The 279,166-nt window shown below is 47.6% G+C and overlaps 9 protein-coding genes and 2 long non-coding RNA genes across 27 annotated transcripts; 4 read left to right on the plus strand and 7 right to left on the minus strand.

The window, feature by feature from the left end:
- Positions 1–200: 200 nt before the first annotated feature.
- Positions 201–37,220, minus strand: LOC131585710 (myosin heavy chain, skeletal muscle, adult). Of its 3 annotated transcripts, none has more exons than XM_058852100.1 (38): positions 36,978–37,215; positions 16,578–16,721; positions 16,330–16,486; positions 14,656–14,683; positions 14,443–14,557; positions 14,257–14,349; positions 14,067–14,130; positions 13,872–13,970; positions 13,662–13,765; positions 13,425–13,563; positions 12,666–12,784; positions 12,418–12,567; positions 11,680–11,850; positions 10,602–10,911; positions 10,358–10,434; positions 9,387–9,474; positions 9,175–9,292; positions 8,741–8,864; positions 7,980–8,116; positions 7,622–7,877; positions 6,384–6,626; positions 6,105–6,281; positions 5,874–6,019; positions 5,695–5,785; positions 5,217–5,606; positions 4,938–5,064; positions 4,642–4,760; positions 3,987–4,183; positions 3,443–3,626; positions 3,191–3,356; positions 2,893–3,017; positions 2,453–2,761; positions 2,156–2,359; positions 1,766–1,891; positions 1,501–1,671; positions 1,266–1,370; positions 1,028–1,123; positions 201–488 (listed from the first exon to the last, which is right to left on the minus strand). In XM_058852100.1, the coding sequence occupies exons 1-38, from the start codon at positions 37,182–37,184 to the stop codon at positions 333–335; spliced, it is 5,832 nt and encodes a 1,943-aa protein (XP_058708083.1). In that variant the 5' UTR covers positions 37,185–37,215; the 3' UTR covers positions 201–332. The 3 variants fall into 3 exon arrangements, with proteins under 3 accessions (XP_058708083.1, XP_058708082.1, XP_058708084.1); XM_058852099.1 differs by lacking the exon at positions 36,978–37,215 and adding an exon at positions 16,809–17,060; XM_058852101.1 differs by lacking the exons at positions 201–488; positions 1,028–1,123; positions 1,266–1,370; ... (32 more) ...; positions 16,330–16,486; positions 16,578–16,721 and adding exons at positions 21,661–21,951; positions 22,491–22,586; positions 22,729–22,833; ... (32 more) ...; positions 36,498–36,654; positions 36,746–36,889 and having other exon boundaries at positions 36,978–37,220.
- A 5,520-nt stretch (positions 37,221–42,740) lies between these two features.
- Positions 42,741–50,978, plus strand: LOC131585727 (uncharacterized). The gene is made up of 4 exons (XR_009279027.1): positions 42,741–42,859; positions 43,659–43,857; positions 44,576–44,686; positions 50,820–50,978. It is a non-coding gene; the product is annotated as an uncharacterized LOC131585727 (long non-coding RNA).
- LOC131585722 (myosin heavy chain, skeletal muscle, adult-like) lies at positions 49,818–65,131 on the minus strand. The gene is made up of 38 exons (XM_058852123.1): positions 64,910–65,131; positions 64,678–64,821; positions 64,430–64,586; positions 63,078–63,105; positions 62,865–62,979; positions 62,679–62,771; positions 62,517–62,580; positions 62,335–62,433; positions 62,125–62,228; positions 61,912–62,050; positions 61,105–61,223; positions 60,858–61,007; positions 60,195–60,365; positions 59,184–59,493; positions 58,983–59,053; positions 58,240–58,327; positions 58,029–58,146; positions 57,762–57,885; positions 57,545–57,681; positions 57,188–57,443; positions 56,472–56,714; positions 56,189–56,365; positions 55,958–56,103; positions 55,779–55,869; positions 55,301–55,690; positions 55,008–55,134; positions 54,699–54,817; positions 53,947–54,143; positions 53,465–53,648; positions 53,209–53,374; positions 52,911–53,035; positions 52,416–52,724; positions 52,109–52,312; positions 51,723–51,848; positions 51,458–51,628; positions 51,223–51,327; positions 50,985–51,080; positions 49,818–50,118 (listed from the first exon to the last, which is right to left on the minus strand). Exons 1-38 carry the CDS (start codon positions 65,114–65,116, stop codon positions 49,966–49,968), a joined length of 5,823 nt encoding a protein of 1,940 aa, XP_058708106.1. The 5' UTR covers positions 65,117–65,131; the 3' UTR covers positions 49,818–49,965.
- Positions 65,132–65,245: 114 nt separating this feature from the next.
- LOC131585726 (uncharacterized) lies at positions 65,246–103,126 on the plus strand. 8 transcript variants are annotated; one of them, XR_009279022.1, is made up of 8 exons: positions 65,246–71,896; positions 72,427–72,709; positions 74,947–75,057; positions 84,617–84,796; positions 90,920–91,018; positions 91,975–92,045; positions 96,176–97,172; positions 102,623–103,126. It is a non-coding gene; the product is annotated as an uncharacterized LOC131585726 (long non-coding RNA). The 8 variants fall into 8 exon arrangements; XR_009279018.1 differs by having other exon boundaries at positions 96,176–103,126; XR_009279023.1 differs by having other exon boundaries at positions 90,953–91,018; positions 96,176–103,126.
- Positions 76,205–91,127, minus strand: LOC131585718 (myosin heavy chain, skeletal muscle, adult-like). The gene is made up of 38 exons (XM_058852119.1): positions 90,906–91,127; positions 90,674–90,817; positions 90,426–90,582; positions 89,843–89,870; positions 89,630–89,744; positions 89,457–89,549; positions 89,264–89,327; positions 89,069–89,167; positions 88,865–88,968; positions 88,644–88,782; positions 87,566–87,684; positions 87,325–87,474; positions 86,666–86,836; positions 85,763–86,072; positions 85,575–85,654; positions 84,810–84,897; positions 84,594–84,711; positions 84,211–84,334; positions 83,624–83,760; positions 83,278–83,533; positions 82,505–82,747; positions 82,231–82,407; positions 82,000–82,145; positions 81,821–81,911; positions 81,343–81,732; positions 80,982–81,108; positions 80,769–80,887; positions 80,310–80,506; positions 79,612–79,795; positions 79,360–79,525; positions 79,062–79,186; positions 78,567–78,875; positions 78,260–78,463; positions 77,866–77,991; positions 77,601–77,771; positions 77,409–77,513; positions 77,171–77,266; positions 76,205–76,505 (listed from the first exon to the last, which is right to left on the minus strand). The coding sequence occupies exons 1-38, from the start codon at positions 91,110–91,112 to the stop codon at positions 76,353–76,355; spliced, it is 5,832 nt and encodes a 1,943-aa protein (XP_058708102.1). The 5' UTR covers positions 91,113–91,127; the 3' UTR covers positions 76,205–76,352.
- Positions 103,127–105,599: 2,473 nt separating the features above from the next.
- On the minus strand, positions 105,600–125,773 carry LOC131585724 (myosin-1B-like). The gene is made up of 36 exons (XM_058852125.1): positions 125,570–125,773; positions 124,259–124,402; positions 124,023–124,179; positions 123,139–123,166; positions 122,949–123,057; positions 122,346–122,438; positions 121,970–122,033; positions 121,790–121,888; positions 120,679–120,782; positions 120,460–120,598; positions 119,794–119,912; positions 119,491–119,640; positions 118,878–119,048; positions 117,980–118,307; positions 117,764–117,825; positions 117,450–117,537; positions 117,223–117,340; positions 115,771–115,894; positions 115,543–115,679; positions 115,211–115,466; positions 114,788–115,030; positions 114,262–114,438; positions 113,069–113,458; positions 112,841–112,967; positions 111,806–111,924; positions 111,114–111,310; positions 110,755–110,938; positions 109,969–110,134; positions 109,252–109,376; positions 108,746–109,054; positions 108,457–108,660; positions 108,201–108,326; positions 106,497–106,667; positions 106,300–106,404; positions 106,131–106,226; positions 105,600–106,010 (listed from the first exon to the last, which is right to left on the minus strand). The coding sequence occupies exons 1-36, from the start codon at positions 125,771–125,773 to the stop codon at positions 105,615–105,617; spliced, it is 5,829 nt and encodes a 1,942-aa protein (XP_058708108.1). The 3' UTR covers positions 105,600–105,614.
- A 6,587-nt stretch (positions 125,774–132,360) lies between these two features.
- On the minus strand, positions 132,361–136,790 carry LOC131585715 (protein SCO1 homolog, mitochondrial). Its single transcript, XM_058852114.1, has 6 exons — positions 136,614–136,790; positions 136,444–136,534; positions 135,518–135,715; positions 134,561–134,653; positions 134,332–134,447; positions 132,361–133,329 (listed from the first exon to the last, which is right to left on the minus strand). The coding sequence occupies exons 1-6, from the start codon at positions 136,788–136,790 to the stop codon at positions 133,201–133,203; spliced, it is 804 nt and encodes a 267-aa protein (XP_058708097.1). The 3' UTR covers positions 132,361–133,200.
- A 45-nt stretch (positions 136,791–136,835) lies between these two features.
- Positions 136,836–138,972, plus strand: ADPRM (ADP-ribose/CDP-alcohol diphosphatase, manganese dependent). Its single transcript, XM_058852115.1, has 3 exons — positions 136,836–137,388; positions 137,879–137,995; positions 138,324–138,972. The coding sequence occupies exons 1-3, from the start codon at positions 136,836–136,838 to the stop codon at positions 138,608–138,610; spliced, it is 957 nt and encodes a 318-aa protein (XP_058708098.1). The 3' UTR covers positions 138,611–138,972.
- A 474-nt stretch (positions 138,973–139,446) lies between these two features.
- Positions 139,447–144,648, minus strand: TMEM220 (transmembrane protein 220). 2 transcript variants are annotated; one of them, XM_058852116.1, is made up of 6 exons: positions 144,550–144,646; positions 144,416–144,445; positions 143,327–143,387; positions 142,126–142,249; positions 141,243–141,302; positions 139,447–140,177 (listed from the first exon to the last, which is right to left on the minus strand). In XM_058852116.1, the coding sequence occupies exons 1-6, from the start codon at positions 144,619–144,621 to the stop codon at positions 140,045–140,047; spliced, it is 480 nt and encodes a 159-aa protein (XP_058708099.1). In that variant the 5' UTR covers positions 144,622–144,646; the 3' UTR covers positions 139,447–140,044. The 2 variants fall into 2 exon arrangements, with proteins under 2 accessions (XP_058708099.1, XP_058708100.1); XM_058852117.1 differs by lacking the exon at positions 144,416–144,445 and having other exon boundaries at positions 144,550–144,648.
- Positions 144,649–150,392: 5,744 nt separating this feature from the next.
- Positions 150,393–216,609, plus strand: MAP2K4 (mitogen-activated protein kinase kinase 4). Of its 2 annotated transcripts, XM_058852112.1 has the most exons (12): positions 150,393–150,609; positions 176,149–176,251; positions 186,811–186,906; positions 192,426–192,600; positions 201,876–201,995; positions 207,759–207,878; positions 208,624–208,675; positions 209,082–209,209; positions 213,208–213,285; positions 214,192–214,340; positions 214,841–214,886; positions 215,660–216,609. In XM_058852112.1, the coding sequence occupies exons 1-12, from the start codon at positions 150,525–150,527 to the stop codon at positions 215,771–215,773; spliced, it is 1,266 nt and encodes a 421-aa protein (XP_058708095.1). In that variant the 5' UTR covers positions 150,393–150,524; the 3' UTR covers positions 215,774–216,609. The 2 variants fall into 2 exon arrangements, with proteins under 2 accessions (XP_058708095.1, XP_058708096.1); XM_058852113.1 differs by lacking the exon at positions 186,811–186,906 and having other exon boundaries at positions 150,395–150,609.
- Positions 216,610–224,512: 7,903 nt separating this feature from the next.
- Positions 224,513–258,787, minus strand: MYOCD (myocardin). Of its 6 annotated transcripts, none has more exons than XM_058852106.1 (13): positions 258,405–258,474; positions 249,644–249,709; positions 248,752–248,876; positions 246,058–246,113; positions 241,854–241,929; positions 239,499–239,660; positions 235,078–235,253; positions 232,774–232,899; positions 232,013–232,266; positions 231,520–231,673; positions 229,470–230,411; positions 226,034–226,091; positions 224,513–225,492 (listed from the first exon to the last, which is right to left on the minus strand). In XM_058852106.1, the coding sequence occupies exons 3-13, from the start codon at positions 248,780–248,782 to the stop codon at positions 224,939–224,941; spliced, it is 2,589 nt and encodes an 862-aa protein (XP_058708089.1). In that variant the 5' UTR covers positions 248,783–248,876; positions 249,644–249,709; positions 258,405–258,474; the 3' UTR covers positions 224,513–224,938. The 6 variants fall into 6 exon arrangements, with proteins under 6 accessions (XP_058708089.1, XP_058708088.1, XP_058708086.1 ...); XM_058852105.1 differs by lacking the exon at positions 258,405–258,474 and adding an exon at positions 257,747–257,815; XM_058852103.1 differs by lacking the exon at positions 248,752–248,876 and having other exon boundaries at positions 226,034–226,088; positions 258,405–258,787.
- Between the last annotated feature and the right edge of the window lie 20,379 nt (positions 258,788–279,166).

Consider the following 279,166-nt stretch of genomic DNA (forward strand, 5'->3'; position numbering starts at 1 on the left):
TTATTTATGTGAGTAAGAAATTTCTTTGATCATTGGTAAAATACGATAGAAGGGATAATCATTTGGAAATTAGAAGATAAAAAGCTGTACCGCCACAAAGCTACACAAAGATTTTATACAGCAAAACTATGCCCAAAGACTAATGGTGATACAGACCTCATCCATAAGAAAACAAAAACAAATGAAAACTACTGCTCATGTTGTCAATGCAAATGAATCTACACTTTATTCCCTATGTCTTGAGATAGCTGAAAAGATCAAATCTGGAAGACAGTGACAGAGGGTTCACATTTTGTGCAGCCCTCAGGTCACTTTGCTGCCTTGTGACATCCTCACTCTTCCTCTTCTATCTTCTTGCCATGCATGTCCCGGCTCTTCACTCGGAGCTTGTTGACCTGTGACTCTGCAATGTCAGCCCGCTCCTCGGCTTCCTCCAGCTCGTGCTGGATCTTGCGGAACTTGGAGAGGTTCACATTGGACAGCTCCTCCTGTGTGGGGAAAGGGAGTCAGGGGTCAGGAGCACAGGACAAGGGTTTCACTCCTGCTGCAAGTCAGCCTTATGGGGCTGCAACTCTCCATCCCCCTCCCACCAGTGCTCACACATCAGCCTCACACAGAGCTCCTCATCCTCCCCTTTTCAGGATCCTACTGGGACAAACTTCACCAGGACTGTGTCACACGTGAGGAGCAATTTCACCCCTCTGATTTATCATTCCTGGAGTTACCCTCCAACTTCTTCCTGCCCAATTGTCAGTGTGACTTAGTGGCCTGGGAAGACCCTGAAGCCTTCTGCTGCTGATTATTAGCAGAGATTCAGGAACTTGTCAGTCAGTGGGTGTGGCCCCTGGGTTTGTTTATTCCGGCCTCCTGTGTGAAACAGGCTGCACCACTTCCCTTAATGAACATTCCTAAGACAGCTGAGACTTAGGAGTTTACTTCATAGCCCTCTCCTGGTATTCACCTTCATTCAATGTGTGTTCTGCCCCAATGGAATGTGGCCTTTGCCCATCCTCCAAGCAATACTTACAGCCTCCTCAGCTTGTCTCTTGTAGGATTTCACTTTCATTTGCAGCTTGTCCACCAGATCCTGCAGCCTCAGGACATTCTTCCTGTCTTCCTCAGACTAGAGTGTTTGGCAAACAGGAAAGAGAGTCAATTCTTGATTCTGCATCACGTGAGGTTAACAATTCCCCTTGGGGATGGTGTGTGTAAAACGTGCCTTGCTGTGAGAAAACCGTGTGAGAGCAGGAGCCCTCCTGCCTTACCTGGTAGGTCAGTTCCTTCACCCTCCGCTCGTACTTGCGCACGCCCTTCACGGCTTCAGCGCTGCGCTTCTGCTCAGCATCAACCTCCCCTTCCAGCTCCCGCACCTGCAAGGACAAACCCATCCCTGCAGCTTCCCTGCCAATGTCTCTGCAAGGACAAACCCATCCCTGCAGCTTCCCTGCCAATGTCTCTGCAAGGACACGCTCACTCAGGCACAACCCCAGCCCTACACACCCTGGCCTCCAGCTTCTGAAGTTGTTTCTTCCCTCCCTTCAGTGCCAGCTGCTCGGCCTCTTCCAGACGGTGCTGCAGGTCCTTCACTGTCTGGTCCAGGTTCTTCTTCATCCTCTCCAGGTGGGCACTGGTGTCCTGCTCCTTCTTCAGCTCTTCTGCCATCATGGCCGCCTGATCAGAGCAAAGGGTCAAAGCCATTTAAGGACTGGAGATATTTTGGGGAGACTACATTCACCATCAGCAATGCCAGGAGTGCCCAACTCACATCTGTGATGGCCTTCTTGGCCTTCTCCTCAGCATTGCGGGCTTCCTGGATGGTATCCTCCATTTCACTCTGGATCTGGGAAATGTCTGTTTCCAGCTTCTTCTTGGTGTTGATCAGGCTGGTGTTCTGTGCAACAGGAAAGACAGGATTCCTACTGTCAGGCCAATTGCCTCCACATCAAGGCCCGAAAATGCAGGTAGAGTTTAGGAAAGTCTTTAGTGCCAGAGATTTCTGTAGCACCAGAGCAGTAAACCAGATCTTGAGGGCTGGCTGGAGGGGACATATTGCAGCACACTTCTTCAAATGTTTATCCAGGAATCACTTACGAGATGAATAATAATTTAATTCTTTATAATTTGTGAATGGGAATAATTTCCAGCAGAGCCTGACCTGGGTGTGGAGGAGCTGGGCACGTTCGGTGGCATCCAGAAGCTCCTGCTCAGCCAGCTTCCTCGAGCGCTCCGTCTGCTCCAGGGCTGCCCGGAGCTCCTCAACTTCAGCCTGCAGCAGGTTTGCTCTGCGCTCCACCATGGCCACCTGCTCCTTCAGGTCATCCTGTGTCCTGAGAGCATCATCCAGGTGCAGCTGAGTGTCCTGAAAGAGAGACCACAGAAATTACCAGGCATCAGTTCTGTGGCAAAAATGTCAGAGAACTAATTTCTCTTTCTGTAGCTTTCCTGAACAAACCTTCAGCACTGCCTGAGTGTTTCTCAGGTTCTTCTGTGCCTCTGCAGCCTGGCGGTTTGCATGGCTCAGCTGGATCTCCATTTCATTCAGGTCTCCCTCCATCTTCTTCTTCAGCCTCAGGGCTTCATTCCTGCTCCTGATCTCAGCATCCAGAGTGCTCTGCATGGAGTCCACAATTCTGAGGTGGTTCCTCTTCAGCTGGTCAATCTCCTCATCTTTCTCTGCTATCTTCCTGTCAATCTCAGACTTCACTTGGTTGAGCTCAAGCTGCAGGCGCAGGATCTTCCCCTCCTCATGTTCCAGGGAGGCCTGCACAATTCAGCATGAAGAGTGTCTTACATCCTAAGTAATCTTTTTTACACTTCAACGTGAAAGGTAGGATTGCTTCCCTACTGTCTCTCCAAACAACTACACCCATAATTGATTAGCCTTGTATGTACCTCAGCTTCCTCCAGGGAGGCTTGCAGTTCAGATTTCTCCTGCTCAATCTGCTTCTTCACTTTCTCCAGCTCATGAATTGCCTTCCCTCCCTCCGCAATCTGCTCCGTGAGGTCGGAAATCTCCTCTGTGGGAACAAAGATCAATGGCATGGTCAGGCACAGAGCAGAATGGGAAGGATCCTGTCCCACCAAGGTGACAGGCACCTCTGCAGATCTGCAGGCACAGACCCATGAACAATGGTGGTCATGGCTGATGGTGAGAAAGGCCAGTGAGGGGAGCAGAGGGCCAGGGACTTACGCTGCAAGTTCTTGTTCTCCCGCTTCATTGTTTCCAGGTGGTCCAAGGACTCCTCATAGGCATTCTTCATCTTGAACAGCTCCGTGCTCAGAGAGCGCGACTCCTTCTGCGAGGCCTCCAGCTCAGCCTGCGTTTCCTCATACTTCTGCTTCCATTCTGCCAGGATCTGAAGAGAAACGGGGTGTGAGTCGGGCTGTGGCCATCACAGGGGCATGCTGTGGCCAGGAGTGCTGGTGCTGGAGGCCAAAAGACCTTGTCAAAGTTCTTCTGCTTCTTATCCAGAGCAGCACAGGCAGCATTGGATCTCTCCACATCAATCATCAGGTCCTCCACTTCATTCTGCAGCCTCTGCTTTGTCTTTTCCAGGGAGGCACATTTGGCATTGACAGCCTCAACATGTTCCTCTGCATCCTGCAGACGCTGGGCCAGCTTCTTCCTGGGAGGAGAGAAGCACAGTGCCACGTTAGAGCTTGGTAAGGAGTCAGTTCTACAACCTCATATGAGGGCAGTTTGTCACATTGAGGATTTTGAGCCAAGCACTTTTCACAGATACAAAAGGATCTATCCTTTGCTGTGTCCAGTCACGTGTGGAGGATTACGCCTGTCTTAGCAGTTCTAAAGCCTCTTTTCTCTTTCAATCTACACTTTTTTCTTTCTCTCTCTGTCCCTGTTTTTAACAAAGACAATATATTGTTGCTTCGTCTCACTCTTGTCTGAACCCACTCTCAGAGACTCCAATTTCCCTTGACCAGTTTCCATCTTCTCCCATCATTTGCCATCCTGCTTCCCCACGTACTTGGCCTCCTCGAGCTCCTCCGTGCGCTGAATGGCGTCTGTCTCGTATTTGGTTCTCCACTGAGCCACCTCGCTGTTGGCCTTGGACATGGCTCTCTGCAGCTCCCCCTTGGCCTCCTGCTCCTCCTCATATTGTTCCCGGAGCAAGTCACAGTCGTGGCGAGCGGACTGCAGGGCGTGGGCCAGGGCATTCTTGGCCTGTGGGGACATTGGTTTTGGTAACCTGAATACTTATCTTGAAATGCCTCTTGACTGTGAACTTGACAGTTAAAATGGAATGAAACTCTAATTGGGCAAATGCAGAGCTTGGAGCTGAGGAGACCCTCATGGACACATTCTGGAGCATCACGAGGCATTAGTGACAGCTCCTCTGGGGACCGTAATCTGCTGTTTGTGTCAATGTGTGGCTGAATGGTGTCTTAGAGAGGGTTATCAGAATCTCCTGGAAGAATCTCATGTGGATGACTTCTCCCAGCACATTAAGCATCCTGCTTCCTTTCTCTCTAGTTGAAGAGTGGGGGATTGTGCATTAGAGCTGTTCCTTCCAGCCCTGCATGTGTTTGGGGATAGAACTCTGAAGTATTCAAATGTCTGACAGGATTTTCGAGATACTTTTGGGGGTGATAGAAGCTATGGACATTAGGGTACTTCCAGACCTTGATTTCTTCCTCTAGATGTCTCTTGAGTTCCTCAATCTGTTGGGTAAATCCTTGCTTGCCCCTAGACAGCTGAGAAATCAGAGCATCTTTCTCTTCCACCTGGCGGGAATATTCACCTGGCAAGGGAAAGGGAAGAAAGGATGCACTCTGTTCCTCTTGTGACACCTTCTGCCGGTAAAGCCACATAACCAGGAATGGCCTGGAGAGCTTATACCAGCTGCCACCTTGCACCCTCTTTCTTACTCAGGGCATGCAGGTCCTGACATTGAACTTTGGGGATGAGGATGTCTCACCTGACTCTGTCTGCAGACGAGCTCTTTGAGTATTGAGGTCGTTGATCATGCGCTGATTCTGCTCATCTTTTGTTTTAAGCTCACTCAGCTGATCTTCCAGTGTGCGGCACATCTTCTCCAGGTTGGCCTAGAGAGGAAACACAGGAAGAAAAAAGACATGATGGCCTGCACTCTGCCTTATTGTCACAGTGGGGATTTTGTTTCTGGGAATGTGTCTGGAAGAGGCAGCTTTTGTGCCCCACTTTGTCCCTGTGAGCATTTTCTCCTGCAGTTCCATACCTTTGCTTTGGAGACAGACTCCATGTTGCTGGCCAAGTCATCAATCTCCATCTTCAGCTCACTCTTCTCCTTCTCCAGCTTCTGCTTCACACGTTGCAGGTTGTCGATCTGCTCCCCCAGCTCAGCGGTGCTGTCCGCGTGCTTCTTGCGCAGGGCGGCAGCCGTGGCTTCGTGCTGCAGCGTGGCCTCTTCCAGGTCCCGCCGCATCTTCTGGAATTCTGCCTCACGCTTCTTGTTCATCTCCACCTGAGCTGCTGTGGCCCCTCCTGCTTCCTCCAGGCGCTCGCTGATCTCCTCCAGCTCCCTGGACAGGTCAGCCCGATGCTTCTCTGCTTTAGCGCGAGAGGTTCGCTCTGCCTCAATTTCCTCCTCCAGCTCCTCAATGCGCGCCTGCAGAACAGGAGGGACCCTTCACACCCGTGCCCTCCTCCTGCCTGAGCTGAGCCTGAGCAAGGGAGGGGAAGGAACAGACACTTGCCTGCAGCTCCTTGATTTTCTTCTGAAATTGCATGCCCAGGGCTTGCTCATCCTCAATCTTGCTCTGGATCTGGCTGATTTCAAAGTCTTTCCTTTGGGCCAAAATGAACCATGTTAGAGCTCAAAGAAAGAAGACAAGTGGTCCAGCCCAGCACTCAGGTGCCCCAGAGCCACACTTACTTCTTCAGTTTCTCATCCAGCTGCTGCTTATCATTCTCCAAATCCATGATGCTGTCCTGGGCCAGCTTCAGGTCTCCTTCCAGTTTCCTCTTTGCTCTCTCCAGGTCCATGCGCAGTTTCTTCTCTTGCTCCAGGGACCCTTCCAGCTAAACACAACAAGACCTTCAGTGCTCTACCAGCCAGCTCAGGCTCCATACCTGTCCTGTTCCTGCTCTGTGTCTGTGTGCTTACATCATCCACTTGCTGTTCCAGCTTGGTCTTGGCTTTGGTCAGAGTATTGACTTTGTCCTCCTCTACCTGCAGGTCATCCAGGGTCTGCTGATGGGCCTCTTGGAGGGCTTTCTTCTCTTTTGTCAGCTTGGCAATGGTCTCATCCAGTGCTGCCATCTCCTCAGTCAGGTTTTTCACCTTTAGGAAGAAGGGAACAAATATAAAGGAAACAGATATAGAAATTCTGTAATAGTACTCAACCCATTTTCTGGACTGTGATTGACAAGTTCTACCTCGTACCTTGTTTTCGGTGGCGTGTTTTTCCTTCTCCACCTTGGCCAGTGTTAGCTCAAGGTCATCAATATCTTTCTTCAATTCTGAACATTCATCCTCCAATTTCCTCTTCTTGGCTGTCAGCTCAGCATTAATTTCCTCTTCTTCTTCAGCCCTTTCTGTTGCCTCCTTAATTTTGGCTTCCAGCTGTATTTTGGTTTTGATGAGCTGGTCACACCTTTCCTCAGCATCAGCCAAGCTATCTGCTTCCTGGTGGAGAGACAGAATTGTATGGGTTATAATATTCTGAATTTTCTGGTTTTTGACTCTTTTATCTCAGAGTAGGTGGGTTTATAAGTAGCAGCTCAACCTGACCTTCAACTCCAGGAACAGAAGTATCTTGAGTGGTTTCTACTAGTAAACCTATTCATTTGGAATCAATATTTATTCCAAAGTTTTTGTGTCTCCTAAATTTGTCTCCCAGGGCACTTTTCTATGAGAATGTCTCATAACACAAGCACTAATGCAGAATAGAACATTCTAATTCAATTTCTATTTTCAGCATGAGGAAGGGCTTGGAATATGTTTTTATTCTCATAGAAATTGTATCTACTCACTTTTTCTTCTTAGTTGTCTCAACAAAGCCTTAAAATATTTGTTATTTAGAGGCTTTTCAATTTCTGAGCACTTTTTTTGAGAAAGAAATTTATCACTTTTCTATAGATTGCATGGCCAAAAACTTCTGGCCTATCAGCTACCTCTGTGGCTTCTTTCCAGGCCACGTCTAGGATCTTCTGTGGTAAATAGCTGATCATTTCATTGGCTGTTAATAAACTCCCTTGTCCTATTTGAATTTGAATGGGAAGTATCCATGTTTCTGAAAATAATCAATGTTTTCTTGTGTAGCTGTAAGTAGGAAAAACAGGTCTTTCTCAGGTTTGCCTTTACTGTGTTAGACACCAGCACTGCTTTGAGAGTTGAGATATTTCCCTTCCAGCTTCAAGTTCTCAGCTGTTCAATACACAGTGGCTGGTGCTACATGGCTCTTTCCTCAGACAACCACAATGGTGAGTGCCATGTGGGTCTGCCAGGAATCTCACTATGCCCCTGCCAGTGCCTGTTGACTCAACATTAGAGTGCCTCAGAGTGTGTGATTTAGACTGTTTTCTACCATTTGCTAATTTCTGTGAGTCTCTGTGCAGGACAAGGCACATTCTGACAGTATATCATTCTTTTTCCAGGGAAAAATGAACAGTGATACTCACAGCCTGCACTTGGAGTTGCAGGTCATTTTTCTCCTGCACCAAGGCCACCATTTTCTCCTCCAACTCCTTCCGCTTTGCCTCAGACTTTGCAAGCTCCTCCTTGGTTTTCTCAAACTCTTCCTTCATGTTGGCCATCTCCTTCTCAGACTCTGCACTCTTCAGCAAGGGCTTGATCTTGAAGAACAGCTTCATCCATGGCCAGTGTTTGACATTCATGAATGAACGAACGTTGTACTGGATGCAGAAGATGGACTCCCTGAAATGAATTTCAAGCAGTTATTACATGGCTTTGGTGTGATTCATTTAAACTTCATCAGTAAAGTACCATGAATATCAACTAAATATGAGAAATATCTACCTCCTCTCCACCATTTTCTTATACTCCACTCTCATCAGGAAGCCTCTGCACCTGGCTTGTGTGCGAGTGATGATTTCTGCCAGCTTGTCATCTCTCATCTCCTCCAGGAGTCCCAGCAAGCCAGCTTTGAAGAACACCTTGAGAAAGGAAATGTTGCACCATGTCATTGTGATGTAGGACAGAACAGAAGCACAGAGTCATTCAGATTGCAGAGAGACTGTAATGGCCATGATCAGTATCACCTTGGGCCCTCTCCCAAATCCTCTGTCTAAGGGCTTAGAACTTCCCATAATCTCAGCCCTAAGCATTCAGTTTTCGTCTTAACTATGTGTCATAAATACTGGTTTCCAGTTCAGCCATAGCCTCAGCCACTCCTGTGCCTGGTTATGGACACCAGTGAGCTCTACCATGACCTATTAACTTAATTCCTGGGCTGATGTTAGACCAATCTCACTGCTACGGATATGTTCATGAATTAATGACTAGGGCCTTGCATTTTTAGCCTACCTATATCTGACCCTGACAAATCTTGAAAACCAAGGTTTTATGGCTTCAACCATCCTTATTGTAACAAACTTTACTGACTGATGTTGTGGACTCCTGGTTGAATCTGGCTACCATCCTCACTTGCCTTGACTGAGTGCCACTGATAGCAGCCCCTAGTCTGGCAGCTCTGTTATGTTGTTGTGCTGTGCCTGAGCCCCTGACAGAGCCCACTCTTACTGCTTTTGACAAACTTTTAACACAGGTCTTGCTTTTACCTTGGTGTGACCAAATTTGTACTGGGTATGGTCAACATCAATGGACCCAAGGAGCTTCTCTGAAGCCTTCTTGTTGTCCATGAACTGTCCCTCTGGGATAGCACTGGCATTAAGTACTCTGTATCTGCAAAAGGAAACAAAACATGAAGAAATCACAATTGTTGAAACCACTACCAGAACTTTTCAGACTGTATCATTGAACCAGTCTCATGCCTGGAGATGGTTCATCCTCTCAGGACAGAATATGGGAAATGTTTTTAATAGTAATTCTAAGTACAAAACAATCCTGATCTCAGCACTGCCACATCATCATAAACTGATGGTGAAACATCTATATTAATCAGTACTAATTAAATATAAAAAGTTCAAAGTATATTATAATGATCAGGCTCTTCAGCTTGGTCTGAATGGTCAGAGAGATGCAGAGCTCTTACCTCTGTTTGAAGTCAGCATAGAGGACTCTGCTGGGGAACCCTTTCCTGCAAATCCTGATCCCTTCCAGCACGCCGTTACAGCGCAGCTGGTGCAGCACCAGCTCGTGCTCCATGGCACCTGACAAAGATCACCATTAGTGACTACCCTGCTGTTTGACACTCAAGAGAAGAGCTTCTGCTGCTCAAGCTTTCCTCCTCTTGGCTTGCCTTACCAGGTGTTTTAGTTTCATTTGGGATGATGCAGCGTACAAAATGGGGGTGAGTGCTTCTCAAGTTGGCCATCAGCTTGTTCAAATTCTCCTGTGAGATCATGAAATGAAGTTTTCATGATTTAAGTGTAAGCTTTGGAATCTTAACAGTGGAAGTATCAAATTGGTGTTTCAAGATGCATATCATTCTCCTCTAAAATAATTTGCAGAACTCCCAAAAAGAAAATTGGAAGCTGAAGGCTCCCAAAATTTGTTTTTGAAATTCTTTTATAGAATAATGGTTAGTATTACATTTCCTTGACTGCCTCATTCAAATACAGGGTTATCATCTCACAGTCTTCCTTTAAGTTGGTAATTCTTGTGGTATACTGTTGGGAATCTTAAATATATGACATACTCTTGATCAAGCATGACTAGCATCTGATTTGTCAGCTAAGTAAGCTGTTTCTAAATGGAGGGGATAGGTTTATAGTCCATATAAAATTACCCTTTTAATAGTAATTCAGTCTCAAACTTTGAGAAATGGAAAACTGAAAATATAACCTTCCATCTTTTTCCACATTGAAATCAAGTTGTTGTCTTAAAATGCTGTAATCTTGGGGTAATTTCTTTTGTTTTTTATGTTTTATCTAGTTTTTTTTTTTTTTTTAATTTTACTGTCAGTATTGAAAATCTGTCTAGAGACATAAAAAAGTCTAGGAAATATACCTGGATGCCGCAGAGAGAATTTTAAGGAAGTTGGCTGATAAGTTAGTCACTCCCATCTAAGAAGGTGAACTTAACCCTTCAGATATTTTTGTGGAATATTTAAAAAAGAGCATGGCATTATAAAATAAATATTCTGTAAGTTCCAAGGATGGAAAGGGAAGGATTTTAAAGGATGGCAAGAGTTATATCCAAAATGGAAATGGACCTATCTGATTCAGAATGAAAATGCTTTCCATCTACAAAGAGATAACGAATATTCTAATTACCCTGAAAAGAGCTGAGACAGTCTGGAAAGAAGAACCCTTCTTCTTGCCTCCCTTCTTGCCACCACCACCACCAGCATCTGAAAATAAAAACAAAAATTTAAAAAAAAAAAAAAAAGTTTAATAATATGGACAGTAAATATTGATTACTACAGAATGCAAAGCCACTTTATATTTCTAGTGTTTCCTGCTTTAATTCTGAGAAAAGTTTGTCCCACATTAAAAATACAGTTTTCGTAAAACTGACCTGCATCGGCTCCACCATAAGAAGCAAAAAGTAAAGCCAGGGTCTTCACAGATGATTTCTGGTATAGCCCAATGACAGTTTCATTCAGAGGGTCCTTGTTCTTCTCCAGCCAGCCAGAGATGTTGTAGTCCACTGTTCCAGCATAGTGCACCAGGGAGAAGTGGGCCTCAGCCTTGCCTTTGCCAGGCTTGGGCTTCTGGAAGTTGTTGGACTTGCCCAGGTGCTGGTCATAGAGCTTGTTCTTGAAAGAGGTGTCAGTTGCCTTGGGGAACATGCACTCCTCTTCCAGGATGGAGAAGATGCCCATGGGCTGGGAGAAATCACAAGTAACAAGGAAAGATTAGAATGGGAATGTTCAATGTCACTTTGGATGGGGCATTCACCTGCCTGGTCTAGAGGAAGGAGTCCTCCCACCATGGTCAGGGATTGGAACAAAATGTTCTTTATGGTCCCTTCCCACCCAAACCCTTCTGTCATTCTATAACACTGACAAGAAGCCTGTGCTATGAACATCAAAGGTTGGTTGTGCTGTTGGCAGCACCTCAGCCTGGATCAAAGCCTGGGTTCACCAGGAGTTGTTCTCAATCAAGGGGTTTATTTCTGCTGTCCCTTGCCTCCCTGCAGCCTACCTTCATGGAACTGGTAGGAAGGACTTTCCAGTTCACATGAGAATTAGTGAACAACTGGGAGAGCAATGGTAAAGAGAAAAATAATGGGGAGAACAAGGGGCTCCAGAGTTTATGGAGGTCAGGTGATAGGAGATTTATTTCTCAGATTTTTCTGTAGACTTTGGATTTGAGCCTTTGGAGAAGGAAGAAAAGGAGACTGAATCAGGTTTGGTTTTAGAAGTCTGTTGGTGGAAGTCTAGGCTACTTTTCCATGTTTGAAGACCTGATGGTTCAGACTGATGACACACATGTGCATTTCTCCATTTCTCTTTCCCAGGCTAAACTAAAATTCAGTGCAAAATATTTTCCTTAACTGATGCTACATGTCTGTGAATTCTTTCTGAGCTGACTGTGCCTCAGAATATTCACAGAATCGCGACAGCCATTTTATACTTGCATGGGAAAGGTACCTTCTCAATGAGCTCAATGCAGGCAGCCAGGTCCATGCCAAAGTCAATGAACTCCCATTCAATCCCCTCCTTCTTGTACTCCTCCTGCTCCAGCACGAACATGTGGTGGTTGAAGAACTGTTGCAGTTTCTCATTGGTGAAGTTGATGCACAGCTGCTCAAAGCTGTTGAACTGCCCAAAGCAAGGAAAGGCGCACAGGTTCTCAAGGTGTGCCAAAACCCACAGGCCTTTCCTGCCAGTCTCCTAAGGCTGTTTGAAGTTGAGACACCAGTCCCAACCCTACTGTACCAGCATGTGTTTCCTTAGGAGGCCTCCTACTCTAACCTTCAGTGTCCTTGAAGGACATTTTAATTATTCCTTTGCAAATCAAGCCAAAAGTTACAATTCTTTTTCACTGTGCTACTCAACTGCAAATCTTTGGTAAGCCCAAGAGCAACATGGTGTCAACTCTCTGACCTCCTGGACAGTAGAAACTTCCTCAGTGTCCTACCCAACAATTTCTCAGGCCTCAGATCAAGGATCTGGACGTTTCTGTGTTCTGACACACAAGTCCTTGCATCATCACTGCATTCACAGCACAGGAAACACTGTGTGACCTTGCCCAGACCACTGCCTTTACAAGAGCATCCACCCCTTTGGCCCATAGCTGTGTGAGCCTTAGTCCCCTGTGTGCTTCTGAGTCCTCATGACCCCTCCTTGCCCATCACTTGATTGTGCTGTCAAATCCTTGCTCCTTACATCAAAGATCTCAAAGCCAGCAATGTCCAGGACACCAATGAAGTACTGCCTGGGCTGCTTGGTGTCCAGCTGTTGGTTGATGCGAACAACCATCCACAGGAACATCTTCTCAAACATTGCCTTTGCCAGGGCACCCACTGAATTGTTCACCTAGAACAGAGGAGACAGGACTGCAGTTACCTCTGAGGGACAAAGAGAAATGCCCACGTTGTCCTTCCAGCTGTGTATTTGCAACTGTCAGATGTTACCTGTGTCACGTTTTGACCTTTGGTCACATATTCATTCCCAACCTTGACTCGGGGGTAACACAAGGCCTTGAGAAATTCAGCTGAGTTTAGGCCCGTTAGGTAGGCAGCCTTGTCAGCCACTAGAGGTGTGGAAAGAGAGAGAAAAGCATTCATTTATGGACAATCTCTAGAATCCAGGTGATGTGAACAACTCTGCTCTGCATGTTCTAGGAATGGAAGAACATTTCTCTCATCTCACACAGAAGGCCTGTGAAGGAATGAAAATTTTGGCCACTACTGATGATCTTCTTTGAAAGACAGAACAAATATGGCTTGGATAGGAAGAGCTTAAACCTGGAATTTCCCAGAACAACAACAATCTGCCTCTAGCAAGACATAAGGCAAGGCACATTCTCTTTCTGTGGGAAGTGGATTTCTGGGTAGCACAGCTTGCAGGAGTTATTTCACCAAAAGCACAATTGCCCATCAGGGTGTCCTAGTGCTTGGAGGTTTTCAAGAGACTGAGAGAGATATCCTGTGTTGAAACTGAAGTTCCTGCCTTCAGGCAGCATGTTTTTGGGGAGGCACCATTGGATAGAATAATAGAACTTCCTGTGACCAGGAAAGCACCTCTGCAGTTAGAGGGACCGGGGGCAAGTTTGGATTCTCAATGTTTTATGTGGAGATGCAGGCAACTGCAGTGTGCCTCTGGAAGCTAACATATGGCCTCTGGAGGCAGAGAAGGGCTTGGTACAAATCAGCTCCTGAATCTGCTGATACCTTCAGTGCCATCAGGCTCTGCCTGCTCCTCTCGTTGTTTCTGCTTGAACTTCAGGTTCCCATAGTGCATGACAGCCCCTGTCAGCTTGTAGATGGCTGTTTTCTCATCAGCACTGAAGCCCAGGATGTCAATGGCACTCTGCAGTCAAAATAATGAATTCAAATTATGTCCTTAGCAGATCAGAGATGTCACCCTTGAGACATGCCCAGGAGGTACCCCGTTGCTGTGTTACTCACATCTGTAGCCATGAGCTCCTCCTGGTCATCAATGCTGGGGACAGTGACCTCCCCTTGACTCACATAGTGGAAATCGTAAGGGTTGGTGGTAATGAGGAGCATGTCTGAAAGCAGGAAGAGGCAAGGCATCGGCTTACTTTTGCCAATCAGATGAGAGAGGGAACAGCTCCTCAGTGATCAGCCCCAAAAAGCCATAATGCTCCTTCCTACCAATCAGCTCTGGCTTCTTGTTGGACATGATCTGATAAAAGATGTGGTAGCTCCTTTCCGCCTTGAGCTGGAAAGTGACTCTGGACTTCTCCAGCAGATCTGCCCAGGGAGGTAGGAAGAGTTAGGCACTTGTGGGAAAGGACATGGAGATGGGAATTGGGGAAGGGATGGGAGCAGTCCAGGAGAATGTCTTACAAGTTTCAATGTCAGCAGAAGCCAGTTTGCCTGTGGCCCCAAAGTGGATTCTGATGAATTTACCCTGTTAAGCAAAAGCAGCAGCAGATCAGGCTGGATGTGTTCTGCTGGCATCTCCTTTGCATGAAGAACTGCTCAGGCATCATGTGTGTTGCCATGAGGGGCAGAGATTTTATGCAAAGCAACTCACAAAGCGTGAGGAGTTGTCGTTCCTCACGGTCTTGGCGTTTCCAAAGGCCTCCAGCAGTGGGTTGGCGCTGATGATTTGATCCTCAAGCGTCCCCTGCTCGGAGATAATTATTGCTAGTTATCCCTTCCAAACATCCTGACGGGAACAGATGAAAGCAGTGATCCCACCATTTGTCCACTAACGCACCTGCATTTTGCCTGATGTCTGCTCCTCCTTCTTCTTGTCCCCACTGGCTGCAATTGTTGCAAAGTACTGGATGACACGCTTTGTGTTCACAGTCTTCCCAGCACCGGATTCTCCGCTGCCCAAGGCAAGAGAGAAGCAGAGGGAGCGTGGTCAGGCAGGAGGTCCCCTGGCACCGGGCAGCCCCGCAGGGACCCGCGCAGGGGGTGTACGTACGTGATCAGGATGGACTGGTTCTCCCGATCTGTGAAGAGACAGAAAAGAAGATATTATTATGATGATGATGATGATGATGGTGGTGATGATGATGATGATGTGTCATGAATATAATTGATAAAATTGTTCCTGTGACTTTTAGAAGGTGTGCTAGCAGTAGGCATATATTTCCATTAATAAACCTGCATACCTTCATCCCTACTCCCTTTTCATTACTCAATGTTCCTAGGTTCAGCTGGGAAGCTGATGTCTTGACCCTGAGATGTTGAAACATGCACTTCTTTTTCTGGATATTCCATTCATATCACACTGTTCATTTTGTTTATGAAAATGATTCCAGCTAAGCATCAATTTTGTAGTGTTACTGATTAAATTGTCTATCAATAAGTTGAATTGAACTGGAGCATGTGCTTCTCATAAACTTTATTACATCGGAACAACCACTCCTGCTTAGTCAGTAAGCCTCCTAAATAGTTTTTATGTTTTTGGTCAATTGATTTTTGCCTAAAGAGAATTAGAATAACATCATGAATATGTAGTGACCTTTACCAGAATAGTCTGCCATGCTCTAGAATATTCAAATATTTGTACTTCCAAAACTCGATTTGATATTTCTCTGTGCTATAGCTTGAGCTGAGTTTTTTTTCCACAATTTTGCCTGGTTGCTTTTTTTAACCTATGCTCCCATTGTGACTCCATTGACAAAATCCTTGCACTATAAAAACTGAAAAATCTCTATGAAGTCTGAAGATTATAAAGCATTAGGGAACTAACTCTAAGTGGAGGATTCTAGGTTTGTGCTCAAAAAGTTTCTGTGTGTCTTATGAAGGTGTCAGCGAGGATGAATATATAACAACTTACATGAATACGACCCTGATAAGACACACTACTCAAACATCAATTTAATATTGTTTGTTTTCATTGTATTCTCTTACAGTTAACGTTCTTAATGCTCTGAGTGCTACAGAATTAAATACAGTAATTGGGGACAAAAGAGGGAAGAAGATTTCTTTTAACAAATTAAAATACATGTTATTATACTGTTATCTATATTTCTGACCAATCTGCTCTTTACTAAAATTCTGAATATTTAGACAATGCTAGAAAAGTTGTCACTACCCTTCTTTGGTATTTCTTTCCTTTATATAAATGAATGGAAAAGTAGAAATTTTTTCTGAGATGGAGGAAGGAAGTTATCAATTTTCCCATCAGGTTTCACTGCAATTTCTGACTGAGACTGCTTCCAGAGTTTTTGAAAACCTACAATAGGAAGCATTGGCTCCAACATTGAATATGCTTTCCTTTTACAGTGTTATTTACAGAAATTCATCCTAGTGATTTTCAGTCCTGCATAGCAAATCATTCAAAGAAAAATCCTTTCATCTGAGAAAAAGCAGAACTTTAAAGTATATTCCAATTTCTTTAATGGAAAATCTGACAATATATTCAGTGTTAAATCATACCATCCCAAATACACTGGACATGAAATATTAACACTGATTTTTATAAACTTCATCTAAATGATGATGTTCAGTAAAAAAATCTATTTACAGTGATGACAGAACATCCACCTTTACAGCAACATCAAACTGAACTATTGTTCAGTAAAAAGAATTTTATTCTCTTTTCTGAATATTCACAGCCAAGTGATTTAAAGGAAACCAAGTAACTCACCAGTCAGCATGAACTGATAGGCGTTGTCAGAGATGGAGAAGATGTGTGGAGGGGCCTCCTGGCGCTTCTTGCCTCGGTAGGCCAACACCACCTCGGGGTTGTACACCGGCAGCCACTTGTAGGGGTTGACAGTGACGCAGAAGAGACCCGAGTAGGTCTGTGAGGAAGGGACACAGCACGTTGGCTTCCCCTGAGCCTGGCCCAGCAGTTGCTGAGGCTGCCCAAAGGAAGCTGCTGCTGCCACTTACGTAGATCATCCAGGCTGCGTAACGCTCTTTGAGGTTGTACAGCACGGCGGGTTCGTGGAGGTGGGTCATCATGGCCATGTCCTCAATCTTGTCATACTTGGGAGGGTTCATGGAGAAGATTTGATCTTCCTTCACTGTCAGGGTCTGCCACAGAATAGAGAGTTGCATGTATGTCAGCTAAGAACCCAGAGTGGGAATTAAATTTTATTTGTAAATTTTACATTTATTCACCTCTCCACCTTCAGTCTTGACAGTGACCTTCCCTGCATCCTTACTCTCGATTTTCCCTTTCACATAGGACTCCTTTGGATGTACCACAAAGACAGAGGTCTTGGCATCAAAAGGTTTGTTCTGGGCCTCAATTCTCTCCTTTTCTGATTTTCGAAGGTAAGGAGCCGCCTCGCCAAAGGCGGCCATGTCAGCGTCTGGAGCTGACATCGTTGCACTTCTTCAGGAGACACAGTCAGCAGGGTCCTCTGCAGGCTACAAGATATGTTATGTCAGTGAATTAACATCTTTATGTGAAAGAAATGAGATCTCTTGCACTTCTGTCTTTTCAGATATTAAAGTAGGTATAAACAAGTCAAAAGTTGGATTTAAACTTCCCAGTCTTGGCTGAAAATACTTATAGAGCTCTCTAAAATTAATCCTTAGATATCCAGCTAAGAGACCATGTAGAACAGCAGTTAAGTGTACAGGATGTGGTGAAGTTTAGCAGTATTATTTCAACTTTGTGAACTCTAGCAAATTTGGCTGTTCCCATAACAGAGTCTCTGATTTTTTATTTTTTTATTTAATGCTACTGAAAGTCTATGAAGTAATTATTTTTCTGATAGCAAACAGTGGCTTTCTAAAAATTACTTGCTATGGATAATTCATCTTGTATTATGACAAATACAAATGTTACTATTGCCTGTTCTCCCTTCCATTAATCTTAAACCCTTGGATTTCATTCTGTTCCTTAAAAGTTGTTAAATTTTGTTATTGATTTTGGTGGCAGAAGTCACTGCTGCTTGAAAACATAACAACTGATTTTGTGTTGCACAGATATCCAAATCTTATATATAAGTTGAAGGAAAACATGCTGCCTTCAAAGTTGCAATAAAGTTACTGCTCATAGGGTCAGTCCATGACAGAAGTGGATATCCAAGTCTTATAGGAAGTTAAATGGAATAAAAAGGTATACGTTTTGCCCAGCAGTTCACAGGAGCCAAACACTTACCTTGAAATTTTCTGTCAAGACGGGGCACAGCACTCCAAAGAGACTTTTATAGACTCTGGTATGCAGATGCTTTGGATGTTTCCTTTTCCTTCTGTCAAAATATATTTTGGCAAACCATCTTTGGCAAAATATTGCCTGGCAAACTTAACTAATGGCATAATTGTCATTTGACCTGATATATTTAGAAATGTTTTGCATCTTACCGTTCCTGTGGATACATTTCCTATAAATAGTTTGACAGGGCTATTAATATTGGAATCTGGACTAGTCAAGGCACTTAAAAAACTTGGGTGTATGATTTATTGCTTCTTCTATGGTCTTTACAGGTAACTTAATCTTTGATCCAGATGGGATTCTTTGGCATTTCTGTACTTTTGCAAATGTGAAAGGGAAATAATGTAATGTATCTTGTACATGTGGTCCTGTGAACTTAGAGCTTGCCTTTACCTCATTAGAAAAGGCAGTTCTACAAAAGACAAATTACTATTAAAGCTATTTCAGTGATTCATTATATATTATAATAAAAAGGGGGAAACCAGATGTATTGTGGGCCAGGAATATCAGCTAGAGAAGAATCCAACAGAGAGCAAGGTCAAATACAGTTTCAAGTTTGGTCATGCAGTTTGTGCCTTCAGTGTGAAATGTGACTCCTTAGCTATAAAAGCAATTGAATTTGTGTGTGAATAAATCCTCACTTGGTATTTTGCAGAAATAAAAAAAATTCAGAATGTGCATACTAGTGGAATGTTCACTATTGTCATAGACAGTCATAAGTGATATAACAGAAAATTCTTCATAGTTTCAAACAAAAAAAATATGCTTAATATCTCAGGCCTGAAAAAAAAAGAAAATTATACAGCTTTTGCAAGTAATTTTAGGTTGCAAAGGAGTTGATGCTTCTGCTACAGAGCTGATACAGAAGAAATGTATAAAAATATTAATAGGAAAAATATTAATATAAAAATTATTTCTGTTTCTCAAAATTTATTAAAGATTTTATAAGGGTTAAGGGAGCCTAAGAAGCAAAAGTAACCTAGACCATGAAATACTTTCAACCCCCAGTAGACATACAGTCAATAATATACATATAAATGAAACTTCCTTTCGTCTGACACAAATATGAAGTGCTAACATGCCTTAAAGAGCTCAGGCTCATGTTGCTAATATTTATTTGCCTATAGTCAATGTATACCAAGCAATGCTCTCAAACATGTCAGGCCTCCACTACTTACAGCTCCAAAGAAATTCACAACCCCTCTGCCCAAACACAACTCTACCCACATTCACACACACAGCTTTGGTCTGGGACCCTCTGCACTCTGATACATCCTCAGTCCAAAATCACAAATATCTTGCACTCTTACAAGTTCATACATATCCAACAAGAGCTCTCAACATGGTGCTGCCTGTTTTGGAGCAGCATTGCTGTAGGCAATACCCTGAAAAAGGGGGAATTTGAAAGTAGTTCTGGAGAATGAGTGGTCAAGTTCTAGGAAAAAGGGCACTGTCACTTGAGCTGTTTTAAACACTGTCAGTTCTGAACGTGCTCCTCTCCTGGCCACTGGCATTTTGATTATTAAAAGACTTCAGTGGGTAAAGCCCAGGGAAGAGCAGAGGGGCAAGGTCTGTAAATGTGATCCAAGGAGATATCCAACATCAAGCACTGGTGCAGGCATGGAAACCTTGTTCCAAGGAGGAGCATGCAACTTTCTGGAGTTCGCAATCAGAGCTCAGCCCTGGGCTCCCTGTGCAGGGAAACACCCTCTGCCCTGAACAGGAGGAGCTCAGAAACAACCTGTGTAAAACAGTGACTGCAGGGGGGCATCAGAAGTCCTGAGTCTGAACAGTCTCTGACTTCCACAGGCACAGAACTTAGAGGACAAATCACAGAATGGTTTGGGCTGGAAGGAGCCTTAGAAGAAGTGCAACACCACTGCTGTGGGAAGGAATATCTTTGACTAGATCAGGTTGCTCCAAGCCCCACTCAATCTCAGCTTGGACACTTCCATTGATGGGACATTTCCATATTCTGGGGTGAGTCTCTTGCTCTGTCTCACTGGCCTCTTCTTAAAAAGTGTCACTTTTATATCCAACTAGAATCTACCCTTTTAAATTTGAAACTTTTTTCCTTGTCCTATGGCCACAGGCCTATGTAAAAAGTCTTTCCCCCTCTTATGAGCTGCCTTTATATATTGAAAACCTGCAATATGATCTTCAGAGAGCCTTCTCACCTCCATGCTGAGCAGCCACAACTAAGTAAGCCTTTCTTCATAGCAGAGGCATTCCAGGACTTGGTTCTCTTTTTGTGGCTCTTCTCTGCATCTGCTCCACCTGGTGTATTTTCCTTTTTTCTGGGAGGTCCCAGAGATGAATACAGAACTACAGATGGAGTCTCATGACAGGTCTTTAACTGGATGACATTCCTTCCCACTGGTGTAACAACTGAACAATCCAGCTTGATGCTTTATCAGTAGATTGAACACAGCACACATAACTTTCACTTGCATTCTATCTCTGCCTGGTAGAGCAGTAGAGAAGTAAGAAGATAAGCTTCCTTCTTACTTACTTCTTATCCCATGGTTTCATCACATCTATAAAGCCTTTGTTGGGATACCTTGCTGAAAGTTTTTGGAAATCCCAGTCAATTATATCCACTGTATCTCTCTCTGTCCACATGCTAATCTATCCTCTCAAAGTTTTGTGTGTTTTTTAATATATAAAGGCTGACTGTAATTTAACAGACTACTCCTTTTGGAAGGACATAAACCACCTGTCCTTAGTTCCCCATACCAGTTCTTTCCCTGGAGGTGTTACATATGCTTGGTCCAGTGCTCCCTGGGAACTCAGAATCTGCAGCTGCAGCAGTGTACTCTGCCCTAGGAGGCAGGACATGGAACTGAGCATGGTAACTTTCTCCCCCTGCACTCAAGTCTTCATTGTCAGTTTATGTGGATCTCTCCTCAGGCTCAGAATCTGTCATTTGATTGTCCATCTTCTTTATTGCTTCTTTTGCACACTGAATGGAAAATCATCAGTCTAGAGAGAAAATGACAGCTACTAATGACGTGTTTTCCTTTCACTGCTGGTCTACTGCAAGCTGTCTCTTCCCTGCTCGCTGTCTGCTCTGACCTCTCTTGTCATAGGCTTGTGAAAGAAGCTCCTGGTGAGGGTTTTGAGTTTCTACAACACCAGTAAGGAAAACACCATATCAAACAGCTGGTCTTTCTCATTAGGAAAGAAAAACTCCCCAAGACAGTTTCAGAAAGTAGTGTGACAGAAACTCAGCTGTTGTAGACACTGGTCTAATTTATGGAAACTAAAGGAATTATCACAGAACTGTCATCAACCTCCTCCAGCAGAAATTGAAGAGAATGTGATATTCTTCACGGTCTTCTAATTAAATTCAAGAAGAAAAAATAGTGGAGACTAAAGACTATCTTCTGTCAGCTTCAGAAAAAAACATGAACTCTTTAGGTTATCAGTACTCTATAAATCTCTCTCAGAGGCCAGCAAAAGGAGCATCTCACGCCTGACAACTGCAAGCTGGAAAGTGCTGAGGTGGCAAAAGGGTGAATATAATATAAGATATTGTCTGGGGTATACCAGTAGGAAGAATTTCCAGGAAGCAGAATCAGGAATTATTGTCCTTGATTTTTCTCCATGTAATGGTGTTTTTCTATTCACACCTTAGTCACTAAGAAAGAAAGAAGGGATAGGTAGTCAGGAACTAGATGACAAAAAGCTTCATTGTGACATAGGTACACACAGATTATAAGATAAAACCGTGCAAACTGTACCAAAATTAGTACTAAAGATCTAACCAATAAAAGCAGAAATAAATGAAAAGTACTGCACATGGTATGCACACAAACAAATCTATGGGATTTATTCTCTAGACATTATAACAGTTAAAAACAAAAATTGAAGAGAGAAGAGAGTGATAGAGGGTTCACATTTTGTGCATCCCTCAGGTCACTTTGCTGCCTTGTGACATCCTCACTCTTCCTCTTCTATCTTCTTGCCATGAATGTCCCGGCTCTTGGCTCGGAGCTTGTTGACCTGTGACTCTGCAATGTCAGCCCGCTCCTCGGCTTCCTCCAGCTCGTGCTGGATCTTGCGGAACTTGGAGAGGTTCACATTGGACAGCTCCTCCTGTGTGGGGAAAGGGAGTCAGGGGTCAGGAGCACAGGACAAGGGTTTCACTCCTGCTGCAAGTCAGCCTTATGGGGCTGCAACTCTCCATCCCCCTCCCACCAGTGCTCACACATCAGCCTCACACAGAGCTCCTCATCCTCCCCTTTTCAGGATCCTACTGGGACAAACTTCACCAGGACTGTGTCACACGTGAGGAGCAATTTCACCCCTTTGATTTATCATTCCTGGAGTTACCCTCCAACTTCTTCCTGCCCAATTGTCAGTGTGACTTAGTGGCCTGGGAAGACCCTGAAGCCTTCTGCTGCTGATTATTAGCAGAGATTCAGGAACTTGTCAGTCAGTGGGTGTGGCCCCTGGGTTTGTTTATTCCAGCCTCCTGTGTGAAACAGGCTGTACCACTTCCCTTAATGAACATTCCTAAGACAGCTGAGACTTAGGAGTTTACTTCATAGCCCTCTCCTGGTATTCACCTTCGTTCAATGTGTGTTCTGCCCCAATGGAATGTGGCCTTTGCCCATCCTCCAAGCAATACTTACAGCCTCCTCAGCTTGTCTCTTGTAGGATTTCACTTTCATTTGCAGTTTGTCCACCAGATCCTGCAGCCTCAGGACATTCTTCCTGTCTTCCTCAGACTGCAGTGTTTGGCAAACAGGAAAGAGAGTCAATTCTTGATTCTGCATCACGTGAGGTTAACAATTCCCCTTGGGAATGGTGTGTGTAAAATGTGCCTTGCTGTGAGAAAACCGTGTGAGAGCAAGAGCCCTCCTGCCTTACCTGGTAGGTCAGTTCCTTCACCCTCCGCTCGTACTTGCGCACGCCCTTCACGGCTTCAGCGCTGCGCTTCTGCTCAGCATCAACCTCCCCTTCCAGCTCCCGCACCTGCAAGGACAAACCCATCCCTGCAGCTTCCCTGCCAATGTCTCTGCAAGGACAAACCCATCCCTGCAGCTTCCCTGCCAATGTCTCTGCAAGGACACGCTCACTCAGGCACAACCCCAGCCCTACACACCCTGGCCTCCAGCTTCTGGATCTGCTTCTTCCCTCCCTTCAGTGCCAGCTGCTCAGCCTCTTCCAGACGGTGCTGCAGGTCCTTCACTGTCTGGTCCAGGTTCTTCTTCATCCTCTCCAGGTGGGCACTGGTGTCCTGCTCCTTCTTCAGCTCTTCTGCCATCATGGCCGCCTGATCAGAATAAAAGGTCAAAGCCATTTAAGGACTGGAGATATTTTGGGGAGACTACATTCGTCATCAGCAATGCCAGGAGTGCCCAACTCACATCTGTGATGGCCTTCTTGGCCTTCTCCTCAGCATTGCGGGCTTCCTGGATGGTATCCTCCATTTCACTCTGGATCTGGGAAATGTCTGTTTCCAGCTTCTTCTTGGTGTTGATCAGGCTGGTGTTCTGTGCAACAAGAAAGACAGGATTCCTACTGTCAGGCCAATTGCCTCCACATCAAGGCCCGAAAATGCAGGTAGAGTTTAGGAAAGTCTTTAGTGCCAGAGATTTCTGTAGCACCAGAGCAGTAAACCAGATCTTGAGGGCTGGCTGGAGGGGACTTACTGCAGCACACTTCTTCAAATGTTTATCCAGGAATCACTTACAAGATGAATAATAATTTAATTCTTTATCATTTGTGAATGGGAATAATTTCCAGCAGTGCCTGACCTGGGTGTGGAGGAGCTGGGCACGTTCGGTGGCATCCAGAAGCTCCTGCTCAGCCAGCTTCCTCGAGCGCTCCGTCTGCTCCAGGGCTGCCCGGAGCTCCTCAACTTCAGCCTGCAGCAGGTTTGCTCTGCGCTCCACCATGGCCACCTGCTCCTTCAGGTCATCCTGTGTCCTGAGAGCATCATCCAGGTGCAGCTGAGTGTCCTGAAAGAGAGACCACAGAAATTACGAGGCATCAGTTCTGTGGCAAAAATTTCAGGGAACTAATTTCTCTTTCTGTAGCTTTCCTGAACAAACCTTCAGCACTGCCTGAGTGTTTCTCAGGTTCTTCTGTGCCTCTGCAGCCACACGGTTGGCATGGCTCAGCTGGATCTCCATCTCATTCAGGTCTCCCTCCATCTTCTTCTTCAGCCTCAGGGCTTCATTCCTGCTCCTGATCTCAGCATCCAGAGTGCTCTGCATGGAGTCCACAATTCTGAGGTGGTTCCTCTTCAGCTGGTCAATCTCCTCATCTTTCTCTGCTATCTTCCTGTCAATCTCAGACTTCACTTGGTTGAGCTCAAGCTGCAGGCGCAGGATCTTCCCCTCCTCATGTTCCAGGGAGGCCTGCACAATTCAGCATGAAGAGTGTCTTACTTCCTAAGTAATCTTTTTTACACTTCAACGTGAAAGGTAGGATTGCTTCCCTGCTGTCTCTCCAAAGAATTACACCCATAATTGATTAGCCTTGTATGTACCTCAGCTTCCTCTAGGGAGGCTTGCAGTTCAGATTTCTCCTGCTCAATCTGCTTCTTCACTTTCTCCAGCTCATGAATTGCCTTCCCTCCCTCCGCAATCTGCTCCGTGAGGTCGGAAATCTCCTCTGTGGGAACAAAGATCAATGGCATGGTCAGGCACAGAGCAGAATGGGAAGGATCCTGTCCCACCAGGGTGACAGGCACCTCTGCAGATCTGCAGGCACAGACCCATGAACAATGGTGGTCATGGCTGATGGTGAGAAAGGCCAGTGAGGGGAGCAGAGGGCCAGGGACTTACGCTGCAAGTTCTTGTTCTCCCGCTTCATTGTTTCCAGGTGGTCCAAGGACTCCTCATAGGCATTCTTCATCTTGAACAGCTCCGTGCTCAGAGAGCGCGACTCCTTCTGCGAGGCCTCCAGCTCAGCCTGCGTTTCCTCATACTTCTGCTTCCATTCTGCCAGGATCTGAAGAGAAACGGGGTGTGAGTCGGGCTGTGGCCATCACAGGGGCATGCTGTGGCCAGGAGTGCTGGTGCTGGAGGCCAAAAGACCTTGTCAAAGTTCCTCTGCTTCTTATCCAGAGCAGCACAGGCAGCATTGGATCTCTCCACATCAATCATCAGGTCCTCCACTTCATTCTGCAGCCTCTGCTTTGTCTTTTCCAGGGAGGCACATTTGGCATTGACAGCCTCAACATGTTCCTCTGCATCCTGCAGACGCTGGGCCAGCTTCTTCCTGGGAGGAGAGAAGCACAGTGCCACATTAGAGCTTGGTAAGGAGTCAGTTCTACAACCTCATATGAGGGCAGTTTGTCACATTGAGGATTTTGAGCCAAGCACTTTTCACAGACACAAAAGGATCTATCCTTTGCTGTGTCCAGTCACCTGTGGAGGATTACACCTGTCTTAGCACTTCTAAAGCCTCTTTTCTCTTTCAATCTACACTTTTTTCTTTCTCTCTCTGTCCCTGTTTTTAACAAAGACAATATGTTGTTGCTTTTGTCTCACTCTTGTCTGAACCCACTCTCAGAGACTCCAATTTCCCTTGACCAGTTTTCATCTTCTCCCATCATTTTTCATCCTGCTTCCCCACGTACTTGGCCTCCTCGAGCTCCTCCGTGCGCTGAATGGCGTCTGTCTCGTATTTGGTTCTCCACTGAGCCACCTCGCTGTTGGCCTTGGACATGGCTCTCTGCAGCTCCCCCTTGGCCTCCTGCTCCTCCTCATATTGTTCCCGGAGCAAGTCACAGTCGTGGCGAGCGGACTGCAGGGCGTGGGCCAGGGCATTCTTGGCCTGTGGGGACATTGGTTTTGGTAACCTGAATACTTATCTTGAAATGCCTCTTGACTGTGAACTTGACAGTTAAAATGGAATGAAACTCTAATTGGGCAAATGCAGAGCTTGGAGCTGAGGAGACCCTCATGGACACATTCTGGAGCATCACGAGGCATTAGTGACAGCCCCTCTGGGGACCGTAATCTGCTGTTTGTGTCAATGTGTGGCTGAATGGTGTCTTAGAGAGGGTTATCAGAATCTCCTGGAAGAATCTCATGTGGATGACTTCTCCCAGCACATTAAGCATCCTGCTTCCTTCCTCTCTAGTTGAAGAGTGGGGGATTGTGCATTAGAGCTGTTCCCTCCAGCCCTACGTATGTTTGGGGATAGAACTCTGAAGTATTCAAATGTCTGACAGGATTTTCCAGATGCTTTTGGGGTGATAGAGGCTGTGGACATTAGGGTACTTCCAGACCTTGATTTCTTCCTCTAGATGTCTCTTGAGTTCCTCAATCTGTTGGGTAAATCCTTGCTTGCCCCTAGACAGCTGAGAAATCAGAGCATCTTTCTCTTCCACCTGGCGGGAATATTCACCTGGCAAGGGAAAGGGAAGAAAGGATGCACTCTGTTCCTCTTGTGACACCTTCTGCCAGTAAAGCCACATAACCAGGAATGGCCTGGAGAGCTTATACCAGCTGCCACCTTGCGCCCTCTTTCTTACTCAGGGCATGCAGGTCCTGACATTGAACTTTGGGGATGAGGATGTCTCACCTGACTCTGTCTGCAGACGAGCTCTTTGAGTATTGAGGTCGTTGATCATGCGCTGATTCTGCTCCTCCTTTGTTTTAAGCTCACTCAGCTGATCTTCCAGTGTGCGGCACATCTTCTCCAGGTTGGCCTAGAGAGGAAACACAGGAAGAAAAAAGACATGATGGCCTGCACTCTGCCTTATTGTCACAGTGGGGATTTTGTTTCTGGGAATGTGTCTGGAAGAGGCAGCTTTTGTGCCCCACTTTGTCCCTATGAGCATTTTCTCCTGCAGTTCCAAACCTTTGCTTTGGAGACAGACTCCATGTTGCTGGCCAAGTCATCAATCTCCATCTTCAGCTCACTCTTCTCCTTCTCCAGCTTCTGCTTCACACGTTGCAGGTTGTCGATCTGCTCCCCCAGCTCAGCGGTGCTGTCCGCGTGCTTCTTGCGCAGGGCGGCAGCCGTGGCTTCGTGCTGCAGCGTGGCCTCTTCCAGGTCCCGCCGCATCTTCTGGAATTCTGCCTCACGCTTCTTGTTCATCTCCACCTGAGCTGCTGTGGCCCCTCCTGCTTCCTCCAGGCGCTCGCTGATCTCCTCCAGCTCCCTGGACAGGTCAGCCCGATGCTTCTCTGCTTTAGCGCGAGAGGTTCGCTCTGCCTCAATTTCCTCCTCCAGCTCCTCAATGCGCGCCTGCAGAACAGGAGGGACCCTTCACACCCGTGCCCTCCTCCTGCCTGAGCTGAGCCTGAGCAAGGGAGGGGAAGGAACAGACACTTGCCTGCAGCTCCTTGATCTTCTTCTGAAATTGCATGCCCAGGGCTTGTTCATCCTCAATCTTGCTCTGGATCTGGCTGATTTCAAAGTCTTTCCTTTGGGCCAAAATGAACCGTGTTAGAGCTCAAAGAAAGAAGACAAGTGGTCCAGCCCAGCACTCAGGTGCCCCAGAGTTACACTTACTTCTTCAGTTTCTCATCCAGCTGCTGCTTATCATTCTCCAAATCCATGATGCTGTCCTGGGCCAGCTTCAGGTCTCCTTCCAGTTTCCTCTTTGCTCTCTCCAGGTCCATGCGCAGTTTCTTCTCTTGCTCCAGGGACCCTTCCAGCTAAACACAACAAGACCTTCAGTGCTCTACCAGCCAGCTCAGGCTCCATCCCTGTCCTGTTCCTGCTCTGTGTCTGTGTGCTTACATCATCCACTTGCTGTTCCAGCTTGGTCTTGGCTTTGGTCAGAGTATTGACTTTGTCTTCCTCTGCCTGCAGGTCATCCAGGGTCTGCTGATGGGCCTCTTGGAGGGCTTTCTTCTCTTTTGTCAGCTTGGCGATGGTCTCATCCAGTGCTGCCATCTCCTCAGTCAGGTTTTTCACCTTTAGGAAGAAGGGAACAAATATAAACAAAGGAAACAGATATAGAAGTTCTGTTATAGCACAGAGCTCTTTTCCGTGAGTGTGATTGACAGGTTCTACCTCATACCTTGTTTTCGGTGGCATGTTTTTCCTTCTCCACCTTGGCCAGTGTTAGCTCAAGGTCATCAATATCTTTCTTCAATTCTGAACATTCATCCTCCAATTTCCTCTTCTTGGCTGTCAGCTCAGCATTAATTTCCTCTTCATCCTCTGCTCTTTCAGTCACCTCCTTAATTTTGGCTTCCAGCTGTATTTTGGTTTTGATGAGCTGGTCACACCTTTCCTCAGCATCAGCCAAGCTATCTGCTTCCTGGTGGGGAGACAGAGTTTTGTGGGTTCTAATGTTTTGAACTTTCTCTGCTCTCAATCTTTTATCACTGGGTAGCATCTGAACCTCATCTTCAATTTCAGCAATAGATGGATTTTGAGTGGCTTCTACTGGGAAATCTTGTCATTTGTAGTCAATATTTATTCCAAAGTTTTTGTGTCCCCTAAGTATGTCTCCCAGGGTGACTAGCTATGAGAATGCCTCATGTAGCCAGAACAGAATGGAACAGGGGTTACTTCAATTTCTAGTTTCAGCAGGAACAAATGGTTGGAGTATATTTCTCATGGAAAAATGTGCAATACCTTCTTCTGTTTAAATGACTAGTTAACTTACTAGTATTTGAGCAATTGAAGATTTATGAGAATACATCAATGGAAAAAGATCTGTTTCCTTTGGTGAAACTGCCTTTTTCTTATTGAGTTTGGAGGAAAAGTGGGTCCTTCCCTGGTTTGTCTTTACTGTGGTAGACAAAAGCACTGCTTGAAAGTTGAGATATTTCCATTCTAGCTTCAAGTTCTCAGCTGTTCAATACACATTGGCTGGTATCGTTCTTTTTCCAGGGAAAAATGAACAGAGATACTCACTGCCTGCACTTGGAGTTGCAGGTCATTTTTCTCCTGCACCAAGGCCACCATTTTCTCCTCCAGCTCCTTCCGCTTTGCCTCAGACTTTGCAAGCTCCTCCTTGGTTTTCTCAAACTCTTCCTTCATGTTGGCCATTTCCTTCTCAGACTCTGCACTCTTCAGCAAGGGCTTGATCTTGAAGAACAGCTTCATCCATGGCCAGTGTTTGACATTCATGAATGAACGAACGTTGTACTGGATGCAGAAGATGGACTCTCTGAAAACAAATCCACATGGTTATTAAATATCCTGTGTTTGGTGAATTTTGACTCAATTAGCCAACTACCCTTAGAACACAACAAATGAGTGAGAAGTATCTACCTCCTTTCCACCATTCTCTGGTACTCCACTCTCATCAGGAAGCCTCTGCACCTGGCTTGTATCATGGTCATAATCTCTGCCAGTTTCTCATCTCTCATCTCCTCCAGGACACCTATCAGTCCGGCTTTGAAGAACACCTTGAGAAAGACAAGATTGTTGTACATCAGTGCTGAGTAGTGCATTACTTTGGCACACTGTATTTAAATGCAAAACTCCATTCTACCTTGGTGTGACCAAATCTGTACTGGGTGTGGTCAACATCAATGGACCCAAGAAGCTTCTCTGAAGCCTTCTTGTTGTCCATGAACTGTCCCTCTGGGATAGCACTGGCATTAAGTACTCTGTATCTATAGGAGAAAGCAGAACATTTTGAAATCAACAGTTCTGAAACCATCACAGTGATTGAACCTCACAGCCTACTCAGAAACAGTGGAATAATATCATGTATTAGAGACTGCATTCTTTCAAGATAGTACAAGTCTTCAAAGACAGTGCAAGAGAGTGCAAGAACTTTTCATAGCATTAACCAGAGACCAAGTGAATCCTCACAATCAGCATAAAATAATTCATCAATTCGGAGCAAAATATGACAGTGTAAAATGTAAAGATTGTTATAATTATCAGGCTCTTCAGCTTGGTCTGAATGGTCAGAGAGATGCAGAGCTCTCACCTCTGTTTGAAGTCAGCATAGAGGACTCTGCTGGGGAACCCTTTCCTGCAAATCCTGATCCCTTCCAGCACGCCGTTACAGCGCAGCTGGTGCAGCACCAGCTCGTGCTCCATGGCACCTGACAAAGATCACCATTAGTGACTACCCTGCTGTTTGACACTCAAGAGAAGAGCTTCTGCTGCTCAAGCTTTCCTCCTCTTGGCTTGCCTTACCAGGTGTTTTAGTTTCATTTGGGATGATGCAGCGTACAAAATGGGGGTGAGTGCTTCTCAAGTTGGCCATCAGCTTGTTCAAATTCTCCTGTGAGATTACAAGGAAAAGTTCAGGTTTAATATGGTAATAACCCCATACTTATCTATGATGTGCATATAAAAACTTAGCCTTTCTGCATCTTGAATTATAGGAAATGCGTGATTATGTTGGTGTATAAAAATGAAACAGTGTCTTAGTGAATTACAGGGCTGTCTGACGGCATTTTCACTGACCTCCTATGTTGTTTCAGTGGGTATTTAAATGACTAAATGAATTCTGTTCTTACCCTGAAAAGAGCTGAGACAGTCTGGAAAGAAGAACCCTTCTTCTTGCCTCCCTTCTTGCCACCACCACCACCAGCATCTGAAAATAAAAAAAAAAAAACCAACCAAGCTTAATAATAAGGACAATATATATTGGTTACCACAGAATGCAAAGCCACTTTATATTTCTAGTGTTTCCTGCTTTGAGAAAAGTTTGTCCCACATTAAAAATACAATTTGCATAAAACTGACCTGCATCAGCTCCACCATAGTTGGCAAAGAGTAAAGCCAGGGTCTTCACAGATGATTTCTGGTATAGCCCAATGACAGTTTCATTCAGAGGGTCCTTGTTCTTCTCCAGCCAGCCAGTGATGTTGTAGTCCACTGTTCCAGCATAGTGCACCAGGGAGAAGTGGGCCTCAGCCTTGCCTTTGCCAGGCTTGGGCTTCTGGAAGTTGTTGGACTTGCCCAGGTGCTGGTCATAGAGCTTGTTCTTGAAAGAGGTGTCAGTTGCCTTGGGGAACATGCACTCCTCTTCCAGGATGGAGAAGATGCCCATGGGCTGGAAGAAATCACAAGTAACAAGGAAAGATTTGAATGGAAATGTTCAATGTCACTTTGGATGGGGCATTCACCTGCCTGGTCTAGAGGAAGGAGTCCTCCCACCATGGTCAGGGATTGGAACAAAATGTTCTTTATGGTCCCTTCCCACCCAAACCCTTCTTTCATTCTATGACACTGACAAGAAGTCTGTGCTATGAACATCAAAGGTTGGTTGTGCTGTTGGCAGCACCTCAGCCTGGATCAAAGCCTGGGTTCACCAGGAGTTGTTCTCAATCAAGGGGTTTATTTCTGCTGTCCCTTGCCTCCCTGCAGCCTACCTTCATGGAACTGGTAGGAAGGACTTTCCAGTTCACATGAGAATTAGTGAACAACTGGGAGAGCAATGGTAAAGAGAAAAATAATGGGGAGAACAAGGGGCTCCAGAGTTTATGGAGGTCAGGTGATAGGAGATTTATTTCTCAGATTTTTCTGTAGACTTTGGATTTGAGCCTTTGGAGAAGGAAGAAAAGGAGACTGAATCAGGTTTGGTTTTAGAAGTCTGTTGGTGGAAGTCTAGGCTACTTTTCCATGTTTGAAGACCTGATGATTCAGACTGATGACACACATGTGCATTTCTCCATTTCTCTTTCCCAGGCTAAACTAAAATTCAGTGCAAAATATTTTCCTTAACTGATGCTACATGTCTGTGAATTCTTTCTGAGCTGACTGTGCCTCAGAATATTCACAGAATCGCGACAGCCATTTTATACTTGCATGGGAAAGGTACCTTCTCAATGAGCTCAATGCAGGCAGCCAGGTCCATGCCAAAGTCAATGAACTCCCATTCAATCCCCTCCTTCTTGTACTCCTCCTGCTCCAGCACGAACATGTGGTGGTTGAAGAACTGTTGCAGTTTCTCATTGGTGAAGTTGATGCACAGCTGCTCAAAGCTGTTGAACTGCCCAAAGCAAGGAGAGGCGCACAGGTTCTCAAGGTGTGCCAAAAGCCACAGGCATTTCCTGACATTCACCTAAGGCTGTTTGAAGTTGAGACACTGGTCCCAATCCTACTGTACCAGCATGTGTTTCCTTAGGAGGCCTTCTACTCTAACCTTCACTGTCCTTGAAGGACATTTTAATTATTCCTTTGCAAATCAAGCCAAAAGTTACAATTCTTTTTCACTGTGCTACTCAACTGCAAATCTTTGGTAAGCCCAAGAGCAACATGGTGTCAGCTCTCTGACCTCCTGGACAGTAGAAACTTCCTCAGTGTCCCACCCAACAATTTCTCAGGCCTCAGATCAAGAATCTGGACGTTTCTGTGTTCTGACACACAAGTCCTTGCATCATCACTGCATTCACAGCACAGGAAACACTGTGTGACCTTGCCCAGACCACTACCTTTACAAGAGCATCCACCCCTTTGGCCCATAGCTCTGTGAGCCTTAGTCCCCTGTGTGCTTCTGAGTCCTCATGACCCCTCCTTGCCCATCACTTGATTGTGCTGTCAAATCCTTGCTCCTTACATCAAAGATCTCAAAGCCAGCAATGTCCAGGACACCAATGAAGTACTGCCTGGGCTGCTTGGTGTCCAGCTGTTGGTTGATGCGAACAACCATCCACAGGAACATCTTCTCAAACATTGCCTTTGCCAGGGCACCCACTGAATTGTTCACCTACAACAGAGGAGACAGGACTGCAGTTACCTCTGAGGGACAAAGAGAAATGCCCACGTTGTCCTTCCAGCTGTGTATTTGCAACTGTCAGATGTTACCTGTGTCACGTTTTGACCTTTGGTCACATATTCATTCCCAACCTTGACTCGGGGGTAACACAAGGCCTTGAGAAATTCAGCTGAGTTTAGGCCCGTTAGGTAGGCAGCCTTGTCAGCCACTAGAGGTGTGGAAAGAGAGAGAAAAGCATTCATTTATGGACAATCTCTAGAATCCAGGTGATGTGAACAACTCTGCTCTGCATGTTCTAGGAATGGAAGAACATTTCTCTCATCTCACACAGAAGGCCTGTGAAGAAATGCAAATTTTGGCCACTACTGATGATCTTCTTTGAAAGACAGAACAAGTATGGCTTGGATAGGAAGAGCTTAAACCTGGAATTTCCCAGAACAACAACAATCTGCCTCTAGCAAGACATAAGGCAAGGCACATTCTCTTTCTGTGGGAAGCGGATTTCTGGGTAGCACAGCTTGCAGGAGTTATTTCACCAAAAGCACAATTGCCCATCAGGGTGTCCTAGTGCTTGGAGGTTTTCAAGAGACTGAGAGAGATATCCTGTGTTGAAACTGAAGTTCCTGCCTTCAGGCAGCATGTTTTTGGGGAGGCACCATTGGATAGAATAATAGAACTTCCTGTGACTAGGAAAGCACCTCTGCAGTTAGAGGGACCGGGGGCAAGTTTGGATTCTCAATGTTTTATGTGGAGATGCAGGCAACTGCAGTGTGCCTCTGGAAGCTAACATATGGCCTCTGGAGGCAGAGAAGGGCTTGGCACAAATCAGCCCCTGAATCTGCTGATACCTTCAGTGCCATCAGGCTCTGCCTGCTCCTCTCGTTGTTTCTGCTTGAACTTCAGGTTCCCATAGTGCATGACAGCCCCTGTCAGCTTGTAGATGGCTGTCTTTTCATCTGCCGTGAAGCCCAGGATGTCAATGGCACTCTGCAGTCAAAATAATGAGTTCAAAAATGCGTCCTTAGCAGATCAGAGATGTCACCCTTGAGACATGCCCAGGAGGTACCCCGTTGCTGTGTTACTCACATCTGTAGCCATGAGCTCCTCCTGGTCATCAATGCTGGGGACAGTGACCTCCCCTTGACTCACATAGTGGAAATCGTAAGGGTTGGTGGTAATGAGGAGCATGTCTGAAAGCAGGAAGAGGCAAGGCATCGGCTTACTTTTGCCAATCAGATGAGAGAGGGAACAGCTCCTCAGTGATCAGCCCCAAAAAGCCATAATGCTCCTTCCTACCAATCAGCTCTGGCTTCTTGTTGGACATGATCTGATAAAAGATGTGGTAGCTCCTTTCCGCCTTGAGCTGGAAAGTGACTCTGGACTTCTCCAGTAGATCTGCCCAGGGAGGTAGAAAGAGTTAGGCACTTGTGGGAAAGGACATGGAGATGGGAACTGGGGAAGGGATGGGAGCAGTCCAGGAGAATGTCTTACAAGTTTCAATGTCAGCAGAAGCCAGTTTGCCTGTGGCCCCAAAGTGGATTCTGATGAATTTGCCCTGTTAAGCAAAAGCAGCAGCAGATCAGGCTGGATGTGTTCTGCTGGCATCTCCTTTGCATGAAGAACTGCTCAGGCATCATGTGTGTTGCCATGAGGGGAAGAGATTTTATGCAAAGCAGGAACTCACAAAGCGTGAGGAGTTGTCGTTCCTCACGGTCTTGGCGTTTCCAAAGGCCTCCAGCAGTGGGTTGGCACTGATGATTTGATCCTCAAGTGTCCCCTGCAGAGACAGAAGAATTCAGTCACTGTCTTTAGCTGACAGGGCAATGTAGGCCATTCAGTCTGTTCTTCCTCACTCACCTGCATTTTGCCTGATGATTTGTCCTCCTTCTTCTTGTCCCCACTGGCTGCAATTGTTGCAAAGTACTGGATGACACGCTTTGTGTTCACAGTCTTCCCAGCACCGGATTCTCCGCTGCCCAAGGCAAGAGAGAAGCAGAGGGAGCGTGGTCAGGCAGGAGGTCCCCTGGCACGGGGCAGCCCCGCAGGGACCCGCGCAGGGGGTGTACGTACGTGATCAGGATGGACTGGTTCTCCCGATCTGTGAACAAGGCAGAAAAGAAGAGATTATTTTAAATGCAGTGGCAATAGGCAGCTAATTTCTTGCATAAACCCCTATGCCTTCACTGATTTTGAATATTTTGATGTTCCCAGCTGCAGGTGGGAAGCTGATATCTCAACCCTCACAACTGTGTCTTGTGTAGCATACATTCACTTCTTTTTCTGGATAGTTCCTTCATGTCACACTGTTCATTTTGTTTATGAAAATTATTCCAACTAAGGATCAGTTTTGTTGAGTTACTGATTAAATGATCTGTCAGCAAGCTAAATTGCACTGGAGCATGTGCTTCTCATAAACTTCATTTCATAGGAACAACCACTCCTGATCAGGTCACAACACCCTCTAAATGGTTTTTATGTTGTTTTCCAATTGATTGTTGATGAAATAAAATTACAGAAATATCACAAGCATGTAGTAACCTTTACCAGCATAGTCTACTCTATAATATTGAAATTTCGGTACTTCCAGAGCTAGAATTAATGTATCTCTTTTCAATAGCTTGAGCTGAGTTTGTTTCCCACAATTTCGTCTGTTTTCTTTCTTAACCCATGCTCACTATTTTTTGTGTTCTATTGTTATGCTCCATTTTTTAACCACATAATGATCAAGGAAAAAATATGATCCTGGTGTTGAGCTTGTTTCATTATATACTCTGTCTTTTCTATTCTTCTCTTTGCCATGCATAATTTTATAAAGCAATAAAAACCTTTTTTCTAGAGTTACCAACAGAGCCTATCCTACCTTTGGGATAACTTTTTATCTTCCTCTTGACCTGTTCCACTTTACTACATTCTTTTGTGAAGAAGGAAGCCTGAAAATGCATATGACAGACCAGGTGCAGATACCCCTTGTATATAGTAATGCTTTCTGTTTTGGTCTCTATTTCTTGCTCAGTGATATCCAGGTTTCAACTTTTTATTTTCCAGATTTATAATCCTTGATACAAAATTTTGAAACAGTATTAGAAGATACTTATAAAAGTTCTTGGCAATGAGGGTTTTCTCCCCCAGTGGCATTTGTTTTACACTCATGTTCACAAAAAATTCTTGAAACTTCACTGAATAAGAACTTAATGTAATAAAGTCCCCCTGAAATTCTTTATTATAATACTTAATTTTTGCTGACCTTAAGAACTTTGTCAAATCAGAAATATTTTCATCACTTCCAGATTATTTTAAAAAATGTGAACAGTTGAAGGCCCAGAACAAGCCCTTTTAAAGCCCTTTGAGGCCGTGCCATTCAGACAGTATTCAATCCAGCTCACTGTACACTTGTCCAGCCCTCACTCTTTGAGTTTGCCTATGAGGATATCATGAGAAACAGCATCAAAATCCTTGCTGAAATCCAGGTAGACAATATCCAGTGCTCTCCCCTCATGTCTCCATGCAATTGCCCCATGGTAGAAAGAAATCAGGTTGGTTAAGCATAATTTCCCTTTCGTTAATCCATGCTGACTACTCTTAATCAACCTCTTGTATTTTGCATTCTTAGAGATAGCCTAGGATTAGCCATTCCAACACTCAGGTGAGGCTGACAGGCCTGTAGTTCCTTAGATCTTCTTTTTTGCCCTTTTTGAAGACTTGTGATACTTGCTTTCTCCTAGTCCTCACACACATCTCCTGACTTCCATGATCATTCCAAGGTGAATGAGAGAGGCCAAGATATGATGTCCTTCATTTCCCTCAGCACTTGCAGGTGCATCACATTAGGATGAACTTGTGGATATCAAATTAGACTAAATGGTCTCTAACATGATCCTCTCGAACCAAAGGGAAGTCTTCATTATTTCCAATGACAAGAGAGCATGCACCCACACAACACCATTAAGTTGAACTACTTTGCCTTGTAAAGACTTTTTCTCCTTTGTGAGTGTTTACAGATAAGTGATTGTAAAGAAAATCAAGCACTTACCAGTCAGCATGAACTGATAGGCGTTGTCAGAGATGGAGAAGATGTGTGGAGGGGCCTCCTGGCGCTTCTTGCCTCGGTAGGCCAACACCACCTCGGGGTTGTACACCGGCAGCCACTTGTAGGGGTTGACAGTGACGCAGAAGAGACCCGAGTAGGTCTGTGAGGAAGGGACACAGCACGTTGGCTTCCCCTGAGCCTGGCCCAGCAGTTGCTGAGGCTGCCCAAAGGAAGCTGCTGCTGCCACTTACGTAGATCATCCAGGCTGCGTAACGCTCTTTGAGGTTGTACAGCACGGCGGGTTCGTGGAGGTGGGTCATCATGGCCATGTCCTCGATCTTGTCATACTTGGGAGGGTTCATGGAGAAGATCTGATCTTCCTTCACAGTCAGGGTCTGCCAAGGAAATAGAAGATCCTCATATATCAGCTAAGAACTCAGTGAGGGAAGCAAACATTGTCCTTCAGCCTTGTTTTTGACTCACCTCTCCCCCTTCAGTCTTGACAGTGACTTTGCCTGATTCCCTGCTTTCTATTTTGCCTTTCACAAAGGATTCCTTTGGATGTACCACAAAGACAGATGTCTTGGCATCAAAAGGTTTGTTCTGGGCCTCAATTCTCTCCTTTTCCGATTTTCGGAGGTAAGGAGCTGCCTCCCCAAAACAAGCTAACTCAGCATCTCCAGAGGCCATGTCTGCACTTTACTTAAGGGACATCAGCAAAGAACCCTGTGGGAGAAAAGAAATTTAACATATAGAATAGATCAGAATAGATCACTAATCTAGCTAATAGATCACTATCACTAATCACTAATAGATCACTAATGTAGCTTACTTGCAAGGACAGCTTTTCTAATTAGAAAATTTAAAATTGAGCACTTACTAGAAGTGCTAAAACTACCAAAGTTGCCTTCTTTGTGCTAATGATTTAAATTCATGAGAGAAAGATATTGTTTCATTCTTAAATAATATATAATAACCTTGTAAAAATTTCTTTTATTTGTATCTTATGGTACTGTACAGATTTTACTTTGGCTTTATGGATTGTAGTGTCATATTTGAGAATATGAGGTATGCTAAAGAAACATTTTTATTCTACCATAAAATTAAGAAAACCAAAAAAATAGAATAGATACTATAGCCTTAAAAGCAGATGGAAAAACTTAGCCGGAAACCCGTTTCAAAGGAAAAAAAAAAAATGCATAATGTGCAGTAATAGGGATACCTAATAGCTAGATCCACTGCACTTACCTTGAAACTTTTCTAGTAGACGGGGCAGAGCACAGCAAAGACACTTTTATAGAGTCTGTTTGGCAGATGCTCTGGATTCTTCCCCTTTCTTTGGTCAAAACATTTTTTGGCAAACATTCTTTGGCAAGGCATTGTCTGGCAAACTGAACTAAGGGCAAAATTGTCATTTGATTTAATAAGATATATTTAGAAATGTTTTGTATCTTACCAATGCTGTGAATGTATTGACTATAAATAATTTGTCTAGAGACATAAGGACAGAAGTTCAGTTAGTCGAGGCACTTGGAAAATTTGGATGTAGGACCAGTGAAGTATACTGCTGCATTTCCAATGGTTTCCTCGTGTACTCAAAGCAGATTTTTATTGCATGAACATGGTGTTACTCTCATACATCCTCAGTCCAGCATTTCCGTCGCATCACAAATATCACTGTCACTGGAGCTCCTTTAAATGTGCTCTTTTCCTGGTCACTGGCATTTTGATTGTGAAAAGAGCTCAGTGGGTAAAGCCCAGTGAAGAGCAGAGGGGCAAGGTCTGTAAATGTGATCCAAGGAGATATCCAACATCAAGCACTGGTGCAGGCATGGAAACCTTGTTCCAAGGAGGAGCATGCAACTTTCTGGAGTTCACAATCAGAGCTCAGCCCTGGGCTCCCTGTGCAGGGCAGGGGGAAGCTGGTAGAAACACCCTCTGCCCTGAACAGGAGGAGCTCAGAAACAACCTGTGTAGAACAGTGACTGTAGGGGGGCATCAGAAGTCCTGAGTCTGAACAGTCTCTGACTTCCAAAGGCACAGAACTTAGAGGACAAATCACAGAATGGTTTGGGCTGGAAGGAGCCTTAGAAGAATCATCTAGTGCAACACCACTGCTGTGGGCAGGAATATCTTTGAATAGATTAGGTTGCTCAAAGCCCCATTTGATCTAAGCTCACACACTTCCAACAATTCCAGGAACATTCCCTTATTCTGGGGCCTGAGTCTCACTGGCCTCTTCTTAAAAAGTGTCACTCTTATATCCAACCAGAATCTATCTTCTGTCCAGTATGTTGACTGCAACACATGGCTTGGTGTCCTTGCTCAGCAAGTCCTCCAAACTTGCTGACAGTGCCCTGAATCCCACTGTCCATGTTCTTGACAAATGTGTTAAATAATGCTGGATTCAAAACAACTCACCAGGGACACAGCTTGTTACTGGTCTCCACCTGAAATTCAAGCCACAACTGAAATTGACCACAACTCTTTGTGTTTGATCATCCAGCCAATGTACCATAGCATATTTTCCAGAAGGATCTTTTCTATGATCTTGCCATGCAGAGAGGTGAAGCTGACCAGCCTGTAGTTTCCTGGATCTTTCTTTTGCCCCTTTTTAAAAATGGGGGTTTTTCAGTCAGTGGAACTTCATCAGACAGCCATGACTTGGCATGTGTGATGGATAGCGGCTTAGCCACTTCATCTGCCAGCTCCCTCAGGATCCAGGGATGCATCTCATCAGGGGAACTCCCACATCTCTCGTTGCTTGACTATTCCTTCCAAATATTTTACAGCTGTCAGTCACAGCACATGTCAGTCATGCAGTCCATCCCAACAAGTTTCTATGGTAGCAATCAGGCCATAGTGCCTGTCTGGGCTGTAGTTACCAGCTCCTCCTGTCTGTTTGCCACAGTGCTGCTCTGAGAGAGAAGCACTTCATCTGGGCTATCACCCACAACCCCTTGTTAGAGGAGTTTGCCCTAACTCCCTTAAGACAATCCACAGGTTTAGTCATAAATTCATTCCCAGCTTTGACTCAAGGATAGCATAGGGTCAAAGCAGGTCTGCTGAGTACAGACCCATCAGGTAGGCTGCCTTGTCAGCAACTGAAACACAAGCGAAACAAAGAAAGAACTGATCATTGGACAAGGACTGGAGTTTGGTGTGGGTGTGGGTGTAAAATGCCATTAACGACAAAAATTCTTGATTGTAAACCTTTTAGTCTAGTATCACAACAAACATTGAATACAGAAAAGCTACAAAAGTCAATATTGGTATTTTTCTGAACATGGTTATCAGTAAGAAAACTTTCCTTGGATATTTTAACTAAATTTATAAACCAAATTACTTATTTTAATAATTTTCACTTTAAAAATTCATTAAAATGACTTCTTAGTCATGACATAAGAAAGCTCATATTCCAAGGGCCATGGTCTGTACTGCCATTAGGAGTCTAATTACGACAGAGCCAACTGTAGAGCCTATGTATGAAACTAAAGAGACTTTGTCTTCTAAAAACCTTGTCAAAACCCTGCATATCAAATGATAAAATGCACGAAATTATCCCATCAAAAAGCAAGAGAGGCCAGAGGTCAGACAATCAGTTTCATGTATACTAAGGGAAATATTTTGTTTTCACATTTTGAACTAATAGCTTTTCTCCTGTCTGGAAAAAACAAAGTATTTCTCAAAACTGATTTCTTTGTTAAAGTTGCTAAGGATTTTCTGTGCCATGTGGCAAAAACCTGCAACCCATTTTAACTAAATCCAAGGTGATTTTACTGAAAATAGAAAGGCAGAAACCTATTGTAGCTCACATTCCCTCATGGACAATGTATCAACTCTTGAAATACAGCTCATGTATAGAGTACTTGAGGTGATTTCCAGTATCTTCAGATACATATTGATGGATATAAAGATATTATAATGATAAATATAAAGGTATATTATATTTAAAAGATATTAAGTTTCCCTGAAAGATGAGATATAAAAGACAATCTGCACATCTCTAATAATGAAAAATCAGTTGCAAATTACTGTGGTTTTTACATGTACCATATGTGCCTTCTGATTTTAACAGCTAAAAATCACAGCATCCTCATGTCTGTAAAAAAAAGGAAGTGTTTTGCTTTGAGCAAAAAGATTAAGTTTATGATTTATAGAGTTCAGACAGAGAAAGTATGTAGGAACTCTTACTTGAGACAATGAAAGAAGAGTGAGGGATGTCTGATGCATCTCCTAGGGTGACAGCTGGAGGTTCTCTCCCCTCACATTTGGAACTGCAAATCTTTACTTTTCAAGTAAAACGACAAAGCCAGCTACTCAGGAGGGCACTTTTGGCCTTTTTTTTTTTTCTGTTGTGCTGTGCAGGATGTGGACCCATCCTTGCAACAGGCAAGAGTGAGGCACATGGCAACTATTTGGCTGCTAGTCCTTAGGAAAGGGTGTACTGAAAGCTGCAGCAATGCCTTAATGCTAAAAGAAAAATTAAATAGATCCTGCCCAGCACTGTCTCCCAGTTCTGCTACTGTCACTGCAGGGCTGGACTCTGCTGCAGCTGAGAGCTAAGCACAGCACACTCAGAAACAGGAGAGGGATAGTGAGTCCAGACCCTGGATACAGAATATCCTGCTCAGCAATATGGGGTGGGCAAGGTATTGCAGTGCTGACATTTCCCATGAAGAAGAAACTGAAGCCTGCTGAAAATAGAACCATCTTGAGAAAGACATCAAGCAGCTGCCTCACTGTCTGCCAGCCCTTAGGATATGACTTCTTCTGCCTCAGACTGTGTGGTAGCAGGCACAGAGAGAGAATACTTAGCAACAAGTAAAAGTATGTACATACACAGATTTCCAGCTTACGGCCTGGCAAAATCTCACAATTTTTAGATTTGCATTGTAAACTGGAGACTAGAGTTTATAACATTCCAGTGTGAAAGACTTTTCACAGCCTGGAAGAGTGATATTTTCTTCATTACTTTTATCCATGTTTCAATACTTTTATCAATGAGTTCCTTCAGTGGAAGAGGCCCCATGGTCCTTGTTCTGGTGTCAGAACCTATTGCCAAAAACAAACCTAGGAAAACAGTGACAGATCTTCATATAATTCTCATCCGTTCTGTTTTGAAGCTTGAAAAAACTGATGGAAAATGAGCACTACTGACTTCTCACATTTGGCAAAGACGGCCTTTTCATCTTGCGTAGGTTGAATCTTATTATAAACAGATTGCCCTGTGGCAGCCAGCAGAGTCCACTATAGTAGAAAATAAACTGTGAGGTCCCATTTCCTCTTTCATTCCAGTGCAGCACTGAATTTATGTTCAATTTATAATTTTTATATGCTCATCAACTATCTCTTGCAGTCTCATTGGTTTCTACATTTTCACTAGTTTCCCACTACAGTCTGAAATTAGAGACATGTGTTCAGCATGTTTGTTTATCCAGTAGGAAATGGACTCAGTGGGAAGTAGATGAAGAAGTACTCATTTATAGATTCATAAAGAAACCTTCATATTAGGTAACATCATACCTCACTGAGATTATGATGCAGGAGTTTTGAGTTCAGAAACTTTTCCTGAAGAATGGTTGCTATAACATTTATTTCCAATTGATTGTTTCTTTGAGGAAAATTCATTCAAGTCAATAAGCATCAGTAGATTCCAATGTAACACTGATTATGATGAACATGTCCCCTGATCTAGGCCTTGTGAGGTTTTGCTGCTTACAGAATGGCATGGCATGGCATGGCATGGCATGGCATGGCATGGCATGGCATGGCATGGCATGGCATGGCATGGCAAGGATGCAATAGAGATTCAGGGGGATAACAAGATGCATTGCAGAGCAAAATTGGGTCTTGATAAGTAATTACTACCACCACTAGATGAAGATTAAAAGCATGACTCCAAGTAACTTACTTATTTCCCTAACAACATAAAGCTCACAGGATAAAGCAAACAACTTCTGCTTATGAGCCCTGGGAGGATGGACAGAGCTCAGAGCTGCTCAGCTTCTGCTCCAGTAGGAAACCTCCTGCTGTGGGTCGAGGGCCTGGAGAGCAGGCTCAGGAGCCTACACAGACAGAGGTGTCTCCTGGTGCCTGGGGACAGGTCATTGCAGCTCCTCCTCATGTGATTGGGGTCCCTGATGCCCTGACCGGGAACTGGGAGGTGCTCAGGGCCATGGGAGGGACCAGGAATGGGCAGGATCTGCATGGATGTGCTGGTTCTCTGGCAGACCATGGCCCACATAAAGTCAGCCCAGACGCAGCTGGCAGAGCAGAGGAGCAGCGTGTGTGAGCCTGTCCCACCCTGTACCTGGGCTGGGGCTCATGCAAGGGACACGTCTCCAGGGACATGTTGAGGTCAGGTGGGTGAGGATGAGGAGAATGAGAGCACTCATCACTGGGGAAACTGAGAAAGAGTAATGCAGGATAGGGGATGTAAAGAGAGAAGGAACAAGCAGTGAGAGAAGATGCAATAATGTGAATTGTAAATAAGAAGTTGATGCAACAAGTTTTGCTGGAATAGAAAGGATTTGAGCTCTGCTGTAACTCCTATAGGAATCCAGGCGACAAACTCACTACATCATTCATTTTAGAATGGAGTGTTCTTTCAATGCTAACACTTTCCAACACTTCTTTTTCAGTCTCAAAGAGAAAAAATCTCCAGAGGAGTTTCATACTTTGGAGATAAAAATCAAGAATTTTGGTGAAATCTTTTTAATTAATTCTCTCCCTTCTCATTTTAGAAATAATTAGTTTCAGCATAGTGACCCAAGAAAAGAAAATTAATCCAAATAGTACACCTGGAACACATATACATACTTATTGTTGCCAAAATAGGTTACTATCACATAGATTTGGAAAATACACAGGGTTACTGGAATAGTTTATCTTCTAATGAGAAGCCTTTAGCTGTAGGAATGAAATTATCAACATGCAAGAAAAGATGTCTCATATACTGACTTGATCCAAAATACAAAGATAAGCATCTGAGTTTCTTGTTAAAAATGGAAGATGTTCAGCATTTTTTACTGCTTCATGTTAGTTTTACATTAATCTAGAAGGAAAATTTCCAATGGGATTGGCAGCTTGCAAATGCAATGGGATTTGCAGCTTGCAAATGCTATTCTCTGCTATGCTGTTAATATTTATAAAACATGCCAGGAGGGACCTTTTTGCCTTTGGATCCTTAATGACTGAGAAGGAATGTGTAGCCTCATACTGAAGATCCCTGGGTAAAATAACACCTCTCAGGAATGCTGGCATGAGACAAGGAGAAATGCCACAACATTAATTCTCTGGTGCAAGCTTCTCACTGTGACACTTTTGCTAAGATGTGGCTGAACACTGGATCCTGGAGATGGTAAGAAAGAACTTCACATTAAAAGTTCTTATTCTATTGAAAGATAGGTGTTGTGTTGAACTGAATGAAATATATTGAGTACTTTCTCTGGTTATGGCATATTCAATCTGGGTAATTTTTTACCTGGGTAAGATGAATCCTTCAGAGACTTGAGCTATCATTATAGATGAGCAGTCCTAAAATGGATGGATAGAAAAACAGTTGGGGATTATGTCTAGCAAAAAAACAGTGATGAGCCTAACAAAGAAGAGATTAAGTAACCTAGTGAGGTACTCTGGGCTAGTTAGTGGCTTGGCCATTGCAAGAACAGAACATGAGAGAGCTGGCCTTTGAGCCTGTGCTGAACATCCTTGTTTCTCAGGGTAACTGAATGGACTGAGGTGGCTTTGTGATCTTCTGATCCTGCTCCTTCCTTTGGAGACTAATTTCCACAGCACTTGATACAGTTATTATTTGACCTCACAGCAGGGAAAATATATGTGACTTCTGAAGTTTCAACAGTATATTTTTAACCTAAGAATGTCTTTATTTTGCTTGGTGAGACTTAAGTGTTGGCCCACTGAGGAAAAGTAAGTCTTGCAAATAAAAGTGAAGAGGGAGGGTAAAACCAGCTAGAGATTAGTGACAGTTGACTCACAGAATTTTTAGACTTAATGATAAACTGCTTTCTGTGTGCGTGAGATTTCTATGGTTACTCAAATTCTTCCCATCTTCACAGCATTTGTCAGAGAAAGAAATATGAGCAGCAGGTTCTGGATGAGGAGGTGACATTAAGGATGCCCTTTCCATCACATGTCAAAGCAGCTGAAAATCTTCCGTTACCAAACAGGTGAGTGAGGTGGACAGGCTCTGATGGCAGTGGAAGAAGGGAAAGGCAAATGGAGCTGGATAATGGCATGGAAGGAGAACAAATGAGAACAGCATTATGAAATAAAATTAGCTTGATTAATTGGCTTGTTTCTCTGTTGACTGTACCTGCAAAGGAAGCAGTGAGGCTACACTATACATTTGCTTAGATTTGCACAACTATTTTTTTTTCCTCTAAGTGAATGTTGTGATTACATGAAAAATGTTTACCACCTTTCTCCATGAAACAAGAAGGACATCAGAACTTTAAAACCAAATTGTACAAGGCATTTTCAAGTGCAGAAAAAGATTGCAGTATTGATACCAGATGTTTTGTATTGGTAATTTCCATATTTATTATTTACATTGGAAGAAGAGGGTTCACAAAATTTGCTTTCAGTTTTGAGAGGATACACATTAAGAATAGTAAAACTTTGGTTTCTCATGGGTGTTCTACATGTGTCCCAATAATATAAAATGGACCTGCAATAAAGCTGTGCTGTAATTCCCAGAAGAACATATAGGACTAGAATAATCTATCTAAAGATGACTTTAGGAAGAGCACACCTTGTTTGAAATGATTAGTTTAGACTGAAAATTACAGGAAGTTGTAAGAATTCTAAAAATCTCTGCAAAATAAAATGCTCAGTGATATGAGTTTAGAATCCTAAGGAATATGATAATTTTCCAAGTCTAGCCTATTATATTTTTAATGTATTTATAATTGTGGTTGATATTTTAATAATTTTATATTGTTCAAAATATATTCTCCAAAATAAAATGCTGGTTTTCTCATTCACTTATTTACCAACCCAACCCAGTGATTTCTTTCCTACTAAATAAACGTTCTAGGACTGCTGCAATAAAATAGAAACACAAATACAAACCAAAACATCCCTAGAAACCTTCAGAAATCTCAAAATATCCTGTTTTCCCCGAAAGTTAACTTCTGATGCGTTATAACCTCCACTTCATTTTCTTCTTGATTCAAGAGCCATGAACTTTCTTGTCTAATCTTCACAAAAGTACTTTATTTCTCTTTATTGCATTTACATCTGACTATTTGAGACAACTTCTCCAGATTCTCAGACTTACTTTTAATTCTGATGCCATTTCACCCTACTAAAGTGCTTGGATGTCCCTGTCCCAAAATCTCTCAGGATCGTCACAAAGTCTGCAATGTGACAACCATGTGAGGTAATCAGGGCAAGTAGTTGTGATAATCATGGTGTGGTCAAAAGGGCAGTTCCTGTGGCAGATACATGGTGTGGTTTCCAAATGTGGCACTGAACACTCCTGCTTTAAAAGGCAACAGAAATCAAAGGACAGGATGCTCATGTATTCTTTACCTGCCATTAGCTCTTTTTAGGCCAGAGTCATGAAGACTGGTCACTGGCCACCAGTCTTGAAGACCCAGGTCTCTGTCAGACTCATGCTGGGACAGCCTGTGTCCATCTCCGTATCTCTATCACCATGGAAAAGTCACATTCTGGCCACAAATTACTCCTTGGACAAGGGATCCACCCAACCAAGGACACGAAATACAGCTCACCTAAACAGGCCAAATATCTGTTCTTGGCCTTCCAAAGCCCCTCCCTCCTGTAGCTGTGGGCAACTCACTGCAACATGCCAGGGCAGAAGGAGAGAAAAGGCCTCATCCCTGTCTGCAAGAGGAAGGAGGGCACACAAGCTGGCAGGAGGGCACAGAAGCTGGCGGGAGGGCACAGAAGCTGGCAGGAGGGCACAGAAGGTGGCTGGAGGACACTTCTGTGCCTGCAGCCTCAGCTGCACGGACACTGTGTGCTGTCCTTTTGTAAGCCACACACCTCCAAGCACCTCTGAGGTTCCCTTTCTGGGCAGAGTGCAGATGAGGCCCTGTGCACCGAGCACTGGCTGTTTCTGTCAGCTCAAGTTCTTTTCTTCCAGCACTGATAACCCAAATATTCCCAGATGTTCTTTGGTCCATCCCACCTGTTCTTTGTTGTGTCCCAGTGAAACACATGAAAGTGGCCGACCCAGCTGGCAGGAGTTTAACCCCTCTGCTGTGATTTGCTCCTAACAGGTAGGCCAGGCAGTTTCAGCAGGTTTAAAGCACACAGGTTTCAGTGAGATGGGCCAGGCAGTTTCAGCAGGTTTAAAGCACACAGGTTTCAGTGAGATGGGCCAGGCAGTTTCAGCAGGTTTAAAGCACACAGGTTTCAGTGAGATGGGCCAGGCAGTTTCAGCAGGTTTAAAGCACACAGGTTTCAGTGAGATGGGCCAGGCAGTTTCAGCAGGTTTAAAGCACACAGGTTTCAGTGAGATGGGCCAGGCAGTTTCAGCAGGTTTAAAGCACACAGGTTTCAGTGAGATGGGCCAGGCAGTTTCAGCAGGTTTAAAGCACACAGGTTTCAGTGAGATGGGCCAGGCAGTTTCAGCAGGTTTAAAGCACACAGGTTTCAGTGAGATGGGCCAGGCAGTTTCAGCAGGTTTAAAGCACACAGGTTTCAGTGAGATGGGCCAGGCAGTTTCAGCAGGTTTAAAGCACACAGGTTTCAGTGAGATGGGCCAGGCAGTTTCAGCAGGTTTAAAGCACACAGGTTTCAGTGAGATGTCGTTGCAGGTCTGCAGTGGAGCAGGGCCCAGAGCAGGGTCCCCTCGATGGCTCCAGGCTGCCATCCCCTGGCACTGGGTGTCTGGAGCAGAGGGCCTGCTCAGCTGCTGTCCCGGGAGCTCCCTGGGACTGACAGGAGCCTGATGGAGCCGTGGCACCGGCACCCCCTGCTCCCCTCAGCGGCAGTAATGCTGTCGGCGTCCTGCCGAGGATCCCCAAAGGAACACGGCTGTCCTTCGGTGTCAGGTGACAAGGGCCAAGCTGAGGGGACCTTGTGCTGTCAGAGCAGCAGCCAAGGCCTGAGGGGAAAGGCACAGCCACCATCCCAGCTGATGTCCTGGGCTCCGTGTTCTCTGCCTGATCGCCCACGGTGACTGTACCCAGCTGGGACACGGCTTTCCTGAGCTCTCCAGGGGGCCAGGGGAGTCCAGCTGCAGGCAGGGCTGAGTCTCCATAACCATCATGTCAGAGCCACCAGCCCAGCCAGGGCTTCTCCTGCAGCCCTGATACTCCTGGGACACTTGAGGGACCTGTGGTGTGTGGCCCTGCAGCCTTCCCTAAATGAGTGCTGGGAAGGCCCAGCTTGAGCAAAGGGACATGGACAGCCCCTGCAGCACTGCTGGGCCTTGGAGCAAGCCCTGCCTCTGCCTTCATCCTCACCCAGACAGGAACTCCAGGAAGGCAGCAGTAAAATGGTGCACTTCAGAGCTGCAGCCCGGCCTGTCTTTTGCATTTGCTGGTTAAAATGAGAGAGGGGTTGCCCCATGCACCCCACGGAGCCCCGACTATGTTGCCCATGGGCCAGCAGATCCCAGCAGGGAGTGGCCACGGCCACAGTGCTGGGCCCCATTCTGATGTTTAACCTTTCAGCTGGCAATGGAGCTGTGCTGCAGAGAGTCTCTCTGGGGTAAGAATAGCAGCTGCTGCCTTGGGACACAGCACACGTGTCCAGCTCCTCCACGGCAGCACGTTGCACTGCGACATAGAAGGCAGCCTACCCGGCCAGGAATGTCTTCAGGCGCTATTAGTGGAAGCAAATCATGCCCACAAACAGGCACAACCCCGCACAGGAGTCTTGGGAGAGTGGGGCTATTTTGGGCTTTTGACATTGAGGATGAAAGGAGACACATGATGGGGCTGATCCTCCTGCTAGGGGCCTTCTCCAAAGCTCCTTTCAGCTTTGTCCCCTCCTCCAGCAATGGCTCTTGTGAAGGCTGAGGGGCAGTTTGGTGTGGCCTTGGAGTGCAGGAGAGGGCAGAGGAAGCTGTGAGTTTTCTGGGGGGTAGGGCCAGTCCCCAGTGCCATCAGCAGTGCCCTGCTGTGCTCAGGGTCCTGTCTGAGGGTGTGCTGCTGTGCCTGAGGTCAGGGCATGGGGCCACCTGCTTTATTCTCAACAACGACCATGAGAGTGAGAGAGATACCAGGCGGTGCATGCAAGAGAAACAAGCAGAAAGCTGGAGGAAGAAGCAGCTGACTTTGCAAAAGAGTCCAAACAAGGCTATAGTAGGTCAGAACAGATGCAGTCACACCCACAATGAGGGTGTTGCTTCTTCAGTGACTTGCTAGTCATTTCCCACTGTGTCCTTTCAGACAGTGCTTTTGGACATGTTGTCAAAGAAACTCTCTAGGTGTCTCATGTGACAGTAGGGCTCATTGCCTCCTCACTGCATTGGCAGGACAACTGCATCAAGGACTATTGAAACATGGAGCTGGGGTGACTGCCTCTGACAGCTTCAGAAAGGAGCAGCGCTACAACAGTGGGGGCAATTTCATGAGCTGATATTGCTGAAAGGATTTCCAAATTAACTTCATAGCCCTCAGCTACCATTAACATGTTTGACTCAGCATTTCAGTGTACTCACAGAGCTCCATGGCCTTTGAGGTTTCTGGGAAACACCTCCAAAGCTGAGTGGGCTAGAGCTGGGCACTAAGGGAGAGTCCTAAGAGTCATTCCAGCACATGGCCCCAGGCAGACTCAGCTGTTTGCCCTCTCAAGAGAAACTGGCAGCAGCTGGTGGCAGCAGCTGAGGAAATCTAGGGTGAGGGAGATGATACAATGCAGGGTCACTTTTGGTGTCTTGTAACCATGCTCTTTGGGACTGAAATTGTCTCTGTCAAAGAACTGTCAGTCCTTCCCAGTGCAGTGCACTGCAGCTTCTGGTGACGCACTCAGAGATTGGTGTTTAGGGTTTGTGGGGGCTCAGCATCACAATCAAAAGTAGGGAAAGGAAAAAGCAAAAGATCACGCTCTCTTGACTCTCCCATGGGAAAGAAGCTGTGCTAAAAGAACAGTGGGAGAAGCATTAGGAGGGTGTGAAGGCAGGAGCTGGACAAGGAGCTGCTGGAGACAGGAGAGAGCACAGGCTGGATTTTCAGGAGTTTCCAGATCAGTGGCCTGCCTCTCAGTTTGTGGATCCTGAATCCAGCACTGGCACCAGCTTCTCCCTTCTGGCCCAGACAGGAAAAGTAAGGAAGCTTCTTCTGCAATGCAATTGGCCAAGGAAAACAAAACCCAAATAAGTTGTTCATAGCGTGTATGCAGAGGAATCTACTACAGTCTTTATTCACTAGACACTGAGGTGGGTACAAAGACTCATGGCAGAAGGAAAGTGACCAAGAGGTTCACATTTTGTGCAGTCCTCAGGACACTTTGCTGCCTTGTGACATTCTCATTCTTCCTCTTCTATCCTCCTATGGAACTCCCGGCTCTTGGCTCGGAGCTTGTTGACCTGTGACTCTGCAATGTCAGCCCGCTCCTCGGCTTCCTCCAGCTCGTGCTGGATCTTGCGGAACTTGGAGAGGTTCACATTGGACAGCTCCTCCTGTGTGGGGAAAGGGAGTCAGTGGTGAGGAGCACAAGGCAGGGATTTCATTCCTCTTGCCCCTTGGCTTTGTTGAGGACAGCTTTTCACTAGAGGGAGGACACAAATCTCTATCCCATTTCTACCACTGCTCACACGACATCCTTGCTTTTGAGGAAGATCCACTGTAGAAGTACCATAATGGGATTTGAACATAATTCTCCTTTAGAATGTGGAAAGGAAGCAAAATGGACAGCTGGATAATGGGCAGCTGGAAATGTGATTTTGTTGAGCTCTAGAATCAAATATTCAATTACATCTCCAGACTTTTAAGTGGGGGTTAGGAATTTATGAGAGACGACCATTACAAGAGGGCTCCTCTCATAAACTGCGTTAACAGAACCAGAAGCTCTACTCTGTGCTGGACTGTTTCTGCAGTGAAGAACCCATGCTCAGACAGTCATAAATTCAGGGTCTGTAGGACTTCCCTCAGGACATCCCTGACTGCTGCATGCCTAGAAACAGGCAAAGGTTCCTTGTACAATTATATACACTTATAACACAAAGTGGTTTGGGAGGGGACTTTGAACACATTCCCTGTCTGCTATCAAAACTCTTAAATTATTTCCAAAATTTCTTTATATATTGTACTACTGATATCAGTCATAAAACTCATTGTGATTCGGATGCAAAAAAATACTATGTTCACTTGCTCTCCTTAGCAGTCTTCTTCGTGATCCGTTGGCAAGTCTGATTTATGAACCTTTATGAGAATTTGAAGAATGCCTTTATAAATGAGTGACATCTTCTAAATTTCTTATATTTGTCTCATCAATGGCCAAACAGCCCTCTGGGAAGTGGTTCTTGACAAGCACTCAGATACTTACAGCCTCCTCAGATTGTCTCTTGTAGGATTTCACTTTCATTTGCAGCTTGTCCACCAGATCCTGCAGCCTCAGGACATTCTTCCTGTCTTCCTCAGACTAGAGTGTTTGGCAAACAGGAAAGAGAGTCAATTCTTGATTCTGCATCACATGAGGTTAACAATTCCCCTTGGGAATGGTGTGTGTAAAACATGCCTTGCTGTGAGAAAACCGTGTGAGAGCAGGAGCCCTCCTGCCTTACCTGGTAGGTCAGTTCCTTCACCCTCCGCTCGTACTTGCGCACGCCCTTCACGGCTTCAGCGCTGCGCTTCTGCTCAGCATCAACCTCCCCTTCCAGCTCCCGCACCTGCAAGGACAAACCCATCCCTGCAGCTTCCCTGCCAATGTCTCTGCAAGGACAAACCCATCCCTGCAGCTTCCCTGCCAATGTCTCTGCAAGGACACGCTCACTCAGGCACAACCCCAGCCCTACACACCCTGGCCTCCAGCTTCTGGATCTGCTTCTTCCCTCCTTTCAGTGCCAGCTGCTCGGCCTCATCCAGACGGTGCTGCAGGTCCTTCACTGTCTGGTCCAGGTTCTTCTTCATCCTCTCCAGGTGGGCACTGGTGTCCTGCTCCTTCTTCAGCTCTTCTGCCATCATGGCCGCCTGATCAGAGCAAAGGGTCAAAGCCATTTAAGGACTGGAGATATTTTGGGGAGACTACATTCATCATCAGCAATGCCAGGAGCGCCCAACTCACATCTGTGATGGCCTTCTTGGCCTTCTCCTCAGCATTGCGGGCTTCCTGGATGGTATCCTCCATTTCACCCTGGATCTGGGCAATGTCTGTTTCCAGCTTCTTCTTGGTGTTGATCAAGCTGGTGTTCTGTGCAATGGGATGGACGTGACAAGAGTTTAATTATAAAATGTGCCAAAATAAAGCTTCTGCCTGAACAAAGACTTTCCCCTTCCAGCTTCCACCTCTTATCATGTAATTATTGTACCAATGAGTGTTTATAAAATATAAGGGAATGGATGCAAAACACGCCTTTCCTTGGGGTCAGCAGTAGGGAGGCCTTTCTAGTACTGCTGGTCCTCTGGTAAATTCTGTGTTTTGTCAACACAGATTTTTCTCCCTGCCCTGACCTGGGTGTGGAGGAGCTGCACTCGTTCGGCAGCATCCAGAAGCTCCTGCTCAGCCACTTTCCTCGACCTCTCCGTCTGCTCCAGAGCTGCCCGGAGCTCCTCAATTTCAGCCTGCAGCAGGTTTGCTCTGCGCTCCACCATGGCCACCTGCTCCTTCAGGTCATCCTTTGTCCTGAGAGCATCATCCAGATGGATTTGGGTGTCCTGGAAAGAAAGAGAAAAGAAATGACCAGGTGTCAGTGGTCACTTGAGTGGCAAAAATGTCAGGGATATCATTTTTCTATTTCTGTAGCTTTCCTGAACAAACCTTCAGCACTGCCTGCGTGTTTCTCAGGTTCTTCTGTGTCTCTGCAGCCTGGCGGTTTGCATGGCTCAGCTGGATCTCCATCTCATTCAGGTCTCCCTCCATCTTCTTCTTGAGCCTCAGGGCTTCATTCCTGCTCCTGATCTCAGCATCCAAGCTGCTCTGCAAGGACTCCACAATTCGCAGATGATTTCTCTTCAGCTGGTCAATCTCTTCATCTTTCTCTGCTACCTTCCTGTCAATCTCAGCCTTCACTTGGTTGAGCTCAAGCTGCAGGCGCAGGATCTTCCCCTCCTCATGTTCCAGGGAGGCCTGGACAGGGGGAAACAAACATTGATAAAAGCATTAATAAAGTTGCTTGTTTTTTAGGAAACCATAGGATATTTCCATAAATCCCAGCTGTCTGTACTCCCCAGACAGAAGGGAGGGGAACCCAGGCCTTTTCAGCCCTTTTTCTTCATTTATTTACTGCAGATGCCAGTGATTATGGTCATGTACCTCAGCTTCCTCCAGAGCAGCCTGGATTTCAGATTTCTCCAGCTCAATCTGCTTCTTCACTTTCTCCAGCTCATGAATTGCCTTCCCTCCCTCCGCAATCTGCTCTGTGAGGTCGGAAATCTCCTCTGTGGGAACAAGGATCAATGGCATGGTCAGGCACAGAGCAGAATGGGAAGGATCCTGTCCCACCAGGGTGACAGGCACCTCTGCAGATCTGCAGGCACAGACCCATGAACAATGGTGGTCATGGCTGATGGTGAGAAAGGCCAGTGAGGGGAGCAGAGGGCCAGGGACTTACGCTGCAAGTTCTTGTTCTCCCGCTTCATTGTTTCCAGGTGGTCCAAGGACTCCTCATAGGCATTCTTCATCTTGAACAGCTCCGTGCTCAGAGAGCGCGACTCCTTCTGCGAGGCCTCCAGCTCAGCCTGCGTTTCCTCATACTTCTGCTTCCATTCTGCCAGGATCTGAAGAGAAACGGGGTGTGAGTCGGGCTGTGGCCATCACAGTGGCATGCTCTGGCCAGGAGTGCTGGTGCTGGAGGCCTTGTCAAAGACCTTGTCAAAGTTCTTCTGCTTCTTATCCAGAGCAGCACAGGCAGCATTGGATCTCTCCACATCAATCATCAGGTCCTCCACTTCATTCTGCAGCCTCTGCTTTGTCTTTTCCAGAGAAGCACATTTGGCATTGACAGCCTCAACCTGTTCTTCTGCATCCTGCAGACGCTGGGCCAGCTTCTTCCTGGGAGACGTAAGGTCAGCTCACATGAATACTGGGTACCAATCTGTGCTTTTTATATAGTGTGCCTAATAATTTTGCAGGTTTTAGTCACAGAGTTTTAAGGCCTACATTTATGCTGTCTGTAGGCTTTGCCTTTTACTATACCACTAAATACATTATAGGATAAAGTTTCTCATTTTCTATTGCTTTTCCCTAAATCAAATCCATGACTTATTCCTTATAATATTATGATGTTTTTCTTGCAATGTCACCTTTGAATTTTCAGTCTTACTTTTCTTCTTTGCATATCACTACATACTTGGCCTCCTCGAGCTCCTCCGTGCGCTGAATGGCGTCTGTCTCGTATTTGGTTCTCCACTGAGCCACCTCGCTGTTGGCCTTGGACAGGGCTCTCTGCAGCTCCCCCTTGGCCTCCTGCTCCTCCTCATATTGTTCCCGGAGCAAGTCACAGTCGTGGCGAGCGGACTGCAGGGCGTGGGCCAGGGCATTCTTGGCCTGTGGGGACAATTGTGTTGGGACAATTAATTTCCTGTGAGATTGTAAAAATGTTAACTTCATGAAAGTTGTTGAAAATTATTTGATTAAAATATTTAAAGTTAGTCCGAGAAAAAAATGGCATATTCATTCCATGTTTTGAGAATCTAGAAAACCTTCTCAGGAGAGATAATGGGTAAATTCTGAAGGAGAGCTATACAGCTGCAAATCATTGAATCCTTTCAAATATGTTCTAAAGCTTCAGCTTCCACTGTGAAAATGTAGACTAAGATGTGCAGTTTCTTTTTAGATATATCACAATCATTTTTTATATGGCACCATAAATCTGAATAAAGACCTGAAACTGTTTTTCCCTGTCTCAGTATCCATGCTGGGGGGGATGTCTTCCTCAGCTTTCCACACCAGAGAGGGAGGAGGTAAAATTTCTCACCTTGATAGATAGCTTAAAAATTAAACAATAGAGCTAACATTCTGATTTTATGTGAGAATAGGAAATACATGTAAAGAAAACAGATTCCAAATCCAAAATCAACCCCCTACAGGAAGTAACTTTACCTTTATTTCTTCCTCTAAATGTCTCTTTAGTTCCTCAATCTGTTGAGTGAATGCCTGTTTGCTTCTGGATAACTGAGATATCAAACCATCTTTTTCTTCCACCTGGCGTGAATATTCACCTAAGAATGTTTTCAGACAGATTGCCATTTAAAATCAATATTCACTCAATATCTCTTTTAAGCACAGCATACCAGCTTACAGAAAATAGATCAATTTGAATAAAGCATCAGTATTTTCTCATTATCATGGGTTACAGGTTGTTCCATTCCAGGGGGGTATGGTCAGGTGTGTAATTAACACATATGTTACCTGACTCTGTCTGCAGACGAGCTCTTTGAGCACTGAGGTCATTGATCATGCGCTGATGTTCTTCTTCCTTGGTCTTAAGCTCACTGAGCTGATCTTCCAGTGTTCGGCACATCTTCTCCAGGGTGGCCTGTGTGTCAAAGTCATGTAAAGAAAGAAGACTACCACACAGTTCTAGCATGCTGTTCTCAATGTGAAAAACAATGCAACTGGATGGGACAGCAAAATACAGTCAGAGTCAAAATTGTGTATTAGGCCATGTGTAATAGGGCAGTAATGCGACAAAAACTCTGTACCTTGGCTTTGGAGACAGATTCCATGTTGCTGGCCAAGTCATCAATCTCCATCTTCAGCTCACTCTTCTCCTTCTCCAGCTTCTGCTTCACACGTTGCAGGTTGTCGATCTGCTCCCCCAGCTCAGCGGTGCTGTCCGCGTGCTTCTTGCGCAGGGCGGCAGCCGTGGCTTCGTGCTGCAGCGTGGCCTCTTCCAGGTCCCGCCGCATCTTCTGGAATTCTGCCTCACGCTTCTTGTTCATCTCCACCTGAGCTGCTGTGGCCCCTCCTGCTTCCTCCAGGCGCTCGCTGATCTCCTCCAGCTCCCTGGACAGGTCAGCCCGATGCTTCTCTGCTTTAGCGCGAGAGGTTCGCTCTGCCTCAATTTCCTCCTCCAGCTCCTCAATGCGCGCCTGCAGAACAGGAGGGACCCTTCACACCCGTGCCCTCCTCCTGCCTGAGCTGAGCCTGAGCAAGGGAGGGGAAGGAACAGAAACTTGCCTGCAGCTCCTTGATCTTCTTCTGAAATTGCACACCCAGGGCTTGCTCATCCTCAATGCTACTCTGGATCTGGCTGATTTCAAAGTCTTTCCTTTGGGCCAAAATGAACCATGTTAGAGCTCAAAGAAAGAAGACAAGTGGTCCAGCCCAGCACTCAGGTGCCCCAGAGTTACACTTACTTCTTCAGTTTCTCATCCAGCTGCTGCTTATCATTCTCCAAATCCATGATGCTGTCCTGGGCCAGCTTCAGGTCTCCTTCCAGTTTCCTCTTAACTCTCTCCAGGTCCACACGCAGTTTCTTCTCTTGCTCCAGGGACCCTTCCAGCTAAACACAACAAGACCTTCAGTGCTCTACCAGCCAGGTCAGGCTCCATCCCTGTCCTGTTCCTGCTCTGTGTCTGTGTGCTTACATCATCCACTTGCTGTTCCAGCTTGCTTTTGGCTTTGGTCAGAGTATTGACTTTGTCCTCCTCTGCCTGCAGGTCATCCAGGGTCTGCTGATGGACCTCTTGGAGGGCTTTCTTCTCTTTTGTCAGCTTCACAATAGTCTCATCCAGGCCTGCCATCTCCTCAGTCAGGTTTTTCACCTTTAGGAAGAAGGGAACAAATATAAAGAAAGGAAACAGATATAGAAGTTCTGTTATAGCACAGAGCTCTTTTCCGTGAGTGTGATTGACAGGTTCTACCTCATACCTTGTTTTCGGTGGCGTGTTTTTCTTTCTCCACCTTGGCCAGTGTTAGCTCAAGGTCATCAATATCTTTCTTCAGTTCTGAACATTCATCCTCCAATTTCCTCTTCTTGGCTGTCAGCTCAGCATTAATTTCCTCTTCATCCTCTGCTCTTTCAGTCACCTCCTTAATTTTGGCTTCCAGCTGTATTTTGGTTTTGATGAGCTGGTCACACCTTTCCTCAGCATCAGCCAAGCTATCTGCTTCCTGGTGGGGAGACAGAGTTTTGTGGGTTCTAATGTTTTGAACTTTCTCTGCTCTGAATCTTTTATCACTGGGTAGCATCTGAACCTCATCTTCAACTTCAGTAAGAGAAGGATCTTAACTGCTAGTGACCAAGCAAAGAGAGAATGACTTTTCCTGCACCTGCATTCAGAAGTACTACTTTCAGTTGTGTTTTGCATTTTACTGAAAAATTAATTCATTCTTCTACCTTGTGTTGAGGATCTACATTTGCCTCTTTCCTCTGAAGACAAAAACAGTGACTCCCACTTGAAACTCTCTGTATCTTGCACTGTTTGTCAAAGTGCTTAAGATATCACATCACTTGCAGAATTTGTTTCCTCACTTGCATATACATATGATGGATAATTCCCCAAATTCATGACAGAGTCTTTTATACTCTGATCTGAATGTATAGACTCATTTTCTGAGTGATAAACTAAAGGTGATAAACTCACAGCCTGTACTTGGAGTTGCAGGTCATTTTTCTCCTGCACAAGTTTCACCATTTTCTCCTCCAGCTCCTTCCGCTTTGCCTCAGACTTTGCAAGCTCTTCCTTGGTTTTCTCAAACTCTTGTTTTATGTTGGCCATTTCCTTCTCAGACTCTGCACTCTTCAGCAAGGGCTTGATCTTGAAGAACAGCTTCATCCATGGCCAGTGTTTGACATTCATGAATGCACGAATGTTGTACTGGATGCAGAAGACGGACTCCCTGAGGTATAATTAAAAAGTGTAATGAATATTCTCAGTCTGAAAAGTATCAGCACTTTCCCCCAAGCAGAGTGACTGTAACTGAAGAAGAGTAAGGTGTACCTGCGCTCCACCATTCTCTGGTACTCCACCCTCGCCAGGAAGCCCCTGCACCTGGCCTGGGTGCGGGTGATGAGCTGTGCCAGCTTCTCATCCCTCATCTCCTCCAGGAGTCCCAGCAGCCCAGCTTTGAAGAACACCTTGAGAGAGGGAATGTTGCAGCACATCACTGTCAGGTAGAGCAAAGCCCAGGGATGCAGTGAATGGGGGGGGTTTGTACCTTGGTGTGTCCAAATTTGTACTGGGTGTGGTCCACATCGATTGAGCCAAGGAGCTTCTCAGAAGCCTTCTTGCTGTCAATGAACTGTCCCTCGGGGATGGCACTGGCATTAAGCACCTTGTATCTGTGGAATCAGAAGAAGATAAGGCTATTTTTTCCCAAACACTAAACCCCACCAGCTCTTTTTAAAATTAGAACACAGCCTAAATGGACCCATGAATGAACCAACATTGCTGTTAATGATGCTGACAAGCACAGAGCTCTCACCTCTGTTTGAAGTCAGCATAGAGGACTCTGCTGGGGAACCCTTTCCTGCAAATCCTGATCCCTTCCAGCACGCCGTTACAGCGCAGCTGGTGCAGCACCAGCTCGTGCTCCATGGCACCTGGCAATGCAGAGCACAAATGAATGGCACAGATTGCAGTGCAGAGGGGAATGGATGTGTCAGAGCGAGGATCTTTCTGCCTGAGCAGCTTACCAGGTGTTTTAGTCTCATTGGGGATGATACAGCGCACAAAATGGGGGTGAGTGCTCCTCAGATTGGTCATCAGCTTGTTGAGGTTCTCCTAGAGGAACCAATCACCAGTGTGAGTTTCCTTGTATGGAATGTTTGATGCACCAAGCCCAGGTTATGATTTTACAGCTTCTCAAGCTGGGTTTTGGAGCGCTTAGAAAAAGCCACAGAAACCAAAAAATTTCTTCTATTTGAAGATAATGAGCACCTAGACTGAAATACTACAGTGCTGTTATTGGTTCAGTGAAAACTAATGTATGATTTCACACATTCACAAAGAGTAAATGACTTAGTTTTTTCACATTCTAGTTTCAAAAGTCAATCTACTTAAGTTTCAAAAAATAGGGATTTATTCAAATGAGATGAATATCGTCTTGGAAATTATTTTCAACTCCTCAGCAAAAATGCATGAATAGTAATATTACCATTCTAGTCTGACGCAAAGACATAAAAATATGAGGGTCTGAATGATATCTCCTAATAAAAAGAAAAGAAAACCAGCACATATTAGTGGATTTACATGATTTTGAAGACTGAATGCCCATTTTTGGACATATTTGCAATGTTAAAATTGACCCTGAAAAACCTGATGTGGAATTTCCAAAGAAATTTACCCCCTTTAGAGTAATTTAAAATAACTCTTTCAAATTTAATATTAGCTCATACCCTTTCTTCACAATTCAGAGATAACAGATACAGCACTATACCCGGAAAAGAGCTGAGACAGTCTGGAAGGAAGAACCCTTCTTCTTGCTTCCCTTCTTGCCACCACCAGCCTCTTCAAATTGAATAAAGGGAAACAAAAAGGATTAAATTAACATGAAGCAATTTTAAATGTTTAGTGTTTATGGCTTTAATTCTGAGAAAAGTTTGTCCCACATTAAAAATACAATTTCCACAAAACTGACCTGCATCTGCTCCGCCATAGTTGGCAAAGAGTAAAGCCAGGGTCTTCACAGATGATTTCTGGTACAGCCCAATGACAGTTTCATTCAGAGGGTCCTTGTTCTTCTCCAGCCAGCCAGAGATGTTGTAGTCCACTGTTCCAGCATAGTGCACCAGGGAGAAGTGGGCTTCAGCCTTGCCTTTGGCAGGCTTGGGCTTCTGGAAGTTGTTGGACTTGCCCAGGTGCTGGTCATAGAGCTTGTTCTTGAAAGAGGTGTCAGTTGCCTTGGGGAACATGCACTCCTCTTCCAGGATGGAGAAGATGCCCATGGGCTGGGAGAGAATATGACAGACAAGAGGGAGAAACAGATTAGAAAGGAGACATCTCTTGGTTGGAAAGTTGCTGAAGTTAGGAAAGGAAGGTGTTCCCATATTAAGTCAGAGGATATCAACTAAGACTCAACTTCTTCACTGTTGCTATTTCATTCAAAATTATAGAAATGCCTTTGCTGATGAAATTATTATAGATATGACAATATGAAACACTGTCCTCTCCATAACTCTGTTTACTGAGAAGTACTTAGAGAAGATGACCACCTTTTTCACTTCATTTTGTAATGTGGCTATGTATTCTCTCACCAAAAGTCTGATATCTGAGTAATAATCTCCAAAACACATCTACCCTGTTGCCACTTTCACAGACTATATACTTGAAGAAGCCAAAATATTCTCACATGCTTCTTAACTGTTTCTCTTGGCAAGCATAGATGTGTGAGATGAGTTGAACACGAGCCAGCATTACAACATTGCAGAAAAGCCACCAACTCATCCTCATCTACACTGTGCTGCTAAGAGCTCAGGGATCCTCAGATCCTTCCCCTCTACTCAGCTCTGAGAAGAAATACCTGGAGTGCTGTTCCAGGTCTCGGCCACCCAGCACAAGAAAAACATGAACACAGATGATCTCTTTGGAAAATGAGACCAAGTAATAACAGAGATTCCATGCATGTAACTGATTTGGACAGAAAGGACACCTTCTCAATGAGCTCAATGCAGGCAGCCAGGTCCATGCCAAAGTCAATGAATGTCCATTCAATCCCCTCCTTCTTGTACTCCTCCTGCTCCAGCACGAACATGTGGTGGTTGAAGAACTGTTGCAGTTTCTCATTGGTGAAGTTGATGCACAGCTGCTCAAAGCTGTTGAACTGGAAATAAGAAAGACTCATATTTGAAGATGCAGCAATAATTGCAATCTTTTAAAATTGAGGAATGCAGTTAACTTGATTTCCCATGCATTTCTTCAGCCTGCTTTATGACATTATGAAAAAGAGAGAAGAATCAAATTAATTGTCCACAATTTTCATTAATAAAATTTAAAGATAAATTATACATGCTGTTTAAAATGAGATCAAGTAACAGGGAGAATAAACCCAAGCTTAGGACTATCATGATTACATATTTTTATACTGTCTTTTCCCAATCATATAAACAATGAACTTCTATGATTCGACCATTTTGTACCTTTGATTTTCCGCATCTTGAAATAATACAAGTCCTTTGAAAAGTCATTTTTTTACTTAAAAAAGACAAATAGCAATAATCATGTGATAATATTATGTTCTCTTTAAAAATGTGTCTCAAATCAATCATAACATTCAGTTGTCACTTCCAAAAAGCTGTTACGAAATCTTACTCACATCAAAGATCTCGAAGCCAGCAATGTCCAGGACACCAATGAAGTACTGTCTGGGCTGCTTGGTGTCCAGCTGTTGGTTGATGCGAACAACCATCCACAGGAACATCTTCTCATAGACAGCCTTTGCCAGGGCACCCACTGAATTGTTCACCTAAAGCACAGAGAAAGTTTTGGAGGTTACTATACACAGCAGAGGAGAAACAGTGGAAACTGTCACAGCATGCTCCACATTACCATATTTTTCCTACCTGCTGCACAGTTTGGCCCTTGGTCACGTATTCATTCCCCACCTTGACGCGGGGGTAGCAGAGGGCCTTGAGCAGATCTGCTGAGTTCAGACCCATCAGGTAGGCAGCCTTGTCAGCAACTGAATGCCAGAAAAGACAGAAGTGTAGATATTCAAAACTTCCTAAAAGTCAGTGCTTGACTGAGTAGCCCAATAGTGTTCTCCACAAGGTTGCACCATATCTGTCAAAGCTACAATGTTATTTTCTCTTTTGCATTCAGGACTCTTTCTGAACTTCATTTTCTGCAAACATTTCCTCATTTGAGCTCATTGCCTTTACCCTCTTTCAGGTGTGTCAGTATGGAACTTTCTAGTCATATAGCAGGAAGATTTATCACTCAGAAAGATGGAGGTGTGGACTGTCCTTGCTGCTGTGACAGAGACTAATGAAGTACACATCTCATGTCAGAGTTTTCTCCAGTAGGTGAGGATGAAGAAGAGCACAGCCTTCTGTCTTGTTAGGGCTGAACCATTTCACTACTCCATAATACAGCAGAGGTTGCAAGGTGTATTTCAACTTAGGTATGGTTAGCAATGTTACAGCAGTTGACATGCAAGTCTCCTGTCTTCCTGTCAGTGTGATCTCTTATATAGTAGTCACAATGGAAAGAGTACAGGTATCAATAAATGAGATAAATGCCTCAGCTGGCATCTAATCATGGAGTAACATGTCTAATTCTTAGTTTACACATTTAAAGCCTGAAATCTGCCTAAGTCCTTATGTAATAAAGACTATCTCTTTTGGAATGCTTGCTGAATCTGCTGATACCTTCAGTGCCATCAGGCTCTGCCTGCTCCTCACGCTGTTTCTGCTTGAACTTCAGGTTCCCATAGTGCATGACAGCCCCTGTCAGCTTGTAGATGGCTGTTTTCTCATCAGCACTGAAACCCAGGATGTCAATGGCACTCTGGCAACAGAAACACAAATGTACATATACCAGGGCTCAAATCCACCAGATGATCATTTGGTAAAGTTACTCACGTCTGTGGCCATCAGCTCCTCCTGATCATCAATGCTGGGAACTGTGATCTCACCTTGACTCACAAAGTGGAAATCGTAAGGGTTGGTGGTGATGAGAAGCATGTCTGAAAGCAACAGGAAGAGAAAAACAAGCTTGTTTTAGTTTCCAGATAACGCAATGAACTATTGCTCAGCAATCTTCCTTCAAAAAAGATTAATGATCTTTCCTACCAATTAGCTCTGGCTTCTTGTTGGACATGATCTGATAAAAGATGTGGTAGCTCCTTTCCGCCTTGAGCTGGAAAGTGACTCTGGACTTCTCCAGCAGATCTGGCAAGGATGATAGGACAGAGTCAAGCACAAGAAGTGGAGAAGGCTGGAAGGAAGGGGATCAGGCCAGAAGGGTGTCTTACATGTTTCAATGTCAGCAGAAGCCAGTTTGCCTGTGGCACCAAAATGGATTCTGATGAATTTACCCTGAAAGCAGCAGGAAAGTCAACTGAGAACTATTTTACCAATCTAGACAGCAAGAATATTCAAATTGGTGTTGACAGTTGTCCCAAGTAACAACTCACAAAGCGTGAGGAGTTGTCGTTCCTCACGGTCTTGGCGTTTCCAAAGGCCTCCAGCAGTGGGTTGGCGCTGATGATTTGATCCTCAAGCGTCCCCTGCATGGAGATAATTACTGCTAGTTATGCTTTCCAAAAATCATGTCAGGAAAAAAGGAAAGCATTGATTCCAATATGTGGGTACTGATTTACCTGCATTTTGCCTGATGCATGTTCCTCCTTCTTCTTGTCCCCACTGGCTGCAATTGTTGCAAAGTACTGGATGACACGCTTTGTGTTCACAGTCTTCCCAGCACCGGATTCTCCGCTGCCCAAGGCAAGAGAGAAGCAGAGGGAGCGTGGTCAGGCAGGAGGTCCCCTGGCACCGGGCAGCCCCGCAGGGACCCGCGCAGGGGGTGTACGTACGTGATCAGGATGGACTGGTTCTCCCGATCTGTGAAGAGACAGAGGTAAGAAACAGATAAGAAAAGACAAATAAGAAATTCAAAAACTAAGAGAAAAATAAGAAATGAAGCTTCCAGAGGATCCAGAAATAAAAAATAGCAAAAAGTGCCCAGGGAATTCTAGTGGTTAGTTTTGATGCAATCAGCTATTCAAGTATTAGCAACGCAGTTCTGTAAAGGAATCACTTCAGAGAAACTTAGATTCTCTCACTAGAACTTAGAACTTCAGTAGTCTTATGCCTTTCCTGACATTGTCTTTTCATCGAGCTACTTATTTCTCTCTTAATAGGCAAGTACAAGTAATGAAAATATTTAAGTTGTAATTTTTTTGTATGTAAATTCTTCTGAAGCTTAAAGTTTCTTGAGTCATCTTATGGAAATTTGGAGGCATCATTAATTACAGAAACATCTGACCTCTTTTACCTTTTTTCACCTCTATTTTTTTAATCCCTATATATAGAGAAATTATGCATTCTTGAGATTATGCATCAACAAAATTCATTTTTTATTTTTCTATTCTGAATGCATTTCCCAGTGTCTAAGAAAAGAACAAGAGAACAAGTTCTAAAATCCTGCACACCTTTTATTTCAATGCATATATAAGGAAAAGAGGAGGTGAAAGGAAGAGGAGAAAGCACAAAGAAATTTTTTGAAGTTGCTCAGTTTAAATGCTAAAAGCTTTATTTTTTCCTTGATATTGTTTTCTGAAGTTTACTTTTCACTACACAGTGCAATTGATTTATAGATGCAGATACAGGCCAGTGCAGGAGTTCCAGAGATCATTAAAGGCTGTATGTAATTTAGATCACATGGCCATCATCAACCTAATGAAATCCATTTGCGTAATAAGTGCCTCAAGTGATGCTAAGATACCTGTTTAAGGAAGAGATCTCTGTTTTATTTGTCAGGACTGATGCTTGAAAATTTAAATTGATATTGCACCCATTTTTTATAGGGTATGTGTCATTTAACTGTACCCTGTACTCTCCATCTGAGACTAATGTAGTGATTAAGATACATAAATCCATCCATATTTGTAAGATTCCGTTACAGGTGTAAGGTGTACACCACATAATAGGTGATTGCTTTCCAGTGAATTTACACCCTCTAGGTTATGTCTGGGTCTTTATTGATTCTAATGGGAACACTGACACTCAGCTCTCACAGACTATTAGAGTTAAGTGCATTAGTCTTCCATTAATTTCACACACACAATTTTTTTTAAATATGGCACCATATTTCCAGAGAATGCCCTACATTTCCCTCTACAGACAGACAATTTCAAGAGCATCTCAAAGGAAATCAAGAACTCACCAGTCAGCATGGACTGATAGGCATTGTCAGAGATGGAGAAGATGTGTGGAGGGGCCTCCTGGCGCTTCTTGCCTCGGTAGGCCAACACCACCTCGGGGTTGTACACCGGCAGCCACTTGTAGGGGTTGACAGTGACGCAGAAGAGACCCGAGTAGGTCTGTGAGGAAGGGACACAGCACGTTGGCTTCCCCTGAGCCTGGCCCAGCAGTTGCTGAGGCTGCCCAAAGGAAGCTGCTGCTGCCACTTACGTAGATCATCCAGGCTGCGTAACGCTCTTTGAGGTTGTACAGCACGGCGGGTTCGTGGAGGTGGGTCATCATGGCCATGTCCTCAATCTTGTCATACTTGGGAGGGTTCATGGAGAAGACTTGGTCTTCCTTCACCGTCAGGGTCTGCCAAGGAAACAACGGATCCATATGTATCACCTAAAAGCTCAAAGTGGGGTTCAAATGTTGTTCTTCAGCCTTGTTTTTGACTCACCTCTCCCCCTTCAGTCTTGACAGTGACTTTTCCTGATTCCCTGCTCTGGATTGTCCCTTTCACAAAGGATTCCTTGGGATGAGCCACAAAGACAGATGACTTGGCATCAAAAGGTTTGTTTTGGGCTGCAATTCTCTCCTTTTCCGATTTTCGGAGGTAAGGAGCGGCCTCCCCAAAAACGGCCATCTCAGCATCTCCAGAGGCCATGTCTGCCCTCTAATGAAAGCTCGTCAGCAGAGGTGTCTTTTGGAGAAAAAAAAAAGTTATTGGTCATCAAGAAGAATAATACAGTCTATACCAATGAGAAATCTTGCTCTTTAGTTAATAAATTCCTAGTTAGTCTCCAAAAGAAGCTCTTAGGAAGAAACCTATTAAATACACTTTGATTTGAAGTTAAAAGTACCCTTTTCTGAACCCAAGAGTAAGACTTAGACTTCTACAACATATAGATCTTGTGACAGTAAATAGAACATCTGAATATTAAATATAGTCTAGTAAATCACCCTGAATTCTGTCAAGGTTTGAGTTTTTCACATAAAAGAATCTACAGCCATAGAAAAATCACTCTCTCTTCTGGTCTTTAATTATGAGCAATGAGTCTTCAAGAGAGTACTTTCTTGCTGAAAGGATTACCTTTCCGATTAAAAATGAAAAATTACTTCATTTTTTAGATCCTTCCTATTTCCAACTATCTAGCCTAAGCAAATCCAGCTGGAATATAAGAGGATTTATGAAGAGAATTTTTGCAGCTCTTTAAGAGTCCCGTCCTAGAATATAGATTAGGAATGGATTATTTAGTATATTACCTTTGGAGAACAGAACTTTGTATCTTTGGAATATGGCCAGCCCTGTAAAATAGAAATGGCAGTTGTTTCTTATTGCTGAACAGCATTCCATAAAATACTGTAGTTTGAAAATACAGACATGCATAAAAATTACACTGAAAATTTTTGTACACAAGGGCACTCCCTCATGGAAATGGTTGCTAGAGACAGAAGAAATGAAACAGCATATTGCAAGAACATTGTCCTCTTTCTTCAAGCTCATGAAATACATGCACTTACCTGGAAGCCTTCTGCGGAGACAGGCTAGACTTGTCTCTGGCAGATTTTATAGTGTCTCGTCTGCAGATGCTGCAGATGGTCCCCCTTTCTTCGGTCAAAACATTTCTGGCAAACCTTTTTTGGCCAAGCATTGTCTGTCAAACTAAGGGCATAATTGTCACTTGATTTGAATGATATAATTAGAACATTTTTATATGTTACTGACTACGTGAATACATCTATAAATAATTTAACACTCAAGAGTGTTAAGGAGAGAATCTAGACTACTCAAGGCACTTAGAGAACTTGCATGGTTCTATTGCTGCCTTTCTCAGTGATTTGCTCCTTGACCCATGGTAGTTTCCTTGGTATGTTTATGCCACAACTTTTCAGTCATGTAATGGTGATGACAACGCCTATGATGCTTTAGGAACATATGCATTGGAAGGAACAGGGAAAATATGTCAAAAACTAGAAGACAGTGTTGGGAGCAACTTTTCAGTGGTATTCTCTAAAAAGCAGGAAGTAAAAATCTATTACAGCTGAGTTTTCTGTATAGGACACTCTCAGTAGCTGAAACTATTTGAAATACAGTGAGTTGGGAGCCTGATCCCAAGTAATGGGAGACTCTACTTTGATATGTAGCTCTTGAATAGATTCCTGAGCTGACTGTTGAGGAATCAGATGTTGCGAATGAGTTAAGGTTGCTTAAAGTATCACCATCAAAGGCATTTGTGAAATAGAGTTCAATATGAATTTGCCAAAGCACAACAAAATTTGATGTCAAAGTTTGCTCTGTTACTTGCTACAAAGATCAATAAAAAATGACTAAGAATTACCTTAGAATGACTTGCACAACAACTGGGGATGCAAAGGATAAGGGTAAAAAGCATGAGAAAAATCCTTGTTTTCACAGAGGGCCCCTTGGTTTCTAAACTCCTGGCAGAGTCTAGGTGCAGTTGGATCTAATCAAAATACCAGACCTGGTCAACAGTTTGTGTCTAAAGGGTTTTAGCAGGACCTAATCATTGACTAATTTGGCATTTATAAAGTGATTTAAAAGGATTTACTATAATTGCAACAGGGATTTAGTTATAGATTCCAGACAGCAACATTAAAACTAGCTGTAGAATGCTTAAATGAACTCACACATGCATGCACACAGACACAAAGGTGTCTATATAAATGTTCAAGGATTACACCTATTAAAAGTTCCCTCTGAGTTCAGTGAAATATTCGCTTCAAATGTCTTGGAATTTCTCAGTGGGCAAGAGCTGAGCCTCAGGGAGTGGAGGATATTGCTCTAGTGAATTAGCTTTTGGTGAATTTTTTGAAAATCAGTCCTCCATTTTTCACCAACTTGAGAGCTCATGAGTTTTGAGAGGCACCCCAGTCTGAGGGAGATGCTGGTTGCAGCCTGCTGCAGTCCGGGAGAGCTCAAAGTGCCTCACTAAGGCCTGCTATTTATAGGGTTGCAAGATGTTTAGTTTTAGTCATCCATACATTTCCATCCTGGACACAATCCAGGTCAGTAATTACTGGTGCTTCCAGAATTCCAGTAGCAATGGTACTGGAGTTACCAAAACTCCAGCAACAATGGTACCATTCTGCTTGGGTGCGATTTAGGTAGGGAAAGTTCCAAGGCTTTCAACAAGTGACTGATTATTCCTCCTCTCAATCACATCACACTCACAGCACAGAAGTCCTGTGTTAAAATTTCTCCATGCTCAGGCTGTTCAGGGAATTCAGGTTCCTCAAGTTTCCTGCTTCAGGCTCTTCACCAAGTATCTCCTCATTTCTCAGCAGCTGTCCTTTCAGGACAGAAATACCAACTGCAAATAAGAGGGGGCTACCACACTGCTCAAGCAACTCGTTTAACACCCATAGGATGTTGCTAAAGCACCTCATGTAACACTACAACTGCTCCATACAGTATGGGCAGATATTATTTTGGGTTCTGTTACTCATTGCCAGTGAGTGCTTGTAGAAATCACTAGTTAGAGCATGAAAGAAAAGCAGTATTGACTTACCTGGTTCTAATACAGCTCTGGACACAGCTGAAAATAAAGCTGTTTGAGAATTGATCTATGACAATACATGTAATGTAGCATCCTTTGAAGGGTTAAAATAGCCCCCAAGATTCAATATGGTTGTGCTTATAAAGCACATCTCTCCTGAGTAGTCTGTTCTCTTCCACAGCTGCTGCAAAGTGTGTGCTTACTAGCAGTTCCTTAAATGCAATGAATTCCAATCTTACAAAGTCTAGAGTGCTATTCTGCTGGTTATCTCTGGCTTTCCACTGAATCCTTCATCCAGTCATCGTATGTTTGCTGCAGCCTGAGGTCTGGGATCATATTTATCAATCTCATCCCTGCTTCCAATACTCAGTGTTGCCTGTCCAGTATTTGGGATATTGACATCAGCACTGCCTAATAATTTCTGGCAGAGCTTGCCTGGTGCTGCTGCCCTCACAGCAGATTTCCACATGGCTGAAAACCTCCTTAAGGCAGAGGAGACTTGAGTTTCTACTAGCTGTAGAAATCCCTTCACTACTTTGTCTTGTTCAGGTGGTCCATTGCAGACCCTATCACAGCATCCCTCATTTTCCTCCTGTCTCTGACAGGATGTCTGCAGCCCCACAGTCGAGCATTACACAAGCAAGAAGCATTTTGACACAAAGCATAAACCCTTCTCATTTCCCCTGTGTATTCTTCCTACACAGTCCATACTCTCCCATGACTATGCTCCTGTGATGCACACTGTCCTTCCTACATTACCTCCATAATTCTGATCACGTTCCCCTTCTTCCTTGTAAAATTCCTACATTTGCAGCTATTCCTCTGTTATTTCTCAGCTTAAGTGGTCTTCCCATACTGGAGCTGATTTCAGACCCTTATCATCAGGTTAGTAGTCTCATGGCAGATTGTTTTGCTTCTCAATCCTCAAATATAGATGTCTGAAAATCATGGGGAACTCATAGATGGACTTGTGAAGCTTCCAAACACAGTGAAAGCTCCTACTTAAGAATCCATTGGTATATCACAGGACTGCCAGGTGACTAATATAATCCCATGGCATTAAGAGGGATTATGGGGAAACCAGGAGAACTACAGTGCAGCAAGACTGATGGTTTTACTGGATAAATGAGTTCAGTGCCCCTCCCTCAACTCACTTTTTGAGGATCTCAATCCTTAAATTTTACAGTAAGTAATAATAACACAGGAGAAACCCAACAGGGCACCAGCTGTTTCTCATGCATTGGTTGGAAGCCCACTGCATCCCACAATTCCTGGAAATTTTAGCATATTTTGGAAGGGGGATAGAGATGCATTCTCCCCCTCCAATGACTCCAAATTTCTCACACAACAAGCTGCTCTGTGGGTAAGACACCAGGGCTCTTCACCATGTGCTTCCTCCTTGGGAAACTTTATTTCATTCCTCTGCATTAGCAAAATTATTAAAACAATCTCCATTTCATTTTCTTTGGGATGACTGCTAATTTTCTCTTTGTAACTTAACCAATTGTGTTGCAGAGTGAAATATATTTACTGTGGTCTCCTTCCTGAAAAAAGAATTACCTTGAAAATAGATCCTATCCCACTTTCTGTAAGTCCCTACAATGTGATTTCCCTCCCCTTGTATTCAGTGAGTCTGACCTGGGGAGCTCTGAGGAAAAGGGGGGAACTCGCAAACACAAGTGAAATGTGAATGTTGAGCCCTATCAAAATTCTTGAGTCTGTGGCCCCATGGAAACCTCACTCTCTATTCTGCTTCTTGGAGCAGCCTTGTAACCTGTCTAGTTAGAAAGCAAGTCCAGGACCAGTATCTTCATGACCTTGTCACAGAACCAACCACCTTCAGGCCTTCTGCTTAGGTCCTGCACTCCTTCCTCCCTGGACCACGCTGACCTTCTGTCCAGTTGCAATAACAGAAAATGAAACATAGATGTAAGTTGCTGACCTCCACTTCAATGGGAGTCTCAAGACCTCCCATTGATGTTCTTTTCTGCCCAAAGAGAAACAAGTAATGTAAACCCAGTTAGAACATGTGGGAACCAACAAGAAAAGTTCAAGATGTCATATTTATCTTCACAGGCAAACTCGCTTGAAAAATTTCCTTCCATAGATTTAAAACTCCTGTTCATATGGACACTCAGACAGGTATCTTGCAAAAATCTCTGAGCTGTCAGCTCCTGTCCTGGGGTCAGTTTTGGACCCCTCATGACATAAAGGACATTGAGGGGCTGGAACATGCCCAGGGAAGGGAATGGAGCTGGGGAAGGATCTGGAGCACCAGGAGGGGCTGAAGGAGCTGGGAAAGGGGCTCAGCCTGGAGAAAAGGAGCTCAGGGGGCCCTTCTGGCTCTGCACAAGTCCCTGCCAGGAGGGGACAGCCGGGGGGGTCGGGCTCTGCTCCCAGGGAACAGGGACAGTAGGAGAGGGAACGGCCTCAGGCTGGGCCAGGGGAGGTTTAGATTGGATATTGGGAAAATTTCTTCTCTGAAAGGTTTGTCAAGTGCTGGAACAGGCTGCTCAGGGCAATGGTGGGCTCCCCAGCTCCAGAGAGATTTAAAAAATATGTGGGGACATGGTTTAGTGGTAGACTTGGCAGTGCTGGGGTAATGGTTAAACATATTGATTTTAGATGTCTTTTCCAACCCAAATGGAGACCTCATGACACCATCACATTTTGGAGAGTACAGGCAGCAGGAGGAGCAATTGGAGGAGCAATTGTTCTGATTTCTTTTCCTGATTTTATTTCTGCAGCCTCTTTAGGATATCGAGACACCACCTTCATCTCTTTTTTTTCCCTGTGTCTGCTAAACTGTTTGGCATTTTGTCGACTACTGAATGGCAGTCATTGCCAAGTCCTGCCCTAAGTTATTGGCTAGGATTTGCAGGAATCTTTCAAAAAAGGATATGATTTCAGTATAGATTGCTTAAACAAACTTGTATTGGGATATGAGTATTTAGTAACAGTGTCCTTATAATCTAGGAAAAGTAAAAAAATAGTATTTTGTTCAGTGCCTTGATTCTGCCTTAAAAACATTTATGACACTGTGAGACCTAGCTGCTAGGATATCACTTTCTGATCTAATGTTTTTTCTTGACAGACTCTGTAATTCATACATAGTAGAATACTATCCCTCCAAAATAAATGGCAACATTTGAATTCTAGAACCAGGGCATTAACGTATAGCACTTTGAGGTAACAAACACATCACCATCACCTCAAAAGAGTGGAAACTGAAATAGTGACAGTGGCAGATACAAAAATCATATAGATAAGTGTCACTGTTGGACACAAAATGAGTCACACAGATGCAGTTTGAGGTGTGGTGAAAGAAAGGTAACTTTATTTTTTCTTTCAGTATTTATAGGTTTCTGACCATGAATAGTGGATAGTCAGGTTAACACCTTCTCAACTGCACTGGCTGTGAGAGATGTCCATCAGAAGGCATATCTTTAATGGAATGTATAAACATCTATGTTTATAGTTGCTTTCCTTGGAAAGTGGCTAGAACTTTTAGAAAAACAATATCGAGGGCCTGATTCTCAGGGTGACAGATTAGAACTATACTTACAACTCTTCTAGAAGGAGAAATGGTGTAGGAAGGAGTCTGAATGACTTGCTCATTATTTCCCCACACTGCCAAAAAAAGGGATCTTAAACCCTTGCAGCATTTTCACCTTGCAAGTGCTGCTGATAGCCCTACTGTTGTTAAGGCAGGGCCTGCCTAGACAGGTGAGTTTTCTCTGCAGCCTGTCATGGACAGTCTAACAGGGAATGCTCAGCCCCTGTTGCAGCAGGTTTTCTGCTGCCCTCTGTGTAAAATGAGAGCTTCCAGGAATGTTAGTATAGGGCAAGCAGAAATGTCAGAGCACTGCTCTGTAGCAGCACTGCTCATCTCCGTACTTCTGACTGGACACTGAGCCCTGGAGAGGGTAAGAGCACATTTTCCATATTAAAAGGTTGGTTTCAATTCAGTGTTGCTCCATTCAGGTTCCTGCTTTGAATGTTAGCTTGAAACATGCTCAGTGGTATGAGCAGAACATGCTCAGTCTGTAATTTTGATGTGACATTTGGTTAGGAAATTTGCCATTGAACTAATGTTTCTGATAAATGTGGCTGAAGGAATAGGCTGAGGCAATTTCTGGAAGAAATAAATTATTTCCAAGGAAGAACTACTGAGGACCATAACTGGTAAGACTTAAAAGCTGCAGGTAAAGAATAGGCCACCCATTCTTTACCATGGCAAATGCGACCAAAAATTTCTATGTCTAAGTGTGAGCACTTGTGAAGATAAGCTGAATGTCACAGGCTGGCTGTGATGGCCTTGCTGTCCCTTCTGCTCTAGTCAGAAATTAATTTCTGTTGATCTTTATGCAGCTGGGATTTACCGCCACTATATGTCAAAGAAAGTGAATGCACCTGTCCTAGAGGGAGCTTTAATTATAAATTTGTTTCCAAGTAGGTTCCCACAGAGTGGTATTCTTGGAAGTCTTGGAGTGAGTTTAAGCTGAACATGAGAGGCAAATAAACTGAACAACTGAACACAAGAGGCAAATAAATCCCATAATCTGGGATTAGAGGATGGGCAGTTTCAAGTGCATGCCTCTCATGCACCACAATTCATGCTCCTCCTGTCTCCAAAAACGCCTCAGCGGAAGAGGTCTGGGCAGGAGATCCCATCCAAGGAGGTGATGCTCGGGATGCCCTTTCTATCCCCTGCCAAAGCAGCTCTTATTACAGACCAGGTGAGTGGGGTGGACAGCCTGGCACACGGGAAGTGGTAACTGAAGCAGCAAGTAACTATAAGAGCAGGAAGGAAGGGGAAGGAAAAGGAAATAATGAAGAACCATGGTATTAACCCTTGAAGGAAATTCTGTCATAATCTAAAATAAGCTGTCTTTGTGAGATCAAAGCTTCATGTAGCCCAATATCCTGTCTTTGAAAGTGATGCTCAGGAAGGGTGATCAGCATAGAATGGCATTTCTACAGAACTCCCCTTCCTCCATTATTTTTATTTATGGAGTCCCTGAGCAGAATGCAGTGTCTGAATACTTAAGAGCACATGGTGGAATTTTAAATGATCAATTTCTTCAAGCACTTTTTTCACTCAAAAAGTGTTCTCTGAACATAAGGCATGTTAACTGTGATCCTCTACTGACCAAGGCTAACCCATAGAAAGCAAGATCTCGTTGCAGGTCTGCAATGGAGCAGGGCCCAGAGCAGGGTCCCCTCGATGGCTCCAGGCTGCCATCCCCTGGCACTGGGTGTCTGGAGCACAGGGCCTGCTCAGCTGCTGTCCCGGGAGCTCCCTGGGACTGACAGGAGCCTGATGGAGCCGTGGCACCGGCACCCCCTGCTCCCCTCAGCGGCAGTAATGCTGTCGGCGTCCTGCCGAGGATCCCCAAAGGAACACGGCTGGCCTTCGGTGTTAGGTGACAAGGGCCAAGCTGAGGGGACCTTGTGCTGTCAGAGCAGCAGCCAAGGCCTGAGGGGAAAGGCACAGCCACCATCCCAGCTGATGTCCTGGGCTCCGTGTTCTCTGCCTGATCGCCCACGGTGACTGTACCCAGCTGGGACACGGCTTTCCTGAGCTCTCCAGGGGGCCAGGGGAGTCCAGCTGCAGGCAGGGCTGAGTCTCCATAACCATCATGTCAGAGCCACCAGCCCAGCCAGGGCTTCTCCTGCAGCCCTGATACTCCTGGGGCACTTGAGGGACCTGTGGTGTGTGGCCCTGCAGCCTTCCCTAAATGAGTGCTGGGAAGGCCCAGCTTGAGCAAAGGGACATGGACAGCCCCTGCAGCACTGCTGGGCCTTGGAGCAAGCCCTGCCTCTGCCTTCATCCTCACCCAGACAGGAACTCCAGGAAGGCAGCAGTAAAATGGTGCACTTCAGAGCTGCAGCCCGGCCTGTCTTTTGCATTTGCTGGTTAAAATGAGAGAGGGGTTGCCCCATGCACCCCACAGAGCCCCAACTGACTGCTGGCAGTATCTGGGCAGCTGCTGTGTTGCCCACGGGCCAGCAGATCCCAGCAGGGAGTGGCCACGGCCACGGTGCTGGGCCCCATTCTGATGTTTAACCTTTCAGCTGGCAATGGAGCTGTGCTGCAGAGAGTCTCTCTGGGGTAAGAATAGCAGCTGCTGCCTTGGGACACAGCACACGTGTCCAGCTCCTCCACGGCAGCACGTTGCACTGCGACATAGAAGGCAGCCTACCCGGCCAGGAATGTCTTCAGGCGCTATTAGTGGAAGCAAATCATGCCCACAAACAGGCACAACCCCGCACAGGAGTCTTGGGAGAGCGGGGCTATTTTGGGCTTTTGACATTGAGGATGAAAGGAGACACATGATGGGGCTGATCCTCCTGCTAGGGGCCTCCTCCAAAGCTCCTTTCAGCTTTGTCTCCCCCTCCAGCAATGGCTCTTGTGAAGGCTGAGGGGCAGTTTGGTGTGGCCTTGGAGTGCAGGAGAGGGCAGAGGAAGCTGTGAGTTTTCTGGGGGGTAGGGCCAGTCCCCAGTGCCATCAGCAGTGCCCTGCTGTGCTCAGGGCAGGTCCTGTCTGAGGGTGTGCTCCTGTGCCTGAATCCCTCAAGTAAATGCTTGTACTAGCCATTACAGCTAACAGAGATGCTCACAGATTTTGTGTGCCATCTAGACTCTACCCAGACCCACTCAAAGCTTTGGAGATGCCCTCAGGTGGGACTGCTCCCAAGAGGAGCAGCCAGCTTCTAGGTGGGCTTGGGCAGGCAAAATTTCATGCCATGAGGCCCTGGCTACAGTGACAGAACAGTGCACACTGTGAGGCAAGGAGAAAGATTGCTGGGGATGAGGAGGGGGGGACAAGGTTAGGAGCCCTTGGGAAAAGTTGTGCAGTGTCATAAGGAGGGAGAACTAGTCTGGCATCTCTTCAAGGCATTATGTGGCTTTCTTAAGGTCTTGAAAGCTGAGGTCTTCTCCTAAAGAACCATCTCCCATTTCTCTCCACAGACAACACCAACAGGTTCTGCTCATCAGTGCTTGTTAGTGACACTGGAATCAGGCTGGACTCAACAGGAAGAGCTGGTGTGCTGTTGCGACTGCACTTGGGAGCCAGATAAGGTGAGAGCCCTTTGGATATCACTGTCACGGGTGTAAACTTCCCTGCAGTGTGAGCATCTATATGGATTCAAAGCATCTGGCAGTGACTTCTGCAAGCTTAGATCAAGCAGAAAGTGTCAATGCTTATCACTTCCCATCACCCCAAGGACCTCCCCAGGCAAGCGCTTCCTTGAAAACATTGTGATCCTGTTGGGTTCTATGCTCCATAGAGCACAAAAATCTGCTGCTGAATACCAGCACTTCTACAGCTAGCAGTTGTAGAAAGTTGTGGACTGACACAAGCTTTACACATCACTGCCTACAAAGGCCTCTGCTCCTTTGTCTGCTTCTTGTTTCCTTTCTGTGCCAACTGAACTTCACATCCCAGTTGCTGCTAATGTGTTTCTCTTCACACCACACTGGTCTTAGTCAAGGACTTCTGCAACCTGGATTCAGCTGGAGTGACTGACAGTGAGAGCTTCAGGGGTGATAAGGCTAACCTTTGGGTTGATGTGGTGAAGAGGTGTGTTGGAGCCATGTGATGTGCAAGAGCTGGGCACTAAGCGAGAGTCCTAAGAGTCATTCCAGCACATGGCCCCAGGCAGACTCAGCTGTTTGCCCTCTCAAGAGAAACTGGCAGCAGCTGGTGGCAGCAGCTGAGGAAATCTAGGGTGAGGGAGATGACACAATGTAGGGACACTTTTGGTGTCTTGTAACCATGCTCTTTGGGACTGAAATTGTCTCTGTCAAAGAACTGTCAGTCCTTCCCAGTGCAGTGCAGTGCACTGCAGCTTCTGGTGACGCACTCAGAGATTGGTGTTTAGGGTTTGTGGGGGCTCAGCATCACAATCAAGAGTAGGGAAAGGAAAAAGCAAAAGATCACGCTCTCTTGACTCTCCCATGGGAAAGAAGCTGTGGGACAGTTGGGAGAAAGGACAGTGGGAGAAGCATTAGGAGGATGTGAAGGCAGGAGCTGGACAAGGAGCTGCTGGAGACAGGAGAGAGCACAGGCTGGATTTTCAGGAGTTTCCAGATCAGTGGCCTGCCTCTCAGTTTGTGGATCCTGAATCCAGCACTGGCACCAGCTTCTCCCTTCTGGCCCAGACAGGAAAAGTAAGGAAGCTTCTTCTGCAATGCAATCGGCCAAGGAAAACAAAACCAAAAGAAGTTGTTCATAGCGTGTATGCAGAGGAATCTACTACAGTCTTTATTCACTAGACACTGAGGTGGGTACAAAGACTCATGGCAGAAGGAAAGTGACCAAGAGGTTCACATTTTGTGCAGTCCTCGGGGCACTTTGCTGCCTTGTGACATTCTCATTCTTCCTCTTCTATCCTCCTATGGAAGTCCCGGCTCTTGGCTCGGAGCTTGTTGACCTGTGACTCTGCAATGTCAGCCCGCTCCTCGGCTTCCTCCAGCTCGTGCTGGATCTTGCGGAACTTGGAGAGGTTCACATTGGACAGCTGCTCCTGGGAGGGAGAAGGACTTGGTAGTGAGAAGTCTGGGGCTTGGGGTGTTTGTTCCCAAACTCCATGCACCACTGCTTGTACAAAGTATCAGAGCGAGGTTAATGAGATCGCAGAGTCCTTCTCACATATCTCATTAACAGAACCAGAAGCCCTACTCTCTGCTGGATTGTTTCCACAATGAAGAAGCCATGCTCAGACAATCTTAAATTCAGGGGCTGTAGGACTTCCCTCACTTCATCTTTGACTGCTGCAAGCCCAGAAACTGGCAAAGGTTCCTTGTATAATTATAAAAGCAGAATGAAAAGTGGTCTGTGGGGGACTTCCAACACATTCCCTGTCTGCTATCAAAATTTAAAAAATATAGTGTTTCCAGAATTTCTTTATATACTGTACTACCAATATCATTCATAAAAGTCCTTACACATTGCTTTATTGTTCTAATACAAAAAATTCTATGTGCATTTGCCCTCCTCAGTAGTCTTCTTAAGGGCTCATTGTTTTCATTCTCAAAGGCAAGTCTGATTTGTGAGCCTTTCAGAGAATTTGAAAGAATTTGAAGACCTCCATTATTAATGGGTGGTATCTTCTAAATTTCTTGTATTTGTCTCCTCAATGGCCAAGCTACCCTCTGGGAAGTGGTTCTTGACAAGCACTCAGATACTTACAGCCTCCTCAGATTGTCTCTTGTAGGATTTCACTTTCATTTGCAGCTTGTCCACCAGATCCTGCAGCCTGAGAATATTCTTCCTGTCTTCCTCAGACTAGAGTGTTTGGCAAACAGGAAAGAGAGTCAATTCTTGATTCTGCATCACGTGAGGTTAACAATTCCCCTTGGGGATGGTGTGTGTAAAACGTGCCTTGCTGTGAGAAAACCGTGTGAGAGCAGGAGCCCTCCTGCCTTACCTGGTAGGTCAGTTCCTTCACCCTCCGCTCGTACTTGCGCACGCCCTTCACGGCTTCAGCGCTGCGCTTCTGCTCAGCATCAACCTCCCCTTCCAGCTCCCGCACCTGCAAGGACAAACCCATCCCTGCAGCTTCTCTGCCAATGTCTCTGCAAGGACACGCTCACTCAGGCACAACCCCAGCCCTACACACCCTGGCCTCCAGCTTCTGGATCTGCTTCTTCCCTCCCTTCAGTGCCAGCTGCTCAGCCTCTTCCAGACGAAGCTGCAGGTCCTTCACTGTCTGGTCCAGGTTCTTCTTCATCCTCTCCAGGTGGGCACTGGTGTCCTGCTCCTTCTTCAGCTCTTCTGCCATCATGGCCGCCTGATCAGAATAAAAGGTCAAAGCCATTTAAGGACTGGAGATATTTTGGGGAGACTACATTCATCATCAGCAATGCCAGGAGCGCCCAACTCACATCTGTGATGGCCTTCTTGGCCTTCTCCTCAGCATTGCGGGCTTCCTGGATGGTATCCTCCATTTCACCCTGGATCTGGGCAATGTCCGTTTCCAACTTCTTCTTGGTGTTGATCAAGCTGGTGTTCTGTGCAATAGGATGGACGTGACAAGAGTTTAATTATAAAATGTGCCAAAATAAAGCTTCTGCCTGAACAAAGACTTTCCCCTTCCAGCTTCCACCTCTTATCATGTAATTATTGTTGCAATGAGTGTTTATAAAATGTTGGGGAATGGATGCAAAACACGCCTTTCCTTGGGGTCAGCAGTAGGGAGGCCTTTCTAGTACTGCTGGTCCTCTGGTAAATTCCAGCCCTCTGTGTTTTGTCAACACAGATTTTTCTCCCTGCCCTGACCTGGGTGTGGAGGAGCTGCACTCGTTCAGTGGCATCCAGAAGCTCCTGCTCAGCCACTTTCCTCGACCTCTCCGTCTGCTCCAGAGCTGCCCGGAGCTCCTCAATTTCAGCCTGCAGCAGGTTTGCTCTGCGCTCCACCATGGCCACCTGCTCCTTCAGGTCATCCTGTGTCCTGAGAGCATCATCCAGATGGATTTGGGTGTCCTGGAAAGAAAGAGAAAAGAAATTACCAGGTGTCAGTGGTCTCTCGAGTGGCAAAAATGTCAGGGATATCATTTTTCTCTTTCTTTAGTTTTGCTGAACAAACCTTGAGCACTCCCTGTGTGTTTCTCAGGTTCTTCTGTGTCTCTGCAGCCACACGGTTGGCATGGCTCAGCTGGATCTCCATTTCATTCAGGTCTCCCTCCATCTTCTTCTTGAGCCTCAGGGCTTCATTCCTGCTCCTGATCTCAGCATCCAGAGTGCTCTGCAAGGACTCCACAATTCGCAGATGATTTCTCTTCAGCTGGTCAATCTCTTCATCTTTCTCTGCTACCTTCCTGTCAATCTCAGCCTTCACTTGGTTGAGCTCAAGCTGCAGGCGCAGGATCTTCCCCTCCTCATGTTCCAGGGAGGCCTGGACAGGTAGACACAAACATTGATAGTATCAATAAACCTGCTGCTTCCTTTTAGGGGGATATAAAAATATTTCCAGAGATCCCAGCTGTCTGCACTCCCCAGAGAGAAGAAAGGGGAATCTAGGCCTGTTTAAACCTATTTCCTCATTTATTTACTGCAGATGCCAGTGTTTATGGTCACATACCTCAGCTTCCTCCAGAGCAGCCTGGATTTCAGATTTCTCCTGCTCAATCTGCTTCTTCACTTTCTCCAGCTCATGAATTGCCTTTCCTTGCTCTGCAATCTGCTCCGTGAGGTCGGAAATCTCCTCTGTGGGAACAAAGATCAATGGCATGGTCAGGCACAGACCAGAATGGGAAGGATCCTGTCCCACCAGGGTGACAGGCACCTCTGCAGATCTGCAGGCACAGACCCATGAACAATGGTGGTCATGGCTGATGGTGAGAAAGGCCAGTGAGGGGAGCAGAGGGCCAGGGACTTACGCTGCAAGTTCTTGTTCTCCCGCTTCATTGTTTCCAGGTGGTCCAAGGACTCCTCATAGGCATTCTTCATCTTGAACAGCTCCGTGCTCAGAGAGCGCGACTCCTTCTGCGAGGCCTCCAGCTCAGCCTGTGTTTCCTCATACTTCTGCTTCCATTCTGCCAGGATCTGAAGAGAAACGGGGTGTGAGTCGGGCTGTGGCCATCACAGGGGCATGCTGTGGCCAGGAGTGCTGGTGCTGGAGGCCAAAAGACCTTGTCAAAGTTCCTCTGCTTCTTATCCAGAGCAGCACAGGCAGCATTGGATCTCTCCACATCAATCATCAGGTCCTCCACTTCATTCTGCAGCCTCTGCTTTGTCTTTTCCAGGGAGGCACATTTGGCATTGACAGCCTCAACCTGTTCCTCTGCATCCTGCAGACGCTGGGCCAGCTTCTTCCTGGAAATTGGTAAGTACAGTTCTTAACTGGATATGAAAGTGGATGTTGATTATAATATTCACCAGAGCACATGAGACACTTTTTAGTATTTGGTCCTAATGCACATGGTGTAGAGCCTATCCATAGCAGTCATTTTTTTCCTATTTGATTTCCCCAAGGTCTTCATAGAATCATAGAGTCACAGAATTGTTTGTGTTGGAGGGGATATAAAAAATCTACTAATTCTGTGCCATGGGCATTGACATCTTCCACTACACCAGGTTGCTCCAAGCCCTGTTCAGCCTGGCCTTGAACACTCCCACAGAAAGGGCAGCCACACCTTCTCTGCAGTCTTGCACAATCCCACACATGTCTTTTCACCTTCATTCTTTATCACTGAGCCTTTTTTCCTTGTGTTTTTTTTGTTTCATATAACTCCTCATCTTTCTATTAGGCTTTTGCCTTTGAAAATCTCAGTGATGTCTAAATTTCCCTTACTGGTGTATGTCAACCTTCCACACAATGCCCACTTACTTGGCCTCCTCGAGCTCCTCGGTGCGCTGAATGGCGTCTGTCTCGTATTTGGTTCTCCACTGAGCCACCTCGCTGTTGGCCTTGGACAGGGCTCTCTGCAGCTCCCCCTTGGCCTCCTGCTCCTCCTCATATTGTTCCCGGAGCAAGTCACAGTCGTGGCGAGCGGACTGCAGGGCGTGGGCCAGGGCGCTCTTGGCCTGATGGTAAAAATATGGCAATAAGGAATAGGCGTTTCCTGGGAAATTTCTCTTACTGGTATTTATACACTGATATACATCCCAAACAGATAGTGATTAGCTTGATAAAAACATGGGATTCCTTCACTGCAAGGGTCTAGATTGCATGATCTAAGAGGATGGTTTGAACTTTTCATTGGATTACCTTTTGAAGTCTTCAACACGTCACTAAAACCAATACTATGTCAAATATTTATTTCATATGTAACATGAATATCTTCACCTTTATCTCTTCTTCTAGCTGCCGCTTCAGTTCTTCAATCTGCTGGGTGAAAGCCTGTTTCCCTCTAGACAGCTGAGAAATTAAAGCATCTTTTTCCTCTACCTGGCGTCCATATTCACCTGAAAAAGTTTTCAATTTAGAAAACATTTTAATAGCCAATAGAACAATTTATGGAGTTCTCCCATTTTAAAATTGCAGACAGAAGGGATGTACCAGATTCTGTCTGCAGACGAGCTCTTTGAGCACTAAGATCACTAATCATGCGCTGATTCTGCTCCTCCTTCGTTTTATATTCACTCAGCTGGTCTTCCAGTGTGCGGCACATCTTCTCCAGATTTGCCTAGATATCAATTTCACATAAAGAAAATGAGTAATTACCTTGATCCTTCCTTCTTTTAGCAAGAAAATATGTGTGGAAGATATAGTTAACATATCTTGGGACTGTGCATATGCCTACTTCTACATGTAAGATTTGGATAAATTAGTTATAATATAGCCTGATAAAAATTAAATAAATAAGATTAAAGAAAAAGATCATATTGCTATGAAATTCCTAATAAAAATAATTGTGTACCTTGGCTTTAGACACAGACTCTATATTACTGGCCAAGTCATCAATCTCCATCTTCATCTCACTCTTCTCCTTCTCCAGCTTCTGCTTCACACGTTGCAGGTTGTCGATCTGCTCCCCCAGCTCAGCGGTGCTGTCCGCGTGCTTCTTGCGCAGGGCGGCAGCCGTGGCTTCGTGCTGCAGCGTGGCCTCTTCCAGGTCCCGCCGCATCTTCTGGAATTCTGCCTCACGCTTCTTGTTCATCTCCACCTGAGCTGCTGTGGCCCCTCCTGCTTCCTCCAGGCGCTCGCTGATCTCCTCCAGCTCCCTGGACAGGTCAGCCCGATGCTTCTCTGCTTTAGCGCGAGAGGTTCGCTCTGCCTCAATTTCCTCCTCCAGCTCCTCAATGCGCGCCTGCAGAACAGGAGGGACCCTTCACACCCGTGCCCTCCTCCTGCCTGAGCTGAGCCTGAGCAAGGGAGGGGAAGGAACATAGACTTGCCTGCAGCTCCTTGATCTTCTTCTGAAATTGCATGCCTAGAAGTTGCTCATCCTCAATCTTGCTCTGGATCTGGCTGATTTCAAAGTCTTTCCTTTGGGCCAAAATGAACCATGTTAGAGCTCAAAGAAAGAAGACAAGTGGTCCAGCCCAGCACTCAGGAGCCCCAGAGCCACACTTACTTCTTCAGTTTCTCATCCAGCTGCTGCTTATCATTCTCCAAATCCATGATGCTGTCCTGGGCCAGCTTCAGGTCTCCTTCCAGTTTCCTCTTTGCTCTCTCCAGGTCCATGCGCAGTTTCTTCTCTTGCTCCAGGGACCCTTCCAGCTAAACACAACAAGACCTTCAGTGCTCTACCAGCCAGCTCAGGCTCCATACCTGTCCTGTTCCTGCTCTGTGTCTGTGTGCTTACATCATCCACTTGCTGTTCCAGCTTGATCTTGGCTTTGGTCAGAGTATTGACTTTGTCCTCCTCTGCCTGCAGGTCATCCAGGGTCTGCTGATGGGCCTCTTGGAGGGCTTTCTTCTCTTTTGTCAGCTTCACAATAGTCTCATCCAGGCCTGCCATCTCTTCAGTCAGGTTTTTCACCTTTAGGAAGAAAGGAACAAGCACAGACACAAAATTGTGCTTAAAACTTTATAACAAGTCTTTCCCTTGAGTGTGATTGACAGGTTCTACCTCATACCTTGTTTTCGGTGGCGTGTTTTTCCTTCTCCACCTTGGCCAGTGTTAGCTCAAGGTCATCAATATCTTTCTTCAGTTCTGAACATTCATCCTCCAGTTTCCTCTTCTTGGCTGTCAGCTCAGCATTAATTTCCTCCTCATCCTCTGCCCTTTCAGTCACTTCTTTAACTTTGGCTTCCAGCTGTATTTTGGTTTTGATGAGCTGGTCACACCTTTCCTCAGCATCAGCCAAAGCATCTGCTTCCTGGTAGGGAGATGCCATTTTTAGGGATATGCTTCTTGAGGGAATATTGAGATACTTAACCTTCATAATGCAGGGTCTTGTGTAGCAGTTTTATAGTTTAAAATTTGATTCGTGTTCCAACAGAATGACATAGAATATAGAATTGATTTTATATTGTTAGCTTTGAAACAGACAGATTTAAGGCTAAAACCAAATAAAATCCCTTTCAATCCACCTGAAGACATGAGTATTTATATATTTGTGCAAGGTATAGAATCCAGTATTATCTCATAATATCAAACATTGTATCAAAGTGCATAATGTTAAGAATATCTCAGCATACACCATAGAAAAGTGTCACACAAGTAATATTTTGACTACAGATACCTCTCAGTACTTACAGAAGCTAGTAATACATTTGAGAGCACCACTGAAAGAATTACAATTGAACTGAACTAAATCAAACTTTCTGTGTGGTTTGAAAATGTCCTTGTAAATATCAACCTGATAGTCACAGCAGAATTAGGATAAAGCCCACTGGTGGTACTCACAGCCTGTACTTGGAGTTGCAGGTCATTTTTCTCCTGCACAAGTTTCACCATTTTCTCCTCCAGCTCCTTCCGCTTTGCCTCAGACTTTGCAAGCTCTTCTTTGGTTTTCTCAAACTCTTGCTTCATGTTGGCCATCTCCTTCTCAGACTCTGCACTCTTCAGCAAGGGCTTGATCTTGAAGAACAGCTTCATCCATGGCCAGTGTTTGACATTCATGAATGCACGAATGTTGTACTGGATGCAGTAGATGGACTCCCTGAAGGATAAGTTGAATTAATATTCAGTATTTACACCATGATGACACAACAAGCCAAGTACAATGAACCTTATTTGAAGAAAAGTCTACCTCCTTTCCACCATTTTCTGGTATGCCACCCTCGCCAGGAAGCCCCTGCACCTGGCCTGGGTGCGGGTGATGAGCTGTGCCAGCTTCTCATCCCTCATCTCCTCCAGGAGTCCCACCAGCCCAGCTTTGAAGAACACCTTAGGTAAGAACATGAAAACGGATGCAGTGTCTGTTCTTTTTTAACATAACCTGATACCCTGCCCCCCATGACAAGTACTATGGAAGTTAAGAGCAAAAACACAAAGAACATCTGTAGTGGCAGACAGTCTTTTATAACTCCAAGCTTCTGGTTACTTACAGTTGAAGAACTAGAATAGCCAGACATTTTTATCTTTATTCACTCTTGATTCTTTTATTCTACAACTTTGTCTTAAATTAGGATCTTGATTAACCCTTAATTAAATCATCCTATGGCAAAGAATTTCAGTTTATTCAAGTGTTGAGTAATCAAGGAACTGGTTGATTTATTTTACGCTATTTCTTATACCCTGTTGGATCATTTCATGTACTATCTGGAGTATCTGAGTGTCAATGTCAAACCATGCAAGCCACAGCCACGTAGTACTTGAAGCAAACGGATCTTGTACCTTAGTGTGACCAAATTTGTATTGAGTATGGTCTATATCAATTGATCCAAGGAGTTTCTCACAAGCCTTCTTGCTGTCAATGAACTGTCCCTCTGGGATAGCACTGGCATTTAATACTTTGTATCTGAGGAAGAAAATGGAAGGACTTGCTTTGAACTCCAGAATGTTAAGGTTCTTTTCCAGCCTAAGTGATTCTATGAATATGAAGAGATCTGTTGTAGAGACTAGCTGGCAGGTACATGGCAAGAAAGAGTCTTAAGAACTCTTGAGAACTAACAGCACTTGTTAAACTTAGAGAAGGCTTTAGGCACAGGAGGGGAAGGTTAGATTTCAAAAGCTATTTAAGATGGACAAAGTGATCCAGTAAGAGGATGAAGTCTGACCTCTGTTTAAAATCTGCATACAGGACTCTGTTGGGAAATCCTTTCCTGCAAATCCTGATCCCTTCCAGCACGCCGTTACAGCGCAGCTGGTGCAGCACCAGCTCGTGCTCCATGGCACCTGGCAATGCAGAGCACAAACACATGCCATGTTCTGTAATACACTGGGGAAGAGCTGCACCACGCTGAAAACCTTCAATATGTGTGTAAGTCTCTTACCAGGTGTTTTAGTTTCATTTGGGATGATGCACCGTACAAAATGGGGATGGGTGCTTCTCAGGTTGGTCATCAGCTTGTTTAAATTCTCCTGGGAGAGGCATTAAGAAAAGCTGATGTTAGAAAATGTAATTTTTGCTGTAAGCATCAAGTCCTCTGAAATGAGATACTATACAAAAATTAGCAGAACCCCAAACTCAAGCTTTCTGCACCAGTTTTTCTGACTTTCCACAGATCGTTTCTAGAACTTAGTGTATAAAGCTCTTCTGAATAATGGGTAGGAAAGACTCTTAAATCTACAATTTCAATATATTTCACTGACTCTAGTGGAATGCCTTCATTTAAAAGGAAATCCATCTTCCATTGGAAATACCCAGAGAGATAAAGTAGTACCCCTATGAGGCAGTGTGAAGCATTCTGCAGTAGACATTTGGAGTGGATCATATGGAGCATACTACATAGAACCTTCGTGTTTCCCCTACTGAAATAAAAAGGGACAAAACCAACAAGCTGAATTTTAAATGTCTAGATTATACATTTATCTTGTAGAGTAAGGTGAGATTAATCCAAGCCTTAAACAAATGGAAAAGCTGTGCATTCAGTGAAATAAAGTATGAGTAGAAAACTACTACTAAGATTTATTCCTAGCACAATGTGGCCCAAGAACTTCAGAATCTTTTAGCAAAACCAAGCCAAAACATGACTAGCTGTAGTAATTGGTGGGTTTACTCCTCTTCTTAGGAAGAAATAATGAATTCTCTACTGTACCCGAAAAAGAGCTGAGACAGTCTGGAAGGAAGAGCCCTTCTTCTTGCCTCCCTTCTTGCCACCACCACCACTCGCCTCGGCTAAATTGAAAATAAATAAAACAGATTTTAGATTTTTTTTTTTTTGCCTTCTTTGATTCTTTTTTGCAAGCTGTACATCAGTGAAAACATGGAATTCAAAGAACCAACCTGCATCTGCTCCACCATAGTTGGCAAAGAGTAAAGCCAGGGTCTTCACAGATGATTTCTGGTACAGCCCAATGACAGTTTCATTCAGAGGGTCCTTGTTCTTCTCCAGCCAGCCAGTGATGTTGTAGTCCACTGTTCCAGCATAGTGCACCAGGGAGAAGTGGGCCTCAACCTTGCCTTTGGTAGGTTTTGGCTTCTGGAAGTTGCTGGACTTGCCCAGGTGCTGGTCATAGAGCTTGTTCTTGAAAGAGGTGTCAGTTGCCTTGGGGAACATGCACTCCTCTTCCAGGATGGAGAAGATGCCCATGGGCTGGAAGAAATCACAAGGGAGACTGATTGTAATTTATCTTTCAGGGTAATAATGGTCTTCAGCCAGGCACAGTAATGGAACATAGACTGAGATACACATCAGAAAATATTATTATTTAATTCTGTTTCCTTTTAGAAAGTGGGCTTGATCACACTGATACTTATATTTTTTCAATACAAAATTACTCATAATAAAAATAGGAATTAATTTTGTTTATGCTGACAATGTGTAAAATCAGAGCATGTAGAGCATGAGACTCTGTCTTAAAGGTGAAGCTACCCCATGACAGCTACCTTTGTATTCAGTGGAACTCAGAGCACACACAGATGTGTGAGACGAGTTGAACACGAGCCAGCATAACAACATTGCAGCAAAGCCACCAACTCATCCTCATCTACACTGTACTGCTAAGAGCTCAGGGATCCTCAGATCCTTCCCCTCTACTCAGCTCTGAGAAGAGATATCTGGAGTGCTGTTCCAGCTCTCGGCCACCCAGCACAAGAAAAACATGAACACAGATGATCTCTTTGGAAAATGAGACCAAGTAATAACAGAGATTCCATGCATGTAACTGATTTGGACAGAAAGGACACCTTCTCAATGAGCTCAATGCAGGCAGCCAGGTCCATGCCAAAGTCAATGAATGTCCATTCAATCCCCTCCTTCTTGTACTCCTCCTGCTCCAGCACGAACATGTGGTGGTTGAAGAACTGTTGCAGTTTCTCATTGGTGAAGTTGATGCACAGCTGCTCAAAGCTGTTAAACTGGAAATAGGAAAGACGCATATTTGAAGATGCAGCAATAATTGCAATCTTTTAAAATTAAGGAATGCAGTTAACTTGATTTCCCATGCATTTCTTCAGCCTGTTTTATGACATTATGAAAAAGAGAGAAGAATCAAATTAATTGTCCACAATTTTCATTGATAAAATTTAAAGATAAATTATACATCCTGTTTAAAACGAGACCAAGTTACAGGGAGAATAAACCCAATCTCAGGACTATCATGTTTACATATTTTTATACTGTCTTTTCCCAGTCATATAAACAATGAACTTTTATGATTCGACCATTTTGTACCTTTGATTTTCTGCATCTTGAAATAATACAAGTCCTTTGAAAAGTCATTTTTTTACTTAAAAAAGACAAATAGCAATAATCATGTGATAATATTATGTTCTCTTTAAAAATGTGTCTCAAATCGATCATAACATTCAGTTGTCACTTCCAAATAGCTGTTACAAAATCTTACATCAAAGATCTCAAAGCCAGCAATGTCCAGGACACCAATGAAGTACTGCCTGGGCTGCTTGGTGTCCAGCTGTTCATTGATGCGAACAACCATCCACAGGAACATTCTCTCATAGAGTGCCTTTGCCAGGGCACCTACAGCATTGTGCACCTACAGGAAAAATTAAAAAATACCTGGAGTTACAATGCGGAGAATCAAAAAGTTATTCATTCTGCATATGGTTACAGGTTACATTTCTTACCTGCTGTGCTGTTTGGCCCTTGGTCACGTATTCATTCCCCACCTTGACACGGGGGTAGCAGAGGGCCTTGAGCATGTCAGCTGAGTTCAGCCCCATCAGGTAGGCAGCCTTGTCAGCAACTGAAAAGCCAAAGGAAAAAGGAAGAATTTTATGTCCAATAGGTTTTGAATCCTGAAGCATTCCTTAAAGGCTGAAGGGTTCAGATTTCTGTTCTTTGAAAACTTTTGATAGACTCTTGTAGAGGGAATCTTTGTAACGTCACACTTGCCATTACACATATTGGGCTTTTCTGAAAGAATTTCTGTTTGAAATTCTTCACTGCAGCATGCAGAAAGTTATGAAGTTTTCAAATATCTCCTGGCACAAAACTGAAAACTGAAGCTTGCTAGTCTGAATGTGTGCAGCACACATGCAGCTCAGGAGCTGCAGTGACAACAGTCAGGTACTGATCTACATTCAGGTGATCAAAACCACAAAACAGTTAGAGTGGAACACAGAGACAATATCTCTGTTCTCCTTCAGATCCACAGCCTACAGCCTTTTCTGAGCTTTTGTTTCTGATGTTCAATAAAACTCATTGGGCTTCATCCTGTTACCAGTGGTGCTCTCCACCTGCCTTGTCCTTTAAAAAGAGGAAGCATTGTTCACAGGACTGAAGACAGGGTTTGTAGGCCCTGTGCCCAGAAAGGAAAGGAATGAAATGACAGCTCTCACAGCTGACTCCCCTGAGAATCTGATAGTGAAGGTGCATGGGAACGCTGTTCTCTATCATGTTAGAACTAAATCTCTGAGCTGTTTCACAATTGCAAGCCATATTCCAGCAAAGGTATGACTAAAGGAACATCCATAACTCCTGACTTCTTGAAAGAGTATGAAGACCAGTTTAAAGTATTAATTGTTCATAGCAAAAGTTACATAAATCCTGAGATCAGGGAAGTTGATGTACTGAGGACAAGGGACAGCTGTTTTTCCTCAATGATTCTTTTCCTTGGGATCGAAAGTCCAACACTGAACAACTTTTGCTGTCTTCCACATAGGTAGTAGCTTACAGAGGGTTAATTATGGAATTTGATAATACCTTCTGTGCCTTCAGGCTCGGCTTGCTCCTCTCTTGGTTTCTGCTTGAACTTCAGGTTCCCATAGTGCATGACAGCCCCTGTCAGCTTGTAGATGGCTGTCTTTTCATCAGCAGTGAAACCCAGGATGTCAATGGCACTCTGGTAATACAATGAGCAAAATGAAATAGCTGCATGTTATCTGATGACCTGTGCCTGTCGACCTGTTCTGTACATTACTTACATCTGTCGCCATCAACTCCTCCTTGTCATCAATGCTGGGAACAGTGATCTCACCTTGACTCACAAAAGGGTAGTCAAATGGGTTGGTGGTGATGAGGAGCATTTCTGAAAACAAATGTGTTCATGGGTTAATTTAATTAATCTTGTAATATAGTTGAATGTTGCTCAGAGATTTTCCTCTCAAAAGCTCAGTGATGTCTCCTACCAATTAGCTCTGGCTTCTTGTTGGACATGATCTGATAAAAGATATGGTAGCTCCTTTCCGCCTTGAGCTGGAAAGTGACTCTGGACTTCTCCAGCAGATCTGCCCAGGGAGGTAGAAAGAGTTAGGCACTTGTGGGAAAGGACATGGAGATGGGAACTGGGGAAGGGATGGGAGCAGTCCAGGAGAACGTCTTACAAGTTTCAATGTCAGCAGAAGCCAGTTTGCCTGTGGCCCCAAAGTGGATTCTGATGAATTTGCCCTGTTAAGCAAAAGCAGCAGCAGATCAGGCTGGATGTGTTCTGCTGGCATCTCCTTTGCATGAAGAACTGCTCAGGCATCATGTGTGTTGCCATGAGGGGCAGAGATTTTATGCAAAGCAAGAACTTACAAAGCGTGAGGAGTTGTCGTTCCTCACGGTCTTGGCGTTTCCAAAGGCCTCCAGCAGTGGGTTGGCGCTGATGATTTGATCCTCAAGCGTCCCCTGCAGAGACAGAAGAATTCAGTCACTGTCTTTAGCTGACAGGGCAATGAAGGCCATTCAGTCTGTTCTTCCTCACTCACCTGCATTTTGCCTGATGATTTGTCCTCCTTCTTCTTGTCCCCACTGGCTGCAATTGTTGCAAAGTACTGGATGACACGCTTTGTGTTCACAGTCTTCCCAGCACCGGATTCTCCGCTGCCCAAGGCAAGAGAGAAGCAGAGGGAGCGTGGTCAGGCAGGAGGTCCCCTGGCACCGGGCAGCCCCGCAGGGACCCGCGCAGGGGGTGTACGTACGTGATCAGGATGGACTGGTTCTCCCGATCTGTGAAAGAGGAAAAAGGAAAGATGTGCTAGCAGCTGACTTGCTAAGCTGAATGAGAAGTAAAACTGCAAACTGAAGTTGGTAGTTCTTCAGAAATTCCAAGACTACCCAATTCCCTTCTATGTCCTATCAGTATTAAACATAACCCCAAATAGATATATTGAACATTGAGAAGCATCCAGACCTGAGACAAGCTGTTTATCACTTGCCCGTCACATAATTTTCCTCAAGAAATGAAACCAAACTACCTACACAAGTTCAAAATACAAGAAAAAATAACTTTTTCTTTCTAATCAGTGAAAAACTGTAGAAAAGTGAGTCAAGTACTATTTCTGGAGTAGAAGAGTGTAGAATTTTGTACAATAAAGTACAGATAATTTACTATGGTAAGTTCATGAATGCTCCTAGATCAGTTTCACGTGAAATTGTTTGTTACATAAATTGACCAAGTTCACAGTCATGCTCTCTGGTGGTTCCAGCTGCCTTGTCACATGCTCCAGTGAGATCAGCAGGGCTTTTTTGGTGAGATTGCTGTGAGGGACGTCAAACACTCACCAGTCAGCATGAACTGATAGGCGTTGTCAGAGATGGAGAAGATGTGTGGAGGGGCCTCCTGGCGCTTCTTGCCTCGGTAGGCCAACACCACCTCGGGGTTGTACACCGGCAGCCACTTGTAGGGGTTGACAGTGACGCAGAAGAGACCCGAGTAGGTCTGTGAGGAAGGGACACAGCACGTTGGCTTCCCCTGAGCCTGGCCCAGCAGTTGCTGAGGCTGCCCAAAGGAAGCTGCTGCTGCCACTTACGTAGATCATCCAGGCTGCGTAACGCTCTTTGAGGTTGTACAGCACGGCGGGTTCGTGGAGGTGGGTCATCATGGCCATGTCCTCGATCTTGTCATACTTGGGAGGGTTCATGGAGAAGATCTGGTCATCCTTCACAGTCAGGGTCTGCCAAGGAAACAAAAAATCCTCATATAACAGCTAAGAACTCAGTGAGGGAAGCAAATGTTGTCCTTCAGTCTTGTTTTTGACTCACCTCTCCTCCTTCAGTCTTGACAGTGACTTTTCCTGATTCCCTACTAGTGACTGTCCCTTTCACAAAGGATTCCTTTGGATGTACCACGAAGACAGATGACTTGGCATCAAAAGGTTTGTTTTGGGCTGCAATTCTCTCCTTTTCCGATTTTCGGAGGTAAGGAGCGGCCTCCCCAAAAACGGCCATCTCAGCATCTCCAGAGGCCATGTCTGCACTGTCCTGAGGATATGTCAGCAGATGACTCTGAGGAGGAAAAAAATATGGTCCTGATTATTTATTCTGTGGGATTTGGGAAAATTTTATCCTGTGCCTTGGTGTCTCTTCATACTGAAGGTATTTTAACATGAGATTACTAGAAACTTAATTTTATGTCAAAATAAGAGGCTTTCGTGGATGTGGTCTAGGTCTTCAAATGTTCATTGATGGCCTTTTCAGAACTGTGGATTTGGTGCTTTAAGGATACTGTGCCTGTAAGACAAGAGTGAATTTGTTGAACAAGTTTCAGTAAGATAACACTATTAGGAATAGAAATAGAAAAAATTGTTAAAAGGATGAAGAGTGAAATAAAACTACTGAAAAACTGTAGTGTAGGTGACCTACAGTCTTGGAATACAATGAATCTGTGGGACATTTCCTATTTATTGGTAATGGAAAGGTAGTGGGTAATTAATAAACTTGGTAATGAAGTTCTCCACTGGAAAAACAAAAATAAAGAAGTGCAGGCTTTGTGACCTTTTAATATTCTGCCACAATTAATTTGCTATGTGCATTTCTTATCATTTACTACAATGTAAATATTTAGGTACCACAATACCTAAATAATTTCAGCCCCAAAGTTCTGACTTAGGTGAAATAAAATTCAGTCATTGAAACTGGAATTTCCAAGGCTGTATTAAGATCTCAAATAAATACTGAAAAAATCTAGGAAAACACAAGTTCTCAAAAGTTTTTTTTTTAAAAGTATTACTTCAAGTGATTTATTAAACATCCATGGTATTTAAATTTAGTCAACTGCACTCGAAAATCCTCTATCTATTTTAGTAAAATTTATTCCCTCTTTATTCTTTAGGTAATAAATATATTTTTTTGTCTGGAGTAAGAAAGCTGACAATTCTGAAACTCTGCAAAGGTGGTTAGAAGGTCAGTATGTTCAGGTGATTTCATAATTAATATTCTTAAACAGAATACAGGATTTTGCACTTTTTCCTGCTGTGCTTATCTGGTCCCTTCCTCCTCCTGCCCTAGCAAAGATGGGAAGGCAGCACACCTTGAGAATGTCCCCATGGGGATTTTCTGTTCAGTGCTGAGAGGCTTCAAACACAGCTTTGGGCATCCTCACCACTTTCTACTGTAATCCCACCAGGTTTGCATAGAGTAAACCAGAGAACCTTCCTGACATCCCACCCAAAAGGATCTGTCTCTGCCCCTAGGAATCAGTAAATCAGCTTCTTACCTCTCGTGACACCAGATGTGTGGCTTGTGGGCTGGCAGCTGGTCAGTACTGTAAAACACAAATAGCAGTTCCCAAATTGCTGCTGCACAGAAAACTAAAGTGAAAATATGCAGGTGCCTTGAAAACAGATTTGTAATGGAGTCCCCTCCTGGACAGGAGCACCAGAGGCAGCAGGAATGTGGTGGCACATTAGGCTGCCATCCCCTTCCTGCCAGCCTGCAGACCCCATCCTCTTACCTTGGAGCTTTCTGTGGAGCCAGGGCAGACGTGTTGCAGGGACGTTTTATACGATCTCGCCTGCAGATGCTACAGATGCCTACTCTTTCTTCGGTCAAAAATATTTTGGCAAACCCTCTTTGGTAAAGCATTGTCTGGCAAACTGAACTAAGGGCATAATTGTCATTTGACATGACTAGATATAATTAGAAAATTTTGATGTCTTAGTGGCTATATGAATACATCTCCTATAAACAATCTTCCAAGGGTGTTAAGGAGGGAATCTGGACTAGTCAAAGCACTTAAAGAACTTGGATTCAGGACTTATGGATTTTATTGCTGGCTTTCCCATCGACTCACCGCACGACCTGGGATGGATTGCTTGGTATGTCTGTGCTGCAGCTATCCCAGCTGTACAATAGATAAAACAGGATGTTAAAAGATAAATTAGCATTATTAAAACATTTTGGCAGTTTTGTTGGTTTAACCCTGAAAGCAGAAATGCAGATGTAGAAGAGGTGAGGAGAGTGACAGGCACAGCAGGATGGTCAGCCAAACACTGCAGCAGGGAGAGGCTGGGTTCTGCCTGGGCTTCTAAGTTGATGGCTCTGACAGATGTGAGGTAGCTTTAAGGGGATCAGGAGTAGTGCACACACACACACACACACACACACATACACACAGAGGCTGTGTGCCTCTTTCCACACACTTCAGATTGCACATGTGTGGATTGCACATAGTGGAATCTCTAAAAACTGTTCTCGTGAACCCTCTGGTGGGTTATACCTGCTGAGACTCCTGATCTGCGGGTTTGTGTCGGTGAGCAAGATGCTCCCTGCCTTTGCTGGCAGTTTAACTTAACCAATGCCTGTAACCCTAGGAAGAATAACTGATTTGAAATGCCTTCCAACTGAAACCAGCACACCTACTTACAGATGGTAGAATAATCCTCTTTTCAGTAATACCTATACAAATAATTGGATGTATGCACAAACACATCATGCCAGCATGCAGTCCCAGATGCTACCTGATACATCCTCAGTCCAGCACTTCCATTTCATTACAAATATCTTGCACACTTAGTCCAAAACATCACGGGTATGCCAGAGCACTGGGGGTGGCAGACTGGGGGTGCCTGGACAATGCTGATGGAGAGAGGGGAAGGGGATTTACTGGTGGAACTGGAGAGAGACTGGTCTTGTTTTAGGAATAGAGCACAGTCATGTGAGCTGATTTGAATCCTGTCAGATTTAGGCTGAAGTACTTAACACCTTCTTTGCCTCAGTCATCAACAGAAAGAGTGGTTACCCTCAGGGCAAGCAGCCCCTTAAGCTGCTAGTCAGATGGAGGAGCAGAATGGACTCCCTGCAGTCCTGGAGGAATTCATCAGCAACCTGCTGATCTTGGACACTCACAAGTCCATGAGACTGACAGGATTCACCTGAGGCCACTGAGGGAGCTGTGGGAAGAATTTGCCCAGCCACTCTCCATCATTTATCATCAGTCCTGGCTAACCAGGACTTTCCTTTAACCAGGTGTGAGAGACCGGAAAGATTGATGGCCCGAGACATTTTGGGGTGCAAGTGTGTGGGGGAAGTGCACTTCCCCACACCCCACCCCACCCAGAGCCATGATTCTATGATTCTATAGCCGAGTGCTGGGCTAGATCACCTGACTTTGGGGATGTTGCCTTTCCAATGGCAAACAACAAAACCATTCTACTTAGAGAGCTCTTCTGGGTTTTTGCTGTTGTGCTGTGCAGAATGTGCTTGCAGCTGTGCAAGAGGCAGAAGTGAGGCACACAGCCAGGCAGCTCTGGGCAGGCAGCCAAGGGAAGGTCTGGTTTGAATGGGAAGCAATCAGTGAGCTGAGGTGTCTCCAGGTGTTGACACTCACAGGGATTTGGGGATTGAATTTAATGTCAGTAGGTCCCTGTAGTCCAGTGGTAGAACATAAAACCTTTTTTGAAAATAGTCCAAATCTCAGAAGAGGGTTGAGAAGCAGAACACAGCAGTGAAAGAGATCCTTTAATCAAGATGGCTTCTGAATATCTGCAAGGATGGAGATTTCACAATAGCTCTGGGAAACTTGTGCCAGTGCTCAGTCACCCTTACAAGATTTTCATAGGGTGAAAAATCTGTGCATCAGATTGTGCTCATTGCCTCTTGTCTTGTCACTGGGCACCACTAAAAAGGGCCTGGTTCCATCCTCTGTGCACCTCCAGGTATTTATATCCATGGATACACTTCACCTGATCATTCTGTTCTCCAGGCTGCAGCCTCTGCCCTTTCAGCCTTCCCTTATGAGAGAGGTGCTCCAGTCTCTCATTCATCTTACTGGTCCTTTTCTGGACCCTCTCCAGTAGCTCTGTATCTCTCCTGGACTGGTGAGCTCAGTGCTGGACATCACCCCACGCGTGGCCTAAGGCTGAATTAAGGGCAAGGATCACCTCCCTCTACCTGCTGCAACACTCCTCCGAATGCAGACACCATTCACCTTCTTCACAGAAAGGACACATTGCTGGCTCATGTTCAACTTGCTGTCCACCAGAACCCCCAGGATCTTTTTTTGCAAAGCTGCTTTTCACCTGGTCAGCACCCAGCATTTACTGCGTGCCTGGGCTTGTTCCTCTCCAGGTTCAGGACTTTGCACTTGCTTTGTGTTTTTGGGTCCCAGGTTCACCTCAGGGTTTTGCCTCACCAGTACTCAGCTGCACACAGAAAACACTTAATTTTAAATGGGCCTCGGCAATTGTAGAATCACAGAGACTCAAATCTTACTGCCGTGTTTCTCTGTATTGCTAATTAAGTTATAAAAAGAAGATAAAATGCCAAAACATCAACTACTTTCACTTGAAAGCTCTAAATTCACACCCATTTCCTTTTTTCCTCTTTTGCATTAACAAAATAAGACACAAAAACCAGGAACTTCTTGTTCAGTGTTTTGAGTTGTTGTTTTTAAATATCTTTTTGAAGGAAATTAGGGCTAAAGCAATGGCAGCTGTAAGAGCATGAGTTGTGATTATAGGTAGTAAATGAACTCTCAGTCAATGTCTAAAGGGGAAAGACACTACATTTGTGGAGCCTGGAAGAGGAGACAGGAGTAAATGCTAAAGAAAAAAGGTTGGGAAAATAACCCAGCATTCCGTGTTGTAGTGTATGACATAAAACTCATGAAAAGTAAAGTGTTTGGTCAGCTGTCATAAGCATCCCTGGAAAGCAGTCTAAGCTACTGAGCATCTGCTTTGGATTTGGTTTAATTTATACAGCTCTTCTCTTTCACCAGGGTATCATTTGTATGGCAGTGGTATAGTGGTTTCTTACACAGAAGTAGTCTCTAATCTGAAATGGATGATTCAGATTACACAGTAGTTTCACTCTACAGATCCCAAAAATTTACTTCAGGGAAAACTTTGCCATGTTTCCTCTATCCAGGTACAGGAAGGACAAATTTGTCCAGGAAGGAATCTGTTGAAAGAAGTGCAAACACCTCAAAGAAAAAAAGAAAAAAAAAAGAAAAAAAAAAAAAAAAAGAAAAGAAAAGAACACAGTATTTCCTGGGAACCATTACTATTCTGTCAATTCTATTTCCATCTCTGCAGGGTGAACTTCACTGGGGCCAGAAGCAAATCAAAGCAGAAATAAGCGGGATGAGGCAGGCTGGAAGCCATCTCTGGATACAGACTGTGCTGCACAGCAATGTGGTGTCGTCAAGGTGCACATTCCCCATGGAGGAGAAAGGATTCAGTCGTGCTGAAAATAGATCCTTCTTGAGACAGTGACCAGACAGCTGCTCCCTTTCTGCCAGGGCCTAAGATTTGTATTTTATTCTTCCCATCCCAGTAGTTAACTGAGAGATAAGGAGTGAGAAGGCACTTTTTGGTCAGGCTGGGGAGGGCAGGGGGAAGTTCCTGCAGGTGCTGTGTGTTGGCCACTGGGAACCTCTCCCTCCTGCCTGTTAAGACTCATCAAACTCATGAACTTGAAATACAAGAATGCCCTTTATGGGCAGTGGTTTTGCAGTAGGAAAAGGAATGTTTCTTTGTAGTCTTTACCCTTGGGAGCTACTCTCAGGCTCTGTGATTCTCCTGAGACAGACGGCTCCAAGGCTGGGGACATGTCATGTGTCCCTTCTGGATGGGGACATGTCCATGTGTCCTCTCTGGCTGGGGATGTTTCCAGGTGTCCTCTCTGGCTGGGGATGTCTCCAGGTGTCCCCTCTGGCTGTGGACATGTCCAGGTGGCCACTCCCATGCAGCTGAAGCCATGGCCATCAGTGAAATGTTTGATTTCACTTCATTCAATTTAATTCCATGCCATTTGCCAAAGCATTTCCTTCCAGAACACCAAATCCATAATACTGCTGAATAATACTGAAATGTTCTTAGCAGCAGCAGCAGGCTTTGGTTGCTTTCAGTCCTTGAAGAGCACTGTGACCTGCAGGCAGAGTCAGAGATCTGTAGAGCTCATTGGGTCAGCAAAATGCATCACATCACATCAGGAAGAAGCTCTCCAGGTGAGGAGCAGCAGGTCAGGCAGAGTACAGGAGATTCTTCTCATTACCACAGGCTGGACATATTCTCAGTGGTAACTATGCTGGTAAGCATTTCTCCAGGTCCATCACAGGAATTTAGGGGTGTGGTTCAAACACTTTTTTTCATTCTGAGTTGCCAGGTATGATTTTTTAGAAATATGCATTTGATACAGCATTAACATCACCTCTGTGGGTTATTTCTGACAATAACATAACATTGAAGGAAATCAGACTGCATGATGCCCCTGCCCATGTCAGAAACAAGATTGGATTAGGTGAGATTTAAAGGTCTCTTCAACTCAAACCCTTCTGTGATCTGTGTGACTGAATGGCTGTGCTGGGTCAGTCCAATGGAACAGGCAGACTCTCACACCCAAAACATTTGTCATCATCCCACTCTCCCCAGACACCCAGCCTCTGCATGACATTCCACCCAGGTAGTGAAGCCTTCTAGAGAAAAAAAACACCTCAAGATGGTGAAAAATGTCACGTGAATAGAGCAAAAATCAAGTAACTTACACATGGGAAACTGTACTGAAAACAACAAACTGTGCTCTTTGTGTCTCTGCCAGTAATAGGAGACAGAAGCACAAGCACATTCCTACTGTCTCTATATGAAGCCTAAGAAGCCTTTGGCCTTCTCAGGTCTCAGTGACCTATTTGTACCCCCACGTGGAGCCTGTAATGGTCATGGGATAGAGCAGATATCCTCTTCAGCAGGGATCCCCTTGCACACTCTGCTAGTGAGCCCTGGGAGGATGGACAGAGCTCAGAGCTGCTCAGCTTCTGCTCCAGTAGGAGACCTCCTGCTGTGGGCCGAGGGCCTGGAGAGCAGGCTCAGGAGCCTACACAGACAGAGGTGTCTCCTGGTGCCTGGGGACAGGTCATTGCAGCTGCTTCTCTGGTGACTGGGGTCCCTGATGCCCTGACAAGGAATTGAGATGTGCTCAGGGCCAAGGGGGGCACCAGGAATGAGCAGGACCTGCATGGATGTGCTGCTCCTCTGAGCACACATTATAGCTAAGGTGAAAGGAACTGAGTCCTGCATGTGGTGGGTCACTACTGGTGATTACTCTGCCCTACTTCAACCCAGTCATCTTGCTGAGTGGCTGGTGCCTAGACCCTGATGAACTGTGGTAGATGTTCCATAATGTACAGTCTGCATACATCTGTTCCTTGTTCACATCTGATGTGCTAGTGACTCTCAATGCAGTGTGACACAGGGAACAGACTGGGTGACAAGCAGCTGTGCTTGGGTGTGCTTCTGAAATTGTGTTCCCCTCCAGGACTCAGGAGTGGCACAGCTCACAGAGCAGTGGGGAGACAGGTCAAACAGCAAACTTTCACTTGGGGCTGGGAACTCTCTGTTGAGTATTGGATTTGTGCCGTTAATCAGACTCCTCATGTTGCCAGCAAACACCAGCGGAAGAGCTGGCCTAGGAGGTGACATTCAGGATGTCCTTTCTGTCACCCACCACAGCAGCTGAGGAGCTCCTGTTACAGAGCAGGGGAGAGGGGTGGGCAGGCTAAGACGCCTCCGGGGAAGACAAGTGGCGAAAGGGGGAGGGAAGGAGAACGAGGATTAGGTGCATAATATTAGCACAAGCAGCAACTGCATCCTAAAAAAGACAGCAATGAGGTGGTATCTTCCTCAATTGGCACTCATTTGGGACAGATGCACAAATCCTAGTTCTGGGCAGATTTCAGTGCTGTAAATGGAAATAAACTGGTATGGAATTTCTTTAAAAATTAGGCTTTTCCAGGCTAAGACCACCTAGTGGATTACCAGAGAATTTTCTGAGTGACACTCACTTTATTGAAGTTGCCAACAGGATACACAGCAGAATTTTCTAGTGACATTTCTGACCTAACTTGTTCTTGCAGAAAAGTTCCTTTTGCATCCTTAGAAAATTTATCAATGGTTTCATTATTTTATGTTGGAAGACAGATTCCCTTGTGGGTCAGGCTAAATATTTCTTTAATTGCTCTCTGCATTCATCTCATGTGCCAAGGGAAGAATACAGGTCCCTGCTGCTCCTGAAGGGCAAATCAGTTGTGCAAAGCAGAACAGCTCCAGGTTTCTTTTCCTGGATCATCCTACATAAAACATATACCACAGGGTGGGCTAAGAAAGAGTGACAAGCCAGGTCACTGTGGGGTTGGCCACAGCTGAAAACTTGGACCACTCTGCACCACCCCCATCCACTTTCCCTCTGCCAGGAAGAAAAGCAGCTCCTGATGCTGCTGGACCCCAGCCTGAGCAACCTGCCCTGCCTGGGGAACTGAGGTCTGCCCATGTTGGGGGCTTCCAGGCTCCACCTGCGAGTAGCCCCTGAATTCTTAAGCCCTCTGGGAAGGTCTGGGTTTTCGCTCTGTCCTCCCAGTACAGCTTGTGTTCCCAGGTTTGGGAAATGCTGCCTGAGGATTTGTTCTCTGTAGCGCAGACAGCTCTGCTCAGCACTGTGCCTGGCCACGAGGGACAAGCCTTGTACCTTCTCAGCAGTAATGAAACAACAGAATAAATGCAGCAAATTATTTCTTCAGAACTAAGCTTTACAAAGAATTTCACAGGTGAGGAATGCGTTAGTTGTTTGCAGATTATCACTGTAGTGTTTCCCAGCAGTCCCCCTCAGATTTCTCCTGACCTTTTGTCCCCAGACCTGTCCTGAGTTGCCACTTCTTCTGCCCCCACATCCTCTAATGTCTTATTTATTTTCCTTGCACACATCCATCTTGCTTTCCTCCTCCCAGACCCTTTCTGAACTCCCCAGCACTGTTCCAACTCCCTCTCAGTTCTGTGGTTACTCTTCCACATTCTCTCTTAACAATTTTTTTCCACAACAAGAGTCACAATATATCGAGTTCAGCTGCTCACACATAATGCATTGGGCCCCAGCTCTTTTTGATCTGAACATGTTCAACAGGCTGCTCCTGCTCCACTTGGCTAAGAGAGGGGACAAGACTTTCTGCAATGTTCTGCTGTTCCTGGAGCAAGCCCTGCCTCTGCTTTCCTCACCAGGGAAGGGATTGATGGACTGGGACCTGCAAAGCAAAAGATGGTCTTCTGGGTCCACAGGCATTGCATTAATTTGTTGATTTCCAAGAGAAAGGTTTCCTCATGCACCCCACAGAGCCCCAACTGACTGCTGGCAGTATCTGGGCAGCTGCTGTGTTGCCCACGGGCCAGCAGATCCCAGCAGGGAGTGGCCACGGCCACGGAGCTGGGCCCCATTCTGATGTTTAACCTTTCAGCTGGCAATGGAGCTGTGCTGCAGAGAGTCTCTCTGGGGTAAGAATAGCAGCTGCTGCCTTGGGACACAGCACACGTGTCCAGCTCCTCCACGGCAGCACGTTGCACTGCGACATAGAAGGCAGCCTACCCGGCCAGGAATGTCTTCAGGCGCTATTAGTGGAAGCAAATCATGGCCACAAACAGGCACAACCCCGCACAGGAGTCTTGGGAGAGCGGGGCTATTTTGGGCTTTTGACATTGAGGATGAAAGGAGACACATGATGGGGCTGATCCTCCTGCTAGGGGCCTCCTCCAAAGCTCCTTTCAGCTTTGTCCCCTCCTCCAGCAATGGCTCTTGTGAAGGCTGAGGGGCAGTTTGGTGTGGCCTTGGAGTGCAGGAGAGGGCAGAGGAAGCTGTGAGTTTTCTGGGGGGTAGGGCCAGTCCCCAGTGCCATCAGCAGTGCCCTGCTGTGCTCAGGGCAGGTCCTGTCTGAGGGTGTGCTCCTGTGCCTGAGGTCAGGGCATGGGGCCACCTGCTTTATTCTCAACCACGACCATGAGAGTGAGAGAGATACCAGGGAGTATTGTAAGGCTCCAAACAACTTGCTGAAATTGTGCATTGGAAACACAAATCCATTGCATCCAGAAGGGTATTTACTTCTTTCTACTGAAACTCTATTTCTGAGTGGTTCTTCAGCACCAGGAATGTTTGAGAGGTTCATTTTCTTCTTCCCAGACATCACAAATTCCCTCCCCAGCTTATTCACATCCTTTTGTCATCCTCTTCGTGGTGTAGATTTCTTTCATTCCATCTTCTTTTATGTCTCATTTATTTCTGTTTAATTTACCTTGCTTTGTAAAGAGTTGCAGATTAAACTGTCAGAGGAGAATCACCCCTTTCCCAGAAGAGTTTTCTGGCTGGATCAACCAGCCAAGTTGGTCTTCCCTGTGACTCCATATTCAGCTGGACTGATGCACAGCAGCAGTGATAGCAGGCAGGAACAAGTGTTCAGGGGACTGAGCATGTATTGGGCAGCTTATAAAGCACTGCCACTCAATGCAATCCCACACCCTTGGGGGTCAGTCTCATGCTAGCTCCTGGAAGAAGGCCACCTGGCATAGTCACAGCCTTTTAAGCCATTCCCATGCATATCCAGCACTGCTGCAGACAAAGACTCCATCAGCTCAGCCAGCAGACAAGAGCCACAGCTCCTCATTCATGGTTATTTCTCCAGCTGCCTAATTAGTTACCTTCCTCAGTCTGGCTTTGCCAGCACCTCTGTGCTTGTTGGGCATCCCCTGTGTCTGTCACAACACAGAGCAGTGGGTGTGGGCACAGTCCACCCTTGGCTGCTCACTTCAAGGTCAGGCTGGTGATAAAGCCAGTCTTTACCCCCCATTTTGTGCTGTATTTTGTGGTTCAGGTTCCCGTGGATCACCTGGCCTGGTGATGACTGAACCAGGGCCTCAGCACTGGAGGTTCTGTGCCTGGGATGTTGGACAGGGCTGTGTGCTTCTTTGGGGATCCCCAGCACTGCAGTGCTCGCTCTCGTGCTGCCCTGGACCATCATGGCTCAGCACAGCCCAAATTTCTTCGCAGAAACTCCAGCTGTGAGGGTTTGTGCCCCATGGCCATGTGTCTCTTTCAGTCTGTTTTGCTTCTTACTGGAGGCAATGGCAGCACAGGCTTTCCACAGTGCTCCATTGCTAATCCTGAGCCCAAACATGTCCTCGTGCTCTCAGGATCCTCCCCTCCAAACCAGCCAGACCCACATGCATGGTGTGTTATGCCAACACAGGCACCATCGTCCTGGACAGAGTCAGCCTGGGGACTCCAGGTGCCAGGTGGGAAAAGCCAGGCTCTGGGACCTGCCATTCAGCCAACCCTGTCATGAGTCAGAGCCAACACAAACCAAAAGTGAATTCCACTTTATGAAATGGGAAACAGCTGCACTGCCAGCAGAAAGGAGCTGGTGCAGTGAAGGCAGGGATTATCCTGCTAAAGCCACATCCATGCAGAGCCTTGCAGGGGCTGCTGTGCTCTGCCCTCTGTGCTTTGGGTCTCAAAGAGCCAGGGACTGTGTAGCTGGGGCAAGAGCAAACAGCAGACTTTGGACCAAAAGTGGGCAAGAGGGCTGGGAAGGATTATATGACAATGCCATGTCGATGCTCTGGAATGAATAATGACAGGCTGGCAAGGGTTCTAGACCTGCCTAGCAGTTAGTAATTTTCTGTTTCTTTTGCACAGTAAGTCCTAAACAAGTTACAACTGTTTTTCTGCAGGTTCATGAAATAGAGTATTGCACTGAGTAACCAGTCACTTGACATGGTGGGTAGGGTCAGTGGCATGGCCTAGGAGCACAGCAGGACTTTGGATTGCATCCTGAAGCACAGCACTGTGCCAAGAGCTGCTGAGAGCAAGGTGCAGCTGGGAATCTCTCTCCTGAGAATGTGCTGCTTCCAGGCTACAGCAGCTGAAACAGAATTTGTGTCTTGGGAAAGCAAAAAGCCTGTCAAACCTCTAGGTTTTCAATTCAGGATAAAATTGGTCAAACTGGTCACAGAAGCAGTAAGACTCAAACCCTGAGCTTTGACTAAACTTAGTAATAAAATGAAGCTCTCATTTAAACATTCACATTTGAAGCATCTATTTTATTGACACTGGTACAGCAGCAGCAACAGAACTTGTTTGTATTCATAAACAAAGGGAAAATTACTTCCACACCTGGAGAGATACTTTTTGGAGGTTATCCCAGAGGAAGCTCATTTCTCAGTTCCTAACACCACCTAGAAAGGAGAGGCTTTGTTTAGTCTACACATGCCAAGATGAGTCTTTTGATCCCTAAAATCATCCATCTCGGGGCACCATCCAGCTAGGATGTACAAGTGGAGCCTGAGCCAAGGCAAGGATGTCTGGAACCCTTAAAACCACTGTATGAGTTGAATATATGCAGGTAACACCAGGATAGCCACCATCCACAGCTGAAGAAAAGATTAATTCCATTATTTCCCTGGCAAAACAAGGACACAAGCACTGCTAAGCTTATTCCATCTTAAGAGAGGCAAAAAGCAGCAAGTCCTAAGCCTTGCATTATGGGCCTAGAGCTGTCACCAGGCTGTTTTACAATCTCTGAACTTCTTATCTTGCTTCCCCCCTTAGAAGGCCCCAGTCTTATGGGAAGAAAGCTTTCAAGTCTTTACCAACATTCTGTTACCTGCTTTCAGAAAATTCCATTTCTTCTTTAGCACACAGAAAACAACCCAAAGGAAACACATGATAAAAACATGAAAAAAAAAATAAAAAATCTGCAAAGCAGATACATGCATTCTCTCATACTGAGTATTTTCTAGCATCTCTCAGGTGCAAGGGAGTATCAGGCACCTCAAAGCAGGTTCTAGACTTACAGGTTATTGCAGAGAGTGGTCCATAGTCAATCTGTTCGACCAGCCTTCACCTGGCATTATCCAATAGAGGATACCTGAAATCTTGCCTCTGTCTGGGCTGCCAGTTCAATTAGAGATTGAGCATTCCCTCTGTAAGGTTATCTCATGTACAGAGAGGAAGGTTCCTTTGCTCAGGAACCTGGACTCAGCCATCCTAGTGCATCCCCTGGGGTGTGGGCAAGACAGCCTGGCAAGCACTGAGTCAAAGCCTTTTACTGGTGCACAGCTTTAGGTGAGGGTAGGAGGGACCTGGACAGGCTGGATTGATGGGCCATATCAAACAAGATGAGGTTCAACAAGACCAAGTGTCAGTGTTGGCCACAACAATCACCTGCAGGCTGGGGACAGAGTGGCTGGACAGCAGCCAGGCAGAAAGGGACCCGCAGATGCTGCTTGACAGCTGACTGAACATGGGCCAGCAGTGGGCCCATGTGGCCAAGAAGGCCAATGGCACCTGCCTGGCTCAGGAATGGTGTGGCAGGGCCAGGGAAGTGATTCCTGCCCTGTGCTGGGCACTGGTGAGGCCGCACCTCGAGTGCCGTGCCCAGCTCTGCTCCCCCACTTCAGGAGGGGTTGGAGATGCTGCAGGGACAACAAGGCTGGGGAGGGATCTGGAGCACAAGTCCTGTGAGGAGCGGCTGAGGGAGCTGGGGGTGTTTATCCTGGACAAGAGGAGGCTCAGGGGAGACCTCATCACTCTCTACAACTCCCTGGCAGGAGGGGACAGCCGGGGGGGTTCGGGCTCTGCTCCCAGGGAACAGGGACAGGACACAGCCTTAAACTGTGCCAGGGGAGCTCCAGGCTGGAGATCGGGAATCTCTTCACAGAAAGGGTGTTTGGGCATTGGAATGGGCTGCCCAGGGAGGCGGGGGAGTGACCATCCCTGGAGGTGTTTAAGGAAAGCCTGGATGTGGCACTGAGTGCTGGGTTTGGCTGATGAGGAGGTGTTGGGTCACAGGTCACGGTGATCTCAAAGGTCTTTTCCAGCCAGGTTAATTCTGGGACTCTGTGTGACTCTGTGACTCACTGAAAGCTGCAGACCAGCCTCTGGAAGAACCAACACTGCCTGTTGAGTCTCAGGCCAGAGCCTTTGGGAGAAAGCAAGTTCTCCATAGGGTCTCTTCTAGTGTGAAAATGCTTTATGAGAAAGAGGATGCTGCAGAAGGCAGCCTGAGGCCAAAGTTCTCCATTTCCTGGATACGTGCCCTACGCACTAGTTATTCTTCCAAAACATGGACTGAGAGAATTTTACCTCCAGCCACAAACTAAGCTAGATTAGTGCAGCCAAAAAGTGTTACTCTGCTGAGATCATACTAGGAAAGGCAGCTCTAGATCTTGTACCGCTCTTGGGCTGGAGATAGACAATTACCCAGGAAGTTCAGCTAAGGACACAGAGCTTCTGGTCTTTTCTCAATCATAATGCTAGTTCTGCCTGAGGCTCAGAGCAGGGCTGTTCTAGAAATGTTCAGTTAGATTGACTCTCATTGCTTTCACTTTATGAGGCAACTCCTTAAATCTGAATCTAATGTGATGAAACTGGCCAGAAGACTCATGCTCAGCATCAGAGCCTGAAATGCCAGTCACAGAATCACAGTTCACAGAATGGTGTGAGCTGGAAGGGACCTTCAAAGGCCATCTAGTCCAAAATCCCTGCCATGGGCAGGGACATCTTTCACCAGACAAAGTTGCTTGGAGTCCCATCCAACGAGAGCTTCAACATTTCCCATGATGGGGATCCACAGCTTCTCTGAACAACCTGTTCCAGTGTCTCACCACTCTCATTGTACATATTTCTTTCTTATGGTCAACATGAACATACCCTGTTTCAGTTTCAAACCATCACCCCTTGCGCTGTCACTAAATGTCTTCGTAAGGAGTCTTTCACTGTCTTTCTTATAAGACCCCATTTAAGGGGGCCAGAATAAAGTCTGCTCAGAGGCTTCTCTTCCTCAGGTTGAACAACCCAAACCCACTCAGCTTGTCTTGAAAAGCCCCTTCCTTCCAGAGCTGTCGTTTCCAAATGATGCCTGTACCACTGGCAAGGCACAAACCTGCTGCTAGGCTCATTTGAGCTGCAGTAAAGCCTTACCTTTGTAGCAGCGCCTTCTCGGGCCTTAGCTCTGAGTTTATTTCCTTGGCTCTCAGCAATATCTGCCCTTTCCAGGGCCTCACCTATCTTATGCAGTGCATTTCTCAGTTTGGAGAGATCAGCATTGGCTTGTTGATTCTGAAATTGCAAAACAAAAATTTAAAACCGTCTGGCAATATGCTGGGGCACAGAGACAGCTTTTAAACTGACAGTCCTATGAACTGGTAAATAAAGATTTGCTTCACTTAAATGACTCACAGCTTCCTCAGCTTGTCTTTTGTAGGATTTGATTTTCATCTGCAGTTCATCTACCATATCTTGTAACTTAATCATGCTCTTCTTTTGTTTTTCACACTGTGGAAAGAGAACATGGAATTTTATATCCTTGGGAGACAAAACATCAGAATTGCTTTCTATTTTTACCCACCTGAAAAGTGAGCTCTTTGAAATGCCGTTCATATTTGCAGATGTTTTTCCTAACCTCTGAGTATTTTTTCTGTTCTTCTTCCAGTTCACCTTCTAATTCTTGGATCTGGTGAATTAATCAACAATTTGCTTAAGCCCTCACACAGGACTTGGAGAAGAAAGATGTTTCTGACACCCATATTTAGTGCTGGTACCCACCCTGGCCTCCAGCTTCTGGATCTGCTTCTTCCCTCCCTTCAGTGCCAGCTGCTTGGCCTCTTCCAGACGGTGCTGCAGGTCCTTCACTGTCTGGTCCAGGTTCTTCTTCATCCTCTCCAGGTGGGCACTGGTGTCCTGCTCCTTCTTCAGCTCTTCAGCCATCCTGGCTGCCTTGGAAGGGAGATGACACAAGAAACTGGAAGAATGTGAAAGAACGACACACACTGTGCACCAGCGGAGGATTAACTCCTGTGTCCTGCTGACCATTCCTGCCGCCCCACTCCTTATTTTGTTTGGGTTTTTTCATGACATGATAATGGCAAAAACATGACAAAAAATAGTAGGGAAAAGGATGGGAAAAGTCTGCCTTACTGCACACAGAGCTGGAGTGAGAGAAGGGGTAAATTCTCTGTTCCACTGCATGTCCCACTGTGACCTCACTGACAGCTGGGTGCCAGGGGGAAAACAGCTGGAGCAACAGCAGAGTCTGGGAACAGGACATGGCACAGCTGAAAGACATCTGTGCTCAACACATCTGGGGTGTGCTTCAGTGCTTGCCCTGCTACTACCACAACCTCCTGGAGGGTAATGCCACAAAGGCACAAAATAGTTTAAAATAATCTGTGTTATTTTAGACAAACTAAGATTTATTTTGCTCTCAAATGTTGGATTCCTACACAATATAATTAAGCACATTGGTGAAATACTGAGTGACATTATAATTAATGTTTTAGTTATATAATAATAATTAATGTAGAATTCAACAAATTGCTTTGGAAGCAAAATATCTGAAAAGGTCTAAACTGAAAAATGTGACCACTAGAAGTTTTATATAAATATATATGTGTGTATAATTCATTGTAATGTTTTCTTTCTCTTTTATTCAAATGGAATAGAAATCATTAAAACACAAGAATACCTCAACATGAGGAAGATCTTCTTTCCATGGAGGGTGGCAGAGCATGGAACAGCTGCCCAGGGAGAACATGGAATCTCCTTCTGCAGACATTCCAAGCCTGCCTGGACACGTTCCTGTGTCACCTGCTGCAGGTGACCCTTCCTGGACAGAGGGGTTGGAGTCGATGGTCTCCAGAGGTCCCTTCCAATCCTAATAATTCTGAGATTCTATTGATTATTTTTTTTCCTTTTAATGAGCAAGTTGAAAAGTTTTCTTTCTATTTTAATTCCACGTAATGTTTCTAAGTGTTAAGGTTTTGGTTTGATCCTCTGCATCAAAAATCATCAGCAGATTGAGTCCCATAACACACCAGTCCTATTTCCTGGCTGAGCTTTACAGGTCTTGCATGGGATTTAGCACCAAATTTGAATGGAAATTTACAATTCTCCTTTTAAAAGTTGTTAAATAGAATTTTGCAGATAACTATTCAGATGCCTTAGCCACTTTACTGGTTTCAATACTGCAGGATTTCTTTGTGGATTACATTTTCATGCAGCACTGAAGAAAGGTATTTTGTTTTTGACTGACTAAATGTAGGTCTAGTTCTTTATTATGGCAACAGCCCCATCTGTCAGCAGGACATGTTTCCTGTTGCTCTAATCCTCCTCTGACACAAAGCCTTTTCAACCCAGCCCACAGACTGCTTCCTTGTCCAACATGTGACAAGAGCATTTACATTAACACCCAGCAGCAATGCCACTGGAAACTTTGAAAATTCAAAGTGAAAACCACAGTAACATACTCACATCTGTCTTTGCCTTCTTAGCTCTTTCTTCAGCACTTTTTGCTTCATTAGTAACATCCTCTATCTCTGTTTGGAGTTCTGCCATATCACTTTCAAGCTTCTTCTTTGTATTTAAAAGGCTGGTGTTCTATGAAGGAGAAAGGGAGAGGCTTTGAGTTTCTGTCTTTGGTCTCTCACACATAGAGACCATCAATTACTATTCATTCTTCCACCATCAATCTCTGGGCCCCAAAATACATCAATCTTAGCAAAACTACCTGGGTGTGGAGGAGCTGAACTCTCTCACTTGCATCCAGAAGCTCCTGCTCAGCCACTTTCCTCGACCTCTCCGTCTGCTCCAGAGCTGCCCGGAGCTCCTCAATTTCAGCCTGCAGCAGGTTTGCTCTGCGCTCCACCATGGCCACCTGCTCCTTCAGGTCATCCTGTGTCCTGAGAGCATCATCCAGATGGATCTGGGTGTCCTGTATTTGAAGAGTCAGTTTTGTCCTAATGAATTTCTTGAATACTGTGCTAAAAAAATAAATCAACCAGTAGGTAAAGCAAGACCTTGAGAGCTCCCTGGATGCTGTGCAGGTGTTTCTGTGCCTCTGCAGCCTGGCGGTTTGCATGGCTCAGCTGGATCTCTATTTCAGTCAGGTCTCCCTCCATCTTCTTCTTCAGCCTCAGGGCCTCAGTCCTGCTCCTTATCTCAGCATCCAAAACACCCTGCATTGTCTCCACAATCCTTTCATGGTCCTTTTTTAGCTGGTTGATCTCCTCATCCTTGTCAGCAATCTTTCTGCTGATTTCTGACTTTATCCGAGTCAGTTCTTGGTTGACACCAAGGATTTTGACTTCTTCATGCTCAAGAGCTGCCTTTAAAAGAGAAAGGGAAAAACAAAGATAAGGGGAACATTTCAGAGAACATGATTATTGAGGTGGTACTCAGTGACTTCACAGAATGTCCCAAAATCTGTGGCAATCAACCTTGCACACAGCTACTGCCAGAAAAGGGAACAGAAAGCTGCTCGGCATGCTCTTTAATACTTACAGTAATATTTAAACTAACTCACCTCTGCCTCCTCCAGAGCTAATTGCAGACCATTTTTTTCTATTTCAGCTTGCTTTTTTGCTTTCTCAAGATCTCTGATAATCTTGCCATTTGCAGTAATTTGCTCTGTTAGATCAGCTGCTTCCTCTGTGAGAGAAGAATGGCATCAACCAGAGAAGCTGAACTCTATGCTTTGCTGCTGCATTCAGCACCCCTTTTGCCCACATAAATACGTATACACAAATGTACATGTGTACACAATGGGACACAAATCTGTAAATATTTACAGATAAAACTTGACACAACAAACTCATGCAGGCCATGTGGAGCACTGGTGTGGTTTCACAGCTCTCCTTACAGAGAGCTTGGAAGAGCCCTGCATGTGTTACATCCACAGATAGGCCATCAGAGTCTAAAACTACAGCTCCTGTCACTGTGTTCAGTACATTTGTAAAAATCACTTTCACGAGCTGCTCAGTCTCCCATGGTCACTACCTTTGCCTGGGAATGGCACCTCAATATCTGCAGCAGATGAGGGCCAGGACATTTGCTTTATTGGCTTAATCACTTTACAAACATGCTTGACAACTTTTGGTAAGACACTGATATTCTGCAGTAAGGTGGGGAGCACAGGAAGGACAGAGTGCTTGTGCCCTTCTGCAGACATGAGTGTGCTCCTGGAGCACCTTCTTGTGGTTGGTCAGTGAAAGATAATGGGAAACCAGAGCCAAACACCTACTCTGGAGAGTGGAGTTCTCCTGTTTGATTGTTTCAAGCTGATCTAAGGTTTCCTCATAGGCATTTTTCACTTTGAAAACCTCTGTGTTCAGGGAGCCTGTTTCTTTAGAGAGACCTTCCCGCTCCAGCTGGCTCTCCTCATACTTCCCCTTCCATTCTGCCAGGACCTGGAAGACATTGTAGAACCACAGAATGCTTTGGGTTGGAAGGAACATCAAAGATAACCTAGTTCCAAATCCTCTGCCATGGGCAGGAACACCTTCCACCATCCAAGCCCTGTCCAGCCTGGCCATGGGACACTTCCAAGGATGGGGCAGCCACAGCTTCTCTGGACAGCCTGTGCCAGGGTCTCCCCACCCTCACAGGGAAGAATTTCATCCTAATATCCAATCTAAACCTGCTCTCAGTCAGTATGAAGCCATTCCCCCTTGTCCTGTTACTGCAGGCCTTTGTAAACAGTTTCTCTTCGTCTTTCTTCTACTTCCCTTCATGCATTGGAAGGCCACAATTAAATCACCCCAATCACTTCTCTAGGCTGAAAAATCCCTTTCCTCATATGAGAGTCTATTGTGTTTCATTTCCTGCTGGTACTGAAAATGTTATTTTATCTGTGACTACAGTTTGTACTTGATAAATACAGCACTGTCTGAAACCAGGACAAATTCCTACTGCCATGCCCTAGTGGCTCTAGTTGGATTCACCTTGACTTCAGCACTGACTGATGTACAGAGTGTTAGTTTGGCTTTCTGGAATGCTACATTTGAAAGATACCGTGCTCATTTATAACCTTATCAAAATTCCGCTGTTTCCTGTCAAGGGCAGCTGCAGATGAGTTTGCTCTCTCTATGTCCAGTGTCAGATCCTCCACTTCCCCCTGCAGCTTCAACTTCATCTTCTCCAAGGAGGCACACTTGGAATTCAGCGTGTCTGCCTGCTGCCCTGCCTCCTGGAGACGCTGAGAGAGCTTTTTCCTTAAGGCACATAAATAAAACAAGCATACAGTTAAAAAAATCATTGCATTATGTGTCTCATTTTAATTAAGACTATATGCAAACTCAAAAAAAATAATTTAGGCCAGGCTACTAAAAGTGGGTCTATGTTCTGCCCAGTATTCATCTGGACAGCTCATCTCATCCCTCCACGTACTTGGCCTCCTCGAGCTCCTCGGTGCGCTGAATGGCGTCTGTCTCGTATTTGGTTCTCCACTGAGCCACCTCGCTGTTGGCCTTGGACAGGGCTCTCTGCAGCTCCCCCTTGGCCTCCTGCTCCTCCTCATATTGTTCCCGGAGCAAGTCACAGTCGTGGCGAGCGGACTGCAGGGCGTGGGCCAGGGCGTTCTTGGCCTAAAAATTACCCACAATATCACGTATTTGTGTTATCTGTGACCAGCAGCAGACCGCATGATCTTGCACATCTGAAATATGATCACTGCAGCGTGGGCAGAAGACAAAGGGCTGGGGTTTTGTAAGTGTTCAGAAAGCTGCCTTTACATGTCACCAACTCTACCACTAGAAAGGACCAAAAGTGATGCTTTCACCTTGGCATATGCTGTAACTTGTCTTCCCTGTGGCTACAGAAGCTAAAGAAATCACATAGACCATGGCTTTAAAATTTAAAAACATGAAAAAATTCACCAAGTTAAATCAACTTTCAGCATGCTAGAGTCATCCTTTGCAGAAATTACTGCACACTGTGTTTACTGTGCACATCCTTCCCCAGAATAAATTTACTGTGTTAGGCTATAGGCAATACTTACAACCTCCCAAAAGTGTATTACAAATTAACTGAGACCCTGATATATTTTGAAGCCTTATCAGGTGCTCAGGAGTTCACACTACCTTGATCTCTTCCTCCAGCTGTCTCTTGAGTTCTTCTATCTGCTGTGTAAGTGCCTGCTTGCCTCTGGACAGCTGCAACCTTACGGTTTCTTTCTCTTTGAGTTGATGGCTCAGTTCACCTATGACAAGAGAGGGCAAGTTCTCAGTACTGTCCAGATTAAGCATCCTGAAAACACTCATATCTACTATTATTATTATTATTATTATTATTATTATTATTATTATTATTATTATTATTATTATACATTAATATATTATATCATCTATAAATATAATATAATTAATAATATTGTTATTACATATTAATATTAATAAAATAATAATATTATGTAAGTGGAATCACACAGCACTGTTTACCTTATCAGTTGCTCTCATTATGTACATACATACGTTTATCATTGCACAATACATTTTAATCCCCCAAAATGCTTTTGTTGTTGTTCTTTCTTTATCTAAATTCACCTGATTCCCTAATTCTAATTGTATCCCTTATTATAGTTCTGATCCACTAGATGCTATTTTTTTCCTGAAGAAAAATGCTTTTGAATATTTGCTTAATTGTTTTTAAAGCCAAATTTTCATTTTGAAGCAGTAGGCTTTTATGCTGTCACACAATGGCTGAACTGACACAAAATGCTGTAGCAGTTCCCCATGATTGCCTTTTGATGCAAGAGATAAACCATAAAATTCCATTTCATAAGATTTACAGTAACTGGAAAACATTTATTCCATACCACCCTCTGTCCTGGGGGCTGAAGTACACCTATCCCCTTTCTTGGAGAGGTGCCTACAGCTTATGCCATCACCTCTGGAATTCTCAGTACTTCTTGTGGTCCTCCAATATTGTCTTTCTCAGATTTTTCCTGAGCCATTTTACATTTTTTCTCAAATTTTCACTTTAATTCTAAGTTTCCTCCTTGAGGACTGTGCTCAATGACCTTACAACAAACTGGTCAGAGAATGGTACACATGAGAGTATCTGTTTGCTACTGAAGGAAAAAATATCCTCTGAGCACATCTTTGTGCCTTCCTTACCAGACTCTGTCTGGAGCTGGGCTTTTTGCATCATCATCTCATTCACAATCCTCTGGTGCTCCTCAAGTTTGGCTTTCATCTCACTCATCTCATCTTCCAGGGTGCGGTACCTTTTTTCCAGAACAGCCTGAAAGAGAATAAGAGAGTGGAATCCGTGTAGGTGTGTTTGGAAAGTTCCCATCAGACAGAATAATTGATAATTCAAGTATTTAAGTTATAAAGAAACACCTTGGACTTGATAATGATCTCTGTACGACCAGCCAAGTCATCAGTCTCCATCTTCAGCTCACTCTTCTCCTTCTCCAGCTTCTGCTTCACACGTTGCAGGTTGTCGATCTGCTCCCCCAGCTCAGCGGTGCTGTCCGCGTGCTTCTTGCGCAGGGCGGCAGCCGTGGCTTCGTGCTGCAGCGTGGCCTCTTCCAGGTCCCGCCGCATCTTCTGGAATTCTGCCTCACGCTTCTTGGTGAGCTCTGTTTGAGCAGTGCTGGCTCCTCCAGCCTCTTCAAGGCTCCCACGGATTTCCTCAAGCTCCCGAGCCAGCTCAGCACAACGCTTCTCTGCTTTTGCCCGTGTCGCTTTCTCACTCGTGGTCTCCTCCTCCAGCTCTGCAGCACGGGCCTGTATAACAAGGGAATAACACATCAGGAATTAAACAGGGAACAAGTCATTCAGTGCATTTTTGTCACAGTAGAACACCAAGAACCTTGTTTTGGAGACTGTAAGCAAAACAAACTTCCTTTGAATTTCACTCTTTTGGCATTGTAGGTAAAGACTTAGGAAAGGACCTACAGATCAACTCGTTCTGGCTTTAGATCACAGCTTTCTGTTGCTGTATTGGGTTTGCATGGCCAGGTTTGGGTAGTGGGGGGATACAGGGGTGGCTTCGGTGAGAAGCTGCTGGAAGCTTCCCCTGTGTCTGACAGAGGCAATGTCAAACTGTGGACAAACATCATTCATGGTGCTACAGTTTAAAACAAGCAAACAGTAATGATGAAGTAGGTAAATGAAGTCTCTTGCCTGCAAGTCTCTGATCTTCTTCTGTAAATGAGTCCCTGAATTTCGCTGTTCTGCAATTTTATTTTGCATCTGGTTAAAATCAAAGTCTTTCCTGTGAAGGAGATGTTCTTTTTATTAAAAGAAAATATGCCCAGATAAAGCCAAATAATAATTTTTTTTACAATTTTTTTCCTCATACTTCCTTAATTTTTCATCTAAATGTTGCTTATCATTCTCCAGATCTACTATGGTTTCCTGTGCAAGTTTCAACTCTCCCTCAAGGTTTCTCTTTGCTCTTTGAAGGTCCATACATGCTTTTCTTTCGAGTTCCAAAGATCCTTCAACCTGCAACATAAACATATATAAACATGACTGATGGAACAGCTAAAGAACCTGCTCCTTCTCCTTGTGTTGAACATGCTCACGTGGTTCACTTGCTGCTCCAACTTGATCCTAGCTTTGGTGAGGGTATTAACTTTGTCCTCCTCTACTTGCAGGTCATCCAGTGCCTGTTGCTGGGCTTCTTGCAGGGCCTTCTTCTCCTTGACTAACTTTGCAACAGTCTCATCCAAACCTGTCACTACTTCAGTCAGATTTTTGACCTATTGTAAGGCAAAATACTTAAAGGTCACTTATAACTTTGGCCCTCACATAGGCAATGAACACAGACAATGAACTTGCTGTTAAACTCCCAAAGAAGCTTTGACTGTCTTATGGTCACACTCTACAATCTTTCTGTTTATATCAACCCTTCAGAAGTAACAAAGCAATGCTGAACTTTAATTTTAATGCATTTTTTGCATGTTTATGGGTTGGTTTTCCTGCACAACAGAGGTGCCCAGATTCAATGCCAGGCCCAGAGATCTTACACAGTATGTAAGCATTCAAGTTTACTGAACCTATACATAGACTGAGCAACTGCTATTAAATCTTGCAGAAATTGTTTTGCACCTTGTTTTCAGTGGCATGCTTTTCCTTTTCTGCCTTGACCAATGTTAACTCAAGGTCATCCATATCTTTCTTCAGCTCAGAACATTCATCCTCCAGTTTCCTCTTTCTGGCTGTCAGATCAGCATTCATCTCCTCATCATCTTCCAGCTTTTCCATTACCTCCTTTATTCTAGCTTCCAGCTGGAATTTTAGTTTGATCAGCTGGTCACATCTTTCTTCAGCATCAGCCAAATTTTCATTTTCCTTTTTTAAAGAGAACAGAAATGTGTTTCATTATCACACATTGGCACTGACATTTGCAGAAATCACCTGCTTATTAAATGGCTGGTATATGAAATGACAGAATTTCCTTTCAGCCCTTTCCTGAACACTCAGATAAAACTGATGTAATCTGAAGAGCCAAAAATTATTTAAATTACATACAGTTTGTACTTGCAGCTGTAGGTCCTTTTTCTCTTGCACCAGAGCCACCATTTTTTCTTCCAGTTTGTTCCTCATGGCTTCTGATTTAGCCAGTTCTTCTTTTGTTCTCTCAAACTCTTCCTTCATCATGGCCAGTTCTTTCTCAGTTCCCACACTTTTTAACAGGGGTTTTAACTTGAAGTACAGCTTCATCCAGGGCCACTGCTTGACTTTCATGAATGCACGGATGTTGTACTGGATGCAGAGGATGGACTCCCTGGAACCCAAGTGATCCATCAGTACTGTGGATAAAGCCCATCCTTGAGCAACCAGACCTGGCAGAGGACACACACCTGTGGTCGAACATTCTTTTCAACTCAAGCCTCCGAAGGTATCCCCTGCACAAAGCCTGGGTCCGTGTGATCAGCTGTCCTAAACAGTCATCTCGCATCTCTTCCAGGACACCCAGCAAACCTGCCTTGAAGAACACCTGCAGCCAAAGAACAGACATCACTCCTTGCTGGGTTTACATTTCAATGCAGTCAATGTTTTCTTATCGTATGGCAAAATTAAACATTTACCTTAGTGTGTCCAAATTTGTACTGAGTATGATCTATCTCAATGGAAGACAGCAACTTTTCACACGCCTTCCTGCTATCAATAAACTTTCCTTCTGGAATGACACTGGCATTCAGAAGGTGGTATCTGATAAAATAAAGGAAAAAGCTTACCCATCAGTACCATTTTAGTGCACAGGATGCCACAAGAACAGCTGTCAGTTTGAAGATACAGAGGAAGGCTGAGTCTGACTCACACCTCCAGCCTCAAATAGCAAAGCAGTAAGAAAAGCAGCAAATAGCAGCAGGTCAGTTCAGTAGGTTCCAAGGATGTGTTACAGCCCTCACTGAGACTGAAGGCATGGACAGGCTGTTCTCTGGGCCTGAGAGACTCTCCTTGTCTGTGTCACAGTCATTATCACTACTCTAGGGGTCCAGCCCATTGGCTTAGCTGGAAATTAGAAAAATGGATGGATTTTAAAAGTAGGGGAACTGCTTTTCTGACCCATATCCAGCTTCTCACATTCCTCCTGAACAATGTAACCCAGAATTAGACTTTGTATCCAACAATGGACTTCCTAATCCTACACTGAGAGATTATTCCATACCTATTTTCAGCATTGATACACAACTCTGCCCTCCCACGTCAATGGCTGGGCCAATGCCTTCAGTCAGTGCCCAGAACAGCATTTCAGCCCTTTTCAGTGACCTGCTCTGCAGCACAACCTGCAGAGTTGTAAGGGGGGAGTTATTGCTTTGTTCTTATCTGACCCTACATTTGTCTTTGTTCTAACACAACGAGCAGATGACCCCAGCTGGGTTGCCCTGAATTTAGCAACTCTTTATAAAATGTTGTATTTGCAGCAGTTCCCATGATGAGATTTTTCAGTTGTGGGGTTTAATCTATAAATTAATCTTCTAATGCTGTAGAAATGTTAGCCCGTAAAAACATAAACCCACTACAGAATGAGAGGGCCATGTGGAACTAACTTGGATTTCCAGTTGAAGTTCCCTTTGTTATTGCAGCTCTATTTGCCAGTCAAACATAGCATTTCATCAAGAATAGTATTGGATTTAACACAATTTCCTCTTTGTAAAACCATGCTAGTTAGAATTATTTAAACCACTCTCTTCAAACCTCTACTAGATAGCAGTTAAATACAGGATGTGCATAGACCACCCTCTGTATTTTTGCTGAAACCTGCTTTTGCCCAATTTGAGAATCAAAGCAAAAAATATCCAAACATTCAGATTAACAGGAATTAATTAAAAATAGGTTTTGGAGCACAGTATTGAGGAAGGCATCTGGATGAGCACTGCCCACACAGACCATGCTATTAGTTATGCCTTTTGCTTTCCATACATGTTAAATATTAAAATAGTCTTTTCCTAACAATTATATCATGGATTGGTTTAGCAAGACTCTTCTTTCAAATGAATTGGGCCCAGTGCAAACACGAGAATGTTATTACTGACCTTTGTTTGAAATCCCCATATGGTATCTTGTTAGGAAATCCTTTCCTGCAGATCCGAATGCCTTCCAGAACACCATTACATCGCAGCTGGTGCAGAACAAGCCTGTGGTCCATCAGACCTGTGACAGAGCAGCATGGGAACATACTGATAGCTCTAGCATTGCTCATTCTTCCCCTTTCTATTCTATGTTCTACTCTAGTCTTTCTATTCTATGTTTTACAAATTACCTGGGGTCTTTGTTTCATTGGGAATGATGCAACGCACAAAATGAGGATGAGTTGTTCGTAAGTTAGACATCAATTTATTTAGATTTTCCTGTAAAACAGAGATAATTTCTAATCTCTATATTATCTCAGTTCTCAAAGTGATTTGATTCTGTGGAAAAGCAAAAATTCAGAACTTTCTTTTCTAGTGAATCCTCTACAATCCTCTGTAGGTATCAGCAAAGTAAATGGCTACTACTGAAGAACTTCCCTCCTGTCTTAAAATGAAAATGTGGCTGTGGAGCCAGGTGTGAGAGTCTGCCAGAGAACACACTTACCCGGAAGAGTACAGAGACGGTTTGGAAGGAAGAGCCCTTCTTCTTGGTTCCTTTTGTCTTCCCTCCACCTTCAGCTGGAAAATGAGATGACAGACCAGATGAGGGACTGCTTCAGATCCCTTTGGCAGTGTTGTAATTGTGCATCTAACTCACAGCACACAAGCACTGACTCAACACTGATCCATGTCAGGTGAGTAGGGATCCCAAACTGGAAACATACTCCTCCGAGCTTACCTTCATCTATGGAAGCAAAACTGGCATAAAGATGGCATAAAATTTTCATAGATGACTTCTGATAGAGCCCCACAACAGTTTCATTCAGAGGGTCCTTGTTCTTCTCCAGCCAGCCAGTGATGTTGTAGTCCACTGTTCCAGCATAGTGCACCAGGGAGAAGTGGGCTTCAGCCTTGCCTTTGCCAGGCTTGGGCTTCTGGAAGCTGCTGGACTTGCCCAGGTGCTGGTCATAGAGCTTGTTCTTGAAAGAGGTGTCAGTTGCCTTGGGGAACATGCACTCCTCTTCCAGGATGGAGAAAATTCCCATGGGCTGAATAGAAAAATGGCGTTTTCAAATAAGATGAATTCAAGCCATAATAATACATAGTGAAAGACATGCTAAAGTTGAAGTACTGGGGGTATTTTATAGAGAATTAGCCTGAGAGGAGCAGGTAGGCAAGATTTTTTGTGAACAGCTGGCAAGATACCTAAAAGAACTCATAAGATTTTAATATACAGTTTTGAACTACCCAGACACATGTGAAAAACAAAAGAAGTCTGGTAAAAACTATGCAGTAACTTCTTAAAATACAGTAGTGACTTCTTACTCAGAAGGAACAAAAAGCAGCCAGACATGAGGCTTTCTGGGATTTTAATTAAGCTGAGAGAGAAGAGGAGAGGAGGAAGAGGAGGAGAGGAGGAGGAGAGGATGAAATCAGTGTCCTTTTAGAAGATAAGATACGTTTCCAGACAGTGAATAATGAATTAATCACAAGGGTAATATTTAAAGAAACAAAGGAGAAGAGATGTGAATTGTATTGGAGGCACTCAGCACAAACACTCTCAAGAACCCTTTACAGATCCCATTTCTGTGATTGCACAAAATGCTTAAGAAACTCACCTTCTCAATGAGCTCAATGCAGGCAGCCAGGTCCATGCCAAAGTCAATGAACTCCCATTCAATCCCCTCCTTCTTGTACTCCTCCTGCTCCAGCACGAACATGTGGTGGTTGAAGAACTGTTGCAGTTTCTCATTGGTGAAATTGATGCACAGCTGCTCAAAGCTGTTAAACTAATATTTGAGTAAATGTGTTAATAGTGTTAAACTGCCTCTGATCCATTTTTTTTTTTTCACAGAGATGACATGGCAAGGTCATCCAGACTGTCCCAAAAGGGTTTTGATAACAAACACGCCATGGGTGTCCAGGTTCACAGAAAAGCTGTGCAGTGCAGCACATGGTTGCTGCAGCCTGCATTGGCCATGGTTTGGGTGGCCCTAATGTCACTAAATACAGATTCTGTGGGGACAGAGACAGCAGCTTCATGGCCATGTTTCTGCCACGTTTCTTCTCTTACAAAGTGAGTGATGCATCTATAAAGGCAGAAGCAGCTTCAGACAGATTTGCCCTGTTCTTGAGGGCTGCACTGGGGTGAGGAGAAGGAAAGGTCAGAGAAGACAAACAAAATTAAAAAAAGCATTTGGAGACAGGCAGAAGTCTGAGAGTACTGCAAACCTCAAAAATCTCAAAGCCAGCAATGTCTAAGACCCCAATAAAGTGCTGTCTTGGCAGCTTCGTGTCCAGCTGTTGGTTGATGCGAACGACCATCCACAGGAAGAGTTTCTCATAGACAGACTTGGCAATGGCATTCACTGCCTGCTGCACCTGCAGGGAGATGTTCACACACCTGGGTCAGTGCAGCCCCAGAACAAACTCCCCCTCACCATGCCCACAAACAGTGCCTTAATGGCCCCCACCACTGTGACCCATTCCTTTTCCTTAGGGAGAGGATGGTCCCTGCTGCTCCTTGACACTCACCTGATCCACAGTTTGGCCCTTCATGACATATTCATTTCCCACTTTCACCCGGGGGTAGCACAAAGCCTTCAGCAAATCTGCTGAGTTCAGGCCCATGAGATATGCTGCTTTATCAGCCTCTGGAAAATAAAATAGGAACTTGAAATACTTTCTTCTTAGCTTGGACACACACAGAGCATTGCAACCAGCCAGAGCTTACTCTGAAACTTGCAACTTGATTGGCCTTACCCCATCCACAAATCTTGACTAACATTCTCATTTACTTTTCTGAACAGCCTTGTAGGATTGGTCCTCATGACAGAGTGGCTACAGCAGCCCCAACAGATGTGGTGAAACCCATGAATGCGCTGTTGATGGGACAATACAGAGTTTTTCCCATCAGGCCACTTCTCCACAGTGTCTACCCAGGCAGAACAAGTGTGTATGTGTAACCAGAAACTGGAGAACACTACAGCAGTCTGCCCCAGGCACAAGGTCCTACAGCAGAGTCATCAGGAGTAAACTGGATGCAGGAGGTGCCTCTACTTGAGGTGGTTAAGTTGAAAATCAAACCTCCTTTTTATGTTTATCAAGGAACAACTGCATCTCTCCTGGAAGACTCCCTCCTAGTGAAAAATTACATGGAAACAGTTGGAAATAGTTCTCCCCCAGCCAGGAAGGTATTACCTTCTGTGCCATCAGGCTCTGCCTGCTCCTCACGTGGTTTCTGCTTGAACTTCATGTTCCCACTGTGCAGGATCGCTCCCATCAACTTGTAAATCCCCATTCTCTCATCGGGGCTGAAGCCCAAAGTGTCAATGGCAACCTGCACACCAGACAGATCAGCTGCTTTTAACAGCAGTGAGAGTAAAAGTGAGACTGTCTCTCCTTGCCAGCTGTACTCACATCTGTGGCAACAAGCTCCTCCTGGTCATCGATGCTGGCCACAGAGATCTGCCCTTGGCTGATGAAGGGATAGTCATAGGGGTTGGCTGTGACCAGGAGCATCTCTGAAAGGCAAACACAGGAGTGAGAGCCAGAGCCTGGCAGGGAAGATGGAACAATGGCTCAGCAAGGTTTCACGATCTCTCCTTCCTTTTGCACCCCAAACTCTTGGTTTTCTACCAAGAGGCCAGAAAGAGTGAAACCTTTCATCTTCCTTCCCCTGGCTGAGCAGTCCTCCCAGTTCAACACGTTGTGAACTGAGCTGAGCACTCAGCACCAGCAGACACAGAACACAGGCCATCCACAGAAACAGCTTTTAAAAAAGAGGCTTTTAGATAAGGCTCATCCTCTCATACATGACACACACACAGAGTGGGAGGATGGGAGCAGGAGCTCCACCTTGGGAAATGTTCTGTGGACAGTTGGGAAGGATGGGCAGAGTGGACTGAGGATGAGTGGAGTGGCTGGGTGTGTGGCAAAAGAGACAGATGTGGGGCATGAGTAGGGAGTGCCATGGCAGTGGGAAGGGGGAGAAGGTCAGAGGGGTTGCACTGGAAACAGGAAATAACCTTTTCCCATGTGATGAAAAGCTCAGATAAATGTTTTGTAGATCAGGGTACCTGCCCATCCTGCACCCAGAATTACTTACCTTTCCACTGAAGATTATTCACAGGATCTGGCCCATCTAAATTGGAATTATCACACCACAGAGAATAGCAAGGCAGAGTACACTGGCCACCCCTGCACCTCACCTACACACAGTTTGTGTCAGAACTTACCCAGGGAGGATAAGTGGAGATGGAGTAAAGCCCTAGTGTGACCTTTTCTGCAGAGACATGAGTACAGCCTGGGGAACCCAGGCAGGGCCGAGGCTGCAGTGCTGAGGACTTAAATCAGCACACGATCCCTGCTCTGCACAGACTGAGACGCTGCCAAAGGGGCACCTGGGGCCGTGTGGCACACAGCATTGTGCCCTGGGAGCACTGGACTCTCTGTCCCTGAGCTGGCACACGGAGGGAGATGTTTCCCACCCTGACTTTACTCAGTGTCACCAGGTGGTGGCTGTCCTTACCAAGCAGTTCAGGCTTCTTATTGGAGAGGATCTGGTAGAAGATATGGTAGCTTCTCTCTGCTTTCAGCTGGAAAGTGACTCTTGACTTTTCCAGCAAGTCTGTAAGATGTATGCACATTTTAGACATTTTTCAGGTTCTTTACGTTCTAGCCAGGCTGTCGGCCTCCCTCAGTTACTCACAGGTCTCAATGTCACCAGAGGCCAGTTTTCCTGAGGTTCCAAAATGGATACGAATGAATTTACCCTAGCAAGCAGACAAAAGGTGGTGATCAGTGCAGCAATCTCAAGAGTGTATTTTTAACCTCTTCAGTCTTAGTGATAGCATCACCAAATCAGTCTGATTAGCTTTGATATATCAAGGTAGATAAAGGGGAACACTTTGCTGCAGCAATGTGAGCATGAAACAGCTGCTAACACATCAGCATTTCATAAAAAGACAAGAAATTGGTCAGCAAGAACATTTTTCCCAGCCAAGGGGCTCACAGTCACAGCTAACAAGAAGGCAAAGAGCATTAAAAACACAGGAGGGCAGAGGGACAAACACAGGATGACTCACAAAGCGCGAGGAGTTGTCATTTCTCACAGTCTTGGCATTCCCAAAGGCCTCCAGCAGTGGGTTGGCACTGAGGATTTGATCCTTGAGCATACCCTGCAGGAATAATTGAATAATTATTGAAAAACACCACAAGCTATGTAGAAGGAAGAAGTGAATCTGTGGCATGATTACATGTGCAGCCATGTGCACTTCAGCTCTACAGCAGCACCTCCTCAACTCCAGCACCAAGAACCAGTGCTGGGGGTAAAAACCAAATAACCCATTTTTCTCTTATTCAGAATTTCTCCCACAGTCAGAGCTCTCAGGTCTCAGCCACAGGGACAGATTGATCCATGTTAAGAAACTGGAGCTTCTGATTCTTCCTGGGCACCAATTCTGCAGATCTTCAGGTTAAGCTACACCTTGGCAGTGTCAGTGTCAGCTCTGGTGGCTTGTATTTGCTGTGGTGCTGACTGCACATCAGCCCCTGCTCCTCCTGCCTTTCAAAGAGCAGCTGAAGCTAATAAAATGCATTTTGAGGTAAGAGTGTGTCACCAGTGCTGTCCACAGCCACAAGGGGATAACATCCTGAACTGCCCTTCCCCAAGCCCTTCCTCCTCACACCTTCACCCGGGACTCCTTCGTGGTGGCCGGGTCCCCGCTGGCGGCGATTGTCGCGTAGTACTGGATGACGCGCTTGGTGTTCACCGTCTTCCCAGCACCGGATTCTCCACTGGCAAAAGAAGGCTCAGAGTGAAGAATAATCTGCCCACATGTTGTTGGAGACTAAGTCCAGAGTGGCAGATGAACTTACGTGATCAGGATAGACTGGTTTTCACGATCTGTCAAAGGGAAAAATACCTGCAGTCAGAGAAGCTGCAGGGAAAGCGCCGCTTCTCAGGTCCCTGTGACCTGCTGTCCATCGGGGGAATGAAGCAAAATCTCTGCAGACAAAACTGAGAAGGTGCATGGTCTACTCTCCACCTCTCTTTCCCTCACTATACTCCACTTTTTGTCTTCTCTCCTCCTCCTTTGCTCATCCTGTGCTTGTTTTTGCTTCTGTCTTTTCCATTCTTTACCTTTAATACTATTAAATATGGGACAAGACTTTATTCAAATTAAAAGCACGTGTTTTGGTGACAGTATTTCTACCAGCTCTGTTCTGGATCCACCTGCTGTTCCTTGAAGCCACATGCAGGTGTGCTTCCCAGGGACTTCCCAGACAGTGTGTCCTGTCCAAGTGCAGCTGCCCTTTGCAGAGGTCCCTGTTATGCTGCTAAGTTTGGTACTTAGACCAGAAATACAGATAATGTGCAGCACAACAGCACAGTGCTTGTAAAATAAAGAAAGTATTTCAGAAGATGGGGAAAATTGTCTGGAGCTGGTTTTGCATCAGGTAGGCTTGATAATAAAAACCAGATAATCTGCAGATAAAGTACATAATCTTCAATATTACACAGACCAAGCACTCTGCAAGAGATGGCAAAGGTGACTGAGCCATAGCAGTATAAAATGGTGTGGTGGTTTTAAGCTTTAAGCCTGTTTTGCCCTTCTCCTAATCCATATCTCACAGCAAAAATGAGTAAGTGAACTGGTGATTTTAGCCAGCACTAAAACCCACCACAAATGGCACTTGGCAGAAGCAGCGGTTCTGACACACTTTTTTACTCCAAGTCTGGTCAAAATAGAAAAGCTCACCAGTCAGCATGAACTGATAGGCGTTGTCAGAGATGGAGAAGATGTGTGGAGGGGCCTCCTGGCGCTTCTTGCCTCGGTAGGCCAACACCACCTCGGGGTTGTACACCGGCAGCCACTTGTAGGGGTTGACAGTGACGCAGAAGAGACCCGAGTAGGTCTGCAGGAAAAAACAGAGGTGTCACTGAAGTCCAGCTCCTGCAGCTGTATTTTCTCCTTTGCCAGAAGAAGGAACTTACATAGATCATCCAGGAGCTGTAGCGGTCCTTGAGGTTGTAGAGGACAGCAGGTTCATGCAGGTGGGTCAGCATGGCCACATCCTCAACTCTGTCAAACTTAGGTGGGTTCATGGCATACACATCATCAGGTTTGACAACAACTGTCTACAGTTCAGGAAGAAAGAGCAAACCCTGGTTCAGCAACTCTTGACAGTCCTTCCACAACCACAGTGAAGTAATAACATCTCTAAGGCTGCTCTCATTAATATTTTCCTTTCTGTTTAACTGTGCTGAGCAAGATATGGCTATTTCAGGGCAAACACTTCAGCCAGCCAGGAACTCTACAACACTGGTACTGACAGGATGTAAATTTACTGGAATTGCTATGACCACACAGACATGATTTGTGCTGGACCAGATCTGTCAACACATCATCACTGCTTATGAACTTTAGCTCTCTGCTGCTCATGGCTGTAAGAGCCTGGGGCACATCTGCTGGCCAGCCAACCTCCCAGCCTCCAGGTTTTCCATGGCAGTGCCAGAGAGCCGGGACACGAACTGCGCAAGACTCATCAACAGCAGATCCACCCTTGGGACAGACTTGTTCCACTCCTGCCTGTGGCCATTCCCAATTAAAGAAAGGCTCTGTCTTTACCAAACAGCGCTGTTTTCTGGGCTCACACGGTGAGGGACCACCCTGTCACACAGCCAGAGCCCGTGGATATGTTGTGGGGGCGGCAGATGTTCACAGCTGGCAGCAGCTTAACTGAGCCACAGCTTTCTAAAAGCCTTGTAGCACCTACTGCCAAGATGTTGGTTTTTCATGGTTGTTCTTTCAACTCCTGCAGTTATTCTTACAAAAGGTATCAGGACACAAGCTGCTAAGACATTTCAGCGTTTTGGAAGATTAACACCTTGGATGCTCCTCTGGGAAACTGCAGCCAGTGACACTGACAATTTCACATGCAAAGGCAACTGGAAAAGTATCTGTCTGCTCAGCTACCAGTAAAGGGAGGAATTTATGAGTGGATATAACAGTGTTAGCTGAGAAAGTGTGAAAAACTAAGACTGGCAAGGCTATGATCCAACCTGGTTTAGAGCATTGCCTGATTTTTAGAGCCCAAACCAAGAATAATTCCACAATGAATACTTTTGTCCCACCATCCAGAGCTAAACTTTCCTGTGGAGGCTGTGCTGGTCCCAGTCAGAGGCCAGGGGAGGGCAGGGCAGATTTATTGCCTGAGCTAGCCTGGTGCTTTCTCAGTTCATCCCCAGCAGATGCCCTGGGTCCCTAAGCAGGGCTGGGAGAAGGGCCAGAAGGAATGCACTTACTCTGCCATCCTCTGTCTCAACAGTTATCTTCCCATCCTGTGCAGCCTTAATCCTCCCCCTGGTGTACTCCACCTCGGGATCAGCCACAAAGCAGTGGGTCTTGGCATCAAATGGCTGATTCTGGGCTTCTATTCTCTCCTTCTCAGATTTGCGCAGGTACGGTGCGGCCTCACCAAAAATCTCCATGCCAGCGTCTCTGCTCATGGCTCTGAAAGACAGACCCAGCTGGGCTGGTCCCATGTGGTGCTTAGGGCAGAGTGGAGCTGAACATTCTCCCCCAGCTGGCTGCTCCAGGCTCACCCCTCCCAGCTCTCAGGTGTGTGTGGTAAGATCTTAGAGTTGTTTGCTTTTCTAAGCTGGAAGGTGCAAAGGCAGTGAAGAAGAGCTACCACCCTTCATGGCCCTAAGGCAAGGAGATCCATGTCCAAAGGAGGAGGAGGAAGGCTTCCCAGGAAAGTGGTCAGATCTGAAGGATTCATGTAGTGCTTGGAAAAGGGAAACCCTGAAGATTATTTTCTTCTGTTTTTTAATTTATTACTTCCCCCACTCTCTATTAGCGTGGAACCTGTCCTATTCCTTTGGTGAGCAGCCACAGTGGGCAGGAATGGACATGTGCTGTGGTTCATTAAAGGAGCTCCTGAAGGGGGAAAAACAGGCACCTGCCTACAGTGAGCACAGGAGAAAAGCCAGCTCATGCCAGCCTGGGCAAGCTGTTAGTTTTCATGCCTCAAATCCTCACCTCAGTCAACAGACAGCAGGAAGGAACCGGCTGACATCTCGTATCTCTGAAAGAGAAAGAGTCAAAGGTCAGACTTTAACTAAGCTGCAGCCTCTCCAAAGGCCCAACACCTCTCACTGCAAGTAACTGTGCCTTTTGAGGGCCAGCAAAATTCACCAGAGACCACTCTTACCCTGCCCAAGGAATGGCCCAGCGGGGAATCTACAGCAGAATTCCCACCACAGTGCTACAGCCTTGTGAGGCTCCAAGCATGGAGAACAGGACCTGTGGCAGGAGCCCTCTGTCCCTCTGCAGGTCAGTCACAGCATGGCCATGAGCATGGACAGGACATCAGGAGCTACCAACAAGGGCTTTCTCCCTGACAGCTTTTATAGGCTCAGCTTAGTTCCCCCGTTCAGCCCCTTCCCTATATTTGGAAGGAAGGGATCGGCACTCCCGCCTGCTCACCAATTCATGTTCATTTTTTGCCATATACAGTGTGTAAAGAAATGACCTGCTCTTCTCTCCCAATTTTAGTAACTCTGGGATCTATCTGTGGTTTGTTGACTTTTTTTTTTGGTGGAAATTTCCTTTACTGGGAACATGCTCTCCTGCCAGCTACAACCACAGCCAGCACTTCACTCTCACCAGCATGTCAAACAAATGATAGCACAGAAGGGACCTGCCTCACTGCTCCTGCTCACAGATTGCCTGGGCACAGCTGCACACTGGTGAAGGAACCCAAACCAGCTCTGTATGGGGTGGAGAGCAAGGCCATGGGAAGGAAAAAGAGGATGAGGATTCATGTAGGATCAGTTGTGGCAATTCTTGTGGCTTACCCCACTGCACGGGTCAGGGAGGACAGGATGAGAGGCCACGACTGAAATATGATGTGACAAACATGGCAAATTAGAGACTAACCAGAAAGAACAACACCCAGATCTGGCCAGGGGTGGACAGTTCATGAATGTCAAATCACGAATACACTACACAAGTTTAACTTCAAATACACCTTTGACATTCACTGTCAAAAGCAGCTGCAGAAGCCCCATTACACCGTGCTAAGGATGTTCTCAGAGGTGTGACTGCAATTCCCACATGACAAGGATACTGGGAAAGTGGGCTTTAAATGGAGATCTCCCAGTCCCAAACACACTGTTTGGTACAGAGCAGCCAGGCAATGGCTGGCAGGGCAGCAGCTGGGAGTCTTCCCACACAGCTGGAGTGAGCTCCTGGTGCAGGAGAGGAAGGGTCTCCTCCATCCTGAGCCATTCTGGCTGTTCTGGTCGTGTGTCAGTGTTCAGCACCCCCTGTTTGCACTGCATGGATGCTCACCCAAGGCTGCAGGACCAGCCTTCCCTGAGGAGAACAAAGCCAAGACTTGTGTGAAGCCAGAAGCCCCCTCCACCCTCCCCAAACAGCTCCTGCCACCTCCCACAGCACCACCCTGAGCTGGAGCACCCTGGGACATTTGCAGCTGCTGCTCCAGCACAGAGGATGTCACCCTGTCTCTTGGACAGTGGCTGACCCTGTTTGCCCGATGAGAGATGAGCCTGTGGGCTTGCAGCAGAGTCACTATCACTAGTGTTTTGAAAAACATGTTTCATGTTGCCCTTAATTTCATTTAAGGTCACTAAAAATGGACACCACAGCCACATATCTCATGAACTATGAATTCCTAGAATCCCCCTAAGCCTAGAGGATGAGGGAAAAGCTTATTTTAGCACACATCCCTTGTGATCAGCCCTTTGAACTCAGCACAGTGGATGTGCTGAGAGCAAAGAGCTGAGGCACACCAGACCAATTTGTCTTTGACACCAAATAGCCACTGTAATTCAGAGAGGATGTTTCCTGTTCCCAGGCATGCTCAAGGCAGGAGGGGCTGAACCTCACCCACACAATCATTGGGGTTGGAAAAGACCTCCAAGATCAAGTCCACCTTTGACTGATGCCCACCTTGTTACCCGGCCCACAGCACTGAGTACCACATCCAAGGATGGGCACTCCACCACCTCCCAGAGCAGTCTGCTCCGTTGTTTGACCACCCTTTCAGTGAAGAATTTCCTCTTGATGTCCAACCAGAGCCTCCCCTGGCCCAGCCTGAGGCCGTTCCCTCTCCTCCTGTCCCTGTTCCCTGGGAGCAGAGCCCGACCCCCCCGGCTGTCCCCTCCTGCCAGGGACTTGTGCAGAGCCAGAATTTCACCCTGAGCCTCCTCTTCTCCAGACTGAGCCCCTTCCCAGCTCCTCCTGGAGCTCCAGACCCTTTCCCAGCTCCATTCCCTTCTCTGGACAAGTCCAGCCCCTCGATGTTTTGCTTGTCATGAGGGGCCCAGAACTGGACAGAGCACTCAGCAGGGCCCAGCACAGGGGGCTGGTCACTCTCCTGGTCCTGCTGGCCACACCATGGCTGGTACAGACCCAGATGTCATTTGCCTTCCTGGCCACACTGCTGGCAAAGTCCCCACACCCAGCTGTGGAATGAACAGAACAGAACAAAGAGAAGCCTCAGGCAGTGAGAGCCACAGTCCCAGTTTTCTCTTGTTGTTCAGGTGCCCAGGTGGGAGCAGAGAGCAGGAAAACCATGAGCAATGACCCATGGCAGCTGCAGGTACATCTGTTGCTCTGTGCTGCCAACATCATTGCAGACACAGAGCTGTCCTGAGGTGAAGGTCACGAGGGTGCTGTCACCACGAGCCACATTGCCTTGCAAGGCTCTCTTATCCCATCCTGGTGCTGCCAGAGAGCTTTTATTGCTGCCCTTCATTCAGAAAAGGGCACACTCATAGCTCAACATACCCCCGCAAATTAAAGGTGGATTTACTGGTTGGTGTCTATCTATTTTTGCACAAAGAACTTCGGGAGAACAAGGAGGTTTTGTAAGCTGCAGCTGAGTAAGTTCCCTGGCATGCTGAAGGAACCTGCTTTATTAAACTAGTAATACACAGCTTAAAACATGGAATGAGCTGGCTCTTGCACAGAGACAGGTGCAATCATTCCTGCCCAGGTCTCCCGAGCACAAATCTTCACACTCCCAGCAACTTACACAACTGATCAGCAACTTATACAACTGATGTAGAGCTGCTGGACGTCAGGGGCTAGACACTCCACCAGCAGCATAACTTCCCTTAGAAAACATCAATTTCCAATTGAACCAAACCAAACTTTAAAATTCTCTTCTAGGAGGCAAATAGTCAGCTTTTTGCCTTTCCTTTTAGGCCACCAAACCTAAGAACAGCCCAGTAAAACTGAGGGGCTTGTCAGTTCGTGTCTAAAGTAAGGATTGTGGCCATTCCCCCTGCAGCACAGACCAGCACATCTGCTTTACTGAGTGTAGACTCACTGCCCCAAGGCTGGGGAGCTCCTGAGCAGCCACAGCACACACCATGCTGGAGCCACAGCTCCTGGAGGCTCCAGAGGATCACACTGCTTCAGCAGCAGGGGCTGGAAAGCCTTGGTTGCAAGCAGCAACCTCAGTGCATTGGGACAGGCTGGTCCCAGCTCTGTTTGAGTCCTCAGCAGTCTGTGCATCGCTTGCTCTCCCTGACTGAAACCACACATGGATTTGCAGAGAGGTGGTGAAGGGCCCAACTCAATGCTCAGCCTCCAGCTCCACCCTGCAGCTCACTGAAGAACATGTGAGAGCCTTCATTCATCCCAGAGCCTGGCTGTGGGCTGACAGGAGCACATCTTCAGAATGCTGGGTCGGTGCTGGGCCAATGCAAGTCTGATCAAATGAGAAAAGGCTCAGAAAATGTAGATATATCTTCAAAGACACTGGAGAAGGGGAGAAAGAGCAACAGCATCTCCAACCACACATGACCTTGAGCCAAGCTGGAGATGAGGAAGACTTGTTTTCTTCCTCAGGCTGTGAACAAGGATGAAGTGGCAGCAGGAGGTTGGAGCACAGACCTCCCAAGAGTCCTTCTTAGCTGAGTTTGTCCATGATCTGGACTGAAAATGCAACACAGGGCTTTTGCAGTTGTTTAAGGTCACAGACTCTGCACCTCTTTGGGCCCTGATTCTATCCATGCTGGTGCTGAGAACATTCCTGAAACAGCCAAGCTTCACCCTTAGTGTGGCTTAAGTATCCCTCATTAGCTGAGCTCCTCCATGGGCTATGCAGGCAGCACATGAGGAATGTGTTGCCTTCCTTGGGTAGACAAATGGAGCCAATCTTCATTCCTCAGACATCTTGTCACTGGTCCCCAGCCTGGGATGGCAGGTGGGGTTATGGATGTCAGCCCCTCAGAGGAGATGCTGTTTTCCACCGGTATTTTCCAGGAGAAGTAGGCCAGGGCTGGGTGTGGCACACTCAGCAGAGGTCTGGGGATTGGCCCCTGCAGGACTGTGCTCTGTCCTCCCCTGTGCATGGGGTACCCAGGGGTCCCTGCTGGCCTTGGGGAGCACAGGTTCACCTTGCACAGCACCAGGCTCCAACAAATCTGGTTCCCACATGGAACCTGTCACCTGGTAAGGTTTCCAGAGAGGAGACCTGTCACAAACCTTCCCTGACAGAGCTGAGCTCCCTCCTTGTGGGCTGGGCACTGCACTTGGGGATACAGGGAATTTGAGTACAATGAATACAGAAGCAGTTTGCTTCATTTCTTATGCTGGACTGGAAAAATACTGAATATCTGCAGACAGTGTCTCCAAGCATGCCCAGTACATTCTCTTCCCCTCCTTGACCAGCTCTGCCTCCTCCCAGTGAGCACTTAGCACAACCCTTGGGCCTCCTAAACACACAGGGAACACATCTGTGCTCCCTGCTGCCACTGAACAGGGCAGGGAAATCATAACAGTTGCCTAAACAACATTTTTTGGTTTTTAAAAAGAAACAAAACTGCAAATGAAGAAAAAAATAAATGCCAAACAACAAATCCCCACAACCAACCACAACAAAAAATAAAACCCTTCACTTCCAAATTCTCCCTCCTGGAAAAGCCAAGGTAAAAATGGTGGGCATGGTCAAATTAGGAGGGTGAAAAAAGCAGGACATCAGTTGCTCCCTCTGCCATGAGGCAAGGGACATGTCACTCCGTCTGAAATCTTCCTGGGTCTTTGCCACCCTCCCTCCAGCCTGCCATAAGCTTCCAGGGTCAGCTGGTTCTGCCTTTCAGGGCACACAACAACAAGGTGAAGGACACGACACTGCTGCCAAAACATTTGGGAGAAGACAGGAACCCTGTATTTGTCTCTGTAGTATGAGTCAGCTGCAAATGAACTTTAGAGAAATCAGTGTAACAGGTGACTCTTCCCAGGCTGCAGCTCATGTGCTGATTTTGTAAAGCCTCAGGACAGAGGTCTGCCTTGTCCAAATTCTGCTTTAACTTGGCTCAGCTCTAACACCAATTCTTTCTTCTAAGCAGGTGCTTCTAATTGATTTTATTTTTACTTATCAATGCTTCATACAATGATTTTCCAGACTGTCTTCGGTGTAGAAAAGGTATTTGGCCTTAACACAGTGCTGCAATATTTAAAATACAAGCCTGGTGTGACAGCAGAGACCTTGAGAAGGGCAGACAAAGGCTGCTGTGCAGAGCACAGCCACAGTGCTGTGTGGTAAGGGATGGGGCAGAGATGAACCCTGAGGACTCCACAAACACAAACAAATCACAAGGGATCAAATAAATACAGACCTGAAGGTGAAACCCATGGAATAGAGCAAGTATCCAGTATCTGTAAAAATGCATGAGAGATGTCACTGCTCTGAAATAGGTGAAGTTCACTGTTTTTCATAATTTTGGAGAGACAAATTTTCCACAGGCATTGCATGTTCCCTTGGATGGGAACATTCTCTTCCAACCCCCACATGCAGGAGAACACCAGTGCTACCTGCAGGAGCACTTGTGTTCAGTCTAGCACTCTCTGGAACTCGCTCCAATGGCTCTGGTTTGTTTCCTGTGGCCCATTCTCTCAGGTTCCCTTTAAAAATGCACATTCAGCTCCCAATATGCATGACTAGAAATAAATACTGCTTTCTAGAAAAGGAAAGCAGAGCAAGAATATGAAGTTTGACCACTATACAAAGTTCTGATGATATTCCAGTCAAACCTAAGGAAATAAAAATATATACTGCTTATATAAATCAATCTTTATTTTCAAATGCTGCACTGCATAAAATGTATCTGATTGCCAGCCCTGTGCATGGACACAGTCCCCCTCCACCCTTCCCACTTCCCCACTCAGCACAAGCAAAGGAAATACACACACCACCATATGCACCACAAGAAAAACCTATTTGCAACCCAATTCTCTTTTCCTTCTAAGTGAACAGTGTTCACTTGGAAAAATCACCAGAAAAATACATTTCATTTCTGCATTCAGATGAAATGATCAGGCTCACTACAGGGCTGGTCCCATGCGTGGAAGCTGCTGTTGCTTTCAGTGCTCTTCACCTTCTTAACCTGAGTAAAGAAGCACTCTTTAGGCTCCCCGGCTTCTAACAGTGCAACTGCCTCTCCCAGAAGGCAAAACAGTGCAGAGAAACCAGAGGACAGAGCTCCTCTGAGAACACCATGGCCCCATGGCTTTGCATCAAGTAATTCTCCTGCAGTGACTGCTGTCTTTGCTGATGTCTTGCTAGAACAGCAATTTCTTTTACCAGCAACACACTGGTAAGCTCTTCCCACGTGAAAAGTGCTTTCCACCCTTTGCTCCCAACAATGTTTCAGAGAAGTCCCAAATTTCATTCTGTACCCAAGATCTTTGGTAATGGAAATTATATCCATGGGGAAGGCTCCGTAGAGATTTTTGGTAATGAGAATTTGCAGAAACATGGATGCCTTTCTTATTTGGAAGAAAGGAGACCTGCTTGACAGGACATTACACTTGTGTGCTTCTGCTTGAACTCCAATGTCCAATCACAGCCAAACCCACAGGTGACATTCACAGCAATCTTTGAAGACCTTCTGGTTTAGGATCTGTATTTTCTCATGTGTGCAGCAATAGAAGCTGAAATCTCAGCGCTCCTCTTATTCTGGCCATAGTAGTCCACAAAGTCACCATCAGGGCTGAGGAGGTACATAATTATTGTGTGATCCACCTGCAAGAGAGCACAGCGTGCCCTGCTGAGACCACAAAATCACAGAACACCAGCTCAGAAGGGAAATGCAGGATCGGGATCGGGAGCGGCAGTGGGATACAGGGAAATGCGGGATCGGGACCAGCAATGGGACACAGGGACATGTGTGACACAGGGAAATGCGGGACACAGGGACAGGCGGGACACAGGGAAATGCAGGATCGGGATTGGGAGCGGCAGTGGGATACAGGGAAATGCGGGACACAGGGACATGTGGGACACAGGGACATGCGGGATCCGGACCAGCAGTGGGATAGAGGGACATGCGGGACACAGGGACATGCAGGACACAGGCGGGACACAGCGACATGTGGGACACAGGGACATGCGGGACACAGGGACATGCGGGACACAGGGACAGGCGGGACACAGGGACAGGCGGGACACAGGGACATGCGGGACACAGGGACATGCGGGATCCGGACCAGCAGTGGGACACAGGGACAGGCGGGACAGGGGCGGCCCCTGCCGGTGCACTGAAGCAGCCTCACCCATGCACATCCCGGATGTTCCCACTGGATTTGTATCAAAATTAACTCCACTGCAAATTTATTTAAATGATGCTGCAAGTGCTGTCTGCACCTAACTGTGACAACATCTTTCTCAGCAAAGACACAGAGCTCTGGAGCTGGAAGCCATGACTGCTCAGGACTGGAATACAGCTGTGCTCTGAGTTCAGCTGCATTAGAAATGAGAAATCACAGCCACTTTGGAGCACATAGGAAAAGAGCCAGTCAAGTATGTCACAGATCAGAAAGAAATTCGACTGCTTCCAGGCTTGCTAGCTCCTGTGCTACTGTCTGCATTTCTGGGATTGTTTAGAACACACTTTGGTAAGGTTCTGAGCTTGTAGGAGGGCATTGTGGTTCATGGGGCTTCAGTAAAGATCCCGTAGCTGATTTCAAAATGTACACGCTGCTCTTATCCACAGCCTTTTGGGAAGCAAAGGCTCCTTTTACTCACTATGTAATCATTGTCCTCATCCTTGGGCCCCTCGCTGTAGTACACACGGTATGCTTTAGCCACTTGGTCAATCTGTGCCTTGCTACCAGTCAACCCGACCAGCTTCGGAGAAAATTCTAGATAGAAATAAGACATTTACACATTTTAGTGAAAAGAATCCCTTCAAGAGGCTCCTTTTCAGTGCTCTGTACTACATGCTATGAGACACGGAGGAAGAAAGCAGGAATACCTTTAACATATCTGGCAATGGCTTCTTGGTTGTCCCTCTCAGGATCAATGGTGATGAAGAGTGGGGTCAGATTAGGCAAAGATGGAATTCGATCTGTGACATTAAAAATTATTATTTATTTTAGAAAACCAGGTATCACCTCTCATCTTCCTTCAAACAAGTTCATAGCCATGTAACATCAATCCAAGCCCACCCCAAGTGACTAAAAAAAGACCATTTTGTGCAACTTTATTTATGTAATTTGTGAAGGAAGCAAGTGCCATGAGATATAATGCTCTGTGTCTGTGCTGGCAGCTTCCAGCCCCCCAGCCAGAGGCCCTGCCCTGCTCAGGAGGGATGACAGTCTGGCTCTGCTGCAGAAGATGCTGTGGTGTGATGCATGTGTTGGAACACTGGCTGACAAGGAAAGCATGCTGGGATGGTGGAACAGGAGGAAACATTAAGACGCAATCCAGGCTCTTTCCTTCATGTTCCAGCCAAAGCCTTCACGTTGGTCTGATTTCTCCCATGTTGGGTTACTATTACCCCTGCTCAGTAACTCTTCAGGGCCTGCAGGCTAAGAAAACACAGCTAACAGAGAGCCTTCCTCCTCCCTCCACAGCACAGCCTCTCTGCTTCAGGAGAGAATCTCAAAGAGATGAACAAAATAGAGGGAAAAAAATCCTAACATACCTCACAGTCACTTCTTGGCAAAAATACAATGCAACGTATTTCCTGTAACCTGCCACCATCTTTTTATTCCCAAGTTCCCTGCTGTGGAAAGATCAGTGCTTTTATGTCAGACCCTAGGGATTGATCTAAGTATCCCTTAGCAATTAATTCAATTACTGAATAATAGTCAACAGCATTTTTTTAAAAAATATTGCCAGTTATCACCATTTGTGGTATTTATCAGAATAAACCTGACCCTCCCAAAATCCCTGTTTATGGACCCCTACATCAACTGAATTTGCATACCAATTTCGTCTACCACTGCAATCATTTTCTCCAGTTCATCAGGACAGATGTCAGGACAGTGAGTGAAGCCAAAGTAGATCAGCACCCACTGGCCAATGTAGTCCTTGCTGGTCCTGGGCTGTCCCTCGTGGCTGATGAGTGAGAAGGGTCCTCCCAGCAGCGGCTTCCCAATGCCTCGGTTTCGTTCCTTCTCCAGCTCTACAAAACACAAGTGGGAATCAAACCATGACATCAAATCCATGACAGGATGCTTCCCAGGAAAGCCTTGGGAGCAGCCGAGTCACACACTGCTCAGGGTCCTGTCAAGATCCACCAACACCCTTCATGCAGGAACACAATGTGCACATGTCTTCCAGAAAGCGTTCCTTTTGGACAAAATCAAATATATCACTAAATTCCTTTGAAACATTATATTATCTTTCATTGTTACCTAACCGCACTTTTGTTTAAAAAGGGAAAAATAAAGACAGGTATCCGGGCTGCTGTGAAAAAGCAAAACCGGCATCTGTTGAAAACTGAACATACCCTAAAAGCTGCAATAGCTCTGTTTTCAACAGTAAAACCATGAAAAGGAAATGTGTGGGCAGTGCCTGCAGGAGAGGGCAAAGCTCAGGGGCTGCACGGCAGGAACCCAGCGAGCCCACAACACCCAGCTCCGTGTCTGCGCTGCCCAGGCTGGCACAGAGTGCGGCCAAACACAATTATTCTGACCTAGGAACTTTAAAACGCTGACCCTTGAACCGCTTTTAATTTTTGAAAATTTTCTGCGGCACTTCCGTAAACACAGGCACGAAGTGGCCCTGTGGCAAAGATGCGACACGGTGACGATGCCCAAGCAGGTGAAATAAATCTGAATGCCAAACGCACATCATCTGAACACGAAAAACGCTTCGTCTGAACACGAAACGCGACACCCCCGCACTCACCTTCCTCCTTGCGCCGCTTCATCACCTTCATGCCGGCCAGCAGCCCCCCGCCCAGCACCACGGTGGCCGCCAGTGACCGCCACGACACGAGCTGCGGGCGACAAGGGTTCTGGTGAGTGCCGAGGGCACGGCAGCGGCCCGGCCCGCCGCCCCCTCCGCCCCTCACTCACCCGCCTCTGGGAGCCCGCCCGCGGCCCGCGGCCCGGCGGCAGCTGCGACAGCGGGCGGCTCCGGGGAGCGGGCAGCACCGCCCAGCCCCGCACGGCCGGAGCCGGCAGCGGCCACAGCCCCGCTCGGGCCCGCACGGCGCCCGCCCCGAGCCGCCACAGCCCCGCCGCCCCCGCCATGTTCCCGCCGGCCGCGCCGCCCCTTCCGGCCCGCCCGAGGCCGCCATGCAGGCGGCGCCGCGCGTCGCCTTCGGGGTCATCGCCGACATCCAGTTCGCGGACGCGGAGGACGGGCACGACTTCGGCGGCTGCCGGCGGCGCTACTACCGGCACAGCCTGCGCTTGCTGCGGGAGGCGGTGCGGGCGTGGGCCGGAGAGAGCCCGCCGATAGATTTCGTGCTGCAGCTGGGCGATAGCATCGACGGGCAGAACGCCCGGCGCGGCGAGTCCGAGAGCGCCTTGCAGCAGGTGCTGGAGGTCCTGGGGCAGCTCTCGGTGCCGGTACACCACGCGTGGGGCAACCACGAGCTCTACAACTTCAGCCGGGCCCGGCTGGTGCACACCGGGCTGTACAGCCGCCCCGCGGGGGGCTCGGACGGGCCCCCGGACAGCGAGTGCCACGCTTATCACTGCAGCCCGGCCCCGCGGCTCCGCCTCGTCGTGCTCGATGCCTACGACGTGAGCACCCTGGGCACGGACCCCGGCAGCCTCCGCTACCAGGAGTCCCTGCGGGTGCTGCGGGAGAAGAACCCCAACGATGACCTCAACAGCCCCACAGGTACCTCGGGCTCGGTAGGGGCGCGGGCGGCCGAGCCTTCGCTGTCCGGAGCTCCCGGTGCTGACGGCGGGATGCCGGGTGTGCCACATTGCTGCCCGCCTCCCTCCGTCAGTGCGGCTCCCGGCACTGGAGATGCTCCCCGGTACGCCTGGGGCTGTGCTGTGCTCTGCCCCGCAGTATCGGAACACCGAGCAGCTGCTGGGGAAGCGGCTGGTGCAGAGCACCGAGTTGTGCCCACCCTATCCCATGCCAGGGGACACACAGCAGTGAAAACCCTGCTTGTGTAGTGGGACCAAAACTCCCGAAAGCTAACAAATAATCTTCTTCTTTGTGCAAGGGGGCTGGAGTTTTGATCTTTTTTAGCAAGAGATGCAAAACAAAAACCCCAAAGGTTCTGAGAGTAAACCAACCGTCAACAGATTTACATAAGGCAAATATAGGAGCCATGGGAGGTGTATGCATTTGTGCCTAACCTTCTTCTTCATTGCAGGGCTCAAAGAACCTCATTTTGTAGCATTTAATGGAGGATTTAGCCAAGCCCAGCTGGACTGGTTCAATGAAGTCCTCAAGTTCTCTGATGAAAACCAAGAAAAAGTTATAGTTGCGGGTAGGTGGATATGGAGGGGGATATATAGGCAATCAGAATGGTTTGGGTTGGAAGGGCCCTTAAAGCTAATCTAGTTCCAACCCCTGTATTTGATGGGGGGTGTATACTCCCATGGAAGTATATAAAAAAATTTAGCTACCCTGTGTGTGTTGGCTGCAGAAAACATGTAGCTGGTCAGGTGAGGTACAGATGGAACCCTTGAAAGAACAGAGAACAGCAACCATGCCACACTCTGGGGGTCAGCTATATACTCAGTTGGATGGCTGAACCTCCCAGCAAGGAGGCAGATTTGCTACACTTTAACTCTTTCTTTCTTTCCGGACCAAAGCTCACCTGCCCATTCATCCCTCTGCTTCCAACGGGGTTTGCCTGGCCTGGAATTACGAGGCTGCCCTGGCAGTCATCCACTCGCACGGGTGTGTGGTGTGCGTCCTCGCGGGGCACCTGCACGACGGCGCCTACTGCCTGGACACGCACGGAGTGCATCACCTCACCCTGGAGGGGCTGATCGAGACGCCGCCGGAAAGTAACGCTTTTGGAACTATGTATGTCTATGAAGATAAAATGGTACTGAAGGGAGGTGGCAGAATTCCTGACAGAGTTATGCATTTCTGAAATACCAGGCAAATACAGATTGTTCTTCTTGAGGAAGGAGTCGGATAAAAATGTAGGAGATTCAGCTGTTTGCTTTTAGAAAGCTGTGCATGGCTGATCCTTATTGCTTTGGCTCAGGCGTTTTTCTCTTGGATACAGGATTTTAGAAATTATGTTTCTGTAAGAAAGCACCTGATTTCTTTTTGGAGAACAAAGAAGGTCAGTAATTTAAATAAATATACTTGAATGCAGAATGTTGATTTCAAACACCCAATCCAGACCGGATTTCTGCTGTGAAAAGATGCAAACCATGTAATGGATAGTGTTCAAAAAACCACTGCTGTTCTCTCTGTGAGCATTAAAGCATGCAGAGTTGTACCTGCCCAGCCTCATCTCTATTTATTTATTTTCTGTGATCCGTAAGATCTCATGTCTGGCAGAATATATCCAGCCTGTAGCCTAACCAAGTCTTCCAACATTACTTTAGAAGACTAAAGTGATGCTCAGAAAAAGCTGAGCCTGAGAGGAGAATGGAGACTATCTGTGCTGCACCACAGAATGCTGCAGATGCTTGGGCTGTGCCGTGTGTGCACAGCTGGGATCACCTGCAGCAGTGCTGAGAGTGAGCTCTGACACCCATGTAAATAAAAGTGTTGTGTGTTACACCTGGAGCTGTCCTGGTTCTGTCCCAGCCAGCTCCTGAGTCCAGTGTATCCTCCTGTGCTTCCTTCTCCAGGATGAACTGTGGGACATGCTTGCTGCTACAGGGCTTCTGCATGGGTCCTGCTTTCCAAGAAAAATTAGGTGAGCAGCAGAGTTGTGACAGTGCCCACATCTGTGTGTGACAGGCTTGAATATGCATCTCCCATAAAAGATACGGAGGCTTTCCTTGAGTTTTCTTTAAAAAAATAATGTTTATTACTCAGTAAAGCCAGTGACTTTCAGTTAAAAATAATAGCAAAAAATATTTTTTTCAGATATATTCCACATACGATTTTAGCATAGGATAGAAATACAGACTGCTCAATTTTCCAGTAAGTCTGAAATGGATTATACAGGCACATTTTTGAAAGTTCTGTGGCTGTAAAGAGTCATTTATTAAAACAGTATTTGCTTTATTTATCCCTTATATTACAAAACAGTAGATTTCCCAAATGATGAGGTGATTGGAGAGTGATTCAGGGATGCAATGATATCTTGAATATACCATCAGAACAGACATTAGATCAATGGTGCCTGGAAAATGTAAGAAGCAGCAAGGTGAATAGTTTCCATAGAAAAATTCCCCATTCAGATTTGACAATGTTCCTCAACATTTTACCAAATCTCAACTGGCACTGCTGGAAGCAGCAAGGTATTTTTGGGTCCTGTCAAACTAACACTCACCTTTCCTTAAGCACCAAAACCAAAGGCAAGTAAGGTCAGCACAGTTACTGTAGACTTCCTCCCAGCCAATTACATCACTGTTTTGCAGTGTGTTGGCCAAGACTCTCGCATGTCTTTGTTCACATAAATGTACAGCCACGAAACAAAGGGGAAGAGGGCAAAAATAACTGCAGCAACCAAGCGAACTCCTCCCAGGGGACTCCTATAACAGAACAAATCCAACAGAGCTATTTCAAATCAGTGAATCTTTAAGGCTGAAAAAGACCTTCATGATCATCAAGTCTAACCTTGCATACCACCATACCCACTAAACCCTATGATGCAGTGCCACATCCAGTCATTTCTTCTGAACACTTCCAGGAATGCTGACTCCATCACCTCCCTGGGCAGCCTGTGCCAATGCCTGACCACTCTTTCAGTGAAGGAATTTTCCCTAGGATCTAATCTCAACCTCCCCTGGCACAGTTTGAGGCTGTTTCCTCTGGTCCTGTCCCTTGTTCTCTGGAAGCAGAGCCTGACCACCACCTGGCTGCACCCTCCTGTCAGGGAGTTGTAGAGTGTGAAAAGGTCTCCCCTGAGCCTCCTTTTATCCAGACTGAGCCACTCTAGATCCCATGGTGACACCTGGTGCTGCAGACCCTTCCCCAACTCTGTTCCCTTCCATGGACACACTCCACTCCCTCAAAGTCCTTTTTGAAGTGAGGTGCCCAAACCTGACCCCAGGATTGGAGGTGCCTCAGCAGTGCCAGCACAGGGGACAGGCACTGTCCTTGTCCTGCTGATCACACCATGGCTGGGACAGGCCAGGATGTCCTTGGCCTTCTTGGCCTCTGCTACAGCTACCACATAACACTCACATCTGCCTGCAGCTGGAAAAACAGCAGAGAGCCTTTGGCCACTTTAATGGGGCTCCCACGGATGCATCACCAGTCTTCTACTGGAGAGGCACGAAGAATTTTCTGACAACTCAGGCTATACAAACTAGTTGGAATTTAAAAAAAAAGCACTTTAAGCAAAGGGAAAATGCCCCTATGATGGCATGGGGCCAGAAAAGTGCTTCATGTAGCCTTACATTCCCCCTCCTCTACTTTTATCTGTGCAAGATCCTGCAGGCTGTAGCACCAGCTGCTACAGCTTGGGCGTCTGGAAGGTTCAGAGGGTGACATGAAACAGGGAAAAATGCTGCCAAAATCAACTGTGTGTTTTCAAGGAGCTAGTCACTAACTGTAAGCATAGGAATGAATTATAAATAGAAAATAAAACTTACTTTGCTGAACTGCGACAAAGACTCATCCATATTGTAATAATCACCAGACCAAACAACTCTCTAAAAAGTCAAACAAAAAAATAAAATCAGAAAATAATACAATCAGAGGTATACATTCTGACAATACAAATTTTGCCTCCAAAACAGTAGCGGCTGCTCCTTTGGAGACGTTCAATGTATTTTAATAAGATTATAATTATAAAGGTATTTTCAAAGAGTAACTTTGCTTCACACCACAAATTGACATGACAGCTAAACAGCTGCAGAAATTCCTGCCTCCACATTTTGTTCTACTGCTGGACTTATATTCCATAGCACATTTCTCTAATTAACATAGGCAAAGCAGGCACATTTCTCTCACTGAAACAGAGCAATGCAACATCCCAGTTCTCCAGACTGTGATTAGGCACAGAAATAGCTGCCAGGGCTTCACCTCAGTATTTTGCAAGCACCTATTTTTAAGCAACTCCTGAATGTTCAGGTGAGAAATTCTTCCTTGTCCTCAATCCCTTGGAGGACTCAGCAGCCCATGCCAGATAAGCATGCATTTGGTATCGCCTCAAGAGTTTTTAAAACATCAATTCCTACTCCTGAAGCTCCAGGGAAAGAGCACAAAGCTGTTTCACTGTGCTTATGTCTTGGTCTCTGAAAGCCAGACAAGTAGATCTAACTGCCACAATCAGGGAAGCAATGAATGGTCACCTCCCTGTGTCCAAGGAGTCACTGGTTTGGAGCATTATGGTTCCTCCTCTTTGGTCTGATTCCTCTGGACCAACAGCAATCACTGCAACAGCCCAGGAAATAAAGTTTTGGATGGTGACACCTGGAGAAGATGGCCTGGTGAGCTGGATTTGGGCAGGAGCAAATGAACCCCACTGCTCACCTGCCTTCCTCTTCGTGAAAAATGTTTCCTTGAGCGTAAGCAAACAAAGAGCAAGCCAAGGCAATGGTCCCAACAACACAGCCAGCAGAATGAAGGTCACAGAGGCTCCTCCAAACACCATTGTCTGGGGAAAAAAACAGACTGTCAGCCACTATCATGAAGTGTGAAATAAACCCATCTGGATTTTCCACAGACTTCAATGGCAAATACTTCTTGGTGAATTTACATAAACCTGCAGTTTTACAAAAGTTGTGTTATTATAATCTTTATTTTCACAGATCTCGGCACAAGGAAAACCCTAACTGTGGGTTTAACATTCTCTTGACCAGCCAAATGCCATTATGTCACCTATCACACAGTAAACCTCCCCTGAAATATTCAAAACCAAAAGCAACCAACCCTCATGAGTTCTGAACTTAGGAATGCTGCCACTTTATATGTTTAAGGTGGCCAGAATGCCAAGAGACTGCAATGGTGTAATTTGTGACAATACCGTGCACTCCTGAAGGTTTTATTTTTATGTGCAATTTTAGTTTATTCAGGACAAGTATTCATCCAGAACAGTCACTTTCTGTATATAAAATGGCCTTATTTTAAATTATTTCTACTGAATTTAAATTTTAAAAAATCTTAACTATGTTCTGAAGACCTGAAACAAATCTGACCTCTGAACTGCTGCTAGCCCCCACAACACAGGTCCTGGAAACACAGCCTTTGAATGTTTCTATTGCTGCTCATTGCTCTGTAATACCTGGCACTGAACAAGACCTTTAGCCCTTTCATGGAACTGTGCAAAGCTCAGATGCTCTTGCATGAGGTTGATAAACAAAAACAGAGATTTACAACAATGAAACAAAGTCAATTTAAAGTGCTAAGGTCAACACAAAGCCAGGTTCAGAGCATGCTCCCAGGCTTCTGCTCTGGAAGGCTTTGAGCTGGAATTGGGGTGCAAAGGCAAGCCCATCCCAGCAGCTGGGCTTTCTGCTGGGCTCCCCTCCTCACCTGCAGCATGTCCAGCCACCAACACTAAAACCAGCTTCTGCAGAAATAGGTGCTGCAGCTTTTTGCCCTCAGAAGGTAGTAGGATGTGTTTCCACACAGGCTGACTTTAATCAGTGGTTCAATTAAAAAAAATAAAAAGCAAAACAGCCTTTTGAGGGCAAAATTTGAGCAGAGACTGTTTTGCACACCAATATCATACCTGTTATTGAAGGGTTGATGCTGACAAGCAGTGTCAGGGCAGCTGGCACTAAGTAGACAACCTGTTAATGACATGTAAATCTACTCAGTAGCAAAACTTAGCAAGGTCAGGAAGCAGAAGTGTCCAGCCACAGCAGCACTTCTCCCCTTAGCAGCGGTTTGTAAGAGGCACAGAGCAGATACCAGTCCCTCGCCTTCCCGCATGCCCTGGCACTGCTAGTGCTCATCCTCACCATGACCACCCAAAATCCCGGGCCATCAGCCCACAGCCAGCCCTTGTTCCTCTGCTCCTGGGAATACTGGCTGCCTGACCAAGCACTCCAGAGCCCTTCCCTGAATCCTGACGGGACAGGGTCCTGCCCGGCCCTGGGCTCCCCAAACCCTCCACCCGCGCTGGGCCGTTCTGCCCCGCTTTGGTGCCGCTGTCAGAGGGGCTCGGGCAGCCCAGGGCACGCCGGGGCAGCCCGTGCGGAGCCAGCAGCTGCTCTGCACACACAGCCCGTGCCGAGCCAGCAGCTGCTCTGCACACACAGCCCGTGCGGAGCCAGCGGCTGCTCTGCACACACAGCCCGTGCCGAGCCAGCGGCTGCTCTGCACACACAGCCCGTGCCGAGCCAGCGGCTGCTCTGCACACACAGCCCGTGCGGAGCCAGCGGCTGCTCTGCACACACAGCCCGTGCCGCCCTGCCCGCAGCTGCCAGCCCAGGGCCGGGGCCGCGGGGCCCGAGGCAGGGCGGGCGCAGGAGCGCGGCTCGGCCCCAGCTCCCTCGGAGGCCCCGTCGAGAGGCAGAAAGCGGCTCTCGCTGGAGACTCAAGGCAAGCACAGGGCCACGGGCACAGCGGGAGCAGCTCGGGGTGCTCTGCACAGGCCAGCGATGCTCTGCAGGGGCAGATCTGCGGTGACACAAGGCAGATCCTGGACGCGCGGTCGGATTCCAGCCGTCGCTGCAGTACAGACATCGTTTTCCCGGACCGGACGTTTCCTCCGGCGGCCCCGGATCGGCCGGGCGTCAGCGGAGAGAGGCTGGGGCTGCCGGGACCTCCGGGGCAGGAGGTGCCCGAAGGGAAGGGAAGGGCGGCCCGTACTCACCGTCCACAGCCCCGCGTCGGGGTCGTTCACCTGCAGCGGGAGGCGCACCCTGAGACTCCGCAGCCGCCGGCCCGGCCGGGGCCGCGCCCCGCGGGAGGGGAGCGGAGGGGACGGGAGGGGAGCCCCGGCCTCACCTGCACGGCGGCCGCCAGCCCGAAAAAGGCGGCCATGAGGAGATTGCAGAGCCGCCACAGCCGCGCCGCCATGGCCGGGGCGGCCGGAGGGAGGGACAGCGGGGCGGGACGCGGGCGGGCCCCGGCGCCGCTCCTATCCCCGTCCCCGTCCCCGTCCCCGTTCCCTTCCCCATCCCCGTTCCCTTCCCCTTCCCCATCCCCGTTCCCTTCCCCTTCCCCATCCCGGTGCCGATCCCGATGGCAGGGCAGCCCCGGACGGGACGGGCAGCACGGCGATACTGCGAGAGAGGTGAGGGCCTGGCACAGGTTACCCAGAGAAGCTGTGGCTGCCCCATCCCTGGAAGTGTCCAAGGCCAGGTTGGACGGGGCTTGGAGCAACCTCGGGTAGTGAAAGGTGTCCCTGCACATGGTGTGGGGCTAAATGTGATGAGTTTTAAGGCCGCTTCCAACCCAAACCATTCTGTGATTTTTGTAATGGTTCAGAGTTAGTTTTGTGTTTGAGATTCAGTCATTTTGTGTAGTCTGGAGAGCCAAAAAGGATACTGCTCAGAAGAGTAGCATTGTGCCATCGTTCACTGATCATTTATGATGAAAAGTGATAATAAGTGATAGATTGGAAATGGGTCCTTTAGAAATGTGATATTTACCAAAACCGAGCCACTGTAAGATCATGTCTCCCACCGATTTCAGTATCAGCATCATACAGTTCCCTCAGCACCCAACAGAATCAGGTCTTGCTGAATTGTTATGTGGAGGACACGTAAATGTGCCCACTTTTGTGGAGAAAATTAATTCTCATCTTATTTTTAACTGATTCTTTCCTTGAGCAGCTTACAAGAGATGAAATTACTGGAAATAAAGCCACAGAGAAGTAAGAGTTGTCTTTGTGAGAGTCTCTACCCCTCACCTCAAAAGAAGCAGAGCTCTAGTAATGAGTCACCTTCATGCCTTATTTCCAGGTCAAGGAGAGGCTCTTGAATGTATTTTCTAACAGAGGGGAAGTAATTTTGAGCTAGGAAATGGAAATTTCAAGGATTAAAAAGCAACAGTGGTGATAAAAAGTGTAAGAAGAATATAAAAGACAACATATCCTTCATTAGCATAATATGATGGGAAAATAAAAGCAGCCAAGCTTTTTAGGCACAGCAGTTCTTTACTGCTGTAATTCACAGAATCAGAATATTCTGAGCTGGAAGGGATCCATGAGGATCATAAAGTCCAGCTCTTGAGTGAATGGCCCATTTGGGGATCAAACCCACAACCTGCATGTTAGCATCATGCTCTGGCCAACTGAGATAAATGGAATTCAAAAGCAATTAGGCTGTAACATGCCTTAGAAACAAAAAGGTCTTTCAGTTTTGGGTGTGTTTGTTGTAAAGAAAAGGTCGAGGCTGCTCACTTTAAAGCTTTACCAACTATCCGGAGCACTTCCTCCAGCCACCTGCTGCAGGGACACAGGAGACTGTCGGCAGAAGGCAATACTAACTTCTCCCATGAGAGGGAGGCCAAGAACCTTCAGTATCCTTGAGGAGAACTTGAGCTACTTGTTAGTCGATATTAGGCAAAACATTTTCCCTCTTCATGACTCTCTGGATCTGCTACTGACCCACAGCAGTCCGAGCTTATCTTCACTGTGGCAATTTCACCTGTAAAGAACACAGGCAGCAGGGATGGGCCGTGCAGCCAAGCTGTGATATTGAGAGCCAGGACTCAAGGGCCTGAACCAGAGATGGTGCTGCAACACCGCCATAGTCACCCATCACAGTGACCCATTTCATAATGCTACACATCCTTGTGTCACAAATGGACATAAGTTGGTTTAGAATGGATAAAAAGTGATTAAAAGGTTCTGGTTGGGCAGGTGAAGGGTTTAGAGCCTTTGGTGTGTTCTTCTGGCTGCAAAACCCTGACTGCAATTCCAATAGGGACATCTGGAGATAAATGCATGCTTGCACAGCAGATATTGCCAAAAGGACTCTGGGTTTAGTTACCTTAACTGGGGGGTCAGGTGCCAGGAGCAGGACAGGATGGGGCCCACCTTCCTGCGAATGGGAGCAGCCCTGTGTTCCCTGATTGACCAGTTTCAGATGACATGTTTCTGAAGCAAAGGATGGGTTTATCCCTGGGATTGTTTTTGCTCAAGGACTTGGGTGCACTAGGTGGGTAATGCAGAGGGACAGGGAAACATGTACCTCAAGGGGATTTGATTTTTGTGTGAGAACAGTCTGTAATGTTGAATTTCATATGTAATATTGATTATTGAATGACAATGCCACTGTCATAGCTACCATGGACAATGAGTATGACCTGCTCCAGATACATCACCACGGACTAACTGAACTCAGCAGACATCTTGGTGGGGATGGCCAGAGACTACTGAAATAATACCTGTGCTTGTGTACAGTTGTATGAATGTATATGTATATATATATAATTTATAAAACATAGTTGCAAAGTATAGGATCTGGGCATGATGTAGATGGTACAGAATAAGGGGTGTTCTGGTTGCAGAAAGAAGGGCACATCAGGAAAAAATGCTGACAACTACTCTCATATCCTGGTGTGGCACAATGTTTTAGGAATAAAGTTATAAGTAGCAGATGTCCTGTAAGTAGCAGATAGTTATAAGTAGCAGATAAACCTATGTTGACTTTAGGGAGGTTTTTAACATTGTCTGTTCTGACCCTTTCTTAAGATATAAAGGGCATGGTGAATGTAAAACTTGTGAGATCATTGTACCTCAAGTGCTAATTATCAGTGTTTCTCAAAATGGAAGGACATATTCAGAGGATTTTTGCAGGAGTCCATTCTGATGCCAGATCTTTTTAATTACTTCAGTTAACAGCCTGGATGATTAACACCCATGACTGCCTTATTAAACCTGCTAATTACTCCAGGCTGTTGAGGACAGCAAAGACAACAGGATTCAGCACTACATGGAGAAATAGCCTGCAATCTACAGGGCAATATTCAATAGGTACAAATTCCAGTATTACTTTTATGAGCAGTGAGCAACACAGATCAGGTGAGGGAACTGGGTGGATGCAGTTTTCCAAAGAAACCCAAACCAAACCGACAAAAAAAACAGCAACAAAAAACCACAAAACAACAAAGACAACAACAACAAAACCCAACCAAAAAACCCACCAACCCAAAAAACACTCCCCCCAAAAAAAACCAAAAAAAAGAGCCGACAGTATATGGAGAGCAAACTGAACACCAGCAATGGAAAATGCAAATGCCATCCTGGAGCATGTGAGCTGTAGCCTCCAAGGCAAGCTGGGGTAGCTTGCCTAGCTGGGGATGCTGTACTTCAAAAAATGCAGATGGACAGAGAAAACATCAAAGGCGGTCAGTGAGGATGCTGGGAGGCATAGAAAACATGAAGAAAGGCTGAAGGAAATGAACTGATGTAAAGTGTAGAAGAGAAAGGTGAGGCAAGGACAAGAAGGGAAACATTGCAGTTCATCATTGCACATCATTGAGTGCCCAAGGGGTCCTTTTGAAGAAGGCTGTGGCCATAGTGAACAGGGCAGGATATAAAGGATTTGAATGAAACAAAAAAACAACAAACCCTGAAGTTAAGCTTTTGGATGATGTTAGGATATGTGCCAGAACAGATTGCTAGGGAATGGCACAATCCCCATCACTGGAGGTCTTTAAGGAAAGGTTTCACAAACATGTCAGAACAGGTATTGTTGATCCTCCCAGATTTGCAGTGAAGGAAATGTATGGCTTTAGCTAATTGTAAGCAAACCACATGTAGGTGGCACACAGCAGAAGTGGAAGTCAGCTTGTGCCAGTGTTTGCCAGTAGGCAGTGGGTTTCTGCATCAAAGCCTGGAGGGTGCCAACCCTGGGCCTGCCCTCAGGGGTTAATGCAGAAGAGAAGGCTTAAGCAAAACAGGGAAGAAAAAAGGAAAGATGTGGAACTAGGGAAGGGAACGTTTTTTGTGTCAGGACTCAAACTGAGCCCTCTACCAAAGAAGTTTAACTCTCAGCATTTAAGACCGGTTTGCTGGTAAGAGCAAGTGGTTTAATTATCATCAGGTGGCTTTGGAGCAATTAAAAAAAATAAAATAAAGAAGCTGCATATGTGTGTGTGTATGTATGTATACATATAAACCACTCTTCACTCGTTCACCTGGCAGCTGTTTTTAGCCAGAGCTCTCACTTTGGTTCTCACCTAAGCTATGTTACAGCTGTGTCCTGGGGCTGTGAGTCAGACCCTGACCTGGGAACTCAAACATTGAACACTTCTCTCACAGAGCAGCCATCCCTGGTGCTCCCCAGTGTAGATGAAGGTACAGGGTTAGGATTCTGCTGGTGCTAGGCAATGAGGTGTCCCATACATATGGGAGGAGAGGATAAGGTCACACCTCCACTGGTGTATTCGTGGGCTTTGTTACAGGCTCTTCCAGGTGCTGGCACTGATGGGTGCCACCCGTGGTGCTCACAGTAACCACACCCAGGAAGGGCTGTTCCTTTCAGAAGCTCTGGGTACAAGTGACTCCCATTCCTCTCCTAACCAAAGTGGTGGAGGGGCCAGACTGGAAGTAGCTTTGAAAAAGTGAGCAATGTCCCCAGAGAGGGTGGAGGCCAAGGTGGGACAGTGAAGGGCAGCAGCCTAAGTTCAAACCCAGCAAAGAGGTTACTGGGATCTTGGCTTGTGTCAGAGGGGTTATGGGTGTTCCCCAAAGGAAAGCTGCATCCTCAGCAGGGAGGGATATGAATTTGCTGGACTATCAGGAGTTCGGAGCAGAAACATGGAGATGGTCAGGACCAGTTCTGACCTCTTCTCCCGCTTCCTGACGAAGGTGAGCTCAGCAGTGTGAGTTGTTCCCTGCAGAGCAGGGTTTGGGCAGGACGCTGGGCTCTCTCTGTGCCTATTCCAGCCCATCTCCCTGACCCTCCCACAACTGAGCGGGGAAACCAGAAGACTAGGATGGACGAAGATTCTTTCCTACATTCAAAACATATGAGGAAAGAAAAATCTTGGTCTTACCATGAGGCAAGAGGAATCAATCTGAGCTGAGCTGGGAGAGAAAGAAGAAAAAACAAAGGCAGGATGGACAGGCAGCTCCTGCCCCAACCTCCTCCTCTACTGCCCTTGCACGAAGGGTGATGGTTTGCAGTTCCTGGAGGCACTTCCAGAGTGTGTTCAGGGCTGTATTATCACCTCCATGGTGACTTGGGAATGGAGCAACAGTCCTCATACTTTTAAAACGTGGGACATCCAGCACTTTCCTCAGCCCATCTCCATTCATAAAAGGGGTCAGACACAAGGCCTTCTGCAGGTGAAGGGACTCCCCTGTGTCATGCAGCAGGCTGGAGAGGACCCACAGCTCTGGAACAACAATTTCACTGCTCTAATTCACAGTATGTGCTGCCCCTATGACTAGGAGTGTTTTCTGGAGTTAAGAGGAATGGTCAGAAACCATGTGCTGACATGAACAGCAGTGGCCAAGAGATGAAAGAAAATGAGGGGGAGAGTGATGGTAGCAGAAGACGCTGATGCCCTGGGTGTCCGGGAAAGCACGGCAAGGAGTTGTGCCCTGTGGTCTCGGGGGAGTCGGGAGAAGTTTGCAAGGGGCTGCCTATTTGGCAGAAGCCCTAACCCTAGGGTGAAAATGAGAAATGCGATAAAGCTGCTCGGGCCGACTGCCGGCCCCCGAGGGGACGCGAGACAGGACAGCAGATGTCCGGGCTGAGGGGCTGGAGTGGCCGATGGCGGTGCGGGGCCCCCCGGCCCGCGGGCGCAGGAACGGAGCCGCAGGAGCGCCCGGGGATGCCCCGTCCCCCCGCGGGAGGCAGCGCCGCCTCCGCCCCGCCGCAGCGGTGCCGCAGGCGCGGGGCCCCGGCGGGGAGGGGTTTCGCGGCCCCAGCCGGGGGCGGACGGGCGGCGGGGCCGTGTGTCCTGCCCTGCCGGGGAGGGCCCTGCGCAGCGCCGCCGCCGCTGCTCCCGCTCCGCGCACAATGGCGACTCCCAGCCCCAGCGGCGGCTCCGGGGGGAGCGGGAGCGGGCCCGGGCCGGGCGCCGCCAGCAGCAGCAGCATGCAGGGTAAGCACCGCCGGCCCGGGCGGCGCCGGGCCTCGCCGGGCCGGGCTGGAGCCGCCGCGGGTCTCGCCCTGCCCGGGCCGTGGGGACCCCTGGGCGCTGCCGGCTCGCGTTCCCCGCGCTGGGCCGCGGCTGTGCAGCGGCGCTGCCCGCGGGAAGCCCCGGCCCCGGCTCGGCCCGGCCCCGGTGCCCCCGCTCCGGGCCTGCCCCGCTGGCGGCCTGGTCGCGGCCGGCGCGCGGAAGCGCGGCCCTGGCCCTGCCCGCCGGGACGCAGGGCCTGCCCGGAGCTCGGCCCCGAGCTCGGCCCCGGCCGCCGGGACAAAGGCCGGGCTGGACGCGGCTCCGGCCTCTCCCGGCGGGGAACGGTTCTGCGGCCGCTCCGGGTGACCGGTGCAGGCCGCGGCTGCAGCAGCATCCCTGGGGGGGCCGGCCGGAGCCAAGTGCGCTGGGGGCGGCCCGTGGCCGCAGGAGCCCCGCGGTGCGGCCGGGCCGGGGCTGCGGCACGACGGCTCTGCCCCGGCCCCCGGCCCTCCGCCTCCACCGTGCGCTTTTCTCAAAACAAACGTTCAACTAAAATCAGTTCAGCGCGAACTTGCGGTTCAGTTTCGCTCCGTTCCGATGGAAATTTACAATGCTGCAGCGGGTCGTGTTGGTTTCCACCTGCACTTGTTGATGGTTGAGCAGCCTTGCAAAAACGGTGGATATTTGTTTTTCAGAAAGGCCTCAGCAGACCTTTTGAGTTTCTCCTTTAAAGTTAGACCACTGAAAAATGCTCTCTGCTTGAAAAACGCTTTAGGCCTTAGTAAGCTGAGGTGGCACGGTGCTGGTTTGTTTCTTTTTTTTGATTAAGTACAGGGACAGTAATATTAAAGAAGCAGTTTACCCTGTTTTGGGACCAGGAAAAAGGAAAGGTTGCTCTCTCTCTTGACAGAAATGCAGGTACTGTTGTGAAATAATGTTTGTCACAGTTATTTGCTATATTCTGTGTTCTGTCCTCCTGGTATGGGCTGTGCTGAGACTGGTGGGAGCTTGTTTGGCCAGAAAACTGATGATAAAACTGAAGAGTTTGGTATATTTGGAGTAAAAAGTTGAATTTTGGCTCCTTGTAGCTTCCCCTACATGGAGGATTGGGTACCTTTTGGGCCTTATCAAGGTAGTATTACTTGTCTTTGAAAAACCGGAGTCCCAGACCTTGTGAATTAAATGCATGGGTTAAAAACTTGACCATGATATGCCAAAGCAGTTGTGATTTAATAAGAGCAAGCCTTGTTCTTGTAGTGCATTTACAACCCTCAATATTGCCTGTTGTATTTCCACATGACCCACTTCTCATATTTGAATTGTTCCTCTGAATCACCTGTATCTTCCAAGGCTGAGACTTGGTTTTGCACCCTGGCACCTGTGATGCCCTGTGAGCTTGTGGTGATGCATGCTCTCTCCAGTGGACAAAGGGCATTTGGTTCTGCTGTAGCTGGTTCATAGTGGCTGTTTAAATATGAATTCAGGACCATGGGCCAGTGTGATGATGCCCAAGTGCTGGTGTTTTTTTCCTAAGGTAACAGGTGAGTGTTCAGGTGTCCCAGGAGGAGCTGTGTGTGGGATCCTGGCTGGGCTCTGGAGCAGCAGGTTCCTGTGACTTTGATGCTTCTTGGAATTGCAAGAAGCTCTGTCCCAGGAGGACCTGTGCTGCCACAGCACCTGGATGGGCTGGGAAGGGGCTGGATGTGGCTGCAGGTGGTGTGCAGGGGCTGGTGGTGTGCAGGCTGCTGGGGCAGCTCTGGCTGCTCTCCAAGATGCACAGTAGCCTTGCCCACAACATGTGTTCGTGCTGATGCCAAGGCAAGCTGAGCTGAACAAAGAAAACCCCACAAAAGTGTTGAGCCTTCCACAGTTGGGATACCCAGCTTGTGTTGTGGTGGGGCTTGAGCAGGCACTCTGGAGCAAGGGAGGTGTAGGAATGCATGGCTGGGTGGGGAGGAGAGTAGGTAGGACTGCATCAGTGTTGATTTAATTGGCTTAAACAGCGTGACAAGGTGGAGCAAGGAAGTAATTAAGCTGGAAACAAATAATTATATTTAAAAGAAAAAAAAAAAAGTTTTGCTCAGTTAATTTTCAGCCAGAAACACTGACCTGGCTTGTGCAACTGCTGCTGTGAGGGAGGTGGGAGTGGGAGATGCCCATGCCAAAGGACTGTGAGTGCTTCTCTGGGCAGCAATCAGTTCCTTTTGGAGACCCTGCCCAGAGGCCATGTGCTTGGGCAAGCTCACCTGAGATGAGTCCCTCGACGGGGGTTTCTCTTTTGGTGTCAAGGCTGGCAGTTTTATAAGGAGTGTCAGCTGTGAGGGCATTCATCAGGGCCTGAGGGTAGGGAAGAATTGTGAGGGTGATGGTACAGGGGAGAAGTCTCCAGAGAAATTGAGGCTCATCACATTGATGTCCAGGGCAAGGGCAACAGATCCAGAAGGTCTCTGCAGGCCACGCAGTTTTGGTCTTAATTCTGTATCTTACATCATTTTTGATGCACACAGGCTAAAGTCATCCAGATGACAGTACAAGAAGTGAAGGGACACTGGCCTGTTCGTGTGCTGGGCTCACTGTGTAGCCATGGCCCTCAAGCCTGGTTGTCAAGCAAGGGGTTGCTTCAGACCTTATTATTCGCCCTTATTCTGCATGCCCCAGCTTCACTCTCACGTCTTCTTTCCGCTACCTGGATCAGCTGGGGCTTTGTTTCTTCCCAGGGTCTCCTGGCCAGTGCAGTTCATGGTGCTGTGGTCAAGGCATAGCTTAGAGACAAAGGAGAGCTGGAATTCTGAGTATTAAAATAGAACCTGTTCCATAATTTTTTAAATGTCTGTTGCGTGCACACTGAAGTCTGTCCAGATGCTGGTGACTGCTGGTGTGAAGAGTTGTCGTTCTTAGTCATGTGTCACGTTAAAGTTGAGGAACAGTCCTGAATATTTAGTGTCCTGGATGTTTTGTGGAGGAAACAGGTTCTGTGGGAAGTAGGGTACCTTTGAAGTGAATTAAGGAAAAAGCAACACCCAAACTATAATTGGAACAATTTTGTGTTTCTTTCATTGCCAAGATTAGTAATAGTCATTACTGCTAACATTACTCAGAAAATGATAATTTGAAGAATGGTGGTATGAAATCTAGAAATGTAGTTTATTCCAAGGCATAGGGAGAATTTGGATTCTAATTACAACCTGTGGAGTCACTCATCCTAACTACAGTGCCAAAGAGGAACTGGAACCACTTGTAACTGATGGTTGTGGAATTAGCTCAGCTGCATTGGGCACTCAGGAAAACTGGAGGCAACTGGGACTTCTCCAAATACTGCCTGGTGTGCTTTGGTGTCTTTAAAAAGCAAAGCAGAGCTACTGCGTCTGTCTTCTCAGAGTTATATCATGGCTCAGATGTGTTGCCTGGGAATTCCTGACCGGTTCAACAAGAATTTGGGATTCTCAGTTCCCTTCACCTGTGTGTGGTCCTGTTTGCTCCCTCATTGATGTCTTTGCCCTCTTCACCTAACTCCAGCTAATTTAGCAAAAAGTCAGAGGAGGTCTGTCTGTGGTGAGAGAGTCCTTGGTGGGTGTGAGGCAAGGAGCCTGGAGAGGGAGGTTTTTAAGAGGTGTCTGAGTGCATGAGGAATTGAACTAGAGTCCCTCTCTTACCCTTGGGTGCCATTCCTGACATCAGTGGCTTACTGAAGTTGGATGATCAGTTCCTGTTTACAAGGAAACTGTCCTGTACCTTTCTCTTTCTGAAAGAAAGAAAAGAGCAGCTGTTTCTTGCTGCCTTGGTGGGTGCATGGAGTGACTGGAGCTGCTCCCCTCCCCGCTCCTGCCTTCAGTGGAATTATCAAACCTCTGTGTGTTATCAAACAGCAGCGATGCAGCCTGACTCCGGCAGATTAATGGGTGTATGTCTACTTGGACATATTTGCATTTGTTAAGAATGATAAAAGTTGTGTGGTGAGCAAATCAGTGAATTTTAGTTCATCTGTGTCCCCAGTTTATTCCTGAATGGGCCTTAAGGCCATGCCTGCTTTGTGTTTGAGTCTTGGCATAAGCTTGTGTGTCTGTTGTATTGGGATGTGGGCATATGGTTTTGCATTTTGGCTTTCCATTTTTTTTTTACTTTTAATCAACTGTTTTTGATATGTCTGCTTTCCTGGTAAAGGGGCAGCCCAGAAGTACTGGTTAGTCTCCTCAGATGCTGGGAGGCCTTTTCAGTTATTTTATGCTGATTTGAAGAAGCCGGGAGGTGTGGAAGTCACACTGTTGCCCATCAAAATGAGAGTCAGCCTGCAAGAAAAAGATGATTTTTGTGATGAAGCAGAAAAAGCCAAAATGTGTGCTTTCCATTTCTTGTTGAGGAATTCCTGAAATCAAATTTGTGTGTATACCGTGAAGCACTGCTTACAGGAATCTTGTGTAACCACATTAAGCTCTGCATGTATCAAACACACATAAACAGCTTTTTAGCATCTTGCAGCTTTGAAGTTGGATGTCTTCTGTTGGAGTTAGGTTTGATAAGATTTTATGTGAAAAAAAATGTGGAGGTCTGCTTCTCGGTGGAGGAAGTAGACTACCTGTTGTAGCCTGTGGAGACTAGAAAGGAAACCTGTGTGCAGGGAAGAAACTGTGCAGTGTGTTTGTGTAGTGCTCTGCCCTGTGGGTAGGAACTGGCAGCAAATATCCATCTCCAGGTTGCGCTGAAGTGATGTTTATAAAGAAGGTATAAAAATGTCTGAATGGATGTGATGTTTGTGACATCCTCTCAAAGGCTGGAGTGCACTGATCTGGACCAGTGTTGGAAAGGTGCTGGTGATATTCCCGCTTTATGTACCCCATTTAAAATGGGTTTCATTGTATTTAAATGCCTCCTTAGATGTGCATGTGTGTCTTTGCCTTCTGCCCTAAGACAGCAGCATCTGCTCAGGAAGGTGGGGATTGCTATGCAGCAGAAAGGTGAGGAAAACCTGCTTGATACTGGCAGTTGAACCTTTTCACTGTGGTTCAAGAAGTATCACCTTGTGATATGGGCTTTTTCATGGATATTTGGGTCAGGATGGATTATTTTTATTATTGTACAGTGTTGTCTGCTGGCTTTGGAGAGATGAACAAATGTTTTGGGGATTCCTTTGTTGATCCTGATCATTTATGATTGCTGGACTGTAACATCTCTTCTGCAATGAGAAACTGAGTCCCTCCAATGACGCTTCAAAAGAATCTGTGTCTTTAAGTCTATTTGCCTAGGAGTTATTGCATTTTTAAACAGGTTTTGTATCAGTTTGGTTGATTTCTGGTTTTTGGTTCTCCCTATGCAGTTCCTCTGCTGCTCCCTTGGCCAATGCCTTCAGTAATGGGAATCTTCCACCATGTTATTCCAGGCTGGTGTTCCCTGCAGAGGGATTTTGTCTGTCTTCTGGGTACTCAGGTTTCTTTTCATGTTGTGCATTTGTTTGATTGTAGAAGGGATGTGTGAGCAATGGGTAAATGACAGTGCAGTGCTTGTTTGGCATGGAAAAATGTCTTTTGAAAAGGTGTGTTACTTGATGTGCAGTAGTTACTTACGATAAATCCCTGGAGAGAGACACTTCACCTGTGTTTCTTCAGTTCAGCTCATAGATAACTTGAGTACTGTGTCTCTGCTAGGCTGAGAATGAAGCAGCTGTTGCATGTTTATTGTGCCCCTGGTTTGGAGGATGTGGAACATGAGTGTGAGGCTCACCCCTTGCAGCTGGCACTGACTTGGCTGTCAAAATATTGAAATACTTGATTATCAAAATCAATGAGAAGGAAAGTGCTTAGAGTTATCCTGAAGGTGCCAAGGGGTTAAGCCATTGTTCATGAAGTGTGAAATGCAGGGAAGGGTGTGTTTCATCTCGTTCTCCTGGGACAGGATTGCAGGAAGGATTTGTGCAGCCTTGGAGCTTTGGTTTTTACTTGTGGTTATGTTAGTGTCTGAACAAGACAAAATAATTTTTGCTGTGACTTTGCACCCTGTTTTCTACCCCCACCCACCTCTTTGTACTGCTGCTGAATTGATGGACAGGTTATGTCTGTTACAGATCTCTTGCTGGGGTTTACTAGGTGGATTTATGTAAACTGTATATGAGATGCTTGGAAAACTGTCACTGCAGGTGACACCTCATGTGGCAGCCTCTCGAAGGGGTTCTCCTGTGCTACCAGCGTTGAACTGACTGCAAGAACTGTGTGGATGTACCTTTTACATACACAGCCCATCTGTTTGCTCACCTTGTAGGCATTTCCCATGCTGGACTGTGTTTGTCCCCTTGCCTCATGAGCGGTCCCAGCTCAGGACCTGTCGTGCCTCTGTGGAACTGTGTCTGAGTGAATTGGCCTTTTTCCTGAGACCCTGAAGCTGAAGGATAGACTGCAGGGAGATTTACAGTAAGAAAGACTTGAACTAATTCCTGTGATTTAATATGGCAAACTCGGAGCACCCTGAGGACAGTAGGGATATGTTTTAAACCAAAGGATGTAAAAGAAGACTGATAAACTTTGGCAGCCAAATACATTTGGAAATAATGATAAGGAGGGATGGGAGAGTTGAAAACTTGCTCTGCCTCAGCAGCTGAGCTGCCACAGCCTCAGCAGTAAAGCTTTGTCAGCCTGAACAAGTGCATTTTGGAGCTGGTGTCCTGGACAGGCTGTGGTGCTGATTTTGGTTCTAAACTTCTCATTCCACTTCTATTTTATGTTGCATTACTCTGGTTCTTATGGTCATCTGCAATCATACTGGGTTTGCTTTTGTTTGAGGGGAAGCTTTAGATCTCGAAGCTCCCCATGATGGGAGTTTCCTGGTCTGCTTAGGTTGCTGTTTCTTCAAGATCAGTCCTGCAGTTCATGCAGATGTAACATGTCTGTGTTTCCTCGTGGTTAGGTGGAAAGCTGTGCAAACATGATTTTTATCAGATGTCGTAGGTTTGTTTAAGCAGGGTCCCAGTGGAGCTCTGCAGCCCATTTGGGTGCCTGCTCTGTGCCTGCATAGATCCTGTGAGGGGCATGTGGGGTATCTTTGGCCTGGATTTGCATCAGGAGTATCATGTGATGCTGCAGAGCATCTTCCAAAATGTGTGACCTTGACACCTCAGGCTGTACCCTCGGTAGTGAGATCCCTGTTATTGCTGTTAGTGAGGAAATAAAACACGGTGTATTTTTCCTGGTTCTCCTGTCAGGTGAGCTGAACTGCCGTGCACATGGGTAGTACAGTGACAGTGTTTAGTGTGTTTGGCCCATTTACTTCCAGATGAGCATCAAGGGAGATGGGAGTATGTGTACTGCACAAATTGTGTATTTATTAGCTGCTAAATTGATTTCCTCTTCTGCAAATCAATGCCTTGGTGTTTGCCCTTTACTGGAGGCAGGGTGAGCCCTCCAGGAACCAGACAGCTCTGCTGGTCCTGGAGCAAACAGAGAGTCCAAGCACCAGGAATTAGTCTGTGTTTTGAATAATTTATCTGATCTTTCTGAGGTGCTTTGGGAGATGCCCTGTGGCGTAAGGAGGACAGCTGTTGGGAGCAGAATGGGAATTTATCCTTTATCTGGTTTTGTCTAGGCTTATTTTTTTTCCTGTGGACCGAAAGGGTTGTGTGGTTTGCTTTGGACCTAATTCTTTGAAAGTGGTTCTCTGAAGTGATTTAGCTATCACTTTGCTTTTGGACCAGAAAGCAAAGTGTTTGTACTTTGAAGAGGTTTGTGGACAGAGATAAAACAGTTTCCTTTAAAAACATATGGCTGTGTTGTTTGACCTGGGAGGGGTTGTGGACTAAGATGAAAGCACTGCATTTGGAAATCTCTTCTGGGGAGCAGTGGGACCATATTTGAGTTTTCCTGTAAAGACCAGTTCCTCTCCTGAACACTGTCAGTTCAGGACTTGGTCTCATGCCGAACTCTGGAAACCTCATCCTACCTTTCATACCCTCTTGTTTCCTCTTGCCCCACTCAGAAACCTGCCTGGGCAGAAAGTAGGAAGGGGGAGGATGGTCAGAATGGCTTTGTGCAATGGTGGCTGAGAGCTGAGATGTTCAAGGTCCTTTTTGCCTTGGGGTAGCTGCAACAATCAGTGTGTGGGAAGTGGGATATTTGCATATCGGCTTTTAGAACTGGTTTACTTTGTGATTTGGGGAAGAGGTCAGCTTTCTGATCCAGTGTAGGCCAGCTGTTGTCACTAGAAAGTGTGACACTAAGGTGTAAGTAAGTGTGCAAGTTGACACAAAGGAGTTGTGAATGAGCTCAGACTTCTGTTGGAAGAAGAGAGTTAGATGCAAAGGTTTAGATATGTGCTGCTTTAGGCAGCAGCTTGGCAGTTGGGTTCTTTCTGCACTGGAGCTACATGTTGTGGAATATCTGAACAAGCCTGCCAGCATTCTCCTGGAAATGCAAAATCTATTTTAAAATATATTTCTAATTAATTTGTTTCTTTTTGAGAAGAATTGGACTAATAGTCTGGAGCTTATCTGCCCAGCTGGTTATGCCAGAGTCATACATAGCCAGATAGATTCTTATGGGTTAAGCTTTGCCACTCTTGTTTCAGTGCTAGATGTCCATGGGGCTGAGAACAAAAATTTACTCTCTGGCCCGTTTCTGTGGTTTCATCCCTGCTGATCCTGCTGATGAGGACTGCAGCTGAGGAAATGGGAGAAGGATCTTTTCAGCAAGTGTGGAAGTGGCAAAGATTGAGGAGGAGTGGTGGGAGCTGGTGTCTGAGGCTCATGTGTGTCTGTCTGCAGGGTCATGTGGGAGGGCTTAGCTGGCTTCCCCATCAGGTCCATGATTTGGTATATTCTGTGAGTTGAAGAAATTCCCAGTCTGATTTGCTGGTATGGCTGTTTATTTCCTGCCCTACAAAAATACAGGAAATGAAGAATGTGTGAATGCACAGTTTATTTCAATGAAGCCATGCAATGTTTCTAGGTCTGGTAATTTGCTTTAATATAGACAGGCCTTAGTCAGGGCTGACTTGAATGGGAGCGTGGAACTGAACTGGCAGCAGGAGCCCTGCTTCATCATGAGCTGCCAAAAGTCTGAGCGGCACCCTGTCCCATACCAGGGCACTGTGCTGCTCTCACAGTACCTGGGACACAGTCCAGGAGCCACTTGTCTGCAGTGTTGTTTCCACATAGTAAATAGCAGCTTTCTGAGAAGGTTTGTGTAGGGTTTCCCTCTCAGAGCTGAGTGATACTCTGACTTCGGCAGCAGAGCTCTGACTGCCCAGTGTTCTCAGAATAATCCTGTACTGGCATGTCCTGACTCCTTGAGACCCAAACCAAACACAGATAATGCTTTCTTCAACAGGCTGATGTCCTTGCTGTTGAGCAATGCAGAAATGGAGGGTGTAATAAGACTGGGGTTAATATCTTCCCGTCCCTTCAGACATTGTGTTCAAGAGTTGAGGGTGTAGCAGCCAACACAGGTCGCTCCATGGCAGCTGAGCTGGTGAAGGGGAAGTTTGGGTCCTCTTCACCCAAGCTGTCAGGAGCTGCTGCTGCTTTATTGCCCAGCAGGACAGCACCCTGACTCCTTCCAGGGGAAAAGTGACTGCTCTTCCAACCTTGATTTAATCCCAAGTATGGCAGTTGTTTTAGATAACTGTGGGTTTGATATGATCTGGTCCATGTTAGGACTCAAAGAAATGCAAAAACCTTTGGAAATCTCTTTGAAAAGAGAAGTGAAATAATGACATATAGCAACACAGTGAAAGAATTGTCTGCACTGCATGGGCACACACATTCTACTGGGACCAGCCAGAGCCCAGCTAATGCCCTTACCCCCTGCTAAGGGACCTGGCAAGCTGGGTGCCCAGTGATTCCTATGACAAGTTTAATATTTGGTTCCACTAGTTACCCCTTTCTATGTCATGCATAAGCATCAGACTCCTCTTTAAGAACAGCTAGGACTCTTGGCTTTCAGTAGACTATTTCAGTCATTAGCTGATGGATTCTTTCTGTTGCCACACCTTAGTGACTTCATGGCACCCATGTAGCTGTTGATCTGGCATCTTCAACATGCATCTGCTGCTCCTTCTGTAATGCCTGTGTATTGGAGGTGTTTCAGGGTGTGATGGTATTCCTGCAGTGGTGTGCTTTGGGCTAGGCAAGGAACCAGCCTCCTCTCCCCTTCCAGCATATGTGTGCACTGTTCCTACTGATGTGATGTTATTTGCAGTATCATTGGAGTTCACATTGTCTCTGGAGTTTGCTGATGGTCTTGTGTGGAGCAGAAAACATGGGCAGCAAGGCCAGGCTGATATACCTCAGCTTTCCCCCTTCTCAGACACCTCTGAGGGCAGCAGCACCAGGAGCAGACCTAAGCTGTGCTAATGCCACGAGCAGAGGTGATTTTTACATCATTGATACAAGGTCATGCAGCTCCCACCTTCTCAGCAAAAACTTGGGAGCCGTGCTCTAGTGGACAAGTTGCAGCATCATAAACCAAGACATTGTGGGTCACTCTGCTCTGTGGTGAGCATGGGCCAGGTGGGCAGCAGTGCTGCCTTGGCCACAGGCCACACATGGGTGGCTGCAAAGGTGAAAAACTTCTTTGTGGTGCTGGGACACCTTGTGGGAGCCAGGAGGGGACACTTGGTGCTTTTCTGTGGGATAGTCAGTTTGTATGTAGGGCTGGTGCATGATTCCTTTTCCTGGAAGCTTGGAGGGTTAAGGAACTAATAGGGACAAGGGCAAGGGAAGAAGATAGCTGGATCTGAGTTGGGGCTACTGGCTGATATTTTTGCAACAGTCTTCTGTTACCCAGCGTGAGACCGCGGGGATTAGCTGGGCAGACTCTCAGGCTCCTTCCGGACTGAGGGCCCGCCTGCCCTCTGCACACCAGTAGAGCTTTTTTTACACAGGCTTTCAAAATCCAGCGCGCTTGGGGAATTTTTATTGAGAGGTTTTATGGTGCTTGTTTCTTTAGCAGCAAAATTTTGTGTTTGCCCCTAGTTATTTACCCTACTAGAAGGGTAAACAGCAAGGTTGCTGCTTCCTGAGAGTGCAGTGGTGCTAAATTCCTTGTGCACATTGCTGTAGTGCCTGCATCCCAGAGGCTGCTGGATCACACCTGCCTCTTCTGAGCGTTGCCTTGTCACTGCTCAAAGAGTGGGAGCTTTGCCATGACGTGTCCCTTATATCAAGCAATGAATCTGTACCCAGGTCTGCAGTGTGGTTGTCTGGTGTGATATCAGTGTTATTAGGAAGAAATTGTTCCCTGGGAGGGTGATGAGGCCTTAGCACAGGCTGCCCAGACCAGCTGTCGCTGTCCCTGGATCCTTGGAAGTATCTAAGGCCAGGCTGGATGGAGCTTGGAGCACCCTGGGATAGTGGGAAGTGTCCCTGCCCATGGCAGGGGGTGGAATGAGATGGTTTTCAGTCTCTTCTCACCCAAACTGTTCTGGGATTCTGTGAGTCTGCCTTGGCTGCAGGCAATGCTGCTTGCCCAGGTTGCTGTTGTACAGGTGAACTGTCATTAGCAGCACCTATGGGGGAATTTCCCAAAAAGCCACTGTACATATCCTCCCTTTCTCTGGGTGGGTGTCTTTGATGAAAGTGTGGAAAGCTGTGCTTGACCAGGTCTGGTCTTTTGCTGTGGTGGCAGTGCTGGAGAGCTGAGCTTCTGTGGGAAATTGCCTGGGCATGAGCAGCTGGACCATCTGTTTTAAAATATTGTTTAATATGGAGAGATTTACTCCAAACCTTCAGCTTACTGGGAACAAAACAATCTATTCAGTCTTAAAGTTTGTTTCTTCATACGTTACCCTGGTCCACTCCTTTCATATTAGATGCCAGTATTTGTCCCCTGGATCCTGAAGATGGGACTGCTGTATTCAAAGCAGTGCAACCGAGGGCTTGATTGGAAAAAAAAAAATCAGTTTTATTTATGTTTTTAGAGGAAATGTTGAAAGATAAAAGGAGATTCTTAATGCTGGTGCTCTCCTTTCTGTGAATGAATGAGAAATGGTCGCTTACTTTAGGCTTTCAGATAAGCTTCTGTGCAAAAGCACAAAGAGAGAAAGCTATGCCTTTTTTTAAAACATTATCCTTGCTTTCTTACCAATATTGGTACTGAGAATTTTGTTTTTCTCGCAACTAACCAGATACACCATTCCTCCTCCTGAGAGAGCCAGTTTCTCACAGTGCTGGTGCAGCAAGATCTCAAGACTTCTTAAAAGGTCACCATTTGTTGAGATAGATTTGTGCCTTCTGCTTTGCCTGTGACATAGGGGTAGCATGGTTTGTTTCAGTTTTTGGCGTTTTTTTTAACATAAATCTGAATTGTAGTAATCTTGGGCCTTTGCATTTATTTAATTTTCAATAAAGATTTTTTTTTTTGTTTTTACTCTGTGTGCAAATTTGTTGCAGCAATTTTAATATCTGAAGAGATAATTGTTAATGTTTTTTAAACAGTTGGTGTTTTGGGGTTTTATCTCAGTATATTTTGTGACAGTTCAGAGACATGGCTTCTGAGATACTTTATATAGAAAATCCTTTGTTGGTCATTAGTTTTCACAGACTAGTGTTTTTCTGTCTTGGAAGAGCTGAGAAGGAGCCATGCTTCAGTGTTCCAGCACAGAGTGAGCCCATGTGTCAGAATTATTCCCCTAGGACAGGGTTGGAAAGCACCTATTTATTCTTTAATAGCTTTCTATTAGCTCAAGATATACAGATATTTAGGTAACTTGGTGTTTGAAGCTGGAATTTCAAACAAGCTAGAGCTCTGTGGCAGGAACTGAGGCAGATGTATAGACCTTTCTGGTGAATACTCAGTGACTGAGGTGTGAAAAGAGATGGAAGGGAAGCGTCTGCCCCAGGGAGCTGTTGCCTGGGGGTGTCTGGATGGGGAGAAGTGGTCTGTGGGCACAAGGGAGCAGTGACCTGCTGGTGACTGTCTGATGGAGCTGTTTTATTGGCTCTGCAGGTGAAACCGAATTAGAGATGGGACTTGCTGGGAGCAGCTGGCACCCCATGGTTCATATGAACTATGACAGCCCAAGAAGGTTAATTAATATTTATTAAGGACAGTGGCTTGCTTTTTTGTCAACTTGCTGCCAGCACACAGTTGTTTGGCATGTTAAGACTGTAAATGCAGGAGTTTAGTTACTTCCACAGCAGTGCTTTTCAGCTGAAGCTGAGATCTGCTGTCAGGGATAGAGTGTTTGAAGGGTTGAAGTCTGCTACCAACAAAAATTCTTGACTAAAAGATACTCCACAGGAAAAAAAAAAAAAAAAAAAGAAATAAAAAGGCTTTGTCATCTGCTGATTTTGCAATATAACGGAGTTTTTCCAGAGCTAAGCATCTGGGTCTAACTGGTTGGTAGCCCCTGCAGTAAACTGGTGATGAATGGGATCTTAGGGAAGGGAATTGGTTGTTTTGTCATTTCCGGAGTTAAGGGGTTCTGAGGCTGCCACAAGCTGAGGACTGGTAACCAGTGAATCCTTTCTGCCCAGCCCTGTGCACTGTATTGGCTACCTGGAAGTGTAGGAAAGCACGGGAGCTGCTTTGCTTTGCTGGTGGCAAAGGACTGCAGAGCACAGGTGCTGGTAGCATGGAAGCCAAAGGGCTTCCAGAGAGCAGGTGACAAAAATCCCTAGAGCATCACTGTGGCTTTCTGACCTTGACAGTTTTGGAGTGAAAATGTGTGCTTCCAGCTCTGGAATTGCAGTGCACTTTGCCCTGCAAGCAGCAATGTGCTGGTGGTTTCTCACCTGCCGTGCTGTGAGCCATGGACTGCCATGGAGTGCCCCAGGAAGGCTGTTAAATGATTCCATTAAATTCACTTTGCTGACTCCTATGCCTGGAGGCAGGAATACAGCTAGGTCAGACCCAGGAGGCTGAAAAGCATTAAGAAAAAGCCTTAAACCAGTACTTCAGCACCTCTTTGCTGGAGCATCACAGTTTGCCTTAAAAATGCAGAAGATACACAAGAATAGTTGATAATACCGGGTTGTGTCCACATGCTCTTGCTGCTGGGCAGTTCCTGAAGTGTTGCCTAGTGGAGATCTTCAGCTCCAAGAGTTGTGATTGTCTCTTTCTCTAGGAACGACTGCTGTTGTGCATCTGTGCGTAGAAAGTCTTGGTTTGCACAAAGTTGTTCAGAGTTATTCCAAGGAAGGTTTCACATCTTGCTAAGGGGAAGAATGAGTGCCTGCTCGCTTGCTGGGGCTGCTGGCCTGGTTTGCTGCTTTGGAAGTCTGGATCAAACACGGTTAGCTGTTCCTGGAGTTAGTCATTGAATCATAGGATGGTTTGGGTTGGAAGGGACCTTAAAGCCCTTAACATTCCACACCCCTGCCATGGTCACAGACACCTTCCACTATCCCAGGTTGCTCCAAACCCTGTCCAACCTGGCCTTGGACACTTCAGGGATGGGGCAGCCACAGCTTCTCTGGGCACCCTGTGCCACAGCCTCACCATCCTCATGGCAAAACATTTCTTCCTCGTGTCCAGGCAAACCCTATGCTCTGTTAGTTTAAAACCTGTGCAGGTAAAGATGAGACTCCTTGTCAGGAAGTTCAGTCTAATATAAGGTAATGGGAGTGGGCCTTGTCCATCCTGATGGGTGGGTCTGGGGGGAGCCTTTGATGAGCTGGGTGGGCTGGATCTGGGACCTTCCTCTGGGTAGAGCCATGGCTGGAGCAGCTGCCTGTGCTGCAGGATGTGTCAGCCCAGAGAGCTGCTGAGAGCTTGTTTACCCTTTAGATTTTAACCAGGCAGATTAAGAAGTGAGCTAACAGGAAAGCACTTAAGAAGATTCTTTTGATAGAACAAACCCCATTTGTTCCTGGCAAAAGTGGTTTGCAGCAAAGAAAAATTTTGATGTTGAGTATTTTCCATTAAAATACTGTTAACTGCTAAATAGTGACAGTGTGTTTGCTTTAATTACCCCCAGAGTGTATTTTAATTGTAGTTTTCTCTTTAAACCATTTGTTAAAGTGCTGGAAGTGTATCTGCTGACTTTGTGCATGTTCCATGCAAATGTCACATGTATTTTGAAGGAAAGGATGACAATAGCATGACTGCATTTATCCATTTAGCTTTCCCTTTCATAGGCAATTTCTGTAGGTTGTACTTACCAGCAATTAATGAGAATGACAGGAGCTATTTGGTGTTAATTTATTTTTTCAAGTACTCAGTGATTGTTGATGATGAAGCTGGTGGCACTTAAAGAGTGCAGGAGGGGTCTGGCCTGGATCTGGCACAGGCTGGCACATACCTGTGGTCCTTTCCTGTTAAGTGATGGTTTCTGCTGTGCCTCCACTTCTTTTCCTCCAGAAGAACACCTTTGATTTGAAGGTGGAGGTTATTTTGTGATGAGAAGGAAAAGGCAGTTGCTGTTCTCCGTGCTGGAAGATCAAAGGTTTTTACTGGAAAGAGATGCTTTGCAGATCCTCTCCTTGTTGTAAATGAAAGGAATGTAACACAGGTGTCTGAATTTCTCTTGTAAGCCATTGAGAAGTGGCAGGATTTAATCCCCAGTGCTCTACAGCCCTTTCATGGGAAATCAGCAGCAAGTCTCAGTTCAGGCTGGCAGATTTGCCTTAGTGAATAATTCTGCAAAACTGTGCTGTCAGGTGAGGCACGAGGTGTGTTGATGTTCTGCTAACCTAGATTTGGGAGACCCTGACAGTAAGCAGTCAGGGTATTAATAAATGGTGAAATGAGGGGGAAAATATCCAGTGGAACTGATTTTCTGCTGGCCTAAAGTGAGCAGCTTTTAGCTTGCAGGTTTTGCTGTGTGCTGGGATGCAGCTCTGTGGAGCAGCAGGATGCAGTTCTGAACTTCCCTGGCTGAGGTCCCCTGTCCCATGGCATTCCTTGCCCAGGCAGCAGCCCAAGCCATTCTCAGTTTCTGTGTGTTGGGTTCCTGTCTGTGCCCAGCTCTGCCTTGTCTGTAGGAAGGGCTGTTCCCAGGGGTAGTTCCTTCCCATTTATGTTTTGCTGACAAGTCCATATTAAACAAATGAAAGGGTCAGGGGCTCTTCTCTTTTTTTCTGTTTCTATTGGGGTTGCAAAACTCAAAACTGAAATTTATTTCCCAGACTTTGATGTGAAGATCCCTTCACACTGTAATTTTATTAGAGCAAGACCCCAGTCCTATGGTCAGGGCCTGTTAATAGTGCTGTGAGATAAATACAAAGTATTAAAAAGCACTCTTTTTTTCAGTTGTAAAAACTGTTGCAATAAAAAGGCAGCAGAAGTTCCTGTGCTGTGGAAATAAAGGATTTGTGTCTCCTTTGGGGGAGCAGAGCCCTTTGAGCTGAGTGGCGGAAGGAGACCAGAGCTCTCTACAGAAATTTCACCTCCCAACTGTGATCCATGTGCTGGAGCCAAGCTCTGCAGAGGCTTGGGTTTGTCCTGTCCGGGAACACTGGGGTTTTACTCATCTGGAACCACACAAAAAAGGAAAACCACAAAACCCTCAGCTTCCTGCTCTGCAGGTAACATGATTGCAATTCCTCATTTCTCTACTTTCACTTTCTGCAGTGTGTTTCCTTGCATTAGGAATGGCTATATTAAGGTCTTTATTTAAAATATTTTTAGCTTTTTAGATCTGTTCTCTCTTCACTGACAGGATGCAAGGTCTTTGTCTAGAGTTGCATCAGCTGATGTTCCAAAGCCAGTCTGTTGTTCATTGCTACAGAAGTGTCTTGCTGCAGATCCCTTGGCTGTTGGTTTGGAGTCAGAGTTGTTGTGTCCATCTGTGCAGCTCTTCCTTCAGGATGAGTTTTTAATTGTTGTCACACTTCTGTATTATCTTTGCTCATAAGGAAGTGAGAAATTCTGCCACATAAGTAAATATCCACAACGCTGTTGAGAGCAGCCAGCTGTTGGAGGCACCTCCAGCAATCTGCCAGGCTCCTGAAGGCAGCAGCCCTGTGCCCAAATCCCTGGTTGATTCCAGCCTTCAGTGCAGCTGTGCAAGGGATTTGGTACCTGCTGCCTTCATTCCATCCAGCACAGCAGCAGAGCAGCAGCTCGTTCCTGCCATTGTGTGTGTTTTGTCACTTGAATGACAACGTTGGGCAGGAGTGCCATCACCTTGTGTCTTTCTGAAGAGGGTTTGATGCTGCCAAGCTATTAAAGCTGCAAACTCTGTTGGAAACATCAGTCATTAGACAATCCCTGACATGTCTCAGCAGTGGGAATCAGGGCTTCCTTCCTGTGCTTGTCCTGCTACAGGGTATTGCTAATTCGTACTGAATGCTTTACAAGGCAGTACAAAGCTGGAATTTTTATGAGTACACAAGATTTTTATTATTTTTTTGTGGTAAGGAAAGCATAGCTCAAAAGCTGGTGTTCACAGAGCCATGGTGTGATGTCTAACAAAGCCTCTGAGTGTTAAGTTATTTTGGTGTTGAGAAATAACTGGCCTGTGGGTGTTTCTGCTGGATTTCAGCATGAGGAAAGGTTTGAAGAAAGTAATGAAAGTGAACCAAAGTTCATTTAAGTATTCTTTTTATATTTTTTTCCTTTTTTTTTTTTTTTTATCTCTTGCTGTGTGAATTTTCCTCCATTTTCCCCTCTCCAGTTCCCTGGAAAGCAGAGTAATTCAAGTGCTGGGAGATGAGCTGTGACATGGCAGCAGGGCACTCCTGGCCATAGTGGTGTGCTGGGTTGTGCACATCCCTTGTGGCATCGAGGATCTGCTCTCCTGCAGGCAGGGAGTGGATCCAGTGGGAACACCCAGACCTGTTGTGTGGTCATGGGGAGATCTGTGCTGCTGCTGCACTGGACAGAGTGATGGAAATTCAGCAAACTCAGGTTGTGTCTCAAATGCAAGTGTCAGGGCAGGTCCTGTGTGACAAGGGGAGAGTGGGTGGTGGCACAGGTGACAGATTGTCTCTTCTGCCAGCCTGTACAAAGCTGAGCTGCTGTGTTGGGTTTGTGTCATTCAACTTGACTTGGAGTCTGAGGGCTTCAGTCAAGTGTTGGGTTGAGTTGGGTGAGCTCTTGCCAGCCTGGCATGATGGGTCTGGCATTCACAAGGCAATGAGAGGATGGGATCTGACTGGGGAAGTTAAACCCAGGAACAGTCATTAAATACAGAGATACCATGGCTGACTGAGATGGCCTTGAGCTGGAAGTGGTTGGAGGATGAAAGAATATAATAAAGGATGATCAAGAAGGATGTTGTGGCTTTGGTTATCACTCTTTGCATTGATGTCTCAGTGCTGTGATGGAGGGCACTATAATGTGCTAGATGGACCACTGCAGCTGTTCTTATGCTCTTTTTATTTGGATCTAGCCCTTACCCCTGGAATTAGAGCATCGTTTTCTGAAATCCAGATTGGAGAAGTACAAAAATAGATCAGATAGATCTATCTACAGATACCACTTCTAAAGCTTACTACAAAATTTCCTTGGAATAGTGTCTAAAACTTGCCCAGCTGAGTGCTTTCAAAGACAACTAAAAGCTTTATATGCTCTGTAGACTTGCAAGTTAATTTCTTGCTTAAGCAACTTCACAGACCTCCATTAAAATTCAGCAGAACTAAGCAAAAATACCCATTGGGACCACATGTTCCAAGGTGTTCTTAAGATCCATATCAAAATCTTTCCTGGTGTAACAGTGCAGAAAGAACTTTGCAGCTGAGACCAGGTTTTCAGAAGGGCTCAGTTCCTCTCTAAAGCTCTGAAGATACTGATCAGATGTTTGGGACAACAGCACGTGTGAGCACTCAAAAGCAAGAGACCAGTTCATGTGTAGCAGATCCAAGCTTGAAAAATTGGCTTGGTGTATTTTTAGTTATGCACAGATGTCAGGCTGGTAGTATTTGGAAAAGAAACCCTTTATATTACAAAGTTTTGGATCCAGACATGAAGATCTGCAATGCTTGCATTGTGCAAAGGATTACCCAGCCCAGTGCTGGGGTCAGGGCATTATCCCTCCCCAGGAGAGTGTGAAGCCTGTTAAAACTCCACTCCAGTATGAGTCTCCTCACTATAATAAAGGTTGTTTCCAACATTTTATTTGTGCATGTTAGTGCAGCTTGATCATTTTCACATACATACTTTCTCAGCTTATTCTTTCTAGTTATTTAACTAGTTGGTGACAGGCAATATGTAACTATTCTTATTCCCCTGCCTCTGGAGGATTTCTTATTTTATGATTCTGTGACTGTAGAATTCAGTCTGGTGGCTGGGTCCACGGTGTTTATTGGAGCCAGTGGGATGCAGGCTGTGATTGATGTTGCCAGTTTGCTGGCCTAAGGCATTTAGAGGGATGATGGAAACATGCTTGTTTCTTTATCCAAAGAAACTTAAGTCCTTTCCATTGACCTTAAGCAAAGGCCTCAAGGCCAGATATTTTTTCCTTGCTTTTAATCAAGTACAGGCTCCTAAAATTAAAAAGAAAAATAATAAAATCAACCAAACCCCCTCCCCAGTCCTACTTCCTGTGGTATATTTTATAATTGTTGCCATGCTGTTTCATATTGAAAAAGTACCTGGCATGGCCCTTTGCATAATTTATTATTGTTGTTCACCAGAAGAGGCTCCAGGTGCTGCACAATAAATTTCCCAGGGCAGTGTCACCCTTTGTTTCTGACGCCTGCTGTGTGACAGGCTCAGCCCTGCAGGGTTATGCCGTGGCTGCCTCAGGCACAGGTTACAGGAATATTTTGGGTGAAGCAAAGTGCTGCTGTGAGAGCAGACACAGACTCCTGCTCTGGCAGCACTTCCCATGAGGCCAGTGGAGCCCTGCAGGTTCTCTCCAGCAGTGTTTCAGCAGGCTTGGCACTGGACTGTGACTGTGAGCCATGTGTTAAATGCTGTTCTCCAGCTGGAAATTGCCTGAACCCAGTTTGGGCTGGAAGCTGCTGTCTGACCCAAGGGCTGCACTCTCCCATGGGGGAGCTTCAACTCTATTATACAACTGGTGTTTCCATGCAGGGTAGCATCAAGGATAATATTAAAGGTTACCAGTGGGTTTTGGAGAGTCCAGAGACTTCATTCTTAGGTTTTGCTTTTGGGAGTTTCCAGTCTGAGGGAACTAATCTTAATCCGATTGCAATTTCTTGCCCTCTAAGATTAACCTACTTTACCAGGCCTGGCGGTGGAGGTATTTATAGATGCTGGAAGTGCTGTTGGATGTAGCCCAAAGTATCCTGCATTGCCAGTCACGGAGGTGGGTGTCTGCTGGTGCAGCTGTGAGCTGCCTCCCACCCCCAAATCATGCAGATGTCTCACTAAAATATTGTCTAGTATGTTTGTTTTGCTATGGAGTGCGTTCATGAAGGCAGTGGCCAGTAATCCTTCCTGAGTCCTGGGTGCTCTAGGCTTGGGTGTTTGTACTCCCTAGCTGGAAGCACACTTGGGGCTGTGGGTGAATTATGGCTAAATCCTCTTTCTAATGAAGTGACTCCTAAAAATGAGCATACTTAGCTTATTCCTGCAATGCAAAATCATCTTTTCAGATTTGAATGCTGACTCTTGGATTATACAAAATTGAAAGTTTCATTGAAGGGCTAAAAACGTCAGTAACAGACAGAGGCACTGAAAATATTTAAAGTGAATTTCCATAGTTGCAGCTCTTAAAACTAATAAGGCCTAAACTAAACCCTAGGCCTACTGCATGATACGCTGAGGTTCTTCAGGTTTTGTTTCAAAATCTGACTAGTTTTTTCTTGAAAAATAGTTTATCTTGAATGTAAGACTGGAAACCTACTTTACTCCCAAGTTAGTTGTGCTGGTGTTGGAGTGGATTCATGAGCAAGACTGGAAAGGAAGGAAATAAAAGTGCAACATGGTAGGTTGGAAGGGTCTGTGGGCAGGCAGAGCAGCAGGAATAAGCAGCTGGAAATCCTGTGAGCATTCAGGATGTCAGCAACTGCAGGGCTGCAGCTCTGAATGCAGGTAAATGTTCTTTGCTGTCTCTACATCAAAGCAGGCATTTTGTTAGCAGACAAGATACAACAGTTTGGTTATTTAAAGCTGTTGGAAGAGCAGAGATCTGTGTTGTTTTGTTGGGTTTTTTTCCTGTCTCACGCTAGAGTTTGCACTAGCTTTGCTTGGAATTACCTTGGAAGAAATCAGAACTGATAGTTCTCTATTAAGAAAATGACCTCAAGCATTCAGCTCTGTTTTCAAATGGAAGTAGATAATCCATTCTTCCCCATTTTCTCTGTCTTTTTTGTTGATGTGCTTTAATATTACAAGGGAGAGGTAGAAAGATTGCACGGTTCATTACAGACTATTGACTTTCCTTCCTGCTGTTTGCTGTCACAGCTTGTGTTTCTGTTGTTGTATGTCTTTTTTTCTTCTGGTTACAGTAAGGAAAGAGAGCGCAGATTTGATTCCTGGTGTATCATCACTCCACAAACAGAGAGTGACTTCAGCATCTGACCAGAGAGAATATTTACCTGTGCACTGTGACTCACTTGATCTCTGTGACATGTGCTCAGGCTGTGGCAGCAAGAGGCTGATCCTGCAGAGTTGAACCAAGTGGAAAACATTTTGACAGGGATCAGTTTGTACCCTTTCAAGATAGAAACCTTGGAAAAATCCATTAAACTACTGCTATTTTGAAAATCTTACTGCTTGAAAAGGGAGCATTTTGTTCTGTGTAACCTGAATGTGGTAAGCAGTGCCCTTGAGGAGCATGCAGGAATGGTGGTGAGGAAATTCTAGGAAGAACTTAGAATTGCTTTTTTCCAACAGAGGTGACTCAGAAGCTTGAAGAAAAGACCAGGGGTATCCTGTACCAGCCACAGTGTGTCCAGCAAGACCAGGAGAGTGACACTTCCTCTCTGCTGGGCATTGTTGAGGCAGCTTGAATCCCTCATGAGAAAACAAACTTTGAGGGGCTGGAGCTTGTCCAGGGAAGAGAACGGAGCTGGGGAAGGGTCTGGAGCTCCAGGAGCAGCTGAGGGTGCTGGGAAAGGGGCTCAGCCTGGAGAAGAGGAGGCACAGGGGGAACCTTCTGGCTTTGCACAACTCCCTGATGGGTTGTTGGGCTCTGCTCCCAGGGAACAGGGACAGCAGGAAAGGGAATGGCCTCAGGCTGGGCCAGGAGAGGTATATTTGGTATTAGGAAAAATTTCTTCAGCTGTCAAGCATTGGAAGGGGCTGCCCAGGGACGTGGTAGAGTCCCATCCCTGGAAGTGTAAAAATGTGTGGATGTGGGGCTTGAGGCCATGGTTTGATAATGAACAAGGTGGTGGTGCTGGAGGGTGATGGTTGGACTTGGAGATCTAAGAGGTCTTTTCAACCTTGATGATTTTGTGATTCTGTAAATAATAGATGTCCTATGTGAAGTAAAAATAGTAGTACACAGTCTAACTCTGGAGGAATACTTTTGGTCTGCATGTGACCTGCTAGACAGCTGTTTCTTGTTGTGTGAAGGCTGGTTGGCTGTGGTGGTGGTAAAGGGTTCTCACAGTGATGAGAACTTAACTGCAGAGCCAAGTGTCTGGATTAATTCTGGTGACTGATAGCAGCACATAAATAATTCTGTCCTTGGCCTAGCACCCATTCACCAGTGCAGCAAGGAGCACGGGATGCTGTGGGCCTGAATTTTTCAGGGGCTGTTGTGTAGGTGCTTTTCCCAGTTTCTTTTGGCTGTGATCTATGGAATGCCAAGGACTGTGTGTTTGGGGACATAAGGCAACATTCCTGGACCTCAGTTCCATGCACAGGCCTGGTGGTAGAATCACAGCATCCTTTTAAAAATTGTTTTGAGGACACCACCAGCACTACCACTTTAGTGCTGGGATAATTTGCAATAGAGATTGCTACCTTATGGGTAGATTAAATTATTTACAACCAGAAAGCTATTTTTGGCTGTCTTTTTTCTTCTTGGAGAGCAGTCTAATGTAGGATACAATCTTGTTTAGATTCCCTCAAAATATAAAGTAGTCCCTGCCACTTCTGCTCATCTGAAGTCCAGGCCATCCAGCTTTCAAATATGGTCTGGACTTGGTATAATGATAAACATGCAGCTGAACAAACCCAGTAGTCACAACTGGGAAGACCATCAATCAAGAAAGTTCATAATTTCAGGTCCGGTGTTAAGGATTATCCTAATTTGTGAAAAAGTTATCTATTGCAGAGTTTTGGTTTCTTCCAAGTCATTCTCTCTTCCATAATCTTTACTGTAAAAGTTCTCAGAGAAGTAGATGTTATAATGGTTGATGATTGGAATTATGTGTTAAATTAGCAGAACCTTTAAAAGACAATTTATATAGGGTGGCGATTTCTGCAGCACATTTTCGGGCAGTTTTGGTCACACAGCCTTGGTGGTGATGGGCATTAGTGAATTCCAGAAGCACCATAACCCCCACATCTCTTTGTTGTAGGGAGGCAGGGTGGTCTGTAATGAACCTGTGTGGAGCAAAATCACTGCAAAACTCCATCTGAAGAGGCTCTTTTGCCTTCAGTTAGAATGATGTGTCTGCAAGGAATAGAGACGTGGAGTCCAAAGTCTTTTTTAGGATGAAGCTCAAGGTTTGGACTCCACAGCTGAAGCTGTGGAGGCTGCTGAGGAGCACAGTTTGCTTTAGCTCCCCTCAGACTTCGCTTCATTTGAGTCTGTTGTTTCACTTACAGTGCTCTCCATGTGATCTGCGCTGGATGGAAATTCCTGGCATTTCTCAGGATGTTCGTTTTTCCCGGTCACATTCCGTGTTCATCAGCTGAGCAGAAACAAACCATCCTGTTTGCTTCCCAGGGGCAGCCTAAGCTTCTGTGTTTGTTTGATTTGTAGAAAATCCAGCTTCAGATGGTGGATTGACATAATTGAAACTATCCTTATAAACCTACTGTGGTAGAAATCAATAGATCAATATTTGACTGTGTTACAAAGCATTCTGTCCCTGAGTAAAAACAGGGGGAAACCTGGTGTACAAAGCTTACAAATAATAAGAATAGGAGAAGCTGTGAGGAGATTTTCTGATGAGGTTGTAGATAATAGTGTCAGTTTTAATCTTGGGCCACTTCAAGTCCCTTGTTCTCCTGAGCTGTATAAACATTGCTGTGACAAAATCTTACAACACAATTGACAGAGGGCTGGCGTTTCAGGCGTGTCAATAAAACAGACTCAAAGGATAATAGAAGAAATCCCTGGAGCCTGTGTGAGGGTGGATTTGTGCTGCCCTGACGGGAGCGGCGAGCGCGGGGCCATTCTCCACAGGTTCTGCCCAGCAGCACCACCCCTGTGCCTGTGCAGAGCTGGGGAGAGCCCACGAACAGGGCGAGCTTCCAGGGATAAGCCTCGCATCCTCCAGCCCCTTTGCAGTGGTGAACTCTGGTTTTGCCCTGTGTGAGGGGGGAGATGACCCCAGGGAAGCATTCAGAAGAGGTTGGTCAGGCGATGGCACGGTGGTGTGACAGGTTGTGCACTCACACAAGGCCCTCTGCTTCCTTATTGCTGCAGACCTGCCCTCAGCCGTGTGCTTTGCTCAAGGGACAAACACGAGGTACAAAATGCTCTGCATCTGTGCTGGCTGAGTGTCCTTAGTGTCAGCTTGAAATGGGCTGTTTCGGTGGGAGTGCTGAGGCACAGGCTGCCCAGAGAAGCTGTGGTTGTCTCATCGTTCAAAGTTAGGTTGGATAGGGATTTGTTGGGAGGTGTCCGTGCCCATGGAAGGGGTTGGAATGAGTTGATCTTTAAAGACCTTTCCAACCCAAAGACATCACTGAGGCAGTGGGAAGCTGGGGGGGGATTCAGTCATGGGCTTCTGGGAAGGTTGGGGGAGAACAGGCCTAATTTGGACTGTTTTGGTCTGGAGAAGTACAGGTTTCCTGTGGGCAAATGGGAACAAGACAGGGTCCTCTGCACCCCAGTGGGAGGGCTGGCGAGGGAAAACTGCCTTTGTAGTCGTGATCCTGCTGTTGCTTAAGCAGATCATCTCACCTTCAGTGGAAAATACAGAGCCAGTGACTGGTGCAGTGACCAAGACCCCTCCCACACTACTATTTATTTATTTTGTGTTTCCCACTGCCTCCTCAGTTAACTGCAGAGCATTCCCTTACCTGGTCACCCGTCAGACACCCTCTGCTTGGCAGCTAGCTTGGCAGACGGAGCCTGGTTATCTCCATTTGCTGCTAGCAAATGAGGGTCAGGAACCCCAGCAGTTCCCCTGTGCCTGGAGTGTCACATAAAAGCCATCCCAAGGTGCCCTTTCCCTCCTCAGTGCCATCCCCCCAGGTCTGGTGGTGTGCCTGGGCTGTGTGTGGCAGGTCGGGCCTCTGTGCCCTGTGGATGTATGTGGAGGATGCTCAGCCCTGGGGTTGGAGGTGCTGTGGTTGCTGGAGCCCTGGCAGGTGATCCAGGTGCTCCAGCCGTTCACAGGAGATGCTGTGGCTTTGGCCACTGCCTTGGAATGAGCTGGGAAGACCTTGGTATGAGAGCTGACTCTGTGCCACCATCCCCATGTCCTAACACAAGCTGTGATTTGCTAATGTTGTAAAATTTAAAATCCTTTTCTTACAATATGCCATTTTTTTCTGTTTATTTCCAGATGCTCTCAATATTTTGTGCTGACAAAAAGTTTACTTTATGTTCGTTGTCTCCCAGGTAAACGCAAAGCGCTGAAGTTAAATTTTGCAAATCCACCTTTCAAGTCCACAGCAAGATTTACTCTAAATACTTCTGGAGTTCCTTTCCAAAATCCACACATGTGAGTATAAAGCCAATGGCATAACTAGTGGAACAACTTTGAAATGAATTAGCCAACACCCAGTGTTAGTTAAATGCAATTTGATTAGTCCAGTTATTTGTAGGTTGTTTAAATCTCTCACTTTGAGTAATTTTTTTCCAGAATTAAAAAAGAAGGTTAAATTGGGATCTTCTTGGTTTGCACTGGAGCTAATGCTTTCCAGAATTGATTGAATTGAGTATTGTAGCTTGTAATGCTAGGTACACCTATAATTAATGTCTAGACTGATTCACTGTTGTTTTCCTATCTCTTTATTCAGCTTATTACTTTTTGTTAGAATTTCTTGTTTCTATGTTACTTGTGAAAGCCATAACTGTGATAGAATTGTTTTCAGCACTAAAACAAAGGTTGAGGATTATCATTTTTCAGCAACAGGGAGATGTTAGGGGAGTTATGCAGAGATAGGTCTCATTGAGTTTTCTAGCCAGTTTAGCCCCAGGATATCCCTGTCCAAAGTCTGAGAGCAAGTGTGGCACAGAGCTGTTCCTGACTCTAGTAAATACCAGGGTATATCAGCACCAAAAAGATCAGCTTTGTATCCTCAGATCCACCAATCTAGCTGGACAGTGCTGCTCTGCAGCTGGTCCCTGTGGCAGATGCAGCAAGCATGCAAAAGATGTCCCACATTTTTCTTCTCTAAGGTCTCAGGAGTTTTGTCAGTGTCAAGTCTCAGAAACTGCACCTACAGCCTCCCTGCTGCCTGAGCTCTCTGTCCCTGTCATAGGCTGCTCCTGCTTGGCTCTGCATGTCACTGCCTCTCTCCTGGAGCTCAGTGCCTTCTGCTTCCCCAGGACATAGCTGCTGAGCTCTGTTCTGGGAGCTTCTTTAAGCTGGGGATTTTTGAACAAACTTTTATAAAGTTAGGAACATGTTTCTGATGAGTTATTGATGGTAATAACAATATGGAGAAATTTTATAGAATAGTTTAGATGATTCTTAAAATCTTGAGTGACCTGTCCAGCAAGTCCTCCTCTTCTCTCTCCTCTCTGAAACAGAGTATTCTTATTGGTTATAGAGCTCACATTTAGGTATTCACTTTTTGTGTCTCATCCCATCATCAAACTCTTGTAAAGATTTTCTGCAGAGCCCCTTTTGGGGCTCTTTCATCTCTCTGACCTTGTTAGTGAATTAAATAAAGGATTTAGTCTCAGCTAATGACAACCCTAACCCTAACCGTCAGCCATCTATAGGGATTTGACTTTTCTGTGTTTATCTGTGTGGATTTCTGTCTTGGATTCACTGGAAGTCACAGTGGCTCATGTCTAGCACAGAAGAGCTTTTGTTCTTAGTCTATGGCATCTTAAGTTTCATGTTTGTGTGACTGTCAACACTGTCCAAGACAGGTGCTGCTCTTTCTTTGTGGCAGTTGCAGTTGTTGGCAGGGTTTGGTTAATGGTGTTACTAGGTCTGAGGGCTTGCAGGTGCTTGGGTTGGATATGATAGCTGTTCAGGTGCCAGAGCTGATGGTGATATGTCTGTGCTAAAGCTTTCTTAGGAGGCTGCAAACTCTAATGGCCATTTCTGTTTGAAAGAGATGGATGCTGTTAGCTTGGTTGTTTTCTCTGTGGTTTCTCTGAGGCTGTCTGAGCTTGGTTGCAGCAAATTGTCCTTGTGTCCTTTGTGTCCGTAGCAGATGCTGTTCCTCAAAAGCAGCGTTGATATCTTCTGATTGCACGCTTCTGTCAAGTGTTTGTCTCGCAGCTGATGTATCTCCGTCTCCTGCCTTCTTCCCTGAGATGCTGGAATGACTTTTTCCTCAGTAGGCTGGAAACCTTTTCTAGACTTTGGATTTGAACTGGATATTTCAGACCTCCTCACCCAGACGTGTTCCTGATGCAGAGTGTGTTTCTGTTCACCAAGCCACTTCTCAGCCTGGTGGAGCCAAGCAGCCTGGGTGTCCTCCTGAAATGAGCACTGGCTCCACACTGCTGGGGATTGTCCTGGACAGGCCCTGTTGGTCCAGATGGGTGGATCTGAAGATACAGAGAGGTTAATGTCTCACATGAAATTCGGGATTTTCGGTTTGGATCCACCAATCCAGGGGTGCTTCTGCCTGAGATGGTGTGTTGAGCAGCAGAAAGCAAGGCAGGGGTTAGGAAGGAAGGTCCATTCTGGTTCTGTGACTGTATGTGATGGAGGTGGTGTGCCTTGTTTGGTTCAGCTGGAACTGCTGCCACCAAATCTTCTCAAAGTGCCAAGAGATTTTCATCTAGGCGTGATATGTTTCCTACCTGTCTCTAGGGCTTCCAGCACAATTGTAAACATAATTTTACATGTGACCTGTACAGGATAAGGCAGAATAGAGCTTGAATTAGAGGCAGTAGTTGGGGAATATAGTTCATTCTTGAAAGGATGCAGTCTAGAGAAGGGGTAACAGTTTTACTGGTGGCTGATGCCTGGTCAGAGTCAGTGAGGCTGTGTGATTACCACATTGTGCAAGCTGGGGAGCAGTTGAGGCTGTGGAGACCTGCCAGGTTAGCCCAGGCTGACTTTGCTACTTAGACCAGATTAACAGCTGCTAACTTTGTTTTCCCTGCAGCAGACGTTGCAGAGGCTGGATGACACAAGCCATGGTTAGGGTGAGCTCTTCAAATTCCAACCCATTATACCAACTGGAAAGCATCCCACCTTTTACCTCATCTGTCCTGTGTCCAAGTAGGATTTAGGTCACAAACAAAATTAGATTACTCCGTTACCTATGTGGAAGCTTTACAGAGCTGCTTGCAGCTGGTTGCCTTTGCTAAAAGGAGATTCAGATCACACTAACGAGTGATGTGATGAGGTGTGACTCTGGCTGTGCATAGCAGGATTTCTGGCTGGGCTGTGCTGCCCATTACTCTTGAAACCAAGATGGAAACCATTTGGCTGTAGATGAGATTCTTGGTTTTCTGGAAAGCTTTTTATTCTTGTGCAGTCATACCTGGATGCTGATTTAGAGGATTTAGATCAACCTGCTAGGAAATGGACAAACACAGGAATGTTTTTTGGCATCTGGTTGACAGCATGCTGCTTCTTGAGTGTTCTGTCTGCTGGCTGGGAAATCTCTTGACTCTCAGAGTTGCCACCTCTTGAGAAGCTGATTACAAGAGCCTTGCAGATTCACTTGGACAGGTGACAAAGTGAACTAATCTTTCTTAATGTACAAACTTGATGTTTGAAGTATCTGGTGTCCAGCTGAACTCCACAGTCTCCCTATAGCTTGTGGATTTATTGGGACTTAAGCTTTCCAGAACTGCCCTGTGTGGAGCTTCTCCTTATGACACCTGGAAGAGTCACACACTTTTCAGAGAGCTGCCCCAAGAGTGTGTTGGATGTTCTACTGAACTGTCAGGGCTGGATTCTTCAAAAGCTGCTGGAGGTTCAGTCATACATCAGACTTTCCTGCTTCCTTTTTTTTTCTGTATAGTTTGGAGACTGTTTTTCCTGGAAAGGTTTTTTGTTTTTTTTTCTGGCTGTTCCAAAGCCTCTCTGAGGTGTCTGTTGCTCTTTTAATCTCCTCTTAGGCTTTCCCATACCCTTCTGGCATGTGGGGTCAGGCTCTGTAGCTGCATAGCCCGTAGCTAGTGGAGATGTTTAGGAAGTAACTTGAGAGAGTTCCTACCATTTTGGGAAAAAAACCCTAAAACCAAACCCCAAATAGGAATATCCTAAACTGGTATGTTCCCTACCACTGATGTGAGTTTTCCTGTAAATATTTCTCTGTCTCTTCCTCATATCTGTACTTGTCACCTCACATCTTTATTATTACTGATTTCTGTTACCTTTCTGCTGTGTGAACCTTCCTGTGGCAGGGAGTGCTGCCTGGAAGCCTTGGAGGCGGAATTCAGTCAAAGGTACCAAGAATATGAATTTTTTTGTGTGACTGAATCTGTCTCATTTCCTGAAAGTTGCAGAATCTGGATGTAATCACTTGTATTTTCAGGTCAGCACAAGTAAAATGCAACCTCCAAGGCCTCAGCAGAGACATCTCAGTGTTTGAGGCAGCCTGTGTTTACCAGGCTTTCACTTTTCATGTAAACATCACTGTAGGTTCATTGCTGCAACAATGTTTCTTCTGTAGTTTTTTTCAGTTTTTGCAAATTGATGAATTTTGCATTGTATTTAACCTTTCTCTTCCTTCCAAGAGTTTGCTAGTTCATTTGACCAGTGATCTTTTCATGACAGATTACGTGGTCTGTAACACACTTGAGTGTCTCTGGCTTGGACTAGATCACTGCTTTAGAGAAGGTGCTGCCAGAGTCATTGTGAGATTTATACTGAATGTGCTGATTTAAGATCTGTTTCTTTTAATTTTTATTTTTATTTTTTTTAACTTCCCAAGTTTTGGTATTTCTTAAGTGCAAATCCTCTCTGCAAAGGAGCTTTTTGCTGTCTCCAGCTTCCAAATTAAACAGACTCTAGCAGCTTCCACATCCCTTGGAGCTTCATTGCCCTGGTAGGATTGTTGTCTTCTTTCCGTAAGGGTTTGATATCCCAGCACCACTCTGCTTCTGACTTTAGGCCTTCTGTGTCTGTTACCAAAATTTGGACCTTGTGTATCTCCATTCAGCTAATTCACATGGATTTTTCAAGGGTGCTGAGCACCTGCCTTCCTGCCACATTGCAGGGACCTGGGCTCCTCAGAACTTCTGGAAACCAGTGAGCCATCCTTGGTGTCTAAATCAAATCCAAGCTGATGTTATGTGCTGACCTGACTCCCATGGGTTCCAAGTGCTTCACGGGTACTGAGTGAGAGATTGAGATTGAGATTGAGCTGTGCAATTATAAGTTGTTGCACAAATCTCTGCATTCCCCATCCTGTGGATGGGTAGCTGGAACATGTTGTCTTTTGGAAGAGGCAGAGGTTAGGCCAGAAGCTCGTGACAGAGAGTTCAGCAGGGATCTCTGATCTGTGATCCACAGGTAGCTCTGTGTTACCTGTCCCATCTGGGTGTGGTTGGGAGCTGCTGTCCTGGTTCTTATGCTCACAGCCACTCATTTGGGGGCAGAATTTGGGAATTTGGACCTTGCAGCCTTGGGGTCAAGATGCATAACAGGACCCCCACCCAGGGCTCAGGGTAGGCCTGTCCCCTCGATGGTGGGAAGAGCAGTGATGGATGAGAGGATGGTGATGGTGCCAAGTCACCTTCCAAGGCACGGAGACCTGGTCTGGCCTGCCCAGACAGGGACAGCAGCTGGATCCTGGGGCAAAAGAGGAGCTGTGGTGGCAGAGGTGTTGGGTCATCCAAGGTGGGAGAGGCTGGAGGCTTCTGTGCCTGTCCCTGGGGCCCTCATGGCAACACAGCCATCCTTGGCCACTGAGCTGGGACACAGATGTCTTACACACCAAGGCATGGACGTCCTGCAGTTCATAATTCAAGATGTGATGGCTGATGCTTGGGCTGCCTCCTCAGGGCTGTTTTCCATGGCATGTTGGGAAAAGAAGGTGGAATGGGGTAGTAGCAGAGCTGTGTTACCTGTAGAGATATTTTTAATAGTGTTGTCCTCACTTATCCAGGGACACTAAGATGGTGTCTGGGTTAAGTCAGTCAAGGGTAGTGGTTCTGAGTTGACTACTAGATATTTTTTCTACTGAGTTGAATGGTGTGGAGAGGGGTGAAGCATTCTGGGTCAGTGGGAATGAGAAAGGTAGAGCAATGAGCTGTAAATGTTCATTTTCAAACTGAACTTGACTACATTCAACATGAAAGCTCCATCAGTGTGGCCTGTTGGGACAGTGTCTGGATGGAAGAGCAAAGCTGGGGATGTCTCCCTTGGGCAGGAGTTTCCTCTAGACTTCCCTTCTCATGCCTGGCTTTTGGTGAGCTGTGTTGCCTCCCCTTCATCCAGTGACATGGCTCCGTGGGTGACCTGTGGTTGGCCAGGTCCTTCCCTGAGACACATATGAGGCACCATCCTTGACTCCATCCTTGCTCATGGCAAAAGCCCAGTGTTTGCAGCCTGTGCAGGACCAAGTTACTGCTTTTGGGGGGTACCTGTCATGCTCCAGAGCCTGAAGGAGAGCTGGGGGTGACCATTTTCCTTGCTTAGTCAGTTTGGTTCCAAAAGCACAGGTTTATAAAGCTGAATACAAGGTCAGAGCTTTGATAATACCTTGTGTAGTCTGCTGAGGAAGACAATTTAGGGAGGTCTGTCATCCTGGCCATGAAGAATTGGAATTTTCCTCATTCTGCTTGCTGTGCATGAGATGAGGGATGGTGCTGCCTTTCTTTGAAAGAAGCTACAGACAATTTGGTGTGGTTTAGCAATTTTGGGTTTATGTAATTCCTCTGGTTGTGTCCTGATGATTCTGAGGTAGCACTGGGTCTGGCAGGAGCAGAGCTGGCCCATCAGTGTGCAGTAGACCCCAGGAGCTCCTGCAGCCCTCCTCACACATCCAGGGGACACGTCTGCTCCTGGCACAGCTGCATAACTCACACCAAGATGTAACTGCTGCAGGGCTTGTTTCAAAGCAGGGAAAGTAAGTTGAAGAGTTCTGAGTTGGTATCAACTCTTGCCTTCATGCTGTTGTGTTACCAGAAGCAAAATTTTCTCCCTTTCTTTCCTTCCCTTTCTTTTGAGGTGCTGCATCCACCTGCAAGAACAGCTGTGTACATGCTCTAGGAAACCCAGCTGTAGGGCTTTCAAAGCCTCCAGGACACCAAAATACCTCAGTCTTCTCTGGAGGGCTCATGACAAAGTGGGAGACCACAGCTACATTTCTGTTGGATTTTCCATAAACAGCATCTGGATCTGTTGTATTCTTAGAGTATTTTAAGACTGGTGTGTTTGTCCCTTTACCATTTTATGTGGAAAATTCTGTAAGCTGTTCCAAAAACTCACATTTCATACTTTGTAGAGAAGGTGAGATGTGATGCCATCTCTGAGCATTCAAATGCTCTGATTGATTTTTCACCAGTAACTTTTTATGGTTAAGAGGTACAGGTGAGATCCAGAATTCCACTTGACAGTCAGGAGCTGCTAAAATTTCTCTCTTTCTCCCTTCTGCTGTGAGCAGTCCTTGGGATTTGAGCTTTGATCCCAAGCCACCTGTGTGTTTCCTGCATCCCAGAGTGTCCCAGGGATGCTGTGAGCTGAGTGCATTGCTGCTGTCCTGCCCAGGAGGGAACGCTGGGCATTGCTGTGCCTCAGCTCATCAGTTTGTAAGGCAGGCTCTGAAAACCCATCAGATGGAACTGATTGCCATTACATTTTTTTCCAGGGAGCAGGAGATGGTTTTGCTCATCTTGCTAAACCACCTGAGAGCATGGGGTGCCCTCTTAGCTTTCTGTAGTTCCATTCTTCTAGCCCCATGAATCTGCTTTCTGAGCTTGTTTTTTTTTCTTTTTTTGATCCAAAGCCAATGAGGCCATAGTTGTCCCATCCTCACATCCTGTATGTCTTGGGAACTGCTGTCCTGGCACATGAGTAGAGTCCTCAGGCTGAAGAGAGCACAGAATACCCATGTTCTCCTCTCTTCCTTGGGCAAGTGCGAGTTCCTATGTGGAACGTGCTGCTGTTTGGAGAGGAAAATGGGATGAAGCAGAATGTTCTGTGTAACATCTCTGAATACATGGGTATAAATATATTTGTGTGCACACGCAGGTTTGGTCTCTAGCCATTTTTTGGATAAATATCTTGTTCAATAATTATTTACAAGTAGCAAAGAAGATGGCTTATGCATTGGGCTGAGTTTAGTGCCTGTGTGTCTCTGCTGTGTTGAGCAGCTGGTGGAGCTGGGCTCTGACCCTGAGGGGCTGGCAGTGTCACTTTTAATCTGAGATGGTCAGGCATGGACCACCACAGTTTGTATCTGATTGGACTCCCAACTTTTTGACTCCAGATGGAAAATCACATTCCTGCAGGAAACTCCTGTAAATCAGCTCTTGGAATAAACGCTGCTCATTGCTACTGTGTACTTGGGATCCCACATTTCATCAGAGCAGGACAGGCACACCCTTTATCTCTTCAGACTTTTTTACCACCTCCTAGTAAAATGTCTTTTGTTTTCCCCTGGCTATGGAAAAGTGAGTCAAGTCTTCTACTTTGTGGGTTCAAACTGAAGGAATCAGTTATTGCTTTTATCTCCTGTACACATGGAGGAATGGAGAATGAAGAGAGAAGAGTCTTCAGATTCAGAGACTGCATTAACCCCACAGGTCTTTGTCGACATCTTCTGTCCTCATTCTTTGCACAAATGAGTGACTTACAGCATGTGCCATGGAGGATGAATGGACAGGATGCACACAGGAAAATCAGCCATTGAACAGAGTGGTCATGGGAAGTATCTTCTGGTGGACAGGATGGATGTGATGGAGGTGGGGTTGACCTGTGGGACTGAACTGGTTTTACTATTCTGCTTGTTTGGGGAACAGGCTTCTGAAAAGAACTTAAATTATCTGTGTTTGCAGTGTATTGTGTCTGTGAAAACTACAGACATCCTTGGTGTCAGGTGGATGTTCTTGCCTCGTGCCACAAACACCTTTCCATTTTGGGAAGCTTCAGTAAAGAGGGAGCAAATCATAAAATCATAGCATAAACTGAGTTGGAAAGGACCCACAAGGATCATTGAGTCTCCTGGCCCTGTACCCTGCAAAACTCCTGCCCTCTGCTTGTGAGTGTTGTCCAAAGTTTCTTGAGCTCTGGTGGCCTTGGGGCTGTGACCATTCCCAGGGGAGCCTGGGCAGTGCCCCACCACCCTCTGGGAGAAGAACTTTTTCGTGCTTTCCAACCTAAATCTAAATGGCCAAGCCAGCCTCCAATGGATTATGGCAATGCTGAACAGTCTTCATTGTTGAGCCTATTTTAATTCCTTCCTTCCTAAGATAAGCTTGGAATGATTTTTTGGTGAGCAAAAAGGCATATGTGGTGCCTTTGCAGACACAAGTGTGGATCAGCTGGAAGTGATTGTTCCTGATGTTTCTTGCTCCAGCAGTGTGAAGGTGGTTGTCCTCTCTGAGGAGCTTTGCTATAACCAGCTTGTGTTCTTTTCTCTCTGATATTCTAGGTGGGTATTTCACACCAGTAGAAAAGGGGAAAGGTGGTTGTCTAGGAGCATTGGTTTAGCTCCTTAGAGCACCCTTAGTTTTTGTTAGCATCCTGGCAGAGCTTACAGCAAACCAGCTCTTGGCTCTGAAGGGTCAGTGAAAGCACCGTGCCCCAGCAGCCATCATGGAGGAGCCCAGCATGGAAAATCTCACCACACTACTGGAGCCTGGGAATCTTCACCTGATCTGCTCAAATCTTTTGTCTTAGAGAAGGGACTTTTTAAATAAAAGTCAAATTTGGTCTACTTGGTCTTGTTATGATCTCTTTTGGTCCTCACACTGAAGTAGCAGCATCTCTGAATAAGCAGTCTCTGTCTTGCAGTCAGGTGCTTTCTGTGTCTCCCATCTGTTCTTGTCTGCCACAGAAAGAAATACATGACCAGGTGCATTCTTGGCAGTGAATTTCAGGTTGTTTCAGGCTGTGATGCAGCCCAAAGTTTGCAGGATATTTTTCGGTTGTATTTTTTTTAAATCCCAAAAGAGAATTTGGACTTTTCCAGACTTGGGTTGTAATTTTTCGTCCTACAGAGGTTTAAATTAGAAAAAACACTGCTTTAGAGTGTTTGAAATGAAACCATTTCTTATAGTTGAATCAGCAGTTCTCATTACCTGCCCCTCTCAGGTGGTTCCCAGAAGGAGCTGATCAGAGCCCCTGGTTCCTTTGCTGGCCGTGTGTCCATGGCTGCAGTGGTCAGGGGTGCAAGGATCTAGGGCTTGTTCTCCACACAGTGCTTGGCAGAAGCCCTCCTCACACAAGCTCCTCCAAGTGCTCTGAGATGACAGGTCCTCATGTTGAGAAAGCTTTGTAGAGCTGGACAGCTTGAAGGATCTGAGATCCAGAATACAATTTTTTTCCTAGGGAAGTCTCCTAGTGCAGAGTGGTGATTAACTCTTGTCAGTTGTAGGGCACTGGAGGGAATAAGGATGTAGTTGTTCAATTCATTCAGACTTATTTGGGAGAGGGGATCTGATGAAGGGCAAGCCCACCTGGGAGAGACCACCAGTCCTAGATTGGTGGATTCAGGATGGAAGCTCGATTTTTTTATATATATATATATATATTTTAAGGGAAAAAATGTTATTAGTAAGATCTGCCTTAGCACAAGAAAAGCAGAGCAGGGATGGTCAGTGTGCCTCGAGGGAAGTAGCATGTCAATAACATATAGGTATTTATAAGGCTAATAAGTTAATAATGCATGTTTCTAATTGTAGTGGTAATGCAGTTGGAAATAATAATTCTCATTACTGTAAGAAAACAAATTGTTTATGTTGACTTAATGTGTAAAAATGAGTTAAAATCATTGAGTGCTGCTTTGCCCCCAAGGAGGGGAGGTTGCTTAGGTGGAAATTGGAAGAAAAAGGTGTGGCTGTGATTTGTGCCGCTGAGTGCTCAGTGGGCAGTGTGACTAGCTGAGTATTGTGTTGTACGTTATTGTGTCATGTGATAACAGCACCATGTTTTCCTGTCATTTCCACAACCTTTCCTGCCTGAAGTGACACACAAGCAACCCTGGGTAGTAATCACATTGTCCCGTTCAGTTTCAAAAGGAGAGAAGCGGACCTCATCCAGAAACTTTCCAGCAGGCTACAGTAAGCTTTCCTGTCTGTTAGCCATTGTCAAATCTTCTCCATCCTGCAAAAATGGCATCTCTTAAAGTAATGAAATTGTCTCAGAAATAGTGTCATTCCATTGGGTGATTGCTGTGTAATAATGATTTTGAAAACTATTTATGGTCTGTATTGAGATTATTTTGTTGATTATTATGGCTGTGCTCGTGTCTGTGTTTGCTGTTCTCTCTTAGGGAGCTGCCAGTGACCCAGGAGAAGGAATAAAAAGAACCAGCATTCTCAGAAGGGTTGTTTAAATTAATTACCTCAGAGTTTTCCAGTATTATCCTGAAGTTCTTGAATCCAGTTTAAACTTTGATATCCCAGCAATGGTGGGTTCAGTGAATGTGCTGCAGTCTGGCTCATGGCTGAGTCAAAATGAGTTTGACATCACTCTGCTCAGTTAAATTCAGCTCAGTCTTCACCACAATGGGTGGACAGGTTTCCTCCATGTAAGGGCAGGGTTAATTAAAATCCATTGTAACTCAGTATTTTACCAGGGGAGCTTAATACAAAATATTGATATTTTAAAAGCCTCAGCCAAGCCCTATTGAAGCCAGGGAGACTCATAGCAGCCTTCAGCACATGCTGGGCTGAGACATGTGGACTGTGAAGGGGCTGTGCCATCTCCCACTTTTTGTTATTATCTTTATTTTAACATTCTGGAGGAGCCTAAAAAGCCAGAGCAGTGCTAGGGAGAATTTCAGCCTCTTGGTCACAAGGAAAGGGAGCAAATGTGCTTTGCTTTAGTCTGGGTAGGTCACAGGTGCAAAACTATTTCCTTCCTTTGCCACATTTTCTCTATCTCTTCTTCATGTCTAGGAATCTGTTCCTGAATATAATGAAGGCTCAGGACAGCTTATATGGATCAGAGCAAACCCAAATTAGTTCTGCCCCTCTTGCAAGGATGCTGTTTGTTTATGAAAAGCAAAAATTTCTTCTTTTGAGAACCCAAAAAACTTTGTTACATCACCAACATTTCCACCCTTTAGGTAAAAAATTGGAACATTTCTTCTGGAGGCATTTGCTAGTGAAATTCAAACTAGGGTTGATATGGTATTAGCACTGGCCTGCAGGGTCTGAAAATGACACAGACTTTGATATAGAAGAAACAAAGCTCTCTAAAACCTCTCCAGGCTGTCTGAAAGTCTTGGTAGGAATGTGTCAGCCACAGTCCTGAACTGTGTTTGTGCTCTGAAGTTGCACAGTGTCATTTGAACCCTGCAGTTTGCCTGGAAGCTTTTTTGTTAGGATATATATTTTAGCTTTGCCTGATGGAGCACAAATCAGTTTTCAAAATGTCAGCCTTTTTACCAAAACTGTGGAGAATTAGAGTATATTCTGATTAACCCTAGTGAAAATAGGATCTTTAATGAGAGACTTCTGAGCAGAATCCAGCACCAGGCAGGCTTGGGAAGCACAGCTGGTTCGCTTGGATCTTTTTGCTTCTGCAGATTTTATTCATGTCAGCTGTACCATCGAGTATGTCAACTTTGGGGCTTCTTTGAGTCCTGCAGAGCTCTCAGCAAAGTGACACAGAGGAGATAGGTAGCTACCTACAGCATCTTTTTGGCCTTGCTTCATGTCTGGAGACTTTCAATTTTGCTTAAAAAAACCCACCAACTTTTCTCTGCTTCTTTCAACAGTCCTCCTTTTTCATGCCAAGGAAATGCTTGTTTTTAAAAGTTGTGGCCTCCCTGCAGTTGGTTGTTAACAGTAGGGCTCAGGGAACTTTCACAGCCTGTCTGGGAGTTTCCCAAGGTCTCCGTGGGTCTCCACAGGAGGTTTTGAGGTCCTCTGGCCATCACAGATGTGTCCAGCTGTGCAGCTTGAGGCGAGCAGCCTCGTGGCCATGCCGGGCACGGCGGTGCCTGGCGCCAGCACCCGCCCGCCTCCTGCCAAGCTGGACACAGCTCTGACAAAGGACAACTGTTTGGGGGAGTTGTTGTCTTGCTTGGTGCTCCTAATCCCTGCAATAACTGCTGTGACAAGCATAGTAACCATCTGCAGTGAGACCGACACATTGGTGCCTTTCAAACGCGACGATCGCAGCCACCTCCTCAACCCCTTTTTCTTTGCTTTTCAAAAATTTTCAAAAGCAAGATGGGGAGTTGGAAGCTCAAGCCCTGGATGAGTTGGCAGGAGCTGTAGTCACTCTAAGGTGCTTTGGGAAAGGCTACTTTTAAGCATTTGAAGGATATCTAGCCCAGTTCAGCTATTTATATTATCACTTTAAATAATATACGAAGCCCCACAAGTCCATCTTAGACGTCCTGGGCATTTGGAGAATATATGTCAAATTTTGCCCAAAATTCCCAGCCTTAGAGAAGGTTGAAGGTTGGATTGTACAGCTTAAAAATGAAATGGTGAGAGAAGGCACATATCTGCTGACTAGTGCAGACTCTGATGTGCACTGATTCCAGGGACTGGGCACTAGCTACTTTTTACCTTCATTAGACCCTGGGCTGTGTGGTTGTCCTGCTATTCTCTGAAGCAGGCTAGTGGTATCCAGAGCACCAGGATGTAGTTTAGGCTTTAGGCAGCCTTTTTTGCCTCCATTTGGAGGCATGTCCACCCTGTGGATTTGTGTCCTCACACACCTGCAGCAGTACAAACATACAGATAGATGTCCTGCACTGGCAATTTAGATTTATTGCCTCACTCAGATTTACATCAAAAACTTCCCAGTTTAGATCAATGCTGAGAGTCTGTGTTCTAGATTTGCATTTTGATTTACACTGAAAGATTCCTGATAGGAAGCACAGGTTTTTTGACATTCAAAGCAATTCTTGCATTCCAGTTATGACTCTTGAGGTGGGCCATGCTGCTTAAAGGAAAACGGCCCTGCTTGCATATGGCAGATCAGCTAAATGAGCAAAACCTCTATTCAAGTATCTGTCACTCTGTCAAACTGGTAATTTGGTTATGTGACCATTTCCCTGGGTATTTGAGAAGAGCTAAGCAGGAGCTGTGGTTGCGAGACAAGGCAGATGGCATCATAAATACATAATGGAAATGAAGCCAAGCTCCAAGAGGGGAAGGTCTGGGGGTGGATGGTAATGGCCTGTCTTGATCCAGAGCCCTGGGGAGCTGCAGAGCCCTCGGTGCAGCCCTGGGGAGGAGGGGATATTCCCCAGCTCCATCCTGCAGCTGTGGAACAATGGCCCAGATCCGCTTTCACACCACAGCTGGGGACACACAGGCTGCTTGTGTGACAGGGAAATAATGAATTCCAATTTGCTTTCTCTTCTGGTGTAGGGTCAGAAAAGCAAAATTTCCTAGTCTGAAAAGCAGAGGGAAGGAGAGGTGAAGGGTTTAATTGCTTATTTGAATAAATTACCTCAATGTGTAAATCTTTTTCATTCCATGAGAACTTTGATGTGAAATGTTATTTTCAAATAAGAGCTGAAAAAGGAACTTAGTCAGTGAGAACTCAACATTTCACTTCTCTGCTGTTTTTCCTCTGCTTTTTTGAAGAGGATTTAGCTCTCAAAGATCATGCTCCTTCATGCCCACCAGCTGGCAGGAGGTGAGGCAGGAAATGCCCATTTGTCTGTGCTTCCTTGGCATGATGCTTCTCACCTCCCTTCCTCCCTCAAAACAAGAACTATTTTTATGGCACTGACAAAACAGGATGGTGGAGCAGTTAGACAGAAACCAGTTCAGAAGCTCCCAACAGAAGCTGTCTGTGAGACACTTGGCACATGTGGAGGTTATGTTTCTTTTCCTTTTTTTTTTCATTCCTTTTTTCCTCTGTTCTTTTCTTTTTTGTCATTTAGCTGCCTTTTTTTCCATTCCTCGCTTTATAGTAAGCAATTTCCATGGAGAACCCCTCTGAATGCAGGGTTTGTTATGCACACAAGCTCTGAGATGGCATCCATCCCACCTGGGCTGTGTTGTAGCTCTAGCAGGTGGTTTCCCAAATCATTCCTAAGCACAGTGTAGGAGCACTGTAGGGAACAGCAGGTCTAAATCTTGAGCTGAGCAGGTTAGAGAGCAAGAAACACCATGGCAGACACAGCCCAGCAGTGGGGAGAGGAGCTGCTCCCAAATGCTTCCATCAAACGGGTCAAGGGTTCAGGACATGCAGCTGCTCCAAATCAGCAGCACTAACCCAGAGTGCAGCAGAGGAAGCCATTTGAACTGTAGCTGCTCCAGTCAATTGGCCTTTTACCCTCTCAAAACCTGGGATCCCAATAAAACCCTGTCATGGTTGGGTCCCCAGCTGGGTGGTGTTTGCAGCTGCTGGTGACCAACATGGGATTTATCAGCGTGGAATCAGCCGTGACCTGTTTATTCCTCGGCTGATAAACTCAATAAACTCCATGTGTTTGGTCAAATCCTCCATGTGTGTTCTGCTCATTGGGCCAGACCCTGGACAGGCAAGTGGAGGCTGGATCAAATATCCAGTGAGTTTGATAGATCTCTCCTGTATACAGGGTGGTCACAAGTACTTGTGTGCTTTAAAATCCATGGGGGATCAGTGTGCCCTGCAGTGGGAATTGTCTGCATTGCTCTTAATGCATCTTGAAAGTGGAAAACGTGGGCTTTTGGCTTACTTTATGACTCAAGAAGTGTGAATCAGCTAATTAACTAATGAAAAACTGAAATTTTGCATGGCATTTTAAGATGAAAAGTGTTGCAAATACTTGTGCATTTCCTGCTAATTCAGTGGTAGCATTGTTGCATGTGAATGAGCCATTGGGGGGCACCTTTGAACTCTTCTGTACACAAATTTTGGACATTCATCTGCTCCTTACCTGGGCAGATCCTGGTGGCTTCAGTAGGGGCAGGGTTTGCCTGAGAAAGTTAAATTAAGTGCTTGGTGAAGACACACCTCAACAGGCAGATTTTATTTTCATGTGTCACAAAGAACTTGTCTTGGTTTTTATAAATTCTTGGCTCTTTTTTCAGTTTTGGATAAATTAAATTATTATCAAAATGTATTGCTTTTTGGGGGTTTTGGGTTATTTTCTTTTTTTTAATTGCAGTTTTCCATTAAGGGCAAACTTTTCCTAAAGTCTCACTGGTTCACCCAGAGGAGCTTTGCCTGTATTGATAGAATCCCAGCTGGAAGGGAGGCAGGTGCTGGGATGTGGTGGTGTAGAGCAGCAGGAGCTTTGGGGAGATGGGGCTGGGAGTGCTCTTCAGGCTCTTGGTGCTGCATGTTACCAGATCCTGCTCTCAGCCTGATATATTTTGTGCAAAGTAGAAAGAATTGTGTAAATGAGTGCTTAGAATGACTCTATGAGACATATTGAATTTTATGCTGCAGCTGGAGAAACTTATTCTTAATTGAAGCTGTGGGCAAGTGTATGTCATTTTTGATTTAACATTTTCCCTCACCCCTCCACCCCCACCCCAACCAAAATCCTTCGTGGAGTCAGATTGTTGCTGTAGCTTTGTGAACCCCTCTCTTCTAATGTTTAATCAAGTGCTGAAAAGAGACATTTAAAGACTATTTAAAATGTGGAAAAATTGCTTCCCAATATTTTTGACAGAGAGAGACTGAGAACACACAGCATTGAATCATCAGGAAAATTGAAGATTTCCCCTGAGCAACATTGGGATTTTACAGCAGAGGACTTGAAAGACCTTGGAGAAATTGGACGAGGCGCTTATGGTTCTGTCAACAAAATGGTCCACAAACCAAGTGGGCAAATTATGGCAGTTAAAGTAGGTGATGCCCATCCTTACATTTGTACTTCAGTCCATTGGGATGCAGTGTGATGGAGAATTAAGGTTCTTCCATCTAGCACCCATCTAACTGCTCTGTTCTATTTATTTCTGGTGTAAAGGCTGCTGTTTGCTGAAAATACAGTGTATAATGGGCATGTTTTCAGGTGGTTTGTGAAGTTCTCATAATTGCTGTGCCCTTTTCAAAATGTCTATCAGGAACCTGCTGTTCTGAGGGGATCACACATCTCTGGAGACTGATGATGGGGCATGGGCCTTTCACCTCTGGGTCACTGGTTCAGGTACAGCCTAGGCTGGTGGTAGGCACAACTTGACATCTCATAGCTTCTTAGTGTCTTTTGTGAAATAAAGTAATGGCTTGAAATTAGCTATTAATGTCAGCATGTGCCATGGTGTGGCCTCACCAGGAGGGGCTGGAATGGAGTGGATGTCTTCTAGGGAATGTTGTGGTCTTGCTGATGTATGATGGATTGTCTGCTTTGTGCTTACCATGTCAGACTGTCCTGGAGGTGGAAAGTGTAGCAGGTTTCTTGACTGTCTATTTTCTACTTTATACTACCCAAAAACTCACCTTAGAACCAGGAATAGCCTCCTCTCCCAGCTGAGCAATAATTATCTGTCTTGCCACAGCAGGGCTGCTCACTGGGCATCTTAGAGGAGCTGCTTGTCCATGGAGGTGGGCAGCAGCTGTTCTCTGTCTCTCTGGTCCTTTCCTTTGCTCACTGCAGGTTGCTAATGACATCTGTCTCTTAACTCTGTCGATGGTATCAACTCTAAGTGCTCTCATGGCTCCCAGAAAAAGCAGAAGTGAGCTATGCAGGAGTCTATGTTGCTGTCTTTTCCAACTCTCTGTCTTCTTCAGAACGTTCCCTGAGCCAATCTGGAAACATTTGCCCCTGCTGGCCTCATGCCAGGCAGACATAGCTCAGGCCCAGCTCCAGCTGCTCTGAATGTAATTCCTACCTGTCTCTAGTGTGTCAGGTTACTGGAGTAACCCCCATCCTTTGATCTTCTCCAGTAACTACTGACTTCCTCACAGTGCTGGGGTCACTGGTTAGGTCTCTTGAGTGTTTTTGATGGCCATGCAGTGCTGTTTCAGGCTGGGTTTGAATCCCTTAGAGTCTACAGTGGTACTAGAGGTTGCCTGTAGCTAAAGGCCGGGTTCTTTCAGTCTGCCTTTGGTAGAGCTCACGAGTGTAGTTTGCAGGTGACAGGTTGAAAAACGTTGGTGTAGTTAAATGATCCCTGGACACCTCCATCTTCTCAGACTCAGGTGTGTGGCCTGGGTACCTGTAGTTTTGTTGAGGGTGTGAAGGGGACACACCCCCAGACCTGAGCAGCTGTTTGCTGGAGCTCTGCGGTGGCTACAGCCGTGCGGAGAAGGGAGTAGCTTGTGTCATGGAGAAGATGTGGCTGCTGGCACAGGGGTTCTCTTGTCCCACACTGTTTGCATGAGGACTTTTCAGCACCCTAGGTGAGCCTTGTCACTGTTGAAGGCTCATGGTGCAGGTACAGCCATGTGGGAGGCAGCAGGCTCCAGTTCTGTGTCCTTGGAGCAGATGGCATGGTGCAGCATGTTGAGCTGGCTTTCCCAAGGGATGAGTTGTGTTCTGGGCTTGGGGCTTACTTTTAAAAAAGTAAATCCAATTTGTTTACAATGACTAAACTGTGAAATGTTGAAGTTGTGGGCTGAACTGGTGCCACCTTCTTTTCTCTAACCCTGTTTCTTTTGGGTGGACATGGCTGGGCCTGCTGGGGAGGAAAGGTTGGAGGGTTTGGGCAACAGCATCATTTCCAAAACAGTGGTGGTAAGCGACTGTTCTGTTTGTCCCAGTGGGGAGAAAACACAAAATTGAGTGAAGGAAGGCCTGTGGGTGGAACAGTCAGTGAGGCCTCCAGGGCAGCAGCAGCAGCAATTCCCCAGACTGGATGGTGCAGTTCTTTGAGATGAGGTTTCAGGATGGGGCTAAGCTTGGGCTAGTGCCTAGTTCATCCCACACTCCTCAGATTATCCTTTCTCAGCTTCCTGGGGGCAGCCATGATTGTGCATTAGTCTTCTGCTCCTCCTCTATCTTAACCTGCCCATGTTGGGGACTGTCCCCCTCATGCTCTCTCTCAAGCTTTGTGGTCTCGTGGAACTGTTGCCTTCAGCTGTGTGTTCTCCTTCAGCATAAAGCTCTTCTGTAAGAGAAGTTTGAGAAGGGAAATTGTGTTTTGTGAAAATGTGTCAGTTTAGTGAGGTCTTGGCTATTATCTCCATGGCACCTGCAGCTCTGTGGTGTGGCACCATGGTGGGGGCAGGTGACAGGATCTCCTCACAGCTGGATTGTGGAGCCAATGTCTGGGTATTTGTTGAGCTGCTGTCCCTCCTGTGCTTCCCCAAGAGCATCACCAGTGCAGCAGGCCAAGCATCCTTGGAGGGACCAGTGCAAGGAAACAGCTTTATGGAAGTTGTAAGCCAAAAGTTGACTGTTCTGTACTGCTCACTAGATGCAGAGAAAATTGGTACAGGGACCTGTCCCAACTGCTCCTCCATCCTTTTCCACCACTCCCCAGATTTCCACTACTGTTGCTGCAAATTCCCAGCACAGTCAGGAAATTCCTACCCCAATTCTGGATGGGTTGTGTCCTGCTTGTAGCTACCATGACCAGGCTTGTCACCACATTCTACCACAGGGAGATTCAAATCCTCCTTGGTCTGCAAGCGTGCAGCTTGAAATATCGCTCATTTCCCCTTGCTGGAGTCTTGTCTAAGTGAAGCCAGCTCCTGCTGTGCCAGGCCAGCTGGGCACCTCTGGTCACTCATTCTGCTCCTCTCAAAGGGTGTGGCTGCCAGAGCATATCTTCAAATCCTATTCCCAGCTCCTTTCTCTTGCTTTTTGTAGCCTGTCCTGCCTCTGCCCAAGGTACAGTTCCTTGAAGCTTCCCAAGCTTTCCTGTTTGGTGTGTGTGGCATCAGTGCCGCTGGGCACACAAGCTCCTGTGCCCCCAGGACTCTCCCAGCACAGCCTTTTTTTGCTGCACATCCAGTTTTTCTTAACCACTGAAGGAAAATATTTCCTGAGGGCTGAAATATCACCAAAACAACTTGAGATCTGCAGGTGGAGACACTGTTTTCTTTCATTTTTCCCTGTAACTAATTTTGGTCTGTCAGCCCATGAATCCTGACAGATGTAATCCTGGCACCTTTAATGAGTCTGCTGGCATGGGCAGGGCTGCCAGGGCCCTGGGTGAGTCAGAAGGCTTTTCATCTGTGCTCCAGAGTCAGTAGCAAAGGAGGAAGATGAGCCTGAAATGAGCCTCGTTGTGTCACTACCTAAAACCACTGCAGCAAAGTTTCAGCTGGTGATGCATGGCTGGGATGATCAGCTCTTGTCCCCAGTCCTGCTCCTCCCTCTCCTTCAGCCTTGGTCATTCTCTGTGAATATTCTTTCAGTGACAAAGACATTCTGTCCCTCTTTGGGAATAGGCTGAAGGCTGGTGTGGGCTGCAAGAGCAGGGACAACCTGCAGTTGTTTGTGCACCCCTTATGCTTTCTGCCACAGAGAGTTGTTTCCTAGAGCTATCAGGAGGAGGGGGAGAGCATGAAGGAAAGAGGGATCCAGCTCAAGAGTATTTATGTTCAAACCTTTCTCATTTTTGCCCCTAGAAAATGTTGCGTTATGTTTTCCTAGTCTTCCAAATTTTTATTTCCAAATAAAAAGCAATCTTTTCGTTCTTTAGGTTGTTTCTTTTCAGATCTTCCTGGAGTTGCACCTTTTTACTCTGGGTCAACTGCCATCACAGTCTTCCTGTCACTGAAAATACCCTTTTCATTTTCTTAAGGATTTTTTGGCATATGAGATCAAGACTTTTCCAGGTGGCAAAGAGAGCAGCCTAGTTTTGTCCAGTGTCAGATCTGGCTATGCAAACCAAGAAATGCAAGGCCAGTTTGTATGCTGAATCCTCACCTTGTCAGGTTTCTCTTCCTGGCTCTTCATTTTCCTGGGAGAAATCTCTTCTCCTGCCTGGTGTGTGTCTGCTGCACCAGCTCTTTGTGATCTTGCCTGGTCAGGCTTCCAGTTCTACCCACTATCCTTTGATTTTACTTCTGGTTTCTTGTTTTAGTGCAGTTTTTCCCAGTCTGTGGCAGTCTGTAATTGAATTGTGACCATTGTCCTGGGCTTCCCACTGTGCAGAGAGCCCTGGTTCCTCCTCAGATCTGCTCCAGTGCTGTCCTGGTTTTGTCTGAGAGGCTCCACAGTATGTGCAATTCTCCAGCCCTTTTTGTATTTGCCCCCCAGCATCACCACATGGTGTTGTCCCAGCTGCTCCAGGGACTCTGCCTCTTGTTCTGTGAAGGTACCACAAATTAGAGGCACACAGAGAAACCCCATTTATTTGGATTAAATGTTTTCTTGGGAAACTCACCCAGCTGATGGAGGGGTGTAATTTCTGTCCTGAGGTTTCCTTCTGGCCCTGGTGACAGTTCACCCTAAAAGATGCTTTAAATGGTCCCTGGAATAGGAATCAAAAAAAAAAAAACCCAAATTGGAATGAGAGCTGGGGAGGATTCTTCCAGTTGGAGCAGGATGCTCTGCTTTGCACTGAAATACTGTACATGGTGTGGGTTTTATTAGCCAGGCACTTCACAGTGCCTCTGGAAGGCTGGGAAAGCTGCTTTTATGAAAAGTTCATAAAATAAATAAGAACATATTCTAAATAGTCAACCTTTGATATGTTGGGTGGCTCCTGTGCAGGTTAGGAGCCTAAACACAGCAGTGGTGTCCTGAGCATCTGGTGTTCCTGGCAGTGATGCCTGAGCCTCAGGCTCAGGCAGGACATCTTCACCTGCTCCTCACCTCTTTGCCCTGCAGCAGGGAACACCTTGGATGTCTGGGGTTCACCATCAGCAGCTTCTCCCAGTTTCGTTTCAACCAGTTCAGCTGGCTGAGAAAGAAATCACCGAGACACGAGTGGAGGGGAGTAACCCAGCTGGGGGAGAGGGTGGTTTTGTCCACAGTGCTCAGTTTTTCCCCACCTCAAAATAAAGTGATTTTCAGCTGCAGGCCAGAATTTTTTGTGTCTTCCAATATCCTCAGCCCAGCTGACTTAGTCCCAGTGCAGTATTGCCTAGTCCATCCTCCAGTTCCAGTCAGAGTCCTCAGCCATTGTTGCTGGTTTCCTGTTTTGTCTTTAGTTTAATACTAGTTTTGATGTGCTCTAATTGTTCTCTAAACTTGTCCTAAGGAAATCAGAGGCATTTTCAAGATCTATTGGGTAATCAGAGGTGTCAAGCCCATGGGCCCATAAAAGATCCCTGTTCTTCCTGGGGAAGCCAGTAAGCCCTGGAGCTGTTTCTTGTTCCAAGCACAGAGTCTCTTGTACATTGTTTTGGTAGTCAGCACTTGTTCTCTCACCCACAGCTTCAAACCAGAAGTTCCTGTCTGACTTTCACTGGTTTCTCGATGGCAGTCTCACAGCTGAAGGAGGTTGCTAAGTATCAAACGCCCCTGAGAGCAGAAATTTAACATTTGTTTATACCTCCATGATCCTTCCATCCTTTCCTGGATGCCTGATAGCCCATAAAGGCCTATCAGAATGATACATTTGTATATTTAGCTCCTGCCAGGGGCACATTTCTCTGTCCTTCCCATGTCCATATGTCTTCCAAAGAGAAGTCTTTGGGTTTTATTATTGCTGAACCATCATTGTACTTCTTCCCACAAGTGAATGACACACTCAGAATTTTCTGTTTCAGTCATTTGTTTAGGTCTGCTGGCTGAGAGTTGGGGAAACCAGTGTTCCCAGTCCTGCTGGTAGGGTAGCTGGGGAGGGAGTGGATGAGTTAGAACTGAAAAGGAACGGTGAAAGTTAGAGCCTCATGACAGGAGGTGGGAAACTACTTGTGATCTACTTCAGTCAGCAGTAGATGTGTTTCACATGGGGAGATAGATATTCCCATCCTCAGCAGTGACTGGGCAAACCCTCTTTTGCTACTGGTTTGTTGTCCCAAATCCCTGCCATCCCATGGAAGGACCACTTCTCCCACAGCACTGCCAGGCACTGCTGTGCTGAGCTTTCTGCTGAGGACACTGGTGAGCCCTGCACTCAGGACAGTTCTGGATTATCTCACAGCTCAAGGAGTTGAGTTTCAGTTTGGTGTTTACAGATTTTTTTTTTTTTCCTTCTTTTCTTTTAGATTTTTTTTCAACCGGTCACTTCACACTGCACCTGAATCTTTCTGTGTGCACATTGGGCTGGATGATATCTCTTCTGTTTTGGGTCAAGTTTCTGGAATCTGCCTGGTTTTAGGTTTCAGGGTGGCACAATCCACAGCACAGACTGTGCTTTTGCTGTTGATGCTACTCAAAGCATGGCTTCAGAGCTCTTCTTCCTTGTGTTGGAAGGCTTTGTCCTAACCTGTGTTTGACTAAAAAGGGCTGGAGAATTTTCTCCTAGACGATTTGATAAAGTTGAAATTGGAGGCCAACAAGGAATTGTTAAACAGGAGACTCCATAAGTTTCTACTACAAATCCCCCTTTTTCCATCTGTGGCTTGTTTGGCCGTGGGGCCACTTATCAGTGACTGCAGGAAGGTGACTGGGCTGAGATCTGTAAGGCCTGAAGTGAAGTCAGCTCCTGTCCATCCCTGTCTGAAATGCTGCCTTAAGCAGCTGCCTCACCTTGTGTCTTCCTTCCCTGCCATTCCCATGTTCTTGGGGAGTGTCTGTGGGAGCTGCAGTGCTTTTCCCTGTGCCTTGGGTTTAGGTAGCAGCTTGTATCATGGACCACAAGCTATTTGGGTAGGGACTGCTGTTGACTTTCCTCACCCTCCTGTTCTGCTGCTGAACTGGGAGTGCTGAGCTGCAGCAGGCTCCCTGGCACAAACAGAGCTACCTTGTCCAGCCTGGGCTGACCCTGTCTGTGTGCTGTGCTGCATGCTGCTCCTCTGAGCTCTCCCTTTCTCTTGACTTTGCCAGTCTCCAGCGCTGTTTTATGAGAGCTCCCAGTCTTGTATCATGGCATTCCTTTCACTCTCTGAAGCAGTGTTTGTTGTAGTGTCCACGCTGGCTTCTCAAGCTGTCCTCTGCCCTGTAGCTGACCCACTGTCTGTGCTCTGGGTCCTGTGCCAGCCCTTTCTTGCTCATGTTTGAGGAAAGGAGTGTTTGGTTCCAGTGTTTTTCTGGAATGCCATTAAAATCACCTCCACCATACAGTGTATATTTCACATGGCTTCCAGTGCTGGAGAAGTGACAGCAGAGGAGGAATGTCAGAGGTGGGAGGAGATGCTTTCAGGAGAAGCTGTGGACTTTGAGGTGGATGCTATGGGGTTGGCTGTGATAGGATTGTGCAGGTGCAAGGGGAACGCAGAGCAGGGCTGGGACAACTCTAAGGTGACCAGGACAGAGGCTTTTTGGAGACAGACATGGAGTGGGCACAGAAGGAGGGTACAATGTGGAGAAAAGCTTTCGGTTCCTCACCAGAGGTGACCTTTTCAGTGTGGGTTATGTCTCAGTGAGAGGCTGAACTAATGGTCTTCTTAGGTCTCACCACAGTGGCTTGGGCATCCATCACCTTCCATGGAGGTCAGGGCAGTGACATTTCAATTTCCCACAGTGCTGTCACTTGGACAAAAACATTCACTCTGCTCAGCCTTCAGCCTCTCGGGGGATTGCAGAGCTTTGTATGGTGAGGGCACAGGAGGAGGGAATAGCCAGTGGCTGGCTGAACTTGTGTGGCACAGACCTGAACCAGTGACCTGGAGGTGAAGTGTTTTAGCTCCATTCCTGGCCCATTGAGCTGCTTCTTGCTCTGTTGGTGACACAGAACCCCACCTGCTCAGCACATCATGGGTTTTACAGACTGTGGGTGCTGGATGAGTCTCCTGACAGGTCCCCAAGAACTCTAGAATTCATATGGTGGCAAAAAATATAAACATATTATTTACTGGTTTAGGCCAAAGTAGAGGTACTAGAACATTAACAAGTGGTTAAATACCAAAATACCAGGATACACTACAGGTAAGGAAAATCACAGTGTACTGTCCTTATTTTGTATGGGTCATCACAAAAGAAGTCCTAAAGTACATAATGGTGCACAGTTAGACATGTGGTGCTATATGAATGGCCAGCCTTGAAATTCACCTGGCCTGGGCTGGCTGATGTGTGTGGTCCTGATGCCACCAGCAGTTGCCCACGGGGCCATAGTACTGGTGAAATGGGTGCTAAGATCTTGCAGATCTTTTCTACAAGCTTGAATAATTTTTCTTTCTTGGATAACTATGTAGTTTTTGTTGCTGAGGACTGTCCTGGCTACCTCTGTTGCTTTGGACTTCTTGCCAGATATTTTTTATTTTTTATTTTTTAATGGTTTTTCAATGTGAATCACAGCTTCAGGATCACGATTTCCTCACTTGTGATTCAGAGAACATATTAATTAGTGCAAGATGTTAAATATATCTGTAAAATCACATGAAAAACAGGATGGTCATCTCCATCCTTCATTTAACCAGTTTCATGTTTGAAAATGCAGTTTTCAGTTTTCAAATCTGCATTATTCTTTCAAGCCCAAGTGGAACTTTTCATAATATATAGTGTATATATGAAATGTCATGTGTGTATACATATATATATCGATATACACATGGGGTATGTGTCTGTATAAAGTATTTTCTATACAGTGTTGATGTTCCCTCAGCTTTACTAGGTAATGGATTGTTAGTTTTGTGAGAAGAGCTCACAGAACTGCTGCCCATCATTAACATTACCAGAGAAATTTGTCCCCTGGCTTCATGTGGCAGTCCCTTCTCCCCATCCATGGTGGAGGCTGTGCAAGGAGCCTTTGGCTTCTGTTCTTAGAAATTTTAAACATAATGTTCCTTGGTTAAATTTCAAACCAGTCTTCAAGCCCCATCCAGCATGGCTAAGAACTGTGTGGGAATTTGTTTTGAAATGAAAGCCTGGATGTGGTGTTTTGCTGTAGTTTTCAATGAAATTTCAGCTCTTTAATTTCTTCCTGACATTTCATCTGAAAATGTTGATGCTTATGCAAGGACTGAGGGTTTTATAGGCTGATTAAACAGCTTTAGAAGTGTTCAGTTACATTTCTTATTTGCGAGCACTGCTTGATTCTCCAGAGTGTTTTTGAGCATGCCTGGGGGACTGCCTGCTCTGCTTGGGTTTGGGCTCCTGGTCACGAGTCTCCATCAGCAGGGCTGAGCATACAGTAATGGTATGGAAGTGATAAAGTCTCTGCCACTCTTCCTCTTTCAGAGAATTCGGTCGACAGTGGATGAAAAGGAACAGAAGCAGCTTCTGATGGACCTTGATGTAGTGATGCGAAGCAGTGACTGCCCGTATATTGTTCAGTTTTATGGCGCGCTCTTCAGAGAGGTGGGCACCCCAAACATGCTTCACTTGTAGCAGAGTTTGGGTTTTACCTTGTTTTTAACCTTGGTAGTTTGAAGCTCATGCTAAGGAGGAGAAAACTGATACATGTTATGTTTCTTGATTCCCCATTTTACTCAGGGTGTTTAGCCAGGAGACCCAGGTGTCAGGGCACTTCTGAACGAGCATTTGGTCCCTTTGCAACAGGAGGCTTGGAGAAGATGAATGTTGAAATCTGACTGCTTCTTCTCCTTCCTCTTGAAGTTCTTCTGCAGGCTTGGATTATCCCTGCTCCTGTAACTGCTCTGTTTTGAAACTGCCACAGTATAGGGGGACAGACATGGAGCCTTTGGCTGTTTTCCATTACTTCAGCACAAATCCAGTACCTCTGCTCAAGAGAAGAAGGAAAATAGAGACCTAAGGGCTGCAGGTGGTCTTTGGGGATTATCAGGCATAGCAGCATGTGCAGAGTCTTGTGAGGTTTTACTGGAAAACTTTTAGAGAGAGGTCACTGTTGTAGATAAAACCCAAAACTGTGTCTGAATATTCAACTCCTGCTTCTAGAGAGTCTGCTTCTGTAATTTTGCCAGGTCACTCCTCTGGTTTAAATCCCGGTCTCTAAAATAAGCATAATAATCCTTCCTTTTCCCACACTCTGCTTTTTCTGATCTTTTTGAACATAGAGCCATTTTGGGCCAGCAGGAATTGTCCATGCTCACACAGTACAAGCTCCTACCATGTGTGGAGCCTCAGCTTGGCTGGAAATTTCTGGCTTTGCTGAGATAATGGTGGCAAGTCTGTCAGCTGGTGTGAGGGAAGGTCTGTGGACAAAACAGTGTCTTGCCAGATGCTGATGAGCAACATGCTCAGAGCTGTGCAAGCCTCTCACCTCCCTTCAGCTGTGGGCATATCTCAGGGTGTAAATGTAAATACATAAACAATATAAAAGCACTCAAATGCCAGCTTGGCTGCACTTTCTGTCGTGTCCAAAAATCTCATCATCCTGCAGCCAGGCAGGGCTCCCAGGTCTCCTTGCAAGCTCTGTCTGGGAAAGGTTTCATTGGCATCGCTCTTGTTGGAGTGAAATCCCCTTTTTCCCTCTTCAGCATAAGTCCTGTTTGCTTCTGAGATGGAACCAGCCTTCCCCTCTCCGTGGTCCCTCACTGCCTAGGGATGTTCCAAGGCACGTTCCTCAGGGGTACAAAGGCTGAGCTGGGAGGCTTCCATAAAGTTTTTTGTCTTGTCCTATTAATTACTTGTTCCAATATTAAGTAGAATTTTAATCTTTTAAAGATAGCAAAGTATGACAGCAGAGAAGCACAGAAAGGGAAAAAAGGAATTTCAGCATGCTGTTTGGATCTGTCTGACTCCCCAGTCTGCATATCAGATCAGTTCTCAAATAACTGTGAAAGATCCAGGTCACTGCTGCACCATCCCCTTGGGGTGTAAGAGCTCATGGGACATTGGTGAAGACAGAAACTCTCTCAGGAAAGCTGCAGCAAACTATATAAAACAAAGCTCTTTGTTCCAGCATTTCAAGGTGAAAAGTAAGGAAATCCTTTTGGGATTACCTACTCTGAGCTGGGATTCAGGTTCCCTGGCTATGGACAGAGCAACTGCTGAGAAATCTTCTTTGCCTGCTCCTAAAAGGTGAAACACTTCCATGTGAGCCTCTTCACAGGAGTTTAACATGCTGAATGGGCAGCTTGTGCAGTCAGAAGGTTGGCAGGATCCAAGCAGCTCCAGGAGAAGCAGCAGGGCAGCTGGCACAGAGGGAAGGCAAGCAGCCTTCCACAACAGGGAGTGTTTGATGTGGAGAGGCAGAGATAAGCTCTGGGATCCTGACAGTTTGGGAATACAAAACCAAATTGGACAAATTATGCAAGGTCTTAGTTTGTAGCCAGACAAGTGTCCCAGCTTGCAGTCAGGGAAGTAGCTGTGAGCACAAGTTCCTGTGGCAGCCCCTGTGAATACCAGCAGTTTGATTTGGAAAGGCAGAAAATACTGCACAAAAATTTCTGTAGTTGTATTTTCTCTTGCTTGTTCTGCATTTTGTGATAGGGAGAGTCTTCTCTGGGTCCTGCTTGTCCCTCAGCATGCAGCACCTGAACCTTATAATTTGCTGCCTGTTCTTCAGTCAGAAAGGACATTTCTGTGATGGAACATGTAACATGTTGATTGCCAGGTACAGGACCTTGCTTCAGCTCATTTGCACTCACTAGATGAGATTAAATTCCCTGGTCAATGAAACAAGAACAAAGCTGAAAGAGTGTAAGATGGTGTTTCAGTCTGTGCAGTCAGGGACTTCAGTGCACCGTGGCCAGGACATGGTTTGCTTTCTGGGCTGCAAGCACATGTTACCAGCTCATGTTCAATTTTTCATCCACCACTATCTCCCAGCCCTTCTCCTCAGGGCTGCTCTCAATCCCATCATGGGAATCACTGGTGAGTGCCCTGACCCAAGTGTAGGATCTTACACTTGTTGAACTTTGTGGGGTTCCCACTGGCCCCAGGAGACCAGCTGGTTTTTCCATATTGCACCCAGGAGAGCCCAGTCCTGCTATTGCACACAGAGCTGTCCACATCGGCCATCAGAGATGTGATTGAAGAGGATCTGGCTGCTCATGCTTGTGTGTTTCTTCTCAAGGCTGTACTTGCTAGATGGGGGAAGAAAAAAAAAAAAAGGTTGATTGAGGGGTGTTCTGCAAACATTTCACTTGAGTCTCTTCTTGTGAGAACAGAGGAGCTGTGGGCTGAGCCCACAGGGCTGCACTGGGACCCCCAAGACTTTGGCCCTGAGCGTAGCTGCTTTAAGAGGTTTTTAGGTCTGGAAAACAGATGGTCTTCTTTTCTTGCCTGTCTGCTACAAGCTTTACAGCTGCTCTGGTTTGAAACATTACCTGTAAAGCTGTGAATGTCTGGGTAGTTACCATGACCACACTAGTGGCTCTTCAAAGTACCTGTTCTGATTGTGTTTCTTTTTGAAAGGGGAAGAGGAAAAGAGCCTTATCTGACTAGGAAACTCAGGAGTGACTCCTACACAGTGCAAGTGTAGTTGAGCCAAGTTTAAACCAACAAGTTCAATACTTGATAAAATTATTCAATGAAAAATTCATTGCAAGTTGCAGAACATACCTAGGGAGCCGGGTAAGTCAGCCCATGGGGAACTTGTGCTGGCAGGAGAGAAGAGCTGGGATGGATGTGTTGGTAGCACAGTGCTGGCTGCTGTGAATTGCTGACATGCCTTGCTCAGTTGTTTGATCTCTTTGCTGTTGATGCACCTTACACTGTTTTTATGGAAATCCTTGCCTGTGCTGCCATTCCTGAGCACATCTGTCCCCATTGTCAGTCCCTGGTCTGTAGGAAATATGTCCTGTGTGCCACATAAATATCTACTGGTGGTGGTGACATTTGTCAGTGTCTCTCACTGGTGTAGCTGCAGCTTGCATAAAGAGCTGGCTGCCCCTGCAGTGAGCAGATGTGATAAATCTTCAGCATTTGCATCATAGAGTGGTGGGTGTTGGCAGGGACCTCTGAGGTCACGTTTTCCAGCCCCCATCATCAAGTGGGGCCACTTGACCAGGACTTCATCCAAATAGCTTTTGATTCTCTCCAGGGATAGAGTCTCCACAGTCTCCTGGGGCCACCTGTGCCAGTGGTTAATCCTCCTCACAAAAAGTGTTCCCTCACGTTCAGAGGGAACCTCCAGTGTGTTCTTTCCTGATGAGCTGCACTCCAGATGAGTGACATCTTTGTGACACCTGCTCCCTTGTCAATGGCAATGCTCTGGATTGAGAAGCTGAAGCAGCTCCATTGCTTGTGAAGTGGTTTTTGTGTCTGTCCTGGACAGGGATATTTTGAATTAAATGCACAGGGTGTTCCTGGACATTTTTTTGGAATGTCTACAAGATGTGCATTAGCATCTGGTAATCTAATACCCAGTAAGGACTAAAATGCATTCTTTGGAAGAATAACTCTAGGAGGAAGAGAAAGTTGAAGCACTTTTGTCATTTTATCATCAGAAATCAAGCTGACCTAAAAGGCAAAATTTAAAGTGAAACTTTCATTAGGGTGGTTTTGTCCTCACAGTTCTCAGTGGAGTAGGACTTGCCCATGTGCATCAGTGCTTCTTGGTGTTTGGTCAGGGAGACAGCTGAGTCCCCATTGCCCAGTCAGTCTTCCTTTTTCTTCCCATTCAAATTCACCAGTTTGCCAACAGGTAAGGCTCTCCAAGTCCCAGGAAGAGTTAGCCTGTAGAGTTTTGGATCTTGCCACCAGCTTTAAGGACGCTGTGTAGTGGAAAAGGCCTGTTACCTTTTTCCTTTGATCTTGCTGATGTGAATTCATGTAGGTCAGGTAGGTTTTTATATTATCAGATCAATAAATGCCCCCATTCAGGAGTTCTGTATGGCATCTACTTCAGGAGACCAGTAAACCAGGTCTTTCCTTGGGTCCTTTTGATCATGAAAAAGTTTTTTTTTACGCTTAAAAATCACCATTGGATAGAAATTTGTTGTACTTCTTTGAAGTTTCGGTACCATACCCATCCCAACCTGTGATGCAGAGTGTGAATGAAGCCTTTGTTATGGTAATGGCTCTGCTCAAATGTTGTTCACTTGGTTTGTTTTGCTGTCCAAACACCAGCTCTTGTAGCCTGGCAATGGAAGCCACTCACAGTACTGGTGCAATTGGACATAAATACCTGGCTGCAGGCGATCAGTGGCATTCTGGCTCTCTAGAACCAGTCCAATCCCCCATGGTCTCAGTACAGTAGCCCAGCCCTGTCTCAATTTTTTTATAAATCTGGTCAAAACAGAAGCAGTTTTTGAATGATCCTGTAGCCAGTAGAACCAGTCCATGAGAGAGAGGCTGCTCTCACTACAGATGGCTCATAAAGCTCTGGTGGGCTTCCAGTCTCACTTGATTTATGCACATCACTGTCTGTGGGGCCACACTGCCTGCCCTGAGCCACTCTCCATCAAATGGGAGTGCTTCACCTGCACTTTGTTTTCATTGCTAGTGCGGAAAAGAGAAATTGTCTACGTGTATTGCCCAATTTCATTTCTCTAGTTTAAATCTGACCAGTTCCTTAGCCAACTTCCTCCATAGCCACCCTTTGGTCTGTAGCAGCCCAGGTTCACCTTTTTCCAGGTCTCCTGAACTGTGCTGGTTATGCCCTTGTCCTGCTGTGCTGCTCTGGCCTTTTTCACTGTGATGTCCCTGCTTCCTTGTCTGTCACAGCACTTACTCCATCAAAAGATTGGTTTTTTTGGGTGAAATGAGAGTTTTCTGGGCTCAGGCCTTGTAACAGCCCTTGAGAGGATGACATCAGCTCCTGCTCTGCCTTGAGCTGATGTGAAAAGCCTGATGCCAAATGAGCAGCATAAACTGGAGCTGCCTGTGGCTGTAAACCAAAGCCTTCTTCCCCAGCTAGCCAGCTCTTCCTAGGAAAGCAGCTCCCCTCTTCTGGGTGTTCCACTGTGCTTGCAGCCTTCTGGAGAACAGAACCATGTGTGAGGCTTGGATTCATCTGGGTTCAAGCATCTAAACTGTAATGTTTGGTGTGAGCTGGGCAGGTAAATACCTCTACTGTGAATGGGAGCAAGTCTTTCATTGCTAAAAAAAATCAAGCTGAATTCCATCCTTTCTATCAAATGCATGCTGCTGTTAATGTATTTCATAGGATTCAACAGGTCTCTGTGTGCTCTCTGGATCTGTGTTTCTCATTTTTATCTCAACATAGTAACACACAATATTTTCTCTTTCCAGGGTGACTGTTGGATCTGTATGGAGCTCATGTCTACCTCGTTTGATAAGTTTTACAAATATGTATATAGTGTATTAGATGATGTTATTCCAGAAGAAATCTTAGGCAAAATCACTTTAGCTGTGAGTATTTCGTTAAAACTTTCTCTTGAAGATAATTGAAAAGTTCAGATCCTTGTTCAGATCACATTCCATGTGAAAAACTGGTTGGTCTGTGGAGCAGAATTGCTGTTGCTGTTTGCACCACACTGGGAATGGTTCTTAGTGTGCTCATGACTTTCCCACAGTGTATTGCATGGTGTAAAAGGAGGTCCTGGGGTCAGTAATCAGTTCATAAACAGACCCCAGGACCAGCTTCCTTCTCTGCTTGAATGGGAGCACCAGCAGCACAGGCACCAGCCCAGACCAGAGAAGCTTCTGGCAGTCTTGTGCAAAGGCTCCCAAAAGCACTGGAGAACCTGGCTGATGTTTTCTTGGTATAACCTGGAAGTTCTGGCCTAATGAAAAGTCAGGTAATTGAAACAGTTGTGACTTACTGAAAAAAATACAGCATAGGGATTGAAATAAGTTATTGCTTAGAATAATTAACATCAGAGATTGTTGTTTCCACCCCTTACTCCCCTCTCCCAGAGTGGGATCTTTGCAGGTCACAGGGGATGTATGCTCACTTAAGCCCATACTCTCTCTTATATCACCTTCTGTTTGCAGAAAAGGTTCAGAGAAAAATACTGTTATTACGTGGCATATTATAGCATTGATATTTCAAGGTATTAAATGCTTTTTACCCCTGTTCTTGGAGTTCCAAAAATTTAATAATCACAGGACTCTTACGACATCTGCTTATTTTTCATCTATTTTTCTTTCCTAGACTGTGAAAGCACTAAACCACTTAAAAGAAAACTTGAAAATCATTCACAGAGGTGAGTTCCTCGTGTCTTTTTTTAAGTTTATACTTTTTCTTCTTCTCCATTAAAATAATTGCAAGGATTGTTAGCAGCCCTTGGTTCACTCAGTGTAAGCAGGGCACCTGTTACCGCCATGAGTCTGAGTTCAGGTTTTGAATGAGTGTCCCAGTGTCTGTTCTGTTGCCCTTTCAGCCTGTGTTTTTCCATGTAAGTGATTTCAGGGTGTTTGGGCATCTGCTTCTGCCTTTGGGCACGTGGCATCTCCAGGGCTGGCTCCATCCCCTCGTGCTCCCGTGCAGGATCCGGTGCCAAAGGTGATGGCGACGGCGCGGCGCTGCCGGCCTCGATCCTCTGCAGCTGCTCTGCTTGAAATTGAAACCTCCAGCCGTGACTTACTGCTTTAAATTTCTTTCTCCTGCAGACATCAAACCTTCCAATATTCTTCTGGACAGAAATGGAAATATTAAACTCTGTGACTTTGGCATTAGCGGACAGCTCGTGGACTCCATTGCCAAAACGCGGGACGCAGGGTGCCGGCCGTACATGGCGGTGAGTGGGATGAGCCCTGGGCTCTGTGGGATCTCACCCTCCCCATTATCAGCCTGTTTCCTGTGGGATGAACACCCCTTTCCTGGATGAAACTGAGCTCTGGATGGAGTGCTGCTGTGGCAGTCACATCCAGGCTGTGGCAAAGTGACCAAATTGCTGTTTTTTTGCTGGGTTCCTCTGCTGCTGCCAAGGCTGTGGTGCTGGAGTGGAGGGGAGCTCTGTGCCCTCCAGCAGCTCCAGAACACCATTGCCCAGGGCTGCAGGGCTTGTCTTGGTCTGCAAGAAATCCATTTGCTCTGGTAAGATTATGTCACAGGAGTTATTGCAGAGCAGAATTACAGTGATTTTTGTAAACCACTTTAATTCCAAAGTGTGCCAGAACTTCATTCCAGGAGAATGTGATTCTGGAGAGCAGCAGTAGCAGAGCAGCTGTGTGGAAATTGCTGGGGCTGAGTTGTGGCTCCTGGGAGTCTGTCCTGCTTGTTTGCTGCCCTCCCCCTCCCAGAGAGAAAAGCTGCAGTGGTGATTTTGGAAGCTGTCTGAGGTTTTTAAACACTTCAGAGCTTCAGGGTGCTTTGAAAATGCATCTCTGTTCTCACATGAACCTTTTGCAGGGAGCTGTGTGCCTGCTGCTGTTCATATAACTTTAATTTTAGTGCCTGTCTTGAATTTTGGTTATATATTTATGGCTCTGTATGCTGAAAAATACTGTTTTCTGAACTTTTTATCTACCACCAAGTAGAAAAAAGGAAAATATCTCTCTTTTAAGATATGGTTCCCATCTGGCTCAGGCCATGGCTCTCAGATGGCTTTTCTCTGGCTGTGGTGTCCTGTCCAGGCAAAACCTGTCTGCCCTGACTCTGATCTTTGAGCCATGGGTAGGTGGTTAGCTCTGCTCAGGCTGTTGGTGCAGTTATGCCATGACAGTTCCTGAGATGTCTGTAAATAGCTGCAGTGCTCCTTTTCCCCTGGGGTGTAGGTGGGTCAGTGCTTCCATAGCCCTTTGGTTTTCCTTTTTCCTGTCTGTCTGTGATTTGTGCAGCTCCATCAGCAGCTCCAAACTTGGGTGGACTTTTAAGTGAGCAAAAGTGTTGCAGTTTGGTTTGTGTTTTTCAGAGCTTTGGCAGGGCACAGGGTTTGTGGGGCAGCCAGCAGCTGGCAAGGGATGTGGGAGATGATTGGCCTCTTCCCTGCTGCTCTGCAGCCTCCTTTCCAAGTACATGAGCATTTCCACGTATCAGGGAGCCTGGGAAATGGGGAGATGTCCCCAGTGTGCAGGCACATCTGCCAGCTATTTCTCCAAGCCAGCAGAGGCTGATGCCTGAAGAGATGCTGTGATCAAACTGGATATACCTGGGAAGGACTCAGGCTGCCACACTCCTCTCAAAAGGAAAATAGTATTTTTTTTAGTGTAAAATAGGCCAAGAGTAGTAGCTCTGTTCAGCCAGGGAAGCTCTGCTGGGTGCTTTTCCCTGATGATAGTGTCTCGTTTTGCAAGGCCCACCAACCCCATGGCACTTGCCCCCTGAAGGAACCCACATAGCTGTTGGTAACAATGACCCTGGATGTCAGCCAGTCTGGCTGGGAGCACTCTGAGGAGGCAGCAGGAGCCATGTCCAGCTGCCAAGCAAGTGCTGTGTGCTTGAACCAAAATTGTTGGAGCTGTCACAGCGAGTGGCGCCTCAGCCTTGGAGCTGTGGTGCTGAGAGGTTGTTTTGCTTTTGGCTTTCAGCTCCTCCACCATTGTTACAGTGAGCAAAGGCCTGTAAATGTTGGTACCTCGTGTTCTCTGAAGGAAAGAAAGGCAGGACTGAGTTCCCAGGCAGCTGCTGGCCCTGGAGCAGCCTGGGCTGTTCTGGACCCTCCTCACCCATGCCCTGTGCTGGTGCCAGCGCTGGGGTTTGCTCCAGGTGAAGTTCCACAGCCTTCACCCAGCAGTGGGTGCTGCTGGCCAGCCCTGCATCCTCCCTGAGTGCTGCTCCCTGTGCTCCCTGCCTTGTCTCTGGCTGTGTGGATGCTGCTGGGAGTGGGCTCTGTGTGCCATGCTGGAGCTCTGGTGGCCTTTGTGACATTGCTGGTTTTTGCCTTCTGAATGCCCCAGTGAACCCAGTGCCCGTGTCAGAGAGGAAGGGTGAGACTGAAGTGCTTGGTTTAGGGAGGTGCAGACCCAGCCAGCGTGAGGATGGATGTCCTGCCCTGCCCTGCTCCTTCAAGGCCTCCAGGAGTGGATTGTGATGGTGTCACCTCCATCCTTGGTCACTCAGGTCCTTTTCCCAAGTTAGCTTGGAGCCTCTGGCTGCAAACTTCTCACTTCTCCTTGAAGGTGGACAGTTGCTGCTGGCCTTGCTGTCAGGGTCAGCTGGATGTCTTGTGTCCAGGTGGTTCAGGCAGAGATCAGGCTGTGTATGGCTGTGTTTGTATAGCTGGGGTTTGGAAGAGAGGGAGGATCTGTTGTGCCCACTGCTCATTTTCCAGTCAAGATGTTGGTGCTCAGGTGGATGCTGAACTGGAGAAGCCCTGTGGCAGCATGTACCCTTCTCTGATGCATCCATACCCTGTCCCTTCACCCCATCAGCACATCCAGAGATGGGTCTGCACCTCAGCCTTTTCCTTTCCTGCTTGCACTTGGCACCAGAAGGACACCTGGGCTGGGCTGGGCTTTGTCTGCAGCCCTCGCTCCAGGTCCCCAGAGTGTGACATGGTGACTCTTCCTTGCTTGGTGTTAATTGCTCCCATGTGATCTACATGGAAAATTCTCAGCATTCTTCCTGCTCTGTATTTAGATGGGATTTATTTTGGTCTGTCCTGCTTTCCCTTTAACTGTGCCACCATGGTCTAGGGCCAAATCCCCATTCAGTCACAGGAGCAGGGTGCCCCTCATGGGTGCCTGAGACAACCAGTGCCACCCATCCCACCAGTCCCTTAGAGCAGATTGGCCCTGCCCAGAGCAGCAGCTCCCCTTGCAAGTTCCCTCCTTCATCTGCAGCCTGGCACCCTGGCTCTGCACTGTGTTCTGAGCTGGTCCATCCCTGGTGGCAGCTTCCAGACATCATGGTGTGTCCCCAGTAGAGTTCAGGGCTGGGCCACCTGCTGCTGCACTTCTCAGCTGCATTTCAATGGAATTCTATTAAAATGTAGCTTACAAAACAACCAGGGCTTTCAGAGTACTTCCTGTACCCCACAATTTAGAATTTATTGCTATGTAGGTATCTTTAGTATTGTTGTAGTCAAAACTGAATGAGAGCATGTTTATTTTGACATGTTAATTACTATATTTTTAACTAAAAAAGGCAGACTGAGGTTTCTTACAAAGATGACATGCAAGGCATGAAGATGTTTTTTGCTGGCTCACCTCTCTGGGTAACTTGCTCTTAGGTGTGAATCACCCATGTCTGGCTCAATATTGCTTTCTATGAAAGACATTTTGGATGTCTTAAAGCCTTGTAACATCATAGTTGCCTTTAAGGGATGATTAAAACCATGTTCAGAGGAGCTTTTCTTAAAGCACCTTGTTTTTATTAGTTTCTTAGTAGCTGGTTGGGGAGAAGAGTTCTGGTAGATGCTGCTAAGCCTCACTCCCCAGGGTGGTGGATGAGATGTTGATTCCAGTTCTCACAATCCCTTGGGAACAACTTGGCTGTGAAAACAGAGAAAGTGAGACTTCGTGTTAAAGAGATCCCAAACTTGAACAAAACTAAATAAATAAGACAGTCACAGTTATTCAAGGTGTTTGTGCAAAAGGAAGAAATATCTGAAGCATTGGACTGTGATAAGTTGCCATTTCTGATCGCCTTTTACACTGCACCTCCATAAAATCCATAAAAAATCCATAAAAAAGTGTTTTAAGTGATTCCTTATGATGTTTCTCTGCTGGGGTTGGATGGCTGCCCTGGCCACAGGTTTTCCTCTGGAGCTGTGCCAGGCTCAGAGTTCTTTTAGGTTTGCAGATGCTTCTCATTGCACAGCACAGAGCTTGACTGCTCCTTGTTGCGTTTCAGCCGGAGAGGATAGATCCCAGCGCGTCCAGGCAAGGCTACGACGTGCGCTCGGACGTCTGGAGCTTGGGGATTACATTGGTAAGTGAGGGGCTTTGCAGTGTGGGCAGCACAGCCCAGCTCCTTGCTGTGTTGTGGTTGAAGTGGGCCCTTCCTGGATCAGGCACAACTGGGATGCTTTCCACTAAATGGTTCCCCCTCTCTCTCTCTCTCTGTTTTTGCAGAGAGCAAGATGTGAGCAGGGAAGAGGCGTTGGGTTGTAAATTTATTTTGTGTTCAGAATCTGAGATGAGGGTGCTGAGTGTGGTGGTGCAGAGCAGAGCACCCAGCCTGTGTGAATCAGCCTCTGACAGCCCTGGCAGCTGCTGTGCTTTGGCTGCATAGAGACTTTGGTTAATCCTGGATTCTGGGATTCTGATTCCTCACTGGCTTTAACCACAGCACTGCTAGCTGCACACATTGATACAGTGACAAGCTCTTACTTTCTCCAGGTTCTGAAGCAGAAGTGAAAGCAGAAGAAATTAAGTATGGACCAGGAGGTTCTGTTTTCACCACTGATGTTTAGAAAAACTCATTTTCATTATCCTGCGAGGAGCAGGGAATTGAATTCAGGGATCCTTATGGGTCCTCTCCAACTTGAGGGATCATGTGATTGTGTTACTCTAATCTGTTCTTATCCATTTTCCCTAGTGGTTGTTAGGATGCTTGGGAAGGGATTGGAGGATTTTGCTCTCCCACACTGATTTGTTTTATATTCAGTAGAGGAGCAGACATGGCTGGCAAGGAAACCTGGTCAGGGTAAATCTGGCCCTCACACAGGCAGCAGAACTCACTGCTGGCTAAAACCTTCCCCCTGTTTAGAATCATGCAGGGAATAGGATGAAGAATCTCACCTCAGTCTTTCTTCTGGGGGGGTTCAAGGCTGTTGCAGACATTTTTTTTTTCCCTGATGTAAACCTGCCTGGTGCTGTTGCTGTCTCCCTGCAGTACGAGCTGGCCACGGGGCGATTCCCCTACCCCAAGTGGAACAGTGTGTTTGACCAGTTGACACAAGTAGTGAAAGGAGACCCACCACAGCTGAGTAACTCAGAGGAAAGGGAGTTTTCCCCAAGTTTCATCAACTTCGTCAACTTGTGGTGAGTTGTGTGCTGCTGAAAGCACTTGGGGTTGGCTCGTTTTGTTGGCTGGTGTTTGGCACGGGTCATGTGTCCAGCACTTCTGGCTTCTTCTCACATTCTTGCACCATCATAACAGGGAGGACCTCTCATTTTAGTGGTTTGGAGGTGATGGGGCATTTGTCTGGGTTGGGACTGAAGGGCAGACCTTGGAAACTGCTCTTGAGGAAAGGAATTAGAAGAAAACCTCTGAGATGCTGTGCTGGAGAGGCACAGTAAGGAGGGAGGTTTGTGTCAGACACATCCCCAGCCCCTGCCTGCACAGCTGGGATGGCTGCAAGGGAGGGAAGGAGGGAAGGAAGTTACTCCTATGGTCACTCACAGTACAAGGATGGGTTTTCCAGAAAACCAAAGGTGGTGAGTCCCACTGTGACAGCATCACATCCTGTAAAAGTTTGTTTGATGTCTGTAACATTTTCCCTGATCCCACATTCTCCTAATTATCTTTATGCTTTCTTTAGCCTTACAAAGGACGAGTCCAAAAGGCCAAAGTACAAAGAGCTTCTGGTGAGTTGTCAGTGCTGCATCTTTCAATGGCTCCAACACACAGCTCACATGGGGCTGGGCTCAGGCAGAAGTGAGATCTGAAGGAGCAGAACCCTGGAGCTGGGCAGCAGCAGGGCCTGTTGTGGTGGGGGTGCTAAAGGGGAGAGGGCAGCAATGCTTTTGGCATGGATCAGCCACATGTGGCAGCTGTGCACCTTCAAGGAGCTCTGGACACCTGGAAGGCACCTCTTAGAGGCTGTGCTTCCACAGTCAGCCCTGTGGTTTTACATCACCTGATGTGAAAGGGGTTTGCCTGATGTCCTGGCCCAGAACCTCTCTGATGTTATGTCCCAGCTGCTCTGATCTGGGTCTGGCCAGTGCTACCTGCTGGGCAGAGCAGAGGGGTCAGGGCTCAGGAGAGCAGAGCTTGGGTTTGATCTCTCCAAGATCCCTGTCACTCCTGTCACTCTCCCCAGTGTGACAATGCTGCTGATGAAACCTCTCCTCAAAGTATTTCAGTAAATGTCAGTGCTACAGAGGAGCTGCTGATGCTGCACCCTCAGTCCCTCCTCCCTGTCAGCTCCTGACACTCTGGAGTCCTGTCCTGCCTCAGTAACCTCCCAGGTTAAAGACATGGATTCCCAATGTGGAAAAGCCACAGACCAGGCTGTCCTGGTGTTCTACAGCCACCACAAAGCATATTCTTGCACCAGACAAATTCACCTGCTCAGTTTTTATCTGAGGAGCACATGCCAGGAGGGTGACTGTAACTGTTGTTTTTTATCTGCTTCCAGAAACATCCCTTCATCCTGATGTATGAGGAACGCACAGTGGATGTTGCATGCTATGTTTGTAAAATCCTGGATCAAATGCCAGCAACTCCCAGCTCTCCAATGTACGTGGATTGATACTGCTGCTACATCAAACTCTAGAAAAAGGGCTGAGAGAAAACAAGCTGTAAAGAATTTTCATCACATATTGCAGTGTTTTTAATGCTCGCCCAGACACCATGTGCAATAATATTGGTGTTATTTCCATCCTGTCTGTATACTGTTGTCACATATAAAGTGCATCCCTGTAATACCTGATCACACAGTGTTAGTGTTGGTCACAGAGAGACCTCATCTTGCTCTTTTGTGGACATATTCATGAAATGTGGAAATAAGTACATTTATTTGTTGACTGTGATTGGATAGCACCTAAAATTCATTTCTAGACTCAAAACTCGGAGACTTCTCAGCAGCTACTGGAAAGATTTTTCTCTCAAACTCTTCCGATTGTTGTTTCAAGTAATAATAAAAAGCAAACAAACAAAAGTTAGGCGTTGTCTGTCTGAACATTAAGAGACTTTGCCTGGAGGGAGAAGAACTTGCTTAACCAACGAGATGCTTTGCCTTCTGGAGCTGGAAAGGCAAAGGAGAATTTTATTCTTCACAAAGTGCAATAGATTTACTGCTATGAAATTCTGTTGCTTTACAGTCGCAGTGTACTTTCTGGGGACAGTGTGTTCAGCTGAACTTCCTGTTAAAGAGAGATCATGTTAAATATAGTGAATATGTCTTTACCAAAAATATGTTGCGTTGAAAGAGGCTAACATTAAACTATTGAGATGGGACATAATGTATTCTTCCTCCTTTTACCAAGCCAGCCACTCTTCACTCTTAACTAGGTGTCCTGTAAATTGTTACCTGGTAAGATAAGACCTTTGACCTGAAGAATTATTAAACTACTTGATTGAATTTAACCTGCTTGTTGACCTGGTTTATAGTGCACAGTGCTCACCATCCACTGGCTTTGCTTTGCCTTCACCCAGTGCCATCCACAGAGGCTGCAGCTGCTGGAATGGGCCACCAGCTGATGATGGCTGGGAGTCCTGGCCAGTGTTTCTCGTGTTCCTGCTGTCCCCAGCCCTGCTGCTCGTGCCTGGGGCCCAACCCAGCCCCATGTCCCTGAGCTCCTGAGTCCAAACCTGAGCTCTTCCTTCTGGCCACTGCAGGCAGGATGGAGGGGTGGCCCTGGCTGCCACAGGGCTCTGTGCCCACCACACCCCACTGAGCTTGCTGGGGACAATTCACCACCACTGGAGACTGAACCTTTGCTGTGACCTCTACACTCCTGTGCTGCACCCAGAGCAAACCTCTTTGAGATTGTTGGGTGCAGAAGGAGATGAGGTGGAGATGAAGGAGCATCTAACTCCTCTCAGCTGGTCCAGCAAGGCCAGGCAAGCTGTTGTCTTCTGGTCCATTCCTGAGTGAAACTGCACATTTTCTGCTTGTTTAATTGACATGTTTTTCGAACATTATTTTTTCCCAAAACCTTTTCTTCCCCCCCAAATATTGCAGTTTTCAGGTGTTCAGTAGCACACCAGGGATAAAATGGAGGCTGCAGGGTCTCTGCTTTCCATTTTGAGCCGATTTAGATTCTTGGTAGGACTTCATCAGTGTTAGAGCACCCTCCCATCAGAGCTCGGCCACAAGCCCGGACACAGTGGGAATGAAAACACCGTGGTGCTGGCAGGTTCCCCAAGGAAGGGCTCCCCACATCCAACCAAAGCCACCTGTGCAAGGCAGCCCGAGGCAGAGAAGAGCAAGCAGCACATCCCAGCTGGGAGCCGAGGCCGTGCCCTGGGACACAGCTGCTGTCAGGGGGCTGCAGAGGTGACACGTCCTGGTGCTCCTGCTGGCACCGAGGCTGGCACTGTTGGGAGCCCCTGGGATCCCTTGGTCCTGCCCTTCATGGATTGTTCTCTTGGGCTGCTCCTCAGGCAAGGCAGTCGCCAAAGTCTTCCCAAAGCAGCCAAGGCAGAGGTTTCTGCAGTGACTGCTCCTTCCCGACAGCTCTGTGCATCCTGCAGCCCGTGCATGGCTAAAGCCATCATTCTGTCCCCACCCCCAGAGCCCTTCTCAGGCAAATCCCCCTGGAGCTGATTCCTCTCTCCAGCCTTCAGCCCCTGGAAAGGGCCTGCAGCTGCTCCAGCTCTCGGGGGTGCTGGCTGTGGGGGCCGAGGAGCCCCAGCCCCAGGAGGGGCAGCCGTATGTGGGGCTTTGCTCTTCCCTTCGGGGGGGGAAATCTGACACTTCTCCCAGTGACAGGGAACCCAAAAACCTGCCAGAGGGCCAGCACTGGGATGGAAGCTCCCAAAACACAGGGGACTGCCTTGCCCTGCCCTGTCGGGATGGCTGGGTCTGTGCTCTGGGGCTGTCCCATCTCCAGGACCAGTTTGCTGGGGATGGAAATGGAAAGCTTTGAGCTGCCAGTGACAGGAGTGAGGTGCTGCTGCCTGGGTGGCTGTACAGGACAGGTTTAGCCTATTCAACATAGATTATTATAAATTATTAAGGGTACACCATTTATTGCAATGTATCTATTAAAAAAAAAAAAAGAAAAAAAAAGGTGTATAGTGTTCAGAAGCTGTGAAAATAGTGTAAGAACTGTACATTGTGAATTCTGGTTATTTTTTTTTTTCTTGTACCATAGAAAAATTGTATAAAAATATCAAAAAGCTGATGTGCAGGGATGTTGCCTTATTGTCTGTAAAATGAAGCTCAGGAACAAAACTGCTTCAAAGAGCTTCCGAATATTTTATCTGGTATCCTGGTTTGACTTCCTCCTCTATTTAAGCTATTATACATGGATCAGAGTGTTTATGTAATAGTTCTATTCTTTTGCCTGCAGGTCAGTTGTAATAAAACTAAGATGCGACTGTGACCTTGTTATTTTCATTTTGTAAGGTCAGATGTGCACAGGAAGGTTCACTAAGAGCTGTGGTTCACCTGCCTTCCAGGCCTGGCCTCCAGCTGGAACCTTCACATCCTCTTGTGCCAAACAAAAGAGGTGTAGGGAGCTCTGGATGTATTTTCTCTCTCTGGAACACTGCTGGACCCTCGGTATGTCCGGGCACCTCTCAGTGAGCGCTTTTTGCAGCACAGGGAGGTTCTGGTGGCTCAGGACACCTTGTCCCTGTGGGGAGGGCAGGTGGCCGTGCCCACCCTCCAGGGGAAGGGCAGCTGCTGCTCCAGCTCTGATGGCTGCTTTAGTTCTGCAAGAGCAGCCAAGGTCTGCAGAACCCAGATGGTTTCAGACTCACCCTGGGTGAGTCCTGCCTGGTGCTGGGATGTCTTTTCTGCCTGGAAGCTGTGGAGGGCCTGGAATCTGCCCAGTCCAGTGGGCAGAACAGGAGCCCCACTGGGAAGGAAGAGTGTCGGGGGGAAGGCCCGGCCACGAGTGCCTGTCCTGCTCCCATGGCTGGAAGGGACATCCAGGAGTGGCCAGCCCAGGGAGGGGAGAGCCAGAGCATCCTGCAGGGATCTCTGGTCATGGTGTACCTCAGGACCAGGAATAGTTGGGAATGGGTGGATCTCCTGACAGCAGCAGGGTCACTTGGAGGGTGGGAGCTGTGTTGGGAGAAGGGAGGCAGGGAAGACAAACAGAGCTGAAGTTCTTGCTGTGTAGAGATTCACAGTGTGAAAGGTTCACGTAGCTCATGTCTTGTCAGTTTGGCTAAATTCTGTGTTCCCACCACATCAAGCCTTTTTCTGGAGCTTTTTGTTGCCAGCACAATACTTTGGATATTTTTGGGTCACCTGCTGTCCTCACTCTTCAGTCAGAATCCAAGATCCCTTGTTTGGTGAAGACAAAACCTGAGCACACACCAGGGATGGTCCTTCCCTTGGAGGGAATGTATTTATGGACATTTCAGTCCCTCTCAACTGCTCTTTGTTGAACTCATGCTCCATTCTCCCTCTGGACTCTTTCCTGCCTGTAGGAACTTCACTGCCCTCACTGAGGATCCTGTTGTCACTGTGTCACTGCTGAAGCAGCACAGAAAAAATCTGAGTTTGTTCCAGATGCTGCTGGTGTCTCCAACAGGATCCATTCCTGCACAGGGCCACTGCTACTGCTCCTGAGAGCCCTTGGACAATTCCATCACTCCTTGCCTGAGCGATGTGTGATGGCTTTCTCCAGCCCTGGAATTGGGAATTTTCCTTTGGCCATCCTGGCCAGGTCCACAGGGCTCAGTTCTGGCTCTCCCTCTGTACCAGCACAAGGGCTCTGAGGCTGCCCTGGTTTCCATGCCCAGTGCCAAGACTCTGTTTGGACCATTCTCCCAGAGGACTTGGAGCCACTGGCCACTGGCTGTGCTTAGTGGCCCAGACTGGCACCTCACACCAGTTCCTCACACCTTTGTGCCCACTGGCATGGCCCAGGAGCTTCTTAGATCTTCCACAAGGCCCATACAGCACCCAGAAAATCCCACTGTGCTCTGCTGTGGTTATTACATGTCTGAGGATCTCCAAGACCAGCTTTGAGGTTTGGATGAGCTCAAACCCATCCCTGCCTGGACCAAGTAGGTGGAACACAGATTTGCATCGTTGCCTGTTCTGTCAGGAGCACTTTGAGCTGAGGATTTCCATGAATACGCTGGCATGGCTTCCCCTGGCCTTCATCCCAGCGCTGTGTCTCCTTTGAGGGCCAGGTGAGTATAAATGAGGGACTCAGGCCTCTGTTACTGGGGGTTCCCCCTGTGCTGGCACTGCTGGGGCACCTCCAGTCCTGGGGGCAGCTCTGGGACAGGAAGGACATGGAGGGGCTGGAGCGTGTCCAGGGCAGGGAACAGATCAGGGGAAGGGTCTGGAGCTCCAAGAGGGGCTGAGGGAGCTGGGAAAGGGGCTCAGCCTGGAGAAAAGGAGGCTCAGGGGACCCTTCTGGCTCTGCACAAGTCCCTGCCAGGAGGGGACAGCCGGGGGGGTCGGGCTCTGCTCCCAGGGAACAGGGACAGGAGGAGAGGGAACGGCCTCAGGCTGGGCCAGGGGAGGCTCAGGGTGGACAGCAGCAGGAATTTCCCCATGGAAAGGGAGCTCAGGCCTTGGAAATGCCCAGGGAGGGTTGGAGTGCCCATCCCTGGAGGTGTCCATGGAATTCCTGGAGGTGGCACTCAGAGCTCTGGGCTGGGACAAGGTGGGGATCAGGGTGGACTCCGTGGTCTGGGAGGGCTCTTCCAATCTCAGTGATTCCATGATTCTGTTAACACACAGGTGCTGCTTTTTAAAACAACTCCATTTTCCCTTTGACTCCTGATACAAATCACACGTGGCCATTGCTTTGAGCATGGAAAGGGGCCCAGGCAAAGATGGGGGGACTGCTCTGAGGAACAAGGAAACAGCTGCTGTATTTTGCCTTTATGTTTACAGCTGTGCAAGTGCTTGGAGAATGAGATGAAGCACAAACTCCCTCTCCTGGAGACACACAGCATTTTCTGCTGGAAATAGAACAGCAGAGCAGTCTGGGGCTGCCCTGGGGGGAGCCAGAAAGCTTTGTCTTGCCATAATCCCAAGCCTCCCATCAGCTGGGTGCAGGTGTAGCTGTGCCAACAGCCCCAGCAGCACACTCAGCCTGGAGAAGGCTCAAGGGTTTGCTGTAGGAAGGCAGCTCCTCACACTGAGATGTGCTGGCTTGCAGGACTGTGTGTGGTAAATCCTGTGGTACCTGTGGGGTGTCCATGCTGTGCCTGTGGGAGGGAAACTGCCTGAGCAGTTCCCAGGTCTGTCTTTACCTGGGAGCTGATGGGGAGGTGCTGTGGGTGTCTCAGTGACTGTGGTGAAGGAAGCACTGCATGGTGAACTGAGGCACATTAATTTGGCTCTCAGAACATTTTTTGTTTCTTTGTTTGTTTTTATTATCTCTGTTTTTTCAGGCAAGAAGACTGAGGGAGAGTGGGACATCAATGGGATCCTTCAGCTTGGCATTGACAGAAAGGAAAATCCCAGAACCCTAAATTCCTTGGGACAGACTGTGTGGGAAAAACACCTACACAGGGAAGACTGAGTGAGGACTGACTCAAGGCAGGAGGGGGTTCCCATCCCACTGCTCCAGTTTGGCTGGAGGACCACAGGCCCAGGCAGAGCTGGGTTGAGTTCTCCATGCAGCAGAAAATCTGCTTCTGGTGTCCTTTGGGGCCTGGAAGGAGACTCAGGAGACTCTGATCCCTCTCTGTGCCCGCAGCAGGTCTGGACTCAGCCTGCCCAGGTGCTCTGCTCCAAACCTCGGCACCCGGCAGGAGTCTGTCCTGCCCTTCGGAGCTGAGGCTCCCTGCAGGAGCTCTTTGCCTTTCAGAGCAGGGACACTCAGCCTCCCCAGCTGCTCTGCTGCAGGGGGAGCAGCATGGGCAGGCTCTCCTCAGCAGGCAGACGGGGAAGGGGAGTGCTCCAGTCCATGGATATTCCTGAAATAATCCTGGGCTGAGGCTTGTCTCCTCATTCTCTGAGTAACCATGACCTGGCTCTTTATCACAGCACACCTAGCTGCAAGATTTGGGTTAGACATTAAAAGATGTTCATAGGAACTGGTTATTTGTTCATCTGCATCTTTTCAGATTCACTGGAGCCAAGCCTCAGGACCATTTCACCTTTAGCCCACATGGACAGTCCCTCCTTGCTCACGGATGGGAAAATACCTGGGAACCTTTTCTAATCAGAGGAAAGATGTGCCAAATCTGGAAACAGACACTCAGGGCTGCTGTGGAGAAGGATCCAAGGTCCCCCAGGGAGAGGTCCCAGCCTGCTGTGCCTGTGGGCAGAGGGAGGTTTGGCTGTGGCAGAGCTCTGCCTGGACCTGGCACCCTGCGGCCACCAACCCAGTCCTGACAAAAATATCAGGAGTCAGCTCTGCCTTTCAAGGGAGACCCAAGGAGTGGGGTCGGCAGGAAGACAAAGCAAAGCCAGAGCCTACAGAAGTTAAAGACAGGAGATGCTGGCTGGTGTGTTCAGAAATCTTCCAGGAGAAACTGCTGCCATGAGCGAAATTCATCTGGCCTTGAAGGTGTCCCAGGGCATGGAGCTGGTACCAGGTGGTGGCAGCTGGGACAGCTGTGGTTGTCCCAGTGGTGAAGTCAAACAGCAAACCATGAGCAGACAGAGTGGCAAGACAAGGGTTTTAATAATGAAGGTGTTGCTGGTAACATAGTTAAGGAAATGTGCTTGCTTACAGGTTTGAAGCTGACAGCATCCCTTTGAATAAGGAAATACATTTGCTGAGAGGAGAAAGTTACCTGGAAAACTCTGTACAAGGCCGCAGTGGAGCAGCTAACACTACTCTGGTTCAAGTGCTCTGAATATTCTCCACGGACTGGCTTCAAAAAAATCTCTCACTTAGAAAAAGAAATTATTTAAAAAAAATGCAACCTGTGATTGTCTATCCTAGCAGTGCCCTGTGACATTTGTACAATAGAAAAGTGGTGCCTTAAATAGTGACTTGAAAGCTACTGCCACGTGCTTTATACAGCATGCAACAAGGCCAGGGGCTGGGGACACTGCCTGGGCTGCAGAGCTGCCTCCAACAGCTCCAGCATCCCTGGGGAAGCGCCACGGGAGCCACGGCCAGGCTGGACCTCCTCCAGGCAGCTTCATCTCCGTGTGCTGTCCTTCCAGTAACACAAATATTAAATACACTCAGTCTGTAAATAGTTTAACAATCTTTGTCAGCAACAATATTTACTTTGGCAAAACCAGAGTTGCAACGAACAGACGTGTCCATCACACAGTCTGCAGCAAGTTCTTTGGTGGAAGCCAAGAAGTGAAGCAAAGGCTCCTTCTTGCTAGAGCCTGAGGAAGAATATTGCACAGAGACTCATAGGAGAAATGCTGGTGATTCCAAACGGGAGCATCACTGCGGGAGAGCTTCCTTCTCTGCCGGCTTCGGGAGAACGGGCTCCTCCAGGCTCGGTGATTCACAGCTGTTCTCCGGTAGCCTTGCTCTGGGCTGAGCGAGCAGTGACGCTGGAGAAACTCGGGGAGGAGGGGGGGACTGCAGGGGATGGGCAGAAGGCTGGAGGGGAGGATGGCAGAGGAGCAGGCACTCCCACAAAGCCTCAGCCACACGAGGGCTCGCTCAGTGGTCACTGAGTGTCCCTGCCCGGCTCCCGCTGCTCCCGGATCATGCAAGGGCTGGAGACCACCCTGACCTGGCTGTGCAGAGAACAGCCTCGCAAAGCCTGCCTGCTCCTTTCATACAACTTGCTCCTACCTCGACCAAAACACATCACACATCCCTTTGTGTGCACCGGGGATGCCACATCCCCGCCGTTCCTGTGCCATCCTGAACATCTGCCTCCAAATCTGCCTCCAATGTCCAGAGCTCTCTGCTCCAAGGTCACAGGCTGCAGCCTGATTCAGGTCAGAATGCAGCCAGGACGGCTCCTGGGCTTTCAGCCCCTCAGGACACGCCAACACGGCGATCTCCATCTCTCATCCACCTGGAGCAGGTGGGGCAATGCTGGGGCAGTGCAGCTTTGGGCAGGAGCGAGGCAGGAGCCTGGCTGTCCAGAGAAGGGTGCTTGGCACCTGGCTGGGCACAGCCCCCTGCTCTTCACCCTGGCACGGGCACGGCCAAGATGAGCCCAACGGAGAGGAGAGAAAAGGAGAGGGAGAGGAGAGGAGAGGAGAGGAGAGGAGAGGAGAGGAGAGGAGAGGAGAGGAGAGGAGAGGAGAGGAGAGGAGAGGAGAGGAGAGGAGAGGAGAGGAGAGGAGAGGAGAGGAGAGGAGAGGAGAGGAGAGGAGAGGAGAGGAGAGGAGAGGAGAGGAGAGGAGAGGAGAGGAGAGGAGAGGAGAGGAGAGGAGAGGAGAGGAGAGGAGAGGAGAGGAGAGGAGAGGAGAGGAGAGGAGAGGAGAGGAGAGGAGAGGGAACAGTGGGCTACCCTCTCCATGATTTCCTGTTGCCACCCAGGTGAGGTCACCTCACCACACAGTCTTGTCATGAGCTGCTCCAGTTCTCACAAGAGTGACTGCTAAAACTGGGGGGGAAAGATTAAAGAAGGAGAACTGAAGTTCTTGTCAATCAAAGGAAGTATTGTTTCAGGCACTGGTGTCCTCTGTGGGGTTGTGTCAATGGAGGAAAACCAAAGTACCAGAATTGTGCTGTCAGTTTTCAGTGACTGGAAATTGAAACAAGTTTATATGCTGGGAAAATGACTCCAGTTTCCCCTGGATGAGGCAAGTTTGCCCTGCGTGTTTTCTGGCACGACAGGAACGCAGTGCCAGCTGCTGCAGGCTCACAGCCCCCTGCCCCAGCACGTCCCTTCACCACTGCTGCAGGTGCAGGTCCATGCTGCTGTTCAGGTTGAGGTCGGCTACATCCAGGAAATCGATGTTGAAGATGCTGGGGCCCGCGGGGGTGAGCGAGCTGAAGCCGGTGGCAGAGCTGGGGGGGGTGAGGTCCAGCCACTCCATTGTTTCCCACGGAGACTCAGTGAAACTCATTTGTAAACTGGAGCCTTCGGCAGGGGAAGGGGACAGCTGGGTTTCCATGGGCGACAGGGGAGTCTGTAAAATCTCCTGGGAGTTGAGCAGTTCATCCGCGGCTTTGCCAGAGAACCCCTCCATCATCCCTTCGAAGTGGGGCTCCTCTGCTCCCATTTTCAGCAGGGCCATCTCACTGACCCTGCCCAGGGGGCTGTGGGCATTGAGCAGCACCTCCAGGTGAGCGTCGCTGCCGCCCGGGCAGTGCTCGAAGGGCACCGGCTCGAACGGGGCAGAGCCCTTGGGGACAGAGGCACTGGAGCTCCCCGTAGACACCATTATCTGAGGGACTTTCTGGAGGCAGGACCGATCTTCCTTGGCATTGGCTGGAATTTCTGTCAACAGATGAGAGGGATTTGAGGTGTTCTGGCAGTGCCCATCACCGCTGGGCACCACCACAGGCCTCCAGCTGACCCCTTGGGCACCCCTATGGAACCTGCTCCCCTCTCAGTCCCAGTGGCACTGCTCGTCCCCCTCCCTTGCACTTTCCTGCTTTCTGACCTTGATCCCCTGGGTCTGGACACAGTCCCTAAGGCACAAGCACCAGCAGCTGTCCCCAGGGGGCTGGGGAAGGGCAGCACTTTGAGCAGGGGAGGGCAGCAGAAGAGCTCTGCTGGGAGGTGGCACTGGCAGCCCTGGGGATGAGGGGCACACTGGGGGCTGTGTGGGGAGGGGGCTGGCACAAGCAGCAGCAGGCTCAGGGAGGGCCAGGCCGCTTTTGGGTTCAATTTCGGGGGCTGCTGGCACAGGGAGGGCAGGGGAAAGCTGTACTCGACTCAGGCAGCTCTGCTGGGGTGCACAGAATGCACTGAGCCCCACAGACCGATGCTGGCCTGGAGGGAGAGCCCCAGAGGGGAAGAGGGAAGCAGAGCGTACCTCCACTCTCAATCAGCACGTCCAGGAGCTCGTCCATCTGCTGACTTCGTGTCATCTGCTGCAGCAAACGACAAAGAGGAGAGTAGAGGGCATTAGGAGGACAGTCCCTCCAGCCACAAGCCAGGTAGATGGCTCTAGACCCCAAAAAAGATGGCTTTAGACCCCACAGAAGAGAGGCCATACCAACACGGGGCTGGCAGCAGCGTTCAGGGCACTGCAGGGATGTGGCACAATCACGGTGGATCCAGGGAGCAAAGAACCCTTCCCTGCTGCCAACCCTCAGCTCAGTGGCCACCACAGCCTGCCCTGTCCCAGGGCTCTCAGGACACAGCAACATTTTGGCCCCAGCATCTCACAGGCACTGCCTGCCCTCCCTGCTCCCTGCACTGCCCAGTCTCCCTTCTCTCCCTGACTGGAAGATCTGCAGGCTGGCATAAACCCATTTTCACCCTGCCAACAGCATCACTCCACTTCCCTAAAGGCACCACCAGTCCCAGCACTGAGGCTGCTCCAGACTCTGATGGGGAGGAAGGTGTTCCTGGGGAATGGCCATGCATTACTCCAGGGTGTGGCTCAGGGGGGTGGATGGAGCAGGAGGAGGTTTCCTGGTGACCTGGGAATGCTCAAGGGTCTGTCCCTCACACAGCACTGAGCACCCAAAGAGAGAACACTGGCACCCAGGGGACTTGGGGGGTGTCAGGACCCCTGGGTGCACAGGGGACATGTTCCTGCCCAACAGGGTGTCCAGCTCCTTTGTGGCAGCTAGTCAGCAACTAACCCTTCAAAAAAGCCCATTCCTTATGGAAGCAGGTCTGTCCTACCCAGAGACCCCAGAAAGGGCTGGAACTGCAGCAGCTGAGTCCCTCTGACTGCAAAAAGACATTGTGGGCAGCCCTAGCCCTGTAGAAAACAAAAACCATGCAGTTACCTGCTTCACTGCATCCTCATAGGGTGGAGGCTGCTTTACCTCTGACAGGGCTGGGCTTGACTTACAAAAACTTGGGGATGAAATAGAAAACTTTTGGCCTGACTGCACAGCCATCTGCATGGGGAAATACAGGGAAATGGAGTCAATGCACGGCGGGAGGCCCGGCTCTCTCATCCCTGCTGAGGCTGCTGTGGTGCCAGGGAAATGACAATTCCATGGGTCAAAATTCTTGGCTTTGAGCAGGATAGAGGCAGGTAAACCAGCTCCCTGCCCTAGCTCTGAGATCCAGGGCCAGGCTGGCCTTGTGGCACTGCCAGAGCACAGACACGGTGACACTGGAGTCCTGGTGCTCAGTCAGCTGTGGACATGCGGGACTGAGGGAGGACAGAGATGCTGCTGGTGGTCAGCTGTGCTTGGCCAGTGATGAGGCACTTCCCCAGCCACCCCAGCCCCTCCCCATCACCACCTGACTGGGGGCACCTCACACAGCTCAGGCCAGGGAGGGTCACTCAAAAGAGGGAAATCTCTGCCTGTGTCAAACACCTGCACATCTTTGCCCTTCCAGGTTTCCCTTCCAGGATGGATGGCATCTGAAGAACAGTGCCTGTCAGCTGCTGTCCCCATCACCTCTAGGCCCTTCTGTGTCCTTCCCCACTGCCTGGCCATGGCCTTGTCCCAGAAAAACCAGCACCACGGTCCCTTCAGGTGGGATCCAGGAGAGGACTCAGGGAGTGGTGAGGCCACTCTGCCTGGCCGTGCATATCCTGGCCACATTTCTGTGGAGGGTAGCTGGAAGGAGCCCTGGCTCATGGGAAACAGCACTGCAGTGCTGTGCACAAAGGAAGAATTCTTACTGAGGAAGGACCCTCACCCCTGGGAGTGCCTTGCAGGCAGCAGAGGAATGTCCAGGATGGGTGGTGTTGGGGTTGGGGTGAGCTGCAGGACACAATGAGACCATCCCTCCTGTGCACCCCCTGCCCTTGGGCAGTGAGGGAGCAGCTGGAGATGTCCCTGTGGTGTTGCTGCTCCCTCCTGAGCCTCACTGACCACTGCCCAGCTGCCCAGAGCAGCCCTGCTGCCTGTCTTGAATATCACCTCACAGCACTGTGTCCCAGTGCCCACTGTCCCCCAGCTCTGCAGCCCCAGTGCCAGGGTCACCCCTTGCATCCCCTGCTCTGCTCCCCCTGGATGGGTGCTGTGGCAGAGCACGGCCAGTGAGGTGGGAAGGGGCAGCAGTTTTGGGTGAGGAGGAGAACACGGAGCTGCCAGTGGGATGGGCATGGAGGGTGGTGGGGTTGGGGTGAGGCAGGCAGTGGGGCTGCTGTAGGGGTGAGGAGGGAGACTGGTTTGGATGAGCTGGGCAGGGGATGCTGGTGGCCTGCCTGGGGCCACCCTGCTCTGCTGTGGGCAGTGCCACACACCCAGCCTGCCCCTGCTGTGGGGCACACCTTGCACCCCTGTGCATGGCACAGGCCACTGAAAGGTGCTGCTGCTGCTGCCTGGGGAGCCCTGGGAGGGCACTGGATGGGCTGGGGTTGCGCTGAGCAGAGCCTTGTGCTGGTTTGTGCTGGCAGCGTGTCCCCCTCCCCAAGCTGTACCTGTCCAGGGGGCTGAGTGGGGCTACTGAGGACAGCCTGTGGTGGCCTGCTGGGGAGGCACAAGCTCTCTCTGACTGCAGACCTCAACTGCCAGCCCTGCTCCAGCTTCCTGGGAAAAGACTTCCCCAGGGTGACTGCTCTTCTCCAACTCAGTGGTGAAAATCCTTCACACGCTGCTGGGAGCCACAATGGCTTGGCAAGATGCTGGAAAGCCCTGCAGTGGGGTCTCCCAGGGCTGTAGGAACTGTGCCAGGGCTCTCCCAGGAGCTGAGGGATCCACGCTGGTGCCTCCCTGCTGTGTACAGATCTGTGCCAGGGCTCCATGGGGCACGGGCAGCTGTGCCAGGACTCCCCAAGGGCAGAGCAAGCTGTGCCAGAACTCCCCCTGAGGCGAGAGGCAGCTGGGTTTGGGCTCTTTTAGGGTAGAAGAAGCTGTGCCAGTGCTCCCCCAGGGAAGAGGGAGCTTGCTGGAACTCCTCCAGGGGCAGAGAGAGCTGTGCCAGGGCTCCCCAGGGCAGAGGGAACTGTGCCAGGGCTCTGTAGGGCAGAGGATGCTCTGCCAGGCTCTCCCAGGACACAGGCAGCTTTGCCAGTGCTCACCTAGGGGCAGAGAGAGCTGTGCTGGGGTCCCCTGGGGAGGAGGGGAGCTGTGCCAGGGCTTCCTCACGGCAGCAGGAGCTGTGCCAGGGCTCCTTGGGGCATGAGAGCTGTGCTGTGGCCCCTCCAGGGCAACTGGCTGCGGTGGTAGGGCCCCCCAGAAGAAACCCTGCAAAGGACCCTGCAGCGCTATCAGCCTCCAACCCACTGTCCCCCTGGGATACTCTCTGCCCTTGCAGGCAGCCCCACATGCTGCCAGCAGCCCCGGGCCAAGAGGAGAGGCCTCCCCCGTGGGGTCTGGGCTGGCACTCACCGGCGCTGTGCGGAGGCAGCTGCTGCCCGGCGGGGACCCGCTGCGGCCCTCGGGGGACACGGGCAGCAGGTAGTGGCTGTTGGGGGACGGTGGCAGGCTGATGTGCTGGGGGCTCTTTGCAGCCCCCAGGGGAGAGTGCTGGGGGGAGCACTGCGGGCTCAGGAATGTCGAGGAGGTGATGGTGCTCTGCCCTGCGGGCTCCAGGCAGTGGCTGTTTACGATGTGGGGCACCTGCGGTACCCCACAGTTACTCAGCTTCTCCGAGCTGCCGGCCTGGCCTTTCAGGGCCATTTGTTTGGATGCAAATGGACAGCTGGACACGGCGTTTTCCTGCTTGATGGGGACACCAAAGAAATGCTGAGCAGGCTGCTGCTTCTCCTCAAGGCCATTGCTTCTCTTTCGCTTCTGGAGCTGCATCCGCAGCTCTTCCACCTGCCTCTGCTCTTGCTGCAGCTTCCACGTCAGTTCATTGATGACCTTCTGCTTCTCCACCAGCATCTTGTCTTTCTCTGTGTCTATTCCTTCCAGTTCCAGCTGGATGCTCCCTCCATTCATGCTGCTCATGAGGCTTTCCTCAGCACTGCCATGAACCGGGGATGGCTGCAGGCCGAACTGTGGGGAAGACATGGGCCCGTCGTTGAAGGTGTCTGGCAAAGAGCCGCTCACGGACAGGTCAGAGGAGGCGGGCGAGATGGGTGGGGTGGAGCTGGTGCTGCCAAAGTGATAGAAGCCGTTTGATAACATGCTGGTGGAGGACTGGGACTGGTAACTGGACAGGGTGCTTGTTGGGGTGACTGGGAAGGTGACAGTGGTGATCTCACTGAAGTTGGGCACTGTGCTGCTGCTGCACTCCTGGAAGGGTCGCAGCCGCTCCATCAGCGCTGTTTTGGTACCCGACACAGGCAGGCCTCGTATCCGGAGCTGCTGCCTCAGCTCTGACACCTGCAAGGAAAGTCACTCGTGATCAGGGCCAGTGGCAGGTAAGACCTTCAGAAACCCAGAAACTTCTAAAACCCAGAAACTTCTAACAAGGAGTCTCAGATCACTGGCTCACAGCTTCCAGCTTTAAAGCTCTGACCTCCCAGGTGCTCCTGTCTCACCTGCAGGCACCAGAGTCACCATGAGCAGGATCCTGACCACTGCACATCCTGCAGAGTCCTGACCACTGCACATCCTGCAGAATCACAACCTTTCCTAACAGGAAAATCTTCCTCCTCCCAAGAACTGTGAGTCCTCCCCATGAACCAGCAGTGGTCCTTGGGTCAGGGAAGCAACTCAGGATTCCCTTCCTAGCAGTAGATTTCTCCATGTGCAGAGGACTTGAACACAGACCAGGAGCCAGCTTATGGCTCAGAGACTGTGACACCTTGGAGCCACATGCTCTATGCTCAGGCACAGGATTCAGCCACCTGAGCTAGGACAAACTCATGCTGTTTCTACCTCTGCTCCTAGAAGGATTTGCCTTCTCCATGACTGAGGGTCCATTAGCAATGTATAAAAGAATAGCTGATATGAGGGATTCTCCCCTACTCCCTTTCTTGCCTACATGAGAGCTGCTCAAAACAGTGCACATAGCAGGAGGCACCTGCTCATGCACAGAGCTGAGCTGGCCTTAGCTGAGTCACTAAGGGGGGCACCATGCTCCCCTAATGGCCTCTGGCTGGTCTGTCAGAGCATCCACGATGTCCACCATAAAACCACTCAGGCATGGAGCCAGGAGCTGCAGGAGCAGCAGTTCAGATCATCCTTTAGCCTGACCTGCAGCCTCCCCAGGCTACACCTTTGGTTTGCTGGTATACAGGCTGGAGCAGTGCACCCCTCACCACCTCCAGAGCAGCAAGCCCTCATGTTCAGAACCTCCCCAGGTGACCAAGCCCTGCCCCAGGGTGCTGTGCTGTACTCCTGGGTGGCTCAGAGCATGGGGGTGCAGGTGTGCTGATCTGTAACACGGCCCCTCCCAGCCCTTGGCACTCCCCTGACACACTCAGAGGCAGCACAGCACACTCAGGCTGTGACATTCTGCTCCTGAAGTGGCAAAGTTTGTACTCACTTTGAGATCATCCAGGTTGGATGGCAGAGGGCCTGGCTTGATAGATGAGACACAAGTCTGGCCTGAAAAGGTGGTTTTCACTGGAGAAAGAGGGGTGTTGTTGCCAGAAGTTGATGAAGAATTTGAACTTTTGACCATTTGCTCATTTGATTGCCTGAAATAACAAAGGAGATTTGGGGTAACTTGTCTGCTCCCCAGGGTCTTTGTGCCCAGCATCCCATCCCTCTGCTCCCTTGGGTCTGCTGTCTCCTATATGAGACTTCAGGATGGCTAAGGAAAACCAGTTTGGGCTGTAGGAGATTGCTGGTGTCCCACCAGCAGGTCACAGGTGCCCCAGCCAGTATGCAAAGCCAGAATGGCTTGGAAGGGGTTTGTGCTGTTCCCAAGCTTTTCTGTTCCAGGAGTGTGCCTCTATCCCCTTGCTCTGGCACAAATGGATACAGAGGGGAAAGTCTGGAGAGAGACAGGGCTAAGTCCTGCTGCTGGCACTCACTTCAGCTGTCCTTGGTGCACCCCAGGGTAGTTGAAGTGCTGCTGCTGTTGCTGCTGCTGCTGGCTGAGGATCTGGAGCTGCAGGAAGAGCTGCTGCTGCTGGAGCAGTCTGGCATATGCAGAATCCATGGGTGGAGGGGACTTCTCTGCTTTCTGGTCTGGAGGGATGTACTGGTGGTACTTGAGCTTCTTCACTTTGGGCTTGGTGTCTTTGGGCTTTTTGTGACGGTTCTTGCTATCACTGGATGATTTGGACTGTTGGGCCAAGAAGGAAAGGAATTAGGTGTGAGAAGAGCTCCTGTCACCCCTATGGGACCTCAAAGGCCTGGGACAGAACAAAGGCAGCTCCTGCTGGCACCTGACACTCCAGCTCCAAGACCTGCTGAGCCTGGGTGTGGGGCACTCCCTTGGCACTGTGTCCCATCTCAGCTGTGCTGCAGAGCACATGAGATGGACAGTGGCCCTCCCTGCCTGGAAGGAACTCCAGTGTTGCCTTGTATCTCCTCCTACTCCCAGCCCCAGGGGAGTTTTCAGTGCAGGACCCCAGCAATTGCCTCTAACAAGGTGTATTGCTGTATCTTGTACCATTACACAATGAATTAAATCTGTTTTTGACACAAGGCTGTCTGCCTGAATTATTCAAAGCCTTTAAGGCCGGACACCTGGAGCTCCCACACATTTGGGGCACAGCCCATGGGCACTTCAGGCTTGGGTGCCCTGGGCTGGTTCCTCCCCTGGGCAGCCCAGAGGCAGCAGTGTTACCTTCACGGCAGAGGGCACCGGGAGTGTCGGGCTCTCCTGCCCCGCCGGCTGCTTGGGGCTGTCACACTGGCTGCCCTGCCCCGGGGCAGTGTCTGGAGCGTGGCCATCGGCACTGGGGGGACGATCCTGCAAGGGAGAGGTGAGAGGGGCTGTGGGGCCAGACCCAGGGGCTGTCCAGCCTGCACAGGGGCTCCTGGTGCCCCGTTTCCTCACCCCATCTCGATGCCTCAGCGCATCCCAGTCGCCTCATGTCTATCCCAGACACATTCTCAGGCTATCCCAGTCCTTCCCTAGTCCTCTGTCTTCACAGTTCTCCTTGGTTTTCCAGCCCTCCTAATTTCGCCTGAGCCGCTCATCCTTGCTCACTGCTGGCAGTGTCCCCCAGCCCAGTCTTCCCAGCTGACCCTTGGATGGTCACAATCCCTTCGGTTCTCCCCGTCCCCAGTCTGCCCCAGTTCCTCCCCTTCCCCCATCCATCCCAGCCCTTCCAGTCTTCCTCAGCCCACTCCAGTTCCCCCATTCCCCCCGGAGCCCCCGATCCCCAGCCTCCCTATTCCCCCAAATTCCCACAGTACCCCCAGTCCCCCCAGTTCCCCCCATCTCCCCCAGTCCCCCCAGTTCCCCCCAGTTCCCTCAGTTCCCCCCAGTTCCCCCCAGTCCCCCCAGTTCCCCCCAGTTCCCCCCAGTCCTCCCCAGTCCCCCCAGTTCCCCCCAGTTCCCCCAGTTCCCACAGTCCCCCCAGTCCCCCCAGTCCTTCCCAGTCCCCCCAGTCCCCCCAGTCCCCGCAGTCCCCCCATTCCCCCCAGTTCCCCCCAGTCCCCCCAGTCCCCCCAGTTCCCCCCAGTCCCCGAAGTTCCCCCAGTCCCCCCAGTTCCCCCCAGTTCACCCAGTCCCCCCAGTTCCCCCCAGTTCCCCCAGTTCCCCCCAGTTCCCCCAGTCCCCCCAGTCCCCCCAGTTCCCCCCAGTCCCGGCCCGGCGCTCCCCGGGGCTGCAGTTCCCGCACCGGCCGGCAGTGGGCGCGCCGGCCCCGCACAGCGCGATCCCCCCGAGGGTCTCGGAACCACAGGACAGAGTGACACAGAGTGACACAGGGTGACACAGGATGGCACAGGGTGACACAGAGTGACACAGGGTGACACAGTGACACAGAGTGACACAGAGTGACACAGGGTGACACAGGGTGACACAGGATGGCACAGAGTGACACAGAGTGACACAGGGTGACACAGGGTGACACAGAGTGACACAGGATGGCAGAGGGTGACACAGAGTGACACAGGGTGACACAGGGTGACACAGAGTGACACAGGATGGCACAGAGTGACACAGGGTGACACAGGGTGACACAGAGTGACACAGGATGGGCACAGAGTGACACAGAGTGACACAGGGTGACACAGAGTGACACAGGATGGGCACAGAGTGACACAGAGTGACACAGGATGACACAGAGTGACACAGAGTGACACAGGGTGACACAGGGTGACACAGAGTGACACAGGGTGACACAGAGTGACACAGGATGGCACAGAATGACACAGAGTGACACAGGATGGCACAGAGTGACACAGAGTGACACAGAGTGACACAGAGTGACACATGATGGCACAGAGTGACACAGGATGGCACAGGATGACAAAGAATGACACAGGATGACACAGAATGACACAAAGTCACAGAATCACACAGAGTCACACAGAGTCCCAGAATTAACCCGGCTGGAAAAGACCTTTGAGATCACCGTGACCTGTGACCCAACACCTCCTCATCAGCCAAACCCAGCACTCAGTGCCACATCCAGGCTTTCCTTAAACACCTCCAGGGATGGTCACTCCCCCGCCTCCCTGGGCAGCCCATTCCAATGCCCAAACACCCTTTCTGTGAAGAGATTCCCGATCTCCAGCCTGGAGCTCCCCTGGCACAGTTTAAGGCTGTGTCCTGTCCCTGTTCCCTGGGAGCAGAGCCCGAACCCCCCCGGCTGTCCCCTCCTGCCAGGGAGTTGTAGAGAGTGATGAGGTCTCCCCTGAGCCTCCTCTTGTCCAGGATAAACACCCCCAGCTCCCTCAGCCGCTCCTTACAGGACTTGTGCTCCAGATCCCTCCCCAGCCTTGTTGTTCCTGCAGCATCTCCAACCCCTCCTGAAGTGGGGGAGCAGAGCTGGGCACGGCACTCCAGGTGCGGCCTCACCAGTGCCCAGCACAGGGCAGGAATCACTTCCTAGCGTGTCCCTCGTGTCCCATCCCCGACCCCCGAGTCTCCCGTGTCCCCCCGCACCTCCCCCGGCTCCAGGACGGCTCACCCTACCTGTGGAGCCCCGGCAGGGGCGGCGGGGGGCGGCTCCGGGGCCTTGGGGCCGGGGGGCGGCTCGGCGGGGCCCGGGGAGCCGCGGCTGCGGGGCCGCTCCGGGGACAGCCCGTCATTGCTGCTGTCCTCCTCGAAGGCGAAGGCGTCGGTCTGCCGGGGGAAGCCGCCCTGGGAGCCTGCAGGGGCAGAGAGGACACGGTCAGAGCCTGAGGGGAGGGTCGGGGTGAGCTTCGGGGCCGTGGGTGGGGGGCAGACGGGGCTCGGCCACCGGCGGGGCTGAGGGAGGGCAGGGGGACAGGCATGGACTGGGCCATTGGGACAGGGGGAGAGAGGGGTCTGAGGAGCCGGGACTGTGTCCCCGGGGACAGAGGAGGATGAGGAGCCAGGACCATGAAGCACATTCCTTGGGACAGGGAGAGAGGAGAAGCTGGAGGAGCCCAGCCCACACGCACAGCAGGGCCGGTGCAGACAGGTGGGACTGGTGCAAGAGGGGCTCTGCCATCCTGCCCCTCCACTGGGCTGGGATGGGAGAGAAAGGGGGACCAGTTGCCCTCCCTCAGCTGAGCCCCCCGGCTGAACACCCACACCACACTTGAGACTCTGTCCTCAGCAGGACTGAGGCTGAATTCAGCTCGGAGCGTGACCCATCTGCTCTCAGCACAAGAGCCAGGAAGAGCGGATGTGGCTGCAGGTGCACAGAGGCTCCCACATCTCGTCTCTGTCCACAGGTTTCACCCACTGGACATGGTTCAAACCACTTTTACTGCCGGCCCAACAGCCCCAGGCTGCTCTGCCTGCACAGCTGCTGCACAGCTCCTGCACAGCTCCTGCACAGCTCCTGCACTGCTGCTGCACAGCTGCTGCACTGCTCCTGCACAGCTCCTGCACAGCACCTGCACTGCTCCTGCACAGCTCCTGCACTGCTCCTGCACAGCTGCTGCACAGCTCCTGCACAGCTCCTGCACAGCTCCTGCACTGCTGCTGCACAGCTGCTGCACTGCTCCTGCACAGCTCCTGCACAGCTCCTGCACAGCTCCTGCGCAGCTGCTGCACAGCTGCTGCACAGCTCCTGCACTGCTCCTGCACAGCTCCTGCGCAGCTGCTGCACAGCTGCTGCACAGCTCCTGCACTGCTCCTGCACAGCTGCTGCACAGCTGCTGCACAGCTCCTGCACAGCTCCTGCACAGCTCCTGCACTGCTCCTGCACTGCTCCTGCACAGCTCCTGCACTGCTCCTGCACAGCTCCTGCACAGCTCCTGCGCAGCTGCTGCACAGCTGCTGCACAGCTCCTGCACAGCTCCTGCACTGCTGCTGCACAGCTATCTGCTAGTCAGATGGGCAAGGGCTCTCGACCCCGAGGTTTGATGATAAAGTGCTGAGAATAAAAGGTCTCATGCGAGCCTCGGGAGAGCTGCAGGTGGGGGTGGAGGAAGGAGCAGCGTGGCTACACTCGTAATCTCCTCGTGCTCATGTCTGGCATTTGTCAGGCAGCTTGGCACGCTGATAGTGAGGTGACAAATGGGGAAATAGGAAGGGCCTGGGGACAAACTTCCACCTGTCCCTGCTGCTGGTCTAGCAATGTGCACCTTCTCAACGACACGCACCTCCTGCTCTGACCCCTGCCCCTATCTGAGAGATAAGGGTTATCTCCACTCCCTGTGGCTGCTGGTGCCAGGGTGGGCGAGGACAGAGCCCTGGCTCCCTGCCTGAGCTGCTGCCCAGACATGGGCTCGGGAAATGAGATCAGCCGCGTTCAACTTGCTCTCTTCATGTGTCCCTGGAATGAGGACCTGAGTCCTCTCCATCCTCTCCATCAGAGGCAGCACCCAAACAGGTCCCTGAGGAGCTGCAGTGCTGCACGGGCCACCTGGGCTGCATGGGAGCTGCTTCCCACACCTGCAGGCCAGCGTGGACATCCCCCCCTTGGGAAAAATGACTCTGAGCAAGGGGCACTTGTGGATCTGCAGGGCTCCTGCTGCACTGGCAGGGAAGCATGTGTTGGGAAGTGGTGCTAAAGCTGGGAGCATAAGGGACCTTCAGGACACAGCGACAGCCCAGAGCATGACAGGAATGTGCTGCATCCTGCTGCTTGATACCGCAGGCCTGTGCCGATGGGGAATGCTTCCCTTATCTGTCCTGCTGTCACCCAGCCCGGCCTGAGCGTATTGTTTCTCCATCCCGTGTCCCCGCTGTAATCTCAGGCAGGATGGTGTTTGCTCCGGGCTGTTTCTAATGCACTGGGTATTGTCCTCTTGAGCGCATTGGACAAAGTGATGACAAGGACCCGGTAAAAAAAGTTCCTTATATCACTGCTCAGCTATGCAGGGCACTGGCGGCCTCCTGTCACTGCGACGTTTGGGCTTTCGCTCGGGGTCTGGCACTTTCTGCTCACCCTGCCGGAGGTGATTAGAGGAACACGTCAGCTGAACTTTCCACTGTATAAACAGTTGAGATTCCAAGGTTAAAGTAAAATGATTTTAAACCCTGTCATCTTTCTGGTATTGCAAAAACAAAAGGCTTAACATTCAGAAGTGCCAGTACTCATCTCTGCTCTGTGTTCAGCCCTTTGCCCCAATCTGTGAGTACCATAAGGTGCCTCTAACTCCAAAAATGAGCCTGAGGATACTTCAGCCTGAGGCTTTCTACTGCAGAAGCCTGAGGGCTGGGATGGTGTTCCTGGTGCAGCTGCACCACCTTCTTCTCACAGCACCCTATGGTACCAAGCAACTTCATGTTAGACCTTAATATGCCACATTGCACCCTAAATGGGACGAAGCTGGCTTACAAGGACACATTTTTCCCCAGCAATGTGACAGAAAAGCATTGTAAAAGGAAGAATTTTAAAACTGAACAAATCATTTTTAAGCCAGACTTTTTGTTTTTAACAGTTTGGTCCCGTAAATCTCTGTCTACCATGATCTCCTGACAAGGCAGCCGGAGAGACGCTCTATTCAAGATTCAAACTCATTTTCCCAGTCTCCAAACCTCAGCTCCAGGGGATAAAGTCATGCTCACACTGCCTCAAATGTTTATAAAGGGGGGGATTTTTTGAAACTCTTTTCTTTCCACTGTTCTCTCCTTTAGTAAGTGGCCGGGGAGATATTACTTGAACTCTCCTTAAAAATTCCTCTTCAGGCAGAGTCCTGGAACATTTCACCTTCAAAGAGGAGAGCTGCGACATGCTGGGAAGGGAGCAGCTCCAATGCCAGCCTGGAGAAGCTGCTGTACATACACAGCCTGCATTTCACAGCCCCCAAACCAAGAGCAGGAACATCTGTGGGGCAGGACAGAGCAGTATCTGAGCCTGGAATATTTCATGTCATTTAAGATGGTTTCTGAGGTTAAATCAAAGTGCTTCCTGTTTCAACTCTCATTTTTGGTATCTCTCCTGTCACTCCAAGACCCTTTGTGTTCCAAAGCTCTGCCATTGTCCCCAGCTTGCTCTGAGCTCCAGAACAGACCCTTCAAATGGGACCATGCTAATGGAAATGATCCCATTAATTGAGGAACTGTGAGCAACAGAACAAGCAGCTTCCAGGGACAGAGCAGCTCTCAGTGCCTCATTGGAGACATGTGTGCCAGTTTGGACATGTGGAATCAGCCCCAGACTTCAAAAATATGGGTTGCTGTTCTGTCACTGCAGGACCCTGCCAGCTTTCCTGCTCCTTTCTCTGCCTTTGGATCTCCCCTATCCTGGCACTGGGCCCTGGTGAAATTTGATTCACCTTTCTGCTCTGTGTTGGCTCCCACACCAGCTTCCCTGCAGCAGCGTGGGGGAAGTAATTGTGGATGATTCTTCCTCCCTGCTCTGGTGGGAGGAGGTGTTGGAGGAAAACCAAGCTTAGGCATAAGGCAAGTGCTGGGTCCTGGTTGATAGGAGTGAACCCTGTTTGGGGGTGCAGGCCCCTGCTCATATTCTCCAGCAATTTAGCATCCCAAGGATGCTCTACACCCCAGGGATGCAGCATCCTGAAAATAAAAGAGAACCACCAGCCTTACTGAACTGGTGCCACTCTACCCCCATTTACTGGGATGTGTGAGCTTGGCAGGGCACAAGTGGGAGAATCTGAGCTGGTCTCACAACACCTGGGCACTCAGGTTCTTTCCTGTGCTGAAGGAAGGAGTGTCCTCTCTCCAACAGTGTCACTTCTGTGCTCAAAGCCTTGGGGAGGGGTGTAAGAAGGGAGGTTCTTTCTGGGGGAATGTGGCTGAGCAATGGTGCAGGTTTTGGTGTCACTGCTCTAAGATGAGAGCTCTGTGCTCACAGGCTGGGCTGGTTACTGCGGAATAATGCAGTTTAAGCAATCAGTGCAGCTCTTACATGCAGGTCTGTCACTTCCTGCAGTCACTGTGGTACCCCCTGGTCCCCTTGGCAGCCCCTGCCCCACTCCATGCACACACAACACGTTCACTGTCACTACCTTTTATGGCCTCTTTCACAGCTGAGTCCACGGGAATAATATTCTTCTCCACCAGCTCCAAAGGACCTGGCCTGAGTGCAATCTTCTCATTGAGGTCATCTGCCAGTCGGGCTCTTTTCAGCTTCATCTGAGTTGACTGAATGGACCCCTCTGCAGCCGAGTCTGAAAGGCCAAAGAGAAGCATCAGGACCAGGGGCTCCCATGGGCACAGCACTCAGTGAGAATGTGGTGCCCTTCAGCACAGCCTCTGGGGGCTGTGGCCACTCCCTGAGCGTGGCTCAGCACAGCAGGATCTGCTGGGCTGGGTGGGGCTGCTGGGCTTTGGGACATGGCTCCTTCTCTGAGCCTCAGTCCCAGCTTCTCCATTCCTTAACAAGAGCCTCTCTCTACCAGCCTGGGCTTGCAAACCCAGCCTACAGCTGGAGCATCCTCTGCAAGGCCCAGGAATGATCTGTGATGGAAACTTCATTAGCAAGCTGCCACTAACGAGGCCCAAAGGGGTCTCCAGCTCCTGCCTGCCAGGAGCACATTGGTCCCTTGTGGCAGATTGATTCTCCCATTCTGTTTCTGGGAAACAGCTGGAGAAGAGAACCATTGGCAGTGCTTGACAACTGGAGTAAATGGCTTACACTGCAATTAAAAATGCTGAGTCTTGGGCTGTGGACTTTTGGAGTTGACTACAGTGCCCCAGGCCTTCAGGAAAAAATGAGCTGGGGAGGAGCAGAGCAAAGGCAGGTAGATCTGGAGGCTACAGGTCTACCAAAGCCACCTGAGAAGACCCCAGTCATTAAAGGGTGACAGAAGAATAGCAACTTAAACAGAAAGATTTCCTGAACAAAGCTCTCTGGCTCCTCTCTTGGACCAGGTGTGAGTATTGAGGGAGTGGGATTCTGAACCAGACAATTTCCAAACCCTTGAGGGTCTAAAGTAAGAACAGCTGAATGCAGGTTGTTCTATCTTCAAAGCCTGGACACTCTCTGGAAGAGGTACTGTAGGGAACACGAGCTACAGGGCTTGATACCATTAAATTCTCCAGAGGAGGTCAGGAGAGCTGGTCTAGGGCCATTCCTGGCCTCAGACTATGCAGACCAGTGAACACAAATGAGCTCCTTGAGGTGAACTCTAACAGAAGGGGTGCCTGTAAAGCCCTTGGATGGTGCAAACTGTCTCACCTGGCCAGTTCCAATCACCTAGTTGTGAACAAAATGGATTTGTAAGTCAAATCCACAAAATGGACATGCCAAGGCAGAGCTCTGAAATGCAGAGCAGGATGGGCAGAGGTGTGTGCAGGTAAGGGGGGGTGGAGCAGCACATGCATCTTGCTGAGTGCACAGCCAGGCACTCTCTGTAGTCTGTCTCCCCTGGCTGGCTCTGTCCCTGTTCAAGCCCAGGGACTGCCTCCATGTCTGATAACAGCCCCCCACCTCCAGTCCACATTAAAGGAAGGACACTCTCCAGCTCTTAAACAAGCAATGGTGCTAGCTTATTTTAGGGATGGAAACCCAAGGGAAAGGCAAGGCAGCAACACTGATCCAGCACGGGACCCAGGCTCAGCCCTCCTGCCTGCCAGAGGAAAAAAGAAATACAGATTGCATCCATGCTGAGAGCAAAGGGCAGCATTCACAGCTGCCAGAGAGTGATCTGCTTCTTCCAGGCAAGTGACAGCACTCAAGGAGGGAGGGAGGGAGGCTGCACATCCTCTCTGTCTCTAAGGATCTTGTTATCTCTGGAGATAGTGAGGGCCACTGTGGTGTTCTGCTGTCTGTGATGGGATACAGCCCTGCCAGCTCTCTGACTGAGAGGGAACACCAGAATGGGAGAGGAGAGAGCTGCTGTGGTCACAGACTGATAGCAGGGCTTTTCATACAGCTCTGCTTGTGTCATTGACTGCACGGGCTGTCACATAGGATATCCGGAATTACACAAATTTCCCAGATTTGGGAAGGTGTTACAATGACCTGCTATAGGAATTTCAGTGACCTGGACAAAAAATTCCCTGGGTTTGCTCTTCATGATCAGACATTGGCACTGGTGTCTAACAGAGTTCTCCCTCACAGCTGTTCTGTACCCCACTGTTCCCTAGAGCATCTTGCACCGCTCCCTGCCAGAGATGGGAGAAAGACTGGGTGGCCTTGGGACTGTGTTTTTCAGGGAATAAAAGCATGTCCCGCTTCCTGAACCCCAGGTCTGGACAGAATTTCATACAACGTGTCCCATTTGAATCTGCCCCCCATAAGCAGCTGGAACAAAGTAATGGTCATGACATTCCTGAAGGAACACAAGAAGGGCAGGAGAAACACAAGTCCCAGGGCAGGAGACACAAGGAGTACATGGGAGAAGCTTGGGCAGCCTTACCTTGCAGAATGTGCATATTGACCAGGTCTGCCCGCTCAGGCCTGCTTCTGATCTTGTGCTTGAGATAATCTTCAGTCTGCAGAACACAAATGCAAAGTTACCTGGCTAGAGCAGCAATAAGGTACTGAGAGCACCTCACCCTGTGCCGTCCCAGGATTCTTTTGGATTTATTACAGGCTGGCTTGAGTCAGCACCTAAAGGACGTTTTTCATCACTGAAATGCTGGCTTCTTCTTGGGAAGTTCTTCAGAAAGGAAACAATACTTCTTGAGCAGCTGCTGCCTGCTCACTGCACCCACTGTGGTGCCCTTTGCCATCACTACTGGGCTTCTGACACCTGAAATGTTATGAGAACTTACAGGAAGGGTGAGACCTATTCCCTGGGAGTGGTGGGCCTGCACCACATGTCACCTCTGAGAGATGCTCTAGAATGTCCTGGTAGCAGCGGCTTCTGTGGGAAGCCCAGCACTCTGGGGTGAGATATCAGGCAGAACAAGTCAGGAAGCCACTCAGACCCTCTACCCAGGTCAGCCATGAGGCTTCACCTTAGTGCTCTGCAGTTCCTCCCCCAGGCTATGAAATTGGGTTGGGAAAATCTGCTTTGCAGTCAGTGCAGTTTGGCTTGTGATGGACCCCCAGGGTCCTGGAGCCTTGTGCCAACTCCCTCAGGGCTTTAGGAACTGAGAGGCACACAGAGGTACAGGAACACCATCCATAAGGGCCAAGAAAGTCAGCCTTGAGGGCAGTTGACCTTAAGAATACAAATATAAGCTTATCCCCTGGTGCAGAAAAGCTAGAGCTCAACTTAAGCTCTCAGCTAAGCTGAGCTGCAAGAAGAAACAGTACAAAAATTGTACATAGCTCAAAGAGGTTAAAATTTAAAGGATAAATATAAAAGAATAGTACAAGCTGCTGGAGCAAAATTGTAAATCCATTGTACATATTTCAAAGAGGTTAAAATCTTAAGGATAAATACAAAAGAATAGTACAGGCAGCTGGAGCAAAATTGGAAATCCATAGTATGAAATGTATGGGATCATGAGAAAAAGATCTTATAAGGACTTCTGCAGCCAGGATCAGGCAATGGAAAGTGCTGTCTGTGTTCCATAAACAGGAGAAATAATTGTGCATACTGCTGAAATGGCTACAGGATTTAATGCCTTTTAAAACACATCCTCACCAAAAAGATAAATGTCTCTTTATCAAAGAGGTGGCTCAGCCAAGAACCTTCAGCAACAAAGGAGAAGAAACCCCAGTTGTCAGGTTGAAGAACAGGTTAGAGGATACTCAGAGGAGTTAAATGTTCCCAAACAATTTTGACACACATGAGGCTGGAGTAATAGCAACTATCTATGGCTCTCCAGGAAACTGGGCAAAGGAGAGTAATTCCTAGCTTTAAAAGAGATGGGAAGAAGAAACCAGGAAATTATAAAGCAGACAGCAAGATATTGGACCAAGTAATCAAACAGTCTATATAAATGAATTTTGAAGATGGCAAGGAGGTGAGCAGTCAGGATGGATTTATCAAGAACAAATCACATCACACCACATGAAATTCCTTCTATGGAGAAATGACAGTTTTCTGTTTCAGGAAGAAACAATGAATATCATGCAGCTTGACTCAAAGCATGTTTTGACATTATCTCCCATGGCTTTTTCACATGCAAGCCAGAGAAATTTGGTCTGGATAAGAGTAATATTAAAAAGGAGCATAGCCGTGGATCAGCAGAGGAATTGGAAATGGCTCAGAGTCTAAACAGAAGAATAAATCAAATCCTGTTACAAAGCAATTTTTCCTGCTAGTCAATGTATTAATTAATGCCTTGAATGATAGAAGACATACTCCTCGATTCTGAATCATTCAAGGCTAGCTGATTACAGTGCACCACAATTTGGCACAACTGATCATCTGAAATAACTGTGCTACAGTTTCCAGGAGGACATTTGGGGAGGGCTGTGTTCAGTTAGCCACAGCTAAGGCAGCTGATCAAGCACTGCAGAGGGTGAAGACAATGCACCAGAGATGCTCCTGCAGTGGTCACTGGACAGGGTCTTAGGCAGAAATTAGATGCTCCATGCATTGGAAAAGTAGAAAAGGTTCTGGAGAATCCAGTGATCAGCCCACAGCCCCAGACCAGCAAGGGAGACACAGCACAAGGTGTCAGCTCAGCCCTGTTCTGTCCATGGAAGGGTCTGGACAACAGCTACAGACATCACCACTGAGTCAGAGATGAGATCAGTGAGGGGGCTGAGGGGAGGGGAGGTTGGTCACTCCAGAGCTGAGATGGATACTGGGACACAGAATGCAAAACACCTTTTAAAAGTGCTGCAGGCAAAAAGAGACACAGTTGTGAATATACACAACAGTAGTGTGCTCAAACTTCAGCAGAACAGCTTGGGCTGGGAATCAGGGGTCAAGTGCTCACAGCAGAGGTCAGAGAGCACCAGAGCAGGCAGTGGGTGTCTGTCAGTGCTCACACATCAGTCAGGACCTGCCCAGTGGGGTGTTCTGCTCTGGGGCAGAGGCAGGACAGGCACCCCACAGTCTCTCTGTGCTGGGCTGCTGGCTGAGCGCTGCAGCCCTGCTGAGCCAGACAGCCCCAGCAAAGCCAGCCTGCTCTCTGTCCTCCACCCCAGCAATCTGTTCTACGACATCAAAGGCTGCTGCACTGGCCTGCTGCCAGCCTCTAACATAGCCAGTGACATGTTTAAACAAACAATAGACATTTTATTTACTGAAGTCTTTACAACGCCTCACCCTTCCTCCATATTTTTCCCAGCTTATTTCCACCAACACAATCCCGTGCTTGGACCATGTGTGGGTTTGCCAGGTTCCTGTGCCAGGTCAGAGCGAGCTGGTGTCTGCACCTGAGTGCATTTAAACTCACATAATGCATTTCCAGCTAACCCTTAGATCAGGTCCTGGCTTGGGCTCAGCTCCAGCTGCTGTCCTACAGCTGTGTTTCTGCTGTGACCTCAGCTCCTTTGGACCCTGGCTGTTAATAAGCTGCATCTCTGGGGTGCAAATGATGAAGACTTCAGATGTGAGCTTTTCTAACATCAGCTGGAGCAGAGGAGCTTTCACACCACGTGAACAGTTATCTACTCTCTGTTTGCACAACATCAGCTTGGGGGAAGATCAGCTAAACAACAAATGCCTTTGAGTCTGGAAACAGCTGTTGATCTTCCTGGTCCCAGATCTAAGCAGGGCAGCTTTGCAAGGGAATAATGTTTGTTATGGGCTGTGCTCAGTGTCTTCATTAGCACTTTCCAAACATGCCCGTGGTTTGGGATAGACTAGACCATCCTTCCCCTTTCCCCAGGCAACTAGCCAGTGAAAGCTTTTGAAGAGAAAGACAGAGACACAAATGTATACTTTAACTGTAAAATATATGACACTTCAAGGATACTTTGGATTGCTTGAAATTTTTTAAGCGTACTAATCTTTCAGAGTCATACTGTATTTCTTATGTTCGCCATTTATTACCACGGGAGACTTGGGGCAAATGATTTGGAGTGTGCTTAAGTTCAGAAGAGCACTTCCCTGTATTTCACAATCATTCTTCCCTGCAAAGGTCCTTTCCCATGTGACTGCAAGCACATTTTGCAGATTAATGGAACAAATTCTTGTGTTCAAGCAAAACCTGCATGATTAATTGCTTCCCTTTCTGGGAGCATGCCTCCAGTTTGATCAAGGCTGGATTGTTTGCCATTGGAAAACCAATGTGATTTCCCAAAAAGTGATCAGATCATGGAGTTTCCATGTGTCCTGGAAATGGCTGCTGCCCTTGGCAGTGTTTAGGGAAGCCTGGCAATGGGGTGGGTGAGAACCTGGCCCATTTCCCCCTTGGATGTTGTGTCCTAATGGCCAAGCTGGCAAAGCCATGCTGAGCCCTGCCCTGCCCATGGCCTTCTGTAAAGCCTGGGGCTGCTGTAAAACCCCACAGCTCAGGGCACAGATGCCTCCTTTGCCCTTTTTTTAAACCTTCCCTGCTCGGAGAAGGCTGCTCCAGAGCATCTGTGAGCCTGGAAGCATTTCTGGAAGCAGGGCAGGTGCCCTGCCCCTCATTCTCGGCCACCAGAGCAGCGTGGAGGGTGCCAGAGGAGGGGACAGTGGTGGAAGGTGCTGGAAGTGGTGGTCAAACCCCGTGACTCATGCAAAGCAAGCCCATGTGTTCCCTCACTGGGACGGCTGCAGGAGTTACCTTGGCTCGCTCCAGACTTTTTCGCTGTTCATGGAATGCAGATGGGCTTTTCAGTGCTGCAACAGGAAAGAAAGAGGAGCAGTCAGCACAGGAGCGGAAGCAAGCAGCTACCAGCATATTCAGCAACAGCATTTTAATGAGTGCTATAAAAATAGCAACACAAACTAGCTGGTCTCTTTATTGTGCTGACTAAAAATAACTCAGGAAAGCTCTGGGAAATCCCATGTTCTCAGCCAGTCCGTGGCAAGAGAGCAGGGGGGATGGAGAGCATGGGGAGAGCGGGAGGTATGTGGGCAGGGAGGGGTGCAGGCTTTGAAACACAGTGCTCTGTGAGACACGTCAGAGAGCAGATAAATCTTTTCCCTTTCATGTTCCCTGCAGGTCGTGGAGGGCACCACAGCTCCAGAAGACAGATCTGGGAAGAGCAAACACCTGTGAGGGACCTCACCTGAAAGTAAAACCTGCAGGTGATTAAGGCTTGAGGTCAGCAGGAAAATTAATGCCTGCCTCAGCTCTTGGGGTCTGTGGCACAGCCTCCAGCAAGGGCATTGCCAGTTGCCAATTATCCCTCTGCCAGGGTCCTTTACCCCTCTTCTGTCACTGACCATGACTGGACATTTGTCCTGTCCCCTGCTCAGAAGCAGCTGGGTCACTTGGGACCTCTGTGGGCAGGCAAGGAGCAGCCCATGTCCTCAGCATCTCCTGCCTTCAAGGAGCATTAACCCAGTGGTGCTCCCAAAACCAGGCCAATGATCCCTGGCTCTTGCGCCAGTGAACACCGGGCCCATGGAGCAGCCTGCACTGGAGCCATGGAGAATCCTGCACAGTTCTTTCTTCACTGTGGTGCAGTGAAATTGAGGCAGAATTTGCATGGTGAAGGGGTTAATACTTCTCACATCCTACAAAAATTCTTTTCTGTCTGTGTAAGCAGACAAAACTAACTGTTCCTATTGGGACAAGGAAGGGGAAGGTGTCCTGACCCACAAAAACAGTCTGCTGCAACTCTTTGTCTGGCAACAGAAATTCTCTTTCCATCTTCTGAATGGGATCCAATAAAGACAGAAACTATTTTCATGTTATCCTCCATCAGTCTAGGGGAGGATGAAAAGAAGACTGGGGAGAAACAGGAAAGGTTTGGGGGCCCTCTGAATCGACTCCAGGCAACCCCTGGAACATCCAGTGAATCACAGAAAAGCACAGAAGGCACATTCCTACTCCTGCCATTTGGAAAGCAGACAGACAGACAAGCTGGTGCTGCTGTGCCATGCTCCAGTGAGCAGCCACCAGCACTGGTGACAGCTGGTTTAATCAGAAGCAAAATTAAATAGTGCACATGAGAAAATGAAGTTAGCAAGAGAGATGACTTTCCCAGCCCTGCTGATGTGAAGTACTGACGCTGGCAGTGTGCTGCAGGCACTGACCAAGTGCTGTGCTGTTCAGGTGCTGCAGAGTTTAGTAATTTACCAGGATTTCTGGAGGAATTATGTGGGTGCTGCAGCTTGTATCAGTCTGCAGAACAAATAAAGACATTGCTGGCACTGCTAGTTCAGAGAACTTGTCAGGGGATGACATTTCAGCATGAAATGGGTGAGGGCCTGCGGGCACCAGGGCAGAGGTGCTGTGTGTGGTGTCGATCACCTCAGGACAGATGTTTTAAGGCTTCAGTGAGGATGAGGTGGTGGCTGTGTAGAGCAGGAGGGCCTTCAAGCACACGTGTTTTTGCAGTCCATCACAGCCAGGGGGACTCACCTGCTGGTCCTCAGAACCAACATGGCATGGGAAGATATGGTTAACAAAAACTTGCTTTTCGTAAGGAATGTCTGCACATGCCCAAGCCATGGGGAAGCTGGCTGGGGCTCCCATGTATTAAATGCTAACATCTGACACTTCCTCCTGATGTCAAATTCAGCAGTTAAATTCAGCATGTTTGTTTTTATAATGGCATAAGTGCCTTTTCTTCTATTACTTTCAGTGAGTGAACCGCACTCAAGTTTCCCAGAATGGTCTTCTTGGACAGAAACCAGACTGAAAAATGTCAGCCTAGAAGTTGGGAGTGCAGAGAAGCTGTAAGTAACAGGAAAATACCCTTCAGTTGCCATCAAATGTATTTGGCTGAATACTTTGCTATGTGCAAGGTTGGAGATGTTGGGTGCCACGTGTGACAGCGCAGCCTCGCAGAGCAGCCCCAGGTGTACAAACCTCTCAGGGGGCACTGCTGCCCCATGTTCTTGCATTACTCTAACAAATATCACAGGATTTTGTCTAAAGCTTCTGCTCCTGGAGTCTTGTGATCAAAGCATAAAATCTGAATGCTTAAAGAAATAAACAGGTGAAAAATTGAAAGAGCATGCATTTATCAGTCTTAAAAGCATTGGTCATTTTGGCAGTCATGATTTTGTCATCCTGCTCACGTTTTCCTAATGCTTGGTGCTGACAAAAACATCCTGAGAAGGAGTCAGTTGTTCTGTCTGTTCAGCACAATCCTCCAGGAGCGACAGGGCAGGGACAGGGTGCAGCAAGCAGTGCTAGAGCCATGCTCTCAGAGAGAGGTGGTGTTCTTCTGCTTAGGCAAGAGCTCCATCACAGCCTTCAAAGGCAACCAGAAGAGACAGCAGTGACACAGCCTCTGGAAAATGGTGACCTTAGCAGTGAACCCAAGGGGTCCTTGATGAGACAGAAAGGATAATCCTCTACCTGGGTCCCAGGTAACCACAGATTTGCACATGGAGCCTGAGCTAGGTCAGGATGGAGTGTTCCACTGAGCAGGGCTGAGCTCCCAACATCCTTTCTCCAGTGGTTCTACAGCTTTCATGATGCACCTGCAGGTGCAGAAGGGGAAGGTTTTCATTCACTGACTTTTTGGGCTCTAGCAGCTGACTCTCTGGTGCAGAATCACTTCATGATAATGCTGTCCTGGAGTTTGTCCTTCAGGCTTGAGGTGAGCAGGGGTGGATGGGGTCAGAGGGGGAACACATTTGTCACTCTGCAGCAAGTAGAGGGTTCACTGGCCTGAGGTGTGCACTGACAGCTCTGCCCTGGGGGTCCTGCCTGAGCACAGAGCTGGGTATGTCTCAATTCCCCAGGGATTGCTGTCTGCACCGGGGCCAAGGCAGGTCCCCAGAGCTGCCTTCCTCCCCAGCATCCTGGAATGAGCCCTCTCATCCTCTTCCTTGTCCTGTCACAGAGGTTCCTGGCTTTTACAGGAGGTCAGGAGATTCTCTGCCTTTGCCTATGTGACCAGCTTTGTGAGTTCTCTGCTGAGCTGGATGTGCTTGTCCTTCTGCAGTGACCTCTGGGACAGGGAGCTCTGCAGCTGAAATTTTGGATGGTGTAAGGAAAGCATCTCTCCTGACTTCAGTTTGAGCAGGGGCATTATAGTCTGTGTGATAAATGCACTGTACAGCAGCAGGGATCATCATATTTCTGCAGGGCTGGAAGCAAAGTCCCCCTGGTAGCACTTTGCTCTGAGCTGTGGGGATCTGAGCTGGTGCCACACAGTGCCCCAGCAGTGCCCAGGATGAACACAGGAGAGCCAGGATGAGCTCTCCTCTGAGCCAGGATGAAAAAGGCAGAAGGGGATACTCACGTGGCATGATGCCTTGGTCTGCCAGCTGCTCACGGGTCCTTCTCTGCTGCAGCCGTAGCTGTAAAACTGTGAGAGAGACAGTGTCAGGGAAAGGGGCAGGATGGTACTGAGGTGCTAATGCACAAAATGTGTAGGGTCTGTGTGTGGCACACAGGTCTGGCACTGATCCCTGCTGCTGCTGGACCAGCCTTGTGAACAATTTAGCTCATCCCATCACCCAGGTAACCTGTACTGTGAATTAGGTTTTGCAAATTTGTCTTCAGGAGGACACCTGTATCACAAAGTAAACCACAAAAGTCAATTCCATGCTGTCCTGCTGGAAGCTCAGCAGAGCTGAGACACCTCAGTGACAACATAACCACACACTGCCCTGCCCACCAGCACAGCTCCAGGCTGCTTCTCCTCAGCTGCCCGGAATGAGCTGGGGTTGGAAGGAAAAGAATGGCAAGAACAGCATTTTTGTCCTTGGGAGCAACCTGCTGAGCTCTGCCAACAGCTCATGTCTACAATGAGTAGAATGTCATCTCCTGGGATGTGGGATGGAGCTGAAAAATAATCCCTTCCAGAGCAGTCCCCAAAGCATGAGGCTCCCTGAAATGCCATTGCTTGTGACTTTTCCATGTCCTCTGTACAAACCATGTTTCACATTCAGAGCAAATGTTTAGTGAAGGCTTCATATGGGACAATGATCTCCTGCCAAATTCCAGCACTTCTTTGGACACCAAAGATAGGTTCTTGCTGCGAGGGAAAAATGTATCCTCCAGTATGTGGTAAAGTCTGTGTGTGTGCTGTTCTTCCTAACCCAGGGTGAAGCTGATGGATGAAGTCACTTGCTGCCAGGGGAGTTTTTAGCTCCCCTCTGCCCCATGGCACCACCCCAGTCAGTGCTGGCTCTGCCTGTGGACACGGATTTAGACCCTCACACTCTGGGTACCTACACTGCACCCAGTTATGTGCACCCCCCCATCCTCCTCAGGGACCCCCAGAACCAAATGAGACAGTCCATGCTCTGGGAATGCCCGTGCTTCCTCCTGGGCTATGCAGGCAGGTTAAAGGTAACCAGCTCCTGGCTGGGATCTGACACAGGGTGAGCTCTGTCCCAGTTCCTCTGTGTAGAACCCTCCCTGTGACTGCTCACAATACTGAACAGCTGTGAAGGGCTTGGAGCTTTCCCTGAGGAAAAGAAAGATCTTTATGGAACAGGTGACTTAAGGGAGGTCAGAAACTGTGCAAGAACAAAAGCAATCTGTCACTCACCCAAGAACGGTTCTCTGCTCTCCTAGTCCTGGTGCAGTACCCCAGGCATTAGAGCCTCCTGCCTTCAACTGAGGCAATTTACATACAACATCACATTATTAACAGAGAGACAGCAAAGCCTTCTCGAGTCACATACACCACCCTGCCAAGGACACAGCAGTGCCCCATTGGGCTGTAAAATATCCTGAGTGAGGATCCTCCATCACTTCCCTTCACAGCTCCCACGTCTGCCAAATTATTTGCACCATTTCACTCCGACTTCCGACACAGCCAGACCAAGTGATGTACCACATCCACACGGGCAAGGGGGATCCTAACAGTCTGTGCATTCAGGGCCCACATTCCCTGCTGCTTCTGCTTCTTTCATAGCCCTTCCTAGCAAACAATCATTCCCCAGCCCCCTGGAGCAGCCAGCTGTCAGCCAGGCTGGTGAGGAGAAAAAGGAGAGAGTACAAATCCCCTTGGAGCATAGCTCAGAAGGTGATGATGACTTCCCCTGTGGTGGGTGTAAGATTCATCATCTGTCCCGCTGCAAAAAGTGATGAAAACATGTGGGTTTCACTGCCATAGCTCTCCCACTGCTTGGCTGCAGGAGCAGCTCTTGGGAGCCCAGATTCCCCAGATTCTGCTGCCTCCCAGTGAGCAGAGCACAGTCTGGGATCCCCCCCACTGCAGCTGGTCCATGCTCCACCTCAGCCTCTCCTTTGCCTCCTGCCCTGTGCACAGGCTGTCACAGAGGGGTGCTGGGACCATGCAATGAGAATTTTGTGCAGTTTGGTTTTTGTGCTGATGAGGAGAAAGGCTGTGACCCAGCAATGTCACTGACTACTCTGGTGGGAGAGCTGAGCAATTCCATGGGCAGGTCACCTCCCCTAGACAGGGAATTCATCACAGGCCATGCTGAGCTCACAAATGTCCTTAAGCCTGGCCCATCCTTTAGCTACAGGGCAAGGAGGAAAATCCAGCCTTGTCTGTTCAGGACATGCTGTCAAAAAATGTGAGGACAGGCCAGTGCAAGTAGCAGCCACTTCCAGGAGCAGCACACGCTCAACAGCTGAAACAGTTATTTCAGCCACCAAATATTCATCCCAGTCTGGACCTCCTCATGCAGTAGGATACATGACTTGGCTCTCAAATATTTCTATGAACTTCCCAAAACCTGTTGTAAATGTAGTGGACAGTGTCAGACAAAAGTGCTGAACATCCCTGCACAAGAGGGAAGCAGCCTCTGAGGCAATGCTGCAGCTTGGCAGACACCAGCTTAGGGCTTGCACCTTTCCCTTACAACCAACAGTGCTTAAAACCAGGGCTGGAGGAGCCCCTGGCACCATCCAAATCACCACTTAGCTGCTGCTTTCCTGGAAGCTGTGTCTGACCCCAGTTGCATTCCTTTCCTTTTTGCTGCATCTCTGAAGGCCTGAGCTCTGTATGGAAATTAAATTTTCATGGAGATTCTTATTTTTCAAGGGAACTGCTCTGCTAGCACTTCAGAGGAACATTTATGATAGGAAAAGTGGTGGCTGGAGCACTGAAGAGACAATCTTGGTCCCACCCCCCCAGCATCCTTGTCTGCCTGCACACCAGTTTGGATGGTGAGAAGTGCCAGCCAGTGCATGCTGGTCATCCTGTGGCACCAGCAGCTGAGACAGCCTTGCTTTCAGCACTCCTGCTCCCTCCTGGGGTACCTGGGATGCTGAGACACTTGGCAAACCTATCCCAGTGAATTTGCTTGTGAACTTTTTGTTAGAAATAGTGCTCGCGTCTGTGCTAGAACGAAGTCCTGTTCAGTGATATCTGCTTCCAGAAATGTTCTGTGCTGTAGGGCTGTGCCAGTGGTGCAGACAAAACCTCCTGGCATCAGTCACAGCTGCCTCTGGTGGCCCAAGCTTTGAACACTGCCTGTGACTTGCAGTCATGAGTCATGCTCCTCTCTAGGAGCTGACCTCAGAGCTGCAGAAAGCCCAGAGGAGAGCTTGGGCCTTGCCTGGCCTGGTGATGCACAGAAAAGATGTGTTCAAATCATGTCTCCACCCCAGGAACAGGCAGATCTGGCCATCTGCTTCAGCCTGGGTGAAGCCTTGAGTGTGGTGCTCAGCAGGCAATCAGGATGGGATGGGAATTTTGTCACTGTATCAGAGCATCCCCACACTGGGGTATTGGCAGAGCACTCCCACACCTTCCTCTCCTTGGGGAACTGGCTTGAGCAGCACAGGGGGCTGAGCAGCATGAGGCACGTGTCCCATGGAGAGGGGGAAGTGCCCTCCTCACCCTCCTCACGGGGTTCAGGACTAGGACAGGCAGGCAAAGCCATAGCTGACCTGACCTAGTGTTGGGGCTGTTGTGTCTCCAAGGAGGAGACCACTGAAAAAGCAGCAGCAAGTCACTGTCCCTTCTGCCACCAGCAGCTCATTCCTGCCCTGCTGGCTCAGAGCTGGGCTCTGGGGAGTGTGAGTGTTCCTCAGTGATGCACAGGGTGGGGACAGCTCTGCTGGGCTTGGGGGAGTTGGCAACAAACTGGGAGTGGGGAGGGGGGGACTCCTGTTGGCAACAGCAGCAGTTTTTTTGCCCACCAAACAGCAGCTGAGCAAAGGTGAAACACAGGCCTGTCCATGGCCATGGTGTGTACCAGAGGAACCTGGTGACCTGCCCCTGCTCACACACTGACTGGCACAAAGTGGCTCTGGAATCAGAATATCCAGAGTTGGAAGGAACTCACAAGGATCATTAAGTCCAAATCCTGACCTTGTTTTGCACCCAAGGCACCTTTGGAAGGCAGGGCTGCTGCTGGCTGTGAGAATGACTTTCCATTTAATGTCTGAGGTATTGTGTGAGCCTGGTGAGGAAGAGGAGCTGCCCCGTGGGATCCTTTGACTGTCCTGAGGTCCCAGCAGGGCAGGATCAGGGCTGGCACTCTGGCAGGTCCAATCATGTTGTTCATGGCCCTGTGTCTTTTCTTTGCAGCTGCACCAGGAGCAGGAGTCGGTTCTCAAAGCAGGGTGTGGGCAGGACCTTGGGGCTCCTTCCCAGCCGAGCAGCAGGCTGGCATCAAACTCCAGCGTGGAGGATTCTGAGCTCCTGACAAGCCAGCCAGCCTCCTTGGTGCTGACACAGCAGAGTCTCACAGGGCTTTTCTGGAGCTGCTGCTCTGCAAAAACACCTTGGCCAGGCTTTGTCTTGAGCCCCTCTGACAACATGACCTCTGTGGGACCTGTGTGAGCAGAGGTGAAGCTGGAAATGGCACTGCTCAGCCAGGACAGCCATGGACAGCCTTGGTCAGTCCTTTCTCAGGGAGGCATTGCTTTATCTCTGCCTGTGATGTCACTTCAGAGCTGGGAGCATTTTACTTCTAACAGACAAATATGTGTGTGTTACCTGGGAGACTGCACTGAAAAATCTCTGCATGGCTGAGAAATACATTTCTAACCCCAAGTCCAGGACTCCAGGTACCTTGGAAGAGACACTAGGCTAGCACAGGTGGCTAGCAAGGAGCCCAGACCACCAAGTGGGCAGAACCAGCTGTGAAATCCCTCTGAATCCAGCATAATGTGCAACCCCAGCCTCACCATGGTCCTGAGAACAGGCTCTCCCCTTGCAGTCACCCCTTCAGCACCCCCAGACAGATGTCCCCTGAAGCACAGTGAGGTGAGTTTTGATCTGTGCCATAACACATGCTTTACTGACAAAGAAATATATGACTGCCCATTAAAACACTGAGGGATAAGATGCCAGAAAATCAAAACTAAGTACAAACTGATCTATATCAAGTCTGTCTTTTACAAAAACTTCACAAAACAGTCTCATCAGCTACAGCAAGGCCATGGTTTGAACACACACATGCTGACTGTGACCTGTATGAGTTCATGATCTGAGAGGAAACACAGGCGCATGCTTTATCTTTGGACACCAGGAAAATCAAAATAAAGGTTCTGCCAAAATGCCTGGCCAAACACCCTACCAAGACCTATTCTCTTCTGCCTTTATTGACCTGCTGATTTTGGTCCAAATCACTCTCGCCACCGGAGGCAGACAGAATAAATTCCTCTCCCATCTCAGTTTCATTCAAGCCCTATGTGTAAGCATGAATAGTTTCCTCCATGGAGCCAGGCAAGTCTTCTCTGCAAACCCACACCCATGTGTCCACAATTAGGTCCTGGTACCCCATGCCAAGCCACACAGAGCCTTATTTATAGTGTTAAACTTTCACTTCTCACCAATTATCTGAATTACCAATGAAGTTAGGCAGATGTTGGCCTGGTAAGCTCTTTCCATAGAGCTGAAAAAAAAAGGGTCAGGGCTAAGGTTGGATCTGCATTTGTCAGCATTGTTTGCTTTGTCTGATGCCAATGCTTCTCCACTGCTGGAGAACAATTGGTTTGTACTCAGAGCAAGAGATCACATAAATGATCATCTCTGGGAAGAGTTAAATGTGTTTCTGGAACAGCACTTGGATGTCCTGTTGATTTAGTGCAATCCCATTGATAGCTGGATCGTATGGGACAGCATGGCAGATTGAAGAATCATCATTCCTGCAAAATTTGTCAGGATGACCTCAGATCAGAATATTTATCTTTGGCCAAACAGACAAAATAAAGAGGCACACAGATCCTTGAGGAAGGGAAGCGGGACCCTGCAGGGCTTCAGCATGGTGGTGATTTTCTCTCCCTCTGGAGTGGTTCTGGTGCCTGGCACTGGCATAGCCACTGTCTCTCCTCATGGCACAGCTGTGCTGGTCCTTCACTGGGACCACTGGAGAGACAAGAGCAGGAGAAATGGCTGTGGCACTCAAGGGATGATTGCAGGGCACACTGAGAAGAGCCACTGCCACCACCAGAGCAGCCTTTCCTGGGTAAACACACTTCTGCTCGCTACTGCTGCTGTCAGATGGAAGTGAGGGGCACGAGAGCTGGCCCTGGAGCCACACCAGTGCCACCATCTTCCAGCTGCCACCTCCTTGCTCCACTTTCTGCCTGGTGCATAACAGAGGTTAAAGGGATTCTGGAAGGAGGGAACAAGTAATGCATCTCCAACTCCCCTTAACACACTCACATAGCTCCTTCAGCTGCTCAGCGTGTGCAGGCCAGAGAGAGACAGCAAAAGTTTAGCTATTAAGATTTACTTTAGTCCTCTTTAATATTGGCCTGGAATCCTTCAAAAGGGATTCAGACTCATCATGAGTCATGGAGCACAGCTAATCCTTCCCAAACCTGGGGAGCAAACAGAGCCTCTCACCTGCCGGCTCAAGAGCGTTTCCAAAGCGATGGCGCACAGCTCAGCGTGGCTCCTTGGGGCTTGGCATTTCTGGGGCTGATCCCTCCTGCCTCTGCAAGCTACAGAGCTCCAGAACTGCTGCTGTCCCGTGTCACAGCCCCCTGAGCCATGCAAGACAGTGTGGGGCACAGCCATGGGCTGTTTGAGACTTTCAACCCTCTCCCAAGTGGATGGAGGATGGTAAATCAGAGCTCTGCACCTCCTACCATCCTCGTGGGGCTTTACAGCTGACAAAGCCTGCACACAGAGCAGAGATGCCACAGGAACTTGTGCCACAGAGGCTTTGCAAAGAACAGAGATTCCATGAAACGTTAGCTTCTTCTCTGTTCCCCATGTTATTAAAAATCCAGCAGAAACTGAAAGCAGCTTTATTGACTTATTTGGGTTTCTCAGCATCCTGGTCTCCTCCTGCCTCACACACTGTGACAACCAGGACCGTGCTGTGGCTGTGTCCCACAGCCACAGGGACAGCGTGGTGCAAGCACAGATTTGGGATGATGGTGAGCCCAGCTCCAACAAAATCAACAGGCAGAGAAATCTTGTCAAATGGGAAGCCTGCCTTTCACCAGGCCATAGCAAGGGATAATGGTTGTGGGAATAAATCATCAACTAAAGAATGCCCCACAAATTGACTGTCCCAGAAATGCTGAAAGGCACGAGAATTTATGGATGCAAAGACCAACAAAGTTTACTTTTCTTGGAGAATCATTTAAAAAATATGTTTAGAGAGCCCACTGTTGGTTCCATAATAAAGCCAGCTTACAAATAAACCAGAAATGAGCCTTAAAAACAGTCTTGGTTCACTTGAAAAGAATGCAGGGACAATGCACAGCCCGTCCTCCGCTCCTCAGGGAGGTGGCAGTGTTGCTTTGTACATGCTGGAGGAATTGTTACAGACTGAGATTTTTTTCAAATGAACAGCAGTGTACCATAATATACCAACAAAATTTAAGGAATGACTTAATCAAATGAAATGTAAGATCAGAGTGATATGGAAACCACACCAAAGACCTGGACCCAGGCTTTGTATAATTCAGCCAGACTAGGACACTTGTGTTTGCACACACACTCTGGGGTTTTCAACCAATTGCCAACTTTGTATTTGCTGAGAAAACAAAGTTTAAGTTGACCACCCAGCTATCTAAGAGATCCTGATAACACCACTCATGTCTCCCATCAGTACCATAAATCTCCCATTCCATTATCTACAATGAGGAAGGAGGCAAAAACACACACGGCGTGGGTGACATGCCAGACCGGGTGCATGCTCCAACGTGACTGCCCTGTCTGGATTTAAAGCATCCCGTACAGCACATGCAGCTGATTTATCTGCACATCCTCACAGATAATACTCCCAGGGACAACTGGGAAGGTCAGAGAAAGCACCTTGAGAGCGTTTTTTTCCTGCATTACTGTTAAAATCGGCAGTATGTTATGATCATTAAAAAACCTGCAAGCTGGGATACCCACTCCCAAGTTGAGTACACTTACTATAGATATAGCCAGTGATTAAAGGCACGAACATCCAGCAGAGGGGCTGATCTAGAAGCGACCATGCCATAGTTCACCTTCACTCACCTTCACTCAGTGAACGTCCTCGGAGAAGCCCCTGCCTGTGCCTCCCCTGACTCACGAGCCGGAGGCATGTTTTACTCACAAACCCTCCGCGAGCGGCAATCAATTGTGTGCCTCTGGTTTTATTTCTCTGATGATGTCACTTTAAATACTTTTCATGTTCCATTTGTTATTTTTACTTCTAAAAATGACGCATTTCTTCAAATTCATTTTTCTCCAATTAGTCACAACTTAATGGAACAAGCTCGGCTGCCTGCCTGTCAGAGTGTCAGGCCCGTCCTCTCCGTGGTTATCCCACACGGACCCGCAAGAGCACCTGGAGTACACGGGCAGCATTAGGCACTTTGTTTATCCCAGATGCCCTTTTGGCTTCCTGCCCAAATCCTTCGCAGCAGGAGAACCGGGAACTGCAGTTTTACCAAAATAAACCACAGGCATAAATCAAAGACAGCGAAAAACCAGGAGGAAAAAAGCAAGAAAGAGGAAGGAAGATGCGTCTTTCCACTTGTGGAACAGCCTCTGTAAGAGCAAAGCCGTGACAGCTCCACAACCCCTCGAGTCTTTGCTCACATGCTGCTTCCCAACATTTAATGCACAACAGTCGGTGGCTACGGCTTGGCAGAGAGAGAAGTTTTAAGAGAAATCTCAAGGTTTTCCCTACCTGATCTGAACTTGCTCCGAATCAGCAAGGAGTGCTCAGACCCCAGGAGTGTCATGGTGACTGAGGGACCAGATCCAGACGCCCCTCACTTAAACCATTCACTTCCTCCACAGGGCAAAGCCGACCAAACCGTGCCTGGTGCTCAGGATTCATCCAGCTCTCCTGGACTCTCCGGGCGCTTTTACAGCCGGCTGGCAAGGAGCAGCAAGTGGCTTTGTAAGATTTGGTCCCATCCAGCAGTGACCCTGCACAGACACCAAGTGCTCCCCCTGGGCTGTGTTGAACTAATTAACGTGGAGCCAGCAGGAGCCTCCTCCCGCCCGGAGTTTACTACAGCAGCTGGGTGTCCTGGCTGATGTCATCGTCTAGCGGGGAGCAGCGACTATCGGAAAGGGTCTTAGCAAAGACAGAAGTTTGATATCTGATCCTAATTACTACCGGCCGTACGCAGCCAATCCGGGCTCAGCCGACTTTGGGAGCCGCTGGAAATATCAACAGAGCCGGGGCTTAACTCTTTGCGGAGTGCTGGGCCACGGCTCCCGGCCCTCAGCGGGGCTGGGGGGCTCAGCTCCCGAAGGTGAGGGGAGGGCTGGGCTGGGGACAAGTGTCCCGGCCAGAGGATGGCTTTGGGAAGGGTGTTCCACCTGAGCGCTGCCTTGGGTGCGCTCCCCGCCGGGGACGGGGCTGCTGCTGCTGCTGCCCTGCTCCCACGGACCGGGGAGTGAGCAGGGGCTGCTCTGCTGTGTCACCGGGGTGTCCCCAGTGCCACCGGGGTGTCCCCAGTGCTGTGCCTAGAGCTCTGTGTCACCGGGGTGTCCCCAGTGCCACCGGGGTGTCCCCAGTGCTGTGCCCGGAGCTCTGTGTCACCGGGGTGTCCCCAGTGCCACCGGGGTGTCCCCGATGTTGTGCCCAGAGCTCTGTGTCACCTGGGTGTCACCAATGCTGTGCCCAGAGCTCTGTGTCACCTGGGTGCCCCCAGTGCCACCTGGGTGTCCCCGATGTTGTGCCCGGAGCTCTGTGTCACCTGGGTGTCCCCAATGCCACCTGGGTGTCCCCAGTGCCACCTGGGTGTCCCTGCTGCTGTGCCCAGAGCTCTGTGTCACCTGGGTGTCCCCAGTGCCACCTGGGTGTCCCTGATGTGCCCAGAGCTCTGTGTCACCTGGGTGCCCCCAGTGCCACCTGGGTGTCCCCAGTGCTATGTCCAGAGCTCTGTGTCACTGGGGTGTCCCCAGTGCTGTCCCCAGAGCTCTGCTGCTCTGCACACACCTTTCTGGTGCCTGGCTGTATCCAAGGGTTTTTCCATCTGAATTGTTCCCCTGGGCTCCCTGGCGTGCCGTGGCACTCGGACACGGGATGTGTGAGGCAGGGCTGAACCTCAGCTCAGTCTCCTGTGCCACAGTGATTCCCAAGGAGGCTGAGGACGCTGTTGTAATGGAGGATCCCTCCCCACCTACCAAACACGCTCTCAGAGAAGAGAAGCCGATTGCAAACACACAAAATAAAGAGAAACAGACCCTTTGAGGCTCCCCTTCCCCAAGCCCACATCTGGTTCACTTGAGTGGATGATCTGCTGGCACCTTTTACCGTGGAATGTGAGCAGTACAAGCCAAGCTAAGTCAAAGACAGAGCTCAGCTTCCCTGATGTGTGGGTCTCACCTAGGAAGCTGCCTAAATTCCCTCTAGGTCATAAAAATACTTCAGGACTAATATGAAGTTTTGTTGGGATTGTTTTTTGGTTGGTTTTTATTTTACTTTATTTTAATCCCATGTTTTCTGGGAAGTATCCCAAACAATTTGGGCTGGGGATAGGAATTTTGGGGCTTCTACACTCATGGCCCCGGAGGCTCTGATTCATCAGTGCCCCAAAACAGCAGAGAACTCCTGGGGTCTCTCACCCTCATGCAGTCCATGTGATAGAAGCACAGAATTATTTAGGTTGGAAAAGACCTCTAAGATAATCCAGTTCTACTGTCAAGCCACCACTGCTCATGTCTCTAAGCAGCTAATCTCCACATTTATTGAACATTTCCAGGGATGGCCATTCCACCACTCCCCTGGGTGGCCTGTTCCAATGCCTGAGCACTCTTTCAGTGAAGAAATTTTTTTAAGTCCTGGCACAACTTCAGACCATTTCTTCTTGGCCTATTGCTTGTTACCTGTCAGCTGAGGTTAATGGGGCTGTCCTGAGCTGAGCTCCCTGCTTACCGTGGGCAGGATGTGATTTCCTGCTCACGCTACATCTGATGAAGTGGATTTTCCTTAATGACTGGCAAGGGAGAGACAATTTAAATAAATTGGCCTCCAAGCACTGAGCTGAGCTGGTAAACAGAGTTATACTGTATTGTCTAGCACGGTGGCCAAAACCTTGTTCCTTACTATTTTTTCCTAATGTTCAGTAATTGAAATGTCCTCTCTAATGGAGTTAACATTGCAATCACAACAACAAACTAACCCCACCACTCAGCAGAACCATGAACAGCTCAAGGACAGGGCAGGGCTCATTGACACCCTGTGTTTCCAACTACAGGGTTTTGTACTTTTTTGTTTTGCAAACTCCTGTTTGATTTACTGCTCCTGCTGGCCAAAGCTCTACTCAGGTATCCCTGCTCCCTTTGGAGTTTCTAATTCCTTCCCTCCCTTCCGGATGGAGATACATCTTTGATAGGATGCCTATAACAAGCTCTAATTTGTTGACTCAGTTCAGCAAATTGCTCAACTGCTAAACTCACAGTCCAGAGCTGGTGTTTCCCTGGGATGGTCCTTACATGAGACTTAGCCTTGACCACGTACTCTTGATGTCCTCAGGAAACAGAGCAAAGTTGTCTCTCATAAACGTCAGCAGCAAGGACAGGACTGAGATCCCACCACCGATTCTGAGCCATTTGCCTGGCTGCTGCCTGCTTTAGGTAGCCAAGAAATATTTATTCCCCCACAAGGTCCTCATGAGTTTCCAGATCTGGCATTGCCCAGCCCTTGTGTCTTGGCCATGTCTGCACTGCGGTCACGGCTCAGCTCTGAAAAGGGCCTCACCACCAGCTGCATCACCACCTTTCTCTGGACGGTGACACAGTCACACTGTCCCTGCAGAGACCACAAGTGCTTCCTGTTCCCCTGTTCCCAGCTCTGCTGTAAGCACCTCTGTTGTAAACCAGCTCATCTTGACTGCAGTGAGTGAAAGAGTGAGCCTTAAATATCAGAATAAATTAGTCATGGCAGGGAATTCCTTTGAACTGAGAAGTCACACCCCAGAGCCATAGGGATATCAGCTCTGTGCTGCTCACCAGATCCATCCCTTCTGATCTTCCAACACACCCTATTGTTTATGGGACTGGTGTATTTTAAAGCAGATTGTTTGTTTGTTTGTAGATTTGCAACTATGGGAAAAAGAACCAAATTGAGCTGAAGTTCCAGTGAAACCCCTCTGGGGACTCGGAGGGATCAGTGTGTGACAGTGCCTGTGCCAAAGAAGGGGGGTTTCCCCAAACCTGGTGTTCTGCCAGTCCTGTCTGCTCAGATTGCCCTCCCCTGTGGGAATGAGTGCTTTGTCTTTGATTTCTTTTCTCTAGCACCTGGCAGCTCCATTTGGGACAGACCTCTCCTGCCATGGCCTTATTTCTTGACTCTTCACAGCATGCTCTGGAAAGGCAGATCTGATGGTGTGAGCTCCCAGCCCTGACTCTCCCATCCCATGGGTAGGGTAGCAATAATTTGCTGCTGCTGGTGCAGCTGTGGTGTCCAAGGTCCCATGGGGAGGGACAGCTGTGCTGGCACACAGCTCTGTGCTGAATGTCCCCAGGCTGGCACAACTCTGAACCCTGAAGGAGTGGGAAGGCTGGAAAAAGAGTTGCCTTTACAAATACGTTGCTCAGGAGGAGTGCATTCTTCCATTCATAACCAATACAGAGTACAGAGCAGTAGCCAAGGGCAGGTATCACAGGGAAAGCAGTAGCTAAGGCTCACAAGGAACTCTGGACATCATTTGAAGATGCTACTGCCAGGATGCCACCACTATGATAGAGAATGGAAGAAGAAATCTTCCCCTGAGAAAGAATTTTCACTGAACTGCCCATTAGTGCTCCTGAATTCAGGACAGATATGAACCTCCTGCTCTGAGGCTGCACCAGCAAAGCTCCAGCCATGCTGCTCATCATGGCCTTTAGGAACCTGAAGAGAAATTATCTTCTCTTTGTGCCTGAGACTTATCTGGGGTTGAATTGCACAGAAAAGAGCTCCTGTGGCTTTCACATGGCAACCAGTCAGGATGTTCCTCTCCAGGACCTGGGACAGACAGAAGCTTTCTGAGCTGGAGCAAGCGAGGCAGAGGTGTCTCTGCCTCTGCCCAGAGGTGGCCTCTAGGGACTAGCTCAGAAAGATCCTGGCTGTCCTAGCTCATGCCCAGAGCATGGGATTTTCTCTGGTCAGGGAGCTGCAAGCAGGGATGGTCCAATCCTTCATTTCTGATAGCTCCTGGTAAGCACTGCTGCAGCAGCATTTCACTATCCTGAATTTGCCACTGTCTGCCAGGCTTTTAAATGATCTGTCCCCTCCCTATCTCCTCACAGAGCTTGAGGGCTGGAATTTATGGCAGAGATGTCATGAGCTCTTCCCATTCCGACAGCAGACAGCCTTGCTTGAATTGGAGCTGTGAACTATTTATCACAGTGCTCCAAGCATCCAAGCAAGGTTCCTCAATTTATGAAGGTCCAGAAGATATTATGCAATTGACAACATGAACACAAAAATACTTCTGCACTTTGCTAAAGCTACTATTAAGCTGCCTGATGTTTTCATCATAATATTTATTTCTTTGTAAATACACTAAATTCTCCAATCCCGACTCAAAACAGAAAGATCAGAGAATGAAAATAGGGAGATGACATAGCTGTTTAAAGATTATGTAAAATGTTTTTTACTAGCATAAATATTTGATTGTAAATCTCTGGCTGTTGTGTTTACTGAGCAGGGATGTGCAGTGAGTGCAGAGAGCCGCCAGAGCCGGGCACTGTGCTGGAGGCTGTCCCATGTCCCATGTCCCATGTCCCATGTCCCATGTCCCATGTCCAATGTCCCATGTCCTATATCCCATGTCCCATGTCCCATGTCCCATGTCCTATGTCCAATGTCCCATGTCCCATGTCCCACGTCCCTGCCAGTTCCTCCCCGTGTGCTCCAGGCTGCAGGAACCCTGGCACTCATCTCTGACTGCCTGGCTTGGGCAGATTGTCACTCCTGCCACACAGACTGCTCCTTCAGCAGCAGTGGCTGCAGCTGCTCCATCAGCCCTCAGGACAGAGGGGATCAGAGCAGGTGAAGGAGGAGTTAAAGGCTCAGGGTCTGAGGCTGGTTTGAGGGAGGTCAGCAGCAGGGGTGATGCTCGCCATGGGGTCTCTGGCTGGAGCACAGTGCTCAGGTCAAGTGGGCTGTGCTGGCAGGAGCTCAAGGCACTCAGGGACCTCCTGTGTCCCATGCAGAGCAGGGGGAAGGGCCAGGCCAGACACGGCCCCTGCTGTCCAGAGCCATGGGGTGTGGGATGGGAGACACCAGTAGCTGCCTCCTGACTCATGACCGTGGTGGGACACCAAGGTCAGGGCTCTGGCCTCGGTGGGAGGTCCAGCATGCCCTGAGCATGGCCCTGGTGTGGACTCCCAGGCAGGGGGGGTCTGGCTCCCCTGTCCCTGTGGGGAGGAGAACCGGGGAAAGGCTCTGTGAATTCCCTGCAGGCACAGCTGAGGGGGGTGTACAGTGAGTGGGACCGTGAATTTCTGTGTTTCACAGCTGGGGCAGGCAAATTTCTATTTTAATCCACTGGAGATGACATTCTGGGGATGGTTTCCCAATGGAGCTGGTGAGTTGCTCCCTTCAAGCGACTTCTCTCACACCCACGACTGTTCTGATGTCTTGGGCCACAAGCAGGATGCTCCAGGTGCTGAGCTCCCCTTGAAGTGGTGCCTGGGGTAAGCCTCAAATGCTGCAGCCTCTCCAGTGCCTCGTGCAGGCTGCAAACCAAGCCTGGAGCAGGCTGCCTGTGTCCTTCCTCCTGTAGCCAGCCCCAGTGCTCACCCCAGCGAGGGTCCAAGCACTCATTCCCAGCCCCAGGCTGTGCTGCTGGGTATCTCTGTGTGCTGTCCAGTGGTTCTCCTGCCTTTCCTGCCAGCCAAATGTGCACTCCCTCCAAGCAGCCCTCATCCCCAGGCTCAGGGGCTCTGCCAGAGCATGAGGAGGGTGAGCCTGGGCAGGGGTGATGTCCCTACAAGCAGCACGTCCCAGCCAGCTGGACTGGTGAGAGGAGCTGCATGACCAGTGCAGAGGGCAGTGAGGAACATGTGAGGCCAAGCTGGTGTGTTTTGCAGCAGAGCCCTTGGCTGCTTTCTGGGTGGCCAGTGCAGGCAGGAAGGATCTCGTGCCTGGTCTGGCTGCTCCAAGCACTGGTGACTCGGTGGCTGGCTGGAAATGAGGGAGGGAAGCAATGGCAGTGCCACTATCACCCCCAGGCCCCCAGATAATCTGTTCTGCTGACCCATGTCCCTTCTCACCCTTCCCTCCGTGGGTGTTTCCAGAGCTCCTTGGCAGTGCAGGTGCCAGAGGGGCTGCAGAGTGGTCCATGGAGCAGCTGGATGTCCGGGCAGTGCAGGCACTGCCAGGCTCTGGAGCCAAGGGGGACAAGCCTGCAGCACCCCAAGAGCTGAGGAGGCTCCACAGGGCCCGGCCAGGGGTGACCTGGCTTCTGTTCCTCCGCAGCGGGACTTTGGGCAAGTCACGTCTCTGTTCGGTTTCCTTATCTCTAACTGGCCATAATGAGGCTAACCCCTCTGTAAAGCTCTTGAAAATCTCCCACCGAGCAGGGCCAGATAAGAGCTGTGTTGCTCTAAACCCTGCAGCAGCTGCAGAGCTCGAGGCTTCCCCACAGAGCAGCCAGCACTGCCCCATCTCTGCCCCAGCACGGACACACTGATGCTCCCACCCGCATCCCTCCCTCGTGCCCACGGAGCCACCGCGGCACCGCCGCTCCTTTGGTGGCTCAGCCCGAAACGAGGACGCTGTTTTGGGGAGGGGAGTGACAAACACTGGCAAGGGATACAAAGCAAAGCTGGGCCTGGGTTAGTGGCGAGCAGAGCTAAAGCCCCAGATATACATCGGATGGGCTGGGAGCATTATGTATTCCTGGAATGCCTTCTGGTCTTTATTAAAATGAAACCACAGCCAGCCCAAGAGAGCTCATCGCCCAGGCACCGGGCCAAGTATAAGTTACTTCTACAAATATTTATTTAACCATATCAATGACAAACTCTTTTGTATAAATGTTTTTATTTAATCATAATTTACCAATTATTTTAAATCAATTGTTTGCCTGGTTTCTAAACACTAATCAAGAGGCCTGCATTAGCATTACTCAGGCGGATTAGATGCGTTATTTCTCTGAATCTTATGCCATTGCTTGCCTGCCTTGGCCATGGAAGAGGGTGCAGATGGATCCCAAATTTCACTCCAACTGTCAAGTTCCTGGAGGACTGTGCATGCAGCATCGCCAGCCCTCCCCACCCAGGTGACCTCTGGACTCAGCAGAGTGCCTCAGGCACAGGGATGCACAGACACTGATCCCACCTGGTGCTCCCAGGACAGGACTTTCTTCTGGTCTCAGGAGATGTTGGCCCCATCACTGATGTGTTGAGTGCCCTGCCCTTCCCCTGTTTAACTCTTATACCTAAGCCCAGAACTTTCACTGCTGGTCCTCAGCTCCCCTCAGCCCAGCTCTGGTAGGAATACATGAGCACGGCCACTGTGCTTTGGGACAGAACAGGAGCCAGCTCCCCCTCACACATGGACCCTCTCCAGCCCAATTCTCTCACCTCTGCTCCTGACATTAGACAACGCTGAAAAACAGAGAATCTGCACTTCTGCAGGGCTCTGCTGCTCAGGAGGTGAGCTGTGGTGAGGGCACCCAGCAGCGCTTACAGCACACAGCAGCCTTGGGAAGCATCTCATCCTGCACAGCCACGCAGACCTGGGGCAGGAACAGGAATCTGCTTGTTGCCATCTGCACACACTGTTTATTTATAAAATTTCAGGCTGCTACTGTCCTGCACCTTGGCTCGCTGCTCTCAGCGCCTGCTGCAAGCTCCGCTCACGCACGGGTCTGTTCAGCATCTGCCTTTCCAGCCCCGGAGCTGCCAGCTTCCCCAGAACCCGATTCCCCCCGCAGCTCACCACAGGGCACTGGCCTTTTGCTGCCAAAATCCCCCTCAGAAGATTTTTTTCGCTGTCTTCCTCCACCAGTCGCTGTCTGCTCCGAAATGGGAGCGATGCTGCTGCGAAGCCGGGAGAGCTGGGGCTTTATCCCACTTCCAGCAGCTTCCCCTCGGTCTGTGCTACTCAAGGAGGAGAGAAAGCAGAGGCTTTGAAATTCTCCCTGATGGGGAGGGGCATGGAGGTATCAAGGTTTGCAAAACACAGACTTGGGAATGAATAACTTGGTCACAGCACTGCAGCAGAGACCCAAAATCACCGGCAAATTTCTTCCAAGATAATTAAACCCCAAACAAACAAAAAGAGGAATTGGACCAACTTGGATAGAACTACGGGACTTACCTACTATTTTAAAGATGACAAAAATAGAAATCAGTGCTGTATATAACCTTGTAATGTTTATGTTTGGTTTATTTCTGACTAATGAGAAATAGAGGTGCTGCTAGAGCCCAAGCAATGCAAACACGGGCTGTGTGTGCCTGTGGCCAGAACCCTGCAACCAGAAAATATCACAGCACTGGGGACAGCAGCTGCCTGCTGCTGGCTTGGGAACACACAGGGAAGGTCTTTGGACAGGTCTCTGAAATGCTATGCAAACACAGACCTGCCACTCTAATGCAGATGAAAGGAAAACTTCTGGAAATGAAATCATTCTGCACACTGCTCTGAAAAACCTTTCAGTTCTGAGGGAAAATGAGCCAAATATGACTGTTTTATGATCTCTTATTTCTTACAAACTCCTTTTTAGAAATTAACTAATTTTTCCCCCTTTTTCTTTTCTTTGGAAGTACTAAGGGATTTTTCAGAGCCTCAGCTCTCTGGCTGAGAAGGAAGAGACTCTCTGGGAAGCGCACACCTGACCCGTGCTGGCTGTGGGACGCGGTTCCTCCCTGTGCAGGTGGGAGTGACAGCGGTAGAACAAGCAGGGGCTGCCTTTGGCCCCTGCTCTGTGACAGCTGCATTCATCCTTCCCCACTGGACTGCCCAAAAATGAGATGTGGAGTTCAGCTTTCACCCCTTCTCACAGACTGCAAGATGTGACAATTTTTCCTGACCAAGATAATGTGGAGATCCCCGAGGCCCTTGGTCCACTGCAACATCCGAGTCAGTTCAGTGTGAAGACCACAGGACCAGGTGGTCCAAAGGGATCAAAGAGTTTGAAGCCACAGGAAGAAAAAGGAACTGCCTGGCAGTGATCTACAGGACAGGCAAAATCCAGTGCAAACCATCTCTGCTGTGAAATAGCAAATACTTGTTCAGGACAGGGACAGCTGTAGAAAAGTAAATGTGCTGTAGGACATTCATTCCAATTTATTGCCTCTGAGGAGTGGGCCCCACGCCATGCAGCTTCAGACCCCTAATCCCAAACTGGTCATCCAGACACATCTGGAAATGTTAAATATACTGGGGAGCAAGGAAGGATTCCTGGATTCTGTATTCATTTTAGGCTGAGTATTTACGTAAGATACTTTTCTTATCTTCCTGAACTATTTATAGTTTTGTTTGTATGTTTGGGACACAGACTATCCTACTATGCTTCAATAAATCTGAAATATCTTTGCTGACAAAAAGAAATGTCGTCTGCTGTTCATGGAAAGAGGGAAATCTTTGTATTGGGCTACTTGTACAGTTAATATTTTAGCAAATGCTCTCTGGGCAGATGTTGACTCAAACAAATTCTTAATTTTAATTTATTTTATGAAAAAAAAAGAAGCTAACACTCGGTGTCTGAGTCAAAGAGCATCCATACTGTGAAAACTAGGAATAACCTAGACAAAATAAATCTTCCTTCCCAAAGATCTTACATCACTATCACTCCCCACCACACAGATCAAGACGATGTAAAATGTCTTTTGAAGGGCTGCCATTACCAGAAGGGTGCTGATGATGTTGTACAAAAATGAGGCTCATTCCCACATGGAATTTCAGGGTTAATCCCCAAACAATCCACCTGCCACTGAGCTGGGAACCAGCTCTGACACTGGGTAACCTGGGCAAGGGAGTGAGAAAGGGGCAATAAATAGTGAGTGAGGGGAGCAGTAATAAAGAAACATGTATTTTTTTTGTCATGTGAGGGAAGTTTTTTGATTTTTATATAAGGTATGGGATTCTGCAAGTGACAGGCTGCTCTTATTTTGGGCTCAGAACAGGTAATTTTGTCAGGTTGCCAAGCAGGGTGATTTAAATAACTCCCTCCAAGCCTCTTTTAATAAAACCATCTCTAAACACATCCAGTTTCTCCAGACAAAAGGTACAGAGGGAGCTTCACAGAGTCCTTGGATTAGTGTAAAATGAGATTTATGGATTCCCTGTGAGTGGCAGCTGGGCTGCCTCTGTATCACAGTGGGGGTGGCAGGCACAGCCCCAGGACTTCTCTCCTGGAGTGGTTTCAGGGCTGTTGGTGCCGAGATTGAAGGTGTGGGGTGAGGGAAAGCCAAGGTGTGCTCAGCCCTGGCCCCATCCCACGGGCTCCGAGGGGCAGCTCGTGAGCTACCTTCCACCCCTGGCAATGAAAATAGACAGCTCTGCTCCTTTAATATGCCTTAAATATTCTGGAAATGAAAGGAGGCAGGTTAGCTTGATTTCATTTACTCTGAGATTTTATTTTAATGTAGGTTTGATAACTAAATGGAAAACAAATGTGGGATATTAAAGGGAGGCGACCCAGCCCAGCGGCGGGAACAGGACCGGTGCAGGAACATTTTTCTAAAGATCCCTTCTGGAATGTTATTTTGAACTCCTTGAAACGCCAAAGGTTTTTAGACATTGTGTGTTTTGTTAAGTGTCCCTCGGGAACACTGGGTTTAAAATTAGTCAAACTCTTTCACTTTTTTAAACCCTACCCTAAAATAGTTGATATAAAATTTGGTGGGAATTCTGCTGAGAGCTTAAATTGGCTGATACAGACGACCTAATGGAAATGACATTGGGGGAAAAAATGTGAAAAACCTGGTTTTCTTTCTGGCTTCCAATGACATAATCAGGACATGGCAGGACTGCCTGCTCCTCTGAGCATGGCCCTGACCCTGGGGCTCTGGTCACCAGTTTCCCTCGAACGGGAGAAGGAGGGAAGCAGCTGGGAGAGAGCTAAAAGAGGGAGATGACTGCTCTGGTACGGTACTGCCCGTCCTCTGTGGTTGGATTCCTCTGTGGGCTGACGTTCATCACCCTCAGAGTGCAGGGCCTGGAGAGCAGGTCAGCAACACCCACATCTCTGTCCAGAGGTGTGTGGTAGAGCCATTCCCTCTGATGGGACACCTGGCTGGTCCTCGTGCTCGGGACAGGAGGAGCAGACAGGATTTGACCAGAGCTCCTGGGTGACACCTCCAGGCTCATCCTCCTGACAAGCATCTTTGTGACAGCTTCTGGATGAGCCCGTGTCACCTTGCCCTCCAAAGGGTTGTTTTGGGCCTGTTGTGCTCTGTGGGGTGTGAGGAAGGGTGGCACTGGCAGCAGCCACCACTCCTCCATCAGCTCCTCCCAGCTCCTCCCTGAGCTGTGCTGGTTTAAAACACGTTCCAGAAACACGTTTGGGATCTTCCCCAGCCCGGTAGCTTATTTATTGGAGTAGTTTTGTCACTTTGGGAGATAAAGCTGCCTTCACACACCTCAGGTTCCTCTCAGCAGAGCTGGGAGATAAGGGCTAAGGGGTGATGGCTCCTACTTGCCGTGAGCCTTGTGGATTTGGAGGACAGGCCTCTTTGGGAAGCCACCTCTGCTATCACTTTGACAGGTGACAGCTGTGCTCTGAGCAGCCAGCCACAGCCAGAGATTAGCCAAATGTGTCTCCTGCCCAGAGTGCTCAGACTCTCCTGACGTGGCTTCACAACCCAGAATGGGAAAGGATTTTGAGTTGAGATAGGGGGCTTTACTCAGAAATGGCCTGACCTAAGGACCTCGCTATCAGCAGCCACCACACCGGGGGCTCTTCCCAAGAGGTGATAAGAGGGAGGAGGGGCTGTTGTGCTGCCACAGACCCCAGTTTAGTGTCTGGAGTGCAGGGGATGAGAGAGACCTTTGTATTCTGCTTTCTGCCCCGAAGAGTGCCAGGGACACACCGGCATCAGGGCAGTCACCTGGGGAAGGGGGAAATCCTTTGGAGAGGCAAACTTGGGCAAACTCTTGCTGTATGACTGAGAACACACTTGATTTAGGGGGTATCCAGATTCCTGTGGAAGTTGTATCAGCCACTCAGAGAGGCACTTGCACTTCACAAGCACAGCCACATCAGCCAGCCGTGTCCTGAGGCCTCCAGCCTGCTCCTGCAGAGTGTGGGAGCAGGGCTGCTGAGCAGTGGGGTCCTGAGGAGGTGGGATGTGCTGTGGGAAGGGGTGAACCAGTTGTGGAGAGCAGGTTCTTCCAGCAATGGTGCAAGGGCTGCTGGAGGGCAGATCAAAAGTCAGCCAAGAGCAACATGTGTCATTGCAGACGTGCAGGGTCACCAGCTCTGGGGGCTGTGGGAGCACCTCAGGTTGGAGAATACTTCAGGAGAAAGAGCAGTGGCTGGCAGGGCTCAGGGAACCTGCCTTTGTCACCAGCCAGCTCAGGGAAGTCCCTCTCCAGCAAGTCACTTCTTGGCCTGCTTCCTCTCCCACACGGGGTTTTGTGAGATGTTAAATTCCTCTGGATGGGGGTGTCCCTCATCATGGTCTGACTCCTGTTCTTGTTACCTCATTGTAGAAGGCATTTTGCTGGAATTTGTGAACTGTTGCCTGTCCAGTCAGACTGCCTGGAGCTCCCTGCAGCTTTCTGCAGACTTTTGCTTCCCAGGCATGCCCGATCTATAGGTCAGAGTGCTCAGCCAGGCACAAGAGAGGCACGTATTCCGGGCAGGACTACACATCCATGGCATGCCTCTATTGCAGGGTATCCAGGGTATTTCAGTTCTGGTAGCACTGAAAAATGGCATTCCTCATGGTACCCACATTTTCATGCCAAACTAAACTTTCTTGTCCTTTTCAGAGGTATTTATAGATGGGAATCTTGACAAGAATGAGTTTCTGTTTTGAAAGGAATAGTTTTGTTTATTACCAGCTCTGATTTGAGTGCGTGTTTGTGTGTGCATGTGCTCAAAGGTGCGAGCAAGTGACAAAAATGCCACCTAAAGAATGTGCTAAGTGAATCCCTAGAGAGAATAATGAGGGAAAATGAGACAGTCTTTGAACTGGATGTTGAAAAGCTTGACAGAAGCAAATATGCTCCTCCTGGATGGTGTGTGGGGCCAAGGAGAAGGGGCAGTGGAACTGGCAGGGTCCCAGTCCTGGTGTGTTCTGTGACAGGGGAACCTTTTCTTCCACACTGCAAGCTGGCCTCACCTCACTGCAGCACGGTGGGCTCGGCTCCAGGGCCTTGCAGAAAGGAACTGGGTTTGTCCAGAGGAAAACCACTGGCTGAGAGGAACTGCATGGAGCTGCCCTCAGTTCAACTCACTAACATCTCTGAACTGACCTCTGAGCTGGGCTGGGAGGATGGGCTGGCTGGGGGGACAAGATATTCCAGCATGGAAATAGTGCTGTCAGTCAGGAGAGGGGTCACTCAGCACTGGGGTCACTCAGCAGAGCGGTCACTCAGCAGAGGGGTCACTCAGCACTGGGGTCACTCAGCACTGGGGTCACTCAGCACTGGGGTCACTCAGCAGAGGGGTCACTCAGCACTGGGGTCACTCAGCAGAGGGGTCACTCAGCACTGGGGTCACTCAGCACTGGGGTCACTCAGCAGAGGGGTCACTCAGCAGTAGGGTCACTCAGCTGTGGGGTCACTCAGCAGAGGGGTCACTCAGCACTGGGGTCACTCAGCAGAGGGGTCACTCAGCACTGGGGTCACTCAGCACTGGGGTCACTCAGCACTGGGGTCACTCAGCACTGGGGTCACTCAGCAGAGGGGTTGGTCCCTCAGCACTGGGGTCACTCAGCAGAGGGGTCACTCAGCACTGGGGTCACTCAGCTGTGGGGTCACTCAGCAGAGGGGTCACTCAGCTGTGGGGTCACTCAGCACTGGGGTCACTCAGCAGAGGGGTCACTCAGCAGTAGGGTCACTCAGCTGTGGGGTCACTCAGCACTGGGGTCACTCAGCAGGTTTACTGGGTGTTTTCTCCACGGCCACACTGACATGGGGACAACCATCAGACATGCTGGGACCGGCTGCACACGCGTTCCTGGCAGCAGCAAACCCCGGGAACACAAGATGTCAGGCATGTCCCACCACCCCTCCCCTCACTGGCTGCTGCCTCAGTCCCACCTCCATGTCTTGGACAGCCAATCCCTTTGGCTTTCCTGTCTCCAGATCCTGGATACATCCACACAAATCCACCTCCTGGTACCCACAGGAGCCCATCCTGCGTGCCAGGGCTGGATACACTCCAGGCTCTGTGCAGGAGATGTTGTCCAGCAGCATTGGGAAGTGGCATTGGGAAGGCAGCAGTGAGGTCTGATGAAAAGCTCTTTAAAGCACCTGAAGAATACCTAAAACTCAGATTCTCAGCTTGCTGGTGAATACAATCACTGCCCTCAGCAAGCACAGAACTGTGTTACTGCTCTAGGCTGCAGTGGTGGACAGTTCCCATCCCTTCTTGGCTGCACACCAAATGGCCAAGAAAAATTCAGGGCTAAATCCTGGGAGGAAAGAGATTTGGTTTTGTCAGATTGTGACATGAGCTGCAGTGGAGAGGAATTCAAGGCACTCGCCCCTCCCAAACTGATTGATTGAAAGTGTTTTGATAGCACATTGTACATGAAGCAATTAAATAAAGAATAATGCAATGCAAATATTTCAGAAATGAGAGAGACATGGAACAATGTTTAGAAGTCCAAGGAAAATCCATAGACATGAAATTTTAGCTAAAACCAGGACTGCTGTTAATGTTCTCACAGATCTTCCCTTGGTCCCTGTGCTGCTGTGAGAAGGTTGGGAATGGTTTTGCAGAGCGGCTGCAAAGGTGCAGATCAGCTTCCCAACAGTGCTGGGAGCAGCTCCCAATTCCAGCAGCAGGGACAGAGTGACAATCCCTCCAGGAACCTGCAGCACACACCTGCCCAGGCCACACGAGGTGGCAGCCTGAAGGGGTCAATGTCATACAGTCATGGAATGGTTTGGGTTGGACCTCAGAGATCATCTCATTCCAACATCCTGCCATGCACAGTGACACTTTCCACTACCCCAGGCTGCTCCAAGCCCCATCCAGCCTGGCCTTGGACATTTCCAGTGATGGGGCAGCCACAGCTTCTTTGGGCACCCCATGCCAGGGCCTCAGCACCCTCACAGGGAGGAATTTCTTCCTGATATCCAATTTAAATCTCCTTTCTTTCTGCTTAAAGCCATTTCCCCCCATGTCCTATCACTCCAGGCCCTTGTAAAAAGTCTCTCTCCATTTTTCTTCTATCTCCCTTCAGACACTGGAAAGCCAATTGGGTCATCCTGAAACTTCGTTTTTCCCAGCAAATCCCAGCTCTCCCAGCCTTTCCTCCCAGCAGAGCTGCTCCATCCCTCTGCTCACCCTGGAGCCTCCTCTGGGCTCTCCCCAGGCTGGGGCAGCTCTGCAGGTGGGGTCTGACCTGAGCACAGGGACAGAACCCCCCTCTCCTCCCTGCTGCCCACGCTGGGGCTCAGCCCAGGGCAGGGGAGGGTTCTGGGTCCCAGCTCTCACCCACAGCACCCCCAAATCCTTCTCCCAGAGCTGCTCCCAAACCTGGATTGCCTCAATCTACATGCAGCATGTTGCACTTGGTTAAACCACATGAGATTCCCACTGGGATTTCTCGAGCCTGTCCAGGTGAAATTTCGGATCCCTTTTCTCATTTCACCACTGGTTATACCATTCTTAGTCTACAGAAGCCACTGTATTTTGTATTTCAAGCAAGTTTCAGTCTGCAGCCGCTGTGATGGGGCCAGGAGTCTTCCAGAGCTTTGAAACAAAGTACCAGGCTGTTCTTTCCTTCATGAGCAGCCCATGCAGAAAAAAAGACCTTTAAAAATAAAATTATTTCAAATAAAGCCAGGAAGTTCAATGTGGGACAGAGTGGAAATCAACAGACATCACAAAAAAAAATTCCCTTGACCCACTAAGACATGCTGGGAGGCCTCTCCCACAGAATTTCCCTTCAAAGAGAACCCTTTACATGGGAGAAGGAATCAGGAAGGGATGGGCACAGTTCCTCAGACATCTCCATTTCACTCCTTCATCTCTGAAAGAGGCCAAGATGCCAACTTCCCAAGCAAGCTAAGGCACCATGGCAGCTCTGGAATGCATTTCTTATTATAATTCTAATTGTGTCTTCTATTACTCTATATTTTTGTAGCTATTTCTAATATCACAAATATTTGTGTTGCCCTGATTTTCTGAGATTCACTTCACATTCTCAGCTGCCATCTGCTCCTGATGCCATCTCGGGGAGTTCACTAGGTGGAGAACCAGAAGCCCTTGGAGGATTTACACCAGATTTGGAGTTCCATGATGTAGGACTCATCTTTAGCCTGTCCATCTGGATCTCATCCTCCTCACTGACACACATCAGCAGCAGGAAAAGCTGTGGCAAGGGACGGGGCCTTACCCTGTCCCTCAAAGTCAGCCCCGCTCCAGGCTCTTGGCTGTGAGCCCTCTCCTGCTGATGGGTCCTACTGAGATGGGTCAGCCCCTCTTGTGGAGAATCAAAACTCCACTGTTGTGTTCACAGCACTGCTCTGCTATGAACTCTACCCTCGAGTTTCCAAGATTTGCTGCTCAGCCAGCTCTGTCAAGGGATCCACCTCATCAGGGTGGATGTCAGGGATACAGAATCACCTGCCTGAATGCCCCCACAACATTACCCAGGATACAAAATCTGCCCTGAATCTTCTGGCAAGTGAAACCTGCCTTGGTAGATTTCAAACACAGGCAGGGTTTGCACGGTGCTGATCCCCTGAGCAGTGTTTGGGCTGTGGGAATGGGCAGTGGGAACCCTGTCAGCCCACGGTGGGGAGCAGAACGAGGCAGTGACTCAAGGGGGGAGTCACTGCTCTTCTTCCAGCCTCTCTGTGCAGCAGCTGCCTGGGACATCCCACGCTGGCAGAGGCAGCCCAGACCCACCTGCTCCTGTAGCTCCTGCTAAAGGGCAGCTTTCCCCTCTGCCTGCAGCCCTGGGAGGTTCAGCTGGCACGGGTTTGCACATACTGTCCCCTGCGTGCAGGCAGGAGGGGGACTGGGATAGAGCACAGCAGCTGACTCAGCCCAGAGCCCCAGATGTGAGTGCCTGCTCCTGCCAGGCTGTCAGGGGTGAATGGACAAGCAGCTGCCGAGTGCAGTGACCCTCACACAGCTCTGTGCTTACCTGCCCTCCTCACTCGCCACTTCTCACCCCAAGCCTTGGCTCAAACCCATCTCAAGGTCGCATTCTGAGTTAGGAGACATCTACCAGTGAAAACTGGTGGCCAGGCCTTCCATCCTGCTCTGGGAAGATTCTGAGATGGGTTTCTTGTCCCTGGGTACACTGTTGGGGGTGTTTGTGGTTTCCTTGCCAGCTGTGTCTGTCCTGTCACTGTGATCCCCAGCAGCCACGCCACCCTTTGAGCCGAGCCTGTCCCGAGGATGTTCCACAGCAATTCCCAGGAACTCACACAGCACTTCCCTGGAAAGTCAGCATGCCTGAGGCTGGCACTCTCTGCCTCCTTGCCAATACTTGGAGAGGAGCTCTGTTCCATGCCTGGTCCATCAGCACACCACTGACCACCTGTCAGGCACTCAGGATTTATCAGCAGTTTGAGCTTATGCAAAGGTGCCTGGTGCCTGCTCTCCCTGCAAGGACCCTGAGGGCTGCAGCAGGGACCAGCTCCTGCTCCCTGAAGGCCTTGGAGAGACAGACTGGAATGTTCTCAAATGGAGATGATGGGTGGTGAGAAGAGCAGAGCCCTGGCTCATACTTTGCTGTGTCACTCCCCGTGACTTCACCTTCCACCCATGCCCTTTTTGCTCCACTCCAGGGAGCAGGATGAGGTGGGACACTGCTCACTGCAGGTGCTGCTGCAGCCAGTGCATTGCATTCCTCCTGGGCCCAGCCAGGGCTGGACATGCAGAAATCTGACAGTCATGACTCTGAACACTTTACTAAATCCATGATTTCCACCTCTGCTTGGCAGCCCAGAGGAAAGAGGTGTAGAGGCAGCATCAGGGGACTTGGGCAGTCTGTGATGGTACAGTGACACGAGTTGTCATGGCAGCAGCTCCAGCACAAAGCTCACAGCAACACTTCACCCATGGGGAGATGTGCAGAAGAGATCACAAAGCTCATAAATAAACCAGGTCAGATTTTGGAGAGTGCTTCACCCCCTGGTGCTCAGGGGGTTGCTCAGCACCCCCTGGAGCCAGTCACACAGCAAGAGAGGAGCTTTGCCAGGATGTGTGCTCAGCATGCCTTGGTGTCCAGCTAGCTGGGATTTCTGGGAGTGCTGAGGTTCCTGGTGAGCACATGCACGGTTTGCAAGTGTTTGCAAAGCAGAAACATGCAAATTCAACCCTAAGTGAATGCTGATCTGAAAAGCCTAACCAGAGTGTATTTTTGGGTGTCCTGTTTAAAAGCCATCCAGTCAGGGAACAGAAACAATGGCAGATGATTTAAGCTATCAGTCACACGATGTGAACACGAGCAAAGAGCCAAGTGGAGGGATAGTGGTTTGAACTCTTTGCTCGTGAATAAGGGCACATTGGCAGAGCTCTGGGGGAGCAGCTTGATTCCTGGCTGTGGGGTCTCTGAGCTCTCCCTTGCCAAGTGCTTGTGTGAGGAGACTTGCTGGGTCTCACCAGGAGAGGGGGGTTAAAAGCTCCTCAGCGTGAGAGAAGCTGTCACTACCCTGCACTGATGTGTCACAAGCACATCCTTCTTTCCCTGTGCTCACATCTCAGCAGGCTCCTGCCTCTTCTCTGCTCCAGATGTGTGATAGGGAGGATTTACTGAGTTCCCATGTGGCTTGTGCTTGGCTCTCTCTCTACACATTACTGAGCCTGTTGCTGAGCCCTCTGCACACCCTCTTCTCCTCACCTGGAGAGCTGGGAAGTGGAAGTGGAGCTCAGATTCCCCGGGGCTGTGCCTAGCAGGGCTGCCCAGGGGATGCCCAGGATGCCCAGCTGTGCATGGCACACATACCCTGTCTGCCCTGAGAAGGACCATTGCATCACTGTGTGGTACAGAAATTGGTTTGGGGTAACCTCTGAGAGACCATTTGTTGTTTTTGAGGTACAAAGGAGAGCTCAAAAGTGAGCATTTAGCAAAGTCTGTCCCTCTGGCTACACGCTGCCTCCTCTCAGCACCCAAAAACTGGAAAAAAAATGGACTTCAGTGTGTGCTGGGAGACGAAAGACTGAGCAAAACAAACACACCATTTCAGAGGAAGGGCTGATAACCAGAGCCTTTGCTTCAGCTCTGTGGCCCTGGTAATGCCCCGTGCCCAGAGGAGCCAGACACGGGGCTGCTTCTGCAAGTAAGGGATCCCCAAGCTGGACCTGCCCCTTCACACAGCAACGTGCTCTTATTCTGCAGGCAATTGTCTCCATTTTGAAGGGATTTGATCAGCCTCCACTGTTTGTAGGGAAGGCTGTTCCTGTATCTCACTCCTGACCTTCAGACTGTACTTCCTCATTTTCAGATTCAATTCATAACAACCATTTTATACCCATTTGTTCTCCTGCCAGCAAAGATCTTTAGCTTAAAGAGTCAAGAATAGATCTTCTTAATCCCTGGAATTTACCCCAGACTTATGTCCAGAGAGCAATGAACGTGTCTCTCTTGAAGCAGGCAACCAGATCTGCATGCACTTTTCCAGGCGTGGTCTCTCCAGAGCTCCTGCCATCAGTTTCTCCCTGTCATTCATGCAGGAGCCATCCTGACACATCCTGGCATTGCATTTGCCCCTTTCACTGTCACTTCAGTGGGTTAGACTTGTCTTATGATAAACTCATGCTCTCTGGTTTTCCCCAGTGGTTTCCAGCTGCTGAACTCCCAGTCTGGAGCAGAAGCCCATTTCCCAAGGGCGTGATTCATGCTGGGATGTCACAGCCAATTCCCAAGATCAGCTACGAGTAAGATGCAATCCCATTCATCTAATCAGCAGTGTTATTTCTGCCAAGGTCTCTCCTGTCCTGGCTGACACCATCACCACAGTAGCAGTAGTTCTCCCAGGACCCAATGTTTTGTAAATTGTATTAATTATTGCTGTGTTGACTGCAAGGAGCAATGTTTTACAGGACATTCAGAGCTCCAGGAGGAAGCTGAGGCCCAAATCCTACTCTAAGGCTGTTCCCCAATGTGATGTGCTGCTGAGCCCATGCAGTGCATAGCTGGGAGACTGTCACTGGTGTATTTTATATGGTGCTTACTCTGCTGGGAAAAAAAAAAAAAAAAAAACATAATTTTTTGGTCTAGCAAATTTAGTTTCCATTCTCTGCAGGCCCCAAAATTTCCTAAGACTGGAAAAAAATTGAAACCACAGTGTTCTCTGACAATAACGCAGAGAACTCACCACCTGAGGAGTGAAACCCCCAATCACTGGCTGTT

This window comes from Poecile atricapillus, chromosome 17 (genome assembly GCF_030490865.1).
Source record: "Poecile atricapillus isolate bPoeAtr1 chromosome 17, bPoeAtr1.hap1, whole genome shotgun sequence".
NCBI lineage: Eukaryota > Metazoa > Chordata > Aves > Passeriformes > Paridae > Poecile > Poecile atricapillus.

What these genes read in the sequence shown, in the direction of transcription:
- LOC131585710 (XM_058852100.1), bottom strand. Translation starts at nt 37,184, where the DNA reads ATGGCCTCTGGAGATGCTGAGTTAGCTTGTTTTGGGGAGGCAGCTCCT. An exon ending in CTGGCTTTGAGATCTTTGAT is followed by an intron (nt 11,851 to 12,417) that starts GTAAGGAGCAAG and finishes TGCTTTGGGCAG; the next exon opens with TTCAACAGCTTTGAGCAGCT. An exon ending in CCAAGAAGGCCATCACAGAT is followed by an intron (nt 1,672 to 1,765) that starts GTGAGTTGGGCA and finishes TGCTCTGATCAG; the next exon opens with GCGGCCATGATGGCAGAAGA.
- LOC131585718 (XM_058852119.1), bottom strand. Translation starts at nt 91,112, where the DNA reads ATGGCCTCTGGAGATGCTGAGATGGCCGTTTTTGGGGAGGCCGCTCCT. An exon ending in AGGAGTTGATGGCGACAGAT is followed by an intron (nt 88,783 to 88,864) that starts GTAAGTAATGTA and finishes TTGTATTACCAG; the next exon opens with AGTGCCATTGACATCCTGGG. An exon ending in AGCTAGAAGAAGAGATAAAG is followed by an intron (nt 80,507 to 80,768) that starts GTGAAGATATTC and finishes TTTTACCATCAG; the next exon opens with GCCAAGAGCGCCCTGGCCCA.
- TMEM220 (XM_058852116.1), bottom strand. Translation starts at nt 144,621, where the DNA reads ATGGCGGCGCGGCTGTGGCGGCTCTGCAATCTCCTCATGGCCGCCTTT. An exon ending in TTTCACGAAGAGGAAGGCAG is followed by an intron (nt 141,303 to 142,125) that starts GTGAGCAGTGGG and finishes TTGACTTTTTAG; the next exon opens with AGAGTTGTTTGGTCTGGTGA. An exon ending in CTTTGTCGCAGTTCAGCAAA is followed by an intron (nt 140,178 to 141,242) that starts GTAAGTTTTATT and finishes GTTCTGTTATAG; the next exon opens with GAGTCCCCTGGGAGGAGTTC.
- LOC131585715 (XM_058852114.1), bottom strand. Translation starts at nt 136,790, where the DNA reads ATGGCGGGGGCGGCGGGGCTGTGGCGGCTCGGGGCGGGCGCCGTGCGG. An exon ending in GGGCGGGCTCCCAGAGGCGG is followed by an intron (nt 136,535 to 136,613) that starts GTGAGTGAGGGG and finishes TGTCGCCCGCAG; the next exon opens with CTCGTGTCGTGGCGGTCACT. An exon ending in CATTGCCAGATATGTTAAAG is followed by an intron (nt 134,448 to 134,560) that starts GTATTCCTGCTT and finishes ATTTCTATCTAG; the next exon opens with AATTTTCTCCGAAGCTGGTC.
- ADPRM (XM_058852115.1), top strand. Translation starts at nt 136,836, where the DNA reads ATGCAGGCGGCGCCGCGCGTCGCCTTCGGGGTCATCGCCGACATCCAG. An exon ending in TGACCTCAACAGCCCCACAG is followed by an intron (nt 137,389 to 137,878) that starts GTACCTCGGGCT and finishes TCTTCATTGCAG; the next exon opens with GGCTCAAAGAACCTCATTTT. An exon ending in AGAAAAAGTTATAGTTGCGG is followed by an intron (nt 137,996 to 138,323) that starts GTAGGTGGATAT and finishes TCCGGACCAAAG; the next exon opens with CTCACCTGCCCATTCATCCC.
- LOC131585724 (XM_058852125.1), bottom strand. Translation starts at nt 125,773, where the DNA reads ATGAGCAGAGACGCTGGCATGGAGATTTTTGGTGAGGCCGCACCGTAC. An exon ending in ATGACAACTCCTCGCGCTTT is followed by an intron (nt 122,034 to 122,345) that starts GTGAGTCATCCT and finishes TCTGCTTGCTAG; the next exon opens with GGTAAATTCATTCGTATCCA. An exon ending in AGGGCCAAACTGTGGATCAG is followed by an intron (nt 119,641 to 119,793) that starts GTGAGTGTCAAG and finishes ATCTCCCTGCAG; the next exon opens with GTGCAGCAGGCAGTGAATGC.
- LOC131585722 (XM_058852123.1), bottom strand. Translation starts at nt 65,116, where the DNA reads ATGGCCTCTGGAGATGCTGAGATGGCCGTTTTTGGGGAGGCCGCTCCT. An exon ending in CTGGCTTCGAGATCTTTGAT is followed by an intron (nt 60,366 to 60,857) that starts GTGAGTAAGATT and finishes TCTTATTTCCAG; the next exon opens with TTCAACAGCTTTGAGCAGCT. An exon ending in TCGTCTGCAGACAGAGTCAG is followed by an intron (nt 54,818 to 55,007) that starts GTAACATATGTG and finishes AAACATTCTTAG; the next exon opens with GTGAATATTCACGCCAGGTG.
- MYOCD (XM_058852102.1), bottom strand. Translation starts at nt 258,459, where the DNA reads ATGACACTCCTGGGGTCTGAGCACTCCTTGCTGATTCGGAGCAAGTTC. An exon ending in AGACCAAGGCATCATGCCAC is followed by an intron (nt 246,114 to 249,643) that starts GTGAGTATCCCC and finishes TTCCTGTTGCAG; the next exon opens with CACTGAAAAGCCCATCTGCA. An exon ending in CAATATGCACATTCTGCAAG is followed by an intron (nt 239,661 to 241,853) that starts GTAAGGCTGCCC and finishes TTGGCCTTTCAG; the next exon opens with ACTCGGCTGCAGAGGGGTCC.
- MAP2K4 (XM_058852112.1), top strand. Translation starts at nt 150,525, where the DNA reads ATGGCGACTCCCAGCCCCAGCGGCGGCTCCGGGGGGAGCGGGAGCGGG. An exon ending in CCTTTCCAAAATCCACACAT is followed by an intron (nt 176,252 to 186,810) that starts GTGAGTATAAAG and finishes TCCTGCCTGAAG; the next exon opens with TGACACACAAGCAACCCTGG. An exon ending in GGAGCTTGGGGATTACATTG is followed by an intron (nt 213,286 to 214,191) that starts GTAAGTGAGGGG and finishes GTCTCCCTGCAG; the next exon opens with TACGAGCTGGCCACGGGGCG.